At 52.7% G+C, this 275,757-nt stretch overlaps 16 protein-coding genes, 1 long non-coding RNA gene and 1 other non-coding gene across 32 annotated transcripts; 8 read left to right on the plus strand and 10 right to left on the minus strand.

Annotated features, from left to right (window-relative positions):
• TSKS (testis specific serine kinase substrate) lies at nt 4,810-20,102 on the minus strand. The gene is made up of 11 exons (XM_018062808.1): nt 19,933-20,102; nt 19,135-19,360; nt 10,879-10,974; nt 10,590-10,673; nt 10,195-10,278; nt 9,342-9,628; nt 8,699-8,893; nt 7,097-7,270; nt 6,314-6,449; nt 5,121-5,245; nt 4,810-4,989 (listed from the first exon to the last, which is right to left on the minus strand). Exons 1-11 carry the CDS (start codon nt 20,100-20,102, stop codon nt 4,833-4,835), a joined length of 1,734 nt encoding a protein of 577 aa, XP_017918297.1. The 3' UTR covers nt 4,810-4,832.
• AP2A1 (adaptor related protein complex 2 alpha 1 subunit) lies at nt 25,366-53,115 on the plus strand. Of its 2 annotated transcripts, XM_018062809.1 has the most exons (24): nt 25,366-25,662; nt 38,536-38,604; nt 38,727-38,869; nt 39,406-39,599; nt 42,885-43,014; nt 43,294-43,395; nt 44,849-44,957; nt 46,729-46,879; nt 47,204-47,372; nt 47,523-47,660; nt 47,795-47,977; nt 48,393-48,490; nt 48,597-48,828; nt 48,925-49,092; nt 49,180-49,343; nt 49,634-49,699; nt 50,037-50,093; nt 50,197-50,279; nt 50,384-50,473; nt 51,579-51,702; nt 51,787-51,903; nt 51,996-52,065; nt 52,282-52,416; nt 52,678-53,115. In XM_018062809.1, the coding sequence occupies exons 1-24, from the start codon at nt 25,596-25,598 to the stop codon at nt 52,753-52,755; spliced, it is 2,937 nt and encodes a 978-aa protein (XP_017918298.1). In that variant the 5' UTR covers nt 25,366-25,595; the 3' UTR covers nt 52,756-53,115. The 2 variants fall into 2 exon arrangements, with proteins under 2 accessions (XP_017918298.1, XP_017918299.1); XM_018062810.1 differs by lacking the exon at nt 49,634-49,699.
• FUZ (fuzzy planar cell polarity protein) lies at nt 52,874-58,743 on the minus strand. Its single transcript, XM_018062811.1, has 11 exons — nt 58,418-58,743; nt 58,041-58,162; nt 57,707-57,791; nt 57,136-57,204; nt 56,806-56,910; nt 55,509-55,706; nt 55,265-55,360; nt 54,834-54,940; nt 54,695-54,759; nt 54,540-54,614; nt 52,874-53,382 (listed from the first exon to the last, which is right to left on the minus strand). The coding sequence occupies exons 1-11, from the start codon at nt 58,526-58,528 to the stop codon at nt 53,156-53,158; spliced, it is 1,260 nt and encodes a 419-aa protein (XP_017918300.1). The 5' UTR covers nt 58,529-58,743; the 3' UTR covers nt 52,874-53,155.
• Nucleotides 65,815-82,858, plus strand: MED25 (mediator complex subunit 25). 2 transcript variants are annotated; one of them, XM_018062813.1, is made up of 18 exons: nt 65,815-66,024; nt 66,118-66,163; nt 66,605-66,729; nt 72,083-72,181; nt 72,587-72,707; nt 72,922-73,084; nt 73,207-73,337; nt 73,546-73,633; nt 73,716-73,909; nt 74,327-74,455; nt 74,868-74,953; nt 75,028-75,085; nt 75,186-75,293; nt 77,443-77,631; nt 77,995-78,066; nt 78,182-78,400; nt 78,650-78,830; nt 79,276-79,407. In XM_018062813.1, exons 1-18 carry the CDS (start codon nt 65,891-65,893, stop codon nt 79,371-79,373), a joined length of 2,241 nt encoding a protein of 746 aa, XP_017918302.1. In that variant the 5' UTR covers nt 65,815-65,890; the 3' UTR covers nt 79,374-79,407. The 2 variants fall into 2 exon arrangements, with proteins under 2 accessions (XP_017918302.1, XP_017918301.1); XM_018062812.1 differs by lacking the exon at nt 79,276-79,407 and adding an exon at nt 81,058-82,858 and having other exon boundaries at nt 65,824-66,024.
• Nucleotides 90,774-98,427, plus strand: PTOV1 (prostate tumor overexpressed 1). The gene is made up of 13 exons (XM_018062821.1): nt 90,774-91,168; nt 93,613-93,750; nt 93,874-93,956; nt 94,026-94,083; nt 94,169-94,276; nt 95,422-95,577; nt 95,914-96,000; nt 96,088-96,161; nt 96,249-96,306; nt 96,457-96,561; nt 97,758-97,955; nt 98,038-98,108; nt 98,299-98,427. Exons 1-12 carry the CDS (start codon nt 90,998-91,000, stop codon nt 98,047-98,049), a joined length of 1,248 nt encoding a protein of 415 aa, XP_017918310.1. The 5' UTR covers nt 90,774-90,997; the 3' UTR covers nt 98,050-98,108; nt 98,299-98,427.
• PNKP (polynucleotide kinase 3'-phosphatase) lies at nt 98,822-104,219 on the minus strand. 3 transcript variants are annotated; one of them, XM_018062818.1, is made up of 17 exons: nt 104,154-104,219; nt 103,704-103,867; nt 102,987-103,033; nt 102,353-102,655; nt 101,888-101,967; nt 101,753-101,810; nt 101,561-101,668; nt 101,191-101,262; nt 100,395-100,443; nt 100,227-100,297; nt 100,047-100,139; nt 99,811-99,907; nt 99,673-99,734; nt 99,412-99,521; nt 99,247-99,334; nt 99,084-99,145; nt 98,822-98,999 (listed from the first exon to the last, which is right to left on the minus strand). In XM_018062818.1, exons 2-17 carry the CDS (start codon nt 103,852-103,854, stop codon nt 98,882-98,884), a joined length of 1,569 nt encoding a protein of 522 aa, XP_017918307.1. In that variant the 5' UTR covers nt 103,855-103,867; nt 104,154-104,219; the 3' UTR covers nt 98,822-98,881. The 3 variants fall into 3 exon arrangements, with proteins under 3 accessions (XP_017918307.1, XP_017918308.1, XP_017918309.1); XM_018062819.1 differs by having other exon boundaries at nt 104,118-104,219; XM_018062820.1 differs by lacking the exon at nt 104,154-104,219 and adding an exon at nt 104,044-104,151.
• On the plus strand, nt 104,379-105,154 carry LOC108638007. The gene is made up of 2 exons (XR_001919542.1): nt 104,379-104,522; nt 104,726-105,154. It is a non-coding gene; the product is annotated as an uncharacterized LOC108638007 (long non-coding RNA).
• AKT1S1 (AKT1 substrate 1) lies at nt 105,157-113,603 on the minus strand. Of its 4 annotated transcripts, none has more exons than XM_018062826.1 (5): nt 113,389-113,603; nt 108,914-109,299; nt 107,789-107,866; nt 107,524-107,693; nt 105,157-106,173 (listed from the first exon to the last, which is right to left on the minus strand). In XM_018062826.1, exons 2-5 carry the CDS (start codon nt 109,290-109,292, stop codon nt 106,030-106,032), a joined length of 771 nt encoding a protein of 256 aa, XP_017918315.1. In that variant the 5' UTR covers nt 109,293-109,299; nt 113,389-113,603; the 3' UTR covers nt 105,157-106,029. The 4 variants fall into 4 exon arrangements, with proteins under 4 accessions (XP_017918315.1, XP_017918311.1, XP_017918314.1 ...); XM_018062822.1 differs by lacking the exon at nt 113,389-113,603 and adding an exon at nt 112,739-112,806; XM_018062825.1 differs by lacking the exon at nt 113,389-113,603 and adding an exon at nt 112,211-112,723.
• Nucleotides 113,709-123,071, plus strand: TBC1D17 (TBC1 domain family member 17). The gene is made up of 17 exons (XM_018062814.1): nt 113,709-113,875; nt 114,319-114,417; nt 114,625-114,699; nt 116,024-116,147; nt 116,905-117,112; nt 117,562-117,673; nt 117,767-117,925; nt 118,252-118,380; nt 118,471-118,574; nt 119,005-119,099; nt 119,490-119,606; nt 119,702-119,802; nt 119,885-119,984; nt 121,262-121,359; nt 121,528-121,644; nt 122,124-122,210; nt 122,302-123,071. The coding sequence occupies exons 1-17, from the start codon at nt 113,855-113,857 to the stop codon at nt 122,512-122,514; spliced, it is 1,959 nt and encodes a 652-aa protein (XP_017918303.1). The 5' UTR covers nt 113,709-113,854; the 3' UTR covers nt 122,515-123,071.
• On the minus strand, nt 123,335-128,579 carry IL4I1 (interleukin 4 induced 1). 2 transcript variants are annotated; one of them, XM_018062816.1, is made up of 8 exons: nt 128,408-128,579; nt 128,165-128,205; nt 127,836-128,074; nt 127,040-127,152; nt 126,257-126,458; nt 125,192-125,260; nt 124,729-124,865; nt 123,335-124,323 (listed from the first exon to the last, which is right to left on the minus strand). In XM_018062816.1, exons 1-8 carry the CDS (start codon nt 128,572-128,574, stop codon nt 123,357-123,359), a joined length of 1,935 nt encoding a protein of 644 aa, XP_017918305.1. In that variant the 5' UTR covers nt 128,575-128,579; the 3' UTR covers nt 123,335-123,356. The 2 variants fall into 2 exon arrangements, with proteins under 2 accessions (XP_017918305.1, XP_017918306.1); XM_018062817.1 differs by having other exon boundaries at nt 128,509-128,541.
• NUP62 (nucleoporin 62) lies at nt 134,743-157,149 on the minus strand. Of its 4 annotated transcripts, none has more exons than XM_018062829.1 (2): nt 156,923-157,149; nt 134,743-137,325 (listed from the first exon to the last, which is right to left on the minus strand). In XM_018062829.1, the coding sequence occupies exon 2, from the start codon at nt 137,260-137,262 to the stop codon at nt 135,691-135,693; it is 1,572 nt and encodes a 523-aa protein (XP_017918318.1). In that variant the 5' UTR covers nt 137,263-137,325; nt 156,923-157,149; the 3' UTR covers nt 134,743-135,690. The 4 variants fall into 4 exon arrangements, with proteins under 4 accessions (XP_017918318.1, XP_017918317.1, XP_017918316.1 ...); XM_018062828.1 differs by lacking the exon at nt 156,923-157,149 and adding an exon at nt 156,539-156,752; XM_018062827.1 differs by lacking the exon at nt 156,923-157,149 and adding an exon at nt 153,204-153,547.
• On the plus strand, nt 156,304-161,010 carry ATF5 (activating transcription factor 5). Its single transcript, XM_018062831.1, has 3 exons — nt 156,304-156,613; nt 157,870-158,166; nt 159,684-161,010. Exons 2-3 carry the CDS (start codon nt 157,989-157,991, stop codon nt 160,367-160,369), a joined length of 864 nt encoding a protein of 287 aa, XP_017918320.1. The 5' UTR covers nt 156,304-156,613; nt 157,870-157,988; the 3' UTR covers nt 160,370-161,010.
• On the plus strand, nt 169,423-175,721 carry SIGLEC11 (sialic acid binding Ig like lectin 11). 2 transcript variants are annotated; one of them, XM_018062834.1, is made up of 9 exons: nt 169,425-169,630; nt 169,704-170,084; nt 170,247-170,534; nt 170,733-170,780; nt 171,299-171,556; nt 171,665-171,949; nt 172,196-172,292; nt 172,783-172,849; nt 174,844-175,721. In XM_018062834.1, exons 1-9 carry the CDS (start codon nt 169,594-169,596, stop codon nt 175,036-175,038), a joined length of 1,656 nt encoding a protein of 551 aa, XP_017918323.1. In that variant the 5' UTR covers nt 169,425-169,593; the 3' UTR covers nt 175,039-175,721. The 2 variants fall into 2 exon arrangements, with proteins under 2 accessions (XP_017918322.1, XP_017918323.1); XM_018062833.1 differs by having other exon boundaries at nt 169,423-169,630; nt 169,704-170,534.
• VRK3 (vaccinia related kinase 3) lies at nt 178,079-213,510 on the minus strand. The gene is given in 15 exon segments (XM_013971516.2): nt 178,079-178,104; nt 179,294-179,334; nt 179,337-179,441; nt 182,274-182,332; nt 187,249-187,369; nt 188,706-188,838; nt 191,573-191,665; nt 193,990-194,095; nt 194,363-194,447; nt 196,006-196,072; nt 197,314-197,378; nt 206,520-206,714; nt 206,972-207,121; nt 208,597-208,730; nt 212,908-213,510. Coding segments are annotated over 14 exon segments (1,650 nt in total). The 5' UTR covers nt 213,204-213,510; the 3' UTR covers nt 178,079-178,104.
• On the minus strand, nt 201,846-201,917 carry TRNAC-GCA. The gene has a single exon. It is a non-coding gene; the product is annotated as a tRNA-Cys (tRNA).
• On the plus strand, nt 214,837-225,221 carry ZNF473 (zinc finger protein 473). Of its 2 annotated transcripts, none has more exons than XM_005692734.3 (5): nt 214,837-215,287; nt 218,287-218,490; nt 219,725-219,851; nt 221,215-221,304; nt 222,677-225,221. In XM_005692734.3, exons 3-5 carry the CDS (start codon nt 219,752-219,754, stop codon nt 225,046-225,048), a joined length of 2,562 nt encoding a protein of 853 aa, XP_005692791.1. In that variant the 5' UTR covers nt 214,837-215,287; nt 218,287-218,490; nt 219,725-219,751; the 3' UTR covers nt 225,049-225,221. The 2 variants fall into 2 exon arrangements, with proteins under 2 accessions (XP_005692791.1, XP_005692792.1); XM_005692735.3 differs by lacking the exon at nt 214,837-215,287 and adding an exon at nt 215,373-215,770.
• On the minus strand, nt 239,972-255,291 carry LOC102174966 (zinc finger protein 883). Of its 2 annotated transcripts, XM_005692737.3 has the most exons (5): nt 255,208-255,291; nt 249,351-249,439; nt 248,499-248,625; nt 246,967-247,068; nt 239,972-243,389 (listed from the first exon to the last, which is right to left on the minus strand). In XM_005692737.3, exons 2-5 carry the CDS (start codon nt 249,381-249,383, stop codon nt 241,510-241,512), a joined length of 2,142 nt encoding a protein of 713 aa, XP_005692794.1. In that variant the 5' UTR covers nt 249,384-249,439; nt 255,208-255,291; the 3' UTR covers nt 239,972-241,509. The 2 variants fall into 2 exon arrangements, with proteins under 2 accessions (XP_005692794.1, XP_013827020.1); XM_013971566.2 differs by lacking the exon at nt 255,208-255,291 and having other exon boundaries at nt 249,351-249,769.
• IZUMO2 (IZUMO family member 2) lies at nt 259,714-267,045 on the minus strand. The gene is made up of 6 exons (XM_018062904.1): nt 266,814-267,045; nt 266,558-266,632; nt 262,921-263,007; nt 262,657-262,677; nt 261,238-261,318; nt 259,714-259,978 (listed from the first exon to the last, which is right to left on the minus strand). Exons 1-6 carry the CDS (start codon nt 267,043-267,045, stop codon nt 259,848-259,850), a joined length of 627 nt encoding a protein of 208 aa, XP_017918393.1. The 3' UTR covers nt 259,714-259,847.

The raw sequence follows: 275,757 nt of genomic DNA on the forward strand, positions 1-275,757 counted from the left end.
GAGACTGCCCGCATTCATCGGTTTTGATTCCATCTTCTATCTTCATAGCCGTCATCGTTGCATCCCTCTGTGCCTTGCTCCACTCTGGTGGCTCAGATGGTAAAGCGTCTGTCTACAATGCAGGAGATCCGGGTTCGATCCCTGGGTCGGGAAGATCCCCTGGAGAAGGAAATGGCAATCCACTCCAGTACTATTGCCTGGAAAATCCCATGGACAGAGGAGCCTTGTAGGCTACAGTCCGTGGGGTCGCAAAGAGTCGACACAACTGAGTGACTTCACTTCACACCTCCTGTGACTGATTCCTGCCATCTAAGGACCCTTGTTGGACTGAGCCCATCCGGATGATCCAGGATTAGCTCCTAATCTCAACTCCAACTGATTAGCAACCTTAATTCCCTCTGCAAACTAATTCCCCTTTGCCATGTAGAATACCATACGCACAGGGTCCAGGGCATCTTTGGGGGAACCATTGTTCTGGCTACCACAGGTGCATAGATGAAACCAGTTTGGCCATGAGTTGGTAAGTGGTGAAACTAGGGGAAAGGTCATTGGGGTGGGGCTGGTTCACCAGAGCGGTTAACAAGCTGCCTAGTGGTTGCAGAGAGCAGCTTCGGGCAGAAGGCCTGACATCAGGCGGGCTCCTCAAGGGCTGTAGGGCTCTGGGGTAGGGGGAGGGCTCCTAGTTGTGCTTAAGGCTGAGCATTTCAAAAAGATACTCGCCCAGCCAAGCCTGGGGACCAGCCAGCCTGCGGAGGTCAGTCAGGTGATCACCCATCTTGCAGATAAATGTCACCTGCTCACCTAGGCTGAGGCTCCAGGAAGTCACAGAGGTGGGAGTCTGCACAGGGAGAACCCAGGGCATGAGGATCCATATGGGCCTGGTTTGTGGAGGTTCTTCTCCATGAACACGGAGGCTTCCGTAGCATCTTGATACAGCTTCTGCCCGTCTAGGAAGAGGGCACAGCAGCCATGCTGATTTTGCAGTTTCAAGAAGTGGTGGGTGCCCTGGCACTTCTCCTAGAGCAGTTCAAGGAAAAAGGGGCTCACGCCCTCGAGTCACATTGCGGCAGTGGAAAAAGAAACCCAGAGGCACGTCGGTGTAGGAGGCCTGCAGATACTTGTTGACCAGGTGGTGGACCGCGGCCTCTACCTAGGTGAAATGATTTTGACGAATCTGGGAGCTCATGGCTGATCGGTAATAAGGAGTTAAGCTCAAAAAATGGTGTTGGCTGGTCTTGGTGACCGAGGATAGCTGAGTAGCTGATTCCAAAGATTGCAACTGGAAAAAAAATGTTGGAGGGTGGTGGGAAGCTGGAGGACGGGGCATCCCTGGGTCTGTTGCACCCATACACTGTGGAAGAAAGAGGGTCTGTGAGACCACTACGTGCACTCTATAACAGCGGTCCCCAGCAGCGGTTTTTGGCAGCTTTCATAGGAGACAGTTTTTCCATGGACCAGTGCGGGGGTGGGGGGATGGTTTCGGGATGATTCAAGGGCACTACATTTATTGTGCACTTATTTCTACTAGTATTGCGACAGCTCCACTTCAGATCATCATGCATTAGATCCCAGAGGTTGGGGACCCCAGTCTATAAAACCCTTCCAAAGGAAACATAGGCTCAAGGCTTCATGACATTGGATTTGGCAATGACTTCTCAGCTTGGATGTGATAGCCAAAGCGCAGACAGCAAAAGGAAAAAAAAAAAAAAAGGCATTACAACCAGATTAAAAAATTCTGTGCATCCAAGGACACGATCAATAGAGTGAAAAGAGCTGGCATGATGGGAGACTATAATTTGCATGTTGTGTATCTGATATTTGATAAGGAGTTAATATCAGATATATGACATGACAATCCAACAACAAAAGCCAAGCAACCCCATTCAAAAAATAGGCCAAGGACTTGAATAGACATTTCTGCACTGAAGATTCACAAATAAGCCCATGAAAAGATGTTCCTGGCAGTTGCCAGGAGCTGGGAGGAGGGAGGAATGGGGAATGAGGAGGTTTTGTTTAATGGCTACAGTGTTTCTGTTTGGGAGGATGAAAAGCTCTGGACATAGACAGTGGTGATGGTTACACAACCTTGTGAGTGTAATTCATGCCACTGAATTAGACACTTAAATATGATTAAAATGGTAAACTGTATATGATGCATATTTTGCCAAAATTTTGAAAGCCAGTCATTCAATGTGCTCACAGTCATACAATCTGGGTTGAGTTGGACTCACTGGCCTTGTTGTGGTCACTAGTCATGGGTCATCGCATCAAGCTGAAGGGTCACCTGGGAAATGGGATGGCCAGGGCTCTCTGTCTCTGTGGAGTATCTTCAGTAAGTGTTCCCAAAAGAGCAGCCTGATTTGTTCTTTTTTTAACTTTTTATTTATTTATTTTGTTCTTTTTTAATATGATTTTTAAAAGATACTTAGCTGTGCTGGGTCTTTGCAGCATGCAAATTCTTAGTTGTGGCACGTGGCATCTAGTTCCCTGACCAGGGCCCCCTGCATTGAGAGCTCAAAACAGTGTCTTAGGCACTGGACCACCAGGGAATTCCCAGTGTAACTTTATATTTTAACATACTGGCTGTAGACCCATCTTACTTTTCTGTAGAAACAAAAAATCTTTGCTTCTCTCATCTATTTGTTTCTTCAGGAGATCTTTAGAATAATTGGGTCAATTCCTTTAAAAAATCATCTCACTGGGATTTTGATTGAATTTGCATTTAAAAAAAAAGAATTTGCATTAAAACCACAATAGAATTTGGATAGAATTAACATCAGCACAACATTCAGACTAGTTATCCAGGAAAATAATTAGTCTCTCAGGTATTCAAGGACTCCTTAAAAGATGCATTTGGGCCTTAGGGGCATGGAATTGGATTACTCATAATCACTGATCATTGGTACACACTACTGTTACGTGTGCCAATTATTACGCTATTATCTCTTGGATTCAAATTCCCTCCCTTGTGTTACTCATAATCACTGATCATTGGTACACACTACTGTTACGTGTGCCAATTATTACGCTATTATCTCTTGGATTCAAATTCCCTCCCTTGTGTATCCGGGACTCCGGGACACCAAAGGTGAAGGTGAAGTCGCTCAGTCGTGTCCGACTCTTTGCGACCCCGTGGACTACAACCTACTAGACTTCTTTGTCCATGGGATTCTCCAGGCAAGAATACTGGAGTGGATTGCCATTTCCTTCTCCAGGGGATCTTCCCGACCCAGAGATCAAACCTGGGTCTCCCGCATCGCGGGCAGACGCTTTAACCTCTGAGCCACCAGGGAAAGTCCCTGAAGCTACACTTTTTCTTTGTCAACAGGCTGTGTTCTACTCTGCCAGTAGGGGGCACCAAAGGGACTGAAGGAAGCCAAGAGATTGGGCTCTTCCGGTTTGCTCTCTGCTTATTTCCTGTCAGTTTTTCCTACTCATCGGTTTTCACCCAGCATAGCTTCTTTATCCCAGCTGAGGCATTTCCTTCCTGCAGCAGCTGCTAAGTCTAGTTTGCAGTTTTTCCAAATCTTGCGCACCCTGAGAAATGCCAGTACCATTTTAGCATGCTTTCAGAGAAGGCCCCAGTCCCTGGTGGTCCTCTAAGCTCAGATAACATCTGCACCAGTTGAGCACTCTTCCCTCCTCATTGTCCTCCTCGGATTTCATCTTCGGTGAGCCTCTCACCCAAGTGTTTACTTTTCATAATTCTAACCCATATTCTTTGTTTTTCCTTCACCAGTGTTATTAGCTGCTTCCACTGTCACGAGTTATTACCACTATGATACCACAGGGCTCTCTTCTTGCCTTTTCAGTTTCCTAGTTACCAACTCTTTATACCTAAGTAATATTTCCTTATATGAAATCATCTCTGTGAAAATAACCAGTGTGATTTCTGTCTCCTGAATATACCTTGGCTGACATCAGTATTTGCAATAGGAAGTGAATTCTCAAATTTGGTTTGGGAAATGGTTTAGTTGGTTCTTAGGATTTGAACATAGCTCCTGAGCTCCTTGTCAAGAGATGGAATGCTAATATTCCACAATCTGCAGTGGCATCATGGTACATCATATATTAGCATCCATCTGGACTGTTACGAGGTTCCAATTGAAGTCTGTGACTTGAGGGATGAGTGGCTGCTGCAATGAACCCTCAGGGCACTAACAATGGCCACAAGGAGAGTGGCATTCAGTGGCTTCTTCTCAGTGCCCTGACAGGCTTAATGAAAGAACATTATGAGCTCAGATCTTTGAAATATTGCTTCTGTGTTTTGTTTTTTGGCTGCAACGCATGTGGATCTTAGTTCCCCAAACAGGGATGGAACCTGTACCCCCTGAGCTGAGATCTTTAAACTCTCAGCTCCAGTCACATTCAGAGAACTAATGAGCTTCCATGGAAACCCTAAAAGAATTTCACATTTCTGATAAACACAGGGTCAACATGGCTGAAAATCCAACACAAGCTGTAGCTGTATGGGTTCCAGAATTACATACCAAGTTGAATTAAAAACCTTGCCAAGTCTCCGATAGGAAGGTTGGGGCATTGATTGGGAAGGAGTGGAAGTCTGAGACTTACAATGGGAACATCTGATTGAACACAGACAAATTTGAGACTTTTGAACTTTCTTTGTTCCCACTTCTCCACACTGGCTATCAGTTCATTCTTGACTCCCCTTTCAAGCAGAACTCATCAGAAGAGTGTACTATCATTGACATCCCATCGGCTGAGGATCAAGTCAGAGTGAGCACAGATGCTGGTGGGTGGCGTGTGCAATTTTACTAACTCTCTTTTGGTGCCAAACAGGAGACTGAATTCATGCCAGCATGAGGGGCCATTTATTGCTCAGGGGTTGAGCCCCCACGTTTTGGGGGAGTTCCCCCACCACTTCCTCCCCCCATTGTCCCTGTGGACCCCTCAAGTGGCAGGTTGCTGAGCTGATCGTGAAGGGAGCACATTTTCAAGTGTAGATAGTCCAGAGCGGCCACCTTCTCCCTGTAATGAGACAGTGGGCAGTTAGTGCTGGTGAGGCCAGAGGCCTTGGGGCTGAAGTGGAAGGTGGGGGTGACTCAGGCCCTCTCCCCAAGACCTCACCCTCCTCCCATGCCCTCAGCCTCCTTCCTCACTCCGGCTTCATCTTGTCCGTCAGCAGCAGGTTCTTGGCCCGCGAGGCTTCGTCTTGGGCCAGCCGAAGGGTGGAGCTCAGGGCCTCTGCCCTGACGTGTTTGGCCAAGGCCTGGCGCTCCAGCTCCTGGGGAGAGGAGCGTAGGCGCCGCTGGGCTTGCTGGACTGGGCTGGGGGTGGAGGGGGGATCTGGATCGCGAAGCGCAAGGGGTAGGGTCCCCTGGGGCCCACATCCCCCCCTGGGAGTATCCCATCATGCCTTGAGCCTGAGGCTGACCCCAGCATCCCACAATGCACTGGGCCTTCCTGATTCCCTTGTGCACTAGACTTATATCTGTCCCACCATCTGTCCTTTACTGACTGCACTGGCCTTCTTTGTCCCTGTAAGCACTAAATCAGCAGCTGTCACTTTGTTCCTTACTGCCCATGAGCCACCATGTGCTTGATGTCTGGGCCCCCATCTCTCATCACGTGGTGACCATCTACATCCCATAATTCACAAGACCCCACATCTCCTGTCTATCAGGACTCTCTGTCCCAATAATAGGCCTCAGTGCTCTGGTGCCCTGTGTCCCACAATGCACCAGGCCCCAGGTCCTTTACTGCCTCATTTGTCCGTCTCACCCACTACAACTCTTATCCCATCACACATCAGGCCAATATCCCATAATATACTAGATCACTATGTTTCAGAATGTACACCAGCCTCAGATTCCACCTGCTATTGTGCCTGTGTCTGTGTGCAGTGCCTCAGGAAGGGCTGTGGTTCCATTTCCCATAATGCGTTAGCTTACTGTGAGCTGTAGTCACTGGTTCCCCGTCTGACCGCAATGATCCCATATAATGCACTGCCTCTCAAGGTTCATAGAAAATCAGGCTTATATTCCACGAAGCTATAGACTGGTGTCTGTCTTCTCTGTCCCACAAAGCACCAGATCCAGGTTCCATGATGCTTTGGGCCCAAGTCCATCACCCAAGCTTCCATAATGACTGACCTATGACTCACTAAGAACTAAACTGCTCTCCCCGCCCCCGCCACATTCTGACATATCAGAGCCAAGTGTTCCTCCAACACCTGCTGCCCCCAGCTCACCCTTCCCATCCTGCCACACACTAGCAGTATCCTTGTGCCTGGGGCTCCCCTCCCCCTGCCCTGATCACAAACTGGACCATGGTGGCCCATGGTCCTTGGTACCAGAATCTTCTTGTGTAGCCTCTGGCAGCTGGGGCAGGCAGGAGCCAGGCCTCTCTGCTTCACCTCGTCCACTAGCGGGGTCAGCGCTCGTTCCAGCAGCTGCTGCAAGGACTCCGTGGACAACTGCTGCCCCTGGCTGGGGGAGGGGTAGTCACCAGATGAAAGAGGCCTCAGACCAGGATGGCCCAGGCCTACCTGCTTTCACCCAGGCCACCTTCCCACCATGCATGGGGGCCAGACTACAGTGCATCAGGTGTACTTTGGATTCCACAGCATGGGGAACTCCCACAGTGCCTGGGGGTTTCCACTCCCGACAGCAGATGGCCCTCAGCACATCAAAAACTCACATTTCTCACAATGCACTAGTTAAAATTGATCCCACATTGTATTGGAAGTGCCCCCCCCATTCCTAATACAGGTTAAACATGGTATCCGGTGCCTCTCCAATACCCCAAGGTCTCACACTTCCCTACAGTGCACTGGACAACTCTGCCTCCCACCAGTACCACTGCCCAACCTTCCCATGATGCACTTGGAAATCTAGGATGCTCGAAACAAAGCAAGACTTTCTCATGTTCCACAAAACACTGACTTCACCGTGTGGGGAAGGGAAGAAATATGACTCCGCAAATGCAGCAAGACTGGCCCATCCTATAATACATGGGGCTGCCCTGTCTTCCACAGTGCATCTTCCTCTCCATTCATGCTAAAGTCTCATCTCCTTGGATGCTGTGTCCTCAATATGACACAGAATGCACCTGGAGCCAGGCGCTGCCCCCTTACCTGGCACAGCGGGTACAGGAGCCTTGGGCTCCCCGATCCAGGTTCATAGAGAGGTCAGACACTCTCCGAGAGCTCTGAAATTGCCGTCCAAGCTCCTCCAGAATTGGTTTCACTGGGCCCAGCCCCTCCAGTTCGCTCCTCAGGGAAGCCACAGACACTGCGGACCGCTCCACCCTGAGATGTGAGAATAAGCAGCGCAGTGAGGTTGCCTCTCAAAGAGAATACAGGCGTCCTCTGATTTCTGAAAGGTCGCTTTATCCCAGTCCATTTTTAGGAAATACCTACATTAGTACCTGTTTTCACTAACCAAAAGAAATCAGAAAAGGATTTTTGCTTTTATGAAAAAAGCACAAAGCATTTGTTTTGTAGCAAGCTCTTGTTGTTGTTCATTTGCTATGTCGTGTCCAACTCTTTGCAACCCATTGATTGCAGCAGGCCAGGTTTCCCTGTCTTTCACTATCTTCTGGAGTTTGCTCAAACTCATGTCCATTGATTTGGTGATGCCATCCAACCAACCATCTCATCCTCTGTCGCTCCCTTCTCCTCCTGCCCTCAGTCCTTCCCAGCATCAGGGTCGTTTCCAGTGTGTCGGCTCTTCGCACCAGGTAGCCAAAGTACTGGAGCTTCAGCTTCAGCATCAGTTTCCTTCCAATGACTATTCCGGGTTGATTTCCTTTAGGATTGATTGGTTTGATCTCCTTGCTGTCCAAGGGACTCTGAAGAGTCTTGTCTAGCACCACAGTTGGAAAGTATCAATTCTTCCCAGCTCAGCCTGCTTTTACAGAAGCAGGACACACAACAAGCAGTGAGTGGAGCCACCAAGCTCCTCCTCTGAGAACTACACTCAGTATCTAGGCATCAAGCACCATATCTTTGAACTACGTTCTGTGGGCATCTGTGCTTTACCTCAATTTATTTTGTGCATCTGTTGGCAAGATGTATTCTAAGGTAGTTGATTCTTTGCTTTATGCTATTTTGGCTTACCAAAGGTTTCACAGGAATCGCTCTACTTTTGTATAGCAGGGTGAAGGCCCAGCAAGGCTCCACCCAAGATTAGCCCAGTACCTCTGCCTCCGTACAGTTTGCAATACCTCGCCACACGCGCAGCCTCTGCTCTGACTGGTCCATCTTTTTTTTTTTTCTTTTATTTCGGGAATGCCTCTTCTTGTTCTCTAACTGGTTTATCCTGTTCCCATTTGCCTCCCCTTGCCCTTTTAAGATGCAGTGAAAGTGAAAGTGGCTCAGTCGTGTCTGACTTTTTGCGACCCCAGGGGCTATACAGTCCATGGACTTCTCCAGGCCAGAATACTGGAGGGGGTTGCCATTTCCTTCTCCAGGGGATCTTCCCAACCCAGGGATCGAACCCGGGTCTCCCACATTGCAGGCGGATTCTGTCCCAGCTGAGCTACCAGGGAAGCCCGTCTTTTGTAGGGCTCCGCCCCTCAGTCCTTAGGTAGAAAGCACCCCTCCCTCCTCTCTAATTGGGGCCCCCACCTGTCAGTACTACAGTCTCCGTCCGATTGACTCCAGCTGATTGGCCCACCCCTTCACTCAAGGCTCCGCCCTCCCAGGTTCCCACAGTGCTCTCGGGTGGGCCCTTACATGGTGCACAGCTCGTCCGCCCGGCCCCGCAGCTCCTGCAGGCCCCGCGCGGTCTGCGCCTGCTCGCGCTGCGCCCGCTCCCACTGGCCCAGAAAGCCGTCGAGCCTGCCACCCAGACCCCCGAGCAGCCGTAGGGCCTCCTGCACGGCTCCCTCCTCCTGATGCCACCGGGCGGTCAGCGAAGACACCTCCCTCCTGTAGGGGCAGAGGTAAGGTACCCGGCAACGCTAAGTTTGGACACGCCCTGTCCGCCTGGCCAGGGGCTCCGGACCCACGCAGTCCCCGAATTCTCCCGTCCTGTCCATGTGTTGGAATCCTCTCACGTCCCCCAGAACCCGGCCCGGAAAGAATCCCCTTGTCAGATATCCTGGCCTTCTCTCAGCCTTCCTCCCAGCCCTGCATCAACTGCTCCAGACACTGCCTCCTCAAGATACCACTCGCCCCAACCCTGTCCCCCTGAGTCTGGAGCCACCTGCCACCTTCCCAAACTTCGCCCACCTCATTTTCACAGGCCTCCCCGCCACCAGTCCTATACTCTACTCACTTCTTCGAAGTCCTGCCCTTTCGGGTCATGGCCCCAGAATACTCCTTCCTAGGCTCTTCGAGGCTCCACCCCCCGGGCCCATCTCGAGATCCCACTCACCTCAGCTCCTCCAGGCCGGCAGAGACCTTTTGCAACTCCTGTTCGCTCACGACGGGGCCCTCCCCTGCCCGGGGCCCCATTCCCCAGCCGCCTGAGGCCAGGCCTCGCGGTCGCGGGGGTTCATCGGGGCTCCCGGGCGGACCGGAGCAGCCTAGGGGCTGGGTGGCGGGGCCCAGGCCGTGCCTGGAGAGGCCAGCCTCCAGCTTCTGCTCCAGCTCCTGCAGCTCGGCCTCCTGCCTCCTTGGAGTCTCATCCTGCAGTTGCTGCTGGAGGTAGCGCAGCTTCTCCTGGGCAGGGAAGGCAGGCAGGGTTAGCTTGAGCATCCCACCCCTTGCCTCCCACCACCGCTACCTCCACCTCCACCCCCAGATCTGCCCAATGAATTCCTGACGCTAGAAAGTAAATGGATGTGGGGACGCGATTAGGGAGGGAGGTTCCATTTGATGCCCAGCTGGAGTCCCAACTCACCTTAACCTCTAAATGCCTGCCTCTCTGTCTCCATCTAGCCCTCCACCCCAACTCTAATCCTCGATAGGCCTCAAACTCCAGTCCCTCCTGTTTAGAAAGAACAACTGAAGCTTTCCCAACATTCTGTTGGGAAATCAGTGGGCGTGTGGGCAGGACAGGCATTCCCACCCACTCCAAGTCTGACATGAATTCCTCTCCCTGGGACCTGAATATGACTGTGCGTGGAGAAGTATGACCATGAACACGAAGGAGCAGGGGGGTGGCGGTGGTGGCGGCGGTGGCGGTGGCGGTGGTTGGTAGGGCGGGAAGTCCTACCCGAAGTCCACCTCGAGTACCTCACATACTTGAGTAACTTCCTCAAACCTTTAGACCCCCTCCGCCTTACCTCCAGCAGAGCAGAATTCTGCTTCAGGACGTTGGTTTTTATTTCAGCGTCTTCCACCGACCGGGTCACCTTCCGGCAGTTCTCCTGGGTCAGGACACCAGGGCAGGGGCCCTGCCTTCCCATTCCGGTTCCGTCTCCCAACCCTTATCCTTGTTATTTTCCATGCAGGTTCCACCCCCCTCAGCCGAGACGTGCCCACTTCTTGTGCAAGGACTGTCTCCACCCTTGGTTCACTTGGCTAAAGGGCGGGTTTGTCCTCGGACCTCTCCCATGCTCCCTGTCCGCTTGCCCCCATCTCTCTCCTGTCGACCACTCCACTCCTCCCCATTTCCTCTCACCCTCTTCCTACTCCTGCTCCCTTCTTTCCGCCCCGCTCCTGCCCCTCAGCAGCTCACCTTGAGTTGACTGCAGTACCCTTCTAGTTCTTCCGCCTCTTGTCGCCTTCTCTCTAAATTCTCACTCAGCACAGAGCACTCACTCTGGAGCATAGAAGGGAGGAGGGGTTAGCCAGGGCCTCCAGGGGACACACCCTGGGGAGGAGAGTGGGAATATCCCTTTCCGTTCTGAGCCTCAGTCTCCCCCAGCTGGGCTATGGGTGCATTGAGCTGGAGGATAGCTCAAAGAAGGGGAACATGGCCCCGGAAGAAGGGGAGGTGTTGGCGGGGAACGGGGTGGCCCTCACACCTGCAACGTCTGCACGTGCTGGTTAACCCGGGTGGTCTTCTCCTTCAAACTGGTGATGGAATCTTTGGCACGCACCAATCCACTGTTGACCCCACTCTGGGGAAGAACCAGAGACAGCCAGGGGTCAGTGGGTGTAGGGGAGCAAACCCCAACCCCAAGAGAAAGTCTTAAAACTGGCTTTACACCTGGATTCTGCCCTGGAATAGCTGGTGGAATTGGGGGCCAGGGCTGCGCCTCTTTGATTCTCGGTATTCTTGCTCCATTAAGCCAGGGGGCAGACTCTTTTTCTGCTTAGTGGATGGGAAGAAAAATAAGTAGGATCCAGGAGGGAGTAGGGGGTTGGGGGTTGCTCAGACATGTGGGAGAAGGGGGATGTTCTTAACCTGAGATAAATGCCTTTGGGTCCAGAGACATAAATAAGATAAACTGTTAAAACACATGCCCTGTCTTTCTTTCCAGGCAGTGGAGAATTCTAAAGATAACCCACTTTCCAAATATAAGCACTCACTATGCACCAAGTCATGCACTTACCCACGTTTTCCCATTTATTCCCCACAACCGCCCCTCTTGAGGTTATTTTGGCGCATTTTGCAAGGGAGGCAAATGAGGCCCAGAGAGGAGATGTCCTTTGTATTCCCAGGTACATGGTATGTGAGGTGCCCTTGTCAGAATTTATACTCAGAACCATTGTTTTAAACCATGATGCCGTGCAGCTGCTGATCATAGCTACCTTATATCATCATAAAATGCTTTGTGACCCCTGTCAAAAAAACTGGCTCAGGAAGGCTGCATGTGACAGGATCTCCACTCTCCTGTCTTCCACATTTATAGAAGAGTTAGCCTGGCACATGACTGCCCAGCCAAAGACTACATTTCCCAGGTGCCCTTGCAGCTGGGCAAGCCCATGTGACTAAGTTCTGGCCAATGGAATATGAGTGGGAATAATATAGGCAATTTCCAATTCATGCCTTTAATAAAAGAAAGTAGGGAGCATACTTCCCTTTCTCCCCATGATGTTGATGGCTAAAGCCAGGGCAGCCATCTTGAACTATGAGATGGAGGACACAAGATAAAAGAATATCGAATTCTCAACCCTGTGAAGCTGCCATACTCAATTCCAACCATTCAAATACTTGACATGTGAGAAGGAGAACGTTTTCCACCTTGTTTATGCTACTTTGGGGACTTCCCTGGTGCTCCAGTGGCTAAGATTCTGTGCTTGAGTTTGATCCCTGGTCAGGGAAGTAAGATCCTCCATGCTGCAACTAAGAGTTTGCATAAACACATGCCACAGCTAAAAATATCCTGAGTACAGTAGCTAAAGACCCTACATGTCACAAGGAAGACCCAGTGCAGCCAAATAAATATTTAAAAAACCCAACACTGCTACTTTGTGTCTTTTTTGTTACAGCAGCCAAGCTTGTGACTTAATAACTGAGCCTCCAGAACCCTGGGGCCTCTGACCTGCTATACTTGAGATGTTTATGTCAGCAATAAACTATCCTGCTTCAACCAGATGTTTTGGTTTTCTTTCACAGCTGCTAAAGTAATACACAAAGAAAAAAGAACAAGCTTCCTCCATTGTAAAATGGGAACAACTTCACATTTCTTGCACAACTGCTCTGGATAAATACCATGATAAATACTGTATTAAGGTGATATCAGCAAAATGGAGGAGTTGGAAACCCCCAAATTCCACCCCTCAGTGAGAACAATGAAAAAAAAGTGACCAAAACCGACTCAAGTCATTAGGAAGATTACAACAATCATAAATATATATGCACCTAATAGAGCTTCAAAACATATGTATCAAAAACTAACAGAATTGGGAATTCCCTGGCAGTCCAGGGGCTAGGACTCTGTGCTTTTGCTGCCGAGGGCCCAGATTCAGTCCCTGGGTCAGGGAGCTAAGATCCCACATGCCGCGTGGCACAGCACCCTTCCTCCCCCCTCAAAAAGAAAGAATGAATTGAAAACTAGAAAGTAGATCGGCAAAGAGACAGAAGACTTGAACAACACTATAAACCAACCAAACCTAACAGACATCTATAGAACATAACACGCAACAGCAGAACACACATTCTTCTCAAGCGGAATGAAACATTCTTCATATGGTCAAGGACAGACCCTAAAGGATATGAAAACGAAGTGTGCTTTCTGACCTCAAAGACCTCAGTAGAATGAAATTAGGAATCAAATGCAGAAAGAAATTATGAGGAACTCACAAGTATTGATAAATGGAAATTAACACATACTCATAAATAATGGGTGGAAGAAGAATCACAAGAGAAATTATACTTTGGAATGAGAGGAAAATGAAAAAAGATTACAGTGGAGAAAATGAAATAGAACAGTAGAGAAAAATCAGCATGCTGGAAGTTGTTTTTTTTTTTTTTTTTTAAAGATTGACAAAATTGCCAAATTCTTGGCTAGATTGCCTATGAAAAAGAGGAAGAATACTCAAATCACTAAAATCAGGAAGGAAAAAGGGGACATTACTACCAGTCTTAGGGAAAGAGAAAGGATTACAAGGGAACTCTATGAACAATTGGATGCCGTTAAATTTGATAACCTAGATGAAATGGAAAAATTCCTTGCAAAACACTAACTGGAGAAGAGATAGGACATCTGAATAGCCCTATAACAAGTAAAGGGTTTGAGTTAGTGATTTTAAAACTTCCAACAAAGAAAGCCCAGATGTCTTTACTGGTGAATTCTACCAATCTTTTTTTTTTTTTTCAAAAGAGTTGCTGCCAAATCATCTCAAACTCTTCACCAAAAAACAGAAGAGGAGGGAACTGTGAAGCCAGTGTTAACCCTGATACCAAAACCAAAGACATCACCAGATAGTAAAACTACAGACCAGTATCCTTTCTGGAAATAGCCACAACCATTTCAACAAAACACTAGCAAACCAAGTCCAGCAGCGTATAAAAAGGATTGTGTGCGTGTGTGCTCAGTCGAGTCTGACTGCGACCCCACGGGCTGTAGCCCACCAGGCTCCTCTGTCCATTAGATTCTTCAGGCAGGAATACTGGAGTGGGTGGCCATGCCCTCCTCCAGGGGATCTCCCCAACCCAGGGATTGAATCCGAGTTTCCTGCATTTCAGGCAGATTTTTTACCTACTGAATCACCTAGGAAGCCCTTAAAAAAAGAAAAAAAGATAAGGATTATATACTACACCATATATGATTTACCCCAGGAATGCAAAATTGCTTCAACATGAAGATTAACCCATGTGACATACCATATTAGTAAAATACAAGGGGAGTGTGGAATTCAGTCATGTCAGTGAATACAGAAATAGCTTTGGACAAAATCCAATACCCTTTCATGATAAAAACACTCAACGGACTAAAAGTACAAGGGAACTTCCTCATCCTGGAAAAAAGCACCTACAAAAAATATAATTAAAAACAATAAAACCCACAACAAAGCCATGGTGGTTTTAAATACACCCATAAATTTTTTGAGGCTGTTTCCAAATGTAGTGTTTTATTCCCTCACTTGAGTGTTGGCTGGACCTAGTGACTCATACCCAGTAAACAGCATAAGTCAGAGTGATGGTATGTGACTTAAAAAACTAGTTCAGGAAAGGAACTGTGGCTTCCTTCTTACTCTTGTCTGGCTCTGGAGGATGATAACTGCCAGGCCATAAGCAGCTCCTTCTGGAGAGGTCCATGTGGCAAGAAACTGAGGCCACCAACCAAGAGCTATATGAGTGCGCCGTCTTGAAAGCACCCCCTCCATCCCCAGTCAAACCTTCAGATGACTGTGTGTGCCTAGTTGCTCAGATGGGTCCAACGCTTTGTGGCCCCATGGAATGTAGCCCTCCAGGCTCCTCTGTCCATGGGATTTTCTCCAGGCAAGAACACTGGAGTGGGGTGCCATTTCCTCCTCCAGGGGATCTTCCCAACCCAGGGATCAATCCAAGGATCATGTCTTTTGTATCCCCTGCGTTGGCAAGCGGATTCTTTACCACTAGTGCCACCTGGGGAGTCATCAGATGACTACGTGTTAGTCACTCAGTCGCGTCCGACTCTGTGACCCAATGGACTGTAGCCCACCAGGCTCCTCTGTCCATGGGATCCTTCAGGCAAGAATACTGGAGTGGGCTGCCATTTCCTTCTCATCAGATGACTATGGCCCCTGCCAAAATCTTTTTTTCTTTTTTTAATATTTTTTGGCCAAGCAGCATGTAGAATCTTAGTTCCCTGACTAGGGATGAAATCGCGCCCCCTGCAGTGAAAGCATGAGGTCTTAAACGCTGACATGCCAAGGAAGTCCCACCAGCCCAAAATCTTGACTGCAACCCTAAGCCAGGAGCACCCAACTAAACCACTCCAGATTTGTTGTTTTGAGGTCATGAATCATTTGTTTCACTGCAATCGCTAACAGATACACAGAATGATATTTTAAAACTGAAGACCCAAAAAGTCTTGGACTTCTTGTAGGTAGAGGTTCTGGAAAACTAGGGGAGCAGGCCCTGGGGTCAATTCCGTTCTCCCACTTATTACTTGTAAGGCCTCAGAGATGGGACTTCACCTCTCTAAGCCTCTGTTTCTCTTCTTGTAAAACAGGGAAGGACTAATTGCTACCTTCACGGGGCTGCTGTTGGGAAGAGTACAGGCTGACCCAGAAAGGCGGCTGGTCAACACTTGGGGAAAGAGAAAGGGCACTGGAGAAAAGCTGAGGTCACTGGAGGTGAGTTTTAGGTTCTCTGAGAGCAGATTTGGGAAATAGTGAAGGCTGAGCCTGTTAGCCTTGGCTGAAAAGTGAATGGCATGGAGGAGGTGCACCTGTGCTACCTGTTCAGTCCCTGCCATGGCGTCTGACTCTTGGCCACCGCGTGGACTGTAGCCCACCAGGCTCCTCTGTCCATGGGATTCTCCAGGCAAGAATACTGGAGTGGGTTGCCATGCCCTCCTCCAGGGGATCTTCCCAACCCAGGGATTGAACCCGTGGCTCCCGCATTGTAGGCAGCTTCTTTACCACTGGGCCACTGGGGAAGCCCCATGGTGGAGGTGGGCGGCAGCCAGATCAGGAGATAAACCTCTCCTCCTTGGCCACCCACACGCCATGCAGCTGGGCAGTCCAATTCCCCATTCCAAGCCTGCCTCAGTTTCCTTTCCTGTCCAATGGAAATGATGATACTTTGGCAGATGGTGGTGAGGAGGGGTCAGCAAGATGTTAGGATCCATAAGGCAAGTGCTGTGATTAGTGTCAGCATCATTAAAAGTAACGAGAATACGACAGGACATACCAGGAAGGGTGGTTAGCACAGCCACCTCAGGGAAGGCTGCAGGCAGCAGGACAAGTGGGAAGCAAGGCTGCAAAGATCTAATCTGGCCATTTCTGCACGTAAGCACTGACATTTCCTAAAAGCAATACCACCTCCTCAATTGCATCCTCTGGCCTCATAAAGGTCTCAGCGCTTAAGCCATGAACCAGGAACTTCCCTGGCAGTCCAGCGGTGAGGACTCTGTCTCTCACTGCTGTTGGCTCACGTTCGATCCCAGGCTAGGGAACCAAAAACCCACAAGCTGCACTGGCATGGCCGGAAAAAAAAAGGAAAACACGAACCAAAGCGTCTGCTTCCCCATCTTCTTCCGACCCTCCATCCAGTCTGGGGATCGTTGTTCTCTCTCCGGGGCCTCCATCACTCAGGGGTGTCTTCCTCTTCTGTCCAGTTCTCTGTCCCACTTCTCTCTATGGTGTCTGTTCCTTCCTTCTCCAGGTCTCTGGCCCCCTCCTCTGCCTCTGGTTTTCTGTGTCCCCCTCAGCTGGTCTCTGTCCCCCTCCCTAGGTCCAAGTCCTCCTCTCTCTGGGGTCCTTGTCCCCCCGCCCCGGATCTTGGGCCTGCTTGATCTCTGGGTTTCTGCCCCTCCTCTCGGTCCATCTCCAGCTTTCTCTCCTGATGTAGCTCTGACGCTGTGTTCCAGTCCCTGTTACTGCCCGCCTCTTCGCTGTTCTTGCCCCTGGCTCAGGGTGCTGCCTGTCAGTAGTTTTTTCCATTTTACAGAGAAGCCTCATAGAGGCCAGGGCTCCCCCGCAGCCCCACAGTGAGCTCGCAGCTGCAGCAGACCTTGATCTTGGCCGCCCAGGGCTCTTTCTCAGGCATCACAGTCCTCTGGGGGATGTGACTCAGAAATAGCTCCAGTGGGAGGTGGACCTCTGCAAGAGCTGCCTGAGCGATGCTGGCAGCGAGGGGGAGGAGATGCCTTCCGGGCCATCCATCCCAGCTGGACTCTCTCTGCCCGCTCCCTTCTCTCCACCTGGTCCTCTTACCCGGGACCTTCGCCTGGCCTCCTCTCTGGCCTGCCTGCCTCTAGTCTCTCCCCTCCAAACATCTCCCACCTGGGCCCAGAGGCATCTCCTAAGGAAAAAAAGCATCACACCCACTAAACCTCTGGTCCTGGCCCTGCTTCTTACAAGCTCTCCAGCCGTGCAGAGGGTCACACCACTTCTCTCTGCCTCGGTTATTTTTTTTCTTCCTCAAATGGGTCATTATTCCATTTCCTTTGCAGAACTCAGAGAGGCAAATGAAACCCCCTCCCCACCACAGGGATGTGGCACAGTGCCTGGCACATAGTAGGTGCTCAGTAAATGGGTACAGAGCCCAAACTCCAGCGTGGCTCCTCTCCCCCTGCCCAGGAACACTCAATGGCTCCCTGTTGCTCTCAGGAGAGTGTCCACACTTCTCAGCCTCTGTGTCCTGTGCTCCATCCCTTGCCAGCCTCACCTCTCCCACGCACCACAATTGAGCCACAAGGACCTGTTCCCCCCTGGGGCTCTTTTCAACCCCTGTCCTTTTGTTTATGCTGTTCCAGCTAGGTGGAACACCCTTCCCTGTATTCCACCTTCCTTATCTTCAAGATCCAACCTGGGAGTTGCCTCTTCCAGAGAGAAAGCCTTTCTTGACAACGTCCAGTTGGGCCAAGGCCTTGCTCTTCAGGGCTCCCACGGTGACCTGTACTGCCCCCATCAATGCACGGTGCCTCCTCCAACCCCTGACTCCTAAACCTGGCCCCACTACTTAGAAGCTGTGTGAATTTGAGGGTGCTGTTTAACCTTCTAGAGCCTTAGTATCTTTGCCTGTGAAATGGGGATAACAACAACTAACCCGTATGCTGAGCATGTGGCTGACTCTTGAGCTAAATATTTTGCATGAGTGAATTGCATTTCATTGTCATGACAATCTCATGAGGAGGGTGAAGTTCTCTACAGAACTCTATCTTAGGTGCTACTGTATTTCCCGCTCCCAGACCAGTGCCTAACACATTTGTAGGTGTTTAAGAAACATTTCTTGCATGAACATACACATGCATCTCCATTTTACAGATGAAGAAACCGAGGCTCCAGAACATAGAAAGTGTTCAGTATCTGCTAATGAATCTTACTATCATTATAACCAGGGTTATTGTTAGTGTGATTCTCAGTGTCTGTGTCAAGCCTAGTTCAGAGCCTGGCCCAGGAGAAACCTGGCAAGGGGTGGAAGGTGATAGGGGAGTTAAAGGACCAAGGTATAGCATTGGTTAAAGGATCTGCCTGCAATGCAGGAGACACAGGAGACTTTGGTTCGATTCCTGGATCAGGAAGATCCCCTGGAGTTGGGCAGGCAACCCACTGCAGTATTCTTGCTTGGAGAATCCCGTCGACTGAGGAGCCTGGCGGGCTATCGTCCATAGGGTTGCAAAGAGCTGGACACAACTAAACATGCACATGTAGCATTCTGTGCTCTAGTCAGAACTCTCTAAATTTTCCTAGGTTTTGCTCACCTTGCAGTTTTGTAACACCTTCTGAAGTGGTCCCCTCTGAGATCTCATACTCATCCTTCAAAGCCCAGTGCCAACACCACCTCCTCCAGGAAGCTTTCCCTGATATACCCAGTCTGGTTTGAGGGGCCCTTTTCTGGGATCTCTGGTGTTACCACCATCATGGAATTTATCATCCCATCTGTATCTGTCACTCCCACCAGACTGGGAGCTTCCCTGGAGCAGGGACCTGGCCTGATTCCCAGCTGTGAACCCAGTCTCACTCAGGGCATTTGGAAGTGCCTGAGTGAATGGAAGACCAACCCCAGGCAACAGGCATCATTTACCCCCGACGGAGCAGATTCGTGGCTGCCTATCAGGGCCCTGTAGGGTGACCAGAACCTTCTCATTTCCAGTCATGAAGACCACCCCTCCATCCTCAGTTGTCTCCCACCAGGGTGAGGACCCTGGTCTTCCTCAGCCCAGCCAGGGGTCCCTCACCAGTATTTCCGTGATGTCTGGGTCATCTGGTGCCCAGGGTTGGGTAGGGGAGGCAGGGGGCACGGGCAGCGCCAGTGAGCTGCTGTCTTCCGTGGTTGAGTCTGTGCCCGAGGAGTCGGTGGGCTCCATGGCCGCCAGGTTGAGCAGGGACACATTGGTGCAGGCCGAGGACCGTTTGAGGTTCAGGCACCAGTGCATCGGCTCATGGGACATCCGAGGCTCAACCCTGGGGCGGAGAAATGGGCAAGAGGGTCAGGGTGCGGCCCCAGCAGGGCACAGCCCCTCCCTCCTCCTTGTCTGCACATCCCCTAGTTCCCTCTGACTCCATCCCCACTACCTTCTTCCTCCTACACTCTTGAGTCCCCCCTTGGCCACTGGCCCCCTGCCTGCCTCTCCTCTGCCCCGTCCTCTCCTTCCCCACCCCTTCCTCCAGCACCCACGGTGGGACTCGTGCTCTGTCGGAGGCAGCGCTGGGCGCTAGGACCCCGACTGCTGCTTCTGCCGCTGCTAAGTCACTTCAGTCGTGTCTGACTCTGTGCAACCCCATAGACGGCAGCCCACTAGGCTCCTCTGTCCCTGGATTCTCCAGGCAAGAACACTGGAGTGGGTTGCCATTGCCTTCTCCAATGCATGAAAGTGAAAAGTGAAAGTGAAGTCGCTCAGTTGTGTCCGACTCTTCGCGACTCCATGGACTGCAGCCCACCAGGCTCCTCCATCCATGGGATTTTCCAGGCAAGAACACTGGAGTGGGGTGCCATTGCTTTCTCCCAGGACCCCGACAGGGTGCTACAAACCCACCCGTGGAACGACACAGCCTTCTTTTTCTTCGCGATCCCCTTGACTGGGCTGGTCACCCCCCCAGGAGTCTCGGGGACCAGCTGGGAGCGGCTCTCGACCCCCGCAGGGGGGTCCCCGGCCTCATGGATCTCTTTGGACTGCCAGATTGTCTTCACCACCACGCTCGCCATGGCGTGTGGGGGGCCCGGCTCCCAGGGGCTCCTTCCTCCGAGACTGTCCACCTATTCTGACCACTGCCCCTCAAGGTCCCCCGTCCCCACAAGCCTGCCTCATAAAGGACCCAACCACTGGGCTCCAGTAAGGCGGGGGTGGGGGGGCGGGGCACAGGGGTGGGAAACGTGACTTATCACCTTCCCCCAGAGGGGCTCAGTGAACTCTTCCTTGTCCAGGTGTCTAGTTTTGCCCTGATCTTCCCCCCACTTCAGAACCATAGTGAAATTGATTCATTCTGAGCAGTGGACTGGCTCACTGTTTCTTGGGAGGGGTCCAAATTCCCTTTCCCTGAAACTCTTGTTTCAGCACTCACCCCCACCCCTGCCACCTGCATTCAGACTTGATTCATCCTGCCGGACTTGTCCCTTTCCCAGGGTCTGGGGGAGGATGAGGATTGGAAGGAGGGTCGCTGGAGGATCTCATATTCTATGGGAGGCTGGAAGGGAACAGACAGACAAGCAGTAGAAACAGACCGAAAAGAGCAGGTGTCCAAATGTGACACGAAGGGAATCCAAACCGGTGACGGCAAAGTGGATGTTTGTCAAAGCTCATCGATTTGTGCGCCTGGGATTTGAGCCTCTTATTGTGTGAGTTCTGCCGATTTAACCCCCCCAAAACTAAGGACTTCCCTGGTGGTCCAGGGGTTAGGACTCTTCACACTGTCTTATCTCTGGACCAGTTTCCTAGTTTCCCCTCTTTTAAGAACACATAGTGGATCAGGGCCCACCCAGATGCTGCCACTGCCAAGTCGCTGCAGTCATGTCTGACTCTGTGCGACCCCATAGACGGCAGCCCACCAGGCTCCCCCATCCCTGGGATTCTCCAGGCAGGAACACTGGAGTGGGTTGCCATTTCCACCCAGATGACTGCGTCTTAACTTGATCATCGCTAGAGACCCTACTTCCGAATAGGGGCGCATTCACAGCTATTGCAGGTTAGAACTTGAACATCTTTTGCAGGATGTAATTCAACCCAGAACAGGGTTGATGTGTATTGATGTCTACAACTTTTTTTTTTAATGGTTTCTTTATTGAATAAAGTTGACTTTTTTTTTTTTCCAGTTGTGCTGTGTGGCTTCGGGGATCTTAGTTCCCCAACCAAGGATTGAACCCCAACCCCAGCAGTGAAAGCACCAAGTCCTAACCACTGGAATGCCGGGGAATTCCCTGTAGCATTTTTTTTTAAGTAATTAATTTTTGGCTCTACGGGCTTTTCTCTAGTTGCAGGGAGTGGGGGCTACTCCCCAGCTGCGGTGTGCGGGCTTCTTCTCATTGTGGTGGTTTCTCTTGTTGCGGGCCACAGGCTCTAGGGCTCTCGGCCTTCAATATTTTTTGACTCACAGGTTCTGGAATGTGGGCTCTCTAGTTGGCGGCGCGTGGGCTTATTTGCTCCATGTCACGTGGGATCTTCCTGGATCAGGGATCAAACCCCTGTCCCCTACATTGGCAGGTGGATTCTCAACCACTGAACCATCAGGGAAGTCCCCCTGTATCATTTTATGAGACTCCACATATAAGTGATATCATACGGTACTTGTCTTTCTCTGTCTGACTTACTTCACTTAGTGTGGTAATCTCTGTGTCCATCTGTATCGCTGCAAATGACATTATTTTCTTCTTCTTTTTTTATAGCTGAGTAATATCCCATTGTATATATAGACCATATCTTCTTTATCCACTCCTCTGTTGATGGACATTTAGGTTGCTTCTGTGTCTTGCTTATTGTAAATAGTAGGGTATGAGCACTGGTGTGCACCTGTCCTTGCAAAGGAGAGTTTTCATCTTTTCTGTATATATGCCCAGGAATGGAATTGCTAAAACACATTTTAAAAAAATACTGGATAATGTGTGCAAGTATAACAGGGAGAGATCACTTTAAATCCCTAAAGCCGGAATTTCTTTCCGAAGAGGCCCCATTCTGTTGTGACCTGAAGGACAAGCCAGCCGTGGGGAAAGCCAGGGTGGGCAGGGGGCAGGAATGAGTCTTCACGTTGTTGTTGTTGTTTGGTCACTAAGTCATGTCCAACCCTTTGCAATGGACAGCAGCATGCCAGGCTCCTCCGTCCTTCACTGTCTCCTGGAGTGAGACAGGTCCATGGAGTCGGTGACGCTATCCAACCATCTCGTCCTCTGTCGCCCCCTTCTCCTCCTGCCCTCAATCTTTCCTAGCATCAGGGTCCTTACCAGTGAGTCGACTCTTTGCATCAGATGGCCAAAGGAATGAGTCTAGAGGGTCTGAGTTGCCTAGAGGAGGCCAGTGTGGCTGATGCATTTAAGCTGGGGAAGGACACAGCTGATTGATGTTGTAAAAAGCACCCTGAGTGGCCAGGATGGAAGCAGGGAAAACAGCGTGGGATGTCACAGCAAGGTTCCAGCAAAAGACGATGGTGACGGTGGTCTGCACACGGGGAGGCAGTGGCCGTGGGAGGGAGTGGCTGGTTTTGGGGTATGTTCTGGCTTTGGTTTGATGTGAAGGACACGGCGGGTTCCTTTCTGGTAAGAGTGCCTGGGTGATTGATGGTGGGCCCATCTGCCAAAATGGGAAGACAGGGGATGAGTCCTGTTTTTCTGGTGAAAATTGAGTTGATTTGTTCAGGTCAGAATCTCAGAAACTATTGCAGTTCAACCTGTGAGCTCTTCGAGGGACTCCTTGTGTTCTCTCTCTTTGTGCTCCATCCTGAAACCAACAAGGACTTGTCTAAACCTCATCTAGACCCCCACACATGAGCTTGTTCATGATGGTCTTAAAACTTAGCAAAGGGTCCCCTGCTGAGCCCTTGCACCCCAGAATGGTCTCGCTCAAATCCGGTCTCTAATTTTCTGCCTCTGATAATGCCCCGTGGCTGCTGAGCAATTGCGACATGGTGAATCTCCACTGAGACGTGCTATGTTTATAAACACCAGATTTCAAACACTTAGGATGATATGACAGCTATGTTGAAATCATAATGTTTGGGTTGTTGTTTGTTGTTGAGTTGCTAAGTCATGTCCAAATCTTTTGTGACCAAGGGACTATAACCCACCAGGCTCCTCTATCCATGGGATTTCCCAGGCAAGGGTAGTGGAGTGGGTTGCCACTTCCTTCTCCAGGGGATCACCCTGTCCCAGGAATTGAACCCGCATCCCCTGTATTGGCAGGCAGATTCTTTACCACTGAGCCACCTGTGCTGTTGTTAGGCACTCAGTCGTGTCCGACTCTTTGTGACCCCATGGACTGTAGCCTGCCAGGCTGCTCTGTCCATGAGATTCTCCAGGCAAGAATACCGGAGTGGGTTGCCATGCCCTCCCCCAGGGGATCTTCTCAACCCAGGGATTAAACCCACTGGGCCACCAGGGAGGCCCAATATTTGGGTGCATGGGGTTAAATGAAATATATCACTAAGATTCATCTCACCTTTTCTTTTTACTTTGTGACTGTATTTGTGGCTCCCACTGCATTTCTTTTGGAAGGTGCTGCTCTAACTTGGCACTGGTGAGCCCATGAGCTCCTGTCCAGGGTGCCACATCCATCCCCATGAAGTCTAGGAAGAGGGTGTCTTTTCCCTCTTCCTTAGGGACATAATTCTGTTCATCCGACTCTGGATGTCTCTCTTTGCATCCCCTGAAAAGCAGACTAACTCCAACCCACTACTATCTATCTGGTATCTATCTATATTTAATGGTGTTATCCTCAGGGAGAAAAGTGCTTCTTCCCTTGTCATGGACTCCTCCAGTCCTTGGATTACTTGAGATTATCTTCCATAAAAAGGAGTTTTTCCAAATCCTATTGGTCCTAATAGTTTGTTGTTATTGTTGTTTATGGAGCCATTCTATATAGTCTTAAAGGGGCAGACAGCCTCCCCCAACACCAGAGATGTTTGTCCTCCTAGAATCCAGAATAGACTTTCCCAAGCCCCATCCCTGGAAACCCAAATGGACGAATCCATTGAACCTGGAAGATGGGCTCTTCTGCCCCGTCCCCATCTCCCCCAGGGGATGTTCCCGGACCCGTGACACTCCTAAGGCTCAATCCAAGCATACTAGATTTCTGATATTGGAAAAGCCTGACCGGGGACTTAGTTCCTCTAGGTGCTAGAATGGACTCTTCCAGTTCCCTTTGCCCCAAATTTCTCAATAGCCCGGGGCGTTGGGGTTTCTGAGGTTTTGCCTTCCCCAAATACAGTCTAACGAGAACGTCTCTGGGGCGACAAGCGGTGTTGGTTGGGCCAAACAAAGCGGGCTCACCGACCGCTTTCCTTATGCAACGTTCTTCATTCATTACCAGGTCCCCTTCTTGTTCAGGAAGAACTCAAAGTCTGGTGGAAAGACTCGCAATTTGTACTTGATATCTATTTAATAGTGTTACAGTTGCAACAACAAAGCCATTGTATATGAGAAAGTAGTTAAATGTTAGAATATAGTTTAATCCTCCCGAGCTCTGTGACCTTGGGCATGTCATTCAACCTCTCTGGACGTCAGTTTTAACCTCTGCTTAATGGGAGTAGACTCGAATTACTGTTTCTTCAGCTCTGGGATACTAAGCTTCCGGACAAGTTAGATCCCAACATCTCGGCGGCTAGAGAAGAGAAAGGAAGAAGGGAGGGGGAGGAGGGAGGGACGGCTCCCAGGAAGAAGATTTAAGGAGTCCGGAGGTGGCGGAGAGGAGGGGAAAAAAAAAAAAAGGAACAGAAAGACGCTTGCGCAGTAAGCACCTCACGCTCTCCCGCCCCTCCCAACTCCTTCTCTGCAGCAGGGAATTGCAGGAGCCGCTCCACCTATCCCAGCCCAGGCGAGTAACGACCCCCCTTTCTCCTTCCTTCTCTACGGATCGTAGCCCTCCTCCTTTGCCCCAGACACCGGCCCAATCGAGGGCGGGCGTAGGACTGGCTCGGCGAATCCGCGACGCCCGCGGGGGCGATCTACCCGCCCATTGGCCTCCGTAAACGTGAGTCCCGCCTCTGCAAGTCCACGCCCCCTCCGTCCCTCGCGTCCGTCCCTCCCTCCTGGGAGAGCCCCCGGATCCAATCGGTCCCTCACCCGGCCGAGCGGAGGGGGCGGTTCCACTGTACGTCACCAACTCCGCCCGTCGCTCGGGCAACGCCCCCACCCCCTCCACTCGCGAGCGGAAATAGCGGGGCGCTGGACCAATCGGAGCCGCACGCCTTTGTCCAGCGACCAATGAGACAGGCGGAGGGGCCGAGCCTGTGTCTGAGCGCCAGCAATTGCAGCCTATAGGCGGCCCCGAGAGCGCAGGCTGGCCGAGGCGAGGGGAGGGGCCTGGGGCGGAGCCGCGGCCTGCCCGCCCGCCCGCCCGCCAGCCCGCCCTCCCCGCCCGCCCGCCCGCCCCCCGCCCCGGCCGGCTCGGCTTCTCAGCGCTGCCTGGGGTCCTTTCCTCCCGGTTCCCCCCCGCCTGCCAGCCCCCGCCGTGCCGTGCCCTGCCCGGCCAGGCCTGGAGCCGACGCCACCGCCATCATGCCGGCCGTGTCCAAGGGCGATGGGATGCGGGGGCTCGCCGTGTTCATCTCCGACATCCGGAACTGTGAGAGCGCGGTCGGGGGAGATCGGGCAAGGGGGAGAGCGTGAAATTGAAGGGTTCGGGGGGGCGTTACAGAGGGGCCCAAGGATTAGAAATCTATTGCGGCCCTAGAGTGAGAGGCGAGAGAGGCCACCGGAGGGGGGAACTTAAGGGTGGGTTCGGGGGAATGGAGGGGGTTAGGGTGTCATAGTGTGCTTCTCGAGGTGACGACGCGGAGTGGTTAGAGGCATCGCGGAGGGTCTTAATAGAGGAGACTAGTAAAGTCCCGGGAACAGGGCATAGAGGTGTCCCCTGGGAGTGGAAGGAAGGCTGGGCGATCATATTAGCGGTAGGGTTAGAGAGATCCCTGTTGTAGATGAAAAGGAAGAAGGTGCATGGGTGGGAGGGTGGGTGGGGGTTCCCTGTGGAGAGGTAGAATAGGAGGAGGCCAGAGAGAACTGGGAAGACGCGAAACACAGGAAACCTAAAAGGAATCGGGCTTGAGGGCCTGGGCGAGGGGGTGTCATAGAGGCCAAGGGGCTAGACAGGTCATGGAGGCGCTCAGCTGGTTCATAGAGAGGACTTGAGAATGATAGAAAGTCCCAGGGATTTGGGGAGGAGAGATGGGAACAAGGGAGACTCTCTGGGACCTTGGTGAGGCACAGAGGGGCTCCTGGATGGAGGATTGCTTAGGAGATGTGGCGGGCAGTGAAGAAGGGGCTAGAGGGGTTACTGAGGGGAGCACGGAGAAGCGCTGCAGATGGAGAGTCTTGGGAGAACCTGAAACAGGGAGCTGGGGGGCCTGGAAAGGAGAGGTCATTATCATGTGGGGACTTGGGGGAAGTGCCAGAAGGGAGAGAGCTCAGATCTCAAAGAAGGGGCCTGGGGGGCCTTAGACATCCATGGGGAAGAGATCTGGAAAGCTGGTGGGCATGGGGGGAAGCCTGGTTCCAGAGGGGTCATGGGTCGGGGAGCAGGACAGCCCTGAATCTGGAGCCCTCTCCCCTCTGACCACATCAACATGGGGACAGCCCTCACCAGCAGGAAGAATGGTCGTGACTATGGGAGGCCTGGCGCCAAGTCAGCTCCCAGCTCTTGGGAGCGGGTGTTGGTGTTTGGAGCTGCCAAGAGCTTCAAAAGCTGTATCCGCACAGGCTCCGGGGTCAGCCAGGCTTCGGTTTGAGTTTGGCTGCTCCCATCCCCTTGCCTTGTGACCTTGAATGAGGGACTTCACCTCTCGGTTTCCTCATCTGTCAGGAGGGACTGCTGATGGCATCTTCCTGATGGGGTTGTGATGATAACCGAATGTGAGTGAGGCGTTTCACACATTCCAGGCACAAGGTGTCTTGGCTCCTGTTTTTGTTACTTGGCCGAATCTGAGGAGCGGCCTCTGCAAGTGCCCAGTGATGATTTTAGAATTTAGCAGGTATGGGATGATCTGGCACATAGTAGGTGCTCAGCGAGCAAGAAGGGTGGAAACTTGGGTACCAAGTGGCAGAGGGAGGTTATGTTTGTTAGGAAAGGGGTGGAGCATTGAGGGGTTGTGGGTTGTGGCGGAGGGCAGGTGTTAGAAGAAGGTGTTCACTGCCTCTGACACCTGCCTTGTGACCCTTGGCAAGTCATTCAACCTCTTGAAGGCTCCATTTTCTTGTCAGCTGACTCCATTGACCAGAACATCTTGCCTCTGAAGGTTCATTCATTCGTTCTCACTTGACAAATGCGTTTTGATCAATCCAGTGTGCCAGACATTTCTAGGGACGAGGGCTACCACAGTGAACAGAAATCCCTGCCCCTTGGAGCACTCGTGCCAGGAGGGAGATTAAATTATAAACACAGAACTACAGATGATGACTAGTGCTGTGAAGAAAAATAAGGACGGGAAGAGGGGGAAGGGAACAGGATTGAGAAGGGGCAAGTGGTACAGATTTTGGAGGCAAGAGGGGTCCAGGCAGCGGAATGGTGTGTTCAAAGGTCCTGAGGTTGTAGCACACTTGGTGAGGATTCAGATAAGAGCGAGGGGGCTTGTGGGCTTGTGTGGTTGGAGCCAAGCAAGGGAGGGTGGGAGAAGTGGGAGATTTGGGCAGAGAAGAGACAGGGAGCAGGTAGGGCTTTGTGGGCCATGGGGAGCACCTTGGCCTTTCTCTGAAGCGAGAGTGGCAGGAAGGTTTTGAGCATGGGAGGGACGGGACCTGATTGATGTTTTAAAATAGTTCCTCTGGCTGCTGGATAGAGAGTAGACCCAAGGAGGTAGGAATGGAAGCAGGGAAAGAATTAGGGGGCTGTTGCAGGCATCCCCGCGCGAGATGGTGATTTACTCGACTGGGGTGGGAAGGAATCCCTGAGAAGTGTTTGGGTTAGAGATAGATCTTGGAGGATCTCCAAAGGGATTGGATGGTGGGGGTGGGGAAGGAAAGAGAAAACAAGTGGGTGTCACCGCTGGACCCCAGAGGGAAGCCAGAGGATGGAGGAGATACTCTGACTTGGGGGCAGTGGAGGTCGTTTAGCTGAAAGAATCAGGACTGGAGGATCAGGGCGCCCCTTGTCCTTGGTTTTCTCATCGAGTGTATGTTTCATGGCTGGTATGTTTCAAACCTTATTGTGGGTGCTGGGAACACAGTGGTAGATAGGACAGACTTGTCTGTACCCCCATGAACCTCCCGGCCCCAGAGGGAGACAGGAACTGCATAAAAATGGCAGCTGTCCGTCTCTCAAACACTTGTATATGGATGTTCGTACAGCATCATTGATGATCCATAGCCAGAGAGCACAAACAAACCCAGATGCCCACCAGCAGATGGATGGAAAAACACAGTGTGGACGCCCACACGATGGAATGTTATTCAGCCATCAAAAAGAATGAAAGACTGTGGAGGTCACAGCATGAGTGAACCTCGAAAACATCATTTTGAGGGAAAGAAGCCAGACATAAGAGGCTACATATTGTAGGATTCCATGATACGAAACGTGCAGAAGCAGCAAATCCAGAGAATCAGAAAGTGGTTGAGTGACTGCCTAGGGCAAGGGGGTGGTGGAATGTGGAGTGACTTCTAATGAGAACAGGGTTTCTTTAGGGGGTAATGAGAATGTTCTGGAGTTAGATGGTGGTGGTAGATGGACAGCGCTTTGGATCTACTAAAGAAACCCTGATTGGCACTGCCGAGTGGTGAGCTGTGTGCTATGTGAATCGTAGCTCCATTTTTCTTTGACTGAAGTACAGTTGATATACAATATTGTGTTAGTTTCAGGTATACAGCAAAGTGATTCGGTTATACATATATGTATTTTGTTCACATATTCTCTTCCACTGTGGTTGAATATAGTTCCCTGTACTATACAGCAAATCCTCTTATTTCACGTATGCCACTGTTTGATGATACATTAAATTTATTTTCTTTATGTAGCATAAAGTCAGATCTAAATATATTGCAAAGCATTCAGGGAGGTATATCTTGTTGCCCCCTCAGAAAGTCATGTGAAATTTACTTTCAGAATTGATGTCGACTTGTTTAAAAGCCCTATCTTGGCTCCGTTCCTATTCTCATCAAAAATTTTGTCTTTATTATTTGTTTGGCTGCACTGGGTCTTGGTTGCAGCATGGGGAATCTAGTTCCCCAAACAGGGATTGAACCCAGGCCCTTTGCGTTGGGAGCTGGGAGTTTTAGCCACTAGACCACCACGGAAGTCCCCCAATTTTTTTTTTTAAGTGGGAAAAAAAAAGATTGTAGCTGTCCTAAGTCCAGTGAGGGAGAGGGCCACGGTGTTGGGAGAACAGGAGCTGTCTTACTGCATTCGCCAGACAATGTGGAGGAGTTAGCCAGGCCAGAGGAAGGGGAGGCAAGCTCTGAAGGCAGAGGGACAGCACGTGCAAAGGTCCTGAGGCCCCGTCGAGACTCTCTGAGGTCTGTGTTACAGCTGGTGCAGAGAGGGATGCGATCTGACCTCGGGGAGGTGGGCAGAGGCCAGGATGGTGTTTGTCCTGAGAGCACTAGAGAGGGTTTTAAACCTGAGTGAGGGGAAGAGGAGGGTTGGGGGGCAGGTGGAGGACAGGAGGAGAGTGGAGGCCTCCTAGTGGAGGATTGGCACAGTGGAGCTGGGGGGAGGATCTAGAAGGGGATGAAGGCAGGCTTTGAGGAGAAGAGCCAGGAAGGGCAAATTCTGCAGATAAGAAAGGGAGGGGTGAGGCCTGGCCTGGCCTGAAGGCGTGGTCCTGTCTTGTCTGGAGGGGGAGTCTGGCCTCCAGACACTTATCTGCCAGGAGCTCCCTAAGGCAGGGGCGGGGCTCCCTCCTCTAGGGCCCCAGCCCTCCCCAAGCCTGAGGAGAGTGCAGGTGATGGACAGGAAGTGGGTGCTGGGAGGTGGGTGCTGGGCTGTCGAAGTGCCCCAAGCTCTCCAGGGGGCACATTTCACAACAAACTGTGACCCATCCTGTTTGTGGCAGTCTTCCCTAAACCCTGGAGCACAGGCCCGGTCTGATTTCTCCCTGGGCCCCCAGTTCCACCTTCTTCAGGGCCTGGCCCGTGGGAGCCCTTTTGAGGTATTTGCTGATTGAATGAATGAATGAACGAATCTATCTTTGTGAGCACTGACTGAGTGCCAGACACTCTCCTAAGTGATGAGACCACAGTGGTGAGCAAAAGCCCCTTCCCTGTGGTGCTCCCATTCTAGCGGGGAGCTGGACCAACACACAAGTAAATATAGTGTTCAGCTGTTCAGAGTGCTGGGAAAAAATAAAGCAAGGAAGGGGTGTAGGGAGAAGGTCAGGGATTGCGCTCTGGTATTGGCTGGTCAGAATCTCTCTCTGAGAAGGTGACATTGGAGCAGAATTTGGTGGGTGAATTGGCCCATAGAAATCTGGAAAAGACATTCTTGGGTGCACAGACAGCCTGTGCAAAGGCCCTGAGGCAGGACTGTGCTTGAGGAATAGGAATGTGGGGAGAGGGTGGGAGCTGTGGTCAGAGAGGGAGCTAGTGGATCCAGTAAGGACTTTGCTTTTACACTGGGCCAGATGGGAGCCAGGGAGAGATTCAGAGCAGTGAAGGAATAGGATTTGACTCAGCAGAAGGAATGAGTCCCACTTTGGTGGTGCTCCAGCATCAGTGTGTTAAAGGAACTGGCTTGATGCCGGCAACAGACAGATCCAGGCCTGAGCCCCCTTTCTCCCTCTCACTGTGTTTCTTGTGACCTCGGTCCACAATCACATTGAGCACCTCACCTGTGTCAGGACAAGGGGCTTCCCAGGTGGTGGTAGTGGTAAAGAACCTGCCTGCCAATGCAGGAGATGCAAGAGACGCGGGTTTGATCCCTGAGTCAGGAAGATCCCCTGGAGGAGAGCATGGGAACCCACTCCAGTATTCTTACCTGGAGAATCCCATGGATAGCGGAGCCTGGCGGGCTACAGTCCATGGGGTTGCAAAGAGTCGGACACGACTGAAGCAGCTGAGCGCTGTGTCAGGACAGCCCTGGGCCCTGGCCCTGATCTTGGGCCCCCACCCCTGCCCTTGGGGAACCAGTGTTCCCAGGCAGAGGCCCAGGGTTTACAGAGCATCACATGCCCCCTTCATATATTGGGAAGCAGTTCAGGAGGTCTTTGCAGCTGAGTTCAAGGCAGGGAATGATGGGGTGTGACTTGGTTGCTGAAGGAGAAAACTCTCTTGGGGACGTTGAGGACTTTGATAACATCCAACCTGGGGCTTTCATGTGGCAATCCACATAGGTACAGTTTTTTAAAGTTGTTGTTATTCAGTCCATGGGGTCGCAAAGAGTCGGACACAACTGAGCGACTGAACTGACTGACTGAACTGAGTCAGTGATGCTATCTAACCATCTCATCCTCTGCCCCTTCCTTCTTTTGTCATCAATCTTTCCTAGCATCAGTCTTTTCCAATGAGTTGGAAATTAACTATACCTCAGTTTTTTAATTGAGTTTTTGTATATATATATACACACACACACATATATCCTTTTTCAGGTTCTTTTCCATTTTAGGATATTATAAGATATTGAGTATAGTTCTTGTGGTATACAATAGGTTCTTATTTATCTCTTCTATAGTAGTGCATATATGTTAATCCCAACCTCCTAATTTATCCCTCCCAATTTCCCAGCTATCCCCTTTGGTAACCTTAAATTTGTTTTTTATGTCTGTGAGTCTGTTTCTGTTCCATAAAGAAGTTCATTTGTATCATTTTTTTAGATTCCACAGATAAGTAATATCATATGATACTTGTCTCTCTAATATGTTTGTTACTTCACTTAGTATGACAGTCTCGAGGTCCCTCCACATATAGACATTTTAATTTTCCAGGAGTCACATTACAAAAGTAAAACTGGGAAAATTAACTTTAACATGCTTTATTTCCTTTACCCCGGGATGGCCCAAATATTATCTGCATATGTAATCGATATTTTTTCAATGATTAATGAGACAGTTTATGTTCCTTTCTCCACTCGGAAGCTCCATTTTCATTGGAAATAACTTGCTCTGTCTGAATAGTTTATAAAACTTGTGGTTAAAAAGAAGCTTCACAAAAGGGTCCAAGTCGTTCCAAACATACTTTCCCGGTAACTGAGTGGAGGATCATTTTTTAATTTTTAACTTATTACAAGTAAATTAGGAATCCAGTCCCTCAGAGGCACCAGCCATATTTGGAGTGCCTAGTGGCCGCATGTGGCCAGTGGCTCCCCTAGTGGGCAGAGCGGGGACAGCATGCTGTGAACTTCGCAGGGATCCAGTCAACAGTCTCATCTCGCAGAAGCCTCTTTGAGGACTCCGGGCTGTCAGGACTTGAGTGGGAGACAGTAGGGCACATCCTAGTAGAGAGAAACATTTGCTCCTTTGTACTGTAAACAGCAATTGTCTGGAAAGCACCGAAGGGCCTGGCAATGAGGCACCGGATAGTGCCTGGGTTACCTGACTGCTGTAAAAGCGTGACAGTCCCCTCATGGCAGTCAGGGTTGGTGAGGATCCCTTTGATGGCAGCGGCAGCTACACCCCGATGCCCCAGGTTACATGTTCAGGGAAGCTGCAGCTCCCCCAGCCAGGAGTCCCCTGGTATATCTGGAGCGTCCAGCAGTCCCCTGCCCTGGCCTGTAGCCAGATGGTGGCCTGTTCCCTCCTGCAGGGCCCTCACAGCAACCGCTGCAGGCAGAAGAGGTCAGCACCCGCAGGGAACCCTGCAGGCTACCCCCACCTGCTATGCTAGCCCCCGGGCTTTCACACAAGCTGACCTTTGTACCCCAAGCACACCTCCCCTTATTGCTGCTTTGTGCATTTCAGCCTTGTCCTTGAAGCCTCAGATCCCAGGAGCTGGGTACCAGGAAGCTTTCTTCCTCCCATCTGATTCTAGCCTCCCAGCCCTCACCGTGTTTGCCTCTGTCAAAGTTTTCCACGTTATCCCTATCAGCCTCCCCTCCAATCAGGGAGCATCCTCAGGGCAGAGCAGGGTCTGAGCCTGACCCAGGGAATGTTTGAAGATAAAGAAATCTCTTTAAAATACACCCTGAAATGCTTACATGCCTCCTGTGACAGGGAGCTCACCTCCTGTCGCAGGCTGGCCCTGAGTGATGAAAAATTTCTTCCGGCAGCCCAGTTCTGTCACAGCTGCCTATCGCCCCTTTCTCCCATGCGCTACCCTCAGCAGCACCCAGGCGCTGTCTCTGGGCACCCGGGCACTAGACATTTGCAGAGGTTATGTGCTCTGCCAGAATGCCCTTCCTCAGGGCCACAGAGCATTCTCTTTTGGAGACCTGATGCTTTGTTCTTTCTGTGAATTCTTTTTTTATAGGGAAGTATATTGGTGATCCAGAAGATAATATCAAATAGATGTGGACAATTTAAAGATTTTTTAAAGCTTATTTTTAATTATTACACATGGCAGCCACTAATATTTTTTATTAAAGGAGTGAAATGTCCAACTATAGCATAATAAATGAATAATTCACTCAGCTGACTATCATAAATTCTTTTTTTTTTTTAATTTTATGTATTTATTTTGCTGTGTTGGGTCTTAGTTGTGGCGTGCAGGCTTTGGGGTGGGCTTAGTTGCTCTGCCGCATGTCACCTCTTAGTTCCCCGACCAGGGATTGAACCCATGTCCTCAGCATTGGAAGGTGGATTCTTAACCACTGGACCGTGGGTAAGTCCCTTAATGTTTGTTTATTTATTTGGCTGTGCTGCATCTTACTTGCAGCTCATGGGATCTTTAGTTGCGGCCAGCAGGATCTAGTTCCCTGACCAGGTATCTAACCTGGTCACTCTGTGTTGGGAGCATGGAGTCTAAGCCACTGGACCACCAGGGAAGTCCCAAGGAATTCCTGAATATTCTTGAAATTTTCCGTGTCTGTTTGACATTCTCTTCTATGTCGTTGATATACTTAACTATAAAAACATGTTAATATATATTCCTATACAAATATATATTCACTTATAGATATATATATATATAGTGTATCTATAAAAAAGCTCACAGATCATAAGTGATGAAGTTTGATGAAGCCATCATCAAAATCTGATGAATTTTCCCCAGCCGAACACAGCTGCATAACTGGCCCCCAGATGCGGGAGCAAACATCCCCAGCTCCCTAGCACCTCCTGCTCACTGCTCAGTCATCCAACACTCTCGGTTAGTTCTGTCTGCTTCTTGGAGCTTTTAATAGAGGTGTAAGCAAAGGCCGGAGAGGGCTCTAGTGTTAGAAATGTAATTACCATTCAGGTTTCCATCTACCTGTGGTAAAAGTTAGGCAGCCACTGTGTGGTATGTGGTCCATTTATAAAAACTTTGTTTTTTTTTCTTTTCTGGTGCCTACAGAATAGCTTTAAGGCAGCTTACTAGAGTGAGTGTTGCACAGCCTGGGAGAATGAACGGAGCATGCGCACCACGTGCGTGGGTGCTGGTCCCCGCCCCTGCCGCATCAGGAGGCGCTGTCCTGACACCCTGGCCACCCTCCCGTGGGCACTCAGCAGCGTGGCTTAGTTCTCCCTGGTGAACTGCGCCTGAACTCGCCTCATCTTTCACAGCCCTCCTCAAATGTCCCCTCCTTCCAGCAGCCACCAGCAAGGCCGCACGGGTGCCCCCGTGACCTCCATCTACGCATAGCTTGCTCAGGTGTGGGCAGGGGGTATGCAGCCTGTGCCCCACCGGGCCCGGAGGCCCTGGGGGAGGCTGAGAAGTGCCGGATCTCTGTAGTCCTGGGTGCCCGGCGTTGCCCTCCTCAGCCTGCCCTACAGGGCTCAGGAACCGTGTAATTAATAAATGAAGCGTCAGATGGGCTCTGGGGCCACACGGGGCGGTTCAGCCTCATCACAGCCCTTCACCTAGGTCCCGGAGACCCTCCTCCCTCCCTGAGGACTGGGAGCGGGTCACTGTACCTCTTCAGGCACGTGGAATTTTTTCACATCTTGTCTTTCCTGAGCGCAGCCACTCAGTAAGCCTGTGAAACATGGAGTCATTAGTAGAAAAGTGGCCCAGCCCTCAGGTGGTTCCCTGTGGTCTGGGAACGGGGCAGACCCAGACACCACAGCAGCGCTGACCCGGGCAGTGCGGGGAGCCCCGGGAAAGCCTGAGAGCAGTCCTACTCAGAGTGTGAGCCGCATGTGTGGTTTTTAACTTCCTTGGGAGCCACATTTTTGTTAAAAAGCAGAAAGGAATGGGCCAAATTAATTTTAATGTATTTATGTAACTTGATACACTCTTGTTCAGTCACTCAGTCGTGTCCGACTCTTTGCAACCTCATGGGCTGCAGCATGCCCGGCTTCTTTGTCCTCCGCCGTCTCCTGGAATTTGCTGAAATTCATGTCGAGTGTGTGATGCCATCCAACCATCTCATCCTCTGTCACCCCCTTATCCTCCTGCCCTCAGTCTTTCCCACCAACAGAGTCTTTTCCAGTGAGTCAGCTCGTCACATCAAGTGCCCAGAGTATTGGAACTTCAGTTTCAGCATCAGTCCCTCCAATGAATATTCAGGATTGATTTCCTTCAGGATTGACTGGTTTGATCTCCTTGCTGTCCACAGGACTCTCAAGAGTCTTCTCCAGCACCACAATTTGAAGGCATCAGTTCAACGTTATCAGTATTTACATATATATATTTTTTCATTTAAAACCACCCTAATGGCAGAAAGTGAAGCGGAACTAAAGACCCTCTTAATGAAGGTGAAAGAGGAGAGTGAAAAAGCTGGCTTAAAAGTAAACATCCAAAAAACTAAGATCATGGCATCCGGTCACATTACTTCATGGCAAATAGATGGGGAAGAAATGGAAACAGTGGCAGATTTTTTTCTTGGGCTCCAAAATCACTGCAGACAGTGACCATAGCCATGAAATTAAGACACTTGCTCCTTGAAAGAAAAGCTATGGCAAAACTAAATATCTGTATTAAAAAGCAGAGACATCACATAGCTGACAAAAGCTGGTCTAGTCGAAGCTGTGGTTTTTCCAGTAGTCATGTATGGATGTGAGAGTTGGACCATAAAGAAGGTTGAGCTCTGAAGAATTGATGATTTCGAACTGTGGTTTTGGAGAAGACTCTTGAGAAGAGTCCCTTGGACTGCGAGGAGATCAAACCAGTCAATCCTAAAGGAAAGTTTGGCCACCTGATGCGAAGAGCCAACTCATTAGAAACGATGCTGATGTTGAGAAAGATTGAGGGCAGGAGAAGGAGGTGATAGAGGATGAGATGGTTGGATGGCATCACTGACTCAATGGACATGAGTGTGAGCAAATTCCCCGAGATAGTTGAAGGACAGGGAAGCCTGATGTGCTGCAGTCCATGGTGTTGTAAAGAGTTGGATACAACTTAACAACTGAACAACAACAACTAATTAATATTTTAAACTTCGTGATAAGATAGTTTACATTCCTTTTCTTCCCTGACACTGAGTCTTCTAAATGTGTCTTTGCCACTCGTTTCAGTTGAGAACAGCCACCTTTCAGGTGCTCGAGAGCTGCCTGGCTGACAGCTGCCATGTTGCACAAGGCAACATCTGCTGTAGCATCTGCTTGGAACTGATCAGGAGGTGCTAATCAAAGGGGGCTTCCTGAAGGAGTTGATAGCTGAAGTGGGGCTTATGGGAGCATCCCTGGAAGTTGGGAGTAGTTGGTGAGGCAGGATTTCTTTTTTTTTTTTTTTTTTTAGTATATGTGCTGCCGAAGCGAGCACAGTGAGGCAGGATTTCTAAAGAGAAGGAGAGGACATACTCTTACTTGCTCCTTCATTCATTCATTCGAACCTCCTTGTTGCCTTGGCACAAGCCATGGGTCAGAGCAGTCTCCACCCTTCAGATGACTAGCCGTTTATTTTTATTGTTTATAATATTTATTTTTATTTATTTGACTGTACCAGGTCTTAGTTGCAGCATGTGGGATCTAGTTCCCTGACCAGGGACCAAACCCAGGCCCCCTGCATTGGGAGCTTGGAGCCTTGGCCACTAGACCACCAGGGAAGTCCTGACCAGACATCTATTAAGCACCTGCTATATGCTGGGCACTGTTCTAGAAACTCCCTCATGATGGCTTGTAATGAAGAGGGAACCGAGGTTTGACAGTAGAGATAAATGGTTATGCAATGTGACATGTGCCAGGGAGGACATTTTATAAAATGAGGAAACTGAAGAATAAAGCATTGCCTTTAAAGAACTGGCCAGAAAAAAAAATAAATAAAGAACTGGCCAGGAAAGGCCACGTGGAGGAGATGACAAGAGCTGAGACCCAAATGACGAGATGAGAACTGGACAGATGGGCATAGCAGGTGCAAAGGCCCTGGAGGTGGGAGGGTGTTGTAATGGCCCTGGAACTGGCGGAGGCCCGCCAGGCTGGACACACAGCGAGATGTGAGGGGTGACCAGGGCAGGGCCAGAGGGCTTGCTGGCCCTGGGGTGGAGTCCCCACCCTGGGAGGCTGCTGCAGTGATCCAGGTGGGCGGGCATGGGGTCTGGACAAGATGGTCATGGTGGAGGTTGTCTGGGCTCATGTTCTGAAGGTCGAACAGAGAGGACATGGCGATGACTTGAGTGAGGGGTGAGGACACCCAGGTTTCTCTGCTCGGAGGAGCTGAGTAGTGCTGAAGCCTGCCAAGGGTGCGATGGTGAAGTCTGGCTTGAGTGGGACTGGGAGGCTGGAGGAGGGACACAGCTGGCGGTGAGGGTGGCCGAGACCGGGTCACTGTCCAGTCGGATCCTGGTCTGATGGGGTCTCCTGGGCATCAAGGAGCACAGAGGCTCGTGCGGCCCGGGGAGGCCCTCTCGAGTCTGCCTCTGGGTGGGTCTCATCAGAAGAATAGGGATGTTGCAGACAGACGTGTAGCGGGGAAGGAGGAAGTGGGTCTGTGGGCCAGGCTTCGGGGGTGGCATGGGGTATGGAGAGAACTGGCAGATTGGGAGGAGGGACCAGTTGGTGGCAAAGGAGGGCAGCGGGGAGCTCAGGACACAAGGCCTGGTGAGTGAGTAAAATTAGGAAGCTGAGGGCAGAGGAGGTTTTCAGGAGATGCTGAGGTCAGTGGGGATGTGGGGTTGAGGGCCCCAGGGGTCGGCTTGAGGGCAGCCGATCTCTTCACTCATTTCATCACACATTCTCTGCCAGGGGCTTATTTCAGCTGGGGGCTGGTGCAGAGCCATGGATGCGACGGGAACAGGAGGAGGAAGAAGGGAGGGGGTCAGGGATCGCTTCAGAGTGTGTGCCAGGCTTTTCATCTGGGTGGTAGGGACCCCTGAGCGAAGGTTCTTACCTCCCTGAAGGTCCTATACAGAGATGGAGACCCAGGCCTGACTTCAGCCCCCAGAACCAGGACCCCAGCATAGAGAGAATCCGCCCTTCTGCCTGGGAGGGTCCTGGCCCCGGAAAGTGAGGGCAGGCAGCTCAGCTCTCTGGGACCCTGCTCACCTGCCCTGCCTTCTCTTCCCCAGGTAAGAGCAAGGAGGCGGAGATTAAGAGAATCAACAAGGAACTGGCCAACATCCGCTCCAAGTTCAAGGGTAGGCTGGGGGCCTGTCTCCTGGGTCTGCAGAAGGAGCGGGCTGGGAGCTGGAATACCCGAGACTTGTAAGTATAATCCTTTCTCACTTTTGCCACCCCGTCCTCCTTCCTCTGACCCCAGGGGACAAAGCCTTGGACGGCTACAGCAAGAAAAAGTATGTGTGTAAACTGCTCTTCATCTTCCTGCTTGGCCACGACATCGACTTTGGGCACATGGAGGCCGTGAACCTGCTGAGCTCCAACAAGTACACGGAGAAGCAGATTGTGAGTCTGGGGAGGAGCTGGGGCTGGACCCCTGGGTCTGAGGGAGGGGCCAGGGGGCCTGGAACTCTGGGTCTGAGTCGGGAGGGGCTGGGGGTCTGGACCCCTGGGTCTGGGGGAGGAGGGGCTGGGAGCCGGACCCCTGGGTCTGAGGGGGGAGGGGCTGGGGGGGGGGGGGGGGGGGGGGGGCCGGACCTGGGTCTGAGGGGGAGGGGCTGGGGGCCGGACCCCTGGGTCTGAGGGGGGAGGGGCTGGGGACTTGGACCCCTGGGTCTGGGGGAGGAGGGGCTGGAATCTGGACCCCTGGGTCTGAGGGGGGAGGAGCTGGGGGCCGGACCCCTGGGTCTGAGGGGGGAGGGGCTGGGGACTTGGATCCCCTGGGTCTGGGGGAGGAGGGGCTGGAGTCTGGACCCCTGGGTCTGGGGGAGGAGGGGCTGGGGGCCAGACCCCTAGGTCTGAGTCGGGAGGAGCCAGAAATGTAGACTGCAGGGCTGGGGGTCAGTTAGCCACGAGCCCCCCACCTCCTTCCCGCCGCCCAGGGTTACCTGTTCATCTCGGTGCTGGTGAACTCCAACTCCGAGCTGATCCGGCTCATCAACAACGCCATCAAGAACGACCTGGCCAGCCGCAACCCCACCTTCATGTGCCTGGCCCTGCACTGCATCGCCAACGTGGGCAGCCGCGAGATGGGCGAGGCCTTCGCCGCGGACATCCCTCGCATCTTGGTGGCCGGGTGAGGCACTGGGGACCCCGCTGGTGGGGCGGGCTAGACGAGCCCCAGCCTAGCTTGAGGGTCCGAGAGGCTGTGTCACCTGCCCAGGTCTCCCAGCTGGGACGTGGGGGTTGTGCTGGGCTTGGTGACAGCCCCATGCCTGTCTTCTGTCATCTCGCCAGTCCAACTCGGCCTTGTAAGGAAAGCCAGTGGGGTGTCTGTCTAACTGACCTTTCTTTTTATCATATTTATAAATTACTGTTTATGTACCATAAGAAAAAATAAGGTCAAAAGTACAGTTAAAAAAAGTAGAAATTTGTTACTATTTATTAATAACTTACTATTCTTGGTAAGAACTAGAAAAATGTATTGTCCCAAATAAGAAGCAGTTGAAAGGCTTGGAGAGTTTCTTAGGCATTTTCCTTTGACTCTCATACAACCTTGGTTACCATGTGGTATAAGATAAACCAATACAAAGGGAGTGAAATAACCTTTTTATAAAAATAATAGGAAGCACAGGTCTAGTAATGAGAAACGCTCGAAATAAATATAATGATAGTGTTAGTTGCTCAGTCATGTCTGACTCTTTGCGACACTGTGGACTGTAGCCCGCCAGGCTCCTCTGTCCGTGGAATTCTCCAGCAAGGATGCTGGAGTGGGTAGCCATCTTGCAAAATGAATTAAATGACTTTTTGCTCACAGGAATGAAGGGGCTATCACTGAATGTGATAAAACTTGCAAAATTTCTGATTGACCTTTAACATCTGGTAAAGAAGAGGCAGTGACTTTAAAGTATGTCGGTGACAGCCTTCCAGAACTTTTGCCCCTTTTCCATTCATTCATTCAACAATCATCTGTTGGGCATCTATGTCTATGTGTGAGGCGCCGTGCTCGTTGCTGGGCACGTAGCCATGACCAGAGGCAGACACGCTCATCATCCTCCTGGTGTTCACGGTCCAGAGGTGGGAGATAAACATTGCTTGAATAATTGCAGGATGAAACGTATTACTTCCTCTCAGAACCCTGCTGTGGGGCACAGGAGCCTAAGGGCATTTAGTGGGAGCATCTGAACTAGGCTGGGGGTCGGAAGGCTTCTCAGAGGAAGTGGCATTAGGTTGAGACCTGGGTGAGGAGGAGGAGTTGGCTGTGGAAAAAGGAAAGGCATGAAGGTCAGTGATCAGCGTGTGATCTTTCTAAAGCAGGAGGGCATTGAGCAATTATTTCCTGAGTACCTGCAAAGTCCCGGGCTCTGTTCTGGGCATTGGGAGGCAGGAGGGAGCTGGGGGAACAGTTGTCCCCACCCTCAGGGAGCTGGCATCTGAGAAGGGCTCCAAAGAGCAAACGCATAGGCAGAGAAGTGAGTTGAGTTCAGACAGTGACAGCTACACTGAAGAAAGCAAAACAGGTGGCAGGACGTGGGGCTGGCTACTTAGATCAGACTCATCGGGGGGGTGTCTTCACGGAGGTGCCATGTAACTGGAGGCTGGAATGAGGAGGAGAAGACAATTAGAAGTATTGGAGAAAGTGTTCCAAGCAAAAGGAGCAGTAAGTGCAAAGGCCCGGGTAGGCATGAGCTTTGTATTGAGTTGGCCAAAAAGTTCACTTGGGTTTTTCCATAGTGGTGTTTGGATTTTATTCTGATCGAAATGGGAAGCAATTGGTGTGTTTTGAGCAGGTAAAACCATCGCTGTTTTGAAATGGATTTTGCTTAGGGCATTTGCTGAACTGGGTGAACCTGGATATTGGTTTTGGGGCCTTGCAGCCTCTGGGAACAGAAGACAAAACTTGTTCAAGCAGAGGCTCCAGAGGCCACACTTCAAAGTGAGGGTGACCTAGAAATAAATCCCCTCAGGGACTATAGGCAGAGTTACCCTTTCAAGTCTTGGCATGAAACAGGCCACAACACTGGTTTTCAGCCTGATTTTCCCTTTCCTGGATCATCCATAGATCCGTAAGCCAAGCTTTAGTTTAAAGTGATACATACTGCTAGTATACCCTAGTGCCTGACAGACGCAAACAAGTCTTTCTGGAGAAAGCCACCTTCACCATTTCCCTAGATGAAGCTCCAGGTTACATGAGAAGCTCACGGTTGAAAATCACTAAATGCAGGCTGCAAGGCGCCATGAAGGAAAGCCAGCAAAAAGAAAACGGAAAATAACAGTTGAATTGGCATTTTCAGGGAATTCCGTGGTGGTCCAGTGGCTAGAACTCAGCATTGTCACTGCCAAGGGCCTAGGTTCAATCCCTGGTCAGGGAACTAAGATCTCACAAGTCACGTGATACAGCCAAAAAAAGAATTGGGAGTTTTCATAAAGAAAATAAGTGTTTTAGTTTAGCAGCAGAGTAGACAGAACCAAAGCAGGGATTGGAAATAGGCAGAGGAACTGGACACGTTAATCAGAATACAGCCCAGAGAAGCAAAGAGATGGAAAAATTTAAGAGAGGCTAAGAGTCAAGGGAGATACAGTCTAATAACACCGCTTAGAGTTCTAAGAAGAGAAAAGGGAGAGAATTGTAACAGAGGCAGTGTTTGAACAGATGACGGCTAAGAAGATACAAGAATCAATGAAAGAGCTTGATCCTAAGATCAGATAGCCTAGAGACTGTAGGGGGCGCCAAGCCTCCTCGGGGCTCCTCCCACACACAGGCCCACCTGGCTCAGGGCCTCCACAGGCTCTTGGCTCTGCTGGGAGCATCTGTGTAGATTTTTAGTGTTTTCTCGGAGTTTTCTGTTCACCCGGTGCCTTATCAGTGAGGCTTTCGTGCTAAACACCATCCCCAGAGCTCCTGCGCTACCTGGTCCTGGAGCGCTGAACCCAGACGGTATCTGTTGTAGGATGGGGCTGCCCTGGTAAGAACATAAGCTCTCTGAGGACACAGTTCGGAGCAATTTGCCCACCACCCTGCCCAGTATTCTTGCCCGGAAAATCCCACGGACAGAGTCTGGTGGGCTACAGTCCACAGAGTTGCAAAGAGTCAGACGTGACTGAGCTACTGGCACGCGCACACGGCCCACAGTGCCGACAGGAGTGCCCGGCGCCCAGTAGGTGCTCAGATAAGCAGGCGGTGACTGACTGAAGGCGCAGAGCCACACCTGCCCTGCCTGTGACCCCGTGAGGTTACTGAGATGCAACCCATTTTGCAGAGGAAGAGACGGAGGCCTGGTGGGCAGTGGGGGCAGCCTCAGAGGGTTCCTGGGAGTCTCTTGCCGCCTCTCACTGGACACCCTTCCCAGGAGGGGTGAGAGGAGGAGGGGGTGCAGGGCTGGGGTCGCGCTGAGCACCCCCCACCCCACTCTGCCCGCAGGGACAGCATGGACAGCGTGAAGCAGAGCGCAGCCCTGTGCCTGCTGCGGCTCTACAAGGCCTCGCCCGACCTGGTGCCCATGGGCGAGTGGACGGCCCGCGTGGTGCACCTGCTCAACGACCAGCACATGGTGAGGCCCCTGCCCCACCCTGGGCACCCACGGGCGCCTGAGGCCCCCTGCCTCTGTCTGCGACACCACATCCTCCTGGCTGCCCGGGGTCCTGTCCAGTGTCCCCAGCATCCATCACTCACCCCGCCCCTCAGGGAACATCCAGCCCCTGTTTCTGATACTCAGCGTGGCCCCCATGTCCCAGTGCCTGCCCAGCCAGCGTAGAGACGCAGACCGCTGTCCCTCCCCGATGCCCCAGTCCCCCGAGGGCCCTGAGCCGCCTCTGCCCTGCCCCCGCAGGGCGTGGTCACAGCTGCTGTCAGCCTCATCACCTGTCTCTGCAAGAAGAACCCGGATGACTTCAAGACGTGCGTCTCCCTGGCTGTGTCGCGCCTGAGCCGGGTAGGTGTGGTGTCTACGCCGACTGTGGGAAGGTGGCCCTGGTGTGCCTGTCCCCTGGGCACCCTTCTGGTCCCCCCTCGCTCTCCCTGAGAGACCACCCAGCCCGGCAGTTAAGAACGTAGGCTCGGAGTGGAGTTCATCCCTGCTCGGCCACTCCCTGGCTGTGTGGCCCTAGGCAAGTGGCGTCACCTCTCTGGGCCTCGTTGGCCTCATCTGTTTGACGGGATGATTCCAGGAGCCTGCCTCACAGCATAGCTGCTGTGAGTTAATCTGTACAGAGTGTGAGCACAGGGCCCAGTGCGCCGGAAGCTCCCAGCAAGGGAGGTTCTCTCCTGTCCCCCTCCCTCTTGTGCCTTCGTTTCCTCCCGCTTCTTCTCCTGCTTCTCCTTCTCATGCGTCTGTCTTTCTTTCCCTCCTTTCTGCTCCTCACCACCTTCGGCCCTATCCTGGGCTCATGCCCCGAGGCTGCTTCTGTGCCCAGCTCTGTGCGGGCTGACACTGAGACACAGATGAATGAGACCCTGCCTTCAGGGGCTTCCTGTCCTGGTCAGAGGAGGGATGCATTGCAGGACAGGCCGATGCAGGCACAGATTACCATAAAAGGGACAGTGTGTATGGTCGTGGAGATAGCAAGAACATTGTAGGCCCCCAAAGAAGGCACTCCACCCAGCCTAGATGTCCAGGAAGGCTTCCTGGTGGAGGTGATCCTTGCCTGAGTTGAAACTTGGAGTAAACAAAAACATTTCCTGAGCAGGTAAAGAGAGGCCTGGGTTCTCAATCAAAGAGAACAAAACATCAGCTCATTTATTCAACCACATTTTTCATTTCATTCACCACACATTTGAATGCTCCTGTGGACCACGCTTGGTAGGAGAGACACAGACAGTGACAGTGGAGGAGGGGCAGCTGCTGTCATGGAGGGGGCTCAGAGCAGGATGAGGCTTGCCTCCTGGAGAAGGGGTTTTCACGGTTGCATAGGAGTTTGCCGTGAGGACAATAAGGTCACACACTCTTTCACTAATTCCCCCACCCCTTCGCCGAACCCTTCTCTTGTCTGACTGTGTGGTAGGCCCAGGGACCCAGGAAAGGGTCAGATTCAGTTCCTGTTCCTGAGTAGCTTCCGGTGTTGGAGGAGAGCCACAAGGGAGCGCACTCCAGGGAGCTGGTGAGGTCCAGCTGCTAGTGGAGGTGGCCTAGGGTGTTGTGAGGTGCCGGGCTGGCATCAGGCGTTCACAGAAGGGGATTGATTGGCCAAGATTCCCTGCCCACTCAACACCAGCTTTACTTGGAAAAATCGACCAGTCCTAGCTTGGGCTTAGATCCACCCGGTCAGACTCTGTGTCCCCAAGGCTTTCTCACCACCCTCCCTGAGCCTCCAGTTTCTGCTTCATAAAGGTTCACGCTGTGACAGCCGCCCCTCCCCATGCCCCTGCCCATCCCTCTCTGCCCCCAGATCGTCTCCTCGGCCTCCACTGACCTCCAGGACTACACCTACTACTTCGTGCCAGCGCCCTGGCTCTCCGTGAAGCTCCTGCGGCTGCTGCAGTGCTACCCGCCACCAGGTACCAACAAGCTCACACGGGCTGGGGCCTGGGGGCCTCTGACCCCAAGGCTGGCCAGGGGGCGGGGCGCGAGGGGTCTGTGTCCAGATTTCCCGGAGGCGGGCCTGGTGTCTGCAGCCCCTGATCCGAGGCTGCAGTGGGGGCAGTGCCGAGCCCACGGCCCGCTTAGGCTCTGGGACGAGTATGTTGTCGAGGCAGGGAGGGGCCGGGGTGGGGGGCACCTGCAGCAGGGAGCCCTCCCCCCAGCCCAGGGAACGGACAGATGGCCGTTGATTCCCCTGCCGTGGGCCAGGGGCCCTGTAAAGCCAGACTCACGCCCCGGCCCTGGAACGTTGGGGCTCTTGTCACCTCTCTCTTACAGATGAGGAAACTGAGGCTTGGAGGGGGGCCTTGCCCAGCAGATCAAAGGGTAACCCCAGGCTGTGTGGTGGGAGTCAGCATAGCTCTGTTAGGGGTTTTTATGCCCTCAGTGCTCGTGGTCATGAGCGCTGGTGTGGACGAAGGGCCTGCAGTGAGCAGGTGCTGTACCAGGGTGGCCAGCCGCTCCCGCAGAGCTGGCGAGGGGCAGCCGTCTCGGAAATGGGGGCTTGGAGATGAGGCATCTTTCCAGGCCCTGGGCAGTGACAAAGAGCAGAGCCTGACCCCTGAGTCCATGCACATAACCCCTTCCCTCTGCTGCATGGGCCAGGTTTCCCCGGAACGTCCCGATCCTCGGTTGTCTGACCTCAGAGCAGTTTCGAGCACCTGTGCTGAGGCGCTCGGCACATAGTAGGTGCTTGAGAAACGGTGCCCTTCGATTCAGCCAGGGTGCTGGGCACCCGCTGGGGCTGGTGGCTGGTGCATGGCCCTGAATCTTGCAGCCAGCGTGCACACACTGTAGCAGAGTGTGTGAGGAATGTGACACAGAGGCCCTTCTCAGCCTGTGAAAGCCAGGGATGCATTTTGTTGTGAGTCCCTGGGGCAGGCTCTTCCCAAGCTGGGCTGCTTTGCTCACCCCTTAAGAAAAGGTACAGCTAGAGCCTAAGCCCCACCTCATAATCTTGGGATGTGCCCAGGGCGGGCTTAAAAAATACAGTCCAGGACTGCAAATTAACTATGATTATGTCTGTCATTTTTTGCCCCACATCTGGAATAGTTGTGCCTCCCACTGCCTGTTTTTTAAAAAACGGGAGAGTTTTGTGTTGCGGTGTGTGGAACATTCTGGATTCAGCTGATCGCTCCCTAGGTCCTTTAGCTGGTTTTCTGTCTGGTGAATTTTCTGATAGATCTGGGTGCCGCATTTTTTGCTAGAACAGTTGCCAGCTGTTCTGTCCACTTGGAGTCATCTCACAGGCAAGGGAATGGTGGTTCTCAGGGTTTTGTGAGCTCCTGGTTGGCAGCTGTCTCAGGTGCTCAGACCCCTCCTTGGGAAGGGCCGGGTTTGGAGGTGTCTCTGGGGAGGGTTCCTGGGACTGTCTTTGCTCTGTGAGACTCCTAGAGGGCCTGGGTGCTGCAACAAGGGGAAAGAAGGGCTCCCGGGGTGCCGACTCTGGCCCAGCAGAATCAGAACAGAGCAGGACGAGAGCCCAGGTCTGGGGTCCTGTCCTCTGTCAGCTTCCCTGTGTGACCTGGGGACCCCAGAAGGGCTTGGGGGAGTCAAGACCCCAGCCTGAAGCTGCTGGGCCCGCCCTCTTCCTCTGGAGGACAGGGGCCATGGCGTGGCCCCTGCCCCCTGGCAGGGGGCCCGGGCCTACAGGGAGCTCAACCCGGGGCATGCCCTCTGTTTCCTCAGAGGATGCGGCTGTGAAGGGGCGGCTGGTGGAGTGCCTGGAGACTGTGCTCAACAAGGCCCAGGAGCCGCCCAAATCCAAGAAGGTCCAGCACTCCAACGCCAAGAACGCCATCCTCTTCGAGACCATCAGCCTCATTATTCACTACGACAGGTGCCTGCGGGGGTCAGACTCCCGGGTCCTAGGGGACGGGGTCTGGGAACGTGACTTTGAGGTAGGAGGGTGATGTGGTTCTGGAGTGTTGCTGTGACTCACAGGCGCTGGGCCCCTTCTGCGGGGCAGAATTCCTGGCTCTCCACATCTGGGCTGGACGGCCCAGGTGTCGGGTCCCCGGGCATGGCTGTGACTGGAACAGGGCAGGAGCTCAGAGCGGGGTCCTGAGGGGGATGCGAGATGCGTCGGCTGGGGCCAGTCCTGCGTCTCCTCATGTCAGCTGTGTGTCCTCACCGCCCCCATCTCTCCCTCTCGCGCCGGCAGTGAGCCCAACCTCCTGGTTCGGGCCTGTAACCAGCTGGGCCAGTTCCTGCAGCACCGGGAGACCAACCTGCGCTACCTGGCCCTGGAGAGCATGTGCACGCTGGCCAGCTCCGAGTTCTCCCACGAGGCGGTCAAGACACACATCGACACCGTCATCAACGCCCTCAAGGTGCGACCTCTGGGAGCCTGTCCTGGCCACACTGACCTGGCCTGTGGCTCCTCTGCTCCCTTGGAGCAGCTCGGGGACCTAGCGGCCCTGGGTGACCAGCCCAGGCCAGAAGGGAGCCTAGAGCACGCTCTACCTGCTCTGCTTCCTCAGACGGAACGGGACGTCAGTGTGCGGCAGCGGGCGGCTGACCTCCTCTACGCCATGTGTGACCGGAGCAACGCCAAACAGATCGTGTCAGAGATGCTGCGGTACCTGGAGACAGCCGACTACGCCATTCGTGAAGAGATCGTGAGTCCTGGGAGGGGCCAGGCACCCAGATTCCAGGGTCTCTAGGTGGCGCTGAGCCCAGACGTGGCAAGTCCTCACCCCACCTCCCCTGTCTGGGGCACACACGCACGCCCTACCTTCCCTCCGGCCGGCAGGTCCTGAAGGTGGCCATCCTGGCTGAGAAGTACGCCGTGGACTACAGCTGGTACGTGGACACCATCCTGAACCTCATCCGCATCGCGGGCGACTACGTGAGCGAGGAGGTGTGGTACCGCGTGCTGCAGATCGTCACCAACCGCGACGACGTGCAGGGCTATGCTGCCAAGACCGTCTTCGAGGTCAGCGCCCCTGTCCCACCCCATGATGGGGCATCAGGGCAGAGCCAGGACAGCTGGGGTTGTGGGGCCAGCTGGCTCAGGCCTCACCCTCAGAGGGGCTGGGCCACCATGGGCCAACGTGAAGGTCAGCAGGGCACAGGATGCCTGGTGTGTAGTCACTGGTCCCTGAGTTCTGCCAGTTTCCCACTCCTTCCACCCCAGACAAGAGGGACCATTCAGCTCCGTTTTATTCCCCGTGTGAGCTCAGTTCAGTCACTTAACTGCTCCATGTCTCAGTTTCCCCAGCTGTAAACCCACCCACAGCAGTCACCAGGCTTCTGCAGTTACTAGGAGTCAAGGGCTCAGTGGAGCGCCTGGCACATGCTGAGCGCTCCTGAGTCAAGATGCTGATGCTCACCGCTGTCCCCGCCCGCAGGCGCTCCAGGCGCCCGCCTGCCATGAGAACATGGTGAAGGTCGGCGGCTACATCCTTGGGGAGTTTGGGAACCTGATTGCTGGGGACCCCCGCTCCAGGTGAGGGTCCTAGAAAGGGTCCCCCTGAGGGAGGGGGCACCTCCTGCGGGGCTTCTAGGAGAGGGCAGTGGAGGCGCCGCCCACCGACGTCCGCCCACTCCCGCAGCCCCCCGGTGCAGTTCTCCCTGCTGCACTCCAAGTTCCACCTGTGCAGCGTGGCCACGCGGGCCCTGCTGCTCTCCACCTACATCAAGTTCATCAACCTCTTCCCGGAGACCAAGGCCACCATCCAGGGCGTGCTGCGGGCCGGCTCCCAGCTGCGCAACGCCGACGTGGAGCTCCAGCAGCGGGCTGTCGAGTACCTCACCCTCAGCTCAGTGGCCAGCACGGACGTCCTGGTCAGAGCCCAGTCCCCATGTGCCCTGCCCCTGCGCCTTGCCCCCCGCTCCAGCCCGAGACCGGCACTGATGCCCATCCCCGACCGAACCTTGCAGGCCACGGTGCTGGAGGAGATGCCACCCTTCCCCGAGCGAGAGTCGTCCATCCTGGCCAAGCTGAAGCGCAAGAAGGGGCCAGGGGCTGGCAGCGCCCTGGACGACAGCCGGAGGGACCCCAGCAGCCATGACATCAATGGGGGCGTGGAGCCCACCCCCAGCACCGTGGTGAGTCCCGGGGGGCTGGGCTGGGGGCGGGGGCGGCTGGGCCCAGCCAGGCCGGCCCCTTCTCACCTGCCTCCACGTTGCCCGCAGTCCACACCCTCGCCCTCCGCCGACCTCCTGGGGCTGCGGGCAGCCCCTCCCCCCGCGGCACCCCCGGCCCCCTCGGGTGCAGGCAACCTCCTGGTGGACGTCTTCTCCGACAGCCCGGCCACCCAGCCCGGCCTGGGGCCCAGCCCTGAGGAGGCCTTCCTCAGGTACTGGCCTTGGGCCCATCTGCCCCCCACCCCATCTCCCCTCTCCCTGAGCCTCGTGTCTGCCCTGGCTGCTGCCTGCCCCGGTCTCCCCCCTCCCTCCCTCTGGGCCTCTCTGGGCTCTCGCTGACCCTGGCCACCTTGTGTCGTCCTTCCCTGTCACCGTCTCAGCCTGCTCTTCCTTCTCCTCTCCTCCCGTCTCTCTTTCTCTCTCTGCCCTCTTGCTGCCTCTCTGGGACTGGCTGCCTGCCACGCCTGTCTTCTCTTGTCTGCTCTGGGATTGGATGGCCCAGCGAGCTGGAGCCGCCTGCCCCTGAGAGCCCCATGGCTTTGCTGGCTGACCCAGCTCCAGCTGCTGAGTAAGGGGTGGCCTCAGGGGGTTGGGGGGCAGACTGTTGTATCCCCCAGGGAGGGTTAGGGGACTGGGAGCTCTCAGCAGGCTCTCCTGATGAGCGACGAGGGCTTGGGAGTGAGAATCAGGGCTGTCTGGTACAGGGTAGGGGGGTGATGGCTCCTGCCAGGGTCCTATTCCCATCAGAGGCAATTGCCAGTCTGATTGAGGGGCTCTGTGGGGAATCCAGGTATATGGATTCTGGGCTTCTGTTCCTTCAGGGCTTGCTGTCTCCTACCACTAGCTCTGGGCCTTGACCTCTAGTCCCCCAACCCCCTCCCATCTCCCTCCTTTCCCACCTGCAGCCCAGGTCCTGAGGACATTGGCCCACCCATCCCAGAAGCTGATGAGCTGCTGAATAAGTGAGTTGTGGGTGAGGTTGGGGAGGGAAGTAGGCACGTGTGGGGAGCACAGAGCAGAGCCCAGGCAGGCACCATCATCCTGACCCCCAACTGCCCCACGCAGGTTCGTGTGCAGGAACAACGGGGTCCTGTTTGAGAACCAGCTGCTGCAGATTGGAGTCAAGTCAGAGTTCCGGCAGAACTTGGGTGGGTCCTGGGGGCAATGAGGGGAGGTTTCCAGGAGACCCTGGCTTGGGGAGGACATGGAAGGAACTCAGATGGAGCCCTGCCTCTCACCCCTGCTCCCGCAGGCCGAATGTATCTCTTCTATGGCAACAAGACCTCGGTGCAGTTCCAGAACTTCTCTCCCACTGTGGTCCACCCTGGAGACCTCCAGACTCATATCCTCTCGGCCTGGCCCAGCCCTGCCCCTCCAGCTCTGCCTTCCTGGCAGCCGGGAAACACACCCAGATCCCTGTTTGGCCCCCTTACTTGAGAGCCTGAGCCCATCGGTACTTCTCTGAGATTTAGCATCATCTATAAGAGGCCTCTTTCCCAGGACAGGAAAGGACACTGACATGACGTGACGGGGATGCAGGAGGGGTTATTTCCTGAATCCCACATGCTCTGGGCCTCAGTTGGTCCCTGTCAGGCCCCCCGTCCTAACCTTGTCTTCCATCGGGCTCCACACCCATGATTCCAGTGCCTCGCCCAGTCACTTGGCCTCTCTGAGCCCTGAAATTCCTTCAGTGAAGTGTGGATCCTCCTATCCTTCTCAGTCTCATTTTGAAAATCATTGTGGCTGGAAGACCCTGGAAGCGTGGCTGGCATGAAGGAACTGCTTGAGCAGTGTCAGTCCCCTGTCCCCCTTCTCTGGGCCTCAGTTTCCACAACTTGGAAATTAGAGTGATTATACCTCCAAATTTGAAGACCATTTTAGCTCTTTGTTTCATTCATCATTTCCAGAGACCTCCTGGAGGCTCAGCTTTGTGCTGGGCAGGGGCGGGAGGAGAGAAACAAGGCCCCAACTTGCCAGTGGGTTGTCAACACAAAGATAGATGGTAGTAACACTGATGGCTACCATTTCAGTGAACTTACCATGTGCCAGACACACTGACAGGTACTTTTGGGAGATTATTTCATTGACTGCTGAGGACACTTACATCCATTTCGAAGATGAGGCTAAGAGAGGTTAAGTGACTTAATTTCTAAGAGCTATTGGGATTCAAGCCCAGGTCAGCCTTCAGAGCCAGGCTGTGACCTGTGCCATAATGGAGGTGGCTGAGCCCACTGTGGAAAGCCAGAGGCACCCAGGTCAGAGGTTTGGATTAGGAAGGACTTGGGAGCTGGTTCATGTTGGATGAGCCCGGGATGGCAGGGCTGGGAGCGCCAGGGAAGTTCTGAACCATCAGGTGATGGTGAAGTCCCCGCGCCCTCCTCGGCTCCCCTCCATTCCTCCTCGCTCCACCGCTCGCGTTTCTGGCTTCCTTGACCACGGGCGGGCACAGCTGGCCGTGCAGACCAAGCGGGTGGCCTCGCAGGTGGACGGCGGGGCGCAAGTGCAGCAGGTGCTCAACATTGAGTGTCTGCGGGACTTCCTGACGCCGCCGCTCCTGTCGGTGCGCTTCCGGTGAGTTAGGAGGCGGGGCGCTGCCGGGTGGGCGGGGCCTCCAGGGCGGGGGCGGGGCCTTACGAGCCCTCCCTCTCCTGCCAGGTACGGGGGCGCCCCCCAGTCCCTCACCCTGAAGCTCCCAGTGACCATCAACAAGTTCTTCCAGCCGACGGAGATGGCGGCCCAGGACTTTTTCCAGCGTTGGAAGCAGCTGAGCCTGTGAGCCGCTGTCGAGGGGAACCAAAGCCGCTCTCAGGGTGGGCAGGACTGGGGCTTCCAGATCCCTGACTTGGACCTTTTCCCACCCCTAGCCCCCAACAGGAGGCCCAGAAAATCTTCAAAGCCAACCACCCCATGGACGCGGAGGTCACTAAGGCCAAGGTGAGAGGCTAGACAGGAGAGGCACGGGGGCTACCATTCCAGCCCTGCCTCTTTCCTCTCCCGAACTCTGGGATTTGGAGTACGGTGGCTGCTCTACTTGAACCTGTGTTCCCACTGGTCAAGTGGGACTAATTTCCACTCCCAGGGGTTTGAGGTAACTGGCATGCCGCTGTCTGGGAACTAACAGAGATTGGGCACCCCTCCCTTCCCCCTTAGCTCCTGGGGTTTGGCTCTGCTCTCCTGGACAATGTGGACCCCAACCCTGAGAACTTCGTGGGGGCTGGAATCATCCAGACTAAAGCCCTGCAGGTGGGCTGTCTGCTCCGGCTGGAGCCCAATGCCCAGGCTCAGGTGAGTGGTGGTTTCCAAGGCCTCCTGCTCTTGGTGCATTCTCTGCCCTTCTGTCTTCCTCTCCCTTTTCCTCCCTGCTTTTTCTCTCTCTATATCCTTTATACCCTTTCTGACCTCTTTTTTACCTTTCATCCTTTTCCTCTCTTATATCACCTTTTTGACCCCTTGATCCTTTCTCTCTCATCATCTATCTGCCCTGACTCTCCTCCCCCCGCTCTCCATCCTCTCTGCCTCCTCCCTGAGTCGCCCTGTCCCTGCTAGATGTACCGGCTGACCCTGCGCACCAGCAAGGAGCCTGTCTCCCGTCACCTGTGTGAGCTGCTGGCCCAGCAGTTCTGAGCCCTGGACTCTGCTCCCCGGGGATGTGGCTGGCACTGGGCAGCCCCCAGGACTGAGGCAGCTTTGGTGGATGGGGCAGCGAGGGACCTCCGCTGGTGACCGGGAAGACCCTGGGGTGGGGGGATGTCCAGGAACTTCTCCGGCCTTTTGTATTTTTATTTTTGTTCATCTGCTGCTGTTTACATTCTGGGGGGGTAAGGGGGAGCCCCCTCCCTCCCTTTTCCCCCGAAGCACAGAGGGGAGAGGGGCCGGGGAACTGGGTGCCTCCTCCCCTCCCACCCCATCCTGTCATAGCCCCTCCTGTCCCCTCCCTTCCAGGGGCTGTGTATTATTGTGAGCGAATAAACAGAGACGCTAATAGCCCCTGTCCTTGTCTGTGTCTGGCGTTCAGGTCCAGTGGTCAGAGGAGCGGGGTGAGGGCATGCAGAGTGTGGGTGGCCAGGCCCCGCAGCCCATATGTGGGACTCTGAGCAGACAGCAGCAGCAGCAGCCGCCGTGGCCCCAACTGCAGTGCCACCAGCCGCCATCCCGTGCCTGGCTCCTCAGTCCCCAACACCAAGTAGCAGGCTCTGGCTACCTGGGCCCGGTGGACAGCCTCTTCTGCTTTCTCCTCTGGCTGCCCTGGCTCTGAAGGAAAGACAGCGAAGGTCAAGGTGACCAGTGAGGCCTGGACAACTAGGTTGCCAACCTGAGGGAGCCACCCCCATCCTGGGCTAAGTTTGACATCTGATGGAAGAGGCTCGCAGCTCCAGCCAGCTGTCAGGACTTGAGGAGATCAGACTTTCTCCCCCTCTTCCAGCCCCAGTGCCCCACTTTCCTGGGGACACTGTGTGTGCAGCCCCAAGCAATCTGGTTAGCAGTACAGATCACAGACATGCAAGAGATGCTGCCCAGGTGCCAGGCACTGGCCTCAGAGGACCCCACCCCACTTGCAAAACAGGTGAGGGAGGTGGGGTCACATGGCTAGGAAGGGGCAGTCCTTTGCCCCTCCAGATGGAACTTTTCACCATTTTGTTACACTCATCAGGGGCTTTGCTGGGATTGTAGTATCACTCTGGGTCCCTTTCTTTGTCTGGGCCTCAGGTTCTGTGTGACAGCTTTTCCTCCTGGACCTGGGTTCTGTGGAATCTACCAACCTCCTCCACCCAAAGCCTGTATTTTCAGCAGTAGAGCAGGAGCGTGTGGATGTGGGAGCCAGGCTGCCTGTGTTTGAATCACAGCAGAGCTCTGCTGTTTATTAGCTAAGACTGGTTGCTCATCTGTAATATGTAAATAATGATGTAACAGGACATAACCTTCAACTATTAGGATGTGAAAGTCGCTCAGTCTTCTCTGACTCTTTGTGATCTCATGGACTATACAGTCCATGGAATTCTCCAGGCCAGAATATTGGTGTGGGTAACCTTTCCCTTGTCCAGGGGATCTTTCCAAGCCAGGGATAGAACCCAGGACTCCCGCATCATAGGCAGATTCTTTACCAACTGAGCTATAAGGGAAAGCCGAGGAAGAAGTGTGTCAATACACAAAAAGCACCTGGCAGGAGATGAGGTCTCGGTGTTTAGATCAACCAGGAGGCTCTGAAACCTGCAGGCTGGGCCCTCCCTGCCCCTCCCTTCAGCTCTCTTCCCCTCTTGCCCGTGTACATGCACGGGGCTCACAGACGGCCATACCCAGTCCGCGCTTCTTCTACCGCTTTCCCCTCCCCCGCCTCTTACTCCCGCCTCGTGAGAACTGGGACCCCGTGCCCCAATCTGTGCAAAGGGGTCGCTGTGCCCGCCGCTGACCTGGTGGGAAGTGAGTGGCGGTGACCAGGGTGTAGAAAGAGCGGAGAAGGCGCCGGCGATGCTCCGGAGACGGTTCTGAAGGTGGAAGAGGGGTGTGGTAACGCAGAGCCCCTGCCCAGCCCCTCCCCTCCCGGCCCTGCCCACTTCCCAGTCACCTTTATCCCGCGAGGGCTCCACCGTGAAGAGACAGCGTTTCAGTTCCAGGTGGAGGAGCAACAGCCTGTGGGGAACAGGTGTCACGGCCAGGAAAGAGGTGCTGAGGGCCCTCAACCCACTCCTCCTGCCGCGCCCTACCCGAGGATGTCCGTGTGCAGCGGGAAGCCCGCGGGCAGCGCTCGGGGTCCCAGCGGCAGGCAGCCCCGCAGCGGCTCCAGCAGGGGCTGCCACCAGCGCTCCAGAAGCTGCAGGGGGGCGTGATCAGCGAGAGAGGCGGGGCCCAAGGACGAGGTCAGGGGGGTACCCAAGGGGAGGCAGTTTGGCCAGGGAGCTGGGGAGGAGACCACAAAGGCTGAGGGGACCGCGGGAGAGAAGAGAGAGGCCTGGAAGGATGGGGGCCACTGAGGCGGAGCCCAAGGGGGCGGGGCCTACAAGAAGGTGGGGCCTTGAGGGGGCGGGGCAGACAGGGCGGGTTCAGGGTAAAGGTGCACTTGCCCCGCATGGTGCTCAGGGGAGGGCCAGGGCTCGCGGGTGAACTGGGAGAAAAGCGGGACGGAGCCCCGATTCACCTGCGCATCCAGCTGGCTGAGGGGAGGCCGCGGGCCGCAGAGCAGACACAGCTCCAAGTCCGGCAGAAGCGTCAGGGTCAGTAGCCGGTGTGGAACCTGCAGCAGCGAGGCGGGTAGGCTGGCGGGAGCTCCTCCTCTTCTCATGGCAAGCCCGGGCTCCTAGAGGCGGTCCTCCAGGTCCCACCCCCGGCGCGCTCCTCCCAGGCCTCACCGTTCGCCCTGCCCGCCCCACCCACTCACTCACCTTGGGGCTCCCGTGCGGCAGGTACACCGGGTAGTCGCGAGCGGCCTGCGGCGGCAGGGACCCCACCAGCCAGGGGAGAAGCACGGCCTCCGGCATCCCCAGCCGCCACCAGCTCTCGGTCGCTGCCACCACCCGGCCCGACACGACCAGGCTGATGAAGGCTGTGCCCGCCGCCTCAGCGAACCCAGACAGGGCTTCCTGGGTAAGGGAGGCAGGCCGACTGCGAGTCAGAGGACATGAGCAGGGGCGACAGACTTCCCAGGTGTGTGAGTAGGGGGGAGAGACCAGCGTACAATTCAAAGCTAGCTTGGTGGCCGTGCTCCTGTGTCTCACCCTCCCTGGGCCTGAGTTCCTTCACCTTCACATGTAGCTTACCATCCCCAAGTCACACTGTAACATTAAACAGGTAGGGTGACCACTGCCTAGTCTGACACGTCCTACCGAAGCTAGTAATTTTAACAGCAGCAGCTTATTGAGTGCTATTAAATGCCAGATGGGCGCAATCTACAATCTACTGAAGCTCAGAGAGGTCGTCACCTGCCCAGAGCCACACTGCTGGGAAGCACCCATGCCAGATGAAATCAGATTGATATTTAAGGAACAGTAGATAGAGATTTGGAGAAGGCAATGGCACCCCACTCCAGTACTCTTGCCTGGAAAATCCCATGGACGGAGGAGCCTGGTAGGCTGCAGTCCATGGGGCCGCCAAGAGTCGGACACGACTGAGGGACTTCACTTTCACTTTTCAGTTTCATACATTGGAGAAGGAAATGGCAGCCCACTCCAGTGTTCTTGCCTGGAGAATTCCAGGGACGGGGGAGCCTGATGGGCTGCCGTCTATGGGGTCGCACAGAGTCAGACACGACTGAAGTGACTTAGCAGCAGTAGCAGTAGATAGAGATTTCCGTGGTAGAAAGAACGGGATGTGCCAGGGCAGAGAAACTGGGGAGTTGTGGGGATTTGTGAGACTCATGAGGCAGCTAGGAGAGGGTGGACTGTGGAGTTAGGAGTTAGCAGAGGTTAGAGCGAGAAGGCGGGTGGCATCAGATTCCTCAGGTCCTCAACTTGAGACTAAGGGGCTGGGACCTTGTCCTGGGACTGATGGAAGTCGCAGGCGGACTGTGACCAGGGGAAGGACAGAGTCAGCTGTGGGTGTAGAAAGATCCTTCCAGAGTCAAGTGGGAGTTGGACTGGAAGCCAAAAGGATAGGAAGAAGCAATGGTCCAAAGGTAAGAGGATGGACACCGAGCCAGGGCGAGAGGGATAGTTTTAAAAGTTTACAAGGCATTCCCAATACCTGCAGCAGGGACCCCTCGGGAGGAACCACACAGTCCACACACTGGGTCAGGTCTCCGATGAGCTCTGAGTCCCCCAGGAAGCTGTCGATGAGGCGGTAAGTGGCCTAGCAGAAGGGAAAATGGAGGAGCCTAAGACCCAGGTGGCACCCAAATCTGCTGGCTCCCCCTCAGAAAACTGGCCCACTGGGCCTTGCTAGGGGATGTTAGACAACCAAGATGCCCTGGGTGCCCAGTGGATAAGGCTGCCCCGGGGTTTTCTGGGAACTACAGTTCCCAAATATCAGTGACCAGGTCTCCTAACTTCCCATCCTCATGTCCTGCATCCTCACCCTCAGCTCCTTCTTCAGTCTCTCTACGTTGCGGATATTGGTCAGCTCTTCAAGTCCCACGAGAAGAACCTAGAAGAACCATATAGGAGAGTAGGGGCCCTGGACACTTGGTTATAAGACAGGAGGGGCTGGGACTCAGACTTCTGTGTCTAAGGGAGGAGTCGGACTGAGGGCCAGAATTCGTGGGTTCTACAGGAGGCTGCTGGGAGTCTGGACTCCTGGGTCTGAGGGAGAGGGATGCTGAGAGCTCAGATTCCTGGGGTTGGGAAAGAGAGTTAAGGAGGGACTTCCCTAGTATTCCAGTATTCCTAGTATTCCAGTATTCTTGCCTGGAGAATTCCATGGATGGAGGAGCCTGGGGGGCTACAGTCCATAGAATCACAAAGAGTCAGACACAACTGAGCAACTTCTCTCTTCCCTAGTGGTCCAGTGGTTAAGACACGGCACTTCCACCCAGCAGGGGGCGGGTTCAGTCCCCGGTCTGGGAACTCTGATCCCACATGCCACAGGGTGTGGACAAAAACAAACAAGAACTTAAAAAAAAAAAAAAAAGAGGGTTAGGGAGTCTCACCATGGCCCCAAACACCATCTGGAGTAGTCTCTCCAGCCTCAGCTCCGAGGTGCCCTCCTCAGACGACAGAACAATGAGGGTGATGCTGTGAGAAAGAAGGTGAGAAGGATGAGTCCAGGCCAAGTAAACAAGGCAAAGAGGAGAGTAGGTCTGCCCTGGATCCATGCCCAAGCACAACCGGCCTCTCATACAAAGAAGCTGAGGAATCAGGCTGAACGCCTTGTCAAAGATCCCACAACCCAGTCTCAGCTAGCGCTGGAGATCTGGACAGCCTAGGGGTCATCTTCAACAAGGGCTGCCTCCCTGGCCCTGCCCCCAAGCTGCCCTTGGAGACCTGTCGTGGAAGCTCTTCCACACCACGGTTGTGTCCTCCGTCCTCGAAGAGGTCAGTTGCACCTCGAGATTCTGCCCAAACATGTGGACTCCATTGAGGGAGCCGATGACAGAGAATGGGAGCTGGGGAAAGATTGGGAACTTGAGACAAGAGCCCCCCAATTTCCTCCTTGGGAACCAATTACTCAGGCCCCCAGCCCCGTTCCTCTCTCTAGATTCCCCTGGGCCCTCCGCTTCAAGGAACCAGGATCACTGGTCAATTGCACCTTCGACGGTCTAAACACAACTCTGAAACGTCCCCACCCTCTACTCCCTTGAGGACCCAAAGTCCTTCTAAAACCCTGCTATTTCAGAGATCCAGGCGCCAGGGCCTCCCACCTGTTGGCGGGCGGGGGCGCCACCGCGGCTGCTCCTGCAAAACAGGGGGACCCCGCTAGATGCCGCGAGGCACAGCAGATGTACCGTGCCCTCGGACCCCTCCTCCCCCATCTGGAACGCTCGCCACCCAGTTCCCTCGTGGAGTCAATGCCCGCCTCTGAGCACGCCCATAGTCACACGAAGTGGGCTGCTGCTGTCCAGAGCCGCCAGAGGGCGAGATAGGGAGCTGATTGGAAGAGGACTAGATTCCCGCCTTCCTCATCGCAACTCAAACCCCTCGTCAAGCCCTTTTCCAGAGCCTCCCCCCGAGCCCCGTTACGCTCTCTTCCGCCCCCGCCGGAAGTCACAATACCCCTAACAAAGATGGCGGCTTTGTATTTGCTAAGTTGACTGGTCGCTACTTGAAGCGATTTGACTCTATTTAAAGAAGAGGATGAAGAGCCCAATATGAAGGTAGTGACTACCCCAAGGCGCTGCCTAGTAACCACCACGTAAGCGAGTGTGTTTCACATTCTGAATTGACAAACAGCCGTACCATACTCTAAGATGGCGATGGTGCCGAGGCGTTGCCTAGCAACCGCTTCAGCTTGGCTTTTTCTTTCATGGTAGATACACTGTGCCCGGCTCAAAGATGCCGACCGTGCCTTGGGGTTTCCTAGCAACGACCAGTCTTATTTTCCTTCTAAGGCTGTAAATAGCTGTGCCCCTCTCAAAGATGGCCGCATGACGAATCACGAGTAATCTTCCTTAGAGCAAAATTGAGAAAAACACCATCTCCCCCCTTACCTTCGAGGATGGTTTGGTCCGGCAAGAGTTGCCTGCTGCTGCTGTTGCTGCTGCTGAGTCGCTTCAGTCGTGTCCGACTCTGTGCGACCACATAGACGGCAGCCCACCAGGCTCCGCCGTCCCTGGGATTCTCCAGGCGAGAAGAGTGGGTTGCCATTTCCTTCTCCAGTGTGTGAAAGTGAAGTCGCTCAGTCATGTCCATGGGATTTTCCAGGCAAGAGTACTGGAGTGGGTTGCCATTGCCTTCTCCAGAGTTGCCTAGTAATCAACAAATGACTTGGTTGTTTTTGTTATTAGAACAAGGAAGATGAAGTCCTTTATATTCCAGAATCGTAAAATAATATTATTTATGATGAATTTATTCATGATAGTGTATAGTGCAGAATGTGAAAATACTCCTACCGAAATCCTTTCCCTGAAAAAAAACGTTGACAGTTTAACACAGGATATTCACGTTTTCACAGATACAACTGTGCTAACGTTGTTTTCAAACTTTGTTTTTCTAATGAAATTGTAGAAATATACTTCGTCTTTTTAAAATGTCTTATCCTAACCTATATCATCGATGTAACAATATATTTAGCTCATCCTATACTGACATAAGTTAGGTTTTTTTTCACCTTGTGTTTAAAGGGATAAAGTAAATATTCATTTTCAGTTAGTCAGATCGTTTTTCTCAGAACAGTTGCCTTCATTTATACAAATATATTTACAAAACATATAGTTGTATTAAGAAGGCATTTATTTCTTTGAAACATTTTGCCTGCATTCTGGGTTTGATTTCTAGTAGCGAATAAGAAATAAGACGTTTACTCTGCACATTAAATTACATGAAATTTAAAGAGGAAAAAGGTGCATAAAATAACAAATGAAGAATATCAGTTTTTCCTTGTAGTTCTATGAATTTTTCCTTTAGTCTGCTTATATTTATTTAGACTTCTGATATACTTAGGTTTATTTCTATCACTTAATTTTTTTGATAAGAAGTAGAACACTCCATTGGAGAAGGCAATGGCACCCCACTCCAATACTCTTGCTTGGAAACCCCCATGGACGGAGGAGCCTGGTGGGCTGCAGTTCATGGAGTCGCTAAGAGTCAGACTCGCCTGAGCGACTTCACTTTCACTTTTCACTTTCATGCATTGGAGAAAGAAATGGCAACCCACTCCAGTGTTCTTGCCTGGAGAATCCCAGTGACGGGGGAGCCTGGTGGGCTGCCGTCTGTGGGGTCACACAGAGTCGGACACAACTGACGACAGTGTGATGTGAGAACACTCCATAGACAGCATGGGGGCCATCTCAGAGGCAAGAGGGACCTATTTCTATCATTTTATTTTTATATTTCTTGTCGTCCTGCCTTTTCCATGCCCTTTTTCCTCCTTTCTTTTATTGGATTTGTTTCCTCGATCCATTTTGTCCTCTTTCTTCTGGTTTCAAATTTATGCATTAATTCTATTAATTATTTTTGAAATTTTGCCATCACATTTAATTCAGCAAAAGGTAAAGATTTTTAAACCCTCTCTCAAAAACTACAAAGAATGTGACAAGTTAACTCCATTAAACTCCCTCCAGACTAAGCAACCAGTGTCGCTAGCATTCTAACTTGACTTTTTCAATGCCTTCGTTGAATATTTTTTCTTATTTTATTCAGGCAATTGTAATTGTATGTTTATGATTCATTTTGCCCTCCCTGTTCCTTCTTGCATTTCAGATCACTTTCCAGGGATAGCTGAAAATTTTCCTACTTCCTAGAGGATTTCCTACTGGAAAACTCTTTCTCTACGCACAATATTTCTAATCCCAAATGTGTAGGTTTTTCACACCAAGCAGTTCTCCAGTTTCTGTGGATACAGACTATGTTATAAGCCAATTAAATTCTGACACCAACCACCTAGAGTTACACACACACACACACACACACACATTCTTAAGGTCTCAGATCCACAAGACCACAGCCACTTCACACACCAATTAGAAGTAGTGGGTCCCCAGGTTACCCACACTTTGGTCTGAGTGGCCTACATATAACAGGGATCCCCGTGACGCTCTCTTCTTATTGCCCTAACTTGACCTCTGTTCACCGGTGCTGAATAGAAACGTGGAGATAAGAGTTTTGGGTGGAGTAGAGAAGAGTAGCTTTTATTTCTTTGCCAGGCAAAAGGGACCAAGTGGGCTGATGTCCTAAAGACTGTGACCCACCCTGGAGCGGGCAGTGAGGAATGTCACAGCGTTCAGGGAGTAGGGTGTGATCAGCTCGTGGACTATTCTTGAATTGGTTGGCATTTAGGTGAAGTTTCAAGCATCATCAATTTTCTGGTTTCAACCAGTCTAGGGTCTACATTTTTGTGGTCAGCAGTTTTCATCTGGAGCTGGTCTGCTTCCTGTAAAAAACAACTTAGGAATGTGTGTCAGGCCTTTATCTATATCTTTCAGGGAACTGGGATTTCAGTGTTTCTGCTCTGTGGCAGAATTATAGTCTAAATTGTTACCAGTTCCCCAGTTCAACAGCTATTCTTTGTTTCTACATCTTCATATTTCCAAAATCATTAACTTTTGGGTCAGCATTTTATTTCAAAAGACAAGGACACAGGGCTTGTACACTATTTCATTCTCATGTTCAATCATTTGCTTAGGATTCACAGAACCCACGGAAACATTTTACTCACTATCGTTGGTTTATTATAAAGGATATTACAAAGGATAAAAACGAACAGCCAGGGGAGTGATAGATTGGGACTTTGGAATCAGAGACACAAACAATTACATGGATATGGAACTTCCCTGGTGGTCCAGTGCTAAGATTCCACACTCCCCATGCAGGGGGCTCCTGGATTTCATCCCTGGAAATGGCAACCCACTCCAGTATTCTTGCCTGGAGGATCCCATGGATGGAGGAGCCTGGCGGGCTACAGTCCATGGGGTCGAAAATAGTTGGATAAAACTAAAGTGACTGAACATGCACATGGCACGCACAGGGAACTAGACCCCTTATCCTGTCACTAAGAGTTCACATGCAGCAGCTGAAGATTTCATGTGCCACAACTAAGAACAGGCAGAGCCAAATAAATAATAAAAAAAGAACTTGGCAAAAGTGGGGGGATGTCACTTCTGAGATTAGGTTATAAAGTGGTAACTTCCATTCTTCTTTGTAGTCTCTCTCTTGCCCTCTTTTGTTCACTCTGATGCAGCCAACGCCATGTCGTGACTTACCCCAAAAGAGGTCCTTGTGAGTCAGGCTGGGACCTGAAACTTGGGAACCTTTACTAGAGTGCTTGCACTTAAGAGAGACATCTCCTTGAGCAAGAGAATACAAAGAAAGTATGAGACTAAAAATAACTGCATGCATGCAGTTGGGGGAAATTATATACATATGTGCAAAGTCGCTTTGTGTCCGACTGTTTGTCCCACCAGGCTCCTCTGTCCATGGGATTCTCCAGGCAAGAACACCGAAGTGGGTTGCATGCTCTCCTCCAAAGGATCTTCCCCACCAGGGATCGAACCTACATCTCCTGCAGTTTCTGCATTGAAAGCAGATTTTTTTTAAAAAATGCTGAGCCCTAATTAAAGTTCAGTAAGATACAAAAAGGCCACAAACCAGTTGCCACTTCTGAGGCTCCAGGAGCAAAAGCAGGGTACTGTGCCCGATTCCTGCACACAGCACCACCAAGGGGTGGGCAGACAACCTAAGCCACCTTTCCAGCCCAACCCCTCCCCACCCTCACCTTATTTAAAAGAACCAGCCTGCTTCCCCTCACTAGCAAGCAGGGGTGCATGTTTCTTGTTCTTCTTTTCTCTCCCTCATGCTAAGAGTCTGTGGGAGAGTCCCAATAAAGCCTTGCCTGAATTTCTCATTTGGCCTCTTATCAATTTCTGTTGATTAAAATCAAGTCCAAGGACCCTGGTCAGAAACACATGGAACCTCTAGTCAGTAACCTGGGAGGAACTGAACCCTGCCAACAATGACAAGAATGAGCACGGGAGCAGGTCCTGTCTCGTCGAGCCTTGAGATGATTACAGCCCTTGCTGACCCTTTGATTATAGCCTGCAAGAAACTCTGAAGCATGGGACCCAGCTAAGCCACATCTCAATTCCGATCTACCGGAACTTGAAAGTAACAATGTTGCTGTTTCGTTCCACTAAGTTTTGGGGTAATTTGTTACACAGCCCAGGGTAACTTAAATAGTGTCCTTTATTTCTAGTATTTTGCATTTTGTGGTATATTATGAACCTGACAATTCCTGTACCTGAATCCTGGGGGTGGGAATGGGGCTACATCGGGTTAATTTTTGTTTCTGTAAATTCTAAATTCAATCCTTGTCTCTGCAGCTGTGGTCTTTGTGCTATTGGTCGGAGTCCTCTAGGGAGGATTCACCCTCTAGGTCATCACAGTGTCAGGCCGGGCTCCACTTGTTATTTGGCAACTTCCCACTAGTTTACACGTGACTATGTATATACCTCAGTGCTACTTTCTCAGCTCGACCCACCCTCACTTTCCCCTGCTGTGTCCACAAGTCCCTCTACTAGATTCATCAGTACCATTTTTTCTAGATTCCATATATTTGCATTAACATACTTGTTTTTCTGTTTCTGATTTACTTCACTCTGTGTGAGAGGCTTGAAGACTAGCCCAGAATTAGATCAGCTGCTGTGGAAGGCCATTGCCTAGCTGAGGAACCACACACATCACAGCTGCCTTCAGGTTCTTGGTAATGCCAATGAGTACCTCTGGAATTTCTTTTCCAACCTCAACTTTTTTTCTTGTTGTCAATTTCTGTTTCCTCTCCGGGGGAGGTAAGATCCTTGAAGACTACCCATACCTCTTATGAAACCACCAATGTCGCAAAAACAGTGTCATATCATCTAATTATCAATGCCAGAAGCTGAAGTCCAAGCTAAAATATCTCATTGTTTGTTTTACCATTTGTAATCCATTGATGGTAACCATGGTAACAGTTTAAAATCAGTTAACAGAACCAGTTATACATTCAGCTTATCTAAAGGAAAGTTTCCTTATGGCTAGGAGGGCATTTTACGTACCATTTCAAGCTCCATACCTGTTGATCATTTTGCCTTTCTCCAGTTTACTTTTATCTTCCTTATGATTTTATTAAAATTTAATTACACTAGCATACAAAAGAAGGGATCTGCTTTAGATTTAAAGGAATTTTAAGATGTCTAAACACAGGTTCAGTCATTGTTGGATCTTGATACAAATAAAACAACTGTAAAAAGACATTTTGCGAGAACTGGGAAAATTTGATTATGGATTTAAGTGTTCGACAATACCAAGAAGTAAGAATTTTTGGTAGAGATGTTAATGGCATAGTGGTTACCTGCAACTTTGGGGAGATGCCTATCCAGCAGGTAGAGGTAAAATGATACAATGTTGGGATTTGCTTTACAAGCGTTCAGCAAAGAAAAGGATCAATAAAGTACATGTGACAAAACGGTGACACTGCTGAGTGCAAAGCAATGCACCCTTTTACCTTGAAATATATTGACAAACTGCATTGGAGCAAGCTGTTTTGGTTTTCATCTCCACTAGATCACGTCTGAGCCTGCTCATTTCACCCAAACCTTCCCACCGTCATGGACTTATTTTTCCAACATTAATTAACATGACAAAGATAAACTGACATATCATTGGACCCTGTGTTAGCACTTATTAACTTGTGCATATGAGCGACTTTCAATGTTTTTGCGTACGGGAAAAACTTGCTTAGTTTCCTCCCCAATTAAAAAAAAAAAGTATTTCTGTTTTCCTAAGGTTTCATTGATCAGTAATACGTATTTGGGTAGTAAATTTCTGTCAGCACATGTTACAGTGACTTCCGCAGTTTACCGTACCGTTTTCAGCTGGGTTTATGAAGTCTTCTGCGGACAAACAGCTCAATATTTTCCGTGCTCTGGCTTTGCTGTAATGATAAGAAACTCTTCCCCAGTCTTCAGGATTATGCAGTGTTATGGTTTCATTTGTTATATTTACATTTTTAATCCACCTGGAATGTATTCATGTCCTAGGCCAGTTTCTGGCTCTTGTCCCAGAAAACAACTATCAGGTGTTGCTTAGCAACCTCCACTCGGGTTAGAGTTCAGCTTCTTTTAGTGGGGGAAAAACAGCTGCACTCCTTTCAGAGTTGATTGCCACCTTAAAGCGTTGCCTAGTAACCCCGTTTCAGACGTTGTGATTGGACCCTTCACACGACCCACCCACCCCCATCCCCCAAGAACCAGTAAGAACTTAACTAGAAACCTAATCTGTCTTTTTAGGAAAACAAGGGCAGCGTATGCGTTGCATAGCAACCAGGTCTCCTGGCCCTTCCATTGAAACCGGTGACGGAAAGGTCGCCCCCCCCAAAAAAAATGGCGTCTGACGCGCCGCTTTCAGTATATTTCGCCCTCGGAAGTTCTGCAAATAATTCAAGCTTCCACCTCTGGTCCCCGAAGGAGTTCTCTAGGTCCTTTTTGAGTCTTGCACACACTGGGTGCGAAGGAGGATGGAGATAAACCCACCCGCCCTGGGCGCCCCGCACAAACATGGCCGCCAGCGCGCCGCCAGCGCCGAGAGGCCGCCCCGCGCGGGGGCGCGCGCGGCGCAGGCGCACTTCCGCTCAGCCCGCGGTGTCTGAGGCGGCGGCGGCGGCGGCAGCGGCGGTGGCGGCGACGGCGGCATCTGCGGCGCGGGGCATGGTCCCCGGGTCGGAGGGCCCGGCCCGCGCCGGGGGCCTCGTGGCTGACGTGGTGTTTGTAATTGAGGGCACGGCCAATCTGGGGCCCTACTTCGAGGGGCTCCGCAAGCACTACCTGCTCCCGGCCATAGAGTGAGTGCCGTTTCCGCGGCCCCAACCCCGCCCTCCGAGTTTAGTTTTCCACACTCTCTCCTCACCCCGACCTTTCACTTCCGACCCTCACAGGTATTTTAATGGCGGCCCTCCTGCCGAGACGGACTTCGGGGGAGACGTGAGTCTTGGAACTCTCGAGTTTGAGGGAAGATGGGAGTCCGGACTGGGTCTGCGGGAGGAGGGGGCGGTACCTGGACCTTGGGCCCGAGGTGGGAGGGCTCGGGTCCGGACTCCGGGGTCGGAGGCGGGAGGGTCTGGGGTCGGGATTTGCGGGTCCGAGCGGGGAGGAGCTGGGGTCTGGACTCTGGTTTCCAGGAGAATGGGGCTCGGGTCCTGGGTCTGAGGGAGGAGGGACTGGGGTTCGGACTAATGGGTCCGAGAGGGGAGGAGGCTCAGGCCTTGGGTCCGAGGCGGGAAGGGCTCGGGTCCTGGGTCTGAGGTTGGAGTACCGGGGTCCGGACCCCCGGGTCTGAGGGAGGAGGGGCTGGGAGCTCCGATTCCCCTGAGGCAAAAAGGAGCTGGGTCCCAGATGAAAAGTTCTCCTGTCCTCCCCTCCCAGTATGGGGGCACCCAGTACAGCCTCGTGGTGTTCAACACGGTGGACTGCGCTCCAGAGTCCTACGTACAATGTCACGCTCCCACCAGCAGCGCCTATGAGTTTGTCACCTGGCTCGATGGCATTAAGTGAGCTCTTTTCTCGGCTTCCGGAAGGGTTGGGGGAACCTGGGAGGGACGGCAGAGGAATGGTGCTGCCGGATCCAGCCCCTCACATTGGTTGCTAAAAAGGGCTGCGATGGGGGTTGTGGTTTTGTCCCTAGGTCACTTCAGTGGTCGGTTCTGTATGCTCAGCTGATGTTGCTATCTGGCTTGGAAGTAGAAAGAATTTCCCGGTCAAGGAGGCCTAGGGAAGTCCAGCACCCGTCCTACTCCTCATATATTCTTCTCCTTTCTGTCTGTTGCTTCTCTTGTCTACTCTAGCCCTTCTTTTTCCTACCAGGGGCACTGAAGCTTGAGTGCAAGAGGGGTGGGGCTAAGCCTCTGTGCTTTGGAGTAAATGTTGATAGTTCACACTGCAGGTGCAGACAGCCTGGGGCCACTTTTCAGCTCTACCACAACAGGACTCCCAGACCCACGAGTCCCTGTCCTCTGTGTCTAATAGAAGTCATCGCTAAAAGGGGAATGGTAATAGTACTTATAGTCATCCTGTTACTTATCCAGTGTTGGGAAAACAGATTAAAGCTTAGTGACTTGGAAATTCTCTGATGGTCCAGCAGCTGGGACTCTGTGCTTCCACTGCAAGGGACATGGGTCTGATCCTTGGTGGGGAAACTAAGATCCCACATGCTGAGGGGCACAGCGAAAAAAAAAAAAACAAAACACACACACAACTAATTTAGTGGCTTGTTTCCTTAAGTAAGGAATTCAGGGGTGGCTTTGATGGATGGTTCTCACTCACGGTCTTTTGTGGGATTTCAGTCAGATGAGCTGGGACCGCAGTCATCCAGCTGTTGGATCGGGACCAGAGGATCGATTTCCAAGGTGGCTAACCCTGTGGCTGTTGGCCAGAGGCCTCAGTTCCTTGCTAGCTGTTATTCCTAAGATATCTCTCCATGGGGCTGCTTGAGTGTCCTCCCGACATGGCAGCTGGCCTTCCTCAGCCTGAGCAATCCAACAGAAAGAGCAGAAGGAGACCACAAAGCTTTTTATAATCAAATCTTAGAAGTCACACACCATCATTTGTGTCACATTCTGTTTAGTGTACAAGTCAGTTCTGTTCAGTGTTGGAGGGGGCATGAATACCAGGAGATGGTGCTCATCGGAGATCTAGTTCTGGTGACACTATAGGGGACTTTGGGAATCAAACGAGTTGATGACTGTTGAGAACAGTGCCTGACACGATTAAGCGCTCCCTCAGCTTTTGCTGTTCTTTTGTGTTTTGGTTTCTTGGTCTGCAGAGGGATAACGGTAGTCTGTATCAGCACTCAGAGAAGGGTCACAGAAGCTAATCTTCATACTGTGTTCAGCTCAGGGTCTGGTCAGAGTCCATTAAACAACTGGATTCGTGGGCTGCTGTTATCTTCTTTCGCCCCTGCAGCAAATGTTTGTTGAACACTTGGTTTGTTTCAAGCTTCACGTGCTAGACCAGGCGCTGCACGTTCACTTTCCCCCCTTATGGTGGTTAGAGTTCATGCTCAGGGCAGAGCAGGGTTTCTCAACCTCAGCACTGTTGACCCTTTGGGCCAGGTGATTATTGTATGTATGTTGTGGAGGGGTGGGGGGCATTCCTGTGTCTTGTAAGGAGTTCAGTAGCATCCTTGGCTCCTTCCCCCCAAATGCCAGTGGTCTCCTCCCTCCCCAGTGTGATAAACAATAAAAACAAAGATGTCTCCAGACATTGTCAGATGTCCCTTTGGGGACAGAATCCGCCCCAGTCGAGAACCTCTGGAACAGATTGTGGTGAGACTTGAATAATGTGGAATGGGGGCTCCTTGAGGTTCAAGTCCAAGTCTGATGTCCCTCAAGTTTCTAGCACCCAGCACAGGGCCTGGCATGAAAGAGCCCTAAGGAAAACTCTGTGGAACAAGTGAATGAACGAATGTCCAGAATGTCCTTCATACTCTGGTTCTCGCTGGTAAACGCCTACATAACGTCAAGGGCCAACGCAAACGTCATTTCCCTGATTCCAGCAAGCAGTCAGTTGCTCTCTCCTCTGCCCCCATTGCTCTCAGCTGTTTCCCTGTTACAGAGCTCCACACCTCTGGACTGTGAATGTCCAGGCCTTGGGTATTTCTCCTGCTGTTTGCCTTCAGCAGGGCCCTGAGACAGGAGACCTTTGCTAATTAAATAAACAAGTGAAAGCTGTAAGGAAGAGAATCACCAGGAAAGTGAACCTTCTGGTGGGTGTCAGGAGAAATAGTGAAACCCCCTTGTTTAAAACGTCAAGGGCACTAGGAAGATAAGAGGGAAATATTTTCTGAACACTTCCATCCCATATCCACCCTCTCCCTTAACCAGCTTAGCATGCACTGCCTGTTTAACCAAAAAAGAAAGCTTTGTGTGCTGCCTGTTCACCAGAATCCTCCCAATCAGCCGATAAACATTTTAAGCCATTCTTGAATATTCAGAGTCATCACTGTTTTATCAGGTCCTATGTAACCATCTAAATTCAGTTTCTGTGACGTTCTAGGGAAGTCTGTAACAGAGATCACAAAGAAAATCAGCAAGTTTTGTTCACATGGAGAAATCTTATCTTCACCTGGAACATCCATTACTTACAGTACAAAGCAGGCAGTGTGATTTTTGGGAAAGCCCTTGCTTTGAGGAGATTCATTTCTGATGTCACATTTCCTGTCTGACAAGCAAGGCGGTTCCCCCCCCCCCCCCCGACAGCTGGTGGCCCAGCATCAGAAGGGACAGCCCAGGGGTCTTCCCCACAGCGTTGTGCCTTCATCCGCTCACTGGCTTGTGCATTCATTCATTCAGCAGACAACCTGTGGGGCAGATCGTCTCAGGCACTGAGGGGGCAGAAGGCAAGCAGTGTGCTGGCCCTCTGGAACTGGTGTTTCCGTGGGGTGGCAGGCTGCAGCAGTCATTGGTCAGGGCTGGCTGCGGTTCACATTCATTCATTTTGACTAGTCCCTCTGGGGGGCTCCAGGGGTGGGGCCCCTTAGCCTGTGAAAGTGAGTGACAAGGACTCAGGGGCATGACCTCAGGAGGAACAATCGAGGCAGGGTGTGAGGATAAGGAAGCGGTGAGTCAGTGCCCATCTGTATCTCCCAGGACACTTTCACTTTTCAGTTTCACTTTCTATTTCTATTATATTTTTTCGTGCCCCCCAGTTTTAAGTTTTTGTCTAGACAAAATATTTGTTTTGTGTCTTTCTCTGAGTTGGTAACAGATGGCTTACGTTTGATATTCATTAAGAATAAAAAAACTCTAGGCTCTCAGAGTGGTCAGTCAATCGTACTTTCCTTCAAATTATTTTTTTTTTTAGAAATTGAGGTGAAATTCCCTCAATAACACAAGCAGTTATTTTCAAGTGGACAAGTCAGTGGCATTTAGTACATTTAAAATGTTGTGCAGCCGTCTTTTCTGTGTAGTTCTGGAACATTTTCATCCCTCTTAAGAGAAGACCCTGCATGCCTGCAGCAGCTGCTTCCTGTCTCTCCCCCTACCCCTCACCCCTACCCTTAGCCCGGCCAGGAAGATGGCTTGATTTCTTCCAACACCGGCAGTTGGCACTAGGGTGGATCCAGGGTTGGTTGATTCATCAGCTTCTGCCCCAGCTCTGTGGCATTAAAATTCCTGTGCAAACCAGAGTCTTGATGGTGAGGAGGAGAAGGAGGTCTGGGGAGTGGATGGTGGGGAGGGGGAGCAGTGTGGGCTGAGCACCCTGAGTGTGGGGGCAGAGGACCGAAATCTACACTGGGGAAGAATCCAGGTAGAGCACGGAGGGGCCACGTGTTGGGGGTGCACTTTTTCAGAAGGCACTTCCCAGAGCCTGTGTGTCCTCGGGCACATCATAGAGCCGGCTGAAGTCTCACTGAGGGCTGCGCTTTCTTGGGTCTGTAGGAGGAAGCGTGACAGTCACGGTATTGGGGGACATGTGGTGTGATCAAGGGTGAGCCTTAAATTCATATGGCGGGTGGGGAAGGCTTCCTGCAGGAGGATGACACGGGGCTGGGAGTCGGGATAGGTATGCAGGGTTTCCACCGGGGGGATAACACAGGCAGAGACCTGGGTGTGTGGCGGATGACAGACTCCAGCGGCATCCAAGACCTTCTCGGACGCACCCAGGGAGTGATGGAGCGGGAAGGTGGGCAGGGCCCAGGGTGGGGCAGGCTTGGCTCTGTTCTTGATGACCAAGGTTGGATTTGAAGCCGTTTGTTTATGTAACACACTGTTCCAAGCCCTCCCCTGTGCCATACTGAGGGGGCAGGGCGTGTGTGGCTGGGACAAGAACAGTCCAGACCTCATCCATGCCTGGTGGGGGAGACAGGTGCAGACACAGACATGGGGGCCGTGGTGCAGAGCCACAGGGTCCAGTCTGCACAGATGTCCCTCGTGGCAAAGGGTCAGCCTTGCCACCACGTGACCCAGAGAGTCATGGTGGTAGCAGTTGCCGTCTGGCAGAGGCCTGCCACCCACCCCACAGGGACGGACACTGGTGACCCCTCTGTGGATCAGGTGGAGGAGAGACCGAGTCTGTGTGTCATAGTTTCCTGGGGCTGCTGGAGCAGAGTACTGGAAACAAGGTGGCTTACAGCCACAGCAGGTTACCGTCCCTCAGTTCTGGGTCCAGGAGTGTGAGACGACGGGGGGTGGGGGGGTGCCCTGCTCCCTCTGGAGCATGTTTGGGGGGGTCGTCCTTCCTTGCCTCTTCCAGCTTCTGGTCGCCCAGACGTCCCTTGGCCTGTGCGGTGCTCCTCTGATCTCCATGTGGCGTCTGCCCTCTCTCTCATCACATCCATGTTCCTTTTCCTCTGAGCATGTCTGTCTCTGCTTCCCCGTCCCCCTTATAAGGACACTGGTCATGTTGGGTTCAGGCCACCCTGCCGACCTCATCATGGCCTGTTCACCTCTGTAAAGACCGTTTCCAAATCCAGTCGCATCCTGTGGTGGGGGTATCAGGACTTCAGCATATGTTTTTGAAGGATGCAGTTTCACCGCTAAAGGTGGGAGGGCAGAGGAGGCCCCACAGCAGGCTGGGAAGGTAGGGGAAGGCTGGGCAGACAGACCAGTGCGGGGCAGGTACATGGGGACTGGGCCTCAGCATAGGCTCCTGGGCTTATTGTCCCAGGTCCTTTCTCCAGTCTGTGCTCTGATGGGGCCTCTTGCTAGAGGGACTCCCTCTCAGGAGATGACGAACGTCCCCTGTCCTTGTGCCAGCACTGGGGCCAGGGTGGAGCACTCTGAGCGTCCCCATCCTGAGGGGCACAGACTGCGGACAGGGTCGGCCTAAGTGTGGGCCCCTCCCAGGTGGCCTGGAGGGTGGCAGCCCTGGGCACCCCGGGGGCTGACCGCCTGCCTCCTGCAGGTTCATGGGCGGAGGTGGCGAGAGCTGCAGCCTCATCGCTGAAGGCCTCAGCACGGCCCTGCAGCTGTTCGACGACTTCAAGAAGATGCGGGAGCAGATGTGAGTGTGCCCGGTGCGGGGCCCATGCCCATCTGTCCACCTGGCCTATAGCCTGTTTGGTGGGTCACAGGCTCCACCCTCGGCCTCCCTGTGGGCTGTTGGGTGGGCTATCTGTGCCGGGCACTGGGAGCCAGGAGGCAGGAGGTATCCCTTGGCCTACTCCCTGTCTCGGAGTCCTCATCCGAAAGGGGAGCTGGCTCGGAGTGTGCCTCCTGCCCTCCCTGTGGCTGGGTGACTTCCAGCGACTCAGGAGGCTCTCTGCGCATCAGCATTCTCAGCTGTGAAATGGGTCCCCACTCCTGACTTCCAGTGGGGTGGAGGACTTGGTCACTGCTGCTGCTGGCTCGGGTCTTTTCTTGGGGTCCCTCCTGCCACCCTCTCCTCACCTTTCCTTGTCCCCGGTAGTGGCCAGACACACCGAGTCTGCCTCCTTATCTGCAACTCGCCCCCGTACCTGCTACCTGCTGTCGAGAGCACCACGTACTCGGGGTGCACGACGGAGACTCTGGTGCAGAAGATCGGAGAGGTGACGACTCCTGGACCTGAGGGAGGAGGGAGCTGCCGGCCTGGGTCTCAGGATGGGCACAGACGCCATGGCCAGCCCTGCTGGCTTCTGTTGGGAGAGCTACAACCCAGAATCGCCCAGGGCAGCTACTTTAGGTCTTGGGTCTTCTGTCCCAGAGCCTGGCGGGGACTTGGCCCCGTGGCTTCGTCCTGACTGCTTGTCCCCTCTTGTTCAGCGAGGAATCTACTTCTCCATCGTGTCCCCCCGGAAGCTGCCTGCCCTGAGGCTGCTGTTTGAGAAGGCGGCTCCTCCAGCCATGCTGGAACCCCTGCAGCCGCCAGCAGACGTGAGCCAGGACCCACGGCACATGGTGCTGGTGCGGGGGCTTGTGCTGCCGGGTGAGCCCGGGGGCTGGTGGGGGGCAGGGGTGGGGGTGTCCTCCCCAGCTCCCTCTCACTCGGATGTTCTTCTTGTCTCTCAATCCCCTTAATGGGCTCAACCGATCATCCTCGGTGCTCAGTTGGGGGTGGCTCAGCCCCAGGCCCCCTCCAGCCCAAGCAGCCTGTGCCCCTGCCTCCAGCCGCACCTGCGGGCGCCACACTCTCAACAGCCCCCCAGCAGCCTCTGCCACCGGTCCCCCAGCAGTACCAGGTATGGATGTTGCCAGGGGAGGGACGTGCTCCTGGGGCTTGGCGGAAACCCTGGCCCCTTGCCAGAGACCTGGTTGAAATTAAGCCTTGGGGGTTAGGGGAGTGTCCCCTGAGACACCTGGAGGGTGGGACTCTTGAGGAGTCACGTCCTCTTAGGATTTTGGAGCTGGGGAGGATGGTCCTCAGCAGCCCCTCCCCTCTGTCGCCAGGTCCCCGGGAACCTGAGTGCAGCGCAGGTGGCTGCCCAGAACGCGGTGGAGGCAGCCAAGAGCCAGAAGGCAGGGCTGGGCCCTCGCTGTGAGTACCGGCAGGGACCTGGGTTCGGGCAGCCAGGTCTCCGCACCCCCGCCCACACCGTTTCTCTTGGTCTCTCCCACAGTCTCGCCCATCAACCCTCTTCAGCAAGCCACTCCAGGAGTGGGTCCCCCCTACAGCCAGCCCCAGGCCACCCAGCTGCCCCCAGGGCCCCCTGGTGCCCCCAAGCCGCCTCCCGCTTCCCAGCCCAGCCTGGTCTCCACTGTGGCCCCAGGCCCGGGCCTGGCACCCCCTGCACAGCCCGGAGCACCGTCCATGGTAGGTGCCTGCCTCTTGGCTGCCAACAGTGCAGGGAGAAGTCGGCCTTCCTGAAGAGGGCCCGAGGGCACATGGGTCTTGTCATTTGAGGTCCTTGGGAGCTCACAGAGCCTGAGCTACAGGCGAGGCTGAGACTAATTCTGGGGGCAGAATCATGGGGCGGGTACTTCCGGGCGGGTAAAGACTGTTCCGAGGAGCCCGAAGGGTCCTGGGAGTCCAGGGTCCTTGAGAGAACCTGAATCCTCCAGGATTAGACTGTGGCCCCAGGTGCGGCCCAGTGGCGTTCTGGGCTTGGGGGAACACAGGAAGGGACTTTTGTCTTCTTCTGCCTGTTGACCTGGTCCTCTCAGGACAGCCCCTCCCAGGAGATGGTCTGACCCTGCCCTGTTTACTTTCCTTCTCTTTCCCCTCTGCCAGGCGGGCACCGTGGCCCCGGGCGGGGTGAGTGGCCCTTCCCCGGCCCAGCTCGGGGCCCCAGCCCTTGGCGGGCAGCAGTCAGTCTCCAACAAACTCCTGGCCTGGAGCGGGGTCCTTGAGTGGCAGGAGGTGAGTGGCTCCGTCCGGCCAGCCCTGGTGTGCTGCAGGGCTGGACCAGCGCCCATGGGGTCATAGAATTTGACGTCCTCAGGATAGTCCTGAGGAAGCTTGGGATGTGTAGCCCAGAGTTCAGGGTTAAGAGAAGTCTCAGCTTCTTGGTCCAGGGAGGACCCAGGAGATCGTGGCATGGAGGGGACAGTGGGTAGTGGGGTTTGAGGGCAGGACGAGGAGGCCCACATTTGTGTAATTCGAAGGCCAGAGGATTGCAGGGTTGGTGGTCTGATGAAGGGGCCCAGGGCTTGTGGGCCTTAAACTGGGGGGTTATCCTGAGCTTTTGGGGCTCCCCGGGAAGGGCGGAAAAGTCAAAGGAATGGTGGTTCAGGGCCCTTCTCACCCATATACACCTTTCTTTCCCCCTTAGAAACCTAAACCCGCCTCCGTGGATGCCAACACTAAGCTGACTCGGTCACTGCCTTGTCAGGTCTACGTGAATCATGGCGAGAACCTGTAGGTGGCCGGGGATGGGGTGGGTGGTGAGCCAGGGTGTGCGTCTCCTGATGCTTCCCCTGATGTCATCCCAGGAAAACGGAGCAGTGGCCCCAGAAGCTGATCATGCAGCTCATCCCCCAGCAGCTGCTGGTGAGTGGCTGGTGGCGGGTTACCGCCTGCCCCTCCCGCCTCTGTCCATGCCTCCGCACTCCCCGCTCCACACGCCTGCTGACCTGGGTGTCTCCCGCAGACCACCCTGGGCCCTTTGTTCCGGAACTCGAGGATGGTCCAGTTCCACTTCACCAACAAGGACCTGGACTCTCTCAAAGGCCTCTACCGCATCATGGGCAATGGCTTCGTGAGTTGGGTGGCCGGGCAGTGGCTTCCTGTCCTGGGCCCAGGGAGCTGTTTTGGACGGTGGGGCTGCCTTTGTAACGCTGGGCTCCTAACCTGTACTCCAGATTGAGGTCTCTCTCACGTTAAAACCGTGGCAGGGTATGACAAGAGCCATCGGAGAAAGCGCTGGGCTCTGATGGGTTTGCGGGGTGTCACGGCTTCCTGGGGCCAAGAGCAGCAGACGTGCATTCTCTCGTGCTCCTAGAAAAGAGAGACATGGTCAAAATCAGGGCGTCGGCAGGGCTACGTGCTCTGGAGGCTCAGGGGGAAGACCCCTCTTCGCCTCCTGCGGGGGGCAGCCCCAGGTGGGCTTGGCCTTAGGCAGCCTAGTCCAGGCTCCTGTTCTCGTCGTCACGTGGCCGTCCTCGCTCCGTGTGTCTTCACGTGGCGTTCTCTTCCTGGTGAGCGTCTGTCTGCTTATGGGGATGCCTGTCATTTGGATTGGGGCCCACTCGAATGACCTCATCCTAACTTGTTACCTCCGCAAGCACCCTGTTCTCGATAAGGTCCCGTTCCCAGGTGCCACGGTCTGGAACTTCAACGTGTGTTTTTGGAGGATACCATTCAGCTCATAGCACTAAGGGAGGGTCTCTAAATAGGACCAGAACCAGGTTACCGAGGCCATTCAGGATAGGGGACTCCTCATAGGTTACCTCATGGAACCTTCAGGAAAATTCTCCAAAGAAGGCAATCCTGAGAATTAAGAATGTCTCCCACTGCAAGTAACAGCACACCAACCGGCAGAGTTTTTAGAACAGATAGGTGCTTGCGGTGAAGGCTTGGACCAGCAGTTTATTGTTTCTCGCAGTCTCGTGTGGGTCCGCTGGGCTCAGCTGAGCTAGTCTTGCTCGGGGTCTTTGATGGGCTGGCCATCAGATAGCAGCTAAGACTGTGCTCATCTGAAAGCTCGTCTGGGCTGGAAATCAAGATGGCCCCCTCTCGCGTGGTGCTGCCTGTCAGCTCAGGTTCAGCTGCGCCTGGTCATCTGAGTGCCTCCTCGTGTGGCTCGGGCTCCCTCACAGCGTGGCATCTGGGTTTTGAGAGCCGGGTACAAGCAGGCATTCATTTGTGACGTGTAACAGGATGCCCGGAGGAGGGCACTCTCAGGGCTAGGTCTGTAGCCCCTTGACATCAGGGCCAGGATCTCTGGGGCTCCCTTGTTTCTCTCTCGTGACTGTGAGATGGTTCCTGAAGCTCAAGGAATCCTGTCTGACTTAATGCAGGAGGGCAAAAAGGAGGTGTGTTATCAGCCTGTACTTCCCCTTTAGGAAAACACGTTCCCACACATGCAAGCAGGCTTCCTTTCACATCTTGGGCCAGACCCGGGCCCCTGGGCCACCCGTAGGGCAGAGGAGACTGCAGGGGAGCAGGCACCAATGAGTGCCCTGGGGCCCAGATGTGCTGCCATCCAAACGGAATCGGGGTTCTCTGCACACGGAGAGGGGCAGACGTTAAGCAGCTAGCAGGGTCTGCCTCGCCTGAGAAAGCGAGACTGGCTTGGCCGAGGTTCCACCGGTTCCATAAGCTCGCCAGCCCCTCCTCCCCTGAGAGCCCCTCTCCCAGAAGCCTCGCGTGTTAGGGCCTTGCTTCACCTTCGCTAGCATTCGCTGGGCACGCTAGTGAGATGGTTCCTGGTCACTTCCTGTGTATCCAGTCCCGCGCAGGATGGCGGACGTGGTACCCGGGTCTGTCCTTTGAGGTGTGAGCGCTGCCTCCCGCGAGTCTCACTGCAGACGCCGAGGTTGAGGCGGTGTGGCACCCCAGGGGCCTCTCGGATCCCTGGTCAGTCAGGGTGTCTGCCACCACCACTGAGCACGCGCTTCCCGTGTCAGCTCTGTGTTGAATTCCCTCCCTGTCAGCTGCGAGCCCTTGGAGGGGGGCAGGATTGGAGGGGGCTTCCTCTGCTCTCCATCCAGCCATCTGCAGCGGTCCCAGGTGCACCCTGTTCCTTCGGGCACCCAGCTCTCTGGAGCAGGCTCAAGCCAAACCTGGAGCCGCCTCCACCTTTCAGAGCAGAAAGCTGGCCACGCCTGGCCTGTGGGGCTTCTAGAACCTTCTAAAACCCAGCCCCCTCCTGCAGGGTGTGATGGGCTCTGATCCTCTCCCCGCAGGCGGGCTGCGTGCACTTCCCCCACACGGCCCCGTGTGAGGTGCGCGTGCTCATGCTTCTGTACTCGTCCAAGAAGAAGATCTTCATGGGCCTCATCCCCTACGACCAGAGCGGCTTTGTCAACGGCATCCGCCAGGTCATCACCAACCACAAGCAAGTCCAGCAGCAGAAGCTGGAGCAGCAGCGTGGGGTGAGCGACGCTGCGGCGCCCCCGCCCCGGGGCCTGTGCAGCCCTCCTGGGCCCCAGCTGTCACAGCAGGACCCCCGGGGCCCTCCTGGGGCTCCAGTGCTGGGCACGTCCTCATCTGCCAAGTTCAGTCTCACCCCGTGTTTCCCTGCAATCTTTCTTTTCCTTTATAAAGAGTATTCTTGTTGAATTTCTAAGACACAGTCCCCTCTCCAGGGGCATAAAGTTTACATCCTAGACAACCCCGCCCTCCCCATCCAGGAAAACGTTCCCAGCTCCTGACAGGGTCCTGTTCAGGGCACAGACCCTCCGCGGCACAGGGACTCCCCGCCCAGCCACTGACCTGCTCCCTCTCTCCCCACACAGATGGGCACCCAGCAGGCACCCCCTGGGCTGGGTCCCATTCTGGAGGACCAGGCAAGACCCTCGCAGAACCTGGTGAGGACAGGGCCACGGGGGGCGGGTGCGTGCAGAGGATGCCACGATTCTGACCTTGCTGAAGAGGTGGAGGGATCTGGGGGCTCCATCCCTCACCCCTGTCTCTTCCCATCAGCTCCAGCTCCGCCCGCCACAACCCCAGCCTCAGGGTACCGTGGGGGCCTCTGCGGCCGCCGGGCAGCCCCAGCCCCAGGGTGCTGCCCCGGCCCCTCCAGGCGCCCCGCAAGGCCCTCCTGGAGCAGCCCCCGGCCCGCCCCCTCCTGGACCCCTCCTCCGGCCCCAGAACCCCGGGGCCAACCCCCAACTTCGGAGCCTCCTCCTCAACCCGCCCCCGGTGAGATTCAGGGAGGGGGTCATATGGGAGCCAGGGGTCCTGGGCTTGACAGTTGGATTCCTTTCCTCGTGGAGGTGGGAGGTTGGTTTGATGGGAGTGGGTGATTGGAGGTCAGCCTGGCCCTTCCCCACACGTCTTACGTGGGCTTCTGCTGAGATTCCTTTGAAGGAAAATCAGAGGCTCCACCAGGGAGTGGGGCAGGTGGGGGCTCTCCGCCAGGGCCTCTGAGCCACTTTCTTTGCTCCCCAGCCCCAGACTGGGGTGCCCCCCCCTCAGGCCTCCCTCCACCACCTCCAGCCACCAGGGGCCCCTGCGCTGCTGCCCCCACCGCACCAGGGCCTGGGGCAGCCCCAACTGGGGCCCCCTCTCCTTCACCCGCCGCCGGCCCAGTCCTGGCCTGCTCAGCTTCCCCCAAGGGCTCCACTGCCAGGTAAGGGGGTTCGGGGGAGGCCCAGGGCCTGGGCTGAGTGTCCCAGTGTCCTGTGACTTCTGGGAAGTGAAGTCCTGGGACTTAGGAACAGCGGGGGCCCTTGCGGCTCATGGGGGCTCCACGGGCCCCCGGGAGGTACGGCCCAGGGCACCGAGACCCAAGGCAGCAGGTGCTCTCCCCCCTGGCTCCCTGCCTCCGTGTCCTCTGGGGTTTCTGGGAAAGTCTCAGGGCTGGAGAGTTGTGCTGGGGATGGGCCCCCACAGGCTCACAAGAGGCAGACGGCCAGTGGACACGTGGGGTTAGGAGGCGCCTCTGGGTTCCCCCAGGGGCTCCCTCAACCCCCCTGTGCCTCGGGCCTCCAGAGGCGGAGGGAGGACTCAGGCCCAGGGCCCTCCCGGGCCCCAGGGACCACCGGGAGATGCAGTCCCTTCCCACTGCCCCCCAGGTCAGATGCTGCTCAGCGGGGGGCCCCGGGGCCCGGTCCCCCAGCCGGGCCTGCAGCCCAGCGTCATGGAGGACGACATCCTCATGGACCTCATCTGAACCCCGACACCCAATAAAGTTCCTTTTAACACACGCCCCGGCTCCCGTCACTGACATCCCCCAGGACTGGGCAGGAGGAGATGGGGGGAGACACCTCTGCCCTTGTTCTCGCTTCAGCAGACGCCCCTGAGGCCCCGGGCTGGTGAGGCCGGGGCCTCAGTGGTGAGTGAGGCCATCTGGTGCAGCCTGGCTTCCGGGAGGTGAGGAGGCTGTAGGCAGAGATCATAGGACCACGAGCACCTATGGAGGTAGAGAGGGTACCAGGCAGGCCCAGAGGAGGCCTGTGGGCCAGCCAGGCTGGTGGGGTCTGTGAGCGGCAGTCAGCAAGGCTGTGAGGGAAGGTGGTTACAGTCTAGGTGCTGAGATGACAGGAACGTGTTGAGGCAGGAGGAAGCCTGGGATGGTCAGAGGACAAGTCAGCTGAGGCCTCTGGGAGCACGAGCCTTTGGTGGGAAAGGAGGGCCTGGAGAGGCGGGGAGGGAGCTCAGATTCCAAACTGAGCAGCTGGAGGCTTGTCCAGGGGGTGCGGAATGGCTGCAGGAGGCCAGGCCCGGGGGCCAGGCCTGGGTCGGTTGGGTGTCAGCCCCCTGTGGGCTGCGGGATGTGATGGGGCAAGATAGGCAGGGAGGAGCCGAGGGTGATGTTCGTGGGGAGGGAGAGCCCAGAGGAGCGGCCAGAGTTGGGCAGGAGGGGTGAGGCCAGAAACTGGCGTGCCCATGTGGAAAAAGTTGCGGGTGTAGGGTGGGGTCCAGGGTGGTCCCCAGGACCTGGCCTGGGTGCTGGTAGACGGCGGGCCTTCCTGAGGCAGGAGCTGGGAGAAGGAGCCAGTGGTGATCGCTGATGGTCTGGGACATCTGAGGGACCGAGGCCACGCTGGGAGCCCAGGGTGTGTCCTTAGCGCAGCGTGTGTGCTTGGTGGTTGAAGACACAGGAACGGAAGAGGTCTCGTGGCAAGAGCAGTCAGAGACCAGGCTTCTGGGGCTTTGGACAGAGTGGACAGTGAGGCCATCTTAGTGATGGGAGACACGGTGGGGATGTGAGGAGGAGATACAGGTTTGGGGTGTAACGAGGCAAGGGGCCCAAGGCTGTCCCTAGGGAGACATCCAAGGGGCAGCTGCTCTGGCCTGTGAGCAGAGACTTAGTTGTCTGTTGTCAGACTGACCCCAGAGCAGTGATGCTCAGAGTGTGGTCTAGAGGTGGACCACCAGTGTCCGCATTGTTTGAGATGCCTGTTAGGATCAGATGCCCAGACCCCCTCCCAGGAGAGAGGTTGCAATCTGGTGGCCCCTGGGCCACTCTACAGATGAGTTTTGTTTGGCCTTCCCTGTGTTAGGCTATGTGGCATTTTTTTCCCTAATGAGTTAGTTGTAAAAATCAGGATGATTCTCTCTCTCAAACACCCACACATACACACACAAAATCTGTAGTCTTGTCTTCTCTTGACAAGTCAGAAGATCTGGCTCCCCTGGGTCCACCCTCCCGCCCAGCAAACAACGGGCTGGAGCCGTCCCTCTGCACGGGGCGTGTGCTCTCTGGTTCGCCACAGTCCCCACCACTCCCTCCTGACTCCCCCACCATGAGGCAGAAGGCTGTCGCCTTCGCCACAGGGCTGGCACGGTTGGTGTCCCCGGGGTAGTATTCAGAGACAGTGAAATCTTTCTTGTACCCATGTCTCTACCAAAAGTGGCAAAACGAAAGAGAGAACGAGAGGGCCACGTGTTTCGAGAGAAATGGGAGCGAGCCTATTTCTTTGTGGAGGTGAAGAGCATGCCTACGTGCTTAATATGCAAAAAAATCGTGTCTGTGTTGAAAGAATACAACCTGAAGCGTCACTATGAATCCAAGCACAGTAAGAGCTTCGACCAGTACACAGAGCAGACGCGAGACGCAATTCTCAATGAACTGAAGAAGGGCCTCAAGTGTCAGTAGGGCCGGTTTTGGAAAGCCGGCGGGAGCAGCGGCGTGGCTGCCGCTCGAGGCTCAGGAACCACATGGCGCGAATCACCCGGGCGTTCCAGCCCACGGACATCCAGTTTATAAGGGAGCCGAAGAGACGCCCCCCGGACAGAAACCCTCGTCTGCTTGGACCGTCGTCTGAGTCCAGCAGGCATCCGCGTCTCGTGGGAGGGGAAGAGAAACCTGAAGATCGACACGTCCAGTTGCTTGACCGAGTCAGATCAGTCGTGGCCTTTACTATCGCTGCTCATGAACTATCACCACCCAGTTAGCTTTATTTATTTGTGGCGTGGAGAATCTCGATGTGACCGAAGAAAGCTGTGACATGGTGCCAAGGCAGGCCCGACCCTGGGAAGTGACTTGTTTTCTGTGTGTCAAGAGAAACACACACTTTTCACAAAAGCTGGTCTAAACACCTAAGCACAGCTACAGACTGCGGTGGTGATCAAACCATCCATGTCCCTGGGCAGGCGGGTCGCCTCCATCCGAGGGGCCATCATTGGCAGAGACTCAAGTCAGGTCATCGCATCAATTACCAGGCACTGACTTTGCCGTGAGAGGTCAGTGGAACACACGACACGGCATCCGTGACAGGGTTTTGTACCTTAACCACGGGCAGGCTGGTGATGAACTTGACCCAGTGTGTTTTATAGAAGCTCTGCGACCTTGTGACATGTGGAAGCAGTCTGAACTGTTGCAGTCCATCAACTTAGCTCATTTCAGGTGAGCCAGAAGCTACGCCTTGGTCCCTCTGAGAAGGTCAGTCAGAGACTTTGGGTCAAAGTTCCTACCCTTCTGAACACTTGTTCTCCCAAGGACATTCACAAACAGCTGCTTGAATGTATGATCATGTTCACCCAGTCCAGGCAGAAATGGGGACGCCGTCGGCAGGGAGTATTCTGACTCCCTTTCCGTGGCTGCAGGTGGTCTCCAGAAATGAAGGGCATGGCCTGGACAGTGTCCACTCAACTCGTGGGGCTAAAGATCAAACTGCCCCAAGGCTCCTGGCCTCCAGACATGATGAACACGAACGAACACTGCCCCATTTGCTTTTCTTGGTTGCTGTCGATCGTGTGAGCACGGACCACAAGTACTAGCCGCTGAGCTCTAGGGCAGTGGGCTGCCGGTCACCCAGTGGGCTCCCTCAGAAGACAACAGCCCTCACCGCTCTCCAGCAGTCGCCTGAATCCCGTGTCTGGAAGCGCCCACACTTGTGAGCAGCTGTTTTCCGTTACACAACTGAAATCAAGTTCAATGCTGCCCCCAGCTTCAGGAGTCCAGGTCGAGTTCTCAGCCACCCAACCCTTGACATCCGGGGGTGGCATGGATGAGGCCCACCCCCTGGCTCCATAGTCCAGGGAGCAGAAGAATTACGAAAGAGAAAACAAAAAAATTTAGTAATTAAATATTTCTATTTTTCAATTTGTATTTTTTCAATTTGGATTTGAAAGATAAACTCCAGTACCATACCTGTTTGTATTATGTTCCATGCATTCACCAGCGTTCAGTAAAGATTCTATTTGATTATATTTCTGGCCGTCGACTTTTCTTATACCTGGCGAGTTCACTCATTTATGTGGCCCACCTGGCTCCTGCAGGCATTTGAGTTTACGATCCCTGCCGATCCCTGCCGTAGTCTTCTGGAACTGTGGAAGCGAATACTCCATCGGGGGAGGGAGGGAGGCTGGGCTTCAGCATCAAGCGCAAGCTCCCTCGGCAACTCTGATGCAGACAAGAGGTCGAAGGAGGGAAAGCAGGCGAGGTCTCCCAGGCGGCATGTGTCGCAGGGGTTCTTGAAAGCTCAGATGGCTCCAGGGGCCAGGCAGGTGATGGAAATGGGTGACGTGGACGGGTGTAAGACGACAGGGATTGACGGGGACTGTGGCGAACTTGGGGAGTGCTTGCCCCACCTCATGGCATTCAAATTAAACCAAAAAAAAAAAAAAAACACTGTGAGGACCAAACAAAATCCGCTGGTGGGTCTCGAGGCCGCCGGGCTACCATTTTGCGACCTCTGGAAGAAGAAGACGCGAGGACAAGGCCAGAGGCCAGAGGAGGACCCACATGTGAGGGCTGGGCAGGGGCGGGGAGACAGGAGGAGCAGGCAGGTGTGTTCTGGAAGATGAGCGTTTTCAAGGAGAGAGTGACCGACTCGTGTCCAAAGCCATCAAAAGGGAAGAAGACTAGCAGGACACAGGCCCTGTTGTTCCCACCAGGGTGGACATTGCCCCGTAGACAAACACACACTCCTCAAGTCCTGCTGGGACAAATTGATCAAACAAACCAGTGGCTGTTCCCAGTCACTGGAGGCCCCTGACCTCAGCACCCAGTTAGGTGAACTGAAGGGACTGTTCCCATGTCATCACCCCATACCGTACCCCAGATGAAAAGGAAGCCCTGGGTTACAGCGTGCCCAGAGAGAGATCTACCCACACAGCGCTTACCTCCACATTTCACAGCCCAAGTATAGACAGCCTCTCAGAGCCAGACAACACCAAGATAGCAGGTCTTTCCAGAAAGTTTTTCTCTGAGCATGAGGTATTGTTAAAGCTGCTGCAGTGTAGATGTAGCCCAGGCCTTAAACATCAGGGTTGAGACTGCAGCTTCTGTACCAATGGGCTGTGTGGCTTTAGGCAGGTCCCCATGCCTCTCTGAATCTCTGACCCCAGGTGGCTAGAAGTGATTTCTGCAGGATTCAGCCCTTGAAGGAGAGCTGCCATTAGCCACGGTTGCCATCACTGGTCAAAATATGCTCCTAGAGGGCAGAACGGGATCTAAAAATGCATGCTGCTGTGTCAGAACCACCAGGGCGTCCATGACGGCTGTAATTCAGGTGAGTGACTGGTTAGAAACATTTCATTTCTGACCAGTTTGGTTTTGGGGCCAGGCATGTAGGGCTGGAAGCAAGACTGGGAAACTGATGAGAACTCTTCCACAGGAACAGATCTGGCAAAAGTGGTAGAACATTAAAAAAAAAAAAAAAAAAAAAACTAGATCACTGACTCGTTCAAGGTTAGATACCTGTCTTGGGTGAGAGACTGCCCACCTCCTACTTCTATGAAGAAAATTTATGAGAAAAATGACACTCTTTAAAAAACATATTTGTCTAAAGGTACATAAAACTCACTAATATTTTCCCATCAGTTTGGGCTTTTAAGAAAATTGACCTTAAAATTCTATTGAGTTACATAGGAATCTAGTTTCATAAAGATGAAAAAAACCACTGAAGTGTAGAACAGTGAAGTATTCCTCGGAGGCAGGTTTATGGGTTTGGTGTTTGGGTTTATATGCTTATGGTTGTAGACACACACTGATGGTTCCTTAAATGTTTTGTGTCAACGAGGTCAGTTTCTGTATGTTCTTTATCTCGTCTCCGCCTCCCCACCCCGCTTGAATCATGGCCATTCCTCCACATCATTCACTACAAGTAACTCTGTGTCCTGTTGGTAAATGGTTGCTTCCCCTGGTCCATTAAGTGGACACATTCCAATCCCACAGACCATCCAGTCTGCATAAACTGCCTGTTGATGTAACCATTCCAGGGCTTAAAACAATAGCATTTACTGTCTCACAGTTTGTCTGGATCAGGAATCCAGGCCCAGCTTGGCTGGTGCCTCTGGCTCAAGGTCTCTCGAGGTGGCAGTCAAGCTGGGGCTGCAGTCTCATCTGAAGGCTCCACTGGGGGAGGGCCCGCTTCCAAGCTCGTTCACGTGCCTGGGGGTGGGATCTTGTTTTTCGCCTTCGCCTGGACACAGCGCCTCAGCTCCTTGCTTGCTCTTGGCTGGAGGTCTCACTCGGTCCCTCACCTTGCAGTCCTTTTCACAGGATGCCCAAGGTGGGAGCCACAGTTTTTTCTGTAATCCAGTAGTGGAAGTTAGAGCCTATCACTTTTGCTGTATTGCGTTCATTAGAACAGTTGCTAGGTCGAGTCCGCAGTGAGGCTGAGAGGACAATAAAAGGATTATAATACTAGGAGGTGGGGGTCCCGGAGGCTGTCTTTGAGGCTCTTTGCCACATTCTTCGAGGCAGCTGGGTAGCTGTATAGTTTTCTACTATTATAAAAAATGCCTCGGAATCAGCATGAACTTGTATCTCTTCCCCTTCATTTGTATAGACATTCCTTTTTTTTTTTTGGCCACACCCTGGGGCATGCAGGATCTTAATTGTCTGACCAGGGATCAACCTTGTGCCCCCTGCAGTGGAAGCGAGCTGTGTTAATCACTGGACAGCCAGGGAGTTCCTGTTCAGGGATTCCCGTGTGATATATTTCCAAGTGGAGAATTTCCAAATTGAGGTGTATGCCGATTCTGTTTTTATTCACTTCACTTATAAGAAATGCAACTTATTTTTTGCATAATAAAGCCTCCCGTGGTTCACACTTTTAGAGGCCTCCAAATCAACCCAATGCACGGTCTCTCCCAAGCCCTGTCTGGAGACGAGCAACCGATTTCTTGTGTGTTCTTTGGCAATCTGGACTAGCAGGTAGAAGCAACAGAAACATATGCATTTTCTGGCTCTTCTAGCCAGTGGCAGCTTGCTTTATATTTTTATAAGCAGCTTTATGGAGGTATGATTGAGTTTGGATATGCGCATACACTTGGGAAAGAATCACGACAAGGTAGCAGGCACTCCTCACCTCCAGGAGTTTTCTGTGTCCCTTCAGTTTTCTCTGTGTTACGTGTATGTGTGGTAAGGACCCTTCAACAGATCTGCCCTCTTAAATTTCAGTGCATGGTAGAGTGTCAGTCATCACAGGTGCTTTGTTCTACAGAAGGTCTCTAGAACTTACTCTGCCTTATTCTGTAGACTACTTTTTTTATCTGACAATGTATCTTGCAGGTTATACCAGGACAAAAAACCTTCTATCCTTTTTTTTTTTTTTTAAATAAGTCTTTATTGAATCTGTTACAGTATTGCTTCTGTTTTATGTTTTGAGCTTTTGGCTGCAAGGTATGTGGGATCTTAATAGCTCCTGGGTCAGGGATCAAACCCACACCTGCTGTGTTGGAAGCATGGAGTCTTAACCTCTGGACCACCAGGGAAGTCTCTCATCCGTTTGTATGGCTGCATAATACTCCCCTGAGGAATGCCATCATTTTCTCAGTCAGTCTCTTATTGGCTATGTAGAATGTTTCTGGTCTTTTGGGGTGCCCATTTTATTTTTAGTTTTTAGTGGGGTGCCCATTTTAAACTGCGACCAAACTGCCAAAGTGCCCCCTCCAAAAAATATGTGGCATGTCAGTGATTGTACCAACTCATTTCTTGCCAGTTCACCAGTACGAATGACACTGCATCGGAAGAGGCTGGGCAGGACACAGCCGTCTCGAGGCGCCTTGCTTCTGAAGGCAAGGAGAAAGCCCTCTGGGCTTGGAGATGGGTGAGGTCTGGGTTTTTCCAATGTGGGAGTGTTCGGAACAGCACATGTTGGGGGGCAGCTGGTGGCTGTTGGTTTCCCTATCAGAATGAGATAATAAGGTTGTCACCCTTATGGCCTAGTGTGTAAGGGTTCAGTGAACTCAGGCAGGAAGTGCTTAGCAGTGTCTAAGACATTCATTATTATTATTGCTTTTTCAAGGATGATTTATTTTTTTTTTAAATTTTATATTTTTGGATGCACCACACACAGCATGCAGGATGTTAGTTCCCCAACCAGGGATTGAACCTACACCCCCTGCAGTGTAAGCACAGAGTCTTAACCACATCAGGGAAGTTTCTCCAAGAATGATATATTTTTAAATTAAGTTTTACAGGCAGGCACCAGCTCTGACAACCAGTCAGCCTCCCAGTTCTCATTCTGTGTCACGTGCTTGTATAAACTGTACCCATAAACCATAAAAAGTAATTTATCATTTCCAATTCTTTTAAAAAAGTGACAGGAGAACCTAAAGACACTTATTAAGCAAACTGAAGGCTGGACCTTCCAAGGTTTTTATGAGCTTTTCTGTTTAATCATTTACAGTTACTTTGCTTGCAACTCATCTGGCAGCAGTTCTTTAAGGCAACTCACTTTTATTCTTTCCAATGCAGGCAACACGCTTTGCATACAAACAACTCACTTTTAATATTTGAATTATTTGATCGGGTGAAGTTATTAACTGAGGCTTAACTGGAATAAACAAGTTTGGTAACAGACAAGCTACTCCTCAGGAAGTATACAGATAGGAGCAGAATTGCTTAGTCATAATAGTAGCCAGCTAGGCTGGGCAGATTTTACAGATACGATGAACCATGTCTTACAAATTGGCAAATTGGGTAAGCTAGATGGTTTCAGAGAGCTGTACTGTACTAATTACAGTAGTTACTAATAGAATTTCACCCTGTGTTTTCATTTCTCATTCTGAAATGTTGCCATTTTGCTCATGCTGGAGTGGATCCTGGCACACCTTTCTCCATGCTTATACAAAATCCTAGGAATTCATACCAACACATTGTCCTGATGGGATCTGAAGTATGAGAAGGCATCAACTAGGTAGAGAACAGAAAGAGCACAGAAGAGATCAGTCTAGAGATAGCAGCAGGGGTCCCACCATGTGGGGCCTTAGAGGAAGAGTTTGTAATTAATTCTAAGGGCACTTGGAAGCCATTGGAGTATTTAAAAAAAAAAAAAGTTTTCTTTTCTATTTTTATTTATTTCTGGCTGCACTGAGTCTTCATTGCTTTGTGCGGACTTTATTTATTTTTGGCTGCACTGAGTCTTCATTGTTTTGTGTGGGCTTTCTTTAGTTATTTCTGGCTGCACTGAGTCTTCATTGCTTTGTGCGGACTTTATTTATTTCTGGCTGCACTGAGTCTTCATTGCTTTGTGCGGGCTTTCTTTAGTTGCGGTGAGCCGAGGGCTACTCTTCGTTGCAGCTCACAGGCTTCTCACTGCGGTGGCCTCTCGCTGCAGAACACAGGCTCTAGGTGTGGGCTTCCGTTGTTGCAGCACGCAGGCTCAGTAGTTGCGGTGCACGGGCTCAGTTCTGCAGCATTGTGAAATCTTCCCCGAACGGGGATCAAACCTGTGTCCCCTGCACTGGCAGGAGGACTCTCATCCACTGTGCCACCAAGTAAGTCTCACTGGCATCTTTTGATGAGTGGAATGAAAGTCAAGGTGACAAGAGTTAGAAGGCTATTACCCATGCAAGAGATCACAATGGCTTGTACTAAGAATAGTGAGAACTGAGGATTCAGGGAGATTAAGGAGGAGGAGGGGACTTCTGTCCCTACGATTCGCCTTCCTACTACCAGTAGTGGGGTCTCCTGACACAGTCAGGCCTCTGGAGGTAATTGTTGATATCTAGCTGGCTGTCTGGGTCCAGAGAATAGTGATTCCCTATTTGGCCTCAATCCAGGTCAGATTTGGGGCTCAGGTTGGGGCTCCAATATGACCTTACCTGGGGCTTCTCCTCCCATCTGATTGCTCCTCATAGATCTGAACTCTAAAGGGATGGAGTGTCCCAGTCTCTGTACACACACACCTCCTCATGATGTCATTCATTCTCATGAAACACTGAAGGCTCTCAAAGTGGTATCTCTAGACCTCCCCCCATTTACACTGTTTAGTCAACATTGCAAATGTACCTCTTAGAAACAGAAATAGATTAAGGAGGAGAAGGGGACTTCTGCCCCTACGATTCTCCTTCCTACTGCCAGCAGTGGGGGTCTCCTGACATAGTCAGGCCTCTGGAGGTAACTGTTGATATCTAGCTGGCAGTCTGGGTCCAGAGAGTAGCGATTCCCTATTTGGCCCCAATCCAGGTCAGATTTGGAGTTCCATCTCCACCCACCCCACCCTGCTCCTCCCATAGTCATTTCCCTTTCATGAAATGACACCTCTGTACAAGCAAAACTCTTGAAATCACTTCACCCTCTCACTTTCACTCCCCGCACAAGTCCTTTGGGCTTCAGCTTGAAAATAAATTGTGAAAGTGCGTACTTCCACTGTGGCCACACTCCCTGTGATCTAAGCCACCTGTGACTCTCAGCTAGCTTATTGCCATAGTCTCCTATCTGCCCTCCTGCTCCACTAGCCCTTACCTCATATTCCACACAGCAGCTGGAGGGATCTTTAAAAAAGAGATGTTACTATTTCAAAAGTTTGCATATGGTAAGAATTGCAAATAGTCTACAAGAATAAACTGAGTCTCCTTTCCATGTCTTTGACTTTTCCATCTGCTGTCTTCTGAGAGGTGACTCTGGATCTGGCTTCTGTAGACTTGTAGAGACACTGTGGGCATGACTCTGCATTTATGAATGATTTGTTTAAAATGTAAATGAGACTTTGTCCCTTCCTTGATAAAAACCTTTTGATGGTTCCCCAGCAAAGTGAGACTAAAATCCAAATTCCATCGCGAGGCTATAGGACCCTGCTTGTGGCATCTGGCCACTCTCTGCTTTCTCAGCTCCCCTTCACCCTCACTCTGCTCCAGTCGCGCTGCACCGCGCCGCCACCCCCCACCCCCCACCCCCACCCCCCACCCCCACCCCGCCCCTTGCTTTCCTTCCATTCTCAGGATTTGCGCCCTGGCTGGTCCCTCATCTTAGCACACTCTTGAAGCCTATGTGGACTTGCAGGCTGCCTAAAGATCACTTTCCTGAGTTCTCACGGTCATCATCCCATTTGCTCTATTTGTAATATATCACAGAATGCGATTATTTATTTTCTCCAGTGGGGCTGGTCTCTTTGGTCACCACAATTGATGCCCAGCACAGAACTGGAAATGGCACTAATAATGATTTTAAAAGGAGAAAAACTATCATTTAGGTCGTCACTGTGCCAAATACCGATCTAATAGTTTATCAACTCATTTGATTCTCATAGCCATTTTAGAGTTAGCTAGTATCCACATTTAAGAAACAAGGAAACTGAAGCAAGAAATATTATACACAACTACTAGCATGTGAATACGCAGTCCTTTGAATGAACGAATCAATGAATGGCACTGAGAGTCGAGTGGCAAGGAGAAGTAGGAGGCGGGCGGAGCCTAGGTCGCGGGAACCAATGGGTACACAGCCGTGGGACCGCCCGCTCCGCCCAAGCCGCGCGGAGGCCGCTGGGAGTTGTGGTCCCTCGCCCGCCTGGCCACGTCACTGCCTTGAAACCCTAAGTCCTCTCCTGAGTTTCTGGAACGATCCGTTATTTCCGAACCTCTAGGTCGGTTCCCTTGCCTCCAGGCCTATTATTCCTTCCTCCCTCTCTTTCTGACGCGTCCCGACGTAGTCTCCCGGTTCCGCCGCCCGGCATGCCCCCCCAGGCCCGGAACCCGCTTGGTATCACCCTCTACGTTCATTCCCCTCCCCGTCTCCCTTCGGTGTGGCCTCCCAGCCCCGCCCCCTGAGGTTTCTTTCACCTCCTCTCAGCCCCTCCCTTTCGTGCGCGTGCGGCCCATGGCCGCGTCCAATTGCCGAGTTCCCCGCCCCACACACCCTTTCCCTGGCCCCCCCCCAGCCCTGTTTGGTACGCCCCGGCCACGCCCCCTCGCGGACGCTGTTGGTACGCGCCGCGCTCCCCTGCTCGCCGCAGTGGTTCGGCCGCGGCGACCCCTCTTCGGAGGCGCGTCCCCTGCGCTTGGTACAGCCCGGCCCGTCTCCCCCGGAGCCGCGCGCCCGCGCCCCTCAGTCGGCGCAGCCTGCAGCCCCCCGTGCGGCCGGTGGCAGCCCCCCAGCCCGCTCGGCTCGCGCCCGCCATGGTCCGTCCGCGCCGCGCCCCGCACCGCTCCGGCGCTGGGGGCCCCCTCGGGGGTCGAGGCCGCCCCCTGCGGCCCTTCACGGCGCGCGCCGCCCGCTCGCGCTCCTGGCCGGCCAGCCCTCGGGGCCCGCAGCCGCCGCGGATCCGGGCTCGCTCGGCCCCTCCCATGGTGAGCCCCCCGCCCTTTTTCCAGAGCTTTCCACGGCCCCGCCCCCGCCGGCCCCTCCCCTGGGCTGGCGTCTTTGTCCCCGGCTCCCACCCCTTTGGGGGTTTCTCCGGTGACCCGAAGGGTGGTCCCGCTTGGGACCCGCTTCCCCCGTGAAACCCCCTGGGTGGTACGCGCCGGGCTCTCCCCTTTGTTTCGCGTTCGGGATGGGGTGGCGGGGGTGGGGTACGGGGGCGGCAAGGGCTCAAATTACTGCTGACTCCGCGGCCTGATTTGAACGCTGGGTGGGGGGCGGGCGGACGGTCGGCGTGTACTGTTGTTTTTCCAATTGGAAAGTTGCTCTCTCCGCGCTGGGAAGCTGGAGATGGGGGAGGGGCGGGGGGCGACGGCGAGGGGCCCCGCGTTTCGCACTCGGGCGCCCAGGTGTTGCCCCCAGGGGCGTTCAGCAGGGCGCCCGTGGCGTGTGTGTGCCCGGGTTCGTTTGCGCGCTTGCCCAGGTGCGGGATGTCCCCACTGATCGCGACAAGCCCAGATCTTAAGCATAAACATAGCTTCGCAGGGACGCTAAGTTAGACACGCTTACCCAGACCCACAACCTGTACATACTTCTCAAAAATCTTCCTAAGGTTTTTGGGGCGGTAAATTCACACATCCCAACGTTTAAAAACACGCACAGCTAAACCGTGACACGCTTGTTCAGATGCGCCGTTTACCCTGACCTGGGGCTAATTAATAAATACCCTGCCTCACCGTTGTACGTGGCGGGGACCTGTGGCAGCTGTACACCAGCCTTAAGCAGGTTTTCTTGATGTTAGAGTCAGATGCCCGGACTCTGAACACCTCTCTGCTCTTAAACATTACCCTTCACTCCATTGCTTCCCAGTTTCTTAGCGTTCATGGCCTCTTGTTCACAAGCGTCTCCTGGGTCCTTAAAGGTCCGTCTTAAGGCTTTCATCTTTTTTCCAAGTACTAAATAGGCTTCCTATGCAGTGACTAGCAAAACACATGTGGGAGGCACGGCCAGGTTTTACAGACACGCCTGTCCAGATGTGCGATTTCCTTTTAGGATTGCATTTAGGTCTAGTCCTTAAAGGTGACCCTCCACCTTGATGCTCATCCTGCATTCGGTGAGACCTGGGCTTAAGCTGCTCTGATCTTCACCCCCTAGATTAAAACGTGGTTAGTCTGATGACAAGAAATACGGCAGGTGTCCCTGGTGCTCGCGTTACCTGGGTCCTTAAGTGCGTTTGTCTGGTTGCCAGTTGTGTGATCTAACTAGTTTCTTGGATGTACGGGCTGTGGCTGTGGTGCCTGTGCAGTCTATCTCCATCTCAGGAACACACACCACCATGTTCTTAGAGCGGGAAGCTCTCTGCCTTTCTTCCTGATGTCACTGGATTGTCTGAATCCCAGAACCACCTGCCTACATGGAGAACACGCTTGCTCAGATTTCTTTGCCTTTTAAGCTCTTGCGAAATATGGTTTTTCCTGCCTCATATTCTGGGGCAGAAGACACCTGTGTGCTTTATAGGAAATTTGGAAAAAATACTCAGTAGTAAGATGAAAAGTAATAACCACTTTATTTTTTCTGGCTGCCTGGAGGCACCTACTAGAGAGGTTTCCGAGAGTTTCCTGCTGCCCCGGAGTCCAAAACTCTCCCTTGTTCTGAGATGCTCTTGGTGTGTGTGTTTATAGGTGACTGGACAGTGCCCCACGAGCAGGATGTGTCCTGCTTGGCTTTCTTCTGCCAGCATTCTGGTGTTTTGCAGACGCTCTCAAGTCACTGTGTTTGGGAGACCCTCCGTTTGTTGTCTGGCTCCCGGTTCCCAGAGAGTTCTGTTCTCTGTGCTTCCGCTCGATTCCTCCCTCCTCCCTAGGGTCAGCCTGAAGTGGCTGCAGCCTGGGCTGCGTGAGGGAGGGCTGGAGCCCGCCTGGTGGGAGCTGAGGAGAGCCTGGATTCTGTCTCCAGGGCCAGGGGAACCGTGGAAAAAGAGTTCTGTGCTTCGGCGAGATGGGGCAAGCTGGTGTGCCAGCCACACAGAGCCCAGTCTGGCTGTGCATCGTGGGGTGTTCTGAGGCGGCTCTGGAGCCCCAGAGAACTGCTTCTGAGCCGCGTCTCAATAGAGGGACCCAAAATTGATGATCCTGGGAGGATGAGTGGGGCGCATCTCTTGAAGGGGAGGGCATGGCAGGCCAGGGCAGAGCCTGGCCCGAGCAAAGGCTGGAGGGGAAGCAGCTGGTCGCTTTCAGGGACCAGCGTTGAGAGGACAGGCGGGCCAGGCAGAAAAGGACGTGAGGGCCACCCAGTCCGAGTCTCAGCTCTGGAAGAAAGGGTTTGGAGACTGCCCAGGGCGATTTGCTACAAGGGGCCTGGGTTCTGGAGGTTGGGGTGTCCCTTCTGAGGTGGGTCGGAGGCAGCTCCTCAGTCACTTCCCCCCCTCCCACAGCAAGGTGCTCGGGTCTTTGGGGCCTTGGGCCCCATCGGACCCTCCTCGCCCGGACTCGCCCTCGGGGGCCTGGCCGTCGGTGAGCACCGGCTCAGCAACAAGCTGCTGGCCTGGAGTGGCGTCCTGGAGTGGCAGGAGGTGAGTGCCCGCGGCCAGCACCCTGGGAGTCTGCGGGGTGGGGGCTGATTCAGGGCTCCCACAGAGGGGCAGCCAGCCTGCACAGCTGGGCCGTGTCCAGAGACCCCTCTGCCCCCACCACAGAAGCGCAGACCCTACTCGGACTCCACCGCGAAGCTGAAGCGGGCCCTTCCCTGCCAGGCCTACGTGAACCAGGGGGAGAACCTGTGAGTGCGGGCAGGGTGCGAGGGTGGGCGGCGGAGGGGGTGCGCCCCCCTGACCCTCTCCTCCTGCAGGGAGACTGACCAGTGGCCGCAGAAGCTGATCATGCAACTGATCCCACAGCAGCTGCTGGTGAGACCCCATCCTCGCGTGCCCGCCCACCCCGGCCATGAGCACCTGCCCAGCCCTGACCCTGCTGCCCCCATGTCGCCCCCAGACCACCCTGGGCCCCCTGTTCCGCAACTCCCAGCTGGCGCAGTTCCACTTCACCAACAGAGACTGTGACTCCCTCAAGGGGCTCTGCCGGGTCATGGGCAACGGCTTCGTGAGTGGGCAGGGGTAATGGGGGCGGGCGGGGACAGAGGCCCTGGGAACACGTGGTGACCAAGTAAAGTGGTAGGCAGAGCTCTGCTGGGACAATCGAGGTGGGTGGCAGGGTCCTGGGAGACCTCCGGGGACATCCCCCGTCCCTGTGAACTGGGGTCTCACTGCTTAGAGGGGACAGCAGAGGAACCCAGCCCTCCACCAGGCCAGGCCGGGGCAGGCATGGAACACAGGAGCAAAGGGAGGGGCCTGGGCCTACCCTCCCGGGGAGCCAGGAGCTTGTTGGGGCCGCAGCCCCTGGCAGGGACCTGGAAGTGGGGGTGACGGGAGAGAGCTGGAGCAGGGAATAGTCCTCATCTGCAGTCCCCTGCGGGGAGCCAGGGCGTTTCTGTAAAACTGAGGCAGTGGTCTGAGAGCAGTGAGTGCTCAGTAAACTCGAGCTGGTGAGGTTGTTAAGAGTCAGGGTTCAGACACAGCTGGCGTGGGCACGTTTCCAGCAGCTGCCTAAGGGAAGCTGCCTGGAGGGCTCCGCTCTGAGGTCTCTCCAGTCCTTGGTCCCCTTTGGGACAGCCTGCCTCCCAGCTATGGTCTTCAGGGGGTGCTGTGTGGCCCTCCCCTTCTTCTTGGGATTGTGACAAGTGTGGGGTCTCTCTCCTGCCTGGTCACCCCTGTGTTGAGCACTGTTTGCTGAGAGCGCCTGCTCCACCCCGGTGGGGACAGGGACACCTGTGAGGCTCAGGTTCTCCTGTAGTCCAACCCAGGAGGCAGTAGCTTCTCATACAACAGGCGTTTATGTGGCACTTGCTGTGTGCACTGTTGTTATGCCATTGTACAGATGGGGTAACTGAGGTGCGGAGGTGACTTGCCTTGGGTCAAAGCTAGGAGGACGCAGAGCTGGGTCTGCTCACAGGCTCTGGTCTGCTGTCTCCCCCAGGTGTGGTGGCCTCCGTCCACTGGGCCCAGGCTCCAGGGACGGCCAGCCTGGGGTGGGGGGTGGGGCAGGGGAGACGGAGCCCTCTCAGGACCCTCACCCCCCGACGTGGGGCCCGTCCTGACCCCAGCTTCACCGTGGGGGCAACACCGAGGTGCGGGTCTCAGGCCGCAGCGGCCCTGGGTTTCTGCCCCTTGATGTCCCCCCTCCCGCAGGCGGGCTGCATGCTCTTCCCGCACATCTCCCCGTGCGAGGTGCGCGTGCTCATGCTGCTGTACTCGTCCAAGAAGAAGATCTTCATGGGCCTCATCCCCTACGACCAGAGCGGCTTCGTCAACGCCATCCGGCAGGTCATCACCACCCGGAAACAGGTGTGCCCCGCGGCTGCCGCTCGCCCTGAGGCTCTGCAGGGCCCATCGGGAGCTGGACGCGCTCGCTGGCACAGCAGTCTGGCGGGCGGGGTGTGCACGCGCCACGGCTCCCACCTCACCAGCGGTTCACAGCGTCCCCTTCACCTGAAAGTGTCCCAGCTGAGGGCATGGGGGCAGCGGGGCTGGGCCAGCGCTGGGCAGTCTCCAGGCCTGTGGGCAGCCTGGAAACACAAGCCCGGAAGTGGTCCGAGGCGGGGCTGGGCCCTGGGGCAGCCTCCACGTTCCCAGGCTCCTCTGGGGAGCCTGGGGCACCAGCCCACCTGTCTCCTCCCACAGGCAGTGGGACCTGGCGGCGTGGCGGGCCCCGTCCAGATCGTCAACAACAAGTTCCTGGCGTGGAGCGGAGTCATGGAGTGGCAGGAGGTGAGGTCAAGGGGACCTTGGGACCAGTGCTTTGTCACTGACCCGGGGCGCCTCCCATTCCTGACCTGACCCTTTTCCCCCCAAAAGCCCAGGCCTGAGCCCCACAGCCGGTCTAAGCGGTGGCTGCCCTCGCACATCTACGTGAACCAAGGGGAGATCCTGTGAGTGGCGGGCAGGGGGCGGGGCTGGCAGGCAGGGGCGGGGCTGGCGAGAACCCCGCCTCCTGACCCGCGGGCTCGTCCCTGCAGGAGGACCGAGCAGTGGCCACGGAAACTGTACATGCAGCTCATCCCGCAGCAGCTCCTGGTGAGCGGGGAGGGGCGCTGCCTGTTATGCACGCGGAGGAGTGTGGGGTGCAGCAGGCCTGGCTTCGAGGGGGTCACAGCCGGGGCGAGGTGCGGGGTCGCCGTGTGGCCACCGGGTGGGGCCTCATGGAGCTGCCCCTGGGCCCTGCAGACCACGCTGGTGCCGCTTTTCCGGAACTCCCGCCTGGTGCAGTTCCACTTCACCAAGGACCTGGAGACGCTGAAGAGCCTGTGCCGGATCATGGACAATGGCTTTGTGAGTGGGGCGGGGCCTGTGCCGGGCTGACGACCCCAGATAGAGCGGCTCCGGGCGCAGGAACCGAAACGAGTCAGAGGGGAGGTTCCCCCAGAACTGGCCGTGGGGAAGCATGCAGTGCGGTGTGCCTGGACCTCACTTGTCCTGACCCCAGTTCACAGATGGGGAAACTGAGGCTCAGGGGCCGTGCCCGCATGTGCTGGGCCTCTGGCTCCTCCTCTGCTGTCGGGGTTACCCCTGCTCCCAGGCTCTTACCTGACCCGTGTCCTCTCCCTTCCCTGGGACGGGGTCTGTCTGCCTCCAGCCCGCGCTCTTAAACCCCCGGTGCGCATCTGCTGTGTGTCTCGATTGGTCCCTCTGCTCTGCAGGCCTCAGCCTGTCTGTCTGGGAAGTGAGGGCTTCGGGCTCCTGGGCTCCTGAAGCCACAGCTGTCCCTGTCCACCTTTGAGTGTTGGCTCTACTGGGTCCGGCTGTCCCCAGCTCAGCATTTCTTTCTAAATCAGCTGAAGGCGTCATAGTTGTGCCTTCGTGCTTTTGAGGGGTTGGTTGTGTATGCCTTTTGTGACGAAGAGTTGAAGAGCTCAGAGTTCCCTCAGAGGCCTTCCTGTGAGCCCCCGCAGGCTCTTGGCCCCGGTGGGTGCTGGGAGTGCCTTCCCCCAGCCCTGTCACCAGTGACCCCTTGTGATGGCACATAGCCAACGGCGGCACAACCCCTTCTGGGACCCAGTGGGGCCTCAAGCTCTCAGCCTGGGAGACAGGGACGGTGACCCCCAGGCCTACAGAGGGCGAGGATCCTGTGAGATGGGTCGGGAGGCGCTTGGTGCCTGTGGGTGCTGTGATGCTGAGCCACGGGGTGCGTCGCCTGCCCAGCCTCCCTGCTCTTGGCTGTCTCTAGGGTTTCCCCAGTGGAGGCGGCCCTGGGGCACCGCCGCCTCTATCCTAGCATGGGGAGGCTTGTGTGTGGTGCTGTCTGTCACGGCTGTGGCTGGTCCTGGGCGCTTGCCCGGCCGGCGTGGGGGTCACAGGATCACCAGAGCATGCTGGGAGGACACTTGGTCAGGTGCTTCTGTCTCGGGTCCCCTCGTGGGAGTGGTGACAGGCCTGGGGACGGCCCGGAACTCTCTGTCCTCTGGACGCGGGCTCTTGAGGGGAGGAGTGAGCTGAGGGCCAGCCGTGACCACGCTCTGCACTGCCAGGCTGGCTGCGTGCACTTCTCCTACAAGGCCTCCTGTGAGGTGCGAGTGCTCATGCTCCTGTACTCCTCGGAGAAGAAGATCTTCATCGGCCTCATCCCTCATGACCAGAGCAACTTCGTCAATGGCATCCGGCGCGTCATCGCCAACCAGCAGCAGGTGCTCCAGCGGAACCTGGAGCAGGAGCAGCAGCAGCGAGGGGTGAGGGCCCCCCTCGGCACGCCCCTTCTCCCCTCCCCGCCTCGGCCCGAGGCTGACTCCTCCCTGCTGTCCTTCCCCACAGATGGGGGGGTAGTGGGCCCCCCCGGGGCCGGGCCTCTCCAGGAGTCACAGATGAGGCCCCTGCAAAGACTGGTGAGTGGCAGCCGGCCTAGGGCAGGAGGGCCCCGTGGACACGCCTGCGGTTGGGAGGTGGTATGACCCTGGCCTCCAGGAGACCGGAGAGGGAGAGGCCCCGCCTGCTCCCGCTGAGCCCCTGGGAGGCTTCTGGCCTGGGGCGGGGTGCGGGGGCCGCCCACCCAGTCCCTCTCCCCCCTCCCCGCAGGTCAGATGCTTCTGAGCAGGGGCCTCTGGGGACTGCGCCCGCCCAGCGAGATGGAGGACCACGTCCTGAGATGTCTCCGAGGACAGCCCCCACCCTGTACGTTTCCCCAATAAAGTCTTTTAAAAGTTCTCCGGCCACTTGGCTCTGTTCAGACTCCCGGCTCTGGAGAGGCCGGGCCCCTCTCACCTGAGCTGGGAGAGGGTGCCACCGTGCACAGAGCTGCCCAGCCTGGGCAGTACCTGCCACTCCAAGTGTTCCAGGGTTTTTCCTGCAGCTGCTCCCAGGCTGCCCTCCCTGCCCTGTGGCTTCCACGGGCCTCATTCAGCTAGAAGCAGACACGAGGCAGGGCCAGGCAAGTTCCAGCTGCCACCACCATAAACCTCTCCAACCCAGGAGAGGCAGAGGCCCCCCAGGAGGGCAGAGTCCCCAGTAGTACCTTCCTGATACCTTGGGCCCAATGGGTCTGTGCTGCTGGCCTGGCTGGGTGAACCACCCTTCTCTCCAGCAAAATGGTGGCCAAGAGTTAGTTAGGAAAAATAGCATTTATTGTGGGGAGGGGCAAGGGCCAGTAGGGCAGGGTGGCTCAGCCCTCTGAGAACTGGCGGTACAGCCGCTCGAGCTGCGGCACCACGTGCAGCTGAAATGGGATCTCCAGGACGGCTGCAAAGCCTTCGGCCAGCGTGGGGGCCTCGAACTGCTTCCTGGCGGTAGAGGGTGCAGGCTGGAGGCGAGACCCAACCTTTGGGCTCAACCTATGTCCCCCCACCTCACCCTGCGGCCCCCACCTGTAGCTGTAAATGACGATGTCGGACACAGGCATGTGGGAGGAGTCTGTCATTTCCCGGAACTGCGGGGGCAGAGGTGGGGCCGGTGAGGCCAGGGCTTGGTGGGGTGTGGGGGGACTGGTGGGGTGTGGGGGGGCTGGAGGGGCTCGGGGGGCTCACTCACCCGGTTGTTGTGGCGCGCCTGCTCCAAGGTGGCACTGAAGAGGAAGCAGCGGCAGGGCACACCCGCATCCCGGGCACACTTGATGTACCTTGGGGAGGGGAGGATGGGGAGCTTGGTAAAAGGCCTGGAGCCGCCCTCTAGGGGCCTTCCCTGGGACCCCAGTACCTGGCCCGGCTCTGGACGTCGGGGTTTGTGTTGTCGATCGCGACCGGTTTCCTCTGCTTCAGGGCCACCTCACATGCAGTCACACAGCGCTGCCATGAGCCCAGAGTGTCCTGGAGACCCAGAGAGAGAGATCAAGGATGGGGCCTGGGACACCCAGGGGCACAGGGACCCAGAGCCGGCGGGGGACACCGAGGCAGAGTGATGGAGAGTCAGAAAGGACAGCTGTCTAGGGGTTGGGGGGCACTGAAGACCACGTCCTACCCTGTTCACGTGGACGTATCCGGCTGACACGAGATGCTCCCGGAGGAAGGTGGACTTCCCGGCTGTGAAGGGTGCAGGGTGAGTGGGGCCTGAGGAGTCGGAGAGGGGCTGGGGCTTCTGGGGGTCAGGGAGTCTCACCCCCAGGAAATCCCACGGCGACGACCACCTCCGGGTCTGAGCTTAAGAGGGAGCTGGACTCGGGGAGGCAGAGAGGCCCAGAGCAGGCAATGCTTCTCTGGGAGGGACAGACAAGATGAGAGAAACCCGGCCCCATCCCTGTGCGTCCCCCGCCCCGCAGGCCTCATCGGGTCAAAGGCTGGGAGCTCAAAGGGCCCCATCCCTGTGTGCCCCCCACCCAGCCCTGCAGGCCTCACCGGGTCAAAGGCTGGGAGCTCGAAGCGGGCCGCAGGCCACTTGAGAAAGAACTCCTCTGGTGTGGTGAAGGGCAGGCCCAGGTTCAGGGCGAACTGGGGGGGTGAGGGAGCAAGTCAGGTGGGGTGGGGTGGGGTGGGGTGGGGGCGGGCTCCGGTGTCGGGACGGGGTGGGGCACTCACCAGGCGGTCTGCACAGGAGAAGTCTTTCTTCTTGCGCCCAGGGGCCCAGTTGGCTGGGCGTCCCGCTGCGTCTGGAACACGGAGCCCCGTCTCCACCAGCATCCTTAGGAGCGGCCCATCCGCATCAGCACCCAGCACCCACCCACCTCCCCAGCCCCAGGCCCTTACCTCCCACAAAGATGCTGTCCCCGATGGAAATGGGCACGCCCTCGTTGGCCTGGGCAGGGACACATGATAGGCAGTAAGGAACCCAAGTCCACATTTGTCGCACTAACAGGTTCTGCCAGGAGGTCGCTCTGTCTGTGCCCCGCACTAGGCCTGACCTCTAGCCTCTCAGACCTCAGCCACTTTTCAGCCGCTTCACCGCCTGTTCCACAAGCGGCCGCCAGAGGGCGCCCGCTCCCACCTGACGCGGCTCCGGACCCCACGGAGTCTGACCTCGAACTCGCCCCCTCGCCCGCTCAGAGGTAGCCACACAGGCCTCCTCCCTGCCCGAGAAAATACCGGACTCCAACCATCTCAAGATCTTTGCACTTGCACTTTGCACTTACTCTGCTCTTTCCTTAGATGACACACGGCTCCCTCACTCACCACCTTTAAGCCTTTAATCAACACCCGGCCGTTCCCTCACTGTTTACACATCGGTCAACACACTTATCGTCCGCGCCCTCCCTAGCCCAGGAGCACCCGGGCGCAGGCAGGTCTGTCTTGTCCACTAATACGTTCAGCTCAAGAAGCTTTGTTTGTTCTGAAGAACAAACCCATGAATGAATCCACAGGTGATTTCTCTCCGGACCACTCTGGTTTTCCGAGTTTAAAAGCATTGGCCTCAGCCACCAGCACCAGGACATGATAGCAAAGAAACTGAGGCGGCCAGGCCTGGGGAGGGGGTGACAGGGAAGGTCACGGAGCAGAGACCTGGAGTGGGCGGGCGGGCAGGGAGCCCTGGGAGTCGGAGGCTCACCTGCTCTTGCAGGTGGTCCCACATGCCGCTCACCGGCTTCCGGTACAAGCCTGTGTGCGTGGCCACCAGCACCTGTGGGTGGGGCGGGGGTCAGACACCGTCCTTGACTCTTGCTCTGACACCCAGAGTCCTACAAAGGCACCTGAATCCCAAGGACACTACGCCAACGCTCACCAAGGTGAGCACCGCTTACAATGCATCTGTCAGCATAACCACGCCCGGGGCCCCCATTCACTCTCCAACTGGCTTACCATGTCACACCTTCTCCCCGGGTCTCTGTTTCCTCCTTTCTGGCCCACCGCGCAATCTCTGGCCTGTCTCAGCCTCTCTGTCCCTCTACATAGTCCTTCAGCCTCCCATGCAGCCATACCTGAAAGGGGACCCCCAGCTTCTCCACCACAGCCTCCACCTTCGCTTTGAACTCCTCCGCTCGCAGCTTTCCGCGCCCGATGCCCATCTGGTTGGTGAAGATCACCAGCTGGGAAGGAGATGGGGTGTCACCCCGGCCCCTCCTCATCAGGCCCGGGCCCGCCTTGTGAGCCGGCCCCTACGGAGTACACACCTTGTAACCCTCAGCGGCCAGTTCCCGGAGTTTCCGCGGAATCTCTAGGTACAAGATCCTAGTGCGGGCGAGGAAGCACAAGGTGACCTGGGGCCCGGATGCGCCTCACCACCCTCTCCTACTGCCTTCAATCACCTCCAGTCACTGGGGCTAGTGGGGAAGACCTTCCCAGAACGTGTGGTGATGAGGGTCCCGTCCAGATCAAAACCAGCCACCTGGCGTCACCCAGAAAAAAGAGCAGCACTGTTACACCTCTGGTCCACCTAGCTCGCAGGCTGGTTCGCGTCAATTCTGCAAGCTGGGACTATGAGCGCCCGCCCCTTACAGATGGGGAAACCGAGTCACAGCTGGCCTACCCATGTTCTGTAAGGACAGGATGCCACCCGGACAGCAGAGAGTGAAATCTTCTCTACCACCTCCCACCCCTCCTGAGCCCCTCAGTATTTCAATCCTTAAAATGGGTTTCGTATCCGACCCAGCCTCCTTCCATGGCCTATTTTCATTTCAGGGGACTAATAACCATGAAAATCCAAATACGAGCTAAGTTTTGTTTGGGTGTTGACTGGGCTGTGCTAGAGCTGTCTTCAGCTTGGGCCTCACCTTGCCCCGAGGCTTCACACCGGGTGCTGTGAACACCAGCAGCTTCTCGAAGGTCTCCCAGCCAGGGGATGACTTCCTTATCTGCTTTTTCTGCTGCTCAACATTTTCCTCCTCTCCCTCTCGGGTCACAGGAGGGGTGCTGGGTGGAGTGTCTGGCTGGGATTCTGGAGTGGGGGCCTCTTCCCAGCGCAGGGTCAGCGGGTGGAGGCCATTGACCAAATACAGCGTGTCCCCCACCCTCAGAGCGCCCTTCAAACCCGGTCTCAGCTCCTGGGTCCCGGCAGTTGAGGGGTTAACTCCCAGCTGTAGAGAGGCGGTAACTGGAGCTGCCCCCACCCCCGACAACCTCCTCCAATCAAATAACCCGAAAAAGGACTCGCCTTCTCCACCAGCCAATCAGACCCTTGAGTCCCGCCTCTTCATCGTGTACCGCCAATCAGGCTCTGGGAAGATTAGCCTCGTCCCGTCTTACCCAATTTAAACGGGGATGAATGTTTACCCGATTGCAGCGGGCCACACCTGTTCCCCTCCCAGTCTGATTTTCCCAATTGGGCCCGTTCCCCGCTGGGTGACAGTTCTCCGTACCCTCCATCCTCACCCCCAGTCCTGCTGCCTCTTGTTAAGGAATCGGTACCTGTTTCACTGCCACCGTCCGAGTCTCAGGGTCAGCGACCAGCTCCACTGAAGATTGAAGGGGTGGAGTCAGCATCTGAATCCTTGAGTGACTGCTTCTCTCTTTACTGGGGAGCATGCCCCGCTTCAAACCACAGGATGGGGCCACAGCACCCATTCGGCAGGAGGAAGCAGTTTATTTTCTAAGTAGGACTGGCTCGCTCCTTGACATGCAGGAGCCAGATAAAGGCCTTACAATTGCCTGGGACACTAGTCCTCGCATAGGGAGACAACAGGTATTTTTCTGTGTAGAAATGGCTTCTCCTTGACAATGTAGGGCCTTGACAAGATGCAGATTCCGGGCTTGGCCCGCTACCACCCATCTCTGCTTAGCAATATGCACTTTTCTCCACAGAACCGGCTCTCTGCTTAACAAGGGTCGTGGCCTCATTCAAGTCTTCGCGGCAACTTGTGAGTATCCTTCTCTGCCCAGTGACAAGTGTCTCGGGATGGACTCCATCCGTTCCCGTTCAAGGTGTCTGGCTAAATCCAGGTCAAGCACCCTTTTTCTTTCTGTGCTCTCCACAGGGGGCACCTACCAACTTCGGGACTGGCCGCACCACACAGTTCCGCATGGTGGCCAAGCATATCCCCTCCTGTCTATCTTTCCAACTGCCTGTGTTCCCGCTCCTTAAGCACGCCACACCACCCGGTCCAGCTCAGGCCCCGCCCCGCCTACCCTGGTTTCGGGAGCACTTCCGGTCGGTAACCTGAGTCAAGGGTCCCCGGCCCAGGACCAGAGCTTGCCCGCCTGGGGGCAGGAAGATGGGAGGCGCTCCGCCAGCGGGGCTCTCCAGCCACAGGCGACCCTGGGCCTCCACCCTGGCCATTCTGGGAGTCGGCCTAAGGGGAAATAGGGAAACAGGTTTGAGTGGCATCTCTCAGTCGCTACAGGAAGTCCCGCCTCCTTCCGCCGTCTCCACTAGGAATTCCTTTCTTCCGCTAAAGGTTCCGGAAGTCCCACCCACTCATCGGCCTCAGGATAGTTCGGTTTCCCAGGCGACGACGCCCCACTCTACCTCCGGGAGACTGGACCCTGCTTTCCAGGGCAAAGGCCGAAAAATTCGCGCTCTCGCCTCGGCCCCACGCTCACCCCTGCCCACCGCTTGGTTCATTCGCCACTTCCGACCTGGGACGTCTTGCCGGAGGCGCTGTGCCTGCGACTCGGCTGGCTGCTGTATCTCCGCCCACGGAAATGACTCTTGTTACCGAAGTGGGCGGGGCATTGGCGCAGCTGCAGCATAAGCCCCGCCCCTTCAGGCCCAGGAACCCTGCGGTACTTCTGCAGCTCTGACCTTCATCTCCTCTGCTGCAGTATGAGACTCAGGCCAGTAGAGGGGAGTGGATTCCGTGCTCACAGATTTTCTTCTTTCCGCGTTGAACTTTTGTTTCATTTCTTTTGCCGGAGATAGTTACAGCGGGAGGAAATTCTCTTTAAGGTTATTGTCAGTTGACGAAACCCCGCCGGGACAGCAGTACTGCAGTTTTCTCATCTAGTGTGAGCATAATCGTTTCCACTTTGTGGGGTTACAAGGAAGGTTGAGTTAGTACATGTAAATAATTTGTAAAGGTGTCTAGGTAATAGTTTACCCTGTTGAAATCATGTCTGTTGTTAGCATTCCATCGGTGGTGATCTGATGGGAGACGGGGATTCCGCCTTTGCATCCTCAGACCAGAAGCCATTTGTTCTTTTACCTCCAGCTGTCTTAGTACGAAACCCGGCCTCAGCTGGGGGTTCCTGGCTTTTCCTGGGAGCTACGTGGGCTCAGCTGAGAAGGCAATGGCACCTCACTCCAGTACTCTTGCCTGGAAAATCCCATGGATGGAGGAGCCTGGTGGGCTGCCGTCTGTGGGGGTCGCACGGAGTCGGACAAGACTGAAGCGACTTAGCAACAGCAGCATGTGGGCTCAGGAGACCGACTCAAAACTATTCTCCTTCCGAAATTTACAGCCCTGAAGATTGGGATTCCACTATCACACAGGAATGGAATCTTTTCTTCCACCCTGTGTATTACCTTTTCTTGTCTGTGAAATGGGGACGAGTTCAGTTCCCAACTTTGCGTGGAGAAGCAATGAGACCTGCTCATTTGGCTTCGAAAAATTTTGAATGAATACCCAGAACACACTTCATATTCATTTGTCAGAGGTAAAACTCTTTAATCTCAGAGCGCCCCTCCCAACTCCCGATCCCCACCCCCGACTCTCTCCCCTACGCCAGGGCCGGAGAGTGAGGCCCCCTGCCCCCCACTTTGGGTGGACGAGGGCCCTTTAAGGCACCTGTGGGGGTGGGGGAGAGGGGCGGGAGCTGGTAACGTCCTGGATGCAAGGACGGGTTTGATTGGCAGGCAGTTGTGGGATGTAACCAATGAGAGGGTGTCAGACGCAAGAACCGGATCAGGCCATCCCTGAAGGGGCCAGAGGGACAATTGTCGGGACTTCGGCGAAAATCAACCCCGGCCCCAGTAGTGTAAAGAACATAAATTTACCACCACAGACCAATCCTGGGCACAGGAGGAGTTGGCTACGCCCCCAGGAGGCTAGAGCCAATCAAATGGGGGAACTCAAGAAGGGTTGTTGAGTCTCTAGGGAGATTGGTCAAGCCCTTTACAGTGTTCAAGTCAATCAAGTGAAGGAGCTGTCCATTCGCTATGCTGAAGGGGAGGACGATTACCCAATCCTGGAGCTTGACTCTTTCGGGAATGGAGCCAACGCTTTGCGAATTAGCCACGCCCCGGTCGCGGAGAGAGCCAATTCCTTACTAGAAAAACTGTCGCTGGGCAGCAAGCAGACAGACCCAATTCGGAAACTGGATAGGCCCCGCTCGGCGGCGCAGTTGTCGTCGTGGGCTGGAAGGGTGGCGTGAATCTGCAGGGACTGGTCAATCCTGGTGGCCCGGGGGGTGGGAGGCCGGTCCCGGATCTGACTCGGATTGGCGGGCCCCGGGGGCGGGGCAGGGGTGTAGTGTAGGAGTGGGACGGACGCCGGGCCGGGTAGCTCCCTGGGCCTCAGTATTTCCGCTTCAGCTTCTGGAAGTCGCTGGTGTTGAGCCGTGGCCGCGGCAGGTCCCCGAAGACCTGAGTGTCCTCGGCCTCCCGCAGCACCAGTGCGCGCATGCTCGCCGCGATACGGTCCAGGTCCGGCGAGGAGGGCTGTGGGAATGGCGACACGGACGGGGTCAGAACCTGCACCCCAGGGTTCCAGGTCCTCTCCTAGCACTTTGCCCCTGCGACGCCTACGACCTGGCAGGCCCTTCATCCTGTTCTGCTCCGTTTAGGGCTCTGCTACCCAACTTAAGGCACCACCTCCTCCAGGAAGCCTTCCTGCCCCTCTCCTCCCCGCATTCTCAGCCTGGTCCTTTGTGCACGCACAGCAGCCTGTCTCATGCCGTCCTTCCAAAGTGGAAGTGCTGCCTGGGTGCTGACCATCAAGGCTGTGTGTACCCAGAGTCTCATGTCTGAGGACCAGGTTTGGGACTCAGTCATGTTCGAATCAGGCTTCTGCCAGCCACTAGCTGTCAGCAGGGATTTTATCTCCCTAGGTTTCTGTTTCCCCTCTGAAAAATGGGGCAGATAGCAGGGTGTGGGCCAATCACCACAGTGATTGCTAAAGAAAGCTGAACGACCGAGTCGCCAGGGCTGAGAGAAGGAGCCCTCTCCCTGCCAGTCTCCACCAGGGAGGGGTCTTCATTCTACCTGCAGCCCTAGCACCCAGTGTCACCTTCCTTCGGGCCCTGTCACCCTCGGCTGGGCCTGACGCCCAGCAGAGTGAGAGAGGCCACAGACAGAAGCCGGACTCAGGCCCTCTCGGAGGCCAGCCCAGGACCCGGCACTCAGGCCTCAGAGATTCAGTTAATTCTGTTTCCACCAACAAACAAGGATGGCAGCAGCCAGTGAACCCTGCCAGTCTGTAAAGGGGGCCGCTGAGTGGCATAGGGAGGGGGAACCACAGGACCCAAGGCCTCCTCCCTCCAGAGCTGTCTTCCAAATGGAAGCGGGGTTCCAATCCCAGCTGAGTCTTAGGAAGTCATGTGCACCCTCAGTGCCTCGGCTTCCCTTCTGCTTCAGAGCTTTAGTGGTGGGCGATGAGGACCCACCCAGGCCAGCCCAGGAATCTGTGTAGGATGGTGTGGGAGGAATGGAGGACAAAGGAGATGGCACAGACTCCAGGAGGGGCCAGAAATATGAGGGGTAGGGGCGGAAAGCAATCTGACCCCACTGAGCCACAGTTTCCCCATCTGGAGGGGACACCAAAACACCCGCGCCCTGCCCAGATCAGGTATTCTATTAACAGAGCTGTTTTGGGAAGGAGAGGCCACTCCCTCTCTACAAGGCTACAGTGTAGTTAAAAGCTGCAGGGTTCTGCCCGAGAACCAGCCTTACGAGAAGGAGGGGCAGATCAAACCTGGGAAATGTGGCATCCATGTCTGAGGGCTTCCTGGAGGAGACGCCTCTGAGCCCTTCCCCACACCCTCCTCCCTGCCTCCCCCACTTGCCCCTCACCGGCCCGTTCTCCTCATCAGACGACCGAGCTTCTGTCCTCTTCTCCTTGAAGGCCCAGACGGGCACGGACACAGGCAGGGACTTGGCGTACTGCTGTGTGGGCAGGGCTGAGGCCGGGGGCACCGAGTAAGCTGGGGGGCCAGCGGGAGTCTCCTCGCTCAGGCTGCCATCTGGGAGAGAGTGTGGACTCCAGGCTCTGTCCTCGCCTTGATCCCAGTTGCCCTCACCCCCGACTCCGGTGACAGGGACAGCCTGCAACACTCACCGTCTGTGCTCTCGGGGTCTGATTCACAGAAGGGGGGTAGGTCCTGCAGCGTGGTGTCCTCGTCCATCACGAAGAGTCCTGTGGGTGGCGTCAGAGGCCTGGCCACTTGGTGCCTGCTGCGCTCTGAGCGCTCTGGACTGCGGCCACTGCCACTACCTCTCCGTCCCTTGCACTGGCCAGGCCCTCGCAAGCCTTGGGGCTTCGGGAATAAGCCTCGGGCCTCGCACACCTTTCCCCTGGTTATCTGGCTGGCCTTCGGCAGAAATAAATCTTGTTTCTGTCTATCTGGTATCTCCCTGGGTGAAAACAACTGGTTGGATGAACACAAAATCTGTAAGATTCACTTGGGATGAACTGACTCAAAATATAGGCTGAGAGGAAGACGAGATGATTGTGATCCCTGTTTGACAACCAGGACCGATGGTGCAGAGATGAACTTACTTGCCCTTAGTCTCACCTCTAATAAAGATCTGAACCTACGTCACCTGGCTTCACAGCCTGAGCCCTTAACCCCATGGGTTTGTCCAGCAACAGTGAGAAAGTCAGCTGTTGGTAGTAACAGTAACAAGTGAGTAACTACTTAATTAAGCCCTCCACCCACCCGCCACTGGAGAACTCCTACTCACTCTTCAAAACCCTAATGTTACAGTCCAGTCTCTGGAAAGCATCCAAGCTCTTGTTTCCCCCACTGTAGCCAGCTGCACCCTCTGTTGTTGCTTGTACCCCTGACCCTCTTTAACTCCTGTCTCTGCTCTCACTGGCATTAGAAACCCCAAGTTTGCAAACAAGTCCTGTCCTACTCACACTCCCAGCTCAGAAGGTTCCCTCCCCGCCCGCCCCACGCCCTCCACAGGGCACTGCTTCATGCCAGGACTCTTAATTCCTTGGCCAGACCTGCAGTACCTACAGAAAAGGCCCTGAGTTGGCTTTCTCTGTACCCAGCACCCCCCAGCAGAGCTGGTCCCAGGAAATGATGAAAAACCCAGGCTCAGGGAGGAGAAATGACTCGCTCAAGATCAGAGTGAGTCACAGGCCACCCCACAGGACAAGCAAGCTGCACCCCTCCGGGAAAGCCCACTGAGGAGGCAGACTGACCAAGAGCCACCCCGGCCCCTGCTGCCTCACCTCCATTATCGCTGACGCCCAGTCGCTCCCCAGACGTCTCCGTCTCTGTGGGTTCGTCCTCGTCCTCCTCGTCTTCCTCCCTGGCAAGGCCAGGCCGGGGTGGGCTTCGCGCGGGGCTGGGCGGCTGCGGTGCTGCTGGGGGTACGGGGGGGCGGGCTGCGGCGGCCGCCCGGTGGGCCAGGGCGATGTCGTGGAGGCAGCGGCGGGCAGCCTCGGCCAGGGCCCCTCGGCCGTGGGCTGCGTAGGCGCAGGGGCCTGGGCGGGGTGGCGGGGGTGGCGCAGCTGTCAGCAGCACCAGCTCCGTGCCCGTCCGGGCCCGGAAGCGCTCCGCGGCCCCCACCACGGCCTCCCACAGCTCCTCGGGCCGCCCCGACGCCATTCGCGCCCTAGGGGCAGAGCAGGACAAAGGAGGCTAAGGCCCAGCAGACTTCACTGTCCACCCAGCCCCACGTGTCCACCAGGCCCTGGACTCCACGCCCAGCCCCGCTCACCACCTGATCCCAGCTGAGCTCATCTCCCCCTGCAAGCTGACCCCTGCCCTCCGTTTCTGCAGGACTCCTCTCCATCCAGACCTCCGGGCCCTGTCCTGGGCCCCCGGCCCATCCTCACCCTGTCCCCTCAGCCCCCGACTGTCCTCTTAGCCCTGCCCTGTCCAGCATAGGAGCCATCAGCCACACGTGACTGAGGAGTACTTGAGATGTAACTGATCCAAAATGAGACGTGCCAAGAAGGTGAAATCCACACCGGACTGTCAAGGCTTACTTAGCACAAAAAGGTAGCATGTAAAATCTCTCATGAGCAATCTGAAGTTATTAAATGTTGAAATGATGACGTTTATTTATGCTGGCTAAGTAAAATAAGAGGGTAAAAGTGAATCTCATCTGTTTTCTACTTTTTTAATGTGGCTCATAGAAAACGTGAAGTTAGACACATGGCTGAGATCATATTTCTGATGGACTGTGCTGCCCTGCACCATGGCCCCAGCCTCCAGTCCAGTAGGCACCCAGGCCCCGGGCTGAGGGGTGGGGGTGGGGGGCGGGTCCTTCTAGCCCCGGAGCTGACCCTGCTCCAGCACCCCCTGGACAAGGTCACAGTCCCTCAGCCCAGTACCGGAAGGCCTGCCCCGGCCTCACATACTTCCAGACTCCTGAGGCCCCAGGCATTAAGTCCAGGTAAACGACCCCACCCCAAGCCTAGAGCACTTGTTCTCTGTGTACTTGTCACTCCTGCACCCGCCCCTAGCTCGGGGCGGCCCCTCCCCATCCACAGGCTCCTGCAGTGTCTGAACGATCCCCATTCTAGCCCAGATCCCTTTGGGAGCACTGCTCGGATGGATCCACATCCACTTCCCCAACCAGTGCGGGAGGCCCTCGAGGGCAGGCCTGTTGGATTCACCTCTGAGACACCAGCCTTGCCTGGCACATGGCAGGTCTCAGAAAGCTGGGGTTGAGCAGAAAATGGGATGCCGGCTGCTTTCTGTACCTGGGCTTTGCCCACAACGTCCTTGCACTTCCAGCAGGTCCTCTGATAGTCTCCCCTGATCCCTCAAGATGGATCAGATGCCTCCCCTTGACCCACAGTGCCCTCAGCTACCTCCATTACAGCTCTTGTCACACAAGCTTGTGACAGCTGTACCTCTGGCTGCCTCCTCCATCAGACTATAAGCCACCCGAGGTCAGGGATCTGTGTCCCCAGGACAAGTTCGCTCTAAGCAGATGACCTGCTTGGATGCATCTTCTTACAAGCGGAGAACAAGGGACCAGAAGCCTGACTTCCTGCCCTGACTGCTGTGTGACCTCGGACCACTGAGCGGCCTTCTCTGTGCCTCACTGTTCTCTCCCTGTAAACCAGTGGTTGAGCTAGGGCTGCTAGGCAGCTGAGGAGTCTTCCCAAAGAGGCAGCAGGCTCCTCCTCACTGGAGGGATTCAAGCAGGACTGTGATCTAGCCTTCCAGGGTCGTAGAAGTTAGATTTCAATTCGAATCCTCTTTGTGACTCATGATCAGAGAGACCAGTTTGCTGAGCACTTGCTCCGTGCAGGGACTCTGCATCGGTCATGATCCCTCCTACCTGACCTACAAAGGTGGGAGCTGTTACCTCACAAACGTGACAGTCAAAGCTCACGGAGTCCAAAGCCCTTGCCGGAAGCCACAGGCAGTGAGAGCACAACCACTGCCAGTCCGCACAGACCTGGGAGCAAGTTTATGCCGCACCTCCCACGGGCCAGGCAGGACCTGAGCCTGTCATCCAGCCTCATGCCACCCTCTCACCACCCCTGTGAGGGTGGAGCTACGATCATCCCACTTTACAGTTGCAAACTGAGGCCGGGGGAGACTCAATGTCTTGACTGGGGTCAATGTCTTGACCGAGATGGAGGGCTGGGACCTGGATCGGTCATCCTGGATCCAGAACCTGTTCTTAATCCTAAATGCCACCCTGCCAATCTTATGAGGAAAGATTTATGACTTCGTAGTCCAGAAGGGAAAAGTGAGGCTCAGGAGCTTAAGGCACTGGCCAAAGGCGCACAGCTAGAAAGGGCAGAAGAGAAGAGAAACTGTGGTCTGCTGGACAGGCTCCAAAGCCCAACCGAACTGGGAGGTATCCAGGGTCTCACAGCCACTCCTTGGGTCCCACTTGATGGAGAAAACTGAGGCTCAGGGCAGGAAAGTGAGTGGCCCAAGGTTGCACAGCCTGGTAATGCCAGGCCAGGGGGCTCTTCCTTGGGACACCAAGGTATGGCTCCTCTCCTAGAGGAGATCTGAGAGCAGATCAAACTCCGAGAACCTGGGAAGACCTGGAAAGAGTCAAGTGGGAGTGAGCGGGTCACGAGAGCCCCACACATACCTCAAAGAGGAGGAGACCGACTTACGCAGACCCTTCTGCCAAGGCTTGGGGATCTTGGGGCGGGGGGTGTCTCTGGCATTGGTTACCTAAAAGGACAGTAACCAAGCCAAGTACCGCCCCCCACCCCAGGAGAGTCTCCCACCCCTCCAGGTTCCAGAGGAAGTCCTGTTATCTTCCACGGAGCTGATAGATGGAAGACCCCCTCTCCCTCCAAATACAGGTATTTAAGATTAGGGAAGAGTCGGACACGACTGAGCGACTGAACTGAAGATTACGGAAAGAGGGAGGTAGGACCTGTCCCCCATAGGGGGAACGGACAGGTAAGGCGACTGGCTTTTTAGGATGAGGTGGGGGGTGAGGTGAGGAAAGCGACTCCAGGAAGAGATGAGGAAAGAGGAAAAGTCTCCCAAGGAATGAAGGATGCTAGCATGCCAGCGAAGTCCCCCCCCATCACCTGTCAAACTGGAAGTAAACCCCTTCCCCGGCCCAAGGTGGGAGGAACTCGGGGATGCACCCTGTGGCCTGGGGCAGGTGAATGTCCGGGGTCTTTCTCTACCGCTCACAGAACTCGCTACTTGGTCCGGGGGCTCAGGTAAAGACCCACTTCGCTAGGAAGCACACAGGAAATCCCGCCCAGGTAGGGGCCAGGACCGGAAGTCCCGCCTTTGGACGGGTGAGGGGCGCCCCGCGGCCTCACCGAGTAACCCCCCGACCCTGTGGACATGGTCCACGTCTAAGTCAAGAATCCTAGTGGGTCTGGAGACCGGAGGATAAGGCTGTCCAAGCTTTGCCTAGGGTCAGACACAACGGTTCCCACGGCCGACACCTTTCCAGCGCTCAGCGTGAGGTCACTGGGCGATCTCTGCCCTCTGATTAACGCAGGCTATACCCTTCCCACGAGCGGCTCGCCCACCCAGCGCCCCTCTCCTCCGGACGGCCAAATCCTCCCCACACCGCGGTTCACAACGCCGCCTCCACTCACGTGCCCGTAGCCAGCATGGCCGGCCCGGCACCGTCGCCGCCCTCAAAAGACATGGCGGTACCTTACGTCACTTCCGCCTATTTGGCCCGCCTCCACCTTGCACACTCCACCTCCCTAACACCAGACGCCGGAGACCAACATGGCGGCACGGGTGCTTCCCCGTATCCCAGTGGGGCATTGGCGACGGCAGAGTGTCCATAAGAAAGATGGTGAAAGAAAGAATTCAACTTTCTCAGACACAAACCCACATTTCGATTTGTCCCCCCAAAATATCGGGAAAATGCTACATGCACACTCAGGACTACAGTATACTAACTCAAGCGAGCTGACGTCCCTCATACACTAATAACCTCTTCCACAGAACTAGTGGAAAGCAATGTCCATTAATGACATGGCAACCAGCCAGCCATCCTTTGTCCATAACGTACAAAGGCTCTCCAGCCCATCCCCCTTCAGCACCAAGACTGGCAGAGAGCCAACATGGCAGCCTGTCTTGCTTCAGTTTGCCCAGTTTCAATATGGCGGCTCAGGCCGATTTCCACGGTGACTTAGGAATTCTTCAGGGATCCCTCCGTTTCCGGGGAAACTGATGGTTTCATCCCTTTAACACGAGTCCTTCAGGGCCTCTTGTGATGCACAGCTTCTCTCACCTTTTCTTTTATCCGTTTCTTCCAGGACCCTGCTTTCGCGCCCCGCAGAGAGATGGGACTGCCCCGCATTAACATGGCCTCAGCTCGCCGGCCTTGGCCGTGCCCTCGAGAAAAATGGCATTCTTTTGGCTTCGATGCCAGCATGCAATATGGAGAAAGGACTAGGCCTCTCGGAGCCAGGTTGATCGAGGGGGTGGAGTTCCTGGACCCGCCCCCTTGTTTACTTCGTGGTTAGGAATGCAGTACTGCGCCTGCGCACTGGCCGCTCCGCCTCTAGCATGTGACTCAAAACCTCGTGTTTCAAACTCAACCACCCCATTCTGGAAAATGGTTACACCCACTCCTGCTCTAGAACAGATAGGGACGCTACCACTGTCTGGGCCTGCAGGGAGTGTCCAATCCGGATGTGACAGCACGCTGACCCGGAAAAGGAGGGGGCCGGGGCAGTGGGGCCTCGGCCGCGGCTATGGAGGGAGCCGGTTACAGGGTAAGTTGCAGAGACGCATTCTTTCTCTTCTGTCGATGAGAAACTTCCCCCTCCGGCGACCTGCTTCTTTCTCGGGCCTTGCAGGGATTCTGGGAGCCCGGCACATCCTTAACAAGCACACCATTCCCTTAATAAACGCGCTGTCACCCCTTCCTTCCACTTCCCAGGGAGACTCATATCGTTTAGCTCCGCCCCTTGGGCTGCTGAGGCGCTCTTCTGGGCCCCGCCCTCTTTGGAATGCACTTTTGTCCTTCCCAGTCTTCCAGGGTCCCAGAGAAGTCTGGTCGGTATTCAGGCTTCACCTCCCCGACCCCCATCCCCTAGGTAAAGGTACCTCGGGGTCCCGCCTCCTGGTGAATAGCTCCTCCCCTGAGTCTGTTCCCATTGGCTCTCTTTGGGGCCCCGCCCCCTTGGGCCCGCCTCTTAATGGTACCTGTTCGCAGGTTGTGTTTGAGAAAGGAGGCGTGTACCTGCACACCAGTGCCAAGAAGCACCAAGACCCGGACTCCCTCATCGCCGGCGTCATCCGTGTTGTGGAGAAGGTGGGCCAGGAGAGAGCAGGGCTTGAGCAGGCCCAGAGCGGGATGGAGGGCGGCACCTGTAGGAGTACAGTGTGGAGGTCAGCGGTGGAATCTTAGGAAGGAGAGGTGGCTTTCTAAGGCTGAGAGTTCAGAACTGGGAAGAAGTTTGGAAATAGGCTTTGGGGAGTTTGGAGGGTAGCCTCTCCAACCCCTCTTTCCTTCCCACAGGACAGTGATGTTCTCCTGCACTGGGCTCCTATAGAGGAGGCTGGAGATTCCTCCCAAGTCTTCTTCTCCAAGAAGGTAGGCTTCTCTGGCTTCCCCTTCTCCGCTTGCTTTTTTCTAGGTCGGAGCAGTCGAAAGCATTTGAAAGACTTGAGTAGAATTCCAGACCTACCACTGGGGCATGTATGAGCCTGGTTGGGACTGAAGTTCTCTCTGCCCCCGGGTTTCCTCTTCTCTGTGAAATGAGGCTGAAGAGGCCCATTCACGGAAAGAAAGCAGACACCATGCGACTTGTGGCCGTGGAGACAGCGCCTGCCACCTCACCCTCTTTGCTTGTTGGGACAGCCCTGCCAGGGTGCAAGAGGACAGCTCAGTCTGTGGATTCAGGTTCCAGGGGCTCTCAGCCCATATGGACTTGAAAGAGCATGGGAAAAGGGGGCCAGCAGAGTACCAGTCACACGTGTCCTTCTCATCAGGAAAAGCAAGAGATTTCCCAGAAGCCTTCCGTATTGGTTAGGAGTTGCATTTGGGTGTTCATAAATGAAACAGAAATGCCAATGGCCTAAGCAAGACAGCAGCTCATTTCTCTTTTTCTACCAAGCCCAGAAGGCAGGAGTATAGATTCATGTGGTATCAGTGACTCAGCTTCCTTCCAGCTTTGCTTTGTAATCCTCAGCATATGGCATCTGTCCTCAACATATCGTTGTGGTCCAAAAGGGCTGCTGGAGCTCCAGCCTTGTTAACTGTTTTTGTTCACTTTACATGTGTATCTCAGGTGGGCAGAAGAGCTCTACTCATCGTGATTACTCAAGGAGGCATGCTGCTAGAGCAACCACCATCCTAAAGGTCTCCATTTCTAGTGGTAGAAGATCTCTAGAAGACTTGCCCTGACAGTTCAGTGGTCTGTCTTGGAAGTGATATATCCAGCCCTTTGGCCAGAACTAGGTGCCTGTCTCCACTCAGCCAGTAGAGTTCAGTGAGCTATAATCCATCCTGATGTGTGCCCGCGAGATGGACAGCTGCAAACGTTTGACACGGAGCGCTACTAATTATCACTGTTTTGTGTAAATGTTGGCAAAAGTATAAAATTCTTGAGGTTACAAAACAGAGAGCAGAAACTAACCAGGGGCCAGTTTGGCAGCTTGTGGGCAGCTGCCTGTGCCGTTCCTTGGCCTTCCCTTCATGGCATCCAGAGGCTTGCCTGAATAGGAGATTCACTACTGCTGGTGCCTTTTTATCAGGAGTTTCCTGAGCTGGGTGACCCTGAGGGCAAGTGTGGTGCCCTCTTTCTGCCTCCATTTCTTTTTGTTCAGTGGGGCTACCTTCCAGGGTGGCCTCAAGGCTCAGATCTGGAATCTCTGAATCCACAGTCCCTCAGTCTCTTTTCCTGTCTTCCCCCAAGGACACCAGTGGGGGTGACTCCTGCACCTCTGAGGAGGAACCGACCTTTGACCCCGGCTATGAACCCGACTGGGCTGTCATCAGCACCGTGCGGCCACGGCCCCGCCAGTCAGAGCCCACGAGAGGTAGACTAACCTGGTGCCCGGGCTTGGGGGTAGGTGGGCAGGTGGAGACACATGACTTGCCCTCAGTGGTCATGGCTCCACAGGCTTTGCTGCCCACAGTCAAGATGGCCACCCACACTGGCCTCCAGTTCCTGGAGAGTGGGTGGGGGTGCAGGGTGGTCGCCAGCCCATGTCCAGCATGGCCAGCGTCTCCAGGGTATGCAGCCTGGTCCACTCCTACCCCGGGCTCCCTGATTGACTGTGGGCACTCCCATTTAAGTCCTGCCCCTGGAGTCTTCCAGGCTGTGGGGCAATAGTCGCAGGGTGACAGGGTAATTTAGGCCATCCTGGAGTCACACAGGGGGCTGGGGGCACCAGAGGAGGTATCTAACTCTTGGGGGATGGAGAATCCTTCCAGGAAGAGATGTTGCCAGAGCCCGGCTCTGGGGGATGCGTGAGTGGTTTCTCTCCTAGCAGACAGGGCAGCTGGGGCAAGGCCAGAGGTTTGGGGCGCTGGGAAACTACAGCCTTTTGCTGTGGCTTGAGTGTAGTGTCTGGAGAGAAGAGAGGGTGGGAGGTGAGACAGATGGGGCGCAGGGGACAGACCTGAGGAGTTGAGGGGAGCCCGGAGAGATTTTGGAGCAGGCACATGTCTCCCCCAGGCTCCCCTTGTTTTCCTCAGTCCTTTCCTGGAGGGCCTGGGCTGATGGGGTTGGGGGCCAGGCAGGGAGGCCTCTCAGGAGATGTCTGAGCCCCTCCCGCTCCCTGTCCCCTCCAGGTGCAGAGCCCAGCTCCCCCCGGGGCTCCTGGGCCTTCTCGGTGAGTCTGGGGGAGCTCAGATCTATCCGCCGTTCCAAGCCGGGCCTCAGCTGGGCCTACCTGGTGCTGGTCACGCAGGCCGGCGGCTCCCTGCCTGCCCTGCACTTCCACCGCGGGGGCACCCGCGCCTTGCTCCGCGTCCTCAGTCGCTACCTTCTCCTGGCCAGGTGAGCCTGGTCCCGGGCCGCAGCCTGACCCCTCGGAGCTGGGAAGGAGATAACACCCAGGCTGATTTTCAGGGCAGAAAAAGAGAATCGAGGGGGGCGTGGCACGTATAACCCTGAGATAAAGGGTAGTTTGGCATTGGGCAGGACCTGGGCCCCAGGTCATGGAAAGAGTTGGTCTCCTTTCCCTCAGAGTTCGTATTACCTTCTGCGGGGACCGGGGGCAGAAAGCGCCTCTAGCCCACACCCCAGCACTTCCTGGGGCTGTCCCTCCGTGGCCTGTGCCCCGGTCACCCTAGCTGGGCGGTGAGAGAGCCTCGTTGGCCAGCCCTGGGCCCCGGGCCGCCCCTGGGGTGCAGTCGTGGTCTCAGGCCTGGGATGGGGGTTCCCCATGGGCTGTTAGGACGCTGCCTGGGGTCGCCCACATGCCCTGCCACCCCCCCACCCCGTAGCTCCCCACAGGACTCCCGCCTCTACCTCGTGTTCCCCCACGACTCCTCGGCGCTCTCTAGCTCCTTCCATCACCTCCAGCTCTTCGACCAGGACAGCTCCAACGTGGTGTCTGTGAGTCTGCAGGGCCAGGCCGGCAGGCATGGGCAGCGCGGGGTGGACCGTGCTGGCGGCTGGGCTGTGACCACCCCTCCGCCCCATCCCCAGCGCTTCCTCCAGGACCCCTACTCCACCACCTTCAGCAGCTTCTCTCGTGTGACCAATTTCTTCCGGGGAGCCCTGCAGCCGCACCTGGAGGGGGCCTCCCCCGACCTGCCCCCGCCCCCGGACGATGAGCCTGAGCCCGGGTTCGAGGTCATCTCCTGTGTGAGTATCCACGTAGTCGCCGCTGCTCTCGCAGCCACCATGGGCACGGGCCGCGTCTCCCCAGGCTCGGATCTTAACGGTGCCTCCCTCACCAGGCTGATGGACGGGCTGTGCGGGAGGCGCTTGTGGCCGCTGCACCTGGCCTATGTTTAATGGGGGGGGCTTCTCACTGAGCCATGTAGGAGGTGCTTCCAGCCCTGCATGTTCTGTGTGTCCGACCAGCTGAGAGAGGCTCTGAAATGCCTTGGAGGGTGGCCAGGGGCAGGGCTGGGGATTTCTGGGCGGCCTAGGCCCTGGGCTCACCTGCCTCGCCCCGCGTCCCCCAGGTGGAGCTGGGGCCGCGGCCGGCCGTGGAGCGGGCGCCTCCTGTCACAGAGGAGGAGTGGGCTGGCCACGTAGGCCCCGAGGGCCGCCTGCAGCGGGTTCCAGAGCTGAAAGCCCGCATCTTCTCAGGGGTGAGGAGCCCGGTGAGGGGATAGGGCGGGGCAGGGCGGCGGGCAGCCAAGGGGAGGCCCCTCTGAGCTGCCCTCCACCTCTGTCCCCAGGGTCTGAGCCCCAGCCTGCGGCGAGAGGCCTGGAAGTTCCTCCTGGGGTACCTGAGCTGGGAGGGCTCGACAGAGGAGCACAAGGGCCACGTGCGCAAGAAAACGTGAGTGAGGACACATGGCCCCTGCCCTGCTGGGCTCAGCCCCTAACTGCCCCAGCCTCCCGAGTCCACTGGAGGTTTTTGATCAACCGCATATCCCTTGACCAAAGGGATCAGGGACATCAACCCACACATAGGAGGATGGAGGCAGTGGGCCCGTGTTTGATGCCGTTTTCATCCCTGGGCCATGCCGTATCACCGATGTGCAGCGGGCTTCCTCCCCGCCGTGCGGCCATCTCTCCTGGCTTATCTTGTGCCTCTGCTGGGTGTTCTGGTCCCTGCCCCTGGGGCTCTCTCTCCACTGGGGCTGACAGACTGAGCAAAAGCCCACAAGGGTGTCCTGTCTCCCGAGACACACCGTGGAGGGGAAGCGCAGCGGTGAGCTGGGCTGAGCCCCGCGGGGTGTCCTTACTGCTCCCCTCTCCCCTGTCAGGGACGAATACTTCCGCATGAAGCTGCAGTGGAAATCTGTGAGCCCCGAGCAAGAGCGGAGGAACTCACTGCTACACGGATACCGCAGCCTCATCGGTGGGTGGCGGTGGGGATGGGGGTGCCAGGCCAGAAACGAGGTTGTCTAGGGGTGAGAACAGTTTGGGGGCAAGCAGGGGTGAGTGGCCAGGATGGTGAGGCGAGGTGCAGGGGGCGCTCCAGGCTTTCTGGGTTCAAATCTGCCCTCTATTCACTGAGAGATCTTGGGAAGCGATGTGATCTCCCTGGGCTGCCGTGTCCCCACCTGTTTCTGTTTCGGTGAGTGTGGCTGGGAGGGCGTGGCCAGTCCATGAGTGTGAAGTGCAGCACCTCCCGTGGGAGCGGCCCAGATGGTCTCTGGAGGGCCCACAGTTGCCTAGGCGTGCTGGCGGCTGGCAGGGGCTGGACCCCGCTCCTTTCACACCTTCACTTTGTCCCTTGTCCCCGCAGAGCGGGACGTGAGCCGCACCGATAGGACCAACAAATTCTATGAGGGCCCCGAGAACCCAGGGCTGGGCCTGCTGAACGACATCCTCCTGACCTATTGCATGTACCACTTTGATCTCGGTGCGTTGCAGTCCGGGGCGGGGCTGGGGGCTGGCCTTGAGGGGGCCGGGGGGCACTGCAGGCCTGGGCTGGGCCCTGACCCCTTGTCCCCCCAGGCTACATCCAGGGCATGAGTGACCTTCTCTCCCCGATCCTCTACGTCACCCAGAATGAGGTGGATGCCTTCTGGTGTTTCTGCGGCTTCATGGAGCTCGTGGTGAGCCTCAGGGCAGGGGTGGGAGGCAGGCCCCTCACAGGCCCCAGGGGCTTTGGCTCCTCACAAGGCCCTCTGCCCACAGCATGGGAACTTTGAGGAGAGTCAGGAAACCATGAAGCGGCAGCTTGGGCAACTCCTGCTGCTCCTCAGGGTGCTGGACCCGCCGCTCTGTGACTTCCTGGGTACGTGTCTTGGCTGGTGGGGCCTGGGGTGGTGGGGCCACAGATGACATCCAAACATGTGGACGTGTGGATGTGGTCCAAACGAGAACCACCCATCCAGAACCCAGAAGTGATAGGTAAAAGCAGGACTGCAGTTTGCAGCAAAACCTCGATAAATGGAGATGTGGGCACCCTCCCTGTCCGCCATGTCCCCGCTGCCCAGTGAGGTGGCTCCTTCGTGCCCTGTCAGTTACACTTTTCAGATTAACGACCTGGGCCTGGTTCCTCACGACTCCCAGCTCCATCTAGCTCTTATCTGCACTCACCCCTGAGCCAGGGATTGGATACTGGTTCTTTGGGCTCCTGAGGGTGGGACTGCTGCATTTTTGGCTTTAAAACTTGTCTGCATTTCTTGTTCACTGTAAAAAATGCAGGAAATTCAGGGAAAGGAAGTTGAAGTTGCTGTTGCTAGAACTGTTCTTTTGAACGCAGATGGTGATAAATAGGCTAGTTGATTGGTGGACATTTCTTCACCGAAATTTAGGGTCACACTTGGGAGGGGAGACGTAGCTGGTCTTACGTCACTGAAGAGAAAACTAAGGCTTAGAAAGCACACACCACTTTCAGGGACATTAGGCCGTTAGCTGCCTCTCTGCATCATTTGGAAGTTTTCTAAACCATCAGTTTTATCAACTACATGGTGTTCTGTTCAGTTTAAGGATGTACAAGAGTAGGTTTAGCCTGACCTGCCGGACATTTAGGTTGTTTGTAGTTTTTCACCATGATAAATCTGTATTTATGGATAATGCCTTTAAATTCCAAGAAAGGATTTCTATCCTCACATATTTTTACATCTTTTGAAACGTTCGTCCCCATCACTGCTTTCCTGGAATGGTCTGTCTGTCTGCGTTTTGCTAGCAGTGTACACCAGGGCCCGGCCGCTCACAGCCCTCCCCGTCAGCTTTGGATGTTGTCCAGATTGTTATTCCTCCTTTGAATGGACTGCTGTTACTGCCTCCCTCCCACATGAGAGTGGAGACCAGGGGTGGCTCCTCACATCTGGAGCCTGGAAGGCAGGATGGGAAGGGTTCCTGCTGACTGGAGCAGCTCCCCCCACCTTCTTCCCAACCCCACCCTCCACCCCCAGGAGCTCTCCATCCACTTGCGAGACTGGCGTGGGTTCTTACCACCAGCGTGACTTCTTAGAGTCCAGTCCGAACGTCGGGTGCCCTGTGAATTAGAGTGGGATTGGGGTTGATAGAGAGCATTGCCCCTCCCGCCACTGTCCCCCGCTCCAGACTCCCAGGACTCTGGTTCTCTCTGCTTCTGCTTCCGGTGGCTGCTCATCTGGTTCAAGAGGGAATTCCCCTTCCCGGATGTCCTCCGGCTGTGGGAGGTGCGCCAGCTGGGTTGAGGGGAACAACTGAGGCAGATAGACTGGTGGGCGGGTGGGGAGGTTGGTGGGAGATGGGCAGGGCATGGGGCTGACCCGGGTGGGGCCTGGGGTGGAGGCTTTGCCAGTGAGCGCCCCCCCCCACCCCGCCCCCGCCTCGGGCACCGCCAGGTGCTGTGGACAGGGCTGCCCGGCCCCAACCTGCACCTGCTGGTGGCCTGCGCCATCCTGGACATGGAGCGGGACACCCTCATGCTTTCTGGCTTCGGCTCCAATGAGATCCTCAAGGTGAGACCCTGGCTCCCTCCCAGTCCCCTCCCCTGGAGGCACATCAGTAGGGTGTGAGCTCCGTGGAGGTGGGCACCTCCCCTGTGCCAGTCCCTTTGGGTAGTGGGTCCTCAGAATAGGGTTGTTGAAAGTGTGGTCAGCTAAGCTGTGGGCACGGCGGCTGGGGGACGCCTCTGTGCGTCTCCTACCCTGTCTTATCCCCGGCTCCCTCAGAGCATGTGGCCCCTGCAGGGCTGGGCCACCCACCCCTCCCCCAGTGCACTAGTGTGGGGCGGGCCCTTCCCCTCCTTGTATGCTGTGCCTGGCAAGCAGCCTGAGAGCATGACCTGTCCTGATCCCCGGGCTCCACTGTGAACCCTAAGGGGGCCTGCCCCTTGTGTCTTCCCTCCACTGTGTCCCCAGCAAGAGGCACAGAGCAGGCGCTGGGGTGGTGGTTGAGTGCCGGCCGGCAGGCGGGCCTCACCCACCCCCTCCTGCAGCACATCAACGAGCTGACCATGAAGCTGAGCGTGGAGGATGTGCTGACGCGGGCCGAGGCCCTCTACCGGCAGCTGACCGCCTGCCGGGTGAGTCCCTGACTCCTCCTGATACACTCCCTCCAACCTCCAGGAAACCTCTGACTTGACGCTCCCTACTCCCCACCCCACAACCCTCCAGGAGCTACCCCACAACGTGCAGGAGGTCCTAGGCTTGGCATCACCGGCAGAGCCCCAAAGCCCCTCGCCCCCTGCCTCACCGCTGCCACTGTCGCCCACCCGGGCCCCACCGGCTCCACTGCCCCCGGTGGACACGGCCACATCCACACAGCCCGACAGCAGCCTGGAGATCCTGCCTGAGGAGGACGACGACGAGGAAGGCGTCGACTCTTAACTGTGCTGGGTGACCACAGCAGCCCCACGGGACTAGACACTTGATCCAGCTCCTGCCTCAGGACCCCGCCCCTGCCGAGTCTGAGGATGCAGGAGTAGAGGGGCGGGGCCCTCCACCCGTGCCGCCTCCTCTCAGCTGATTTCTTGAAACTGACACTTTCCTGTCCAGGTGGCCTCGAGAGGGTGGAGTAGGAAGGCCACCACGCTGGCTTGGCCCTGGATCGGGAGGCAGGTGGTGGCAGCTCATGGTCTCCCCAGACTGCTCTGCAGTCGATGTCTGACTGCTGTGACCCTTATCTGGCCAATGAGGTGTAAGAGGCAGCCCCTTGGGGGTGGGTGAGTGGTGGGGACTTGTGGAGGCAGGGCTCCCTTACCTGCCTGAGTTTTGGGCTTTTGGAGGAGCGAGGATGGGGTACTGGTGTGCAGCCGCCACGTAGTAGATGAACTGGGGTACATCCTGGACCTAACTCAATGGGAGGGCGTGTGGAGCTGCTCGCTCGGGCCCTGCCGACCAGCTTCTTGTTATGAGAAAAATAAACTCGTGTTTCACCCACTGTCGGCTGGGCTTTTTGCTACTTGCATAAGGATCCATCGGTGTCCTTTACAACTGTGGTGGGCACTATGATTACCACCATTTACCAGTGGCGCTAAGCGGTGTCCATCCTGTACCTCCTACTACCCCAAGTGGAGCCCCACGGCGCAGGAAGGAGGAGGCCCTATTCCAGGGCTCCCGGACAGGCGTTCTACCGCGAAGGCTCCCGGTTCTCCTCCCTGCGAACTAGGGAAACGACTGAGCCAGCGAGGGGGCGGGACCACACGGCTGATTCAAAAAGTACTTTAATACTAGCTCTTCTTTAGGGTCGAGTGCGCGGCGGTTACCGCATGTGAGGCTGGAGAGTGGGTGCCCTGCCCACTTTCGAAGGGGCACCGGTGGTGGTGGTGGTGGTGGTGGTGGTGGCGGTGGTGGGAGGGCGTCAGGTGCCCATGCCCCACCTTGTTGATGATCCGGGGCTCCTTCAGGCTGCTGCTAGAGCCAGAGCTGGAGATCCGACTGTTGATCAAGACCGCGGCCCGCAGCGCCGACTTGACTGCCGTCTCCACCCAACCGTGAGGGTAGGCCGTGTGCTCGCCGGCAAAGTAGATGCGGCCATAGGGCACCGACCAGTCGTACTCCCGCCCCTCGTCCTTGTCGGTTTGAAAGAGCATCGGCGGCTGCACCACGAAGCCGCCCTGGCTGTGCGGGTCCTCCCCCCAGCGCTTGACGATACCTGTGCCGTCCCAGAGTCGGTACGCGATAGGCCCGTGCAGCGCCGCCACGTCGTCGAGCGCCAAGCGCAGCGATTCGGTCAGGCTCCGGCCGGCGAACGGGGCCGTCGCGTCCGACCACGTGTACGAGGCAAGCAGCAGCGCCCCGTCGCCTGGCGCCGGGTAAATGATCACCCGCGACGGGCGGTCGGTGCTCGAGTGGCCGCCCTCGATGTGCTCGTCGTGCCAGAAGGGCCGGCGGAAGCTCAGGAACACCTTGGTGGCCGGCACGTAGTGCAGCCCACGCACCGCCTCCTGGCGCCTGCGCGTCAGAGGCGGAGTGAAGGCGATGCGCTGCAGCGCCGGTCCGCTCACCGTCAGCAGCACCACGTCGGCCGTTAAGGACTTCAGGTTCCGGGTCCGGCGCGAGGACTTGATGTGCACTCTCACCTCGTGCGTGCCCTGCTTAATCGCCACGACGGGCGCGTGCAGCAGCACCGGCCCCGACAGCGAGCTCAGCAGCGCGCGCGGCAGCAAGTCCCAGCCGCCCACGATGCGGCTGTACCTGCGGGCGGGGCGCGAGTGTGACGGGCTCTCGGGCCCCGCCCCTCCCTACCGGCCTCCATCCCGGGGCGCTCCCCGTTCCAGGTCTCACCTGCCGGTTCCCTCTAATTCCCCGCTCCCTCGTGCACCGCCGCCCTCGCCCGTCCCCGACGTCCCTCGAGGCCGGGAGGTAGAGCGGTGTGACCCGGACACGCCGTCTCGGTCCCTGGGGACCACGCCCATATCCCGGAACCTTCCTTCCTCCAGAGGACCCAGGACGCGGGGAGAGTGCAGGCGGGACCTAGCGTGTCTCCCCGCCCCTTGCCCCGACCCCGCCCCTCTACGCCCGCCCCGCCCCCTCCACGTACCCCGCTCTGCCACCCGCCCCGCCCACTTGTGGCCGCCCGGATCCGCCCTGCAGTCTCACCGGAGCCGGTCGCTGAGGCAGCTGTGGGCCCGCAGGGCCTCGGCGAAGCTGAGATAGAAGAAGCCGTCCTTGGACATCACATCTCCCAGGAGCCGCACGGCCGGCTGGCTCAGGTTCCCCTCCCCGAGGAGGTATTCCTGGGGACGGCGCGGCCCGGGTCAGGGCCCAGGCAGGCCAGGCCGGCCGGCTCCGTCCCTATTCCCGGGGGCGCCGCTTCCCGCTGAGCCTCTCGCTTTACCGTCGGTTCCCTGGACCTTGGCGATACGGTCCCCCCTCTTGTGACCGATGAAGGAAACCAAAGCCCAGAGAGGGGCGTGTCCAGCCTCGTCAGGAAAGGAGGTGGTGGCAAGCCCAAGCCCGGCATCCCCGGTTCCTGCCTTCTGACTCTGTCGGCGCCTAAGCCCCAGGAGCACCCTCCTTGTCCGACTCCCGCTCAGATAGCAACACGGAGGCCCCCACTCACCAGGAGTGTGTGCCTTTCAAATTTCATCATTGCCTTCTTGCAGCCCAGTGTCCGGAGGTCTTTGATGGCCTGTGGTGGGACAAGGTGCTGAGCTGTGGGGACAGGACCTGGGAGGCCCTCCCCACTTCCCTTGCCCACGGCTGCCCGTTTACTGCTCTCATTCGCGCTCCCAGGACGTTGCCCATGCTGTGCCCTCAGCTCTGCCCTCCACTGCAACTCAGTGTCTCCCCCTGGGAAGTCTTTGCGAGTCATAGCGTCACACAGCCCCGGTTGGGTGTTATTCTGCCTGCCCATCCAGCTCCTGCGCTCCTCACAGGCAGGGATGGAGCTGGTCTCAGTCGGCCCTGTGTCCTTCTGGTGCCCGGTAATTATTTGCCATCTGGATCGCTGTGCATCCTGACGGGGCATGACTGCTCAAGGGGAGTTACTCTTGGCACCTCCCCTGCCCCAGCCTCCCCGTGGCTCCCCAGCGCCTGCAGCCACCGAGTTCCAGCCCTCGGCTTGGCGTTCAAGGCGGCTGCCAGGCCCTTGGTCACCATCCCTTAGGGCAGCTCCGGTCTATAGTGCAGTGTTCTGTGCCCAGACCGCCCTCTGGTCCCCCCACCTCCGTGCCCCTGTTCCCGCTGCCCCATATCATCTCTGCTGGGCACCTGAATGGCCATCGTTCACCACTCTGTTCCTGGCCTGGAAGCCTCCTGCCCACTCTGATTTCAGCCCTCTCCTTTGTCCACCTGGCTTCACCCAGGTGGCCAGGGAGCTCCCGGAAGGAGGTGTCCCTTCACTCACACTCACCCTTCCCCTCCTGTTTTCCTGGACTCCCTAAACTGGGCAGTGCCAGGGCATAGAAAAGGCCTCCACTAAGCGCCCACCCTTGAGGTGGTCCAGGCCACTGAGAAGGGGATGGGAGATGGGGATCGGCCGTATTTAAGGGGAGCCTAAAGACGGAAGAGCCAGTGACGGGAGACTGGAAGGAATGGGAAAACGGCAGCTAGGTCAGGAGGAGGCATGTGGGCACGGGAGGACGGGGCAGGGGAACGGGGCTGCAGGGCTCACGGATGCACCTACCCTGTTGAGAGCCATCTGGTAGATTTCTTCGGGTGAGCGGCCCTTCTCCTTGGGGCTCAGCTTGTAGCCTAGCTTCTCAGGCATTTTCTCCACCACGTAGTTACGCAGCTTCACCTCGCTCACCTCTATCCATGTGTTCTCGTCGTACTGGGTGAATTTGGTCAGGTTGAGGCCCAGGCTCTTACAGAGCTCGTGGAGGATCCTGAGGGGGTGGAGGTGCCTGTGAGGGTCGGGTGCGGGAGGGGACCCCTCTCCCCAGCAGGGCTTGGAGAAGGGAAGGGGGTAGGTGGGGCAGCTGGATATGGGGTTTGGGGATGGGCATGAGCCTGGGGCAGGGCTAGATTGGGGGTCCTTAGTGCCAGGGACCAGGGACTGAAATGGGAACAAGGCTGGAATGTGGAGGGTTTGGGTTTGGAGTCGGAGTTCAGGGCTCGCTTTCACTGGGGATGAAGTGGAATAGCGACAGAGTGGGTTGGATGGGGGTGGGAGCCGGGGGTGGAGAAAGGACCAGGGTCGGGGAGGACAGAGCTTGGGGTCTGGAAGGGCTGGACACAGTGCCCTGAGCACTTCAGGGGTGCGGTGGTGGGGCTGGAGGTGGGAGGCCAGATTTGGGGGTGGAGTCTAGGCCTGACTTGACCAGGGCAGCAAGTTTGGGGCCCAGGTTGGTCTGTGGTGGCATTGGAGCAGTGATGGAGCCGAGCATCCCACTGAGCCTGGGTTCAGGGCTGGGGCAGGGGGGCTGGAGTGGCCCCGCACCTGCCTGGTCACCAGGCCCAGCCTCACCTGTGTGAGCTGGGCATGCGCATGGCCCCCAGCTCCCCAATCCAGCCTGTCTTCCGGTCACGGTAGGTGAGGATGCGGCCCCCAATCCTGTTGTCTGCCTCCAAGATGGTGACCTGGGGAGAGGCGGCAAGCAGGTCCTTCAGCTCTTCCCACTGGCCCCCATCTCCACTCTGTGGCAGCCCCCCTGCACCCCGCCTTCCATCCCCACAGCAGCATAGATGGAGACCAGAGAAGGACCCTTTCTTATGGGGAGGAGAGGGGCTGGCAGGAGAACAGAAGGTCACAGTGAACATGTACAATGTGATGTTTGGCTTCCAGACTGTAGCAGGAAGGCCGCTGGGCAGATTTCAGAGGGACTTCCCAGCTCAGGGAGTAGGGAGATTCCTTGTGCAGACTGAAGCCATTGGCCCGGCCCATACTCATTCTTGGATTCAGTGAGGGGGACAGTGGTGCGACTTCAGGGAGCACTTCCCCTGTCTGGACTTTCCCTCCCTCTCCACCAACATAAATCCCCCCCAGGAGCTGGGCGGAAGTTTCCAGGGACTTCCCTCTAGGATGAGAGCGGGGCAGGGAAAGTCAAAGATCTCTTAGCTCAGACACACTCAATCCCACTGAGTTTCACGTTACTGCAAAGGGTTCCAGGCCCCCGACCCCCAGACCACAAGGAAAGCAGAGATCCCTCTCCCCTTGCCCCATCACCTCCACCCCTCAGTAGGGACCTGGCCAGGTCCCTCCACCCGGGACTCCCAGCTGCAGCAGGAAAGACTCGAGGTAGACCTCCAGCATCACTTCTCACCTTGTGTCCAGCATCGCTGAGCACCTTGGCAGCCACCAACCCGGCCACGCCCGCACCAACCACAACCACTCTCCGGGGCTTCAAGGTCCGATTGAGGCCCAAGGTCACGACTTTGAGCAGCCGCTCGTAGTCTGGATCATGCATGCATTTCTCGAAAGGGTCATAGATGTGGGCTGTCTGCCAGTCCAGGGAGGCCGCCAGGCTGAGGAAGACGGGGACCAGGGCGAGGAGGCGCCAGGCTGGGGGCAGGAGGACAGGGTCAGTCGGCAGGTGCGCGGACAGGGGCTGGTGGAGCAAAGCAGGTTCTGCCCCCTCCCCTCGCGACTCACCCAAGGGGTCCATGACTCTCGTGTCTGGGTTGGAGATGTGTCTGGGTCGGAGGGGAAGCAAGGCCGCTGTGACAGAAGCCTGCGTCCCCTAAGCCTGGCCCACTGGGGGCTGCCGGCTCCCACCTCAGCCCTTGCCCCTAGGGCTGTGTGTGTCCCCTAACCCTGGGCTGGCCGGCTCCTGGCCCCTGCCCAGCGCCGCCCTCCTGTCCTGCCTCTGTCTCTCCTCTGTCCGCTCTGTCTCACCTCCTCTGGTCTCCTTGCCGCTCCCACCTCAGCCCCGCTCGTCCTGTCTCCCCGTCCCCCGTCTGGGTCTGTGGGGCCCTGTCTCTCTGCAGCCTCCTCACCACCTCGGGCTCCCAGGCGCACCCCTCTCTCCTCCAGCCCCTCTGCTCGTCTGCCTGCCACCACATCCCTCTCGCTGGCCTTAAACCCAGCGGCACCCCACCCTCTCCTCCCTCTTGGGAAACCCAGCTGTGGGAAATGAAACTCCGTTCTTGGGCTGCGGGTCAGATGCTCAGGGTCTACTCGAGGCTGGAGCAGGTTAGGGGCGGGGGGAGCACATCAACCTGTTTTCTTCCTCTTGCCCCAAATAGTTCAGGGGCAGCTGGGCGGCTGCAAGTACACGCTCAGGTGACCGTGCTGAGTGCGGGGGCTGCCCCTGGCCCACTCCGAGCTCCTGGTCCCCGAGCTGGCCCCTGTACCTGCCCTCTGCTCTGCGTCCTTCTCAAGGTGGGGGTGGGGGCGGGTGTATTTCTGGCCTTGGGGCAGCGTGCTCCCAGGGACAGCTGAGTCCTGTTCTGAGTCCTCCTGGGTGTCAGCCATCCTGGTGCCCTGGAGGGTCCTCACTGGCTCCCCTCCCATCCCATGTGGCCGCTCTGAACCTGTTTCCCGCTCAGTGAAATGGGCACAGCAGGGGCACCTGTGGGCAGCAGGGAGAGCTCTGGGGCAGCCTGCCCGGGTCCTGAGCCCGGCACCTGCCGGTGAAGACTCGGGGAAGGCCTTCCCTTCTTTGTGGCTCGGGCCTGCATCTGTCAAGTGGAGGCCACTGCAGCACTGATGGAACAGGCAGTGAGTCCAGGTTGGGGCCAGGAACAGCCCCCTGGGGTCAGGACTAAAAGCTGCTTCTTAGGAAACACCAATGAGTGCTGCCACGGGGGAGCCCAGGGGATTCAGTGAGGACCCCTCAACCCCATCCCTGCACCGGGAGCGCTCCCTGTGCCTGCGCTGGGAACCACTCAGGCCAGGGCATGGGGGTCGGGGGGACCTCAGAGAAACTGCTCGGGCGCTTCTGTCTGCCCCTGCCTTCGGCCATCGCCACTCGCTGCCTGTGGGTGCTCTTCTCCTGAGAGGTGAGCTGCAGGCAGGGAGAAGAGGCTGACCTGCCTCCAAGGAACCCCCACCTGGCTCACAGCTTCGGGGCTTTAGCCAAGGGACACACGATGGGTCCCTTGACAGGGTCGGGGATGGAGAGGCGATTGTGGGGACTTTTCTTGCGGTTGGAGGAGAGAGCACTGGGCAGGCGGGTGGTGAGGAGGAAAGGCAGAGGGCGGCAAGCCCTTGCAGCTGATGGGAAAATCCAAACCAAATCAAAGAGGGATGTGGTCTGGTGGAGGCAGTGGGCTGGGGAGTGCACACAGTGAGTCAGAAGGCATCTGAATCGGGTGGGTGGGGAGGCGTTGCCAAAAAGGAAACAGAATCAGTGAGCTGGACAGAGCCTCAGAGACAGAGAAAGCCCAGGGCGAGTCAGCAGAGACTGGCGGCAAGAGGGACTCTCCCCTCTCTGAGCCAGTCTGTGATCAGAGCTTTGCACTGGACAGAGGAATCTGAGGCTCAGAGGCATCAGGGAGCGCCCGGACCTGCCCAAGGCCCCAGAGCTGGCAGGCCTTCCTGTGGCAGAGCCCACCAGCTCCCTTCAGTGCCTGGAAGGTGGGAGCGGCACCTGGTCAGGCCCTCTGAGGGAGGGAACTAGCTTGCCCCGGCGGGGCGGGGGTGGGCGTTTGCACCAGGGGTCCCTGTGGGGAACAGCAGAGCCGGGAGTCCGGCTGACCTCAGGTCCCTGTGCCCTGCCCAGAGGCCCTTCTGCTCTATGGCCAAACAGCACAGCAATGGCCCCACAGAGAAAGGAAGCGGCAGAGCAGGTGGAGGCAGCGGAGCCAGGGCGTGTCTGGGCATGTCCAGGCAGTGTTCCTAACCACTTGGTTATTAGCTCAGGTTCCTGAACTGGGGATGGGCCGGCCGTTGGGACCGTCTTTGTGGGGTGGTCCCGAGCACTGCAGGAGGTGAGAGGAGCACCACTGGCCTCTGGATGCCAGCAGCACTTTGCCCCTCAAGGCTTCACCCCCACCGATGTCTGCATTCCCAGGCTGGGGGGAAGCGCTGGGCTAGGGTTTGGATGATGTTGGGTGAAAACACTCAAGAGCAGCCAGATGTGGTCCAGGGAACACCTGCCAGGAGGATAAGTGCTGGAAGCCTGGATAGCACAGGTTACTTTGGGGTCAAGAGATTATGAGTCATTTGGGGATTGCTTGGGTAGAAACGGGACCTCCCAGAGTCATTCCTGATAATATCAAAGAGATTGGTGTTAGAGTTGATTTCAGGGTAAGAATTAGGGGCAGGAAAATGGGGATTAGGTTAGTTTGGGTTTCCAAAGCTTGTGAGCAGGAGACACAGGACGCACCAGGCCGCCCACCAAATCCAGTACCCGTTGCTTCAGTTCATTTGGAGGTGCTTTTGGTGTTTCTAAAAAACAATGTCAACCCTCTCAGATAAAAATTGTCTTTTGGGAGAAAGCCCTACCTTATTTGACTTGCTTCTGGAACCTCGATGACAGTTCTAATGGGATTAGGTCACCTCCAGAGCAGCCAGAGACCTGGCTCTGGCCCCCCAGGAGCCTCCACAGCCCCTCAGGACAGCTAACAGTGATGGCAGCCACAGAGACAGGCGGGGAACAGGGCTAGACCGTCACATATGTTCTTTCCTCTGGGTCAACAAAGACCCCGAGTTGTTCTTTAGCTGCTCAGTCATGTCTGACTCTTTGAGACCACATGGACTACAGCCCGCCAGGCTCCTCTGTCCGTGGGATTTCCCAGGCAAAAATACTGGACTGGGTTGTCATTTCCTTCTCCAGAGGATCTTCCCGACCCAGGGGTTGAACCTGCATCTTCTGCATTGCCAGGTGGGTTCTTTACCACTGAGCCACCAGGGAAGCCCAAGACCCTGCACAGTCATTATCAGAACTTCCACCATGTTTCAGAGGAGGGCAGGGCCCACTTGCGGGATGCCAAGGGCCCCAGGAGGGAGTCAGAGGTCCCAACCTGGATGGCCAGGGGGCATGGAGAGTGGAGGGCAGACAGACTTACCTGAGGCCCCTTCCCCTAGGGCGCCCCGCCCCTCCTTCCCCAGTTTCCAGAACCCCAGGGCTGTCGTAGGGGCACTCACTGTATGGCTGGCTCTGGCGGGCTCTCTCAGCGCCCATGGCCTTTCTGGTTAGCCTGGGACGGACGTCATTGTCGCGCGAGGGTGAAACCGGGGTGAATGGCTCTGGCTCTGTCCTGTTTCCCCTGTCAGACTGGAGATACCAGGGTCCTGGTGTGGGGTTGGAGCAGCTGGGAGGCTGTGGAGCGTAGGCCTTCCTGTCTGGAAAGCTTTTTGTTATGAGAAATTTCAAATAGAGAGACTAGGATGATGAAGCCAGGTGCCTTGATCTCCTCCTAGTCTTATTTCACTTACACTCTCTCCCTCCCCCACTGGATTACTTTAAGACATTACTCTCACTTTGGAGGTAAATGCTTGAGGGTGTTTCTGTAAGGCAGGGATTGGCATACTTTTTCTATAAACATCTGAAGCTTTGGGGGCCACGTGGTCTCTGCCTGGGCTACTCAACGCCATCCTTCCTCCCACAGTCACATGTAAATGGATGGGTGTGGCTGGGTTGGGTTTCAATAAAACTTTATTTGCAGAAACAGGAAGTGGGGCCATAGTTTGCCAACCTCTGCTCTGAAAGATATAAGAACTATTTGCTTTTTACTAAAACTCCAGTATCATTATCACATTTACAAATGACATAAAATCAATGCTTATACTTCCCTGATTGATTCAAAACATGATTTTTTTTTTTTTTAAAAAACAACAGTTGGTTTGAATCAACATTCAAAGAGCCCACACTGCATCTGAGTGATACTATCCTTGTCAGTCGCTTTCAGCTCAGTGGATTTGGGGTCTGTGTTCCTAGAACTGGGAGAGTTGGGATCTGATGAGACCCCATGCTCCCAGGCTTGGCCTGAGCCTGGGAGAGAAGCCCATCAGATCTGATCTCTGCCTCAGTGACACTTCTGGACATCATGGGGCTGAACCAGGATGGTGTCTGAGGTGAGGTGTGGGCAGTGCCCAGGTGAGGCACTGGAGTCCAAAGGGACCAGGGCTGAGGTGTGTCCACGAGTGGACCTGACTTGTGAGGGTGAGGCAACTCGTTCCTGGGACGTTCTGCAGAGAGCCGCTGGTCTGAAGGAATACTTAGGCTTCTTTTGGCCGCGTTGTGCAGCAGTGTCACTTCCCTGACCAAGGATTGAACCTGTGGCTCCTGCAGCAGAAGCAGAATCTTAACCACCGGACCACTGAGGAAGTCCCAGGAGGGCAGATTTTCAATGCACCCAGGCGATTTCAAGGTTGACTGAAAACCTCGGGAGCGGTGGTGTGCCGGAGCCGGCTCACACCTTTTCACGAGAGACCTTTAATCTGCAGATCCCTTTGCGGTTTTGGTTTGTGAACCATTATTAAAAGATGAAAACATTTACGATGAGTCTTATTAAAAACAAGGGTAAAACTCAAAACCCATCCCTTAAGTATTTGATTGCCTTATTACTATTACATATATGCTCTCCAGGTAAACTGGTTTTATCTACAGTGTGCATCCATTTCCCAAATTCGTGTTCGCGACTTCATCCTGGTGGCTTGAAATCATCCACAGTGGGAGAATTCACAGCGTGGAAATGGGCACGTGCCACCTCTGACCCTGGAGGACCAACTGCTAAAACAATGACCGGCCCGTCACTGCTTGGGGATCATGCTTCAACCTCCCGCTGGAGATCAAGGCTGCTGTCCCTCGGGAAATGTTTCAAACACTGACTTTTTGATGCCTGGCGGTGCCAGAGGAGGCAGGGGCGTTCTCCTGGGGAAGGGGATGGGCCGTAAGCTGTTTGAGGGTGTCTTGGGAGATGAAAAGTCATTACCGTAAACCTCCAGTTGCTACTCTTCTCCCTAAATAGGGAGAAGAAATGCCGTAACCACTTACTGAGAAGAGAGATTCACCTTTTTAAAAGCCTCTGACTCCAAATTTAGTCACCACACTTGTCTTCATGTTAATGAATGAAGAGGAACTTAAGAAGCCATGTGTCTGCACTGACAGGGAAACGCATCTGTGTGTTTTCTTCCTGGAAAGGGAAACTGCAGTTACAATGAAGCCAGCATCACAGGGCGGCATCCAGTCACAGCGGCTGGCCCTGTTGCAATCTTGGGGACTCCCTGGTCCCCCAGGAAGCCGTTGGGGGCCATTCTCCCCATGGTGCCCAAGTACCAGAGCCACCCCTCCTGCAAGGCTGTCGTGCCAACGTATTACAGCCACCTGCACTTGGGGTGTGAGAAGGAAATATTAGAACTACAATCTTTTTAAAAAGACTTTTTGACATGAAGCAGTTTTAAAGTTTTTGTTACCATGTTGCTTCTGTTCTACATTTTGGTTTTTAGGCTGCAAGGCATGTGGCATCTTAGCTGCCCACAATGGACTGAACCCACACCCCCGTATCGAAAGGCCAAGTCTTTCAATCTTTCAGTCACTGGACAGCCAGGAAACTCTAAAAAAAACAAAAAAAACTAAAAAACTAAGAAAGGAATTAAGCTTCACTTATGTTTAACATGCCAACTAACAGGTATATGCTTATGCACTGGAAATGCAAGCTCAAGAAAGTTGTTTTTCTTATCATGACTGTGTGGCCCCTGCCAGGATGACCTCACGGGTGGGCAGGGACCCTCATGGGTGGTTCCATTTTTGAAACCCCTGTGCCAGACTGGGATCTGGTGTGTAGCGAGTGCTCCAAAGATGGATGCTGAGTGAATACATGTAGGTAAAATACTACTTCCTACTTCCTAAGGGGACTCAAGGGGGTGGGATACGGGTACCAGATGGGGTCACGGCTCCCAGACTACAGAGGGCCACTGTTGCAGGGGGTGGAGCCTTTGGAGAAGCAACTGGGGTTGCTGGGGTCTCCTGCCTCTGGTTTGTTCCCCCCCTCTCTTCCGCGGCTTCCGCTTGGATGAGACAGTGGTCTCTAGAAGTCCAAGATGACCTGAGGAAATGACTCATGGTCATGACTTTGGCAAAGTGGACCATGTATGTGCAGGAACAAGCCCTGGGCACTCCAGAGCCAAAACACAGCTCAGTGTGCGCGAGCCAAGGGAGGCCAGAGGGCAGACTTCCTGCCCTGCGCCACGAGCAAGAGCTGAGCGCCTTCCCCCATAAGCATGACCTGGAACCTACTCTTTTTCCAACCTTCTCCTTCTAAGTTATTCACAGAAACAGCAGCTTTTAAATTCCACAATACATTTTATTTAGGGAAGCAACATACAGCTGTAGGTATTTCAGAGTATAGCAGAGTGTAAAGACAAACACAGAAGACCCCTGGGACACGGCTGGCCCTGGACACTGGATCTCACTGGAACCAGCCAGGTTTGTCTCGACTCCAGGAGGTGCAGAATCAAGTCTGTGGCTGCCCCTGGCACCCTGGCCACCTCCACAGGCATTCATTCGGTGGGCGAGCGTTTTATGCTGGTCTCATCTCTACTCTACATCTGTTTGATGCTGTGACAGGGACTGCTGTGCTGAGCACACAAGGGGGACAGGAAACAAGCCCTGCCCACAGGGTGCACCACCTCTCGGTGAGGCGGAGAAGCGAGGAGTCTGCAGTCCTGTGTGGCCAGTGTTACCAAAGGCGCGCTCGCAAGCTCAGCGTGGAGTGGGCCCGCGGGACAGCACCGACCCGGCTTTAGGGTGGCCGACGCGGTGTGTCAGCCAGGCGAGGGGAGACGGCTCTTCTCTTCTGACCTGTCTCTCCTCCTCTGAGAACGTCCCACTGTCTGCTCCACCCACAAGCCACTTCTCTGCACTGCTCACTCACTCCAGGCGGCTGGCTCCGTGAGGCTGGAGCTCTCCTCCCTGCATCTCTGACTCTGCCGGGCAGAGTGGTGGCCCTGCGCCTCGGCTGGGAGACAGGCGGCTCTCTGGTGGCTCAGCCCTCCTCCAGCACAACTGGAGGCAGGTGGTTGTAGCAGGTGGAAAGGGTCTAGGACGTGGAGAAACCACACCCACGAGGCTGCAGCCTGGCCCAGAGCACTGAGAATACTTTCTATTCACTAAGACGAAAAGTCAAACCAGAGAACAGTTCTATCAACAGCACAACTGTTTGAAAGCCAGAAACACACAAACACGTATTTCCCCGCACCCCAACCACGAGGCAGTAAGCCCCGCCCCGGCCTCAGTCGAAGGCGATGCGGCAGCTGCGCTCCTGCTCCTTGCGCCGGCCCTCGCACACCTTGGTCACCTCCTCTACCTTCCTCTGCAGCAGCGCCGAGCTCTGGTCGATCCACTGCAGCGAGTCCATGTGCGCGTTGAGGATCTTGCAGATCTGCTGCAGCGGGTCGCTGGTGTCAGCCGGGCCCCCCGACGTGTTCAGGTGCTCGATGATGTCCTTGAGGTCCTGGGCCATGCGCTTGAGCTGCGCGTCGATGTTCTCGGCCAGCTTGTAGGTCTTCTCGCGCTCCTCGTCTGCGTGCTGCAGGTGCACCGTGCCGCTCTGCTCCTTGACCGACTCCTCCAGCGGGCTCAGCAGGTCCTCCAGCTCCTTCTGCTGCGACAGGATGAAGTCGAGCTCCTGGTCCAGCCGCTTCTGGTCCAGCTTCACCTTCTCCACCTCGCGGTGGAGGCTGGTGATCCTCTCGCCGTTCTCGATCAGCGTGCGGTCCCAGGCGTTGACCTGAGTGGCCTGCTGCAGGAAGTGCCGTTCCTGGTCTTCCAGCTCCAGGCTCCACTTGTTGATGAGACTCTCCAGCTGGGCGTAGGTCAGGGCAGCGCTGCCGGATCCCCCGGCAGCCGCGCTGGGACCGCTGGGCGCACTCCCGGAGGCCGCTGTGTTGCTGGGGATCCCGGCCGGAGTCAGGGGCTTTATGTTCAGGGAGAAGCCAGTGGTGCTGGTGGTGGTGGTGGTGGTGGTGGTCGTGGTGGTTGTCGCCGTGGAGGTGGTGGAAGCTGCTCCAGGGGCCTTCAGGCTGAAGCCCAGTGTCCCCGCTCCTGCTGTCCCCGTGGTGGTCGCTGGGGTGCCAAGGGAGAGCCCGGTGGCGGCGGACGACGTGGGAGCAGTAGCCAGCGAGGTGAAGAGCGAGGGCCCGGCGCTGGCGGTGGTGGCGGCGGGAGTGGGCGCGGCTGGCTGTGCGGCTCCCGCTCCGGTGGCCGCTGGAGCGGCCGCAGTGAAGGGCAGCCCGCTGAGGGCTGGGGGCTGGGCCGGGCCCCCCATGGAGCCTATGTTGAAACCAGAGGTCCCAGTCTGGGATGCGCTCCCAGCCGTGAACGAGAAGCCCCCGGAAGTCGATGTGGTGGGCGGGGCGGCAGATGCTGCGGTGGAGCCAAACACAAAGCCGCCGGGCGCCGCGCCCTGGGCGGAGGTGCTGGTGCTGGCGCTGGAGACGGCACTGCTGAGCGTGCTGCCCCCGAGCCCGAAGCTGCCGGGCTGGGCCGGGGCTGGGGCTGTGCTGCCCAGGCTCAGCTTCGGGGTGTTGCTCCCTAAGGAAAATCCGGTGGCTCCTGCTGCAGGCGTCGTGGTCCCGAAGCTGAAGGCCGGGGTCTGTGTGGCCGGAGTCTGGGTGCTGAGTGAGAACAGGCTGGTGGCAGGGGTGCTGGCAGCCGACTGGGAGGGAGTCCCAAAGCTAAACCCGCCAGTGCCGGACGTGGAGAAAGAAAAGCCCGTGGCGGGCGTGGTCGTTGCAGTCTTTGTGGTGCCAAATGTGAACCCTCCTGTGGAGGCCCCAGTGCCTCCAAAATTAAACCCGCTCATGGCTCCAGACTCTGGGGGCAGCAGCTACTCTGGCTCCAAAGCAAATCCACCGGTGTCTGCAACCTTGGGAAGATTTGCAAAGCAGAGGAAGTGACATGATCAGACGGCACATCTGGAAAAACCACCTCAGCGGCCTGATGGAGCTCAGTCTGCAGGGAGGTAGGCCTCAAGTCTGATAAGCGGCCTCCCACTCCTCTTCCTGCTGTGGAACCTAACCAGGCCCTACTGAACTAGGAAAGATGGGCAAGGACGTAAGGCCCCCGCCCTGGGGGGTCTAGCAGGGTCAGTACCAGCGGGAGGCCCACTGCTTGTGGCAGGGGAGGCTGAAGAGGAGGCGCTTTTCTCCCTGCTGACTGCACATGGGTGAGGGGCAGGCTGACTTGGCACCACCCCAAGAGTCCCTCTGGACCTCAGAGACAGGCCCCGGGAAGCTGAGTTACGACAGGGCCTTGGGTGCCAAAGGCTCCCTCTGGGCACACCCCGAGCCGGTTTAGGAGGACAGAGGGCACGCGGGCGCAGTGCTCAGAGCACCTGGTGCTTGGCCACAGGGACTGGTTTCAAGGGGCTGTGGAGACTCAGGCTGGCCAAGAGACCGCCCCACCTGCAGGTGCAGGGCACGGAGGATGAGCATCGGGGGACAGTGAGCGCCGCCAGAGAGAGCAGAGAGGAGAGCAGGAAGGGCAGAGAGTGAGAGAGCCGCCAGAAACCCTGGTCCTGCTCAGCAACCCCGCCTGGTCTTCATTAGAAGCTCGGGAAGCCAGCACATCCCTGTTCAGTGAAAGGTGACCGCTTTCTATCTGAAAAAGCCCTGAGCAAAGCCATCTGGTAGCTGCAGAGTCAAAGGTGACTTAGAGAAGAAAGAGTTGGAGGGCGTCCTGGGTAGAGGCATTTTCAGGGAAGTGATCACAGGCTAAGCACTGCCTGCTGGCGGGCTGCTCACGTAAATGACATCTCACTGCTGTCTGGAGGTGGAGATGGTGTCCCCACGTCCAAGATGAGGAAACTGGGGCTCAGGGGGCTGTGGTGATCTACTAGGAGCTGAGCCCAGGCCACAGGCCCAATCCACCAAGCGCCCCGTCCAGCGCTGGCACCAATTACGGGGTCAACTGGGCATCAGATGTAAGGCAAGCTCTGCATCCTACCTACCGATACAGCCTCTTAACTATACTCAAGAAACGCTGGGAATGACAACAGAGAGAAGCAGAACACAAATTTACTACTGCAGTGTGATCTCTGCTATGGAAAAACACAGCTACCCTCAACAAGGAGGGCTGGAAAGAAATACACCAAGATGCAGGACTACACATGGATGGCCTCCCTGCTAATCTGCAGTAGCTTCCAAGTGCTCATTCCTGCCTGTACAGTAAACATAACTGATAAGCTAGGGCTCTGAAAACGATCCTCGAGTGTAAATCCACGCTGAAGAACCAGCGAACCTGTGCAGCCGGGTTCTAGAATCACAACATGAGCGGGACAGACGGGGTGAATTACACCACCTCCCCCAGGCTGGCACTCAGCCACATGTGGTCTTGGTTGTGGGGTGGCGCTGGATCCCAGCGGCTGTGCTGAAGGCAGCAGGGGAGCCAGCTCGTGGACTTTACACCAACACCAGGACCAAACATGGCCCTCCAGAGACACGCAGGCCCCGCCGCCCGGAGCCTGGGGCCAACGACCCTAAGTGGCAGAAGGAGTTCTCAGACGTGACTAAGGATCTTGAAATGCGGAGGCAGAGACAGGACTAGAGAAGAGACCACTGGAAGGTGGAAGCGGAGGCTGGAGTAACGTGCCTTGAACTTGGGAGACAGAGGACGGCGCCACAGGCCAAGCAGTGCAGGTGGCCTTTACAAGCCGGAAAAGCCAAGGAAACGGCTCTCCCCTGCAGTCTCTAAAAGGAACCAGCCTTCCTTGATTTCAGCCCAGTGAGACCGATTCTGGACCCTGATCTCAACTTCAAAAGAATGAAGGTGCATCGTTTCAAGCCGCTAAGTTTGCGATATCTGTGAGAGCAGTACAGAAAATGAAGATAGCTGGGGAGCAAAAGTGCCTGATGGGTACGGGGGGAGCCCCGTGACTCTGGAGGACCCCGAGACCCAGCGCCCTCGTCAGGAAAGTGGAGTGGCTGTTGCGGGCCTGGAGCGTGGCCGAGTCAGGAGGGTGCGGTGCTCAAGGCCACGGTCCCCGCGCAGACACACGCCGCACTGTCATCTCTGGAAGCCGGGGAGCGAGGGAGGGAGCCCCGAGGGGCTGTGAATCCAACCCAGCTGGGATGTTCTCAGGAAAAGACTGTGGTGGTAGCTGGCCTCGAGTCTAACGTGAACTCACGGTCGGCTACCACTGCCCCGCGGAGCCTTGGGCTACGTGACCCATTCCCCGGTTGAGACAAGCGTGGTCTGGGGGCGGCTGGCTCGGGCTCCGACAGCGCCCCGCCCCCCAAGCCAGCCAATTTCACACCCATCCTACAAGGAGGTCGGATGATGACCTCGGGGCACAGATCAGGGAGGGCAGGCTCAGACGGAAGCAACCTGCAATTCCACCCCGAGGCGGGCACTAGCCAACCCTCGCACCCCGCACTGTAAAGCTCTCATTTCTCCTTCATCACGTGGGCCCCTGGTCACGGGCCAGCAGCCCTGCTCAGGGGCATGGCCACTATTCTGCACCCCAGCTTCCGCTCTACTCCCTCACATGCTCATCTTGTTTTCATCTAAAAGCAGCTGCAAGACGGCTCCTTGTTTTCAGGCATGAAGTTGGGTTCCTTATTTTGGGCACAAAGAGACCCTGGCCCAGTTCACTGCAGAGCCGTCTCGAGCCAGGTCTGTTACCAGCCAGTGGACAGAAGTGCCTGGACAGCCACACGGCTCAATCCGCAACAGAGCACTCAAGAGAGCTTTTGCTATTAATAAGCTGCAGCTAAAATTTTTCCGAAAAGCATTTATAGAAAGTTTTCACTTTTTACATGATTAAGAAACCACAAAGAAAACGATCTCCCCCACCCGCCCCCGCCCCGATGTCTTGTCTGGTTTAACGGTTCACTGTTTATTAAATGCCTCCTCTCCTTCCAACACCTCGGATGCCACGGACCCAGGAAGAGTGGTGAACACGTCCTGACTCAATTCGTCCTGGGTGTTACTCACAGATGTGGTGAAACATAGCAGAAAACCCTTTGCCCTTTACGAGGGCTTTTCCAGTGTTACCAAAGGGGTGAGCTTTCCTAAAAGAGAAGCGGATGCTGTTGGGGGGGGAAGTGATGCTGTTCTTGGGAAGAGGGGCAGGTGGCCCGGGCCGGGTGCTCAGCCTGGGCAGCCACGGCCGCAGCGGGTTCTCTAGCCCACGGGGCTGCCTCGAGGCCACTGAGGGCGAGACTGGCAGGGCTGCCCCCACACACTTGCCCTTGCTTTCCACGCCACACCCAGGTGCCTGCAGTCCCGAGTCTGGGATCCCCACGCACAGGCGCGGCCATCCCCGGCTTCAAGGACGCGGTTCTGTGCCGTCACCGCCACCTTTGCTCAGATCCACCAACCTGCCCTCTGTGGTTAGTTCCGCAGCCTCTCCAAGCCCGAGCTCCATCTACTTTATTCACCCCAGCACTTACTCGGCCCTACCCTACGTACAGCGACAACACAGCAAAACGCGGTCCATCCCCGAGGACAGGGGCCACCGAGAGCACACTAGAGGGATAGGCGAGCAGCTCCTCTGCACAGATACCGCTCGGGGCCCTGGAAATACGGCTGTGGACGAGACAGGAGTCTCTCTCACATCCCAGCAGGGAAGTACTCGGGGTGTCAGACGAGGCTCAGCGTCCTGGAGGAAAGACCGGGTGGGCCGGGGCAGCGGGGTGCCAGCGCAGGGGTGAGGGGGCGGCCAGAGGAGCCAGAACAAGCCCCAGCGTGGAACCGGGGTGGCTGGAGCAGGCGGCACTGTTCTGAGCCCTGGGCTCCCCTTTCCTTAGATACTCAGAACAGGGGTGTCTGTCTGGGAATGAATACAAAGGGAGGGAAGACCTCAGCCTTGGACGAAAGGGAAGATTAACCCTAATCTCAGAACCTGGGACCTCCCGTGGCAACAAGGACATCACGGATATGATTAAGGATCCCAAGCGGGCAGACGACCCTGGATTATCTGCGTGAGCTTTTGATGTGATCACGAGGGCTCTGAATGGAATCGGGAGGCAGAAGAGGCGAGCCAGAGGGACTGTGAACCTGGAAAGACATTCCGAGAGCTGCTACACTGCTGCTCTGGAGCTGGAGGACGGGGCCACGAGCCAAGGAGAGCAGGTAGCCTCCGCAAGCTAGAAAAGGCACAACCCAGACTCTCCCCTGAGCCCACACAAGGAACAGAGCCCTGGGCACCCCCTTCAGGCTTCTGACCTCCCGAACTGCAAGGAAATATTTGTGTTATCTTAAACTGCTAAGTTTGCGGTAATATGTAACAGCAACAAGAACTTAACACAAGAGTGGGGGACCAAGAAGGTGAAGGGCAGGGCTTGGTAAAGGTAAGTGAACGGGAAACCCATCCTGGCGCGGGGGTAAGGACAGCTGTGGTTCTGAAAGCCTGGACATCCTCTGCCACAGGGCGACTTCCTGGACGTGGACGTGTGAGACACCCACGTACGACAGGGTGGCCTGGAGCACCGAGGGGGCTCGTGGAGTGACAGGGTCAGCCCCACGGGGCAGGATGTCCCTGCGTCGCTCACAGGGTGCCACCTGTGTGAGCAGGACCGGCCAGGAGCGCTAGGGGGCAGCACACCGAACCTTCCTGGATGGGAGACAGGCTCAGAGAGGTGACGCAACTTCTCCAAGGTCACACAGCAGCAAACAGGAGTTCCCGGAAGGGAGCTGAGCTTCTAGGGCAGGAGGTGAGCATGTGTCAGAAATCAGTATTAGACGGGCAGTGGGGTGCTCATGCAGACGCATGGCCGAGGGAGTGATGCACCTCCAGGCCGCCGGCTGGGGTCAAGGGCCGGTCACGGAGGAGAACTGGCAGCCAGGCCACCCACCTGCAGCAGAGCTGAGAGGACCCTGCTTCCTGCCCGACCCCCGCAGCCCTTCACCTGTCACCTCAGAAGCTTGAGTGACCCTCCCAGAGCTTTTCCACCAGGCAGGGGTAGCTGCCTCCCCCCAGGCCGCCTCCCTCTTTCCTAACAAACTCTTCTTCACTCGGGGCAGCAGGCCTGCAGCGGTCTCAACACGTCCAGCCCGCGCTCTTCTGTCAGCGCCTGGCAGAACACAGCCCAGCACCGAGAAGTGGGCGCTGCAGCCTGTCCTTCCGAGCGCTTGCTCCTCCACTCCCAGCCCTGGGATCTTAGTTTTAAGTTCATCTCCCAGGGTCTCAGTTTCCTCATCTGAAAAAACAGGATGACGGCTCCAGAATCATACGGTCCCTGGGAAGATAAAACAGTCGGCGATCTGTGTCAAGCGCTTAGCATCGTGCCCGGTGCCTCCTTGGGGCCCAGGAAACAACCTATCATTGCAGTTAATAATACTGCAGCTGTGGGAAGCGACCCAGCAGCTGCTCCCGGCATCCCGCCCACGGCCACCTGGTGGTGCTGCCCACAGCGCTGAGCCCAGCCCGGCCCAGGCAGGACAGGCAGCTTCAGCGCCCACTGCGCTTTCCCTGAAGAATTAGCTCTTCATTTAAGACTTGGAGGAAGTGCAGCCATGGGCTCAGAGAGACCAGAGGAGGGGAGGAGAGAGGGGAGAGAAGAGAGGGGATCGGACACCAGTGGTCATCAGCCAGGCTGGTACCTCTGCGGTATGAGTGCAGGGACGCCCTGCCTGACCCCACCACACCTCCCCTGGGCTGTCTCACCACAGGCCAGGCCCAAGCCCACGAACTCCTGTTTCTTAAATCTCTCTTGAATCAGATCCCCTCTCCCCCTTGAGTCAAAGAAAACCCCTCTAAACCTCAGAGGATAGATAAGCCCAGAGAGCCTGCCCTACAAAAATGGAAATCAGCCGATCGGGGCGAGCCGCCTGCTACCCAGACCTCACCCGGGGCAGAGCTCGGATGTTCCAGGTTCCAGAGAAGCGAGACGGGCCGCTGGGCCTGACCAGAGCGCGGGGTGAAGCCACGGGAGAGGCCTTGAAGGGACAGGAAGACTCATCCAGGCTGAGCAGGGCGGGGGCAGACAGCACCAGGGGCCAGGCAGGAGCTGCTGGGGACCCAGGCCACTCCGCCTGGCTCTTATTCAACCGCCCTGCCCGGTAGGACCAGCCAATCCCAGGGGCTGGAAACAGACCCCCGCTCCCAGGCAGTCAGAGGCCCTTCCTTCGCCACAGCACGAGGCGTCCCCACAGGGAGACAGGACAGAGACCAGGGAGAGGCGGTTTCCAGCTGCCCTCTCACCTCCTCAGGCGGCCCGCTCTGGTCCTGATTTCCGAGGGCCTGCGCCTCCTTGTGGACGGCACCCTGGAGGCCTCTCGCCCTCCCAGGCATCAGACAAACAGGAGGCGGGCCGGCCTGCCTGCGGGGGTTGGGGAGGAGGGTCTGTGGGAAGCCTGGCCCCTGTCCTGCCGCCATGCCCCGCTCACATGAACAGATCCCAATACTCCTGCACACCAACCCCCCAGGAGGCCTGCTCACACGTGTTCTGCTTGTGGGTGTTTTTAAAAACAAAAATTACATACTTTTTATGAATAGTTTGCTCACATGGTTCTATGTTCAAAAGGTACAAGAGGGGTCTCTGTGGTCCCCCCTCACCCCCACAGCAACCTCTCTTCCCTGGACCTCTTTCCAGAGATTTTCAACACATTTAAGCAAATGCAGTTTGCACTCTCTCCCACTGTGCACACAAGGCTGCATGAGCCAGGAGCGCTCTTTTGTACTGACAATATTTTAGAGGTCATTTTAAGCAGGCTTATCATCCTCACCGGGGCTTCCAAGGTGGCACAGTGGTAAAGAATCCACCTGCCATAGCAGAAGACACAGGTTCGATCCCTGGGTCGGGAAGATACCCTGGAGAAAGGAATGGCTATTCACTCCAGTATTCCTGGAGAACTCCATGGACAGAGAGCCTGGTGGGCAGCAGTCCATGGGGTTGCAAACAGCCATACACAACTGAGCACGCACACGTGTCATCCTCACTAGACGGAGGAGGAAGCGCTCTCAGAAACCCCTCAGCTTCCTGCCTCTTGAACTGCCTCCAGCTGGTACAAAAATGCTTCTTGGACCCAGAGGTTCTCAGCTATCTGGCTTCTCCCTTTCTTCCCTGGAAAACAGCCTTTCTACCCCAAGCAATCACCTCACCACTAATGAGCAATTACACTCTCCTTCTCACTTCTCACTCCTGAGGCCCAAACTTGCACCAGAAGGAGCTCAGGTGGTGGGAAACGGCAAATTTCCCCACAGGGAAAACAAATCAGGTTAGACGACTGGAAAAGTCAGGAAACAGCCAGAGGGGTAGATTTTAAGATTCTAGAAACACTCTTAATATAACGGGACTAGACAAGATCTTGTTCTTGCACTGAAAGATTTTTCTCCCTCCACCTAACTGCATTCCACATTTAAACTTCAATGGAACAATCAGTACACCAGTCCCTTCTTTAAAATCTTGTTTTGGCCATCACCGACAAAGCCGAGTCCCCTGATGGCTATCTGTCACCCTGGTCCCCACGCCTGTGAAGTACTCAGGTGGAAAGCTGTCGTGTATCTCTTATCTACATACACTTGCACACGTGTTCACAGCCAGAGCAAATAATTTTACTCACATGTTTTCTCTACTCCCAAGGGATCATACTGTGTGTGTTACTCCACAATTTGTAGTTTTCAACAGGTTTTTCATTCCTTACAGCTGCTGTAAACCAGTAAGCTAGAAGCAATGATAAATAAAATGTGGTGTGACTAGACCACACTTACCCATACCTCTAACGATGGGCAAGCGAGTTCCAGAAAAACATCTACTTCTGCTTTATTTACTACGCCAAAACCTTTGACTGTGTGGATCACAACAAACTGTGGAAAATTCTTCAAGAGATGGGAATACTAGACCACCTGACCTGCCTCCTGAGAAATCTGTATGCAGGTCAGGAAGCAATAGTTAGACCTGGACATGGAACAACAAACTGGTTTCAAATCGGGAAAGGAGTACATCAAGGCTACATATTGTCACCCTGCTTATTTAACATATTTGCAGAGTACATCATGAGAAATGCTGGGCTGGATGAAGCACAAGCTAGAATCAAGATTGCTGGGAGAAATATCAATAACCTCAGATATGCAGATGACACCAACTTTATGGCAAAAGTGAAGAACTAAAGAGTCTCTTGATGAAAGTGAAAGAGGAGAGTGAAAAAGTTGGCTTAAAGCTCAACATTCAGAAAACAAAGATCATGGCATCTGGTCCCATCACTTCATGGAAAATAGATGGGGAAACAGTGACAGACTTTATTTTCTTGGGCTCCAAAATCACTGCAGATGGTGACTGCAGCCATGAAATTAAAAGACGCTTGCTCCTTGGAAGAAAAGCTATGACTAACCTAGACAGCATATTAAAAAGCAAAGACATTACTTTGTTGACAAAGGTCCATCTAGTCAAAGCTATGGTTTTTCCAGTAGTCATGTGTGGATGTGATAGTTGGACTGTGAAGAAGGCTGAGTGCTAAAGAATTGATGCTTTTGAACTGTGGTGTTTGGAGAAGACTCTTGAGAGTCCCTTGGACTGCAAGGAGATCCAACCAGTCAATCCTAAAGGAAATCAGTCCTGAATATTCACTGGAAGGACTGATGCTAAAGCTGAAACCCCAATACTTTGGTCACCTGATGTGAAGAACTGACTCATTGCTGACCCTGATGCTGAGAAAGATTGAAGGCAGGAAGGAGGAAAAGGGGATGACAGAGGATGAGACGGATGGATGGCATCACCGACTCAATGGACACGAGTCTGAGTAAGCAGCGCGAGTTGGTGATGGACAGGCAGGCCTGGCGTGCTGCAGTCCATGGGGTCGCAAAGAGTTGGGTACAACTGAGCGACTGAACTGAACTACTGATGGGCATTTAGGACGCTTCTGGTTTTTCTTTACTATTAACAATACTGCAACAAGCACACGCAGTCATGCTTTCTCAGGCACAGGCGCAGACACTTTTCCAGGGCAGATCCCAGAAGAGCTACTGGCATCTTGGTTTTACTAGGGACAGCCAAACTACTCCCCAACCTGCCTGTATCTGCTTTATTCTAACTGGCAGTGCCTGAGACAACCATTTCCCTACAACCTGTCAGCACCCGAAGTTAGGAGAGTTCTGCCAATCTGACGTACCAATTCCATTTATTAAAAAATACTGATAAACGCACCAGCCATTCAGTGCTGTTATGTGCCACGTGTGTGGATAATCCACAAACACACCTCATTCATTCAGTCAACAAACATCCACTGAGACTTGGGACAAGACAGGCCTTGAACTGGGCAAACAAAAGACAATATGGCATGGCCACCTGTCCGTAAAACCCCAGAGTGTTATAAATGTGATGAAGGAAAAGCCACCAGAAGTGAAAACAGGTATTCACACAAAAACTTGTGTGCAAATGTTCTCAGCAGCATTACTCCCAAATGGCCAAAAGGTGCCCATGCGCCAACCTGTAAGTGCCCTTTGCCCCCATCATGCCACTCCAGTCCCACAAGCCTTCCTGCTGCTCCTCACACATGCCAAGAGCACTCCTGCCCCAGGGCTTCTGCACCTGCTGTTCTCGCTCCGTGGAACACTCTCCCAACGGCCCCATGGCTTACTCCCTTACCTCCTTCAGGTCTTTGCTACAATGTAAAATGTCACCTGCTCAGTGACATCTCCCTTGGCCATGCTTAGGAACCCAGCACCACCTGAAATACGACACATTCCATTTACAGATCTCGTCTGTTGTTTGTCTCCCCATTGGAAGAGGGCAGGAAGGGCAGGATTTGGGGCTGTGCTCTCCACTGCTGTACCCCAAGGTCTGGGACAGCTGCAGGCCCCTGCAGGCACTCCGCAAACGCTTGTTGATCGAGTAAACAGGCCCAGGTTGCTCTGTCCCAGGTACCATGCCAAGTGCTCTTCATGTACGGATCGGTTTAGTTCTACGATGTTCCTACCGTGGGGTCGGTACCATTAGCATCTCCTTTCTAGAGTTAAGACACCTGCTCAGTGTCAACATAAATGTCAAAGTCAGGGTCAAACAAGGTCCCGGCCCTCAAATAATTCAGAGCTTACTGAGGGTAACGAAGAATTAGATTATTGGATGGCACGGCAGACACCGTGCAAGGTCTTTGGTGAGAACCTACTAGAAGCTCAGGGGAGGGGCAAGGACACTGTCCCAGGGAAGGAAAGGATGTTTAAATCTGTTTTGAAGGATGCGGAGGAGTTAGGGTGAGAAGAGGTTAGGTCACTAGCTCATTCCAGGCCAAAGCTCAGACAGGCAAGGGTCTGCTGCCTTGAGGAACAGTAGAAAATGCCCTGTGTCAAAACCATGGGATGCCAAAGACGGTATACAAATGGCTGGTAAGCAGGGGGAAAGCATCCTTAGCCACTGGGAAATGCAAATCAAAACCACGAGATGCCAGCTCACAGATGCCACTAGGATGCCAATAATAAAGAAGGTGGGTAACAGCAAGCGTGGTGAGGATGGCGCAGTCTGAACCCTCATTCATCACCAGTGGGGATGTACGACGGGGCAGCCACTTTGGAAAACAGTCTGGCAGTTCCTTAAACATACAGTTATCCTATGATCCGACAGTTACACTCCTAGACCTCTCCCAAGAGAAATGAAAACATACATCCATACAAAACTAGTTTACAAATATTCTGTAACAGCAACAAGTAAAAACAACCCAAATGACCATCAATTGATGAGTGGATAAAATGGAATATTATACAGCCCTTAGAAACCCTATTGATATATGCTACAAAATGGATCAACCTAGAAAACTAGACTCCTACCGTATGATCCGATTCACACGAAATGTCCATTACAGGCGTTATCTACAGAGACAGAAAACAGACGAGAGGCTGCCTAGGGATGGGCGCGTGGGGAGTGCCTGCCAAGAGGCATGAGGTTTCTTTCTGGAGGGATAAAAAAATGTTCCAAAATTACATTGTGGTAATAGGTTCACAACTCTGAATGTACTAAAACCCACTGAATTTGTACAGTTTAATAAATGGATGTGAATTACGCACTATTTCAATAAAGCCACTAAACAAACCAACCAAGCATGGGATGCCAGGGAGGGGCTGGGCAGAGACGCTTCTCAAGGCGGGACTGTGCTTTCTTCTGGGGATGGGTGAAGCTGGCTGAGAACAGGCTGGGGAGGAGACTGGAGCCTAAAAGCTCCAGTCAGCTGAGGCCAGCAGGGGGCTCCAGTGGAAACACAGCCTGGAGCAGAGAGACCACCCAGACAAGACTCGGAGAGGGAGACTTGCCAGGGCTGGGGCTTTATGGGCCCCACAGGTGGACACGTGTGTGTATGCAGCTAGACAGAAATCCACGGCCCTGTGCGGCCCCCGCCCAGCCTCTCTCCTGCAACCAACACCCGCGTCCCAGGGGAGAGGCAGTTGCCATGGAGAGGGTTTCTCTGGGAACCAGGTAAAAACCACCAGAGGTGGGGGGCTGGGTGGCTGTGACTCTGAGATTAGAACCAAGCACAGCCCCTACCTGTCCCTGGCTAGCAGTCGCCGCACCAACACTGCTGGACATTTATCCTGTGCCTCGACTGTAGCGCTTCACCGGTACTGTCGTGCGTCTGTGCTGAGTCGCGTCCCGTCCTCTGGCAACCCCATGGACTGTACCCGCCAGGCTCCCTTGCCCACTGGATTTCCTCCTCCAGGGGATCTTCCTGACTTAGGGACCGAATCCACGTCTCCCGCGCTGGCAGGTGGATCCTTTAGCACTCAGTCACCTGGGAAACCTTTGCCTGTACTGACTACAACCCAAAGAGCGGGACCACGAGCGTTTCCATCTCACAGATGGGCAAACAGGAGTGGAGAGAACTTCAGTAACTCGCCCAGAGTCACCCAGGCGGCAGCACTGACTGAGGCTGTCTGGCCCCGGAGCTGAACCGGGGCCTCGGAAGCCTCTCCAGAGGGGCCTTTCCCACCGCCACGCAACGCCCCCTTGCATGCTACGCCTAGTACCCCTTCCTGTTCCCTGATGACATCCCAGGCCATCTCGTCACCTTCCAGACTAGTTCAGTGGTTCGGTTCACTCTTGAATCCAGTTCAGTGCTGTCCGCTTCCCCCACTGCAAGCTAGACACCTAGAGACCCGGAGGGAAGAGGGGCCTCAGCTGCTCTTTTCTGGCACCCGTTCCCCGCCCCGGAGCCTGCTCCTGCTCTGGGTGGGGGTGGGCTGGAGGAAGGGGACAAAGGGCTCTTGAACAAACCTAACAGGTGTGTGGTCCAGGGCCCTGCTGGCCTGCAAATATCCCCACGGGTCTGTGTGTGGGGTGCCTGTGAGGTTTCCCCGCTGAGCTCCCCTGCCCCATTCCCCTGGCTCTCCCCATGACCGGCCATCCAGCGCTGCTGGCTGCCTTCATCTCAGCCTCGTTCCTTTGCTCTGAGCTAGAGGACCCCAGGGGTACGTGCACCCAGGGCAGGGGTACAGGCTGCCCCTACTCCCGGCCCCACTGGGCAGGACAAGCTTATCTGCTGAGAGGGAAGAGCAGCTCTGACAGCCGCCCGGTGCTCTCCTGCTGGGCACAAACAGCTCCACAGACGCACCGGGCAAGGCCACGTGGGCCGCGGATCACCGCGCAGCTCAACACGGACCAGAACACAAACGCTGTCCAAAGCACAAAAATGACCAACCACCACCCTCCTGACTCAGAGCTGACAGCCGCTTCTTCACTCAGCACAGCACTGGCTCCACGGATAACCGACGCTGGCCACAGACACCCCTGCTCCCTGCTGGCCTCTGATCCAGAGCAAAACCCGCCTCCCTGAACCCTCCCCAGTCACTCAGCCCAGCCCAGCCCCTTCCTGAGATGCCCCATGGGCCCCCAAGGTGGGCACCCCCAACTGCAACAAGCAGGAAACCCAAATTAACTACCCGCGTCCGTGGTGGCATCTGGTTGGGGGTATGGACGGCTGACGGAGGCCCCCAACCCTCTCAGACGACTCTTAGAGACCCCTTTCCCTGCTCCCCACGACTTTACACAGGACCCGGCAGCGTCTGAGCAAGGCTGGCCCCCTTTCAGTCTGGGTCAGGCCAGCAGGTGGTGGTGACCCTGCCCTGAGGAATTCTGTTTTTTTTTTGTTCTCTGCCCTGGCAGAGGAGGACATATTTTTGGGGTGTGTGACGGGGCAACTCTGCACGCAGACATCAGGGAGGTCCCTTGGCCCCCACCTCTCCACACTCGTAGTTCGCTGGGGTTTCTGTGAATGACTCACCAACCTTTTAAAACTTGGACCTTGTGGAAAGGTCTAGTTTTCTCTTTTCTGTAAAGCCTGAAGCTCCGCACCGCCAGGCTGCCACGTGCGCCTGCGGGGCTGGCGTCGTCCGAGGCCCTTTTGCACTCTCTCGGGTCTTCCGCCCTGCTCCGCTGATGCGGCGCACGGGTGCGCGGGGGCCCTGCTTAAGGGCACACAGGGGGGAGCGGGTGTCCCGAGGGCCAGGGTCCTGTGTTGCCAACTACCTTGTTTGCCCTGTCCAGTCTCTGCATGCATGTGAAGGAGGGGCACCCCAGGGCTGGCAGCCTGCATCTCTCAGATGAGGAAACTGAGGCTCTGAGAGGGAGGAGCGGTGGGATGGATACGTCCCCATCTTAATCCTTAGCATCTGTATGTTACCCTATACTGTCAAAGGGATTTCACAGATGTTACACTCAGGATCTTGAGGTGAAGACACTATCCTGGATTACTGGGGTGTGCCCCAGAGTGCTCACAAGGGCCCAAAGGCAAGGAAATGGATTCTCCCCTAGAGCCTTGAGAACAGGAGTCCCCAGCCCCCGGGCCATGGACTTGTACCAGGCCGTGGCCTGTTAGCACCAGGCCGCACAGCGGGAGATGAGGGGCTGTTCTCCACGAAACCCGTCCCCGGTGCCAAGAAGATCTGGGATCACTGTACCAGAAAGACCCTTTTAGACTGCCGGCCTCCAGAACAGAAAGGGAATCAATGTGTGTTGTCTGACGCCACTAAGAGAAGGGGCTCTGGCGGACTCTGAGCCACAGGGCACGTGGCAGACCCGTGCTGTGTGTCTGGCCCCTGCACTGCCCTTCCCCAGCTGAACTGGCCTTGGCCTTCTGGTCCTTGTTTGCCAGGACACCCACTCCCAACCCTTGCTCCTGGCCTGCGTGATCTAGACAGCTGCCCAAGGGCCTCTTCAGGGAACACAGAATTGATTTCCCCAGTTTCTGTGCCTCAGCAACTCATTTTAAAAAGCAACTGATGGTGGCTCAGTAGTAAAGAATCCGCCTGCTGATGCAGGAGCCACGGGTTCAGTCCCTGGTCCGGGAAGATCCCATATGCCCCGGAGCAACTTGGCCCACTTGCCTCAATTACTGAGCCCACACGCCCCAGAGCCTGTGCTCAACAAGAGAAGCCACTGCAATGAGAAACCCATACCCTGCAATGAAGAGCAGCCCCCCCACCCCACTGCAACTAGAGAAAAGCCCGCACAGCAACAAGGCCCAGCAAAGCCAAAAACAGAACCGATGCAGGATGTTCCTGGTGGTCCAGTGGTGGGGACTCTGCTCCCGTCGCAGGGGGGTGGAGCATGGGTTCAATCCCCGGTTGGGGAACTGAGAGCCTGTATGCTTCACGGCGCAGCCAGGAAAAAAGTTCTGATGCTTTATGAGGCCATAGAAGGCTGGGGGCTGTGTGGAACAGTCCTGGGAATGAGGAGGTCCTGACTTACCCTCTAAGTGCTCAGGGAAACGGTCAGGCACACAAACATCTGCTTTCGAGGAGCTCCGAAAGCAGAACGAAGTGTGGTAGGAACAGGAAGAGACACGACCACGGGCTGGCCGTATGTGCCGGGCTTTACCTACAGCATTTCACACAGTCCTCTCAGCATCCAAGCCTTGGAGAGAAATAATGCTCATACTTAGGCAGGCAGGCCCAGTTCTAGGAATTTTGCATACATTTACATGTGTAATCCTCACAATAAGCCTATGAGGTGGGTCATCTTATCCCCATTTTATGTCACACAGAGAGAAGATGCCACCTGCTGAGGGTCAAAGAAGTGGAGCTGGGGCGTGAACCTAGCAGGCTGGCTCCAGAGACAGTGCTCTGAGCCACCTTTCCCTTGATCAAAAGGCCAAGGAGCCACCGGAGCCACTTCTAAGAAGGCAGCGGAGGCCCAGCAGTCAGGGCCACGGTGGCACCCTGAGCAGGATCAGGTGATGTGGGCGTGGGGCTGAAACCTGGCTCCATCTGATGGAAACCGGGTGCCTCTTCCATCACATCAGGCTGTCACCGTGACTGGGAAAGCAGCGGGCTCTGCGATAGAACAGGCAAGGAGGGCCTCCTTTGGCACAGGGGGCTTGGAGGGGGCAGGTGGCAACCAACAGAACTTGGCACTAGTGAGCAGCAGCAGACTTGAGGTGAAGGTCCCGGTCCAGTGGCCTCCCAGTAGGCTATGTCCGGAGCTGGGGTCAGGGACCCCCCACCTCTGAGCGGAGACAGGCTCTCCCTGGGGCCTGCAGGCCCTTGGAAGGTGTGTGGCAGGGCAGCGCTCTAACCAGCAGTGTGGCCCTGCACAATCCCTCTCGCCTCCCCGGGCCTCTGCCTTGCCCCCTGCAAGCCCCGCGGGTCAGCCTCTGTGATCTGAGCCCCTTCTTGGCATTGAGCCTGATTCCCAGCGTTCTGCACAGGCTCTCCTTCCTCCTGCCTAATCCCCTCCCTTACTGGACTGGGGCGTCTCCCCAATCCAGGGCTTCGCTAACCGTTGCCAGGTGTGCAGCCGGCCCCCAGAGAACCCCCCCACTCCCCCTCCCCATCAAAGAGCCGGGGTGACGCAACCTGCCTGCAACTGCCGCCTCACTCACCAAGCCTGGCTCCTCCGCAATGAAAAAGAGTCCCCAGCAGCCCCACCCAGGCTCCCAGCCTCAGCCCAGGAGCTGAAGGGCGCACAGGGAGCGGGCAGCTGGACCCCGAATACTTGGCCAAGCTCGGGGAGCCGGAGTCATCTGAGTCCCGGAGGGACCAAGGATCCAGATCAGGGGTGGGTGTGGGGAGAGGGCGCAGGGTGCCAAGACCTGGGCTCCCAGGCACCACCCATGACCCGCTGCCCAGAAGTTGGGATAGGCTGGGAAGGGCTAGGAGCTCAGTGTGCTTGCTGGCGCCCGCTCTGCAGAACTGAGTCAGGCTGTGTGGGCGGGGTGATTGGCACCAGGACTCAATTCTGTGGGACCCAGCTGAAGAGAGAAAGACACATGGGGCAGGGACCGCAGCGCGCCCAGGGTCTTCTCAGCACACTGCAAGCAACTGGTAGCAAGATTTCCATACTAAGTTCATTCTCAAGTTATTAACTGTCTAACCTGACCATCCTCTCAAAACCCCATAGTCCCAATCTATGCTGCTGCTGCTAAGTCGCTTCAGTCATGTCCCACTCTGTGCGACCCTATGGACAGCAGCCCACCAGGCTCCTCCATCCACAGGATTCTCTAGGCAAGAATACTGGAGTGGGTTGCCATTTCCTTCTCCAAGTCCCAGTCTATGAGACAAAACCAAAGAGGAACAGTTCACAGAATACCCAACCTGCACTCTTCAAAAATATCAAAGTCACAGGTGACAAGAAAAGTCTGAAAAGCCTCCACAGACCAGAGGTTGATGAGGAGACGTGAAAACTAAGTGTAACTCGGCTTCCTGGGGGGAAGATAGGGTGGGCGAGGGGGTAGGTCACAGAAACACACTGACATTGCCTCCCGAGTTGTGACAAACACCAGTATAACACAAGATGCCCACGGGGAGCAGGGAGGCTGTGTGAGGGGTTCCCCGGGAACTCTCTGTATTGTCTTTGCAGCTTTGTAGTCAATCTAGTTATTCCAAAACAAAAAGTTAAAGAAAAATACTCTACCTAGTCCACCAGTTATAATCTAGAAGACTGGGGGATGACTGTGCCCCCACTGCCAGCAGCCTGTCCAATGGTCCCCGCTAATCCCACATGCTAGTACTCAACACTGAGGAGTGGCAGTCACTCCTTACTTTAAAGACCTTTAGAAGCACTACTGCTGGGCACTAGAGATAAACCATATCCACCTTAATAGTAACAATGAATCCCTTATGTAACACCTTACTCTGTGCCAGGCACTAGTCCAAGGGCACCTGACCTGGATTAATTCATTTAATCCTCAATACTAAGAAATAGGTACTGTCAATGGCCACATACATTGGCCATCAGCATGTTTCTACTAACTCAACTCCATTATTTGATTCTAGAACTATTAAGGAAAGCAAGGCACTTGGAAGGGAAATTGCCAGTAAGCTAGTTAAGTGGGGTGTAGTCAGGGGTTGAATCCAACAACTCGGCTCCAGAGTCTGTGCTCTTAACCTTTACTCTGTTGCCTCAGTAAAAAACAGCCCCTATAGGGCAAGAGCTCAAATACTGGCAGAGTGGATAAAGTGAAGGGAATGTGGTCAGATCCCAAGAAGGACTTCCAGTATGCAAGAGTAGCCTGTATTAGGGATGCAATATACAATAAACCTAATTAATACCACCATATGTTGTGTATGAAAGCTGTTACAAGAGTAAATCCTAAGAGTTCTCATCACAAGGAAAACAGGATGTATTTTTTTCTATTTCTTCAGTTTTGTATCTGTAGGAGATAATGTTCACTACTTACTAATCAATTTATGAGGTATGTTCAATCAAATCACTATGCTGTACGCCTTAAGCTTACCCAGTGCTACATGTCAATCATATCCCAATAAATCTGGAAGGAAAAAAAAAAAAGAGAGAGCATCTGAACTTAGAGGAAGAAAAAAAAGCCTGTCTTCATTCTCAGATAACTCTGAAGATCAAGGTCCCTTGTCTTCTCTGGATCTTGATTCAGTCTCATAAGCACCAGGAAAAGCTCAACTCCAGGTGTAATGTCCTGCTGTGGACGAACAGAGGATGGGTTTCTGCAGCACAGGAAAGACCCACAACCACTTGGGCTGGGAGGATCCTGCCTACCGGGAGGGGATGGTTAGGAAGTCCCATCTCTTTGAGCAATGGATTACAGATCTTCCTATTTCTGGCAGACCTGCACGACTGATGGTGGGGTCGGGGGAGCTGAGGTAGAGGACAGTCTGAAAGGGAGCTTAGGTGGAGGGTATGGACAAAAGAAGGAACCAACTGACCTGAAAGGAATGCTGAGGATAAGCGTTGAGGGTAGGTGGGCAGGAGACAGAGAAAAGATAACAAGCCTGAGGGTGGTAACTGACTCGCTGCACCAAGATGGGGCCGAGCGTCCATGTTGTGAATGGGAAAGGGCGGGGATGGCTGGGAATTACCTTGGAGGAGGTAAAAGAGACACAAGGATGACCTTTTAGCAAGTGTTGGATGGTCTAGCGTCTGGGGTTCCTGCCAGGGGGGTCGGAAGGGGTGACACCGGCCCCAGGGTTCCTTCCTACTCACAGTAAGAGGTTGAGAGAGCATGTATGAAGTGGGATCTCAGTTTCACAGGCAACGACTCATTTGATTCTCACAAATGACCCCACCAGGTACAATTGATTATTCTCCGCGTTTTACAGATAGTCTCCTGTCTAGGCTACTAGAGAATTCAGGTCTTTTGCCCAAGGCCACCTTCGCCGGCCTGGGATTTGACTGGAGCGCGCTCTGTGACTCACGCCAGGTTCTAAGCCACAGGAAAGGTTCTCAGAGTGGGACGGCAGTTGAAGGATGAAGAGAGTAGCGTGTGGCTGGCCGGAAATTCGCGAAGCAGGGGAAAGCAAAGGAGAAATGAACCGGCCGGAGTCTCGGGGAAGACGGATTATCGAGTCACCAGAATCAGAGGGAGCAGAGGGCCGGAACCCAGAGTCAGAGAGAAGGGAGGGTCGGAACCCCCGGAGTCGGGAGAAAAGTGGGGCTAGATCCACGGGTAAGGGGAAGGAGAGGCCTGAACCCCCGGGATCGAAAGCCGAGATCAGATCCCCGAGGGCAGGGGTGCAGGCCCGCCTCCGGGTTGGGGCCACGTGGGGCGGGGCGCGGAAGGATCCGCGCAGGCCGTGCTGCGCCGCCCGCGGTATATCTGTGTCCAGTCCCCGGGGCCGCCTCATTCCCCATCCTCAGATCACGGTCTCTCCTCACTCTACCGCCACGCCGCCTCTGCCCGCATACCCCCGGCCATGGCTCTGTAGCCGCGACCCCTCTGTGCCCCCGGCCAGTCTCCGCGCTCACCGCGCCTGCGCTCTCCGCTCCTGCCGTCTCCCTTCAGCCGAGGCCGCCGCCGCCTCTCCTTTGCGCAGCCATGGAGTGAGTAACCGCTCGCCCCTCCCTCTCCAACCGCCTTTCCCGCCCTTTCGAAGCTCGCGGCCCTCGCGACCGAGCCTAGGGGGGTGGGGAGACTGAGGAATCACGGTCGCGCAGGCGCAGAAGAGGGAAGACGAGCGTTCTCGCGCGACGGAGCATGCGCACTCGGGCGGGTGCGTTCTTCCGGACAATTGGTGTTTAAAGAAGATAGCCACGTGCGTGTGCGCCTGCGCACTAGTTCCCAGACCCGGTGGCTTCCCCACACCCCCGCCCTGACTGTCTGCGAGCAATTGCTCTTGCGCAGCTGCCCACCTGAGGCTGTAGTTTTTGCTCAAAGGGCGGGCATTAAGCAGCCGCACATGCTCACTGGTTCCCAGGACGGCAGTGGCTACTGCACGGCTCGGGAGATGGCGCATGCGCTGTAGCCTTCAGCGAGAGCGCCGCCTCCCACTTTGCTCAGGCGCCGAGCTTATCTTCCCTCCCTTTCATTCAGGCGCCTGCTGGGGCGGACTGGTTTAGATTGACAGGGGAGAAGGCGGGGATTAGAAACGACCGGTTTAGGGGAAGGAGCTAGGATAAGAGGCGTCGCCGAGGACGGGGTTGGGGGCGGGGTTACCCATTGTGGAAGGGGCGGGGCTGACGAAACCTTTTGCTGAGGGAGGTGGGGTTTCTGCCTGAGAAGGAGGCGGGGCCTCTGGGGAATCATCGGGGAGGGGTGGTGCTAAAATATACCGTGGGGGCGGGACTTCGAGAGAGTGGCGATCAGCCCCAAAATTTAAAGGGAGAACTGCGATGTGAACGGATAACTTTGACGACCGGGCGGGACAAGGGGGAATTCCCATGGGAACAGATTTGAGCTAGAATCTAGGGAGGGTGTGGGGCCTAAAAGTTATATTTTAGAGGAAGAGATGTGACTGGAAGAAAATTCCCCTGGGATTGAGTGTGGGTTTTGTTTTTTTTTTTTTAAATGAAAGGGAATATTTGGGGTGAGTGGGAAGGACTTTAAGGAATTTCCCCTGGGAGACCATTAGGTTTCTGTTTTGGAAGGATTGGGTCTTGGGAATTCTGAGAAATAAGCCAAACGTAAAGAGAATTCCCTTGGGAGTGGGTGGGGCTCAGATACAGGGAAAGGACAGGTTTAGAATTCTGAAAGGATGAGGAATCCTGGGACTCTGGGGAGGTGGCTTGATTTCCCTGTGGCTTTGGCAATAGTAGGTGAGCCTGATCCTGACCCACTCACATTTTTGTCACACTTGTAGGTCCTCCATTTTTGCCTTGGTGCCTGTCTTCGCCCAGCTGAGCAACCTCCAGAGCCTCCTCCCAGCTGTTGGTGCAGCCTCTTCCATTGCCATCGGTGCCCAGCGCCCCTGCTGCAGCCATGTCACTCCTGGCGACCCTGGGGCTGGAGCTGGACAGGACCCTGCTCCCAGCTAGCGGGCTGGGCTGGCTCGTAGACTATGGGAAACTCCCCCTGGCCCCTGCCCCCCTGGGCCCCTATGAGGTCCTTGGGGGAGCCCTGGAGGGCGGGCTTCCAGGAGGGGGAGAGCCCCTGGCAGGTAAGAGTAGGTGAAGAATGGAGGTGGGGTGAGCTGGGGGGAGAGGGAGAAGGAAGAATTCATTCATCTGATAAATATTTTTTAATGAGTACCTGTAATAGGGCTTCCCCAATGGCTCAGCAGGTCAAGAATCCACCTGCAATTCGAGGGACACAGGAGACATAGGTTCAATCCCTGGGTTGGGAAAAAAGCCTGGAGGAGGAAGTGGCAACCCACTCCAGCCTGGAGAATCCCATGGATAGAGGAGCCTGGTGGGCTACAGTATATGGGGTCACAAAAAGTTGGACATGGCTTGAAAAGTTGAACAACCAAGCAACAACAGCATAATATGTCAGGCACTGTTTCAGGGGATACAGCTGAGAACAAGACTGACATGATGCTTGCCTCCTTGGAGCTCACTCTACTGGGAAGACATGCAGGAGACAAATTAAATGATGCATGGGAATAAGTGGGAAACACTTAGCTGAGTTTAAAAATGGCAATGAGAAAAAAATAAAATAAAAATGACAACAAGGACAAGTTTGGCGGGGGGAGCCAAGAAACCCTCTCCAAGCCAGTAACATTTTGGCTGAGAACTAAGGAATGGTAAGGAACAACCCATAAAAAGACCCAAAGGAAGAGCTTTTCAGGTGCAGGAAACAGCACAGGCAGAGCCCCTGAAGCAGGAAGTATTTTATTCATTGCGTGCTTGGGTGCTAAGTCGCCAGATCGTGGCTATGGACTCTAGCCCACCAGGCTCCTCTCTCTGTCCATGGTATTCTCCAGGTGAGAATACGAGTGGGTTGCCATGCCCTCTTCCAGGAGATACTCATGACCCAGGGATCAAACTTGCATTTCTTACATTTCCTGCATTGGCAGGTGGGTTTTTAACTTCTAGCACCACCTGGGAAGCCCATTTTATTCACTGGTGGTGATTTAGTCGCTAAGTTGTGTCTGACTCGTGCGACCCCATGAACTGTAGCCCACCAGGCTCCTCTGTCCATTGGATTTTCCAGGCAAGAATACTGGAGCAGGTTGCCATTTCCTCCTCCAGAGGATCTTCCCAACCCAGGAATGAAACCTGGGTCTCCTGCACTGCAGGCAGATTCTTTACCAACTGAGCTATGAGGGAAGTATATCCCAAATGCTTGGCACATAGTGGGGTTTCAATAATTAAAGATGAAACAGGGTGTGTTTACATGTGATCTAGTTTGCCATTTATAATAAACTAGAGAGTAAAGCAAGAAACCAGAGATGCAGGGTAATCAGTAAGGAGGATGTTGGAACAGTTGAAGAAATGGCTGGTTGACTATTTTCTCATTTGGGTCATTGATGGTTGGTTAACGGGTTGGTTAGATGTTTGGTTTATTGGTTGGTTGGTTGGCTGGTCTGTTGACTGGTTTGATGATTTGTTGATTGGTTGGTTGGCTGGCTGGTGGTTAAACTCAATGAATGGGATCAATGAGGTGGGCATGAGTGAGATCTGGTTGGGTGGAGGATTAGGAAATCAAGGAGCTTTCTGTCCTGCAATCCTCCAGGAGACGGCTTCTCTGACTGGATGACCGAACGGGTCGACTTTACAGCCCTGTTCCCTCTGGAGCCCCCCTTGCCCTCAGGTGCCCTCCCCCCACCTTCCCCACCCCCACCTGACCTGGAAGCTATGGCCTCCCTGCTCAAGAAGGAGCTGGAGCAGATGGAAGACTACTTCCTCGATGCCCCTCTGCTCCCACCATCCTCCCCACCTCTGCCGCCACTGCCGCCACCACCACCGCCGCTGCCGCCGCCGCCGGCACCGGCGTCTTCCCTCCCTCTCCCCCTCCCCCTGCCCACCTTTGACCTCCCCCAGCCCCCTTCCCTGGACACCCTCGACTTGCTGGCCATCTACTGCCGCAGTGAGGCTGGGCAGGGGGACTCGGGATTGGCGCCCCCGCCCCAACCTCCGCAAGCCCCGCCCCCGCCCCGCCCCGCCCCGTACCCGAGTCCTGCTGCCAGCCGAGGGGACCGCAAGCAGAAGAAGCGAGACCAGAACAAGTCCGCGGCTCTGAGGTACCGCCAGAGGAAGCGTGCAGAGGGCGAGGCCCTGGAGGGCGAGTGCCAGGGCCTGGAGGCGCGGAACCGGGAGCTGAGGGAGAGGGCGGAGTCGGTGGAGCGCGAGATCCAGTACGTTAAGGATCTGCTCATCGAAGTGTACAAGGCTCGCAGCCAGAGGACCAGGAACAGCTAGCCGGGCGAGGGCTTCGGGCTGTAAGGGGCGCTGGTCTTCGGCTCCGGGGCGGAGGGGGGAGGGTCCCCAATCCTCCTCCTGCCTCCAGCTTCCTTCCAAACCCTCCCTCCCCGTCTTCTCCCTCTCTTCCCCCCTCCCCTTTTATTCTTGCCTCCCCTTCCCACCCCCCAGAATCATGAAATGTTTGGCATGAGTCAGCATTTACACCCTTCAAGTAACATCTGAGGAACAGAGGCCCATGAGGAATTTGGGAGGCAGGGGAGAGCTTGGAAACCCCGTCTCAAGCAGGGAAGTGAGCCCAGGAAGCCCTGCAGAACATCTGTGCAAAGGAGAACAGGGAAGCCATCTGGAGACCAAGTCAGGCAGGGCTCAAAGAAAGGTGCCCAAGGGATGAGCAAAACAAACCAAGTGGCCTTGGGAACTACATTTGGAGGTGGAACCAAGAGGTAGCTGACTTGGCAGAGCAGGTGCATATTTGGGGGGTGTGGGGGAGAGGCCATAATGGGTGATGGGGTGTACATTTTAGCTCTGGGAGGAAAGCAGTGTTTGTGAAGGTGTTGGGGGAGGTGCGGGAGGGCAGGGACTGATCCTTTTGGAAGGGGGCTCTGTGAGTGGAAATAAAAGGAAGAATTTCCTCTGATTACCTGTGTCTGGTCTTTGAAAGGAGAAGCTGCGGGGAGGGCAGTGTTAGACCAAAGGCAATAATGATAACGTAATACAGTCAAGCACACACTTTCCACACAGGGTCAAAGCCAAGATGAGACTGATTGAACTAGTAGAGATACAAGACCCGCTTTTAACTTCCATTTAGGACGTAGATAGGGAAAGAAAGAATAGCCAAAGGTGCCAGCTCCCCATGGTCCTTGTCACCAAAAAGGGTGACGCCAAAGGGGCCAGGTGGCACAGTTGTGGGGCACCCGCTGTTGAAGAGCAATTGCACTGCACTGTCAGAGCCAAGATTCCAGGAAGTCGGAGGTAAATGAGCGGTGACCTGGTAGTGGAGAGTCGGATCTGGGTGCTAACACTTTCTCCATGATAATCTTTCTTTATGAGCTGGAAAAAAAATTCGTGCAGATGGTCACCCATTACAGAGTTGGGAATCAATTTAAAGGGTTCTGACCAGTGTTTAAAAATACGAATAGAACAGTAGAGAATGCCATGTATCACAGAGTGGTATTTTGCCAGACTATGTTGATGCAATAGCTTTGCATCACGGTAAGAAAAGTTTAGGAGAAGACAATGGCACCCCACTCGAGTACTCTTGCCTGGAAAATCCCATGGACGGAGGAGCCTGGAATACTGCAGTCCATGGGGTCGCTGAGGGTCGGACACGACTGAGCGACTTCACTTCCACTTTTCACTTTCATGCATTGGAGAAAGAAATGGCAACCCACTCCAGTGTTCTTGCCTGGAGAATCCCAGGGACTTCTGAGCCTGGTGGGCTGCCGTCTGTGGGGTCGCACAGAATTGGACACGACTGAAGTGACTTCGCAGTAGCAGCAAGAAAAGTTTGGAAGCCACTGGTAGACGGCAGCCAGCATCATACGCTGATTTTCAAACACTGCCACCTAATACAACCGCTATCAACGCACTTTGAGATGCCAGATCCCATTCGGCCCAAAGCAAACGTTTCCTGCTTCCCGGAGGCTCTGTCTTAGCAGGACTCTACCGCTAGGGGGCGCCCGTGCCCCGACGTGAATGAGTTATCTTCTATCCTCTACTCAGCCCAAGCCCGCGATCTCCTTGGGGGTCCCAGCTCGCCCTGAGGGTCGGGTTTACTGGGACTGAAGCCCTGACCACGAATAAAATTCCCCGAACAGAGCACGGCAGCAGGGCGTAGGTGGTCACGAAGGGATGTGGCCATCCTAAGATACCCACTTATCCCTTCATTCCACAATGTTCATTAAATGCCTCCATGCAGGGTCTGGTATGTTTGTTAAATCAATTGCTAAAAATTCCCATTTTACAGAAAAGAAAACTGAGGATCAGAGTAGGGATCACCAAAGCCATATTTTTTTCTCCTAAGGAGAACTCTTGAGTTGAGCCCAGTGATCCCCAATTCCCAGCCCAGAGGCTTTTCCTTGGCACAGAACTTGGGGTAGACATAAACCTCATTCCCTTGGCATAGTGGTGGGGCGGGGGTGGGGGTGGGTGTTGCGGGTGCCAAAGCCAGTGAAATAACTCTAGCAGAGCCCAGGGCCCAACAACACAACAGTCAGCATTGGAATCACGACTGAAACTAGCTTGGGGCCCTGTCTGTGGGTCAGCAGAATAGCCAGACAAGTAAATAAATCATTTTCTTACTGTCAACGACATCCACACTGAAGTATAGATGTACAAGGAAAGGAAAGTGAGCTGGTCAATAAGATTCATGGAGCTGCCTCTTCAGTTCTGAATTGTGATGAACTATGAAGTAAGGTTGGGTGTGGCATTAGCCCTCTTTCAGGAGAAGGGGATCTAACAGGGCCAGAAGGTGCAGGCCAATTACATGACCAGGTCCCAAGATACATGTATCACCTATACCTGCTGCTCTGTGGTTTTGCCCTGAATGTTCAACCATGTTCAAGTTCTGCTTGGAGTTCCCTATGGCCATCTTGGGCTTCCCAGGTGGCACAGTTCAGTTCAGTTACTGTCTTGTCCGACTTTTTGCAACTCCATGGACTGCAGCACACCGGGCTTCCCTGTCCATCACCAACACCCGGAACTTGCTCAAACTCATGTCCATAGCGTCGGTGATGCCATCCAACCATCTCATCCTCTGTCATTCCCTTCTCTTCCTGCCTTCAATCTTTCCTAGCATCAGGGTCTTTTCCAAGGAGTCAGTTCTTCACATCAGGTGGCCAAAGTATTGGAGTTTCAGCTTCAGCATCAGTCCTTCCAATGAATATTCAGGACTGATGTCCTTTAGGGTGGACTGGTTGGATCTCCTTGCAGTCCAAGGGACTCTCAAGACTCTTATCCAACACCACAGTTCAAAAGCATCAATTCTTCAGTGCTCAGCTTTCTTTAGAGTCCAAACTCTCACATCCATTCAAGATTCATACATGACCTAGGTGGCTCAGTGGTAAAGAAATCCACCTGCCAGGGAAAAAAAAGTTATGGCTACCAAAGAAGAAAGCAGGGAGAGGGATAAATGAGGAGTTTGGAATTAACAGATGTGAACTACTGTATATAAAATAGGCAAACAACAAGGGCCTACTGTATCTAGCACAGGGAGCTCTGCTCAATATTTTGTACTAACCTGTAATGGGAAAGAATCTGAAAAAGAACATATCTATGTATATATTTAACTGAGTCACTTTGCTGTGCCCCTGAGACTAACACACTGTAAATCAACTGTGCTCCATTTTTTAAAAAATCCATAATGTACGACTCACAGTTTAACCATCTTACAGTGTGTAATTCAGTAGCATTTGGTACATTCCTAATGCGGCGCAACCATCACTGCGGTCTCACTCCAGAACTTTTTCATCCCTTCCCCCACCCCCCAAACAGGAACCCTAAACCGGTTAAACAGTCAGTCACCCCCCAAACCGCTCTCCGCTCAGCTCCTGGACACCACGAATCTGCTTCCTGCCCCTGTGACTTTGCCCAGTTTGAACACTTCATATAAAGGGGATCATACAATATTTATGTGCAAGAGCAGAGCCCTCAAAGGCATCGAGGTCCTAATCTTTGGAAACCTGTGGATGGTAATTTCTGTGGCAGAAAGGACCCTGCTGATGTGGTTAAGCTAAGCATTTTGAGATGGGGCAATTATTGGGGATTCCCTGAGTCAGCCCTAAATGTGACCACAAGGATTTTCCTAAGAGGGAGGCGGAGGGAGATTTGAGCGCAGAAGAGAAGGACGTGTGATGGAAAAGCAGATGAAAGCAGAGTCAGGCAGAGAAAGCTATGGCATTGGCTTTGCAGATGGCAGAAGGGGCCAGGAGGCAGGAAGATGGGTTCTCCCCTGGAGCCTCTCAAGGGAGCAGGGCTTCAATTTCAACTTAAAACAACACAAATACATTGTCTTATGGTTCTGGAGTCCAAAAGTCCAAAGGGAGTCTCAGGGGGATAAAATCAAGGTGTTGGCAGCGGTTGTTTCTTCCAGGGGATCTTAAGGTGAATCGCCTCCCTGCTTTTTTCAGGTTTGGGTGGTGGTGTCACTTGTTGTTCAGTCGCTCAGTCGTGTCTGTCTCTTTTGCGACCCCCTGGACAGCAGCCCCCAGGCCCCTCTGTCCATGGTATTTCCCAGGGAGCCACCAGGGAAACCCTGAAGGTATCACTACAATCTCTTGCGTTGCCGTCTACTCCTTTCCCCCCCGCTGTGGTCCGAGCTCTCTCTGCCTCTTTCTCATAAACCTGTGATCACAGTGAGGGTCCACTTGGGGAATCTCTCCATCCCCAAATCCTGAACGTGATCACAGCTGCAAAGGCCTTTTGTCTGGCAAGGTAATATAGTCACAGGTTCCAGGGATTAAGACCGGGATGTCTCTGGGGGGCTGCTATTCAGCCGGTCACAGACACTGTCTTTAGAATCCTCCACCTGGGATGGGACTTAAGAAGTGGCCAACTCAGACAGCATTTATACTTTTCAGGCAAAGAAACAATAAATCTGTGAGGAGTTGGCAGGATAAAGAGGCTTCGGGGGCCCAATTAGTGAGAATCTAAAGAGAATTTAGTCTGTGACAGGAAACCAAGGCAGTAACCCAAGGTTTCCCAAGGTTGGTCTGGGCTTCCCTGGTGGCTCAGATGGTCAAGAATAAGCCTGCAATGCGGGAGACCTGGGTTTGATCCCTGGGCTGGGAAGAATCCCTGGAGGAGGGCATGGCAACACACTCCAGTATTCTTGCCTGAAGAATCCCCATGGACAGAGGAGCCTGGAGGGTACAGTCCGTGGAGTCACAAAGAGTCGGACATGTCTGTGACTAAGCACAGGAAGGTTTGTTTACTCAGGCTTCTCGGCTTGATTCCCTGTGTCTGCTGATAAGGGTGTCCTCCTTCCAGGTGTGGGGAGGATACCTTTCACAGGAGAGATTTATTTCCTGCTTTCAGGGAGAAAGAAAGGGGGGTCAGAGTGTCTTATGTTCGCCATTTTTTTCTTCTTTTTTAAAAAGCATCTGTTTTTGGCTCCATCAGGTCTCAGCTGCACGGGCTTCTCTCTAGTTGAGGCTTGTGGGTTTAGTTGCCTCGTGGCATGTGGGATCCTAGTTCCCCGTCCAGGGATCGAACCCACGTCCCCTGCACTGGAAGGTGGATTCTTAACCCCTGGACCACCTGGGAAGTCCTGAAGCATATTTTGAGATGGCCTGTCCTGGGCCCCAAACACACTTGCAGGCACGTGCAAGAGCTTACATACACACACATCTGGGGTACACTCTCCACCCTACTATTTCTCCCGAGAGGGGTGGAACCCTATATTCAGGCAGCCGAACGTAGTTTTCAGGCCAAGGAGACCCAGAGGCAATGACATCTCTTGCAGCAGAGAAAGAATAGAGTTCCTGACCTGGAGTGACACCTGGGTCCTGAGCACCCACTAAATGTCCATGTCCTGTGGCCCTGGGTCTCCCTGGAATCCTGCCAGCGGCTGATCTCCCCGCTCCGCATCTTTCTGGCCATCTATTGGACAAGCAATGAACAGTCTACTTGATTTGAAAGAAGGGAAGTATTCTGGGCCCATTTTGCAACTCAGCAGAAACTGGAAAACTGACTCAAAACAAGACAAAGCAGAGACAGAGGTCCTGGTGCTCCTTCTCCTGAGAGCCTGTCCCCCGAGGGCTGCTCTCCATGGCCCCCAGCCCAGGGTGCAGACGACACAGTAGCAAGCACAACAGGAGGGACACGCTGCAGCTTGGTACCAGCGGGGGCCGTTCAGCTAAAAGTGATGTTGCCTCCTGTTTGAGAGACCAAGCAATAGGGAAGTAAAGTGAGGAACTAGCCAGAGATGAAAAGGAACTGAGCATTTGTGCATTTTCAGGCTGCATTTCCCCTGTTTAAAAGTATCTGTAGTTCTAGTATCTGTAATAAACTCAGCAGTTTTCCTGGTCAGCAACTCTCCATCCTACGAAAGCTCTGGGCTCTGTGAGAGCTCATGATTGTGGGGCAGTGGCTGGGTGGGGAGGGAGGGACAGCGAGTGGCACCCAAGAACGTGAGTTTTGGTCCCCAGGTTGGACAGACCTTCATAGGTGGGCACCGTTGCCCCCACTTAGGGAAACCATGGCTTTTTGCACCACAGTCTGAGGAGGGAAACAGACTGTTCTGGGGGTCCCCCCAAGCCACTCTGAAGTTTGATGAGTCATTGCAAGGACTTAAAGAATTCAGAGAATTTGTTATACTGATGGTTTGTTACAACAAAAGGATACACATTAACAATCTGCATACCTGGGAATGCCCTAGTGGGCCAGAGTTTAGGACTTTGCACTTTCACTGCCTGGGCTCCGATTTTGATTCCTGATGGAGGAGCTAAGACCTTGCAAGCCATGTGGGGCAGCCAAAGGGGAAAATAGAATGTTGTTGTTGTTGTTTAGTCACTAAGTCCCGTCTGACTCTTTTTGTGACCCCCATGGACTGTAGCCGGCCAGGCTTCTCTGTTCATGGGATTTCCCAGGCAAGAGTACTGAAGTGGATTGCCATTTCCTTCTCCAGGGGATCTTCCCAACCCAGGGATAGAGGCCAGACCACCTGCATTGGCAGGTGGATTCTTTACCACTGAGCCACCTGGGAAGTCCATAGAACAGAAGAGAATAGAAAATAGAATAGAATCTTCAAAGGAAAAACTGCCCGAGGCACTATAGAGGGAAGACCAGGCACATGCTTCCGGTGGCCTCTTGCACTGTGGACAGTGCTGCTATGGACTGAGTTGTGTCCCCTCCAGCTCATATGTTGGAGCCCTAACCCCCACACATGACTGTAGTTGGAGAGGAAGACAAGGGAGCAAGGTTATTGAAGTCATAAGGGTGGGATCCTTCTACAATAGGATAAGTGTCCTCATAGGAGGAGACACAGACAGAAGCATTCTCTCTGTCTCTCCCTCTCTCTGTCTCTGCCACATGAGGGGACAGTGAGGAGGCAGTCATCTCCCGGCCAGAAAGGAGGCCCTCGCCAGGCGGACACCTTGATCTTGATCTTGGGCTTCTGGCCTCCATAACTGTGAGAAAGTACATTTCTGTGTGTTTTTTTTTTTCCCCCCACATTTATGTTGTATAAGCTGCCCAGAGTGTGGTATGCTGTGCTGTGCTTAGTCACTCAGTCGTGTCTGACTCTTTGCGACCCCATGGACTGCAGCCCACCAGACTCCTCTGTCCATGGGGATTCTCCAGGCAAGAATACTGGAGTGGGTTGCCATGCCCTCCTCCAGGGCATCTTTCCAATCCAGGGATCAAACCCAGGTCTCCTGTATTGCAGGCAGATTCTTTACTGTCTGAGCCACCAGGGAAGCCCAAGAATACTGGAGTGGGTAGCTTATCCCTTCCCCAGGGGATCTTCCCGACCCAGAAATTGAACCAGGGTCTCCTGCATTGCAGGTGGATTCTTTACCAGCTGAGTGGTATGTTAGGGCAACTCAAAGCTGACCAATACACCCAGCGGCGATGTGTGACAACACAGATGGGGCATAGACCTTGGAGTCCAGTGTTTTTACTGGGGGCCTGTTACAGGTTTGTGTCCCCCGACCCCCAACAAAAGATGTTCAAGTCCCAACCCCCAGTCCCTGTGAATGGGACCTTATTTGGAAACAAGTTCTTTGCATGTGATCAAGTTAGGTGAAGTCATTGGCGGGGGGGGGGGGGGGGGGAGGGTCCTAATCCAATATGAGGGCTTCCCAGGTGGCAGTCCAGTGGTTAAGACACAGAGCTTCCACTGCAGGGAGGCACAGGGTCAATGCCTAGTCAGGGAACTAAGATCCCACAAGCCATGCAGTGTGGCCAAATTAAGAAAAAAACAACAACAACCCAAAATAGTTGTAAAATACCCATCACGTAAAATTTGCCGTCTTCACCATTTTAAAGTCTACAATTCCAGGACACAAAGTACGTTCACGGTGGTGTGCCGCCCTCTCCACCGTCCGGTCCCAGGACTTTCACATCTCTCCCAAAAGGAGACCTCACACCCATGAGCAGTCACACCCCAGGCAACCAGCAGTCTACTTAAAACATAGGCCCCTTCCGAGTATGTGGCCCTGTGCACATATATATGTTATAGTAAATACTGATAATAAACTATAATGTATATATTCATGTATTTATCTGGCTGAGCCAGCTCTTAGTGCTTTGATCTTCATTGCGGCATGTCAACTCTTCATTGCTGCATGTGGGATCTAGTTCCCCAAGCAGACTATGGATTGAACCCCCGGCACTGGGAGCCCAGAGTCTTAGCCATTGGACCACCTCCGAAGTCCCTCTTCACAGTGTTTTTAATTTACTAGCTAATGTCCAATTCCTCAGGTTTGACTGGGAGTTGGGCGGGCGGGTGAGCAGTGTAGACTCTCACAGGCACTCAACACAGCACGTTCCAGACTCTCGCTAAGCCTGAGTAGGGGGATGGAAGTGGAAAGGGGGCTGAGAACCTGTCTCTTGATCTAGGCTGTCCCTGGATCAACCTGGTATGATCCAAGCTTCTCGTTCCCCAGGTGCGTGCTCCTTATCTCATGAGATTTCACTTACAGAACAAAAAGTCCAAGATCAAAATTATTAGCAATTTCAAGATGACCCCCTTAGAGCATCAAACCTCAGTCGGGAAGCCCTTCGGAGCATGGGGCCCTGTGTAAATAGTTCACTTCCTACTGGAGCTGGAGGCCTTCTGTGGACACAGACATGTCCCCAGGACAGGCAGGGAGGTTGTGTCCTTTGGGGATCCTGGGTTTGGGGTCGCGCAAACAGTGAGGCAGGATTTGTGAGGTCTCGCCTTCCTCTGCCCTTAGCTCCTTCATGGAGTCGACATTTGCCTAGCAAATGAATGAATGACTGCATCCCTGCCTCTGGAGCCCCTCCCCACCCATTTCCCTTGAGAGCCCCATGGCCTAGGGCTCACCCAGGGTGGCTGCGTCCTGAATTAGAGCTGCCCAGCAACGTCCAAGCACGAAAGGAGAAGTCAGAAGAGACGTTTATCAGACATTGGCAGCTCTGAGCTTCTTCTTTTGCTCGTTTGTGGATGGTCACTCTCCCCTTCCTGTTGGAGCTTCCTTCACGGACAGGCAGGCAGGTCCAGAAACTGGACGGCCCTGGGAACTCCTGGCCGCTTGGACATGGAGAGGCTGCTGCTGCTGCCCCTGCTGTGGGCGGGTGAGTGGGCCGTGGGGAGGGCAGGTCCTGGGCTGGGGCTGGGGCTGCAGCTGAGCCTCTGTGTTCCCCCCAGGGTCCCTGGAGAAGGAATCACCATACCAGCTGCAAGTGCGGGGACCAGTGACAGTGCAGGAGGGTCTGTGCGTCTCCGTGCCCTGCAACGTCTCCTACCCTCCACTTGGCCGGGCCGAGTCCACACGCGTTTACGGGGCATGGTTCCGGAAAGGGGATAGACTCCAAGAGGACGTCCTTGTGGCCACAGACAACTCAGCCCGGGGTGGAAAGAAGAAGAGAAATATCCCATTCCACCTCCTTGGGGACCCCAGGGCCAACAACTGCTCCCTGGGCATCGCAGAGGCCCGCAAGAGGGACAGTGGAAACTATTATTTTCAGCTGACACGAGAAGCTGCGGAACACAATTACAAGAATAACCAGCTCACTGTGAACGTGATCAGTACGGAAGGGTCCCCGGGAGCCGAAGTCAGGGAGGGTGGGAAGGATGGACCCTGCCCCTCCATCTCTGAGGGTGGTGGGGGACAGTGGCCCACAGTCAGGCCAGGGTGGGCACACACAGGGGTCCCCCTCGGGGTCTGGCCTCTCCGTCTCTCCTCTCCAGCGCTAACATGGACCCCTGATGTCCACATCGAGGAGCCCCTGGAGTCCGGCTCCAGCAGCCACCTCAAATGCTCCCTGCCTGAGGCCTGTGACTGGGCCACGCCCCCCACCATCTCCTGGACCGGGGCTGCCCTCAGACCCCTGGGACTGGACTCCAAGGAGGCCTATAACTCCTCGGAGATCCTGCTCACCCCCCGCCCGCAGGATCATGGCTCGAGCCTCACCTGCCGGGTGACCTTCCGCAGGGCTTCTGTGAGCGCGGAGAGGACTGTCACGCTCAATGTGTCCTGTGAGCACTGGGCCAGGCCTGCAGGGTGACTGCAGGGCTGGGAATGGGCACTGGTGACCCCAGGCCAGGGGCTTGGGGGGCCCCTGTTCTGCTTTGCTTCTGGTTCTGTGCCTCCAGGAAGCGTGGGGGGCCCTGGGAAGGGGGCTGGGGCAGGGGCAGATCTGAATCCCTCCTCACCGCAGCGTCTCTGCCCCCCAGATCCTCCGCAGAAGCTGACCATCAGCATCTCCAGAGGAATTGGCACAGGTAGGAAGGGAGGGCTATGGAGCATGGCAGGGATCAGAGAGAAGGGAGAGCCGCCCCCTGCCCCCACCCCGCCGTTCATTCCGGATACACGTAGAAGAACCTCAGAAACATCACCTTGAGGGGAAAAAGCTGGATGTTTACATGCCACGTCCAGAAGACGAAAATCTATAGAGACAGTCGTGGTCGCATAGGGCTGGGGTAATGGAAGGATGGGGGAGATGGCTGAGGGGTGCGGAGTGTTTTGGAGGGGGTCATGAAAATATTCTAAAATTGACTGTGGTGATGGTTATCCGAGTGACTTTCAAGTGGTATGTAAATGGAGTTGTATGGTTTGTAAATTATATCTCTATAAAGCTGCTTAAAAAGCTACTTGTGGGATCTCTTGGCAACTTGAAAAAAATAAACAGGATAGAGAAATAGAGACAGGGCTTCAGAGTCTGGGCTCCTCAGCTCTCTGTGCCCCTCTGTCTCTCTGTGTCTCTGTCTCTCTCTGTCTCTGTGTGTGCGTCTCTCTCCAGAGCTGAAACACCTGGGGAATGGCTCATCTCTTCCGGTTCTGGAAGGAGACTCTCTGCGCCTGGCCTGCGACACCGACAGCAACCCCCCGGCCACACTGAGCTGGTCCCAGGGGAGCCAGACCCTGAGCCCCTCACATCCTTCAAGCCCTGGGGTCCTGTACCTGCCCCGAGTGGAGTCGGGCCACGAAGGCGAACTCACCTGCCGAGCTCAGCACCCTCGGGGCTCCCTGTGGATCTCTGTGCATCTCTCTGTGCAGAGTGAGGGGGGTTGGGGGGGCGGGGCGGCGGGAGGAAAACCCCCCCGGGGAGAGGACGCTCGGGTGCAGGGAGGGGACAGACACCACTGACTCTCCTCCCTCCCTGCAGCACCCCCGCAGCTGCTGGGCCCCTCCTGCTCCCAGGAGGATGAGGGTCTGCGCTGCAGCTGCTCCTCTCGAGCCCGGCCGGCCCCCTCCCTGCACTGGTGGCTGGGCGAGGGGCTGCTGGCGGGGGAGCTCAGCAACGCCTCCTTCGAGGTCACCTCCAGCTCCAACGGGCCCTGGGCCAACAGTTCCCTGAGCCTCCGCGAGGGGCTCAGCTCCGGCCTCAGCCTCAGCTGCGAGGCCCTGAACGTCCACGGGGCCCGGAGCGGGTCTGTCCTGCTGCTGCCAGGTCAGGGGTCTGTTGCCGGGGGTGGCAGGGGAGAGGCTTAGAGGGGACAGGAGTCATCCTAGAGAAGATGACGCTTGGCGGGGAGAGGGGCCTGAGCGGGAGGGTTGAGAGGCAGGCGTGGGGGCAGAGAACTGTTCTTTGGCTGGCTGGGGACTGAGGACAGGAGAGCTCAAACTCTACTGGAGGAGGGGGCACGTGGGTCCTGGGGCTTGGAGGCGAGTCACCCTAGATCTTTCTCGTCTGCAGGGAAGCCCAGGCTTGGAGGGGAATTTGTTCTGGGGGCCATCGGGGGAGCTGGCGCCGCTGGCCTGCTCAGCCTCTGCTCCTGCCTCATCTTCTTCAGGTGAGTGTCGTCTCTGGGGGCAGGGCGAGTGCAGGGTGGGGAAGGGGATGGCCTTGGAATCCCTGGAGGGCCCCCTCTGGAGGAATCTGGACGGTATGGCGCTCTGGAGAACCGGGTCATGGGTCAGGGAATCGGAGCAGGGTCTGTCCCCACCGTGCACCCCAGCCATCGGTGAAGGATGCCCGTTGTCGCTATGGAGATCATGAGACGAGGTGTGTGCCCTACCTCTTCGCCTTGGTCAGCCCTTCTAGCCTGTCTCTCTTTTTTAAGTTTTCTTATCTTTTGGCTGCCCCACACAGCATGTGGGATCTTAGTTCCCCGACCAGCAATCGAGCCTGCGGTGGAACCACCGGCCACTGGCCTGCCAGGGGAAGTCCCAGCCCCTTCTAGCCTCAAGTGGGGATGGGGAGGGGGTTAGGAGGGGGGCAATAGCCGCCCTCCGAGCTCTGAGCCAGCTGGGCTGCTAAGAGGTCCTGGCTTCCCCTCTCAGAGTGAAGACCTGCAGGAAGGCAGCCCGTGAGAAGGATGAACCTGGCACACTGGGTCCCACCTCCCAGGTGAGTGGTGAGCCCTCGGTCCCTCAGGATCCCAGCTGCCTGACTCCCCACCTGGCTGACTGCCATGGCCGCAGTCCTCGTGATGACTCAGGTGTGCATCACGACCCACACAGACTTTTCCTCTTGGGTCCCATCAGCATGGGGCTTCCCAGGTGGCTCAGCTGGTAAAGAATCTGCCTGCCACAGGACACATGGGTTCTATCCCTGGGTTGGGAAGATCCCCTGGAGGAGGAAATGGCAACCCACTCCAGTATTCTTGCCTGGGAAGTACCATGGACAGAGGAGCCTGGTGGGATACAGTCCATGAGGTCGCAGAGTCAGACAGGACTTAGCAACTAAAACAACAACCCATCAACACAGCCACTCAGTCCAACGACCTGGGAGCCCCTCCCTTTTGCCCTCTGTCTCCTCTCTCAAGAGCCAAGGACCACTAATCCACCTTACTAATTGCATTTATTTCCAACCGGGCCCTCCTCCTTTCTCTCTGGACCCCAGACCCACGTTGCCCCCACTTCCTACCTCACCTCCCCAAGACAGGATGCCGCCAGGATCTCCCCAAAATAACTATGTACTACCAACAAAATCAAGTTCAGGGGTCCCTAAGATACCACCAGGCAAGTTCTGAGACAAACTTATCAGGTAAGATATTTCGAGGGCTTAGAGGTTCCCTCCCAGGTGCTAGAGCAAAAGGTCAAATTTTCTTCAGGCAAGGCTAACTCTTTCCGGCATAAGATCTTTCAACTATAACATTCATAATGGGGTCTCCCTGGTGGTCCAGTGGTTAGGGCTCCACGCTCCCAATGCAGGGGGCCCGGGTTCCATTTCTGGTCGGGGAACTAGATCCCACATGCTGCAGCTAAGAGTTGGCATGCTGTAACTAAGACCCAGTGTGGCCAAATAAATAGATAAATATTAACAAAAAACAAGCAAACAAAGAAGCTTTTGATGCAGTTTGCCTGACTCTGTAATGAAGAGTGGTCCCTGAGGTCAGTCCAGGCCTGAGCAAATCCCTGACCTCTTCTACCATCCATCCCATTCCAGTCCTATTAGATAGTAATATAACTGACTACAGCTTGAATGTCTGCTTCCCCCACTGCAACCGTGAGACAGGGGGTGGCATCTTCTTTGTTCCTCACTGAATATCCAGCGCCTGGCACCAGGAGAGCTGGTCCTTAAGGCAGTACTGGAGTCAGAAGGACCTAGCATAAATCTCGGCCCTACCAATGATTAAATGTCGGGCTTGGGGACATTCGCTTAGCTTCAATTTCTCCACCTGTGTGTGTAAGCACATCAGTCGTTCAGTCGTGTCTGACTCTGAGACCCCATGGACTGCAGCCCACCAGGCTCCTCTGTGCATGGGGACTCTCCAGGCTAGAGTACTGGAGTGAGTTGCCATGCCCTCCTCCAGGGGATCTTCCCAACCCAGGGATCAAACCCAGGTCTCCCTCATTGCAGGCGGATTCTTTACCGTCTGAGCCACCAGGGCAGCCCGATTTTATTGCCACAGCCCTCATTTATCTCCACCTGATAAGTGAGGATAAGAGTGTCTCCCAAGCAGATTGTTGTGAGGAATCTAGAAGACTGGCAACTGATTACCAAGTGCCAGGCATTAATACTCTCAAGCAGTGAATGAGTGAATGAATGAATGGATGAATGGATGGGGGCCCAGCCAATGTTCACAATGAATAGACGAAAAGACTGAGCGTGCAGTTTCCAGGTTCACTTGCGGACCCTTCTTGCTCTCTTCCAGCTCTTTATCCCTTAAAAAACTTTCAATTATTTATTTTGATGTGGCTGTGTCGGGTCTCAGTTTCGGTGTGTGGATCTTTGATCTTCCATGGGGCATGTGGGATGTTTAGTGGCAGCTCGTGGGATCTTAGTTCCCTGATCAGGGCCCCCTGCACTGAGTGGGCGGAGTTTTAGCCACTGGCCCATCAGGGAAGTCCCCAGACCCTGTTATCCTAATATGATGCCCTTCTTTCCCCTCCACACAGGGTTACCAGGATGAGAGTCCTCCAGGCAGCCCCCTGGCCTACCTGCCCCCAGCCGTGGCCACCCCCCTCTCAGGGGAGGATCAGGAGCTTCATTACGCCTCCCTCAGTTTCCTAGAGCTGAGGCCCTGGGAGCCTCGGGACCAGGCCGCCAGCAGCACCACCGAATATGCAGAGGTCAAGATCCTTAAAAGATGATCCCGCCACCCACAACCTTCTGCAACCTGTGGTTGGGGGACCCAGGGCTTCTCAGGGAAGAGAGACATCAGGGACGATGCCTGAGAGAACAATTTTCCATGTACATGGGCTACCAGCTAGCATACGCGAGTCCCACTGGTGGGGTGATGGGCAGAACTGGGCTCATGTTTCAGACGCGTTACCAAACACGCGTGCAAGTTTGAGCGAGTCACCTTCTCCCTTCTCAGTCTCCCGCTCTGTAAAATGGACACCACAAACCTAACTCACAGGGTGGTCGTGGAGCATCAAGGCAGTAATTAACGTATAGTGTCCCACGGAGGTGAATATGCAAAGGGCATCTCACCCACGCTTAAACCTCTTCCCAGGACAACCTGCTAGGATAAAGGTCTGGCATGCTGGGCCAAATGGGGACCACTCTGCAGGGCTATCTAGCTCCAGAGGTGCCTCCCCCCACCCCCAAGCCTGAGCAGAGGTTGTCATTAGGCAGGATCACATCTCTAGGCCCCACGTAGCCCGCCCCTCCCTTCCCTTCCACCGGGACTCACCCCTGGGGCACTTCCTGCGAACACACTGCAAACTGGTCTTTCTCTGAGCCTGCTTCCTGGAAACCCAACTTGTCTATTTTCTCAGACACAAAAATCATTCACTGATTATCTGAAATAAATGACAAGGGTTCTTTTTAATTCTGTGTCCTTGATATTTTGGTTCTTAAAGAGTTTCTTTCTTTTTTTTTCTTTCGCAGAATCTGCTTATAAAATTCCTTGCAGTTCCATACTGTGTCCATTTACATTGTAATATAGTTTTTATACGGGTCATAGCCAACTGCTTTGGTTCTTTTTCCCATTGAGAATCCATTTAACTTTTTCCATTGTTTCCATTCATGAGGGAACATGCCCAACAGTAGAGTCATGAGCCAATATAGGAATATGTTTTAGCACAAAGTTAATAACTTCAGGCTGTAACTGCTCTACAAACTAGAGGTGTTGAAGGACGCAATTCCATCTTTCATGGCACATCTTGCCTTGCCATTTTTCAGGATTATGTTGCATCTCTTGATCAGTGACCTTTAGAAATGGTGTCCGGACTTCCCTGGTGGTCCAGTGGTTAAAAATCTGCCTGCCAACACAGAGGATACAGGTTTGATCACTGCTCCGAGAACTAAGATCATTAACGCTGAGAACAACACCCTCCTCTTTCAGAAGTTGGGATGAACTGTCAAAACCTGGGCCCTGGAGACAGATAAAGGCTGCTTGAGAGACGGGGAGGAGACTGCCCGCTGTCCACACTCTTGCCGCTCTGCCTGGATGTGGGCTTCTCCCGTTGTTTGAACAGGGCTGGTCCTGCTGGCTTGGCTTGCTCAGAGAGGGGAGGGGAGGACCAGGGTGGGGAGAGTAGCCGGACCTTGGTCAAGCGCACCGAGGGCAGGAGGGTGGCGGGGTTGGGGTCAGGTGTCGACTGTGACCATCCCTCCTGCCTGATCTGGGATCCCCAAGGGTGGCTGATGTCCATCTTCCCTTGTGGACTTGCGAACACAGAGGGGCTGCCAGTGGGAGATTTTCTGATGGGTTTTCTCTCTCATTGAGGAATACGTCCTTCTGCAAAGGGCTACACACCCTTCCTTTCAGCCAGAGATGGTCATCAGTCCGCTCATTCTTTCCTCTCCAGAGAAGGGGGAGAATTGAGGCTTCTCTGAGCAGTTTATCCCTGCTTCCAGCCTCTGATTCTTCCCATCCCAAAGCAGGGTGCATAATTTAAAATATCCAAAGCGAAATTCAAGGAGGCATGTTTATCTCCTCCTCCATTTTTTTTCTTTTTAACTGAAGCTCCTCCTCCTTCTCAATCCCTCCCAGCCTAATTATTTGCACATGCTGCTGGCCAGCCTGCCTTTGAAATCTCTCCCCAGGCTCTCTCTTTCTCTGTCCTGTGGCCTCCTCCCTGGTCTCTCTGTGTCCAGGCTCCCCCCAAAGGTGCCCTCCAGTCTGGAGGACCCTCATTCTCCATCACAACCCGTGCTTTGTCTTCAGAGTGCCGATCACAGCCCGAAGTCGTGTCCTTCTGCTTGACTGTAGACTCCCATCAGCTCAAGGACCTTGGCACCTAGGTCTGGTTCATCAGGATCCTCTGGGCAGCACGATGGGTGTCGTATGGCATGAACTCAAGACATGTCTGCTGAATGTTTGTTGAATAAGAGCAAGGGTGAATGTGTGGAAGAGAAGAAGGGCAAATGGATGAGAGAATGAGCGGTAAATGAGTGGACGGATGAGAGGGTGAACGGATGGACGGACGAGCATATGGACGGGTGCATGGAGAGACAGACGGATGGATGATGATGGATGAAAAGTGAAAGAATGGATGAATGAGCGTCTGCTCGAAAATGTGGACAGATATATGGAAGAGTGGAGGGAACTCCCTGGTGGTCCAGTGGTTAAGAATCTGCCTTCCAGCGCAGGGGACGTGGGTTCAATCCCTGATCAGGGAACTAAGATCCCACATGCTCTGGGGCAACTAAGCCCTCTCACAGCAACTAAGATCTGACACAGCCAAATAAATAAATACTAAAAAAAAAAAAAGAGAGAGAGAGAAAGAGTGGATGGTTGGATGAAAGGTTGAGGAGATGGATGGATGGATGGATGGATGGGGAAGAAAAATGAGCTAAGTTTTTCCAAAAGGAACTTCTTTTGCAGACAGTCGACTCTCCAAGTTCCAATGAAACAATTTATTGTCAAAGCATAGCAGTGCCAATGGCAGTGTCCCCACTGAGGGGACCAGCCCAACCCCCGTCTGTGAACTGGGGGTCTTCTCCGCCCAAAACCCCAGGGGCTGGCGGAAGACGACAGCTGAAGAGAGGGACAGTCGAAAGGAGGGAGTTCACAGTATCTGGGGCCTAACCTCTGGGTTCCCTGAGGCTGATCTAGACCGACGATGAGCAGTTTCACCTGAAGAAGAGGCAGGAATGCACATTCGAGGGATCTTTCGAGAAGCTTATCTGTGATTCTACAGCAGGCCTTGAGTCACATAGCTCCTTTTTCTTTTTTTTTTTCTATTTCAAACTCCAGGCTGAAAGTTCTAGAAGACAATAGAAACGGCTGTCAGTGTCATTCATTCAAAGGGTACCCTTTAAGCCCCTACTGTGTGACAGCAGCTTTCCATCAGTACTTTCTAGGGATGGGCAACACCACCACAAACAAGAGGACCAAGGAGGCTTTGCTGGGCTTATAACCTGGAGGAGAGCTGTGGAGACAGGACAGATTAAACACGCGCTTCCCCCCAGGAGGGGACAAGGGGTGTGCAGAAAACAGGAGACGTGATAGGGAGGTGGTCGGGAGGCACCTCACTGGGGCGATCTGGGGAGGCTTCAGGTTCCGATGGGTGGTGATGAGGAGGAGCCGGTCGTGGCAAAAACAAAGGGGACAATGGTCACAGGCCGTGGGGATGGCGCATGCTGAGGTCCTGAGGTGGGACTGACCTCTGCCTGGGCTGGAATCTGAGGGGAGGATGGGCAGTCAGGCCAAGGCAGAGGCAAGAGGATCCCCAAGTTACTCCAAGGTCCCCGGGCTCCTTAAGGAGCAGCTCCTCACTAAGTTCCTAACCGAGGACAAACGGGCTGCTGAGTGAGTGGTCCTCGGGGAGCAAGCAGACTGGAAACTATGGTCCTGAAAGGGGCCGTTAGGTTTGCTTTTAAATTTTCACCATATGGGCTGGACGGGGAGGTATGTAAGACAGGCCAGCATCGACGGGAAGGCCGGACGGCCCACTCGGTAAATATGGGTGGGGCATCTGGGAGCCAGGCCAGCGATGCGAGCGGGGAACACAGATACAGAGACAGACTCGACCTGGTCCTCACGGAGCTCATCGCCAGCAGGTGACTATGACAAGTACCCATGCTCCAGGGGATCCCGGACAGAGGATGGCGGCAGAGCCCTGGAGGAGGTGGACTAGAAGGGACTTAGCAACTGAGCGGAGGCAGAGAGAGGGGTGTGGGAGGAGCCAGAGGTCTCTCAGACAGAGGGTGGGGACAGAGACTGGGATGGGGCGGGGGCGGGGCAAGCTGGGTGGAGGTCATGCTTTCATATTTGGAGAGTGTCTGTGGTTAAGGTGGAGAGTGTGCTAGGTTTCTGAACAAACAAACAACCTGGCATTTCTGGAGTGCTCTGCACCTAGGAAGGGCGCAGAAACATCAAACGGCATCAGAGGAGACGGCAGTGGGAGCCGGGGACAGGGTCGAGACCCCCCGGTTCCTCCTGCTGGAACCCACCTAGGGTACCACCTGGAGGTCCAAGGGGTCATAGGCGGAGCCCGCAGGTCCTGCAGCAGGGCTTCCAGCTCGTTCCTCAGTGTGGAGTAGGGCGGCTTCTCCTCGTACTGGAGGGCCATCACCACCTTCAGATACTCCTGTAGGGTCTCTGCGGCCAAGACATGGGGGAGGCCTGAGGGGAGCGGCCCCCCAACCCAGAGCCTGGGGGGCTGTGCCCAGAGGGTCTCAGCCACGGTGCTCCTTTGCTCAGTGCTTCCTCTGTGCCGGCACTGCTACAGCCACGGGAGATTTTAGTTTTTTTAAACATTAAACATAAGCACGGGGAAGTGGTACCAAGAGCAGCAGTGTGCCTGTCACCTAGCATCACAGATAGGCACGGAAGAGGACAGCGCAGGGAAACAAGAGCCAGCCGAGACGGCGGTGGTCAGGCTCTCTCGCCCGGCTCCCTCTCACTGCCGTCCCACGGTCCACTTGCTCTGGTCTACATTGTGTAAACAGTGACTCTGCTAGGTTATGGAACAGCTGAGATCGTTTATAGCACTGCGCAGGAGAATCATGCCTACAGAAGCACCGCCTGAAAAGCCCTTGCCGCACAGTGGGGTGATGTCAACCATTAGAGAAGAATAAAGCCTGTCTGCCTTGCTGCTGCGAACAAAACGTGTCTGCAGTTCCTCGCATCTTCTTCCACCTTCTTCCTATCTGCTGCCTGGCTTGTAGCTGGCCTACTCTGGGCTCAACTATAGCAAGACAGACAGTTACTCAGGACGTAGAAGCCCCAGTAGGGGACTATAGAGAGAAGAAACCTAGGCAACTTTTGGAGACCACTTTAAGTTGATGCTGCCTCAAGAAAGCTGTTGGGGCTTCTCAGTGGCCAGGTGGTAAAAGAATCTGCCTGCCAACGCAGGAGGCATAGGAGATGTGAGTTCGATCCCTGGGTCAGGAAGATCCCCTGGAGGAGGAAATGGCAACCCACTCCAGTACTCTCGCCTGAGAAATCCCACGGACAGAGAAGCCTGGCGGGCTACAGTCCGTGGGGTCGCCAAGAGTCGGACACAACTGAGCAGGCATACACACACACACACACACAGCCTGCTTAATTCTGGGGCAGAGCCCACTTGCCTGCTGGCCTGCACCTCTCACGAGCATCCTGTATTAATAAATCTACATCGTGCCTATCATTTTGCCTCTTGCTGAATTCCTTCTGAGCTGAGACAAAAAGAATCTGAGCCTCAGTAAGTCAAGGCATCAGGTGAGTGATTCCACTTAAAAGACAGTGGGGTCGAGTCTTAATCTGAGGTGCACAGATTTATCATCAGCTATCAACTCACACCAACCTTGTTTCATCAAAACCCCTACTGCTTCCCTCTCCTGTATTGTTTTAAAGCAAATCCCAGCTGATTATATGATTTTATCTCTAACTATTTGGTGTGTATCTCTGAAATGGGGGCCAACAAGCTCTTACTGTGAAGTGCCGGAGAGTAAATATTTTTGGCTCAGAACGCGGGGAATCTGTGAGGGGAGGACCGAACTCGGCTGTTCTCCCACAAAAGGCCCAAGGAGGGAGGCCGGGAGGCCAATGCACCAAGACTGCTTTACTGATGGACGCTGCAGCTTGAATCTCACAGGTTTCATGTGTCACGAAACGATGTTCTTTTGATGTTTTTTCAAAAGATACAAATGAAATCATAAACAAAACAGAAACAGATGTATAATTAGAAAGGCATTTTGTCATATGAAATATGTATTTCTAATTATAACCCGTTATGCACATACATATATATGACTATAAATATGTATCACTGAAGCTAGTATCTCATTAAGCATTTCCTTCTGCAAGGCATTCATACTCTTCCTGTCTTTTAAGTTTTGCTTATCTGTTTAATTTTGGCTGCCTTGGGTCTCCTTTGCTGTACCCGGGCTTTCTCTAGTTGCGGCGAGTGGGAGCCTGCTCTCTAGTGGCGGTGCCTGGCCGTCTCACTGCGGTTGGCTCCTTTTGTTGCGGAGCACAAGCTCTAGGGTGAGCTCAGCAGCTAGGGCTCCCAGGCTCTAGAACGCAGGCTCAGCAGTTGTGGCACATGGGCTTAGTTGCCCCTTGGCATCTGGAATCTTCTCAGCTCAGGGATCGAACCCATGTCTCCTGCACTGGCAAATGGATTCTTAACCACTGGACCACCTGGGAAGTCCTTTAATTGTTTTAAAAAAACCACCTGACCCTCCATCCCTGAGAGAATTGCTGTTGACATTGGCTGCACACCCTCTGCAATGCTTTCTTCTTAGATTTTCTTCTCTGATGAGATCTTTTAATAATGAAAATGGGATCTGACCATGTGTGGTTTTTATATATATATATATATGTATGCAAGGGGTCCTACAGTTGTGGCACATGGGATCTTTGATCTTCGCTGCGGCATGCAGAATCTTTAGTTGCAGCATGTGGGATCCAGTTCCCTGACTAGGGATCGGACCCGGATCCTCTGCATTGGGAGCCCAGAGTCTTAACCACTGGACCACCAGGGAAGTCCCTGTCTTTTTCACGTTTAAAATCCCCATTAAATGGATTTCATGACTGACTAATGAGTCACAACTGCAGCTTCAGCTGACGTTAAGTGTATTTTACCACAATTTTAAAAATATCCATAAAATTCTGTAAGTATTGACACAGAAAATCTCCAAGGAATCTTCTTAGATGAAAAAGTAAGTCAGAGACAAATATAGGTGATACGACTCTATTAAAAAAAAAACAACACATGATGTGTATGTGGTTACATGTGTGTGTGTGCACGCTGCTGTTGTTATTGTCCAGACACACTTCTGAATCTGGCGGCGGGGGGGATGATTTTTGCTTCTATGAGGGGCACAGATACACATGTGATTTGGAAAACTCGAGGGAAATAGAGGGGTGTGAGGACAGGCATCCCCCGGATGGGCCCGAGTCCTGGTCCCTCCGTGGCCCCCGCCTGCTCCCTCCCTTGGGACATACCTGAGGGGGTGATCCAGCGACTGCACTGTCCCACGAGGCCCTCCGGGTTGTCAAGAAACCTGATGGGACAGAGGCACGCGTGAAAGGCCTTTCAGGGAAGGACAGTCACCTTTTGAAACAGGATGTCTGGTAGACGTGCCCTAGTTTTCCTTATTCTCATTAGTTGTGATCTAGAACAGGGGTCCCCAAACTTTGGGACCTAATGCCTGAGGATCCAAGGTGGAGGTGATGTAGTAATCATAGAAATGAAATGCACAGTAAATGTAAGGTGCTTGAGTCATCCTGAAACCATCCTCCCGCCCTCCACCAGTCTGTGAAGAACTGTCTTCCACGAAACCAGTCCCTGGGGCCTGAAAGGTTGGGGACCGCGGTTCAACAGAGTCACCGTGGACACTGGATGAGTGAATTCTGAACGAGGCGTTTAGGGGAAGCACAGCATTAAGCACTTGCAGGCTTCCAACTGCAATATTTTTACCAACTTATCACTACATCACCTGGTTTCACCTGTGTGTGTGCCTCTGTGCATGCTCAGTGGCTTCAGTCGTGTCCGGCTCTTTGTGACCCGATGGACCATAGCCCACCAGGCTCCTCTGTCCATGAGATTCTCCAGGCAAGAATACTGGAGTGGGTTGCTATGCCCTCCTCCAGGGGATCTTCCCCACACAGGGATCAAACCCATGTCTCTTAAGTCTCCTGCACTGTCATGAGGGTTCTTTACCGCTAGAGTCACCTGGGATGCCCATTTGTATAAATATACATATATAAATACACACACCCCTCTTGGACCATGAAAGAAAAATGAAAAGTTGGCGGGGGGGGGGGGGAGATAAATTAGGAGGTTGGGATTAACATATATATACTGGTACATAAAACAGATAACCAGTAAGGATCTACTGTATACCATAAGGAACTCAGTATTTTGTAATATACTACATGCAAAAAGAATCGTAAAAAGTATATACATGCATATATATACAAATGTAACTGAATCACTGGCCTAGGCCACCGGGTTGGCTCCCACTGTCCACCGAGTCATGGGGTGCTGTCACCCCCCTTCCCTCCTCCACAGCCCAGAAGTCCCGAAAAGCCCCAGCCTCTTGCTCCCCAACCCTTTCTGTTCTGCCCCCTCCCATGGCTCCAGGCCCAGCTCAGGCCTCACTTTCTCCCTGGCACCCAGCCTCCTCCCCAGCTTTCCATTCACCACCCCCCCCACAGAGCCCCAGAGAGTCTGTCTATGCCCAGAGTGGATCCTGCCCCTCCCTGCTCACAGCCGTCCCAGGGTTTCCCAGTGCCCTGGTTTCGGGGGAACCTCTGGCACCAAAGCTACCAGCCCCTGTGGCCTTGTCTCCCTTCCTTTCTCCCGCCCGTCATGCTCCAGTCACACCAGACTCCTGCTAATCCCCTAACCAGCTCAGGCGTCCACGAACAGCTCCGCGCCTCTGCACCTGCCGCTCCTCTGCCCTTGGCTACCTTTCTCTACCCTGATACCTGGTAAGTGGCCGCTGTCCCTTCTGGACATGGCTCGAGGGCCTGTCACCTGGAAGCTTCCCCTGGACGCCCCCAGGCAGAGGAAATGGGTCCCTCCTGAGTGCCTGCACACAGGTCCATGGATGTCTTATAGCAACTGTCATACAGGTACAAGAAGGACCGGGTCTGACGCGTGTCTCTCGGGATATATGAGGTAAATGACTGAGCAACAGAGTGATGGCATAAAAGGGCTGTGCCAGCCTCAGGACCACGTAAATTGTGTGAGCACTTCCTCCACATAGGCTCTCACCGTCGGAATCTGTGGGACCTCTCTGCCCAGCTGCAGGCTTAAGAGTAGAGACCAATTCCAAGTGGAGTCTGTGCTTTCCTAGCTGGGGGCCTCGCATGCCAGAAAGCCTGGGGAATCAGACTGCCTCTCATCTCTCTTTGTTATTCATTCATTCTGTCATGAACTAGAATTTACAAAAAAAAAAAAGAATACATATTTGCTGAGTGAATGGAGAAAAAGCCACATGCACCAGTAACATCTGAGAGGACAGTTGAAAAGTGAAAGTGTTAGTTGCTCAATCGTGTCTGACTCTTTGAGACCCCATGGACTGTAGCCCGACAGGCTCCTCTGTCCATGGGATTCACCAGGCAAGAGTACTGGAGTGGGTTGCCATGCCCTCCTCCAGGGGATCTTCCTGACCCAGGGATCGAACTCAAGTCTCCTGAGTTCCAGGTGGATTCTTTACCATCTGAGCCACCAGGGAAGAAAACGAGCATATAGCAACACGCCCCCTTGTGGGCCCTTAGGTCAGCTGACAGGCTGGGCTGGGGGGTCTAGAACGAGTCCCGCATCACCGCTGACATTTCCCTGAGGAGCATCTTCACGCTCCTGGCCCTCCCTCTGTGGCTGTGGTTGGGCTCCGGGGCTCTGGAAGGAACTGTTACTTATTCTCTCAGGGTCTCCTCGTAAGAGCAGCTCATTCTCATCGCTAACACAGCAGAGTGCGTCAAGCAGCAGTTCACAGATTTCAGCCACACTAAACATGTTAGTGATTGGGCTGTGTCCTCCGACGACCTGTGCCACTAATCCTGAGACCCGTTGTTTTCACCTGGCTTCACTGCAGAAAACACGAAATTACTGGAAAACTAGAAAATAAGTACAAAGAGAAAAGAAAACAGGGCAACGGGCTTGCGTTACGGCAGGTACTGAGGCTGCCTTCCAATGCAGAGCTTGCCTGCAGAAGCCTGGTTGCTGAGGGCTGCTCTCTCTTTTTCCCCCTTCTGCAGAGATGTTAGGGCGTATTAGCACCTGGGTGGGACCTCCTCACTCACCTTCTAGAGTCGCTTCACCTGTCACCATTGCCACGAGACCTGCCCTGGCCTTTAAATCTCAAAGAGCAGGCATGCCCACACCCTGCCGGTGCCACTGGTGGATGCCCAGGGCTCTGAGCTGACTGCCCCGCCCTCTGACCTCTGACATGCTTTGTGTTTCACTATCTGTTCATAGCCTCTCCCATTAGAATGTGAGTTCCTTGAGGGCAGGGGTGTCTGTCTTAGCTATTCTGTATCCCCAGGCCCTAGAAGAGCCTAGTGCAGGGAAGTGCTCAGTGAGTATCTGGTGAGTGGAGGGTGGCTGCATCCAAATGCCACTGATACGCTGCGATGAGCCTCTCAAACTTGGGAGGTACCAGCTTCCAGGTGAAAGGGCCTCCTCTGGAGTCAAAAGGCCTGGGAGTGCCTCTCATCAGCTGTGACCCTGGCCGATCACCTAAGATCTCCGTGCTTCAGATTGGGAGAGCACTTGCCTCAGAGTTGACACAGGGAAGCAGTGGGTGCTCTGCCCGGGGCAGGAAAGCATACAGCAATGTTAGCCGTGAACAGGTCGTTACGGGCAGGCCAATGTGACAGGTGTCCCTTCCTCGGAAGTGAACAAGCAGGAGACCCGATGCGGTGGGGGTGAGGGAAGGGCTCCCTGGGGAGTCACGACTAAGCTGAAACATGACGGAGGATGAGATCTGGGGCGGGGTACCACTGATGCCAACGCAACACACACATACGGGTGAGTGTTCGCTTGGCATAAAGCAAACACAACGGAGTTTTCAAGGACACAGCTACATCTAAAATTACTTGAGGAGAAGCACTGAGCTTCTTTAGCCATGTAAAAAGTTAAAGAAATAAAGCATTAAGTGAAAGAAGGAGAATGAGATTTAGAATACAAGACCATTTATGCAAGTCAAACGCACTCATCACATGTTTAAGAAAAAAAATAAACTGTTGTTTAAGGACACAGATGTGCCTATACCTTATTTAAAAGCAATAGTCAGAAGCAGTAAACTCGACGCACATGTAACTGGGGTTAAACTGGAAGTGTTGAGTGAAGAAAACCAGCAACAGGTGAGATTCGAAGCAGAGTAACATTTATGCAAGTCAGATACAGTGCCACGACTGTCATGCAATTTTAAGGATACAAGTACATTTAAGCAAGCATATCAGTAGGACACATATATATTCAGTATGTATGAGTGAGTACCCATGGTTGAGTAAAGGAAGATGGGATAATAAAGGGGGCAAAATGAGAGGTTCAGCACGAACCATCGACACAGCATGCTCGGAACTGAGAAGACACACAGACTCGATGCTGTTCACTGGAGAGTTTTCTCTCTTTCCACTCTCCCAGGGCTTCTGCAGACAGCTCCTGAGACACTGCTGAAGTCTGAGTCTCTGTTTGAACTTCGTTTGCACATCAGATGTGATACCCCACCATCTCCTGAATGGCTCCTCTTGGGGTAGCTCTCCTGCCCCAAGCCTATACCACAGCTTGAATCCCGAGCTCTGGACCTGCAGAGCTGCCCTGAGTCTAGTTGTCCACTGTCCACGTACTCAGCAGCACCTCCCTTTACAGCCAACAGCCCCTCTGTCCTTGGTGCTGAACCACACCACCCAAACACTTCTGGTTTTATCCCACTGTCCTTGGTGCTGAACATCTAAAACAGAACTAGCAAGATCTTCTTCACACTCAGAAGAGAGGGAAGTGTGGACACCAGAGGCCAGTGTTGCCAGATACTGAGGCAAAGCCCAGGCCTAACTGCTCAGGTTGCCCATGTATCCCTGTGGGAGTGAATGAATCATGGCGTCCTGCACACCCTGAGCATTTTCTACAGGCCAGGCTCTGTGCTGAGTGCTGTGCACCCAACTCCCTCGAATCCTTCCACCTTGGGGTGGGCGCTAATAGGATCCCTGACACTGGAGGACACTGACACTTGTGGAAGTTAGGCTGCCCACCCAACAGCCTGCAGTGGTGGGGCCGGAGTCTGACCCCAGGCAGTGTGGCTCCAGAGCCCACGCTCTGGCCGGCTGGAATGGACGTAGAGCACGTGCCTGAGAACTGCAGAGGCCAGAGGCTGCCTCCCCCTTTTCTGTCCCCTCTTGGGTTCTGAGCTTCTGCCCCACCTGCAGGGATGCTGGACCAGCACTGGGCTCTGCTGACCCCTAGACTCACTTCTGTTTCAGCTTCATGATCTCCTCGGTGTTGGGAAGGCAGTTTGTCCATGGCAGGGTCCCATAGAGCCACTTCAGCAAACAGTACCCCAGGGTCTGGAGATCACTGCGGCGGGAGGGCCCTGGGGAGGGAGGGAAGGAACGTGGCCACTCAGGCAGACGCTCTGACAAGCCCACCCTCATCATTTCTCTCACCAACTCAAGCATGTGCTCACACACTCAACCATCCAAACACACTGCCTCTCAACTGTTCACCCACTTTTCACTTGTCTATTCTCACTTTCACGAGGCAATTACTCATTCACTCCCTTGGTCATCTCTTCATCCCTGGTTTCACTAGCTCACTCCCTCACCTACCTGTCTTTCATTCATGAACCTATTTGTTCCGTGAATCCTCAGAGCCTTGGGTGACAAACCCCTTCCCACATTCTTTTTTAGTATTTATTTATTTAGCCGCACTGGGTTTTAACTGTGGCACGTGGGATCTTTGATCTTCATTGCTGCATGTGAACTCTTGAGTTGCAGCATCTGGGATCTAGTTCCCTGACCAGGGATGGAACCTGGGGCCCCTGCATTGGGAGCATAGAGTCTTTGCTGCTGGACAACCAGGGAAGGCCTCCTTCCCACAGTCTTAAATTCCAGACAAGAGTTTGGTGGGGTCCCAGCCCTTGACAGTCCAGTGGAGAAATGTAACAAGGCATGAAGGTGCCTAGAAGGATGGCCACTGAAGTCAGCCTCACTTGGTAGACAAAGCAGACAGCGGGGTTTGGTTTTCTTTCACATCCTGAATCACATGATTTAAACACTTCACATAAGCATTTGACAAACACTGCGAGCTGACTGTGTCGGACCCTCTGCCACCGGGTGCTAGGGGCACAAGCACGATCCCGTCCCTGGGGGACTTAGCATAATGGGAGGATGCGGGCAGGGACTTGGATGGCCATGGTTTCAAGGGGTTTCGGTGAGAGAGGCCAAGACCTCCTCAAGGCATCTCCTCAAAGTGTGCTCTTCTCTTCCCATGCACTTGCCCGGGATAATCTCACTCCTGTCCCTGGGCTTCAACTGACAACTTCTGAAATACCGCTGACATCTGGGTCTCCGTCTAGACCTCACTGGTGTGCTGCAGAGATGGATAGTCAATGGTTTACTACTGCGTATCAGCAGCCCCTCCTGGATGACATTGGGGCCCCTCTCGCCTTCTAAGTCCACACAGATCCTGAACGTGACCCTGGGGACCTGCAGGGCTTCCTGGCAGCCCACTGCTCGCTGGCCTCAGTGCTGCCCCACAGCGCCTGACGCGCGGGGATGCTGTCCATGGTTCTGACCCCCACCACGGCTCCCCGCCTTAGTGTGACTCCTGCGTTTGGCCACCTGCTGTCCATGGCTGTGACAACTGGGAGCTGTCCTTGTCTGAGAAGCATGTTTCCAAGCTCCTGAACCCCTTCTCTGGCCTCTTACCACATCCCTTGTGCAGGTCCATGCTAATGAACTCCAGGTTCCCCTCATGTGGGCTCCTGCTGCCTTCGGTGTAGGCCACGTGTCTGCCACCTGGCGAATAGCGGAAGGTGAAGCCGTAGCCTGCCAGAGTCACCTGTGTGCACGTGGGGAGAAGCCATACAGTTTGAAGATTAGGAACCTGTATTCTGGAGTCACAGATTTCAATTGTGAGTGCAATTTGAAACAACCCAATGCCAAACAGTACAGGAGGATGTGGAAAGAACCCAAACCAGTCATTCCCATCACTGCTCAGTCCCAGTTCCCAGAAGTAACCACTAATAGCTTCTCATATGTTCATTTTCTTTAAATAATCAGCAAACGCACGTGGATAAGGAGGACGCTCTAATTTTCCACAGAGGGATCGCACCGTACCTCCTGTTGGGCACACAGCTTTCTGTACTTTAACAGTGTATTAACTGCGGAGCCAGACAGACCAGACTCCAGTGCCAGCTTGGCCCATTAGTGCCCATACAGCTCTGGGGAAATTATGAAAATCTCTGTGCTTTGATTTCTCTATTGGTCAAATGAAGATAATCATAGCCCTTACCTTGCAGGGCTGTGAGGAGGCTTAACTGAGTTTAAAACACAAAGTGCTTAGCCACCAGACACACAGTTAGCCACGCTGGCTTTCTAACGGCTACCTCTTATTCTGCTGAATGGAGAGGGGACACCTGTTGGCTTTGTCCATGTGAGACCTACATTTTTCTGGTCACAGTTTGTGACGGTTACTTTTATACGTCAACCTGACTGGGCCACACGGTGCCTAGACGTGTCACCAAAGGTTAATCTGGGTATGTCTGTGAGGGTGTGACTGGAATGGATGGTAGACTGCCCTCTCTAGTGTGTGGGCCTCATCTCATCAGTTGAAGAACAGAACACAAAGGCTTAAGTGAAAGGGAATGCCCCTTGCCTGTCCACTTGAGCTGAACATCAGCATTTTCCTGCCTTTGGGTTTGAACAGAAATACCAACTCTTCTCAGGTCTCGAGTCTGCCAGCTTTCAGACTGGAACTCGCACAGGTTTCTTCAGGCCTTTGGACTCTGACTAGAAGCACACCATTAGCTCTCCTGTTCTCCAGCCTGCCAACTGCAGATCTAGGGACTCTTGAGCTTTTTGAATTTGAGTCAAATTCTTGTAGTCTCTCTCTCTCTGTATATATACATACATACACACATATATGTATGTATACACACACACACACACACACACACACACATTCTGTTGGTTCTCTTTCTTTTCTTTTTGGCCTCCTGCTATGTGGGATCTTAGCTGTCTGACCAGGGATCAAACCCACGACCCCTGTATTGGAAGCTCAGGGTCTTAACCACTGGACTAACAGAGAAGTTCTGGTTTTGCCTAATCTGGTTCTAGGATTTTTCTCTCAGACCACCCCTCTCCAACTCTCAGTCTAAGTGACTGAGGTGAGGCTCACCCAATCCATCTCCACTGGGGTTGCTAAATGGAGGGGATTTAAGCCTCATTTGCTGGTGGTTATTTTGTCCCCATAGCAAAGAGGGACTGCCTGATAATGAGCAATGCAAACACAAGAAGAGCCCAGAGACGGAAGATCCAGTTTCCTAATGACAGGGTCTAAATTTTTAGAATCAGCCATGCCTGAAGCCAGTGAAGTCCTGGATTTTTTCACTCCAAGGAGCAATAAATTGTACCTTCCTTTTTTTAAACTAACCCCCTTTTTTTTTTTTTTTTTGCTTAAGGCATGTTAAATTTGGTGTCTATTATTAGCAAGAGTAATTATGATTCACTTCAAATACTAATCAATGCGCCATCAGGAGTATATATTGAGGTTTTCCCATTTTACTGTCAGAATCAGCGCTGTCAGGACCACTTTGTATCTGTATCTTTTTCTTCCTTATTTTTGGCTGCATCAGGTCTTAGCTGTGGCACTCGGGACCCTCTTCGCAGTATGAGGGATCTTTCGTTTGGGGCTTCTCTCTTGTTGTGGTGCATGGGCTGAGTTGCCCTGAGGCATGTGTGATCTCTGCTCCCTGACCAGGGACTGAACCTGTGTCCCCTGCATTGGAAGGCGGATTCTTAACCACTGGACTACCAGGGAAGTCCCCGTAATATATCTTTGAAAACATGGAATGGATAAATTCCTCACAGAGGAACCAGTAGATCCAAAAACTTATGCAGTTAGCTCCATCAATCTTGCACAACCAAATGACCGTTGGCGGGCTATGCTACCCAGGTCCGCTGCTACCTCCCACCCTGACAACTGGCAAGGGAGGGGCCCTCTTCTGTGCACTGACTACCTGTGGAAATGGTGACCAGTTAGTGTGAAATGGATGCTTAGCAAATGTTAGGTACTGTATTTGAACCGATAAACATGAATCCTGCAAAACACAGAACAAAAATCCATATACATTTAAAATTTTGACTGCTATAAGAAATTACCTTCCAAAAAGTTCGCCCAAGTACACTTCCAATAAGTAAAGAATTGCTGTTTCCTCACACCCTTATCAGCAAGAGATTTTTTTTTTAAATTTTGTCTACCCGAAAGGTAAAAGTAGTAGTGTATTTTAATTTCCATGATTACTAGAATCTAATAATAATTGCGGGAGATTGAACATTTTTTCATACATTTAACTGACCTGTGGATTCCTTTCTCTATGAACTGCTTTTCCTACCCTTTGTCCATTTTTCTACTAAGTGGCTTATCTCTCCTCATTTACTCGAAGAAGCACTTTATACATGATGGATAGCAATTCTTTGTCTGCAATAAGCATTGTGAAATAAACACAGGTTTTAAGATAGGCGAGCCCGGGAGCCCAGAGAGCCCCCAGGGAGGGCAAGAATCTGGCAGTTACCTGGCACAGGTTCTCTGGATTCACAAAGATATTCTCAGCTGTCACGTTGCCATGAACGTACTCATTCTCGTGGAGGAACTCCAGGGCATCCAGCTAGGGGAGGAAAGCAAGCCTTTCTGTGAGAAGTGCTGATAACACGGAGGCTCTGATGCGAAGCCCTGGAAGGAAACCCCACTGTTGGGCCTGGGGTCACGAGGTCCTGCTTGTCATGGGGGTGGTAACATTGGTAGATTGCCTGTGTGTGTGCTCAGCTGCTTCGTCATTTCCAACTCTTTCCACCCCATGGACTGTAGCCTCCTCTGTCCATGGGATTCTCCAGGCAAGAATACTGGAGTGGGTTGCCATGCCCTCCTCCAGGGCATCTTCCCAACTAGAGATTGAACCCGTGTCTCCTGAGTCTCCTGCATTGGCAGGCGGGCTCTATGCCCACTGAGCCACCCGGGAAGCCCCAGTGGTGGATTGGGCCTGACTAATTCTGAGTGAAGCATTTGGCTGCCTGCCGTGACAGCGCACCTAAGAATGTCTTAGAAGACATTAGGGTTCTGAAAAATTCAGTATTAAAGCTGATATCTCATTTTCCATTGATCTCTTGTATATACTGGGTTGGCCAAAAGTTTGTTTGTCCTCAAGCCGGTACAGGAAAACCTGAATTAACTTTTGGACCAACTCATTATTTCTTAGTTGACTGAAATCTCTGGAGGGGAAAAAGTTGGTTACTTACTGACCCTTGCAAAAAAAAAAAAACCAACACTCATATATACCAAAGAGGTTTTCTCATTTGTCCAAAGAAGCAGAAATACATTTAGTTGAGCGCTTTGTATCTTTATTTCTAGCCCTGACTTTTCCACTGAGCTCCAATTGCATATATTGAACCCCCAGGTGCTTGCCGAATCTTGACTGCAACCCCCTTGACTCCAAGGCTTAACTGCCAGCCCCATTCTGCTGCTTCCACAGACACTCCGTCCCCACAGCCCAGCTCCTCCTCAGGCCTGGTCCCCTCTCGTGCCCGCCTCACTCAGCCTCCACTGCCCCCTCCCCAGCCGTCCCCACGTGGCCCACGGGGTCCTTCTACACCCAGAGCTGATGCTGCTCCTACCCTGTCCTCAGTCCTCACGTGGGTTCCTGGTGCCCTCGGGACAGGAGTCCCGCCCCTCAGCTTGGTGTTCAAGGCCCTGGGTCCTCTGGTCACTGCTGAGCCTCCATACCAACCGCAGCTCCTGCCTTCCACCCTCGACACATCACATGGCCAACACTGCGTGTCGTACCTTGGGGACCCATCCCGCCAGCTGTTTGTTTATAGTTCTCATTTACTTTTATTTATCTTTGGCTGCCCTGGGTCTTCACTGCTGTGTGAGGGCTTTCACTGCTTGTGGCAGGCGAGGGCTCCTGCTCGCTGCAGTGCCCAGGCTTCTCACTGCGGCGGCTTCTCTTGTTGCGGAGCACAGGCTCTAAGGCGCAGGCTCAGTAGCTGCGGTGCGTGGGCTTAGCTGCCCCACACGGCATCTGGGATCTTCTCGGACCAGGATCGAAATGTCCCCTGCACCGGCGGACGGATTCTTAGCCACTGTGCTACCAGGGAAGGTCACTATGTGTGCATTCGGCTCTTCCGGGTCTCACGTGTGGTAAATGGGATCTTCGTTGTCGCATGCGGGGTCTTTAGTTGCGGCATGCAAATTCTTAGTTGCAATATGTGGGATCTAGTTCCTGGAGCAGGGATTGAACCCAGGGGTGGGCCCCCAGCATTGGGAGGGAGGAGCCTTAGCCACTGGACCACCAGGGAAGTCCCTCCTCCAGCAGTTTAAGTTAGGTCCTCTTCTCCGTCACAGCATGGGGACACTTCTATCCAGAGCACTTTTCACTATTGGTGCAACCGGGGCTTAAACTCACCCTGTCCCGGCAGACATAGAAACCATGCCTGTGCTGGCCCGCACTGCACTCCCAGGCCCTGGGACGGTGTCTGACACTCAGCAGGGACAGGATAAATATTTCACAGAAGGACGGAGGAGGAAGGGATGAATGACAGACGTCCTGTGCACTCTCCCCCACACGAGCCTTTGCCTAAGCTACCTCCCTGGGCTGGAACGCTCTCCCCATGCATTTCCACTTCCACTCTACCCAGCCCCTTGCTATTCCCCGCTCTTGGCTCAGAAATAAACTCCACCAGGAAGCACAGCCAAACCCCTCAGTTTAGGCTGGGCCCCTTCCTCCAACTCCCACAGCCTCCTGAACATCCCTCATGGCAATACTTATCGCTTTGGTTCTACTGGTCTGGGGTTCAGCGGTGCCAGTCACCCTGCTTGCCCCAGTGCCCAGCAGAGGGAGATGCGGGCTGAATGTGTCAAAGAGCAAACCGACTGATAAACTAGGACCCAGGGCACCATGCCCTGGATGGGAGCCTGAGACCCTCTAGTACCTACCAGCCGGCAGGCCATCTGGAACACACACCTCACTGACATCACGTGCTTCGGGAAGTCATCCAGGATCGACTGAAGGCTCCTCCCCAGGATGGGAAACACCAAGAACCTGGAAGACACAGGTGTCCCAGGAGGTGGGAGAGAGGACCGGGGTGGGGACAGAGTATAGTTCACCAAGGAGAGACTGTGGCTGGGGACTACCAGGTCCCAGTCCAGGGTGAGATGAAGGGTTGGATGGGTGGGGGATTGGTCTGGTTCAGAGCTGGGGGAGGAAGGCAGCGACTAACTGGCCAGTGGCTCCAGGGTCCCAGCCATGCCTGGGCATTAGACAGAGACAGGAAGCAGCCCGAAGCAAGTGCCAAGTGAAGTGACTCACCTGTACTTGTCCTGGTGAATGCCGAAACCGATGCAGGTGGGGATGGCCAGCTGGGGGATTGAGTACAGCTTCTTCCACTTGTTTACTGCGGGAGACAGGGGCCTGAGAGGTCAGGGCCCATCTGGCCCCACACCCACAGTGGACCACAGCCCATTCTGAGACTTGAAGCAGAATGCACCTGAGTCCCAGCCAGACCCTGGGTCTCCCTCCTGGTTGGAGACATTGCTTCTGTGGGTGGGTGAGGGCTAGGGGGGCAACGACGGGGGGGTGTGAACGTGGTTTTGAGAAAGCACTGACGAATCTGGAGTGAGTGGAAGGGGTAGAGTGGCCATGTACCCCGTGAAATCTCACTCAGAGAGATAATGATCGGGAAAAGTCTAAACTGGTCACCGAGTCACTAGATTTCTGACCACCTTTCAGGATCTCAGTTGGATGGCAGAGATGGAGCAGTGTGCTGATGAAAGTTTAATAACTGGGTTGTTCAGGAAAACAATAGCCCTGATCTGTGTTTGTGGATTTCCGTGGTGTAAATGCTTCCCAGTACAGCCAATTACAAGCTACCAATGTGGTATCACCGAGGATGAAGAGCTGGGCAGAGAGGCAGTAGCGTGCCCTTATATGGTATTTCCACCACACGGATACAGTGAATGGAAGCAACCTCGAGAGTTCAGATAATAGGGACTTCCCTGGTGGTCCAGTGGTTAGGGCTCCGTGCATTCACTGCCAGGGTCCGGTTCAATTCCCGGTCAGGGAACTAAGATCCCACATGCCACACAGTCTGGCCAAAAAAGGGCACAGATTATAGATGACAGGTAATGGAAAATGTAGACAAATAATAAGGAAGTGATAAACTTCGAGTGTGTATTACGCTTGCTCCTCTCTTTTCTACATGTTATTTATCTCTGGCTGTGCGGGATCTTGGTTGCTGTGAGGCCCTGCCTCTGGTTGTGGCAAGCTGGGGCTACTGTTTGATGTGGAGCACAGGCTCTACGGTGCGGGCTTCAGTAGTTGCGGTTCCCGGGCTCTAGAGTGCAGGCTCAGCAGTGGCAGTGCATGGGCTTAGACGCTCTGTAGCGTGTGGGATCCTCCTGGGTCAGGGATCAAACCTGCATCTCCTGCATTGGCAGGCAGATTCTTTACCACTGAGTCGCCAGGGAAGCCCACTCTTGTTCTTAATCTGACTGTAAATTGATATGATTGATTATTATTTATTTGGCTGCGCCAGGTCTTAGTTGCAGCCTGGGAATTCCGAGTTGAAGTGCAGCATTCAAACTCTTAGATGCGGTCTGCGGGATCTAGCTTCCTGACTAGGGACTGAACCTGGACCCCGTCCACTGGGAGTGCAGTCTTAACCACTGGACCACCAGGGAAGTCTCTGGTACAATTAGTTTATGACGGCTGTGTTTTAATAACTGGCTTACAGTATTTCTGAAAATGTAATACTCGGCTCTCAGGAGCTGGGACGATGAGCCAGCCTCAGGCCATATCTGTTGTCTGTCCTCTGAGGCCCGAGGGGTGATGGGAGCAAACCTGGGCCTTGAATTTCATCCCCACCCTTACCACGCCTTCAGGGAGAAGCCAGTTGTTCTGACCAAGCTGGTACCTCCAAACTCACCCCACTTGCCCACCTCCCTGAGGAATACCTTGCAAAGGCTTGGCAGCCCGCTGGAAGAAGTTCTGTTCGTTGAACAAGCGCCCATCCTTGGCATCCTAGTGAGGGAGGGGAGGGGAAAAGGCTGTCATACTGGAATCGCATAGGCAAGGGCTCCCAGATCATCACTGGCCGTGGATCGTCCCAGGGTAATGCCAGCAACACCCTAGGTTGCTTCATGTGACCACGTATCAGAGACTTTGAGTTACTGCCTAGGTTCCTTTTCTTTTATGACAGGATCGACAAGTTTTCCCTAGATATAGGCCCTTCAGCTAAACACTACATTTTTCCAGTCTCCCTTGCAGTGAGGAATGGCCACACGATCAAGTTCTGGCCATTGGGGATGTGAGCAGAAGAGAGATGGGCAACTTTCAGGTTATGCTCTTAAAGGGCTAGGGCAGGCTCTCCCCTTTCTCTTCTCCTGTTCCAACTGGCTGGAATGCAGATGAGATGGTAGGAGCTGGAGCAGCCATTTCAGCCCATGAGATGATTACAGGTTGAAGGTCTTGGAGCAACAGGAGAGAAGGAAACTAACCCCTTGTTTATGGAACCACCATATCAGCCCTGGGCCACTGCCCCAGACTTTTAAGTGAAAGACAATAAAATATTATTTTTGTGTAAGCCATTATTACTATTGGGTCACTTTTCCCAAGCAGTCAACCCAAATACTTTAATTAAATACAACTAGCAAAGCTGGGTTCTTAAGAGCACAGGATCAAAGAGAGCTGGATTCAAACCCCAGCTCTGACATTCATTCATTCTTTCCATAAAGTACCTATTATGCGCCTAGCATTCTTTTGGGTATTGGTGATACAGCAGTGAACAAAGCAACCTGCCCCCTGGTGCCCCTGGGCAAGTGACCAAGATTTTATTTTCTCATCTGTTAAATGGGGGAACACGGCGACTATCCTAAAGGTCTGATTATGAACCAGGGTTGGGCACAGAACAAGCTCTCAGCAAGTAGGTGCTATTACTCATCTGCAAGTCTGGCTCCGGAGCCCTCACTCGAAATCACTCACAGGGCCTCCATCTAGATCCTAGGGAGGGCATCTGAACTAGCTGTCCCAGTTTTTGGGTGCTTGTGCAGATCACACGGCCAGAAAACATTCGAGTCAGGTCTCAGGAACGGACCTGACTGCAGCCATGTCGGAGAGCCCAAGGCCAGAGCAAGATGTGCCCCGCCCAAGGCCCCTGGGCCCCTGCTGGCCCAGGCTGTGCTCTTTGGCTCGTCCAGCCCAGCCCAGCCCTCCCCTCCCCTCTCCTCCCCTCAGGGCTGCCCCCCCGACCCGGGCCCACTCACTAGTTTAAGTGAGAATCTTTGTTTCTGGGGACTTGACTCGCTGCCAGTGGTGGAGTCAGACTCAGCTGTGGACGGACAAAATGAGGGAGGTTATCATCTGCAGGGAAGATGAGGGTCACTGTCCTCCGAGTAACGAGCAGCAGTTGTGGTTAACGAGTTCCCACGGGGTCAAGTGCATTCTCAACTTTCAAGACCTGAACCTTCTCATTTTCAAACAGCTTCTTTCTTTCTACCTCCTTCTCTCTCTAATACACAGCTGTGCACACTTGTGGGTTCCCCTAGCGAGTCCCTGAGCCTGGGGGGTGATCCTGAAGCCCCTGACTCAGCCACTGTATCCGTGTCTGCATATATGGGTGTGTGGCTGAACCACACTGACTCCGTGAGGGCCATCTTAGGCCCACTCTTCTGCCCGCTCCCCTTTCTTAGCCACTGAGCTTTTGCTTATGAGGAGTGTACCCAAACCAGCTGCATTACTCATTAACTTTAACTCTTTGCTTCCTCTGAAAACTGGAAGGCCTTCTGCTGACACAGATGGTTCATGAGGAGTAATGGTCATGAGATCCCTGGGGGAGGAAGCCCCTGGTTCCTGTTGGCCTAGACGTGCTTCTCCCTCAGTAGTCAGACTCTACCTTTAGCTTCGTCCCCTTTAATTCCCTCTGCATCCCTCTGGCAAAACAGAGTGCACTTGCAAATGCTTCCAGATTGCTGACCACCGAATCCTACCCATATGTAAGTTACTCGCGATGATCTTCATAACTGAACTTTATGTTCCTTGTGTTTTTTGGCTGCGTTGGGTCTCAGTTGCCGCACTCTGACTCTCTAGTTGTGGTGTGTGGGCTCGGAAGTTGCAGGCTTAGCTGCCCCGTGGCACGTGGGTTCTTAGTTCCCAGACCAGGGATCGAACCCGCATCCCCGGCATTGGAAGGTGGCTATCTTACCCACTGGACCAATAGGAAAGTCCCTCCACTTTGTTTTTTGTCTTTTTTAAATCTCAAGGTTCCTTCTCAGGTCAGGGGATACTATTCATTATTCCTGTCTTTGACCACTATATAAGCTCCCTCCCCTTGGAGAAGGGCCCCCCGCAGCAGCCTTCAGCCCCTCAGGGATCCCCTGAGCTCCAAGTCCCAGGGCGGCCCATATGCAAAGGCTGATGGCAGGGGATAGGAAGGCCCAGCGGTGGTGGCCTAGCACAGAACCATGCTGAAGGACCACTTCTGCTCCAAAGCCCAGAGCTCCAGCTGAGCCCCACCCGCCCCCCACCCCTTTCTCCCGCTGCCTCACCCACTTCCTTCCCTTAGCATCATTAGGTGTCGATCTCCCCCTGGGGCACTTCCTCTAAACATTCTTCTTCGACCCAGCCCTTTCCACTTAAAGACAGACCCTGCAAAGTCTTCTGTCCTGGCACACATTGTTGCTTTAAGGCTCCTGACAGCCCAGGGAAGGTCTGTGTGCTCAGTCACGTCAGACTCTTCTGCGACCCCCTGGTAGACTGTGGCTGCCAGACTCCTCTGTCCATGGGGTTTTTTAGGCAAGGATACTGGAGTGAGTTGCCATTTCCTCCTCCAGGGGATCTTTCTGACCTAGGGATCAAACCAGAGTCTTTCTACTACCATAAAATTATGGTGGTTGTTGTTAGCTATATTAAACATATATATAGGCTGCATTGGGTCTTAGTTTCAGTATGCAGGCTCAGCTGCTCTGCGGCATGTGTGATCTTAGTTCCAGGGATAGAACCCACGTCCCATGCACTGGAAGCGGTTTTAACTAGTGGACCACCAGGGAAGTTCTCACTCTTGTTTTTAAAAAAAGAAAGAAAAGGAAAATTTTATCTGAGCCAAATCTGAGGATTACAAGCGGGGAAGAGCGTCTCAGGAAGCTCTGAGAACTGTTCCGTGTTCCCACTTCACGGATGAGACCAGAGAGCTGAAGCTTAGAGAGGCCACGTGACACGGGAGGCTCTGTGCCAGGGAGATCTGGGTTCAAGCCCGGACCCCCTGTCAACTCTGTGTGACTAGGTGTCACACAGGCTGACCCCCTCTGGGCCTCTCTGCTGCACGTCAGTAAGGCAGGAGTAACGCAGCTCATCCCGGAGAGTGGATGCAATGGTTCAGAGGGCAGGAACAACAGTGGTACAAATGAGCAGGAATCGCAGCCAGCTTCACTCTTTTTTGTTTTCCTGGCTGTGCTGCATGGCTTGTGAGATCTTAGATCTCCGACCAGGGACCGAACCTGGGCCCTCAGCAGTGAGAATGCAGAGTCCTAACCACTGGACCGCCAGGGAATCCCTCAGCGGCACCTTCTTTTTTTAATGTTTATTTTTTATCTGGCTGTGCCAGCTCTCAGCTGCAGCACGTGGGATCTAGTTCTCCGACCAGGGATTGAACCCGGGCCCCCTGCGTTGGGAGTCTTAGTCACTAGACCACCAAGGAAGTCCCAGCTTCACCCTTCATATGAGCCACTCAGTGACCCTCTTCCCAGCCTCAGAGCCTGGCACCTCTCTGGGCACACCGGGAGCGCTCAATACGTGGCAGCTTTTAAAATATAATCAGCTGAGGGCCCACAGCTGGTAAGGGGCAGCGAGGCCTTGGCTGAGACACAGCTCATTCTGGAGTTTGTGAACTGAACGATTGCCCAGGGTCCCAGCCAGCCCTCTGCGTCATCCTTCCTTTTTCTCGTCTTCCCCACCTTCCTAGCCACCCAGGCTGGTGTCATCTAAGACACTGAGATGAAGGGCAGGGAGGTGGTAAAGTGTCTGAGAAGCCACGCCTGCCCACAAGAAGCTCCGGCTGGAGCAGGGCAGGAACCAGGGCTTACTGAGCTCAGCCTTTAGGGGGGAAACTTAGGAAGGTGCTGGTTCTTGGGGGAAAGGGGGTCCTCCCCACCTGTGAGGAGGGGGCTGGGGGGAATCTTCGAGGGACAACCAGGAAATGGCCAGGGCACCTCGTAGGCATAATAGCAGGATCTGTCTCACAGAGTCACCTCGAGGTCTGAGGGTAAGCACCACTCAATCAACCACTCGATGAAAGCGTTTATCCCACGTGCCCGACACTCAGAAGCAGGTAGGGCAGCTGGCAATTTAAATACAATTTCCTTGCATTTCTGTGCAGATTATAAAGGGCTTTTCTCCTCCACTCTTCTAACTGTCCCTCCCGCTGACAGCTGGAGAGCCAGCTGGGAAACTCTCATTACAGACAGGAGCCAGCAAAGACCCAGGAAGGGCGGTGGACGTGGCCGAGGCCCCTGGAGAGCCTGGATGTAAACCCCTGGCGCTCCAGATGCTGTGACCTGGGAGACCCCTGGTGCATGCAAACCCCATGGATGTATGGAAGGTCCCCACATGTGCCAAAGGCAGACAAGAGTGTGGCAGGCCGGCAGGTGGCAGCCTCCGACCACCAAGAGACAGGTGACCTTGAACTTGGAGCGAGAATGCCATGCTGGCATCCATCATAACCACAATAACTGAGAATTCCCTGGTGGTCCAGTGGCTAGGACTCAGTACTTCCACTGTGAGGGCCTGGATTCAATCTCTGGTTGCAGAACTAAGATCTTGCAAGCCTCTCAGCGTGACCCAAAACCCCAATCCCCACCCCCCAAGACAAAAACAAAAAAACAAACCAGAATGACGACAGGAAGCAGTCGTACGCTGTTTGTGCACTGTTCTACTCATTTAACTCTCCAACGCCAACCCTGTGAGGTCAACATTAAAGCTCTCCATTTTGCAGGAGGGCCGGGTTGGGAATCCGCCTTCCAATGCAGGGGACGCGGGTTCGATACCTGGGTGGGGAACTGGGATTCCACATGCCGTGGGGCAACTAAGCCCGTGTGCCAGGACTAAGACCCGATGCAGCCAAGTAAGTGAGTGAGTGAAAGTCGCTCAGTCGTGTCTGACTCCTTGCGACCCCATGGACTGTAGCCCGCCAGGCTCCTTTGTGGAGTTCACCAGGCAAGAATACCGGAGTGGGCAGCCATTCCCTTCTCCAGGGGATCTGCCCGACCCAGGGATTAAACCCACGTCTCCTGCATCGCAGGCAGGTTCTTTACTGACTGAGCCACCAGGGAAGCCCAAGTAAATAAACAAATGTGTGTGTGCATTTTTTTTTTAAGAACAGTGATTCCACCTGAGGATTACTAGCTGACGGTCTCTCTATCTTTGGAGGGTACTCTGGGACAGCCTGACTCAGTGGTTCTCAACAGTGGGCAGTTCTGCCCCCTAGTGGGCATCTGGCAATGTCTGGGGACAGTTCCGGTTGTCATGATGGGGACAGGGGACTGGTGCTCCTGGCAGCTGGTGGGTAAAGGCCGAGGAGGCTGCTAAACACCCTATTATGCACAGGACAATCCCCACAATGAATGCCAAGGGTGCCAAGGCTGAGAAACCCTGGCCTAATTTATAAGAGGGTAAAGAGAAGTCACTCAGTCGTGTCCAACTCTTTGCGACCACATGGATTGTAGCCCACTGAGGCTCCTCTGTCCATTGGGATTCTCCAGGCAAGAATACTGGAGTGGGTTGCCATTTCCTTCTCCAGGGGATCTTCCCAACCCAGGGATCGAACCTGGGTCTCCTGCATTGCAGGCAGACGCTTTATCCTCTGAGCCACCAGGGAAGCCTGCATACTTAAAACGAGCTCTAAGGGACCCCGGGGGGGAACCCATGGAAAAGAGAGGCAACCATTCCCCCCAGAGCAGCTGAAACTGAGGACCAGGGACAGGCTCAGGCATGCTGCTGGGAGAAACACACGGGTGTGTTAAGGGGCGGCAAGTGGAGTTTCTAGAACCACACACTTTGCAGGTGTGAGTAAATTAAGGGCCTTGCGCTGTGGGGCTGTCCCAGAGGATCCAGGGGGCCCAGTGTAATCAAGGGCTTTCCAGGTGGCACTAGTGGGTGAAGACCCTGCTGGCCAAGGCAGGAGATGTGGGTCCGATCCCTGGGTCGGGAAGGTCCCCTGGAGGAGGGCACGGCAACCCACTCCAGTATCCTTGCCTGGAGAATCCCATGGACAGAGGAGCCTGGCGGGCTAGAGTCCATGGGGTCTCAGAGTTGGACATGACTGAAGCGACTTAGCACGCGCACACACAGTGTAATCACAAGGGCCCTTAGGAAGAGGGAGGCAGGGGGAGATCTGACCACAGAAGAGGAGAGGGCATGTGATGGCAGAAACAGAGGCTCGGGTGATGTTGTGCTTTGAGGACGAAGGGGCCACAAGCCGAGGAACGCAGGCAGCCTCCAGGAGCTGAGCCCGCAAGGAAACGGATTCCCCCAGGAGCCTCTGGCAGGACCAGCCCTGCCCACATCTTTCTATTTTTTTGGCCACACCGTGAGGCAGGCAGGATCTTAGTTCCCCAACCAGAGACTGAACCTATGCCCCCTACAGTGGAAGCATGGAGTCTTAACCCCAGGACCACCAGGGAAGTCCCTCTCCCCATGTTTTAACTTTAGCCCCGTGAGACGGATTTCAGACTTGGGACCTCCACAACCAGAAGAGAATAAATGTGTGCTGTCTTCAGCCATTAAGATTGTGGTGATTTGTGATGGCGGCCACAGGAAGGGACTACAAGGCGTGTACCTCCATCCACAGGGGCACAGACCTGGACGGCGGGCCTGAACTTGAATCCTAGCTGCTTCTAGGGAGCAGCTCTCCACACACACCGCAGTGAGCAGCTGCAGAAATGGACGTAGAAGCCTCTATACTGGTCCTCCCAAATTGTGCCAGGGAGACCAGGGAGGGTGATGTTACAGTTCAGTGTTTGACAAAGGAAGAGAGAGTGCCATCTCACAGGACCGTTACGGGAGTAAGATGAGTTGATGAGTTAACAGACATAAAGGACTTAGCAGGGGGCACCCAGAGTCGGCTGGGACTGTCAGCTACTGCAGCAAAAACCACCGTTCTGGTTGCTGCCGCTGTTTTATTGCCAGTTTTCAGCTACGTCCTCCTGACTGGTGCAGGCTGGCTGGAGCCAAGGGCAGCCTGTCCCGGGGTAACACCGCCCTGAAGCACATCCACATGCGGCTCCCCGCCCCACGGTGCCCACGCCAGCACCTGGGCCTGGCACCAGGTAGGTATCTGCAGGAGAATGAATGACGCTGGCGGGCTGGGAAGGGGTTTGCTCTTTTCATCAAACAACCCGAGCCACAGAAGGTGAAGACACACGGCCCAGAGCCTGTGCTGGTGTGAGGGCATGGTGGCTTCAGCCTTCAGATGCCTCCTGCCTTGTTTGCCTTTCTCCCTCTCCCCTCCCCGCCCCTGGGGCTCTCCCCATCCTGCTCCCTCCAGCCGAACAGGCCCGCGAGAGTCTACCAATCTTGGTCACTGTTGAGCCGGCACCACTAACAAACACCTGTGGCTGGGCTTGTCCTTCACGGGGTTCATTGCTCTCTGACCCCACACAGATCACGCTCGGCACCCGGCGTCCCTCTCCTCCTACACTCTTGTAGCAGTCTGCAGTTCAGAAAGAAGGTCATGGGCTGCTAACTTCAGGGACACCGCACCTGGCTGCTGAGCTGCCTGATATCAGCTGCGGTCATTTTGAAACTTTGCAAAGAAAGAAAACCAAAAAAGCAAGATCTTCACTGGGATATAAAACTTCTCCCTATTCACCAGAGAAGGGAGCACAGTTCTTGAGGTGCTTGCCTGCTGTGACAAAGCTAATTCTTCTATTTCCTTCAAACCCTGTCTCTGTAATTTTTTTTATTCAGCATTGATAGACAGAGCGGGGGTCAAGATTTTGGCAACACTCCCTCTATCCTCTTCTCATTCCGATTCTCTCCTCTTCCCTCCCTCCCTCCCCCTCTTGTGGTGTAATGGTTACGAAGCCAGAACACCTAGGTTCAAGTCCCAGTTCTGCCTCTTTGAGGCCGTGTGTCCTTGGGTGAGTGGCTTTCCCTCTCTGTGCTCCAGCGGTAGGATGAGGTAACATGAGTGTCTCCCCCTAGCATGGCTGGGAGCAATAATAAGTGGCCCCAGAAGAGTGTCCAGCAGGGAGTGCAAGCTCCCGACTGTCCCTTCATGCTCCCCTCTCTCTCGCCCTTGCCTTCTGTCCCTCCACGACTAACGCTGCCTCTGCCTGACAAGATCCCTTTCCAGTTTTCCAAGCTCATTGCCTCTGTCCCTTCTCGTGCTTTGGGGCCAACAGCCCCAGGAGGCAGGCACGACACTCTCTCTCACTTTTCCAATGGGGACGCTGCGGGACAGCTGCTTGCCCAGGCTCACTGGGTGCACGAGAGCCGAGTCACGGCCCTACCCAGGTCTGTCTCCAACACCCAGGCTCTACGGCACGACAACCAACCTGAGGCTCAGAACTGCCTGCACGAGTGTCTGAGTGGCACTTCCAAGGCCAAGGTCTCCTCTCTCAGAATCCACATTTCTGGCTCTTCCTGAAAACTTGGAAGCTCTCTGGAGCCAGGGCTAGCCATTAACACCTCTGGGTTTCATTTTCCTCATCGAGAAAATAGGGACGATGACCATACTGATATCGTGAAGCGGTTGTGAGAATTAAACTGATGAACGTGAAGCAAACAGATGTCCATGGGAAAACCTATACATGCACATGTTCGCAGCAGCATTATTCATCACGGCCCAAAGCGGACACAGGTAAAGCTAGCCGACGAAGAGAACCGGACGTGACAGAGACACATCCTACCCAGCCGTAAACAGAGGGCAGCTCTGACGAAGGCAGCCGTGCGGGATGGGCCTTGGAAACATCGTGCCAAGGGGAAGCCAGACGCGAAAGGCCACACAGTGTACCGCTTCATTTGCCAGAACTGTCCAGAACAGGCAAGTCCATAGGGACGTAAAGTAGATTAGTCGCTGCCAGGAGATGAGAGTGACTGTTAGAGGTACAGGGTTTCCTTTTGGGGTGACAGAAATATTCTGGAACTAGATGGTGGTGATGGTTGCACACCATCGTGAATCTGCTGAAACCCACTAAATTGTAGACTTTAAAGTGGTGAATTTTATGTTATGTGAATTTTATCTCAATTTTTAAAAAGGCAACAAAAAATCTCACAAAACCACATAAAGTGCTTACTTAGACAGGGTCTGGGTCTGGAGTATGGACGCAGTAAATGTCAGGTTGATTAAGACTAATATTTCCAGCACAGTTGTTTTTTTCTTCACTGAAACAAGGTGTCTGACTGCATTTTTTTGCCGCCGCTGCTGCTGCTGCTAAGTCGCTTCAGTCGTGTCCGACTCTGTGCGACCCCATAGATGGCAGCCCACCAGGCTCCCGTCCCTGGGATTCTCCAGGCAGGAACACTGGAGTGGGTTGCCATTTCCTTCTCCCATGGACTGCAGCGCACCAGGCTCCTCCGTCCATGGGGGTTTGTTTACCTACTGACAGTTTTTAAGCTTGGCCCTGCTTCTTCCCCTCCTGCTGATAAGAAAGCCTGGAGCTCCCTCTTTTGCTAATGGTGGCGATTCAAACCACACGAAGCTCTGGCTCATGTACAAACTCTTCACCCCCGCCTTACCTCTTAACCACAATAAAAACCTGCGCTGGGTGCTTTTCCTTGTTCTTGTAGAGCTGTTCCCTGCCCCTCACCTCATTTCTCATAATGCAAGCACCAGCGTTCGGGGGCAGGGTCCATCCTATCTCTGGTGGCAGAGACGGGCTTCCCAGGTGGCGCTGGTGGCAAAGAATCCGCCTGCCAGTGCAGGAGACATAAGAGACGCACGCTCAATCCCTGGGTCGGGAAGACCCCCTGGAGGAGGGCATGGCAACCCACTCCAGTCTTCTTGCCTGGAGAATCCCATGGACAGAGGAGGTTGGTGGGCCACATTCCATAGGGTCGCCAAGAGTCAGACACGACTGAAGCGACCTAGCATGCATGCATCCTGTCTCTGCAGGGCAGACAGGACAGTCATCAGTGCCCTTATCTCCCAGCCACACTGGGCTTGCACTCCCGTGTGAGGTCAGTAGCTGCCTCTACACAGGGCACAAGCTCTCTGGTTGGCCACAGTTCCCACCACTCCCAGTCGCCTGGCTCCCAGCCTCCTGCTCGTACTTACTCTACCTGCCCGGTAGCTGCAGGCGCCTATGCTGTAGGCAACTATGGCTGCAGTCCCAAATCTACGAGAAAGCTGCCTTGAGGCAGGTCTGCTGCTGGGATACACTTTCATTTCTGTTCTCAGAATGAGGTTCTCTCCCCCCTGCCTGGGCTCCAAGACGGCTCACCCAGCCCAGCACCTGCCCACCTGTGCAGAGTGTACCTTCATAGAGAATGCCTTGGTCACCCCTGGTCTGCAGGCATCTCAGCTTCCAGGGCCGCCCACTCTTGTCTGTCAGCACCGTCCCCACTGGCAAAGCCTCGAGCGAGGTGGTCATCCGGCTTCGCTTCAGGGTCTGAGGGCTTTGTCTGGTCGTCTGAGGGCTGCTACGGGGAGTTGGGGATCCGCTCAGGTGCCCTGCAGGAGGATGGTCAGAATAAAGGAAAGGCAACCATGGGGATGGTAGGGAGCTGTGAGGAGAGAGGGGAGAGGTCAGCTCCGGCCATGGAGAGATGGACTGCAAGGGCAGCCTGTAGGCAGGGTGGCGGGGGAGGATGCTGGGAGGAGGGTCCAGCAAGGGGGAGGCAGGCCTGAGCAGAGGCATGATGCCCCGCTGGCAGATGACCCTCTCTCCCCCCCACTGAGAGTCAAGCCAGGTTGAGTAAAACTCTCACCTTTGGGTTTCCCACTGGTACTCAAGGTGTCTTCAGATCCAGGACTCTTGCCTTCAGAGGGGAGGGATAAGGAGGGGGAGGCAGCATAGCTGGACCATTTCACTTTCTTGGAAGATGTTTCAGAACTGGTGTTCGTCTTTCTCCTTGAGCCTAGAGAGGCAGACCGAATGTAGACGGCAGTTACAAAGGTCCTTTCCAGGAACCATTAGACCAGAAACCCTGAGATCATATTCAACCACTCTCTTCCCTTTGACCCTCACAGCCAGGTTCTCCTTCTTTCACCTGAATAATCTAAGCACACTCTTCCTTTCAGTTATTCTTTTCTTCGTGGGTCTGAACCCCTTTCATACCCTCGAGCACTGTGTGGTCTCCTTTATATAATCTCTTCAGATCTATCTTCCAATTCACTGTTCTCCCTTAAGCTGTGTCTAGGCCACAGCTTAGAGCATACTACGAGTTTCTGATTGCCATGATGTTATTTATTTGGTTGTGCTGGGTCTTAGTTGCAAGATGTGGGATCTAGTTCCCTGAGCAGGGATCGAACCTAGACTCCCTGCGTTGGGAACACAGAGTCTTAGCTACTGGACCACCAGGAAGTCCCAATATTTATTTTTATTATCACAGATTTTATTTGGTTCTTTACAATTCTGCCTGATCAATTCTAACTAGTTTTTGTTCCTTCATTATCAATAAGATTTCTCTGCACCCAAATTTGTGCCAGGCATGGTCCTGGGTGCTATGCAAACAATAGGTTACAATCAACAGAGCTTACAAACCAGGATAAAACTCCTATCCTTACAGAGCTCAAAACTGAACAGTAATATAAATGAGTAAAAGAATATATTTAGGGCTTCCCTGGTGGCCCAGTCAGTAAAGAATCTGCCTGTGATGCAGGAGACTGTCTCAAGTGCAGGAGACGCAGGTTCGGTCCCTGGGTTGGGAAGAGCCTCTGGAGAAAGAAAAGGAGCAGCAGGAAAGTCCCCTGACTTTGTTTTAGCAGGATCCTTTGGACTGCCACTTGAAGAGAACGACAGGTGATGGAGAAGCAGGGACAGCAGGGGTAAGAAAGCTTCTACGACAACACTGGTGTGGGTGAGATGGACCAGGGTGGTGGGAGGAAGTGGTCCGATTCAGCAGCGATTTTTAAAGGGAGAGCTGACGAGACCAGCTGGAGGGCTGCAGTTGTGGGGTGGGAGAGCAAGAGAATTTGAGGATGACTCTAAGGTCTGAGAAACCGGACAAACTGAGTTGCTGTTACCTTGATGGGGAAGGCTCTGGAAGGGCAGACGGGGCAGCAGGCCTATCAAAAGGTTGGTTCTGGGCATGTGGAGGCATGTGTGGGACACCCGATAGATGTCAAGCAGGCAGTCTGACTTATATGGATATAGATTTCAGGGGAGGAGTCCAAGCCGGAGACAGAAATGAGTCAATGTCAAGTTTAGAGCTCTGAGTCTGCTAAAGATACCTGAGTAGAGGGAGACTGAGTAGAGAGAGCCTGAGCTCTGGGCTTTACTATCCACGCGGGGCCAGGCAGGCTGCAAAGGCGTCTGTGGGCTCTTCCTAGATGCACGCACATACACACATCGCCCCTCCTCCAGGGAGAAGCACAACGGCCCGCTTCTTACCTTGGGAGGATGATGCAAACGGTTTGACAAAGGACTGGGACCCCGCATGTTTCTCTGTAGGCAAAGGTTTTCCGCAGTAGGGGCAGAACTTGAACGTTGCTTCAATACCTCTGCCACAGTCTGGACAGATCATGCTGGAAAACAGAATGGCGGGGGGGACAGGAAGCTGAAAAACGTAATCTATTGCTGTTGAGTAGTCACCTGAGTTCCTCATGGTGACAAGAATGCAGAAGGAAGAAAACTTATCACACCTGGAACACCCTCTCAGAAAGCAGCCTTTTTTTTTCCTTCTGGCCACACCCTGTGGCATGCTGGATCTTAGTTCCCTGACTGGGGCTCCCTGCAGCGGAAGCACAGCATCATAACAATTGGACCACCAGGGAATTCCCACAAAATGGCCACGTCTAAAATGAGTTCCTGCCCCCTGTGTCCAGTCTCTCCCTAAGGGCCCAGGGCAGGTACAAGGCAGAACAAACGCAGAGTGAAACTACAGAGCTCACAAAAGGTACAGGAATGCCTTGAGGTCAATAAAAGCTGGGCAGGAGAACTGCTCCAATCATGGAAGCACTGAGGGTCTTCAATTATAATTGTGATGCTCATCTCTTGAACCACGTGATGGGGATGGGAGAGACGGTGAGTGCTCACCAGGTAGCCACATACTCCCCCTGCAATTCCCAGGGTTCCTTACAGTGAGATTGGGGCCACATGACTAGTTCTGGCCAACGGGGTATGAGCAGAAGTCATTTTCTGGCCAAGGTAGTTAGGGGCCCCAGTAGCTCCTCTGCCAGCCGTCCTCTGCAGGGATGGCCCTCAGGAGGCAGGGGCACGAGATGAAGGCAGCTGCCTGGTCCACACTGCAAGCCCGTGACTGGCAAATAAACTCTCCTTATGCAAACCACCAGGATTTCAGGGTTTATTCATTACTGCAGCACAGCCCACCACATCCTGACTCTTAGTCAGATAATGGATGTTCACTATGATACCCTCTAAGCCTTGTGTATTTCTGGAGTATTTCCTAATACTTTAAACAAAAATCAAAGCTAAAATCACACAGAGAGCTTGTGACAAATGAGGACACAGCAGGTATATTCACTAGCGTGGGCAGCCACAGCTCACTCCCACAGACTAGATGGTTTAGACGACAGGAATGTATTTTCTCACAGCTTTGGAGGCCAGAAGCCTGACATCAAGGTGTCAGCGTTTGGTTTCTTTGGAGGCCTCTCTCCTTGGCGTGCTGATGGCCACCTTCTCACTCTGTCCTCACGTGCTTGTCCCTCTGTCTGCGTTCTAATCTCCTCCTCTTATAAGGATACCAAGCATATTGGATTAGGGCCTATCTTAGTCTGTTTAAATGGCTATAATCAATATTATAATGATATAATAATAGTAATAAATATAATAAATATTGCAGACATGGGACTTCCCTGGTGGTCCAGTGGTTAAGAATCTGCCTTGCAATGAAGGGGACGTGGGTTTGATTCCTGGTTGGGGAATTAAGATCCCACAGGCCATGGAGCAACTAAGCTTGAGCACTGCAACTAGTGAGCCTGTGAGTCACAACTAGAGAATCTGCATGCCTCAGCTAAGACCCAACACTGCCAACAAAACTAAACAAAACAAAAAAGCCCACAGCCTGGGTGGCTTACAGACAATAGAAACGTACTTCTCGCAGTTCTAGAGACTGGGAAGCCCAACATCAAGGCACCACTGTGGTTGGGTCCGGATAAAGGCCCTCTCCTGGGCTAGACTGACAACTTCACCCTGTGTCCTTATATGGAGGAAGGGGCTGGGTAGCTCTCTGGGTCTCTTATAAGGGCATTAATTCCATTTATGAGAGCTCCACCTTCACCAGGACTTCCCTGGTGGCTCAGACGGTAAAGCGTCTGCCTACAATGCGGGAGACCCAGGTTTGATCCCTGGGGTGCGAAGATCCTCTGGAGAAGGAAATGGCAACCCGTTCTAGTACTCTTGCCTGGAAAATCCCATGGACAGGGGAGCGTGGTAGGCTACAGTCCATGGGGTCCCAAAGAGCTGGACATGACTGAGCGACTTCACTTTCACTTTCCACCTTCATCACCTAACTACCTCCCAAAGGCCCCACTTCCTAAAACCAGCACATTGGGCATTTCAACATATGAACTTTGGGAGAGGACAAACATTTAGCCCATAGCAGGCCCACCCTAAAGACCTCATTTTAATTACCACTTTAAAGGCCCTATTTACAAATACGGACACATTCTGAAATACTCAGGTTGAGGGTTTCCATGAACGAATTTTCGTGGGACACAACTCAGGTCATGAGAGCAGGATGAAACTAGTTCATAACAGAAGTAGAGAAACTCAACAGGGATAACAGTACAACAGGCATTTTCAACGAATATATTTTGAACAGCAAAAAGGAAAAAAGCAAAATTATTTCATTTGTTCTTAGTGTACAGTCCTGGTTATTCGCTGGGATATCAAAATCAAAGTCAAAATAAACTTTTGCTCATGACTTCATTTAACCTTGCAAGACAAAGGTTTTTTTCATTACTTTTATTTATCTTTGACAAACAACTGTCTATATTTAAAGTGTAAAACTTGTGTGTGTAAGTATATGCCTGTGTGCGCTCAGTTGTGTCCAACTCTTTGTGAGTCCATAGACTGCAGCCCGCCAGGCTCCTCTCCCCATGGGGTTTCCCAGGCAAGGATACTGGAGGGGGTTGCCTTCTCCTCCTCCAGGGGATCTTCCCCACCCAGGGATTGAACCCACCCACCCCAGGGACTGAACCTGTGTCTCTTGGGTCTCCTGCACTGACAGGCAAATTTTGACCCGCTGAGCTATCAGAGAAGCCTATATACATATATATGTATATATGACATGGAGAAGGCAATGGCAACCCACTCCAGTACTCTTGCTTGGAAAATCCCATGGACGGAGGAGCCTAGTAGGCTGCAGTCCATGGGGTCTCGAAGAGTCGGACACGACTGAGTGACTTCACTTTCTCTTCTCACTTTCATGCACTGGAGAAGGAACTGGCAACCTACTCCAGTGTTCTTGCCTGGAGAATCCCAAGGATGGGGGAGCCTGGTGGGCTGCCGTCCATGGGGTTGCACAGTCGGACACGACTGAAGTGACTTAGCAGCAGCAGCAGCAGCATATATGACAAACTGAGATTAAAACAGTGATCATAGTTCAGGCATAAAAAACCAAAACTTCATGGTCACTGAGAATCTGTGGGAACTTGAACTTTCTGTGACTGCTGCCTAACCCAAGGACACAAACAGTGTTTTGAAACATCTGCTCCCTGGCATCTTGTGTGTCAGGGTTGTTTCCCCTGTAACCAAACACCCATTTTGGATCCCAACTAATTCTTGCTTAACAAGCACCCTTACTTCTTGCCAGCTCCAACTGTAATTCTTGATAAACAACTCATGTAACTAATTGTGGCCTTGCAGTTTTTGCCTTTAGAAGCCTCCTCCACTTGTAGTCCAACAGAATACAATTCAAGTTGCTTCTTTTTATTATCTTATCAAAGCACGAATATACGTATACCTTTTAAAAATAAAAGCGTTTATTGAATTTTTCACAACATTGTTTCTGGTTTACATTTTGTGTGTTTTGGCAGCCAGGCACATGGGATCTTAGTTCCCCAATAAGGAACTGAACCTGCACCCCCTGCACTGGAAGGTAAACTCTGAACCACCTGACCACCAGCGAAGTCCTGATGCATTTATTAGGACGTTCTCAAGTGCTTCTTGAATCTGGGTCTCCTGGGCTGCAGTCCTAACGAACCTCAAATAAATGCCTATTTTAATCAGGTCCCCATTTCCTAAATTTTGGTTAACAGTATACATTATGAAACAATTACCATAATAAAACGAATTCACATATCCACCACCTCTCATAATTGCAACTTGTGTGTATGTGTGTGTGTGGTGAGGAAACTTGCGATCTACTCTCTTGGCAAATTTCAAGTATACACCCACATTATGACTTACCATAGTTTCCATGTTATACATTAGGTCTCCAGAACTTAATCATCTTACAATAGGAAGTCTGCACTCTCTGATCAATATCCCTTTTCCCCCACAGCTTCTGGTAAGCACTATTCCACTCTGTTATCATGAGTTTGACACTTCTTTTTAAATTCCACATATATGTGGGATCATGTGCCTGGCTCAATCCAATTAAAACATTTTCCTTTATTCACTTTAAAGGCTGGTCTCTGTTGCAATTGCAAAGAGGGGAGTCCTTACAGTCCCAGGCTTTAGGCCCAGGCTGCCTGGATTTGAATTCCAGATGTGCTCTTTGCTGGACATGTTACTTACCCTCTCTGTGCCTCAGTCTTCTCAATGGTGAAATGGGGCTTTTTAACAGTTCCTATTTGACAGAGTGGCTTCCTGGGTGGCTCAGTGGTAAAGAATTTGCCTGCCAATGCAGGAGATGCATGAGATGTGGGCTTGTTCCCAGAGTCGGGAGTATCCCTGGAGGAAATGGTAACCCGCTCCAGCATTCTTGCCTGGAAAATTCCATGGACAGAGGAGCGTGGCAGGTTGAAATCCATGGCATTGCAAAGAGTCAGACACAACTGAGCCTGCTCACATTTGAAAATGGTTGGCGGCATAAGTGGAATACATTTTTATCAACTGCAAAGAACAGCAAAGTCCTTTATGTTACTGGTTATCATCTTCCATTTGTTAATATTTCTATTCCTCCCTTTTTTCTTTCTATATCTTAAGCTCTGAGCCTCTCAGATCTCTCTAGTTCCTCTTGGGGCAGACTCATGAAACTCCAGTGTCTGCCCTTGAAACCACTGCCATGCCCATGATAACTTTCCTCCTGGGAATGAAGTCTGAGAGAAGCAACACACAAGAGATGGAGCAGGAACAGGCTGCTGGTGGGGAATAGGCTTTCAGAGGCATGTGCCCGAGGGGATGGTACCTTTACGGGGTCACGATCTGGCCCTCAGATTCACTGGGCTGGAAACTCCATCTTAACTGTGTCCTGTAAATGAATAAACGTGGAGAGGCTGACTCAGGCTTGCTGTACATGGGAGTAAAAAATAATGACTGATGTTTATTGAGAATTGGCTATGCAACCAACACATGCTATCTTCATTCATTTATTCAATGATTATTCACTGAACTCCTACAGCAGCAAAGGAAATCAACAGCTCCTGACCTGACAAAGCTCATTCTAGTGGGGGAATACAAGCTTAATAAACAAATAAGCAAGTAACTTTAGAAAGTCACACGAGGAAAGAGCTATAGTAAACTCTCAATAAATATGTATAGAAGAAAAGAATCCGAGGGCTGGAAGTCACCATTTTAATGTCATCTGGCTAGCTCAGGACTCAAAACCAAGGCTCCAGCACTCGTCAGTCTTTATCATTCATTCATACATTTTCTTTATTGACTTGTTCAATATTTACTGAACATATGGAGTGTGTTAAGTATTGCATTCCTCCTGGCAGGTCCTGAAACGCAGCACAGCAAAAGAGCTAATGGCTAGACTCCACCTTACGGCAGGATGAATAACAGTGAAATGATTTGCCTCGGCCCCGCCCTCCGGAGGGACCACGGATGACGTAGTACCAAGGCGGCGCTTCCGCCACACTCTCCATTAGCTTTGCCCGTCTCCGTTGTATCCACGCCCACCACCAAGACCGGACAGCTGCAGCTGACAGGTTATCTCGGAGGCCAGAAGATTCTCTCATCTTGACCCGCGATCCCCGCTCCCGAGGGCTCAGTCTCCCACAAAGGGTCGCGCTGACGTCACAGGCACCACGACCGAACTATGGCTAGGCCCCTACTCCGCCTCGTCTTCCCCTCACCTCTGGATTTGGCGAGCTGAGTGGGCAGACAAATATTTGCAGCCAGACTCTCTTGACCCTCCAGGGGAACTGGGACTCACCTTCTCTGTTGCCCTGCGGAAACTTCCGCTAGGGCGGGAGGCGCTGCGCGCGCATCCTCTCGCCGGAGGACTGCGCCTGCGCAGCCTATGCCGACTTCCCGACTGCCTGTGGGCTGTGCCTGCCTGGGAACTCCATTTCCCAGGAACCTTTGCGGCAGGCCAGTCCGGTGACTCAAGGCTGGGGGATGGATTATTCCCTCATCGCCCAACCCTATTCCACCTTTAGTAGAACGCTTTCTGTTTCTACTGCGCATGTGCCAATATAGGGCCAATCGTAAGGCGGGATGAACTCCGATGCATTTTCTCGCCAATCAGAGGTCACAGTCTGATTTCTCCCGCCTCAACTCCGCCCCTTACCATCGCGCGTCTTCTCAGGAATTGTTTCCTCCTCATGTGTTTCCATGGCGACACTCTATCTGTCTCCTTCAGAAATGGAAAACGCTCTCAGTCTTCTCGAAAAGGCAGAAGAGTGATTTGGTTGCCCATCAAAAACTTGTCTACAATACCCAAATGCCATCTGGGGCCGATTGTTTTTCTAGTCTATTTCCCAGCGTGCTCAGCGGGCCCGCTAAAGACAAGGAAGCTGGTGGAGATGGGAAGACAAGAGAAGGCCTCCGCACAGCCCTCTGGGAAACAGTCCTGGCTCTGGCTCAGAGGCTCCTGGGTGAAGCAGTCGTGAAGATATTCGCCCGGCACCGGAAGTGTGTACGAGTAGGCGCTTGTGAGAGCAGTCGCGTCTCCGCCTCTTGCCTGGCTGGCGTCGTGTCTGTTAATCCGGTGGACTGCAGTCTCGAGGTGAGGATATACCGGGGCTGGGCTCACTGAGAACTCTGGAGCCTTGTGGGCAAGGTCCTTCCCGAGGGGTGACGGAATGCTTCTGGGGCAATTTCGGTTCTGGGCGCGTCGCCTTGGGCTGTGGTTATCTAGGTGGATCCTCGAACGCTGGTTCGGAGTAAAGGATCAGGATCTTGCTAACGTGCTTCCCTGGTAGCACAGTTGGTAAAGAATACGCTTACAGTGCAGGAGACCCAGGTTCGATCCCTCGGTGGGGAAGATCGCCTGGAGAAGGTAATGGCAACCCACTCCAGTATTCTTGCCTGGAAAATCACATGGACAGAGAAGCCTAGCAAGCTTCAGCCCTTGGGGTCGCCAAAAGTCGGACGCGACTAAACCACCACCACATCTTGCTAAAGTGCTTTCCAACGCTAACCGGCCGCCCTGAGAGGAACGATTCTATTTCATTTTATTCGGATGATGAAACTGAGACAGAAGGAGGAGGTGAGTTGCCTGAAGTTGTTGGCAGAGCTGGGTAGGTTCTTGGAGGAATGAATGAATGGGAGTTCTTTAGGAATTCAAGATATTTACCATTCATTTGAGCGCTGTCTGTGTGCCAGGTGCTGGTCTCACATTTTCTCTTGTAATCTCCGCAGCAGCTACTCCGTCATCAGAATTTTCTAGATTTTAGAAAGTTAATAGTGTGCGTATTTCATAATTGGGGCTTCCCAGGCGGCTCAAGGCTTCCCAGTGAGTGGTTCAGCGGTAAAGAATCCGCCTGCCAATTCAGGAGACGTAGGAGACGCGAGTTCTATCCCTGGGTTGGGAAGATCCCCTGGAGGAGAGCATGGCAACCCACTGCGGTATTCTTGCTTGGGGAATCTCATGGACAGAGGAGCCTGGCAGGCTACAATCCGTAGGGTTGCAGAGTCAGACTCGACTGAGCACGGGGGCACGCAGGTGGATCGGTGGTGAAGAACCCGCCTGCCGATGCAGGAGATGCGAGTTTAATCCCTGGGTGGGGAAGGAGGAAGAAATGACAACCCGTTCCAGTGTTCTTTCCTGGGAAACCCCATGGGCAGAGAAGCCTGGTGGGCTACAGTCCATCGAGTGGCAAACCAAACAACAGTATTTCATAATTAGGCCACACCCCCAGTGATATCTGGGGCAATTCTTGGAAATTGAATATTTCTGCTGGAAAAGGCATTAATCACACTGAAGGAGAATAAAGACTATGCATAGCCTGTGGCTATTTGGGTTCAGTTTGACTACCAATTTATGAATGAAGTTCTGGTTCTAAGCCTTTTGTTTTTAGAATTGTAGATAAGAGATTGTGCGTTGGTTTTTTTTCTGCTTCATTTTGTACATGTAGCAAGTGACACACAAAAAGGGTGAATGATGTGGCCGTGGTCCCACACCAGGAAGAGGCAGGACTCTCTGGCTCCAGGGCCTAAGACTTTCCAGTCTGGTAATGATTTGCCTTAAGTTACTATGACAGAGTGGGTGACCTTGAGCTTCACCTCAGGGCTTCAGTTTCTTCCCTCCCAGGTCTAAGAGTTTATGAGATGTGGACAAAATGGGATTTGGAAACTGTCCATAGAGTTATCAAATTCAGATATCTGAGGGCCAGGCAGATAAGGAAATGAAGAGAAAAGTCTGGGTGAGGACTGTCCGGCCTCTCAGAAGGATCATCCCATCTAAGGGGTGGAGAGCTATAAATGGCTTCCAACAAACTATCTCTGTGGGAATGCAGACCCCATACACAACATTGTAAATTAATTATACTTAAAAATTTTTTTTTAATCTGTGGATTGACTTATACTCACAAGTCAAGTCTTAACCTGTTTGTGAGGAAATCCTTGTTGCGTAAAACATTAGCTCTTATCATAGGCCTGAGGTTTCTGTGGTGGCTCAGCGGTAAAGAATCTGCCTGAGATGCAGCAGACCCAGGTTTGATCCCTGGGTCGGGAAGATCCGCTGGAGAAGGGCACGGCAACCCACTCCAGTATTCTTGCCTGGAGAATCCCCATGGACAGAGGAGCCTGGCAGGTGACAGTCCATGGGGTCAAAAAGAGTTGCACATGGCTGTGCGACTTGCACTTCACGTCACTTCTTAGGCCTATCACATTCCATTATCTGCGGTCACAAAATCTAGAAAGCTCCGAAAACCAAATATTTTTTCCATGAATTTGATGCCTGAACCTGACTAGAAATGCTATAATTTATTACTTTTAATTATCCTGGCTAGAGTGGATATTTTTACCTCCGCTCTGGGAATATTGAAGTGTTCAGTTATGAAATGCTCCCCTTATTCCTCTCCCCTCCCCCTGGTACTGGGATTTTAATGAACTACACCATATTTGGTGGATTACCTTTTTATAATCTGAAAATTGCTGAATTTAAAGCATACTTGGCCCAGAAGCTTAAGAATTATGAACCCATGGTGTTGCTTCATGGCGTGGAATGCTTTCAACACCCGTAGACATATGCCACTTAGGAAGCACAGAGAGGCCACGCCAGTGTACCGTGTTTTGCCTATTATGAGTTGAGAGTGACCCAGTGGGCAGTGACCATATTTTTTTTTTTAAGTGAAGTAAATAGAATGGTACACATCCTAGTCCACCCTACTTTATAAAATGAAGTATTGTTTCACGAAGCTTTTGTTCAGTTATGTATGCAAATGAGAAGTCATAGTATTTATTATCTGTGTTACTGTGGGTCATGGTTAAAAACAAAAGTTGAAGAAGTCATGCTGTTGTAGAAATAACAACAGTCTTGGAGCTTGCCTGAACTCTAGTCTTAGAGATGATATAAGTCCCTACTGTGTGCCAGGCACTGTGCCCACAGTGGTGAGCAAGACAGAAGGTTCCAGCAAGGTGAGAGATCTGAATGTCCACATTCTCCCTCGTGGGTATTTACGGACTGTACTTAACCCTGACAAGTGCTAAGGAGGGCTGTGTAGGCTCTGAAGCACTGGGGCTGGGTGCTTTTAGTAAATAGAATTGTTGTGATTCCTGCAGGGAGACACACGTCCTCACTCCTCCTGCTTCTGGACGTTTTGGGAGCTCCTCCAGCATGGCCACAGAGTCAGCCCTAGGAGGAAGGCACACTTTCTTCCAGTTTCCTAGTCCTTTCTGCTGCCCTGCCAGCCAGGATTGTGGAGGGGAAGGAGGGGGAACTTAAATGAGGAACTGGTCGTTGGGTCTCCATCAGCTACGACTGAGGTGAGTTAAGTGTCCCTCTCATCCCAACCTGTCATCCCCAGAGGCTGCACATCTGGCCTGCCTTGTTCCAGCTCTCTGTCTTATGCCCCTCTCACCCACCCCCAATTAGTCTCAAAGGAAAGCTCTCACACTGTCACTGTCCTGCCCAGTATCCTTCCAGGAATCCTTATTGCCCAGTACCCTTCCAGAAATCCTTATTGCCCCCTGGATAAAATCTAGGTTTCTCAGCCCATCCCTACATGGCTTGAGTCCTGCCCTCCTCTTTCCTCTTCTTCCGTTTCCCTCACACAAGCTGTACTACTCCCTTCTTGGCCTTGTGTGAAAATGTTACCCCATACTTTCCAGCTTCCTGCCTTTGATCAGGCTCCTCCTTCTGCTAGAATATACTGCAGCCACTATCTCCAGCTGGTAAATCTTCCACAGCCTTCAAGACTCAGTTTATTCTCTCCACCTTTCCTGGGCAGCATTAGCTCCTCCCTGTTCTGGTCTCCCAGGTCACCCTGCCTCCTCCACTGTAACACAGATCCACCAGCTTGGGGTGTGTCTGCCCATATCTGTCAGTCCCATCAGACTCTGCACTCCACAGGGACAAGTACTAATTGGGACTCATCTCTGGGTCCCTAGGAACATTACTGGTCTGGCATACAGAAAGCCTTGAGGTGTTTGTTGAATGAATGAATGAAAATGGAAATGAAACAGAAATAGACTCACAGATATAGAGAACCAACTTGTGGTTGCAGAGAGGGGAGGGGGTTGGGGAGGGATGGACTGGGAGTTTGGGATGAGCAGAGGCAAACTGTAGAGTGGGTAAACAAGGTCCTACTGTATAACTTGGGGAACTATTCAATATCTTGTGAGAAACTGTAATGGAAAAGAACATGAAAAAGAATGTATATACAACTGAATCACTTTTCTGTACAGCAGAAAATAACACACTGTAAATGAACTATGCTTGAATTTTTAAAATAAAATTTTTTTAAACTTAAAATCTTGAACACTGAAAAAAGCAAAAGTCAAGGTAGGTGGATGTTAGGCTGAGGCAGACCTGCCTCTGTGACCTTGAGGGGATAGCATGTCTCCTTTTCTAGACTCCTTGTCCTTGCCTAGAAAATATGGGGTCTCACATCTGAAGCTTCTCACAAGATGATTTTTGCCAGAGGCTTGGCATGTGGCTGATGAGGGTGCTGAGGTGAGCCGTTGGCCCCTCCCTGACCCCAGTCCCACTGCATTCCAGGAAATTGCCACCCTCAACGACATAGCCATGGACTTCACCTTGGAGAACTGGGAACAGCTGGGGCAGGGGCAGGGAGACCTGTTCTGGGACACGGCGCTGGACAACTACCAGAACCTCTTCCTGCTGAGTGAGTGCCACCCCTGCCCTGGGAGTCATCGCCCTGCTCAGGGATCACCCATGGCTCTCTGTCACCTATGGGGTGATCTCCTGGCTCCTGAGCGCCTCAGATCACTGTGCTTAGTTGTCTGATTCTGCAACATCAGTAGTGCCTGGTGACCTTTTTGATTGTCACCACTTGGGAGGAGTGGAGGGTGTACTCCTAGAATCCAGTGGGTGGAGCCCGGGGTGCTGCCACACATTCCAGAATTTCAGGGATTATCCAACCCCAAATGTCAGTGCTGCCTGGGAAGAGAAACCTATGCTTGCCCTCTAGCTCCATCAGCACTTTCCTTTTCCTCAAAGTAGATGAATTCCTCCAGCTGACACTTCAGGGGCTTTGCTGCTTTAAGACAAACTGCAACCCCTTGACCACTCCCTACCTCTGCCCTGCCTGGCTTGCTCACTGCTCATTTTATGGTCTGTCTCCCTCTGCCAGAGTGGGAGCCTCCTGCGGGCAGGAACTCGTGCTGCTCCCTGGTGGAGCCCCTGTGTCTGGAACAGACAGTACTGGCTTTGGGGGCTCAATGAATAGAAGAGGGAGCAGCAGGAGTCAGTGTGTTAGGAACTAGGTCTTGTGCCAGGCCAGCACTTAGAATGCTCTCCTCTAGTCCTCCAGACACTCATCTGTGTGTATTTATTAGCGGTGTATTCCTTTCCTGTAGCTGCTTTTACAGATGCCACAAGTGTGGCTGAAAACAACATACACTGACTCTGACTATTCTGGAGATGGGTCTGACTGGGCTTAAATCTGGGCATGGGCATAGTTGGTTCCTTTTGGGGGCCGTTGGGGAGAATCTCTTTCCTTGTCCTCTTTCAGCTAAAAGCCAAATGAAACCTACTTGTTGTGCTCATGGCTTCTCATCTTTGAAGTCAGCAATGGCTGTCTCCCTGCTGTAGCATGCATCCCCTGGGATTACAACTCTCTTTCTGCCCTTGAGGAAGTTTGCAGAGGGTAGGAAGCAGGACTGGTCTTTGGGACCCCCAACACACTCTCATCAGGGGGCCTATCTTATGGAGGCCTCTGGTATGTCCAGTCCATGGGAGAATGTGTGAATCATGGATGACTGAGGAGGTACATGACTCTCCCTGGCAACTCTCTTTTATCTCTCAAGAGCTGTTACAGATGCTTTGTGTCCCCAGCCCTGGTGGTCACATCTCTGATCACCCTGGATTGTGACTGGGTCCCTCTCCTCCACTGGGCCAGGAGCCCTGCATAGCTGGATCAGGTGCTGAATAATCATCAGGACAGCCAGGAAGTTCCTGCTCAGCAGCCCGATGGCCCCCCATGTTGATGTCATCTGGTTGGTGACAATGCCTTTCTCTCCCTACAGATCCCCTCAGACCCAACTTGACCTTCCATCTGGATGGTGGGGAAAAGCTGGAGGCCCTAGCGAAAGAAAGCCCAGAGTCAACAGACGCTGGTGAGTGGGCAGCCAGGGCCCCCTCAGGGGAGGGTGGAGGGAGCTCATGGGGTGTGGTCCTTTGTGGGCCCTCTGTCTTTAAGACCTCCATCCTGCCCAGTAGGTCTGCTGGAACATCTCCACCCCCTGCCTCTCGGCTTCACTCTGCCACGCACTGGCTTCAGGTTAGGGAGCCTTGCCCTGTATACCGTATCTCCGTGTATCTCTTTGTTCAGCATGTGGCTATTCTGGTGCCCTTCCTCTGTCCCCTCTGCATCCTTCCAGACTCAGCAGGGCTCAGCATTCCATTCTCTGAGTCAGTCTCTCCTCCTTTCTGTCTTGTGCCCCCTGAGCACTGTGGATCTCCCGGTCTACCTATTTCACCTGCCTTCAGGCAGGCCCATCCTTCCTTCCTGGCCCAGCAGATGGCCTGTCTGTTAGTGACTCAAGCCTGGGCCTAAACACTGCTAAGAGCATTCACTCTGCCCTCTCCCAGGCCACAGTTTGTCTGGGGGATCGGTCAGGCAGTCAGGATTCCCGGGTGTGCTGGTTGAGACATCCCTGAAGGGAGAGTCAGGGGCCCTCCCTGGGGTGCCAGCAGCTTTTCTCATTGTTAGACTGTTCACATGAGGAGAAGGGCCCCTGAACCAGAGGCCATGGTGTGGGGGCCGCATGGCTCACTCTCAGCCTGCACCCTAGCTGTCAGAAGGCAACTCTGTTTTTGGTTCACCTCTCATGAGCGTGGACCTTCTGTAGCCTCCTGTTGAGCACACAGGTGTTTTGCTTGGACACAGGCACCATGGGTTTCCTTTTCTGCCACCTTAACATCCAGGCTGATTCCAAGCTTGTATAGCCACATCCAGATAAGTCCTCCTGTGGTGGCGGTGGTATTGCGTTGTCATCATTTATCCTTCTTTTCCACTGAGTACACTTCTCTAGGAAGTATGCCTTAGCTGATGGGGCTGATGATGGCAAGTACCCCTCTGGAACCTCCATGGCTGCCCAGCACCACCCACACCCCCCCTTTTTCTAAATATCTATTTGACTGTGCTGGGTCTTAGTTGTGTCAAGGTCTCCACTGTAGCACATGGAATCTAGTTCCTTGGTCAGGGATTGAACTGGGGTCCCCTGCCTTGGGAGCATGAGTCTTAGCCACTGGGTCACTAAGCAAGTCCCCCAGCTCCCCCTCCTAACACCTCTTGAAGTCGGCTCTTCTTCCTGTGATGTCAGTACCCACTGGATCACCATGCTGGCCCTGTCTCCTTCATTCCCTTCCCAGTCAGGACTGACTCAGGATGCATCACCTGTTCTCCTTTTTGTTTGCTCTTAGCCTGCAGCTCCTGTCTTTAACTCCCAAGAAACAGGAGACATTTGCACTTGCCCTCTCTTTCAGGCATAGCTGAGACTTCTCCTCTGCCTCAGGACTTCATGGAAGAAGGACTCTTCCAGGAGATTACTGAGACTTTTTCCAAGGATGATCTCTGGAACTCCCATTTGGGAGAAGCCTCTATAGGCCAAAGCTGGTTAGATAGTGTTCTAGGAGATTCAGAAAGTCTTCTGAGGTCTGATATTACCAGTCTGGAGAAATGCAAAAGCTACCAACTCAAGAGCCATGAACTCAAGATAGACCTCAGTCCCGAGTCCCACCTTTCCCCAGGAGTGGGTTCCATGACACCTGATCTCCCTGAAAAGAGCCTGGCACCAGCTGAGTCTCAGGAATGTGGGAATGACTTCAGGTGCTACTCAGACCACAGCCAGCAGGATACCATCCAGGGAGGGGAGAAACCATGTAAGTGCAGTGAGTGTGGGAAGAGCTTCAGCCAGAGTCACCATATGATCCAGCACTGGATTCTTCACAACAAGGAGCATCCCACTGTGCTTCAAGAGTATGAGAAAGATCTCAGCCAGAGTTCCTGCCTTTTCATGCAACCAGTGACTCACACAGGCTACAAATCCTATGTGTGTAACAAGTGTGGGGAAACTTTTAGTCAGAATACACACCTTCTGTGTCATCAGAAAGTTCACACTGAAGAAGAACCATGGGAGAGTCAAGATGGTGACTGTCCAGCAGATCACAACTCACAGCCTTTTGAGTGTCATAAACCACACCCAGGTAAAACCTACAATTGTAACCAATGTGGCCAGAGTTTTAGCCAAACCTTTCATCTCTCTGTGCATCAGAAGACCCATACTCAGAAATGCTACGAATGTGCCAAATGCAAGGCAACCTTCAACTCAAACAGATACCTCCTCCAACATCAGAAAATTCATGCTACAAAAATGACCACTGAGGATCAGAAGTGTGGCAAGGCCTGCAGGCAGAGCTCCTTTCTTGTCCAACAGCAGTCTGTTCACACTGCAGAGAAGTCTTATAAGTGTGATGAGTGTGGGAAAACCTTTAGCCATAGCCTGTCCCTAAAGATCCACCAGAGGGTTCACAGTGGAGAGAAGCCTTACAAATGCAATGAATGTGGGAAAGCCTTTTACCGGAACAGTCACCTTAGTGAACACCAGAGGGTTCACACGGGTTACAGGCCCCACAAATGTCACAAATGTGTCAGGAGTTTCAGCCGGCCCTCTCACCTGATTCGACACCTGTCCATGCACACTACAGAAAAGCTCTACAGCTGTGCCAAATGCAAGAAGACCTTCAGCTGCAATGAACACCTTGTTCAGCACCAGAAAATCCATGCTGTGGAAACCCTCTATGGATGTCAGGAGTGTGGTGAGCGATTTGTTTGCCGCTCAACCCTAACTTGCCACCAGAGCATTCATGCTAGAGAAAAAGGACTCAGTGAGAGCCGGGAGATCTTTTATGAGAAACCCGAGCACAAAGAGCATCCAAGGGTCTGTGGGAAGTGCTTTAAGTGTAACAAGTGCGAGAAAACCTTCAGCTGCAGAAAATACCTGACTCAGCACGAGTTGATTCACGCCAGGGTGAAGCCCTTTGAGTGTAACCAGTGTGGGAAAGCCTTTGGGCAAAGTTCACAGCTCATCCGGCACCAGAGGATCCACTCTAGATTGAGATCATACAGATGTGGGGACTGTGGGAAGGCCTTTATCTACAGTACCTCCCTCATCAAACATCAATCCCTCCATGGGATTGAGCACCCCTTTAAATGTAACGAATGTGGAAGGATCTTCAGTCAAAGTGCACGTCTCTTAGAACATCAGTTAATCCACACTACGAAGAAGCCCTTGAAACCTAACAAGTGTGGCAAAGTCTTGGGCCACAGTAACCACCTTATTCAGCATCAGGGAACTCAGGCCGGAAAGAAGCCCTTTGAGCAGAATGAATGTGGGGAAATTATCCAGGAGAGCTTGTGCCTTTCTGAGCACCAGGGAGTTTACACAGATGAGAAGCCCTATACGTGTGGTGACTGTGGGAGAACCTTCAGCCTGGGTGCTCAGCTCGTTTACCACCAGAGAGTTCACACTGGGGAAAAGCCTTACATTTGTCAGAAATCCGGGAAAGCCTTCCGGCAGGGCTCATGCCTTTCTAAGCATCAGAGAGTTCATACCAGGGAGAAGCTTTATGTGTGCGCTAAATGCGGGAAAGCCTTTGCCCAGAAAACAAATCTGATACAGCATGAGACAACTCACACAGGGGAGAAGCCTTATGCTTGTGGTGTGTGTGGGAGAGCCTTTCGCCTTAGGGCCCATCTCAGTCAGCACCAGAGAATTCACACCCAGGAAAAACCATATCAGTGTCAACATTGTCAGAAAGCCTTGTGCTGCTGCTCAGGTCTCAGCCGACAGCAGTGAGTTCACACTCCAAAGTAGCAGGTAGCAATCCTCCCCATGACCCCTGGGTAGCAGCAGGCTCCCAGACATCTGAGAATGTTCCTCTGAGGCCCAAAGTTGAAACCATCCCAGTGTAAGCCCCTCCCTGCCATGGGTAATTAATCTCTCTGGTAATAAAGATTGATTAGAAAATTTGCACACGTTTCATTAAAACAATGAAAACTGGAGCTTTGGAAGTCAGGTAGACTGGACCCTGTTTACTGAGTTCAGTCCGAGTTCTGCCATCTGCTAGGTGATCTACAGAGAGTCATGGAACCTCTTAGGGATTCAGTATCCTCATCTGTAAGATGGGCACAATCCTAGTTACTACCTCAAAAGACTACTGTGAACATAAATAGATGCAAAGCACTTAGAACCAAGTACCTGTCAGATAGTACTCACCAGGTGTGAGCTACAAATATGCATCAGATATAATAGATACACTCTTCCACATTAAAACAAAGAGATGATTCAGTAACCCTCTATTCAACTGCAGTTACTGTTGTTACTAATATTACTTATGGCTTTAATTTTCAAAGTTTTCCTTCAGTATACCCTTGGCTTAATTGTTTCCAAAGTGTCAGCACTTTGTTCTTTATTGAAACAAAAAAAAAGTGTAGCCTTTTCCTTCCCTTCATCTCAGGTCTGTCCTAATACTTTCTTAACTAACCCACAAAAAGCCAAGAAGAATCTGTAACATCTAACATCTCACAGAAAGAACTTTCCACTCCTAGCTTCCCAAACCTCTCAAAAGGATCCCTGCACATCCACGTGCTACCTCTTCCCATAGTCTCCCATTTCAAATGGTTGGTTAAATGATGAGACCAAATTTATCATGAAAGTTAAAGCTGTAAATAGCTGGATTCAGTTATGAAAGCTGCAGTGGATATCACTGTCTCCACATGGTTCACATGATCTATGCAGAAGATGTGCTCGGTGCAAAAATAATGATGCACAGAAATGACTTCTGGAATGTTCCTCCTCCATCATTTGTCCAACCTGGCCACTCACAGGCACTTTACTATAGGCTCCAAGTTGGGGAGCACCAGTACTTTAAAGTGCTGCCCTTGACGTGAAGCTTCTGGAATCAAAGGGAAATGAATGGCCTCATTTCATAGAGGAGCGCTCTTTGTTGCCAGGTGATTCCTTGGAGTTGGGGCCCTCGCTTTCACTGCTCACCGTGTCCAGGCCTGTTCTACAACTGAGTCTCACTTCAGGGAACCACGTGACCAGCTCTTTTGATAGCACCTCCTCGGCTCTGAGCTTTTGTGTCCCACTTGCTACATGATCCAGTCACCTGTTTGCTGAAGCACAAACAATCTTATGAAGATACTGGACTCTGGCACTTTTAATATTCTTTCATATTTTTGTTTTTTTAATATAAATTTATTTACTTATGGTGCTAAAAAATGTTCAGGAGTCTATGCTCTGGGCCCCTGGGATATTTAAAACCTTGCACCTTGAGTTGCACTGGTTGGTTTATTGAAAATGAGAACTTAGCGGCTGACCACACCAGTGGGGAGTGTACTGGTTTTCAAGTGGCTGAAAACGTCCAACTTCTCCCTGCCTTTTGTATCTGAGCAAGGGGCCTGATATATACCCAAGGGGTAGGGTAGGGGCAGGAACTCAAATTGCTAACTCTTGCTATTCAAGCAAGAGTTTTGACACCAAAGATAGAAGTCAGAGGCCCTGTGGAAAGTTGGCAGCCATTTGTATGTGTGTGTGTGTCGTGTGTGTGTGTGTGTGTGGTATCTATGTAACTAATAATCTGTGTTCTGTGGACCAGGGTAGAAACGCCTACCCTCACGTTTGGGTGTGTGTTCTCTGATTAAAAGTTTTTGAGTTTCTAAGGGTTAATTGGTTTTCTCAGCTCAATGCCACACACCCAGCCAGGGGCTGGGCATGCACAGTCACTAACTGTCGAGTGCTCACAGTCCTGGGAGGAGAAGGCTCTTGATGGTGAAAACCATCCCATGATGAGATGGTTAATTCTGTTTTTCCAAAGCCCGGGAGGGTCAAGGACAACTAGGGAGCCACTCACTTTCAGCTGTTCGTCAGCACACCATCAACCAGCAATTTCCCATCCTCATTAGTTCTGCCTAATCGAGGAGGAAGTATGGACTGCATGTTGTTTATTCTTTTCTAGTTACAAAGATACAGTCGGGCTCAGGCAAGAGTTGTTGCTAGAATTTAACATTATTTTGCTCTCCTGGTACTTATTTTACTTTCCCTCTCCCCCTTTATCCTCTACTGATGAGAGATACCAGTTTCCCACTCCTGGAAAGGTAGTAAGTCCTCTTTAAAAATAAATCAATTTAAGGTTTTTTTTTTTTTTTAAGCTGATCTGAAGGAAAATGTATGGCACACATCTGCAGCTAAAAAATTGGATGGCAATATATCCCTGAGGTTGGGGAACGTTCAGCTAAAGCCTTGCATCCTGCCCATGGATAAACCAGATTATGCTATGGCAACCCGGTTGCCAGATCTGATAACTGTGGGTCAGATCACAGTGACTGCTCATTCCCCTCACTAGTGCTTCATGTTCACTGTGGGTTGGCAGGGGTGGGGCTGTATCTTCTCTATCCCCCTGAGAGACCCGTGTCCCCTTTTGAGTCTGTTGATCCCTCTTGGTCACCCCAGTGAGAAAGTAGCTTTAACACTGCCTCACTCCAGGACTCCAAACTCCACACTTTGGGTGGGCATTGCTGTCCATTGAAAATGTGCAAATTTCCATTCATGGCAAGTGATGCTGATTGTTCAATCATAGTTGTGGTTGAAAGTTTTTAAGGACATAGACTGAAACTAGTAGACTCTTCAGACAGGCAGTGGCATCTTAGGAGGATGGAAGTTAGCCATTCTGCATAAACCAAGGAGGTGGCATGTGGATACCTAACATTGAGAAGTTACTGGTCTGGGAAAATCATACCTATTAAAAGAAACGGTGGTTTCAAGGAGCTGGGGGAAAAGGCAGTTTTATAAAATGCCCACTTAGTAATGGGCAAAGGATCTGAATATAGATTTCTTCAAAGAAGATGCACAAATGGCCAACAAGCACATGAAAGATGTTGAACATAATTAACAAGATGCAAATCCAAACCACAATGAGATGCTACCCACTAGGATGGCTATAATCCCCCCCCCCCAAAAAAAGTCATTTCCCTGGTGGTTCAGTGGTTAGGACATGGCACTAACACTGCCCTGGTCTCAGGGTTCAATCCAGGTTGGGGAACTAAGATCTCAAATGCCGCATGGTGCAGTGTAAAAAAAAAAAAAAAGATTATTACATGAAGATTTCCTTTTGTGGGAGCCGGGGGGCTTACAGCATTTAATTGCTTGGTTTTGAAACTTATGGGTAGACTTACCTCTCTGTTGGTAAATAAAGTCCCAACAAGATAGAAACGAACTGTTCTCTTTGTATCAGAAGCTGTATAAAAGCAAATCCCTGCTGAGTCAGAAAACGTCCTTGTTCAGTAAATATCAGCTGTTACAGAGAAACAGGAAAGAACTGATAAACTCACCAGGAAAATAGCATCACAAGGCTTGGGCCATTCCATTCCGGAGAGATTATTTACACCTGGTATGACAAAAAAGTGAAAGTGTTAGTCACTCAGTTCAGTTCAGTTGTTCAGTCGGGTACGACTCCTTGCGACCCCATGGACTGTAGCACACCAGACTTCTCTGTCCATCACCAACTCCTGGAGTTTACTCAAACTCATGTCCACTGAGTCAGTGATGCCATCCAACCATCTCATTCTCTGTCGTCCCCTTCTCCTGCCTTCAGTCTTTCCCAGCATCAGGATCTTTTCCAATGAGTCAGCTCTTGGCATCAGGTGGCCTAAGTATTGGAGTTTCAGCTTCAACATCAGTCCTTCCAGTGAATATTCAGGACTGATTTCCTTTAGGATGGACTGGTTTGATCTCTTTGCAGTCCAAGGGACTCTCAAGAGTCTTCTCCAACACCACAGTTCAAAACCATCAATTCTTTGGTGCTCAGCTTCCTTTGAAGTCTAACTCTCACATCCATACATGACTACTGGAAAAACCATAACCTTGACTAGATGGACCTTAGTCGGCAAAGTAATGTCTCTGCTTTTGAATATGCTATCTAGGTTGGTCATAACTTTTCTCCCAAGGAGTAAGCGTCTTTTAATTTCATGGCTGCAATCACTGCAAAATCTACAGTGATTTTGGAGCCCCCCAAAATAAAGTCTGACACTGTTTCCACTGTTTCCCCATCTATTTCCCATGAAGTGATGGGACCGGATGCCATGATCTTCGTTTTCTGAATGTTGAGCTTTAAGCCAACATTTTCACTCTCCTCTTTCACTTTTATCAAGAGGCTTTTTAGTTCTTATTCACTTTCTGTCATAAGGGTGGTGTCATCAGCATATCTGAAATTATTGATGTTTCTCCTGGCAATCTTGATTCCAGCTTGGGCTCCTTCTAGCCCAGTGTTTCTCATGATGTACTCTGCATATATATAAGTTAAATAAGCAGGGTGACACTATACAGGCTTGATGTCCTCCTTTTCCTATTTGGAACCAGTCTGTTGTTCCATGTCCAGTTCTAACTGTTGCTTCCTGACCTGCATACAGATTTCTCAAGAGGCAGGTCAGGTGGTCTGGTATTCCCATCTCTTTCAGAATTTTCCACAGTTTATTGTGATCCACACAGTCAAAGGCTTTGGCGTAGTCAATAAAGGAGAAATGGATGTTTTTCTGGGACTCCCTTGCTTTTTCTATGATCCAATGGATGTTGGCAATTTGATCTCTGGTTCCTCTGCCTTTTCTAATCCATCTTGAGCATCTGGAACTCCACAGTTCACGTACTGTTGAAGCCTGGCTTGGAGAATTTTGAGCTTTACTTTGCTAATGTATGAGATGAGTGCAATTGTACTGTAGTTTGAGCACCCTTTGACATCCTTTCTTTAGCACTGGAATGAAAACTGACCCTTTCCAGTCCTGTGGCCACTGCTGAGTTTTCAAAGTTTGCTGGCATATTGAGTGCAGCACTTTCACAGCATCATCTTTTAGGATTTGAAATAGCTCAGCTGGAATTCCATTTCTCCCACTAGCTTTGTTCGTAGTGGTGCTTCCTAAGGCCCATTTGACTTCGTATTCCAGGATGTCTGGCACTAGGTGAGTGATCACACCATCATGATTATCTGGGTCATGAAGATCTTTTTTATACAATTCTTCTGTGTATTCTTGCTACCTCTTCTTAATATCTTCTGCTTTTGTTAGGTCCATACCATTTCTGCCCTTTATTGAGCCCATCTTCGCATGAAATGTTCCCTTGGTATTTCTAATTTTCTTGAAGAGACCTCTAGTCTTTCCCATCCTATTGTTTTCCTCTATTTCTTTGCACTGATCACTGAGGAAGGGTTTCTTATCTCTCCTTGCTATTCTTTGGAACTCTGCATTCAGATGGGTATATCTTTCCTTTTCTTTTTCTTTGCTTCTTTTCACAGCTATTTGTAAGGCCTCCTCAGACAGCCATTTTCCTTTTTCGCATTTCTTTTCCATGGGGATGGTCTTGCTCCCTGCCTCCTGTACAATGTCACAAACATCATCCATAGTTCATCAGGCACTCTATCAGATCTAGTCCCTTAAATCTATTTCTCACTTCCACTATATAATCATTCAGTTCAGTCGCTCAGTCGTGTCTGACTCTTTGCGACCCCATGAATCACAGCACGCCAGGCCTCCCTGTCCATCACCAACTCCCGGAGTTCACTCAGACTCACGTCCATCGAGTCCATGATGCCATCCAGCCATCTCATCCTCTGTCTTCCTCTTCTCCTCCTGCCCCCAATCCCTCCCAGCATCAGAGTCTTTTCCAAAGAGTACTGGTACTCCAGTACTGAAGTTTCAGCTTCATCATCATTCCTTCCAAAGACATCCTAGGGCTGATCTTCAGAATGGACTGGTTGGATCTCCTTGCAGTCCAAGGGAGTCTCAAGAGTCTTCTCCAACACCATGGTTCAAAACCATCAATTCTTCGGCCGTCAGCCTTCTTTACAGTCCAACTCACATCCATACATGACCACTGGAAAAACCATAGCCTTGACTAGAAGGACCTTAGTCGGCAAAGTAATGTCTCTGCTTTTGAATATGCTATCTAGGTTAGTCATAACTTTTCTCCCAAGGAGTAAGCGTCTTTTAATTTCATGGCTGCAGTCACCATCTGCAGTGATTTTGGAGCCCCCCCGCAAAATAAAGTCTGACACTGTTTCCACTGTTTCCCCATCTGTTTGCCATGAAGTGACGGGACTGGATGCCATGATCTTCATTTTCTGAATGTTGAGCTTTAAGCCAACTTTTTCACTCTCCTCTTTCACTTTCATCAAGAGGCTTTTTAGTTCCTCTTCACTTTCTGCCATAAAGGTGGTATCATCTGCATATCTGAAATTATTGATGTTTCTCCTGGCAATCTTGATTCCAGCTTGTGCTCCTTCCAGCCAAGCGTTTCTCATGATGTACTCTGCATATATATAAGTTAAATAAGCAAGGTGACACTATACAGGCTTGATGTCCTCCTTTTCCTATTTAGAACCAGTCTGTTGTTCCATGTCCAGTTCTAACTGTTGCTTCCTGACCTGCATATAGGTTTCTCAAGAGGCAGGTCAGGTGGTCTGGTATTCCCATCTCTCTCAGAATTTTCCACAGTTTATTGTAATCCACACAGTCAAAGGCTTTTGTATAGTCAATAAAGCAGAAATAGACATTTTTCTGGAACTCTCTTGCTTTTTTGATGATGCAGCGGATGTTGGCAATTTGATCTCTGGTTCCTCTGCCTTTTCTAAAACCAGCTTGAACATCAGGAAGTTCACGGTTCACATATTGCTGAAGCCTGGCTTGGAGAATTTTGGGCATTACTTTACTAGCATGTGAGATGAGTGCAATTGTGCGGTAGTTTGAGCATTCTTTGGCATTGCCTTTCTTTGGGATTGGAATGAAAACTGACCTTTTCCAGTCCTGTGGCCATTGCTGAGTTTTCCAAATTTGTTGGCATATTGAGCGCAGCACTTTCACAGCATCATCTTTCAGGATTTGAAACAGCTCAACTGGAATTCCATCACCTCCACTAGCTTTGTTTGTAGTGATGCTTTCTAAGGCCCACTTGACTTCACATTCCAGGATATCTGGCTCTAGATGAGTGATCACATCATCGTGATTATCTGGGTCGTGAAGATCTTTTTTGTACAGTTCTGTGTATTCTTGCCACCTCTTAACATCTTCTGCTTCTGTTAGGTTCATACCATTTCTGTCCTTTATCGAGCCCATCTTTGCATGAAATGTTCCCTTGGTATAAGGAATTCCCCAGGTCAGTAGGTGCCCAATATGCTACTGGAGATCAGTGGAGAAATAACTCCAGAGAGAATGAAGGGATGGAGCCAAAGCAAAAACAATACCCAGCTGTGGATGTGACTGGTGATATAAGCAAGGTCTGATGCTGTAAAGAACAATACTGCATATAATCATTAGGGATTTGACTTAGGTCATACTTGAATGGTCTAGTGGTTTTCCCTACTTTCTTCAATTTAAGTCTGAATTTGGCGATAAGGAGTTCATGATCTGAGCCATAGTGCATTCTGTTGGCAAAACTGTATTAGCCTTTGCCCTGCTTCATTCTGTACGCCAAGGCCAAATTTGCCTGTTACTCCAGGTGTTTCTTGACTTCCTACTTTTGCATTCCAGCCCCCTATAAAGAAAAGGACATCTTTTGGGGGTGTTAGTTCTAGAAGGTCTTGTAGGTCTTAATAGAACTGCTCAACTTCAGCTTCTTCAGCATTACTTGTTGGGGCATAGACTTGGATTACCATCATATTGAATGGTTTGCCTTGGAAACGAACAGAGATCATTCTGTTGTTTTTGAGACTGCATCCAAGTACTGCATTTCAGACTCTTTTGTTAGTCGCTCAGCGGTGCCCAACTCTGCAACCCCATGGACTGTAGCCCACCAGGTTCCTCTGTCCATAGAATTCTCCAGGCAAGAATACTGAAGAGGGTACTCCCTTCTCCAGAGGATATCCGCACCTATGGGTCAAATCCAGGTCTCCTGAATTGCAGGAGGATTCTTTACTGTCTGAGCCTCCAGGGAAGTCCCCTTATGACGAAGAGTGAGACAAAAAGTAACACAAGCTTCAGTTTTGTATTATTGACTGTGTGGATCACAATAAACTGTGGAAAATTCTGAAAGAGATGGGAATAGCAGACCACCTGACCTGCCTCTTTAGAAACCTATAAGCAGGTCAGGAAGCAACAGTTAGAACTGGACATGGAACAACAGACTGGTTCCAAATAGGAAAAGGAGTACATCAAGGCTGTATATTGTCACCCTGCTTATTTAACTTATATATATGCAGAGTACATCATGAGAAACGCTGGGCTGGAAGGAGCACAAGCTGGAATCAAGATTGCCAGGAGAAATATCAATAATCTCAGATATGCAGATGATAACCACCTTTATGGCAGAAAGTGAAGAGGAACTAAAAAGCCTCTTGATGAAAGTGAAAGAGGAGAGTGAAAAAGTTGGCTTAAAGCTCAACATTCAGAAAACGAAGATCATGGCATCCAGTCCCATCACTTCATGGCAAACAGATGGAGAAACAGTGGAAACAGTGTCAGACTTTATTTTGGGGGGGGGGGCTCCAAAATCACTGCAGATGGTGACTGCAGCCATGAAATTAAAAGACGCTTATGCCTTGGGAGAAAAGTTATGACCAACCTAGATAGCATATTCAAAAGCAGAGACATTACTTTGCCAACAAAGGTCCTTCTAGTCAAGGCTATGGTTTTTCCAGTGGTCATGTATGGATGTAAGATTTGGACTGTGAAGAAAACTGAGCGCCGAAGAATTGATGGTTTTGAACTGTGGTGTTGGAGAAGACTCTTGAGAATCCCTTGGACTGCAAGGAGATCCAACCAGTGCATCCTAAAGGAGACCAGTTCTGGGTGTTCACTGGAAGGACTGATGCTGAAGCTGAAACCCCAATACTTTGGCCACCTCATGCAGAGTTGACTCACTGGAAAAGACCCTGATGTTGGGAGGGTTTGGAGGCAGGAGAAGAGGAAGACAGAGAGTGAGATGGCTGGATGGCATCACCAGCTCGATGGGCATGAGTTTGAGTAAACTCCAGGAGTTGGTGATGGACAGGGAGGCCTGGCATGCTCTGATTCATGGGGTTGCAAAGAGTCGGACACGACTTAGTGACTGAACTGAACTGAATAGAGACAGATTTATTACTAAACATTTACTAATTACTTTCCTTAGAAAATAAGCTTAGAAACTAAACCTGAGCTGGTTCAACACCATTTAATTCAGCCAATGAGTCCCTAAACCAAGAATGAATAAACAGCCCTGGATTACCCTCCCCTCCTCTCTTGAGCCCGTTTCCCCACTGGAGTCAGGAAGAATACTGGATAGGAGTCTCAGAACTGCCAGCGCGTCCAGCCTACTCCAGCGTCATTGGCTCCCACCGGAGGTCCTGCCCCACTTTCCAGCATTCCAGCTAATCCCCGCTCTATAACCACGCCTCAAAACCCCGCCCCGCCTCTCATCCCGCCCCTCGTCCAGCCTGAGGACCGATTCCAAGCCCGCCCCAGTTGCCACCGGCTTCTCACGCCCCTTTATCCTTCTAGATAGCCAAGACCCCGAGATTGCCCGGAGCCGCTCTTCTGGCCAAAGACCGAGAGGACACAATGAATGTTATTAACAGTCGTATTCTGAAGTACCAGGCAGCTGGGTCTTGTACTTCTAGCCAGCCCCGACACAGACCATCCCCGACAAACACCATCCCCTCGAAGGCTCCGCGGCTGACTGCGCAGCCGTAGCGCCGGGCAAGCTTCTGCGCCTGCGCAGACTCTTCAGTATTTCCCAGATCCCCGCGGGATTCGGGCTCCTCGAGGCGACGGTCCTCGGATGGTAAAGGTGGACAGAACCCTGGAGTCAGAGGCGGCCTTCGGTTGGAGTACACCGATGTCAAAGGCTTCTTCTAGCCTCTGCAGGCGGAGTGGAGAAGGCGGTCACGCAGTTCGTTTTCTCTTGACCAGTCACAAGCTGCGTTCTGAAAGCTAATCCCACGCTGCATCCGTTGCCAGCGCAACCGTCAACTCGCAAAGACGAACAGTCTGTCTCCAGGGCAATGTGAAAGCACTGACGATAGGCTAGGCCACCTCTTTAGAGGCGCTTTTAAGTAGTAGGGATGGGCAAGAAAACAGGTGCTCATAAAACTTTTTTTTCCTACACATAGAACTTCATGGAGGGCTTCCTTGGCGGCGCAGTGAATAAGAATCTGCCTGCCAGCGCAGGGTACCCGGCTTCCATCCCTGGCCTGGGACAATCCCACATGCCAGAGCAACTAAGCCGGTGCACCGCAACTACTGAGCCCCGTGCTGTAAACCCCACAAGCTGCAACTATTGAAGCCCACATGCCCTAGACCCCGTGCTCCGCAAGAAAAGACAAGACCCGCAGCAACAAGGACACAGCACATTAAAATAAATAAATAAAAAAGAATGTAATTGAAAACTTAACGCTAGAACATAAGTGTTACCGAAACCCAGGTCTGTGTGTCTGATGCACAGTGAGGCCAAACAAGACCAAAAACGTCAGAGTTTGGAATAGGGAAAGGTTTACAGCAGGGCCCTGCAAGGAGACAGGTGGCTCATGCCATCAAACCCCCAAACTTCCTGAAAGCTTTCAGCAAAGCCCTTTTCTAGGAAAGGTGAGGGAGGGGCAGTTAGTTGTCAACTTCTTGGTGTCAGACCCTTTGTTCTTGAGGTTAGGTCATGGTTAGGTCATGACGTTCCTGCAATCCTCCACCAAGGAAGTGTTATTCCCTGTTCTGACAAGAAACGGCATGGTCCCAGGGCACAACAGTTCACCCTCTGAGGGCCAAGAGGAGGCAGATCTCACTCAGTGGGCCGCTCCCTCAGGGCCAGGTCCCCAGACCCTGCCCGGCTGTTGTCCCCAAGGGAGCCAGGTGCCCGGGACTTACTGGCCCTCAGGCTCTTCAGGCTACCCAAACAGCGGGGACCAGGAGGTGCAGACCTCCGCTGCCATTAGGTGGCAAAGGTGGGGATGGGGGAAAGGTTCACCACCAGCCACCTCAAGGCCTGGGCGGGTCCAGTGGGTGGCCTTGGTGAGGGCTCTGGAGCCCTGCAGGACACAGACCCCAGCTGGTTTCCCTGAGTTCCCATGCTCCTCTGCTGACCTGAGGCCAGTGAACTGGAGGGGCCTGGGGAGAAGGTTGAACCTCCTCTTACCTCAAACACCGCCTGAGGACCACCACTCCCTCTGACCTCACTGACAGTTGCTTGCTTGTGGGTGGGACCCACTGAGGCACTGACCAATGGCTGACCAGGACCACTAACGGTTCACTCATTGGCAGTTGCTCGCTTGGGGGAAGGGCCCACTGAGGCACCGTCCAGTGGCTGAGCAGGACCACTAATTGTCTCAAGGTAGCTAGTTGCCTGGGACACAAAGGAACAGAGGGAAACTGGATCGTTCAGTTTATTTCAGTCACTCAGTCGTGTCCGACTCTTTGTGACCCCCTGGAGGGCAGCACACCAGGCTTCCCTGTCCATCACCAACTCCCGGAGTTTACTCAAACTCATGTCCATCCAGTCAGTGATGCCATCCAACCATCTCATCCTCTGTCGTCCCCTTTTCCCACCTTCAATCTTTCCCAGCATCAGGGTCTTTCCCAATGAGTCAGCCCTTTGTATCAGATGGCCAAAGTATTGGAGTTTCAGCTTCAGCATCAGTCCTTCTAATGAACATTCAGGACTGATTTCCTTTAGGATGGACTGGTTGGATTACCTTGCACTCCAAGGGACTCTCAAGAGTCTTCTCCAACGCCACAGTTCAAAAGCATCAGTTCTTCGGCACTCAGCTTTCTTTATAGTCCAACTCTCGCATTCATACATGACTACTGGAAAAACCATAGCTTTGACTGGATGGACCTTTGTGGGCAAAGTAATGTCTCTGCTTTTTAATATGCTGTGTAGGTTGGTCATAACCTTTCTTCCAAGGAGCAAGCGTCTTTTAATTTCATGGCTTCAGTCTTCATCTGCAGTGATTTTGGAGCCCCCCCAAAATAAAGTCTGTCACTGTTTTCACTGTTTCATTGTTTCCCCATCTATTGTTTCCCATTCATGAAGTGATGGGAGCGGATGCCATGATCATAGTTTTCCGAGTGTTGAGTTTTAAGCCAACATTTCCACTCTCTTTCACTTTCATCAAGAGACTCTTTAGTTCCTCTTTGCTTTCTGCCATAAGGGTGGTATCATCTGCATATCTGAGATTATTGATATTTTTCCTGACAATCTTGATTCCAGCTTGTGCTTCATCCAGCCCAGAGTTTCTCATGATGTACTCTCAGTTCAGTTCAGTCACTCAGTCGTGTCCGACTCTTTGCGACCCCATGAATTGCAGCACGCCAGGCCTCCCTGTCCATCACCAACTCCCGGAGTTCACTCAGACTCATGTCCATCGAGTCAGTGATGCCATCCAGCCATCTCATCCTCTGTCGTCCCCTTCTCCTCCTGCCCCCAATCCCTCCCACCATCAGAGTCTTTTCCAATGAGTCAACTCTTCACATGAGGTGGCCCAAGTACTGGAGTTTCAGGTTTAGCTTCCTTCCAAAGAAATCCCAGGGCTGGTCTCCTTCAGAATGGACTGGTTGGATCTCCTTGCAGTCCAAGGGACTCTCAAGAGTCTTCTCCAACACCACAGTTCAAAAGCATCAATTCTTTGGTGCTCAACCTTCTTCACAGTCCAACTCTCACATCCATACATGACCACAGGAAAAACCATAGCCTTGACTAGACGGACTTTAGTCGGCAAAGTAATGTCTCTGCATATAAGTTAAATAAACAGGGTGACAATATCCAGCCTTGATGTACTCCTTTCCCGATTTGGAACCAGTCTGTTGTTCCTTGTCAGTTCTAACTGTTGCTTCCTGACCTGCATACAGAATTCTCAGGAGGCAGCTCAGGTGGTCCCATCTCTTGAAGAATTTTCCAGTTTGTTGTGATCCACACAGTCAAAGGCTTTGGTGTAGTCAATAAAGATGTAGATGTTTTGCTGGAACTCTCTTGCTTTTTTGATGATCCAGTGGACGTTGGCAATTTGATCTCTGGTTTCTCTGCCTTTTCTAAATCCAGCTTGAACATCTGGAAGTTCATGGTTCACGTATTGTTGAAGCCTGGCTTGGAGAATTTTGAGCATTACTTTGCTAGCATGAGATGAGTGCAATTGTGCAGTAGTTTGAGCATTCTTTGGCATTGCCTTTCTTTGGGATTGGAATGAAAACTGAACTTTTCCAGTCCTGTGGCCACTGCTGAATTTTCAAGGTTTGCCGGCATATTGAATGCAGCACTTTCACAGCATCATCTTTTAGGGTTTGAAATGGCTCAACTGGAATTCCATTACCTCCACTAGCTTTGTTCCTAGTGATGCTTCCTAAGGCCTACTTGACTTCGCATTACAGGATGTCTGGCTCTAGGGGAGTGATCACACCATCATGATTATCTGGGTCGTGAAGATCTTTTTTGTCTAGTTTGTCTGTGTATTCTTGCCACCTCTTCTTAATATCTTCTGTTTCTGTTAGGTCTATACCATTTCTTTCCTTTATTGAGCCCATCTTTGCATGAAATATTCCCTTGGTATCTCTAATTTTCTTGAAGAGATCTCTAGTCTTTCCCATCCTATTGTTTTCCTCTATTTCTTTGCACTGATTGCTGAGGAAGGCTTTGTTATCTCTCCTTGCTATTCTTTGGAAGTCTGCATTCAAATGCTTATATCTCTCTTTTTCTCCTTTGCCTTTTGGTTCTCCTCTTTACACAGCTATTTGCAAGGCCTCCTCAGACAGCCATTTTCCTTTTTGCATTTCTTTTTCTTGAGGATGGTCTTGATCACTCCTTCCTGTATAATATCACGAAGTAAACAGGTAGAGGGGTGAAAGAGGAATGAAAGGGTGATCAGGAAATAAAATTATTTGAGAAGACAATTGTGAAAAAAAAACTATGTAGATCTCAAATGAACTGTAGTGAAATATTAAATGTATAGCAGCTTTATCTGTAGATTTCTTCTTCCTAGTGTTTGTCACAATTTGAGCTAAGGTTTTCTCTTACCACAGAAGGCATCCCAAAATATTAGGGTAAACAAGATGAATGCCTTGTTTGGGTCCTTTAGGCTACTTGAGGTAGTAGACTGTCTTTTCGCCCACAACTTTATTTTCGGTTGTGCGGGGTCTTCGTTGTTGCGTGCACTACTCTCTGTTTGCAGTGTGCAGGTTCACTGTAGTGGCTTCTCTGGTTGGAGAGCACAGGATCTAGGGCACACGGGCTTCAGCAGTTGCAACGCCCAGGCCCTAGAGCACAGGCTCAATAGTTGCTGCACATGGACTGTTGCTCTGTGGCATGTAGAATCTTCCCTGACTAGGGATCAAACTCGTTTCTCCTGCACTGAGGGGCAGATTTCTTTTTTTAAACCACTGAATCACCAGGGAAGCCCTAAACTGTCTTTCTTGTTTGGGTAGTTTTGAATTTTCTGTTACCTGAAACCCAGACATATTTGTAATATAGCTTACTATCTCATTTTAAGTACAAAGAAATTGGATCAGTCAGCAAGACAATGGCAAAGGCAAGATTCAAAAGTAGGTTCTCTTAGACTAAAAATCCATTTATTCTACACTAGTATGTTAGTAAAGGAGGGGTGAGTCTTTGAGAAGGGAGTGGACCAAAAGTGCTGAGAAAGTTACATATGTTGTGGAATATATTCTGATGAGTTATTTAAAGATGCCGCACTGCTGACTTTAAGGATGAAGGGGCCACCAGCCAAGGAATCAGTGCAAGCGATTTCTAGAAATTGAAATTTTATACCATAAGACATAATAAATGCAGAAGGAATAAAAATTTAATTGTTAAAAATCATAAGTACCAGAATAAAATATAGAACTTTTTTCCTAATCTTGGGCATGAGGAAGGTCTTTCTTAGCATGACAATTTTGCCAAGAAATAGGAAAGAAAATAGAGTTGAATACATAGAAATTTTAAAATTCTATATAGCCAAATATACTATAAACAAAACTAAGAGAAATAACAAACTAACAAAATACCAAAGAATTAATATGTATAATACATAGGCTTGTTCCTGTGAATCGATAAAATAAATGCAGCCTAATTAAAAATGGGCAAAATACACAAGCAATTTGAAGAAGACAAAATATCAATAAATGTGTAAAAAGATCATTAATTTCCCTATCAATAGGATATTTTACTTATTAGATTAGAAATGTTAAAAATAATGAGACTAATACTGAGTATTTATGAACAACATGGAGGAACAAAGAAATAGGCACTCACATACACTTTCAGGAGTCATGTAAATTGGTTCATCCTTTTCTGAGGATTATTTAGCAATAACTAGCAAATTTTTAAATATGGACATTCTGTGATCCCATAAGCTTACTTCTAGGAATTCACCCTATGGGGATAATTTGCACAAGTGTTAAATAATGTATGTCCAATGATGAAAAAGTAAATAAAACAAATATCCATTAACAGAAGTTGGTTAAATAAATTCAAGAAACTAGCATGAGATATTATGCAGCTGTTAAAAATGGCAAATGATGACAGATATATACACATGTATATATATATAATTTTTGTACAATATGTACTATATATGTTTTTGCATTGTCATGGGGAAATATTCACATTATATCAAGTTAAAAAGTTGTTTCTAAAATCACATATCTGTGATTATACCAATAAATATTTTAGACGTGCCATACCATGCTCAGTCACTTCAGCTGTGTCTCTTTGCCACTCCATGGACTGAAGTCCACCGGGCTCCTCTGTCCATGGAATTTTCCCAGCAAGAATACTGGAGTGGGTTGCTATGCCCTCCTCCAAGGGATCTTCCCAACTCAGGAACCCACTCCAGTATTGCCTGGAAAATTCCATCAGAAGAGCCTGGTGGCCTATAGTCCAAGAGGTTGCAAAGAGTTGGACATGACTCTTGACTCTTGACATGACTCATGACTTGGACATGAATGACTAACATTTTCAGTTTTCATAAACTTCCTAAGAACAGAAAGGGAGAAACAGCAGAAAACTGAGAGACCTTATTAAAGATCCCAGATGAAGATGCATCTCATTTAGACCACCCCATACCTACCACCTCCTGGATGGAGACACTGAAAGGCTGAGAAATAGGGGGGAAGCCAGAGTTTTAGGGTGAAGCCCTTTAAATGATCAGAAGCTGTCCCAGCTGGTGATAAATGGGTGCCATCCTCCTTCTAGGAAAATAAAGGAATCAACTCTCTCAATACATAGTGTTAGGGCTCCTCTCTGGGAGGAAGTTACAACTGCTGATGAAGGCTGAATGGACTCCACCAGCGGAATCACCAGTCTGTTTCACTCGCAGGCTCTCTAGTCAGCATGAGTTCTCTGATCAGTGAGCTGCATGCTCCAAGAAATGGCTTTTTCATAATCACTGCAGACATAGCCACCATGCATAGTATGAAGTCTCTGGTGTTCTGCCAGGTGTAATCCCCAGTTGAAATCCTCTCCACATGTGTTACATGCAGAGTGCTTGCCACCCCTGTGAACTTTCTGGTGTTGAATGAGGTGTGAGATCTGGGTATACATTTTCCCACAGTTCTTACACTTGTAGGGCTTCTCCCCAGTGTGAATCCTCTGGTGTTGAATAAGGTGGATGTTCTGGTTGAAGGCTTTCCCACATTCCTTACAGGCATAGGGCTTCTCACCAGTTTGAACCCTCTGGTGTTGAGTGAGGGAAGAGCTGTGACTGAACGTTTTCCCACACTCATACTTACAGGGTTTCTCGCCTGTATGGCTCTTCTGATGCTCGATAAGACGGGTGCTTCGGCTAAAGGCTTTCCCACACTCACAGCACTCATAAGGTGTCTCTCCAGTGTGAGTCCTCTGGTGCTGAATGAGATGGGAGATCTGGGTGTATGCCTTCCTGCAAACTTTACACTCACAGGGCTTCTCCCCCATGTGAATTCGCTGGTGGCGTGTAAGCGAGGAGTTCTGGCTGAAGGTTTTCCCGCATTTGTTACACTTGTAGGGCTTTTCACCAGTGTGAATTGTCTGGTGTTGAGTAAAGGAGGAGGTGTGACCAAAAGCCTTTCCACACTCATTACATATATAGGGTTTCTCCCCTATGTGAATACTCTGGTGCCTCATGAGGTGGGAGATCTGGGTGTAAGCCTTCCCGCAATCGTGACACTCATAGGGCTTCTCACCAGTATGAATTCTCTGATGCTGAATCAGCGATGAACTGTGGCTGAAGGCTTTGCCACACTCAGGGCACTCATAAGGTTTCTCTCCAGTGTGAACTCGCTGGTGCTTCGTCAGAGATGAGTTGTGGCTGAAAGTCTTCCCGCACTCGTTACACTTGTAGGGTTTCTCTCCGGTGTGGATTGTCTGGTGCTGAGTCAGGGAGGAGGTGTGACAGAAAGCCTTGCCACACTCGTTGCACTTGTAGGGCTTCTCCCCTGTGTGGATTTTCTGGTGGCGGGTGAGGTGGGACACCTGGGAGTAGAACTTCCCACACTGGTGGCATTTATAGGGTTTCTCCCCTGTGTGGCATCGCTGGTGCTTGATGAGGGAGGAACTCTGGGTGAAGGCTTTCCCACACTCCTTGCATTTGTAGGGTTTTTCTCCAGTGTGGATCCTCTGGTGCTCAGTGAGTGATGAGCTCTGGGTAAAGGTCTTGCCGCACTTGTTGCAGGCGTAGGGCTTCTCTCCCGTGTGGAGGATGCGGTGTTGGATGAAACACGAGCTGTTGCTGAATGCCTTCCCACAGTCATTACACTTGTAGGGCTTCTCTCCAGTGTGAATTCTCTGGTGTAGAATGTAGTCAGAATGGTAGACGAAGGCTTTCCCACATTCCATGCAGTTAAATAGCTTCTTCTCTACAAAGGTCCTTTGGCATTTGAGGCTCTTTCTTGACCCGGTCCACTTCTGAGGCCTCTCTCCCCCAGGCACTCTTTGCTTCCTGATGAAGGCTGAGGTCCTCTTGAAGCTTCTCCTAAGCTTATTGCAGCCAAGGCCCCTCTTCCCATGGGTATCTTCCTTGGGAGGAGAGAACAACCACCTCAAACAGCTCTCCTGCTTGTCCTGGTCTTCCAGCTGACAGCCACGCGTCCAGGACTCCCCCAGTTTGGCATCTCCAAGCACTGCCCTTAAAACTCCCTCCATCTTTGCCACTGGGGAAGCCACCTCTTCAGAAATATTCTTTTTTGGAAGCATCTCCTGATTAGTTGCAGAGCTTGTCTCCAAGTCTGAAAGAAATGGAAAATATCAACTTCATCTGTCCCAGGACAAAAGAAGCTGATTATTTAGATATGGCATTGTAATCTCAAAAAGATTTCCAAGTTCATATTGCTAGTTCAAAAGGCATGAGGTAGACTCATGTTGTGACACAGAAGGATGGACTCAGTATACTCTAAACACACAAAAAATTGAGTGGCAAAGCAGTTTACGTGCATAGTGGTTTCTTAGCCATAATATTTAACACATTTTCCCAAATCAATAAGAAAAAGAGAAATAGTCTAATGAAATAGTGAAGCAGGAATGTGAACAGACATTCTACAGAAAAACAAGTGGCTGATATATTGTAAAAAGATGTCAATATTAGTGGTAGGCTAAAAAGTCAAGTTGCTGCTGCTGCTGCTGCTGCTGCTTCTGCTAAGTTGCTTCAGTCATGTCCGACTCTGTGCAACCCCATAGATGGTAGCCCAGCAGGCTCCCCTGTCCCTGGGATTCTCCAGGCAAGGACACTGGCGTGGGTTGCCATTCCCTTCTCCAACGCATGAAAGTAAAAAATGAAAGTGAAGCTGCTCAGTCGTGTCCGACTCAGCGACCTCATGGACTGCAGCCTACCAGACTCGTCCATCCATGGGATTTTCCAGGCAAGAGTACTGGAGTGGGTTGCCATTGCCTTCTCCAAAAAAGTCAAGTTACTCAGATGCCATTTGATACATTTTAGATTGGAAAATATTAAAAAAAAATATTCAGTGTTGGCAAATAAGGATGGTAGGAGCATTCTCATACCATTGCTGTAAGGAGTTAACACAGAAGGTCCACTTTATTCAGTTTTGTTTATCTCTGTAACCATGGCAATGACACTTGGCTAAGCTCTGAGCACTGAACTCCTGGGAAGTTTACATAGCTACAGGTTAATAATCTTTTTCTGTGTGCTCGAAACCATGGGTCAAGATGTACTAGGCTGTCAGCACTGTTTACTGTAAGTGGAGGATTCATGACGTCCACCTGGTGCCTGGTTTGTGGTCCTCACCATGGCTGGTTATATAGCAGGTATATGCTAATGTTGGGCTTCCCAGGTGGTGCTAGTGGTAAAGAACACACCAGCCAATGTGAGATGTAAGAGACACAGGTTTGATCCCTGGGTTGGGAAGATTCCCTGGAGGAGGGCACAGCAACCCACTCCAGTATCCCTGTCTGGAGAATCCCATGGACAGAGGAGACTGCTGGGCTACAGTCCATAGGGTTGCAAAGAGTCAGAAGTGGACTGAAGCAACTTAGCATGCACACATATAGGCTAATGTTAGAGCATCTTTTCACGTGTTTGTTGAACATTTTTGTGTCTTTGAAGAAAATGGCTATTGAGATCCTTGGCCCACTTTTTTTCTTGTATTTATTTATTTGGCTGCACCAGGTCTTAGCTGCAGCACTCAGGAGCTTTAACTGCAGCATGCCACAAACTTAGTTGTGGCCCATGAGATCTAGTTTCCTGATAAAGGAGGGAAACTAGCCCACGCACTGGGAGTGTGGTGTCTTAGCCACTGGACCACCAGGGAAGCCACCCTATTTTTAATGAGATTGTCTTTTTATTATTGAGTTATATGAATTATCAGCCGCTCACTAGACATATAATTTACAAAATTTGTCTTGTGTTCTGTGGGTTGCCTTTTCTTTGCAGTGTCTTTGAAGCAAAAAAGTTTTTAATTCTGATGGTGTCTGATTTGTTTTTTCTTTCACCGCTTGTTCCCTTGATGTCATATCTAAGAAACCATTGCCTAATCCAATGACATCATGATTATTTTCAAAATCCCACATTACATTTAGTTGTCATATCTCTGGGGGTGATCCCACCACCATCCACTCATTTGGTGATTTTTCTGGAAGGATTTACATGACTCAACAAGTTGAATGCCCAGTTAAAGTCTCTACAGCAAAGTATATAACAAATGCGTGTGTGGGTAAAGGGCTTCCCAGGTGGCGCTAGTGGTAAAGAACCTGTCTGCTAATGCAGGAGACCTGAGAGACATGGGTTTGACCCCTGGGCCGGGAAGATCCCCTGGAGGCAGGCATGGCAAGCCATGCCAGTATTCTTGCCTGGAGAATCCCATGGGTTCTCCTACAGGAGCCAGGTAGGCTACAGTCCATGGGGTTGCAAAGAGTCGGACATAACTGAAGTGACTTAGCACGCAAAGGCTAGAGAGATCACATGCGGGCTTCTGAGTCATCCTCTCTGCAAGAGTCATGTGGATGTGCTTTTCTCTACTGATGTGAACTTCAAAGACATATGGGAGATGATCTCATCCATGGAAACCCACTTGAGTCTCAAGAGTCCAGAGTTCTCTTAGTCCTCATAAGAAACGCAGTGAAGTGGGTACTATTAGTGTCCCACTTTATATATAAGCACCCAGAGCTTAAGTCACTTGCCCACAGTCACATGGCCTCTAAGTGGCAGAGCTCAGATTCGAACTCAGAGTCTGGCTCTAGGGCCCACACTCTCACCACCGCATGAACCAGTGCAGTAATAGTAGCTCAAGCAAGCAGCTGTGAAAGCACCAAGAAGGGGCAGGTCACTCAGCCTGGAAGTCAGGGAAGGCCTCCTGGAAGAGGAGACCTGTATCCTTGAGGAACATGAAGAGTTTGCCAGGCAGACAAAGCAGGGAAGGGTGTTCCAGGCAGAGGGAACAACATGCGCAAAGACTCAAAGTGGGAACACATGTTCAAGTTCAGGGAGGGACAGGGGCTTTGGTGAGTGAGGTAGGCACAGGGTATCACCACGGGTGGATGGTGATGAGAGATGAGGCCAGAGACAGAACAGGCTGGACCATGTAGGGCCTCGAGTACCAGGTTTGGGCTAGGACTCTGACTCGGGGTGCTGGGGAATCTCAGGAAGGCTGTAGGCAGGGGAGGGATGGGCTCTGGGGCTGTTTGTGAGATGAACCATAGGGTGTAAGACCAGAAGCTGAGAGGCCAGGGAAGAGGCTGGGATGAGGGTCCAGGTAAGGGTCGCTGAGGCCTTGAGTCAGGGCTGTGGGAGCGGGGCCGGGGGGCGGATCTGGGCAAAGAGAGGGGGCTGGAGGGACAGGACTGGAGCCTGATATGATGAGTGAGGGGGAGAGAGGGGGTAAGTCCTGGTCCCACAACAGGACGGACAGTGATGGAAACAGAGATGCTTTGGTCCCCTCTGCTGATGAGGTTGTGGGCTAGTAGGGGCAGAAATCTGGCTTCTTCCTGTCTCCTAACATGTCAGGCCAGGCACCACTTCTGAGTACCACAATGATAACCACTGGAGCCTAGCCTGAGCACGGGGTTTCCTGGGTGAGAGGCGCCAGGCTGCCCTCTACGCGTTAACTCACTTATTCTTCCCAATTCCAGGTACTATCATCGACCCCATTTTGCACATGAGAAAATGAGGTACACAAGGGCTAAATGACTTGCCTGAAGGTCACAGAGCCAGGAGGTAGTGGAGCTTGGATTCAAATCCAGGGCCCGCAGTGACGGCTTGTATATTACGTTCCCTCACTCTTGAATAACCATCACTGATCACAACAGATGGGGTAGGAAGATGTCTCACACCTGCTAGACACACCTACCCACCTGGACAGGTAACTTGCTGGGTTTCTCTCCTCTCCATCCTGGGCTCTTCCCCTCGCTCCAGACGGGAGATCACATCGGGCTTGGCCCCAGGAAACCCTGCCCCTGGAAAAGACACAAGACTTGGCCATGGAGGCCATGGTTACAGGGAGGCCTCAGGGCTGGGCTCCAGGCCCTGGGTCTACAGAGGAGATGCATACATTGGATGCCTAATGATTGGAAGATCTAAGGGCCAACACAAAACTTGATTACTGAGTGCCTACTCCGTTCCAGAGAGAGTGTGAGCCCCGACGTCACTAAGCTTCCAGCTCTGTGTTCAAGTTGAACGCAAAATACACACCATATTTTGAAGACTTGACATGGAGAAAAAAAGAAAATGATCTCATTAATAATTAATAGGGTATTATGATGTCAACATGTGCCCGCACGATCATACTTTGGCTAGATTGGGTGCCACAAAACAGATAACTAAAATTCATCTCATCTGATTTTTTTTTCAGACCTGCTCTCTTTGGGTTTCCCAGATGGCTCAGTTGTAAAGAATCTTCCTGCCAATGCAGGAGACGCTGGTTTGATTCCTGAGTAGGGACACTCCTGGAGAAGGAAATGCCACACCACTCCAGTATTCTTGCCTGGATAATCCCATGGACAGAGAAGCCTGGTGAACTATGGTTCATGGAGTCACAAAGAGTCGAACATGACTTAGCAACTAAACAAACAATTCCTCTCTTCCTGCAGTGAGGGAAAGCGTTCCCCTCACCAAATTATGCCCCCAGGGACCTCAGCACGTGACCTGATTTGGAACGAGGGGCTCTGCAGATGTACCTAATTAAGATGAGGTCCATTATTAGGATTATTAGGATTAGGGTGAACCCTAATTCTAGTGACTGGGGTCCTTATAAGAATATAGAGACACATAGACACATTGGGAGGGAAAAAGGCCAGGTGAAGATAGAGGCAGAGATTGGGGTAATGCGGGTACAGGGCAAATGAAACAGATGTTTCATTATATGAAACAAACAGACTCATAGACATAGAGATCAGATTTGTGGTTGCCAAGGGTTGGGGGGGGTGGCGCGGGAGGGAAGGACTGGGAGTTTGGGATTAGCAGATGCAAACTATTATATAGAGAATGGATAAACAACAAGGTCCTATTGTATAGCAGAGGGAACTATATTCAACATCCTGTGACAAACCAAAATGGAAAAGAATATGAAAAAGGATATATATATGTATAATTGAGTCACTTTGGTGCATAGCAGAAATTAGCATTGTAAATCAACTATATTACAATAAAATTTTTTTAAAAAGAAGCAGAAGGCAGGGGCACTGGCTGAAGGGTCAGTGGGACAGGCAGAAGACTCGGGGCCTGGGTATGCTGGGATTCTGGGAGAAGCCACTGGAGAGAGAGATGAATGGGCCACCCAGCAGCGGCCCGGGAGAGCAGCAGAGAGGACCCCAATGAAGGAATGCCCACAGTTAAGCAGTGGGTGGGCACAGAGGACATGAGAGGAGGGCAGGGGGCAGAGCCTCACCCAAAGAGAGAAGGTTCTGGTAGTTCTCCAGCATCACGTCGCGATACAGCTCCCTCTGGCCAGGCCCCAGGCGGCCCCACTCCTCTAGGGTGAAGTCCACAGCCACGTCTTTGAAGGTCACTGATTCCTGCAAGGGCCAGTATTACATCAAAGAGGGGCTTGTCTTTCTAGAATCCTGCAGTGGGACAAGTCACGGGTCAAGAGCCTACCACTTGCTCTCTGGCCTGAAACATTCTGACTCGGCAGATTAGGGTGGCAAACCCGAACGAACTTTTTGGCCAACCGTATAGAACACGGTCCCCCGTCTTTACCGCCATCTGGTGGGACAGTTGTTATACTACACCAATCTGCGTGTAAATTGCTATAATAAATATACCGATGTACGAGGGAGGATATACAAATCATGCCATTGAGATGACCTGCCCTTGCGCAGTTCGTAATCTACACACCTGTACATGACAACCCTGAGAAACACTTAAAAAACTACCAAGTCATTGTGTGCCAGAGTTATTCCTAAGTCACACTCCATCCTAGACTCCTACTCGGATCCCAAACCCCACTCCTGACTCCAAGAATAAGGCTCAGGGGTGAAGCAAAGCCATCACTACCTACTTTACCTGGTAACCAAAAGGCTCCTGAGCATTAGATGACTGATTTTTAGACCTCATCTAACACCCCACCCAGTTCAGAGCATCCTGTGCCCCACCCCGCACCTCCCAGTTTCAGAGAAATCCCATCATTATATCTCTCCCAGTACTGAGAGAGGCAGAAGGTCCTGAGGGCACACACAGAGGTGGGAAGGCCCTCTAGGGCCCACAAAGTTATCTCCGGGAAGAGGGAGCTCAGACTCACCTGGCCCTTGCTCATCAGGGTCCTGATGGCCATTGCAGGGTCCCATGAATGGATCTCCAAAAGGACGGACCAGGCCTGAGTCGGCAAAGCTACCAGAGGAAGACAGAGCAGAGAGGGCGTCAGTTCTGGCTTGGACAGACCCTTTGCCAAAGATGCCTCGTGACAGAGGGGCCCCTGGTCTCCTGAGAGCCAAGGCAGAGGCTCAGGGCAGGCTGCCTGAGGCCTCCATTCTGTAACCATCACCATTCACAGTCAAGGGGTTCAGCCCACTGAGCCCAAACAACAGCTCTCAGAGAAGTAGCTACAGTTATCCCCAGGTGAGGAAATCCGAGCCCAAGAGGCCAAGGTCATTGCTCAAGGTCACAGAAAGATCAAGTGTTGGAGGGAGAATCAAATCCAGGAGTCTGCTCGCAGAGCTAATTATTTTTTACAGATTTGCTGTGTTGGGTCTTAGTTGCATCTTGTGAGATCTTTTGGCACACAGACTCTTTAGTTGTGACCCAACAGCTCAGCAGTTGCAGCACGCAGGCTTAGTTGCTCCATGGCATGTGAGATCTTAGTTCCCAGACCAGGGATCAAACCCGTGCCCCCTCCACTGCAAGGCGGATTCTTAACCTCTGGACCACCAGGGAAATCCCAACAACCTCTCCTTTTTGTCTTACAATTTTTATTTATCTTTTTAAAAAATGTTAATATTGGCTAGAGTTGGTTTGCAGTGCTGTGTCAGTTTCAGGTGTACAGCAAAGTGATTCAGTTATACACACATATATATGTTCATTTTTTTTAGGTTATTTTCTCTTACAGGTTATCCCAGAATATTGAGTAGACTTCCTCATGCTCTACTGTAGGTCCTTGTTGGTTATCTATCTTATACATAGAAGAGTCTTATAATTTTTCAATTGTAGTAAAACACATAGAAAATATACCACTTTAACCCTTTGAATATATACAACTCGGTGGCATTTAATGCAGCCACAATGGTGTGCAACTGTCAGAGCTATCTAGGTCCAGGACACTTTCATCATCGCCCTTTAGGGAAACCTTGTGCTCTTAACCAGTCGCCCTTGAATCTCTCTTCTCCCATGCCAGCCTCCCCCACCGCCCATAATCGCTCATCTTTGTCTCAATGCATTTGCCTGTTCTGGACATGTCACATAAATGGAGCCATCCACATATGACCTTTGTGTCTGGCTTCTTTCACTCAGCACAGTGTGTTCAAGGCTCATCCATGTTACAGCACGCAATCACTGCCTCATTCCTATTTCATTTTTAATTGGAGGATACTTACAATATTGTGACGGTTTCCCTTTAAAAAATTTTTTTCATCTGGACCACTTTTAAAGTCTTTATTGAATTTATTACAGTATTGCTTCTGTTTTATACTTGGTTTTTGGCCCTGAGGCATGTGGGATCTCAGCTCCCAGACCCCTGGATTGAACCCGCACCTCCTGCATCGGAAGGTGAAGTCCTAACCACTAGACTGCCTGGGAAGTCCCTCCTCATCCCTTTTAATGGCTGAGTAATATTCCATGGTATGGATGGACCACATTTTGCAGAGCAAAATCCTGCTTCAGGATCCTGGACTCCTGCTTAAGATGTCATTTAAAGAAAGATTGCAGCTACTGAAATCAAGTTCAAGAATCCTCTACATAGAGAAGCTGGTGTTCAGGGACTTTCTTGGTGGTTCAGTGGTTAAGACTCGACACTTCCACTGCATGGGATATGGATCTGATCCCTGATCAGGGGACTAGGATCCCATATGTTGCGTGGCATGGCCAAAAGAAAAAAAAAGAGAGAGAGAGAAGCTGGTGCTCAGACTGTGGTCTCCTGCATTCATCCATCAAACATGCTCTGTGCTCCATGTGAGTAACAGGATCCACTTAGGGTTTTAAGGGCAGAGAGATGAGTGAGATGTGATTCTGCCCTGGAGGGACTTTCTGCCTGTGGGGAAAATAGGCGTGGGCAATACACCAGGTGGTGGGCTGAATAATGGTCCCCAAACATATCTCCAGGATGAACTTTTAAAAAATATAATAAATATATAATAACAGAAAAATATAATAAATATATAATAACAGAAAATATAATAAATATTTTGGCTGTACCGGGTCTCAGTTGCGACATGTGGACCCTTAGTTGCAGTATGTGGGATCTAGTTCCCCAACCAGGGATCAAACTCGGGCCCCCTGCCCTGGGAGATCAGAGTCTTAGCCACTAGACCACCAGAGAAGACCAAGGATGAACTTCTTCTTTTTTTTTTTTTTAATAAGATTTTAAAGATTTTTTTTATGTGGACCATTTTTTAAAGTCTTTATGGAATTTGCCACAATACTGTTTCTGTTTCATGTTTTGGTCTTTTGGCTACGAGACATGTGGGATCTTAGCTGCCTGACCAGGTTGATCAAACCTACATCTCCCACGTTAGAAGATGAAGTCTCAATCACTGGACCATCAGGAAAGTCCCCCAGGATGAACTTTTGATGTGATTAAGTCAAGCATCTTGAGTAGGCAAGGCCATCCTGGATTATCTGGTTGGACATTAAGCATGATCACAAGGGTCCCTATAGGAGGGAGGCAGAGGTCGATCTGACACAGAGGAGAAGGCAGCGGGACAGATGTAAAGAGGAGTGGAGTCAGAGAGACAAAGCACCATGCTTTGAAGCTGGAGGAAGGCACTAGCCGAGAAATGTAGGCAGGCCCCAGAAGCTGGAAAAGGCAAGGAGATGGATTCTCCCCTGGAGACTGTGTGTGTGTGTGTGGGGGGGGGGGTCGGGGTGGGGCGGGCATGGCTCTGCTGACATCTTGATAGCAGCCCAGTGAAACCCAGTTCAGACTTCTGGCCTCCAGAACTGTAGGAGAACACTACAGCTCTGTCGTTTTAAGCCAGTAAGTTTCTGGTAATTTGTTACAGCAGAAATGGGAAACTAACACAGTCCAGAAATAGACTCAGAGCCTCACAGGTGGCAAACAGCCACACGTACACACTTAGCTACACAGGAACGCATGCACCTGAGGGCTGAAACCAGTGGAATTTTCATGAAGGTCTTACACAGTCTTAACTCTCTCCTCACAAGTCACTCATTACTGCAGAGTTTCCCCTTGTCCACAATTTCGCTTTCTGTGATTTCAGTTACCTGAGGTCAAGTGTGGTCCAAAAACAGACTGGAATATTCCATAAAGAAACAATTCATCGGTCTTAAATCACACACCATTCTGAGTATTGTGCAGTCCTGCTTTGTCCCACCTGGTGTGTGAGTCATCTCCTTGTCCAGTGCATCCTGTCAGATGTTGTTCAGTCACTCAGTCATGTCTTAATTCTTTTGCGGCCGCATGGACTGTAGCCTACCAGGCTCCTCTGTCCATGGGATTCTCCAGGCAGGAATATTGGAATGGGTTGCTACTTCCTACTCCAGGGGATCTTCCTGACCCAGGGATCGAACCCATGTCTCCTTTACCACTGAGCCACCTGGGCAGCCCCATCCTGTGAGATAGCCAGTTGTTAGTTGTCTTGATTGCCTCTTGAAGTATCACACTGCCTGTGTTCAAGTAGCCCTTATTTTACTTAATAATGGCCCCAAAGCTACAGAGTAGTCATGCTGATGCTGGCCACTTGAATATGCCAAAAAGCAGCTTGAAGTGAAAAGATAAAAGTTTTCAACTTAATAAAGAAAGAAGAAAAAATAATGCTGAGGTTGCTAAAGACCTACAGTAAGAATTAATCTTCTAACCATGAAATTGTGGAAAAGAAAAAGAAATTCAGGACTTCTTTGGCATCCAGTAGTTAGGACACTTTCACTGCCATGACCCTGGGTTCAATCCCTAGTCAGGAATTATCTTGCAAGCTGCGCGGCACAGCCAAAAAAAAAAAAAAATTCAACCTGCAAAGTTAGTCACAGTGCCTAAGTGCTTAGTTAAGATGCAAGAGGCATTAAATTTACATTGGTATTTTTTGAGAGATGACATTCATAAAATTTTTATTACAGTATTGTTATATTATTTTATTATTTTTAATCTCTTACTGTGCCTAATTTATCAATAAAACTTTATCATAGGTACAAATGCTTAGAAGAAAACATGGTGTGAAAATTAATAAAGGGCAACCTCATTTAAAGTGGGGCTTCCCTGGAGGTTCAGATGGTAAAGAATCTGCCGGTAATACAGGAGACGCAGGTTCAATCTCTGGGTCAGGAAGATCCCCTGGAGAAGGGGATGGCTACCCACTCCAGTATTCTTGCCTGGAGAATTCCAAGGACAGAGGAGACTGACAGGCTACAGTTGCAAAGAATTGGACATGACTTAGCGACTGACACGCATAAAACTGGAAAAGATGTACACTGCATCTTCTCCTTCAAGAAATTACCGCAGCAACTAGGCCAGTGAGAAACCACAATCACCTGGAACTCTCAATTTCCTCCAATAGACTTTTGTTAGAAACAACTCTTCCCGAATTCCTTGTTTTGTTTTTTCTTTATAAAATAAAGTTCCTCTCTCATTTGTTGGACTTCCCATGGCTTTTGCTATAACCTTCTTTGAATTACAATTCTCTGTTATTCCTGAATAAGCCCATTTTGCTGGTAAAATAACTGGTTGTTTTATTCTTTAGTTAACAATGGTATATAGAGGGTTCAGTACTTTCCGAGATTTCAGCCATCCACTGGGGTTCTTGGAATGTATCCTCCAAGGGGAAGGGGATCTTCTGTAATTATAAAATGAAGATAATTTTTAAGCGGAGAAACTTGGCAGACACCACATTAGCCAAGTGATCAAGACCAATGTGACTGGTGATGGCTAAGCTGACATCACAGGCTGCTGGTCTGTTAAGGACACAGCCTCATTCCTAAGGTATTCCTGCCAAAAGCATGTGACCTAAATTTAATCCTGCCTAAACGGAAGGACCATAGTAGAAGCACACAGTCTATTTTCAGGACTGCTGAGATGAATGAAGGTCAAAAAAGGACTGAACTGTTCCAGGTTAACGGAGACTAAACAGGAGCACGAATGCAGTGCATGATATGGGATTTTTCTTTTGCCATTTAGGACATCATTAGGGCAATTATCAAAGCCTAAGGAAAGCCTGCAGAGTAGCTAATCAATAGTATTGGATGGATGTTCACTTCCTCGTGTGATTGTGATGCAATGGTTTTGGAGGAAACTGAAACTTTGTTTTTAGAAAAAACACAGACTTATGGGGGCCGGGGGCACACAGAGACTCAGAGAGAAGGGGACAGACTCAGAGATAAAGAAGCAGAGACCTAGGGAAGGGGACAGACTCAGAGATAAAGAAGCAGAGACCTAGGGAAGGGGACAGACTCAGAGATAAAGAAGCAGAGACCTAGGGAGAGAGAGGGAGACAGAATGGGGATTAGGGTGATGGGGGCAGATTAGAGAGGGAAGATGAGACCCAAAGAGAGGCGAACAGACGCTCAGGATCAGGACAGGCACCGAGGGCGTGACCGTGCAGAGCAGGGTAGGGCTTTGGGGTTGGACATCCTTGGGCGTGAGCCCAGGTTGACCACTCATCAGCACTGGGTTCTGGGAGAAGCCACGGAATCTCCCTGGTCTTCTTCTTCACCTGCCAAGTGAAGAACTGGTACATTGTCCTTTCTAAGAAATCGCAACATTTCCGCACTCAGATAGACTCCTCGAAAACAGCAGGCGCCCAATTGCTGTGCGCTGAGTGGAAGGCAGTCGGCTCTGGGGCCGCCTCGCCAGCGGCAGGAGGGGGCGGGGCGCTGCCCACAGCGTCCTTCCCCTCCCACCCAGGCGGACTCTGGCCCGCCCGCTACGTGCCTGCCTGCCTGCTTGGGCCAGCCCACACCCAGCTGCTACTTCTCGGGTCCGCCAGGTCGGAACTCACCTGTGCGGCCCCGCCCGTGGTGCACGGCGGCCAGGCCTTTCCGCCCTCCATCGAGCCCCGGAGAGCGCCTGCGCGGTACCACAAGTCCCGGTCCTTTAAACTCGGTTTCGCAAACTGGACCACATTTCCCGGAAACCATTGCGGCTCACGCGCCTCCAGGCCTCGGGTCTCTGAGAGCACGGGAATGCTGGGAAATGGAGTCCAGAAATAGAACGTCGGGAGAGAGACCAGGTGTAAATAGCTGCTTTGCAGCTCATGAAAGCATGGTATTTGGGCAATGTATGGCTCTCCTGGGACAGTGAGTGTTCCTATTATAGCCAGAGTCTTTCCCTGTCCTCCACAGAAGGCAACGTCATAGGCAAGTTAACCCATCTAACTGAAATATCTCCTACTAAAGCAAAAGTCTTCAAGACACCAAGTAACACTGATGGTGAATGAATCGAGCCTGTTACTTAATTGTTCAATTTTCCTGGGCAACAGCCTTCCTGTTTGATTCAGTTTCACTGTAGATGTTAAAAAATATATATAATCTCTGCGTTGGGTTGTGAGGTTTGAATAGGTTGATATAAGTAATGCCAGTAGAATATGTGATGTAGATGGAAAACACCATCTATGTCAAGTTATTAATAGTTCCCATCTCTTAACCTTTGTATTTTCTGTTCCCTCTGCCCACAATATCCTTTCTCTTCTACTTTTGGGAAATTCCTACTTTTCTTGCATGAAAAGCTCTTGCAGCCTCCTCTAGGAAACTTTCCTCTATTTCTATAAGTGAAAGTGGGATCACACTGCTTGCTTGTCAAAAGCCAATAAAGAGACAAGGCTGGTGGAGAAGAAAATGTGCTTTATTTTGGATGCTGGCAACTTGGGGGGAACTCAAAGGGGTATATCTTTCCTTTCCTCCTTTGCTTTTCACTTCTCTTCTTTTCACAGCTATTTGTAAGGCCTCCTCAGATAGCCATTTTGCTCTTGTTGCGTTTCCTTTTCTAGGGGATGGTCTTGATCCCTGTCTCCTGTACAATGTCACGAACCTCCATCCATAGTTCATCAGGCACTCTATCAGATCTAGTCCCTTAAATCTATTTCTCACTTCCACTGTATAATCATAAGGGATTTGATTTAGGTCATACATGAATGGTCTAGTGGTTTCCCCCACTTTCTTCAATTTAAGTCTGAATTTGACAATAAGGAGTTTAGGATCTGAGCCACAGTCAGCTCCTGGTCTTGTTTTTGCTGACTGTATAGAGCTTCCCCATCTTTGGCTGCAAAGAATATAATCAATCTGATTTTGGTGTTGGCCATCTGGTGATGTCTACGTGTAGAATCTTCTCTTCTGTTGTTGGAAGAGGGTGTTTGCTATGACCTGTGAGTTCTCTTGGCAAAACTCTATTAGCCTTTGCCCTGCTTCATTCTGTACTCCAAGGTCAAATTTGCCTGTTACTCCAGGTGTTTCTTGACTTCCCACTTTTGCATTCCAGTCCCCTCTAATGAAAAGGACATCTTTTTTGAGTGTTAGTTCTAAAAGGTCTTGTAGGTCTTCATAGAACCTTTCAACTTCAGCTTCTTCAGCGTTACTGGTCAGGGCATAGACTTGGATTACTGTGATATTTAATGGTTTGCCTTGGAAATAAACAGAGATCATTCTGTTGTTGAGATTGCATCCAAGCACCGCATTTTGGATTCTTTTGTTGACTATGATGGCTACTCCATTTCTTCTAAGGGATTCCTGCCCACAGTAGTAGATATAATGGCCATCTGAGTTAAATTCACCCATTCCAGTCCATCTTAGTTCACTGATTCCTAGAATGTCGACGTTCACTCTTGCGATCTCCTGTTTGACCACTTCCAATTTGCCTTAATTCATGGACCTAACATTCCAGATTCCTATGCAGTATTGCTCTTCATGGCAAATAGATGGGGAAATAGTGGCTGACTTTATCTTTTTGGGCTCCAAAATCACTGCAGATGGTGATTGCAGCCATCAAATTAAAAGATGCTTACTTCTTGAAAGGAAATTTATGACCAACCTAGACAGCATATTAAAAAGCAGAGACATCACTTTGTCAACAAAGGTCTGTCTAGTCAAGGCTATGGTTTTTCCAGTAGTCATGTATGGATATGAGAGTTGGACTATAAAGAAAGCTGAGCACCGAAGAATTGATGCTTTTGAACTGTGGTGTTGGAGAAGACTCTTGAGAGTTCCTTGGACTGCAAGGAGATCCAACCAGTCCATTCTAAAGGAGATCAGTCCTGGGTGTTCATTGGAAGGACTGATGCTAAAGCTGAAACTCCAGTACTTTGGCCACCTGATGCCAAGAGCTGACTCACTGGAAACGACTCTGATGCTGGGAAAGATTGAGGGCAGGAGGAGAAGGGGATGACAGAGGATGAGATGGTTGGATGGCATCACCGACTCAATGGGAATGAGTCTGGGTAAACTCCGGGAGTTGGTGATGGACAGGGAGGCCTGGCATGCTGCGGTTCATGGGGTTGCAAAGAGTCGGATGTGACTGAGAGACTGAACTGGGGGCTGGCAGTCACCCCCCCACACAACCAGTGGACAAAGCTTTTATAGGCTGAGAGAGGGGGCTATATGCACAAGCAGAACATTCAGCTCTGACAGTCATCTTGAAGTTGGTCATTGTGGTCTGACTAGCATTGTCTTGATTATTTTAAGTACAATTAAGCTTCAGTTCCAAGATTGATTTGTTCCTATTTCCTTGAGGCCAATTCTCAGAATTGTGGCAGTTTATGTCACAGCTACAGTCTGGCCATCATGGAGATAACTTCTGCCATGTGATGGGGGTGGTATTTAAATATCTACAAGACAGCTCATGGCATGTGGCTCAGAATATTAGCTATAACCCCTGAGAAGGAACTAAAGTTCCTTAACCATGCTTAAATACTAAACTCTTGTTTAGTCTTGCTGGATTGTCTTTTTTCTTCTGCGGCTGCATATTCTCATTTTTCTGATGATGCTTATTCTTTGGTTGAAGTTTTTCCACAGGCAAAAAAAGGCTGGCTGAGGACATAGCGGGAAGGACCATGGAGTCCTGCTCCATTTCATTACCATTTGGCCTAGCCAGAATTGGCAACTCCCACCCTTGGGTTCCCACCAACTTGATAGTATAATAATTGCTGTATTGTAATTATTAGGTAACTGTCTCTCCCACCCCAGACTGAGCTCTCCTGGAGCTCTCATCACACTATATATTTTTTTATCACACTATAATTTATGAACAATTTAAGTACCTATCTATTGCGCATTGCTCCATGAAATCCCCAGGAACTTAGGCAGTGGCTGGACCTGTAGTGTGAAGATATTTCTAAAAACCAAAACAACACTACTACCCAAGCAAAAAGCATTTTGAAGCCACCAGCTTAGGCTCTCCTCATACCCCCAGGATAAAACCTTTCCTGGGGTAGGCACTGGTCTGCCCACCAGTTTAAGAAGTGAGCATCTCCGAAGGGGCTGCGGTACCCCCAAGCACAGGCCAGCGGTGCAGATGAAGGGGATGGCGAGCGCGTCAGGAGCAACCTGGCCAAGGGAACCAGCGTCTGCGGCCTCCTGAGAAGTATGCCTGCGTTTGGAGAGGCTGGAAACAACTCTAAAAGCCTCTCAATTGGAGATGGTTCTGTTTTAGAGGTCACCTCCTCTGTTATCTCTCTTCAAAACCACCCCAGTCAAAGTGAGCTCTACTGTGCAGGTATTAAAACTAGTATCTTGGCAACAGATGGCAAGCTTTCGACCTTTATGGTCGCACCACAGTGCTTCTCCTTTCAGATGCATTTTCCCCCCTCCAAGTAGGAATGGTTGCCCCCTTCAAGTCCTCATCGTAGGTTATTGATCACTCTTGAAAGTCTAAATAACTTTCACTTTGAATTAGGGTAATTGGAATCGACAGATGAGTGAGACATGGTCCCAACCCTTGAGAAGCACTCAGACAGGTGTGCAGAGCCAGCTGAGGCAGAGTCCTCCAGATACTGACGGAGACACTGAGGAATTTGTCACAGACTTTAATAAACTTCTTTTCCTTTCCCCTTACAAACCTCAAAACCAGCGCCCTACTGAAGCAGGAGTTTTCGGTTTCGCCTGTATGTAATAGCCCTGGTCGGAGAGAAAAAGCCCACCAGTTAGAAAAAGAACTTCAGACCCCACCAGGTCTACCGACCACCCAAAACTTTCTCTCCAATCATTGGCTTTATTTGGCTCAGCCAGTGACATCATGAGTTTCTGGGCAGATTTCCAGGGTTCTCAGCCAATCAGTTACATGGGGAGGGAGGAGAGAAAAGTTGGGACTGGGAGAGAGGGTATGAAATGTGGAAACAGAAAGAAGGGGAAAAGACAGGAGGCTTTGGATTGAGGACTCAGGAAAGACATAATGGGGCCCAGGGGTGGGGGAGAGCATGGGGCCACACCCACCTGCTCTCTCTTGGGCCCAGAGAGGAGAGAGAGATGGACAGAGATATGAAAGAAAGAAAAAGGAGATGGTGAGAGGTGCAGACAGAGGGAAACAGAGACAGAGGCATAAAGTGACCGCGGAGGAGATTCCCAAATGACACAGTGACTGATCCAGGGCAGTGCCATTCCCTGAGGGGCCCAGTGGGGGCATTTGGCGACCTCAGGAGAGGGCAGGGATGACTCACGAAGCCACAATGACACCGAAGGCCAAGACAGCCAGACACACGGAAATGATGCTGCCAGTCAGGCCAGGATTCCATTGGAATTCATTTTTCTCATGATACTGCAGGTCCATGCGGGGCTGCCCGTCGACTGGGGTAGAGGGGCGGGTGGTGGGGAGGGAGGGGAAACAGTCCGACCTCCAAGTCATCACCCTTCCTTGGGCATGCTCCCAAACCCACCTCCTCGCTCCACAACCTGGCCAGGGTCGGGCCTCTCTCTCCCTTCTCCCTGCTTGGTCCCTGCCCTTTCCTGGGTCTGACTTTTTCATTCATCCGTTCCTCACAGAATATGAGGCTTTTGGGATACTGCTGGGAATTCCTTTGGCAAACATCCTTGCTCTCATGGAGCAGTCAACATAGCACACAGCACATTGACAGTGAAGAGCCCAGCGCCAAATGCATCTCATTGGATGGGGAGTGGGGGTGGCGGAGAGGACTTGGTGAGAATGTTAGTGCCTCAGTTCTGACTCTTTGCAACCCCATGGACTGTAGCCCGCCAGTTTCCTCTGTCCATGGAATTCTCCAGGCAAGAATACTGGAGTGGGTTGCCATTCCCTTCTTCAGGGGATCTTCTTGACCCAGGGATCAAACCAGGTCTCCTGCATTGCAGGCAGATTCTTTACCATCTGAGCCACCACGGAGGCCCGCATCTCACAGGGAAGTGATCCTTTAGTGTGTGATCGGGGAGTTCTCTCTGAGGAGGGGAATTCTAAGACTTTATTGAAGTGAGAGAGAGAGAGGAACAGTGGGAGAGAGAGGAACAGTGGGAGAGAGTGGGAACAGCATGTGAAAAGGTTAAACAGGACTATTCAATCTTGATGGATTTATAGCAGTTCACTGTATTATGCTTTGTACTATAAAGATACATATTTTTAAAGCCTCTGAATGAGTGAATTCAGCACATCCTGCCACACTCCCTAAGTATGGCACTGGCTATAAATATAATGCTTTTCTAGTACCTGCCATTTTGGCCTTAGAAGCATTGTAAAGTTATAGAGGGGTCTTCGAATTAGTAGGAGGAAAGTGAATTTCAGAATATGGAAGCAACTTCTGGGCCATACAATAATCAAATGGCAAGGGAAAGGTTCAAGGTTGTATGCGGGAGACCTCAAAAGCCATATTCAGGAGTTCTCTCATGGTTGGGTGGCTAAGACTCTGCCCACACTCCCAATAGAGGGGGCCGTGTGTTCCATCCCTGATCAGAGAATTAGATCCCACATGCTGCAACTAAGACCTGGTACAGCCAAGTAAATAAATAAACATCTTTTTAAAAAGCCATATTCACTGGGATGTGGCTGACTTCAGCTCTCATGCACCTGTCCCATGCCTTCCCCTACTCCAGGAGCTTACTGAAACAGTACTTTTCTCTGATGCATTTGGGACTGATCATCTGACAATGTAAACAATCCAGGACTTCTTCTTTCAGCAAGCCTGAGCAGGAGGAAAGGGAGAAGTGGGACGAGGGGAGATACCAGAGGACTGGCAAGGGCAGGAAGGCAGAAGGGCAAAGAAGAGGGAGTCCTTTGGCCTTCCTGAATTTGGAGGTCCCATTTTGCTCAATGCACTGACAAGTCACATTAAAAATAATTTGTACATAATCACTCCAGTACTCTTGCATGGAAAATCCCATGGACAGAGGAACCGGGTGGGCTGCAGTCCATGGGGTCGCTAAGAGTCGGACACGACTGAGCGACTTCACTTTCACTTTTCACTTTCATGTACTGGAGAAGGAAATGGCAACCCACTCCAGTGTTCTTGCCTGGAGACTCCCAGGGATGGGGGAGCCTGGTGGGCTGCCGTCTATGGGGTCGCACAGAGTCGGACACGACTGAAGTGACTTAGCAGCAGCACTGAAGGGTGGAACTTAGCTGTGTAGTTGACTTAACATTCAGTTGGTAGACATGTGATTATGTTAAATTAATTTTAAATTAACTGTCTACCAAAAGGATGTGTTTTCTTCTCTATTCCCATTCTGCTGCCCTCAGAGGCATACACTGGCTGCCTACTCACTCATCTGTCTTCCCTGCTTCCTGACACACAGGAAGATGACATTTCCCAAGCTCCTTTGCAGTAGGTTGCACCCATGTGACTGAGTTCTGGCCAATGGAAGGTGGGCAGAGGGATGTATGTCACTCCCAGACCTAGTTATAAAAGGCCCTGCAGGATTCTCTATTCACTCTCCCTCCTGGAGCTAGCTTAGCAGCCTTGACATAGGTGCAGCCTCCATCCTTGAGCTACTTGGAATATCTGTTCAACTCTCCATGGAATTTTGGCAGAAGAGAAATAAACCCTTTTTCCGTTAAACCACTGAGATGCAGGGGTTTATTTTTCACTACAACATAGCCTATCCTAGCCTAAAATCTCCCCCACAAATCCTTTTTTGCAGGTTGCAATGACTTTCATAAACCCTCAAAAGTTAGATACCCCTTGGTGCCATAGCTTTGGGGTGGAGGAAACACCAGATGAAGTAGGTATGATAGCAGGGCTTGATTTGGGGGGGACAAGGTCAAAAGGGGGTAAAGTGAAGTGAAAGTTGCTCAGTTGTGTCTGACTCTTTGTGACCCAATGGACTACACAGTCCATGGAATTCTCCAGGCCAGAATACTAGAGTGGGTAGCCTTTCCCTTCTCCAGGGGATCTTCCCAACCCAGGGATCGAACCCAGGTCTCCCACATTGCAGGTGGATTCTTTACCAGCTGAGCCACAAGGGAAGCCCAAAAGCGTAGGAAGGTAGCAAAGGGAAGAACAGACAATAAACCCAGGACTTACGGCAAATTTTGGGATCGCAGGCTGCAAGAGAAAAGAACAGAGGTGACTTAGATTGGGCCAGCAATTTAAGAATTTAATGGGAAAGGACCAGGAGAGGGAGGAAGGAGTGAGATTGGAAAAGGAGAGAAGGGAATTTGGGGGAGAGGCAGAGAAGGCTGAGTCATAGGGGAGGTAAGAGAGGAATCTGGAAGACAAGGTGGGAGAAGGGAACCAAGTGATGATGAGGAAGGGGAGAAGGGGGCTTAGTGGAGAGAGATGCCACACCTTTTAATTCATATGATCTTAACACTTTCTTGAGTTCCTTGATTACCCTCTCCCTAAGAGTCACCAGCTCATCCAGCAGAGGCTCATCTGAGGAAAGAAAGATCCTTATTTGGTGGGAGGCACTCAGCAAGACACCCCACCTGCAGCTTCAAAGAGAACGGGTGATGGGAATTCCCTGCCAGTCCATTAGTCAGGACTCTGAAGTTTCACTGCCAAGGGCAGGGTTATCCCCAGTTGAGATGCAGCCGAAACAAACATTTGAAAGAAGAGAGTAGGGATGAGGAAACTCCTTTTCTAAGCAAGACTGTCTATTCCTCTGGATCCACTGGGCAAATCTATGGCCTGGAGAATCTACATCTACCTTCTGACCCACTGCAGGGACCCAGGCTAAACCATCCTCCCTTGGCCTCAGTTTCCTCATCTGGTAAGTAATAGAAGGGTGGACTCGAGCACCTCCCCTCTCCTTTTCCCTGACCTGCTCTTCTCTTTTCTTCTATTCTGTCTACACTCACACCTTCACGATTTCATCCAGCTGAATAGCTTCGTATATTACCTGGACATGCACTGTCCAATACGGCAGTCACTAGACACACATGAGGACTGAGCACTTGAAATGGGCTAGTCTGAATTGAGAGATGATGTTAGTATAAGACGTGAGCTGGATTTCAAAGACACGGTATGAAAAAAATAACTGTACGATGGCTCAATAGTTTTTGTGTTGCTCTCAGGTTCAAACGGTAAAATTTTAGGTATTAGGTTAAATAAAATCTATTAAAGTTTATTTTACCTGCTTCTGTTTACCTTTTTAAAACATGTGACAACCAGAAATTTTTAAATTATCTGTGTGACTGTTTGTGCCTCACATATCTCCATTGGACAGCATCGTTCTATATACACTGAGGCCTCCTGAGCTGGTGTCACTAACCTAGACCACTCACTGATATCCAGGGGCATATATCTAACTACCCATTCAGCATCTCCACCTCCAATGTCTAAAGGCATCTTAAACTCAATGAGTCTAAGACTGAACCTTGATATCCTCCTGCAAACCCACTTCCAACTCCATCTATGAAGACGAAGTCTTTTCCACCTTCATCTTCATTGAGGGAGCTGTCATGTTTCTAGATACCCAAGCCAAAATCCTTGGTGCTTTGACTCTTTTTTTTTTTACATTTCACATGCAATTTGTCAACATGCATGTGAGCAAAGCCTGTCTGTGAATATTCAAGAGAGGTCCAGAAATCCAACATTTCTTACCCCCTCCACTGCTGCCATCCTGGTGCCAGCCATCATCGTCCCTTGCCTGGGCCATTGATTGCTACAGCCTTCCCACTGGTGCCCCAGCCTTCCGCATTGCCCTGCTAAATCTATTCTCTGCAGACAGAGGGACCCCATTAAAAGCTCAGGCACTTCACTAGCATCACGCTTCTGCTCAGAATCCTTTATGTGACCCAGAGTAGAAGTCAAAAGTCCTTACCATTATAAGTCCCTACAAATTAATGGGTACCAATCTATGCATGCCCACCCCGTTACCTCTAGAATCTCATTTTCTACAGTTCTCCCTTGCTCTCTCTACTCTCCACTCCAGCCTCCCTGGCCTCCTCGAGGTTCTGGGAATATGCCAATCATTGACCCATCTTAGGTATTACAGTGGTTATCCTTTCTGCCTTCAGCCTTCTACCCTAGACTTCTGCCCCTTCATAGTTGCTTCCCCCTCTCCTCCACATCTTTTCTCACATGCTAATCTTCCAGTGACATCCTTCTTGGCTGCCTTATTTTTTAAAAAAACACCCTTTTATGTATTTGTTTATTTATTTTTGCCTGCACAACGCTGCATGTGAGATCTTAGTTCCCAGACCAGGGATTGAACCCATGCCCTCTGCAGTGGAAGGGCGGAGTCTTAACCACTGGACCACCAGGGAAGTCCCCTGGCTGCCCTGTTTTTACCTGCAAGCCCTGCCCCTATTCCCAGCACTCCCTATCCCCTGGTCCCTGCTTTATTCTTTTCTCCATGGCATTTGTCCCCATTTGACATATTGTGTAGTAAAGGGTTAACTCAGAAGCACTGAGTTGCTCAAATGTGCACATTCCACAAAAGCTTTGGCTCTCATCTGACTCCCTAACTCCTGGGAGGTAACCTCTAAGTCCTTTGGAACATCCTGCCCGTCAAGTGTGTCTTTCTTTACTTGGGAGCCTTGGGCCACACCATGTAGTCTATGCTAACGGTGGCTGTGGGCCACAAGGTGGCAGGTCGATCTCTGGGGGAGCTGGAGACAGAATAACTAAGATCAGCCTCTTGGGTGCTCCATGCCTATGCAGCCAACCTCCAATAATATGAGTTGGTAGAATCATTGACCCAGGCTCTTCAAAAATGCCATTGTCATAAAATACAGCTCAATCAGAACAGATCCAGGATTGAAAGAAAACTAGTGATGAATGGCATGATTGAGACAATTGGGAACATTTGAATGAAGATTAATTATTAAATGATAATATGGAATTGTAATATGTGAGAGAATGTCTATTTTTGTTTTTAGGAGATTGCCTGCTGAAGAATTTAGATGTGAAGTGTCACTAACTCTGAAATGGTTATACACACACAACACACACACACAGACCAAATGTGGCAATAGGTTAGCACGTAGTGAAATGTTAAGAATGGTGACTTCCCTGATGGCTCAGACAGTAAAGTGTCTGCCTACAATGTGGGAGACCCAGGTTTGATCCCTGGGTCAGGAAGATCCTCTGGAGAAGGAAATGGCAACCCACTCCAGTAATCTTGCCTGGAAAATCCCATGGACGGAGGAGCCTGATAGGCTCCAGTCCATGGGGTCACAGAGTGGACACGAATGAGTGACTTTACTTTCACTTTCCAGTGGCTAAGACTTCGTGCTCCCAAAGCAGGGGGCCCTGTTTTGACTCCTGGTTGGGGAACTAGATGCTACATGCTGCAACTAAGACCTGGCACAGCCAAATAAAAATATTAAAAAAGAATGGTGTTTAGGTGCTTATTGTATTATTCATGCAACTTTTCTAATTAGAATTTTTTTGAAACATAAAAATCATTTTTTAAAAAGGTGAGAGCTTTAAAAATGACTGATATTTAGGCCCCGGCCCCTATATCCTGATTTAATTGGCAGGGCTGCTGCCTGGGCTCCTAGACTCTTTTAAAAGTTTCCCAGGGGATTCCAGCCTACAGCCTGAGTTAAGACCTGCCGCTATAAGCTTTTTTGTGAAGGTCCGTCCAGACAGTCAATATTTTCAGCGTTAAGGACCATATGGTCATTGTCCCTACTCAACTCTGCCTTGGTGAGCAGGAGTAACATAAACAATACATACATAAATGGGTGTGGCTGTGTTCTAATAAAACGTTATTTGCAAAAAAAACAAAACAAAACACGGGGCTGGCGTGTCACCTAACCGCTCTGAGCCTCAGTCTTCCCCTCCTTAAAGGGCAGGTCACAACAACGCCCACCTTGATGAACTGTCCTAGGCTTTTCTAGAACTCTGTCAGACACACAGTAAAGGCTATACGTGAGATTGCTTTTATTTTTACATGAAGAGAAGGCCTAGTGGACCGGTGGAAAGGGAGGAGGGGCAAGGGAGCTTGGAAAAGGTTTTCCCTCTTAGTTCCTACCTTTCAGAGAACTAGCCATTAAGCTGCTTGTTTGATTCTTGACAAAGGACGCCACTAGGTCCAGATGGTCTATCCCTGGGGACGAGAGGAGAGGAAATTCCCGTGGGTCCCTGGGAAAGCCAAGGGATGATGACTCCATCTCCCTTCGGGACTGGCCCCGCCCCTCTCGGGGGCGTGGCCTCCCCGCCCAGCCTCGGGCTAGCCCACTGGTCCCTTTCTCCAAGGTCCGGGGCCCTCTCCCCGGCCCAGCACGCACCCACTCTGCCCACAAAGGCGTTTAGCGCGTAGTCCCGGAAGAAAGGCCCTTCCATGCCCCGCAGCACGACCTGAGCGCGGGCCTGCAGCTGCCCTTGTTGGAACCGGCTGGGGATGAGGGCGAGGCGCAGCTGCTTCAGGGCCTCCTGCACCGAGTGGTCACACTGCAGGCAGCCCCAGTCTCGGCGGGCGCTCAGGCCCAAGAGCAGCAGAAGGGCCCAGGCCAGAGGCATGGCGGGGCCTTTGTGACGTCACAGAGGGCACCCCGGTCGGCCCCGCCCCTCAGGCAGAGGCGGGGTCAGGGAGGCCCAGGGGAGTGTGCGCTGGGGCGGGTTGGCTGAGCACCTACTGTGTGCCAGGCGTGGAGCTGGGAGCTAAGGAGACATTCTTCAAAACCCAGAAGTCTCTGCCCTGCGCTCTTGGATCTAACATTCATTCTTTCAACTTATGTGTACTGAGCACCTACTATGTGCCAGGTGCTCTTCCAGAAACTACAGCTGAGAAAAGCAGGAGATCCTTGCTCTCTTCAGCACTTACATTCTTTCATTCAACAGATATTTATTGAACACCTACTATGTGCCTGGCCCAGTTCTAGGCTCCTGATGGAGCTCAGAGACAGAGATAGTCTCTACTCACATAGTTTACAGTTAAAGAAATGTCAGTGGAAAGCCCACTATGTACTGGGCCCTGGAGACAGACTGAAGGAGATGGACACAGTTCCTGTTCACGGTGTTCCTTCTAGCAGAGGTGGAAGGAGGTGCGGCCGGAAAAAGCAATGTAAAACCTCGTTTACAGATTAGTAAATAAGATCCTGACACAGCATTAAATGCTGAGAAGCAAATAAACCTTGTGATATATGATGAGCTCCTGGTATGCTAGTGCCCCAAGGTCAGGGTTGTGTTCACTGCTCTTGTCTAACGTCTGACACGCCCTAGGTGCTTGATAAATATTCAACAAATTTCAGTGGCTCCACAGAAGAGGAAAATGTACTTTGTTTTTGTCCTGGGTTGTTGTTTTTTTTTTTTTTTTAATCTTCAAACCTAGAGAAAATTTGCAGGAGCAGTACAATAAATACTTGAATATACCTTATTAACACTCACATCCACTGTATGTCTCTCTCTCCAGAATGAAGTAGGGCAAAGGCTAACAGTTTTGCAAACTTTAAGAGGGTCATAACAAGCACCCTCTTCCAACAACACAAGAGACAGCTCCACACATGGACATTACCAGATGGTCAATACTGAAATCAGAGGGCTTCTATTCTTTGCAGCCAAAGATGGAGAAGCTTTATACAGTCAGCAAAAACAAGACTGGGAGCTGACTGTGGCTCAGAACACGAACTCCTTATTGCAAAATTCTGACAAATTGAAGAAAGTAGGGAAAACCACTAGACCATTCAGGTATGACCTAAATCAAACCCCTTACGATTATACAGTGGAAGGGACAAATAGATTCAAGGGATTACATATGACAGACAGAGGGCCTGAAGAACTACGAACAGAGGTTCGTGACATCGTACAGGAGGCAGTGACCAAGATCATCCCCCAAAAAAGAAATGCAAAAAGGCAAAATGGTTGTCTGAGGAGGCCTTAAAATAGCTGAGAAAAGAAGAGGCGCTAAAGGCAAAGGAGAAAAGGAAAGATATACCATCTGAATGCGGAGTCCCAAAGAACAGCAAGGAGAGATAAAGCCTTCCTCAGTGATCAATGCAAAGAAATAGAGGAAAACAAAAGAATAGGAAAGACTAGAGATCTCTTCAAGAAAATATAACATGTAGAGATTAATTAAATGTTAGTTTCAATTAAAAATGGACAAAGGATTTGAATAGATATTTCTCCAAAGAAGATATAAGAATGGCAAATAAGCACTTGAAAAGATGCTCAGTGTCGCTGAGCATTAGGAGAATGCAAATCAAAACACAGTGAGAGGACCTTCCTGGTGGTGCAGTGGATAAGAATCCTCCTGCCCATGCAGGGGACACGAGTTTGATCCCTGGTCCAGGAAGATCCCACGTGCCAAGGAGCAGCGAAGCTGGTGCACCATAAATGCTGAGCCTGTGCTCTAGAGTCCGTGAACTGCAACTGCTGAGCCCACGTGTTGCAACTCCTGAAGCCCGTGTACCCCTAGAGCCTATGCTCTGCAACAAGAGAAGCCACCACAATGAGAAGGCCAGGTACCACAACTACAGAGCAGCCCCCACTCTCCAGAACTAAAGAGAGCCTGAGTACGGCAGCAAAGACCTGGCACAGCCAAACAGAAATAAATAAAAGAAATAACTAAAAAATAAAATAAAAAACACAATGAGTACCACCTCACACCAATTAAGATGGCTACCATCTAAAAAACAGAAAATGACAAGTGTTGGTAAAGATGTGGAGAAATGGAACCCTTGTACACTGTCATTAGGAATGTAAAATGGAACCACTGCAGTGGAAAACGGTATGGATGTTTCTCAAATAATTAAAAATAAAACTACTCTATGACCCAGAAATTCGACTTCTGGGTATTTACCCAAAAGAATTGAAAGCAGAGACTGAAAAAGATCTTTGTATACCCATCTTCATAGCACCCTTATTCACAAAAACTGAAATGTGGAAGCAACCCATCGACTAACAAACGGGTAAACAAAATGTGGTATACACATGCAACGGGATATTATTCAGCCAAAAAGGAAGGAAATTCTGATATATGTGATAGCACGGATAAACCTTGGTGGTCACTATGCTAAGTGGAATAAAGCCGGTCACAAAAGATACATACTGCATAGTTCTGCTTATACAAGGTATCTAGAAAACCTAAAGTAAATTCACACTCAGGATATTTAACATTGGTTTGATTGGGTTAACCATATTTGGACTTTCCTAAATGCCTTGTGACACTTTGCTGCTTCACCTCCTCTGAGAAGGCCTCCCACATTATTCCTGCCTGTAAAGCACGTCTCCTTCTGTTATCCTCTATTTTCGGGATCAGCCTACACCCTGAAAGGGCCAGGTTGTAGATATTTTCGGATTTGTGACCCATAGTTCTCTTGCTACTGTAATAGGAAAGCAGCCACAGACAATATGGAAATGAAAAGATGTGTCTGTGTCCCAATAAAACTTTATTTATAGATGCTGAAATTTGAATTGCATGGTTTTCACATGTCACCAAATATTATTCCGACTTTTTAAACCTTTCAGTTCAGTTCAGTTCAGTCCAGTCCAGTTGCTCAGTCGTGTCTGGCCCTTTGTGACTCCATGGACAGCAGCATGCTAGGCCTCCCTGTCCATCATCAACTCCCAGAGTTTACTCAAACTCATGTCCACTGAGACTGTGATGCCATCCAACCATCTCATCCTCTGTCATCCCCTTCTCCTCCTGCCCTCAATCTTTCCCAACATCAAGATCTTTTCAAATGAGTCAGCTCTTCGCATCAGGTGGCCAAACTATTGGAGTTTCAGCTTCAACATCAGTCCTTCCAATGAACACCCACGACTGATCTCCTTTAGGATGGACTGGTTGGATCTCCTTGCAGTCCAAGGGACTCTCAAGAGTCTTCTCCAATACCACAGTTCAAAAGCATCAATTCTTTGGCGCTCAGCTTTCTTCAGACAGCATATTCAAAAGCAGAGACATTACTTTGCCAACAAAGGTCCATCTAGTCAAGGCTATGGATTTTCCAGTAGTCATGTATGGATGTGAGAGTTGGACTATTAAGAAAGCTGAGTGCTGAAGAATTGATGCTTTCGAACTGTGGCATTGGAGAAAACTCTTGAGAGTCTCTTGAACTGCAAGGATATCCAACCAGTCCATCCTAAAGGAGATCAGTCGTGGGTGTTCATTGGAAGGACTGATGTTGAAGCTGAAACTCCAATAGTTTGGCCACCTGATGCGAAGAGCTGACTCATTTGAAAAGATCTTGATGTTGGGAAAGATTGAGGGCAGGAGGAGAAGGGGATGACAGAGGATGAGATGGTTGGATGGCTTCACCAAGTCAGTAGACATGAGTCTGAGTAAACTCTGGGAGTTGGTGATGGACAGAGAGTCCTGGCGTGCTGCAGTCCATGGGGTGGCAAAGAGTCGGACACGACTGAGCCACTGAACTGAACTGAGTGGGAAGAAAAATAATGACTCAAGGTGTAATGGGGAGATTGGACCACAAGAGGGTGCTCTCACCCCAGTGAAATTCTCTTTTCCACCTGAGAAATCTCACTCTTGGCTTCCTGCCGCCCTCACCTATCTTTCCCAGAATTAGCCACTTAAAATTACAGCTAATGCGGTACAGACCAAACTTTGAGACGTGAATCGAGATCTGATCTTCCCCGTCCTTTCCTTTTTCCCTATTACCATGCCTCAGGCAGGCAGGGAGGCAAGGGGCTATTTGCCCTAAGAAAAGGAGTTGTCAGAAGGGGACGGAAAACAAAGGTGGGGAAACAACTGCAAATTCGTCCACTTCTAAGCCCCAAAGCCTCAGGTCCAGGCAGGAGGCAGGAAGAATCAGGGAGCAGAACAGGTTTGGTTTCTCTGATGATGTAGCCACGCTAAAGCGCCATTTGGTAGAACTTGGTTAACTTGATTATCTGCAGGTGTCAGTCTGGCAATCCCACTGGTTTTAACGAAGAGGCTGAAGTCATTCTCACACTCGCCCATCAGGGAAACAGATATTCAACCCAGTGGAGTTTCTATTGCTGGGAGGCGGGGTGCGTCAAAGGCCAGTTGGTGTTCATTGCTGGGGAGGAGGAGGTGTCTGTGGGTGTCCAGAACGGAGGGTTCTGTGGGTGGGAAGCAACCGACTAGGCTGTGCTCACACACCAGGAATACATCTGAGTGAAAAATAGTTAACAACCCAGTGCTGTTTATATAAATGTAAAATGCATGTGTCCTAAACAAAAATACACAATGTGTAAGAGCACCTGCAAAGAAACGAACCACAATAAACATGATAAAATAGTGACTCTGGCTGGGAAGGAAAAGAGAGAAGGTGGTGAGGGCAAGCTGCAGTCAATGAATAAGAAATAAATAAAACTGGCTTTTGTGTGAACCAGGCAGTCAAGGGTCCTTCTGGGGTCAGACTGCCCATTTTAATTAATTAGTTAAAATTAAGCTCTGCCACTTAATAATTGGGAGCCCTCAGTGAAATTAGGCAATTCTCTCTGTGCCTCAACTGCCTCATCCATAAAATGGGATAACAAGAGTCCTGAAGTTATAGGGTTCTCCCAAGAATGAAAAACATAAAATATGAGAAAGCTGAATGTCGAAGAATGGATGCCTTTGAATTGTGTTGCTGGAGAAGACTCTTGAGAGTCCCTTGGACTGCAAGGAGATCAAACCAGTCAATCCTAAAAGAAATCAACCCTGAATATTCGTTGGAAGGACTGATGAGGAAACTGAAGCTCCAATACTCTGAGCACCTGATGTGAAGAGCAGACTCATTGAAAAAGACCCTGATGTTGGGAAAGACTGAAGGCAAAAGGAGAAGGAGGCGACAGAGGAGGAGATGGTTAGAGAGCTTCACTGACTCAATGGACGTGAATTTGAGCAAACTCGGGGAGATAGTGGAGGACAGAGGAGCCTGGCAGGCTACAGTTCATGGGGTCCAAAGAATCGGACACAACTTGGCAACTGAGCTACAACAATATAAAGAGTTTACAATAGTACATAGCAAGTGCTATCTAACAGCTGGTTGTTTTTATACGTTTTACCAACCGAAGATTATTTACTTAATCTTCTGCGTCTGAAGTTATTAGAAATGGAAAGGAAAAGGGAGGCCTTTTGAACTGGGGCAGGGGAGAGAGTTGTGAGAGAGAGAAAACAAGATTTGTATGTGAGCATGGGGACTTCTGAGTATGGCAGGGGTGAGGGGGCATGTAAGATGCTTGTATTAGTCAGAGTGGGCTGGATTATGCTTCCGTAACAAATAGCCTGAATATCTCAGTGGCTTAAAACCACAAACTTATTTTTTTGTGATGTCATTTTGGTTGGCTGGTCAGAGCTCTGGCAGAGGGGAAAAAAGAAGAGAACCCACAGTTCTTAAATGCTTCCACTCTCAAATGACACCTTCTTGTTGGCCAAATGAGTCACAAGGCCACATCACACTTTACCAGAGTGAGGAAGAATGATCTTTTAGGGGTCCAGAAGGATTGAGGGTTGGAATATTTGTGAGGCGCTTGAACGATCAGCTTGAAGCCTTCTTTAAACTTAGGGACCTGACAGCTGAGAAAACTTATCCTGAAAGTCGAGGGCTGGCTCAGAGAGAAGACAAGCCTGTCAGGAAAGTTCTCTCATGCCATTATGGTGGTATACTGTAATAGTCACCTACAGCTGTGTAACATAATACCCCCCAGAAGGAGAGGATGGGACGAATTGAGAGAGTGGCACTGAAACATACATTACCGTATGTAAAACAGCTGATGGGAAGTTGCTACATATCACAGGGAGCTCAACCTAGTGCCCTGTGACAACCTGGAGGGCTGGGATGGGGGGAGGGGTGGGAGGGAGGTTCAAGAGGGAAGGGACCCTTGTATACTTATAGAACCAACACGACATCGTAAAACAATTATCTTCCAATTTAAAAAAAAAGTACCCCCCAAACACACTGCCTGAAAACAACAATAAATGTTTGTTATCTCACAGTTTCTATGGGTCAGGTATTAGGAGGTGGATGGTTCTGTCACTGGGTCTTGTGACGTTCAGCCTGGGCTGCAGTCATCCGAAGGCCAGGCTGGGGCTGGAGAGTCTGCTTCTGGAATGGCTCACTGGCAAGCTGGCACTGGCTCTTGGCAGAAAGTGTTGTGTCCTTGCTGTGTGGGTCTCTCCACAGGCTTGTCAAGGGTCCACAACCTATAGCAGCTGGCTTTCCCTAGCGTGAACATTCCAGAAGAAAGCCAGGAGGAAGCAGCCATGTCTTTCGTGACCTTGTCTCTGAAGGCACACACCATGGCTTCTACCATATCTGTTAGAAGCAAGCCAGTGAGTCTGGCTCACATTCAAAGGAAGGGGAATTCGTCTCCACCTTTTGAAGGGAGGAGGGTCAAAGAATGTGTGAGTATATTTTAAAACCACCCCTGGCAGCCATATGGTGAAATGGGTGTGTGTGTGGACATCAGAAGTTGCCATAAACTTCTGTAGGCTCAGGGGCACAAGGGAAATGGGGGTCGAAACTGCTAGTTGTTTAGCCGCTAAGTCATGTCTGACTTTTTTGCAACCCCATGGACTGTAGCCCTCCAGGCTCCTCTGTCCATGGGATTTTTCCAGGCAAGAATACTGGAGTGGGTTGCCACGTCCTTCTCCAGGGGATTTTCCTGAGCCAGGGATCAAACCAATGTCTCCTGCATTGGCAGGTGGATTCTTTACTACTGAGCCACTAGGGAAGCCTGCTAGTTGCCACCAAAATCTGATTTCCCCTTGAGCATGTACTTAATTCAAGTCATTCTCATGACAACCACTCGGTCACAGAACAACACCTTACAGTTACTGGGTCCTTGCTAAGCATCAGGCACCGTCCTAAGTGCCTTACATTTCATCTCAACACCAACTCAATCAGGCAGGTACAGTTTGACCTCCATTGACAAACAGGGAAACTTCGGAGTAGAGAGGCTAAGTAAATTCTTCTAAGGAGGCACGGCTAATAATAAAAAGAGTGGGAGGACTGGGATTTGAACTCAGGCAGCCGGGTTCCAGCATCCAGGCTCTGGAACACAGCACTGTATGATGAAGAAAAGACGTTATGCTCCACGCACCCATTGTGATGTAAAAAGTGGTGCCCACCGCTCCAGTATTTTCAGAGGATTTACTGTACTCTCTGAACCTTGTAAAGTAATCGACATGAAACGGTGTATTGCCTGAATGAAGGCATGATTTAGCACATTTAACGGTCGTGCCACTTTTTAAAAAAATCTCCATGTGATAGCGGTGGAAACTCAGGGTTAGCAGGGTCAGGCCACTTGCGCTGGGTCGACTAAATAGAGACAGAAGCAGGAGTGGGACCCGGCAGCCAAGAACGGGGTCCCGGCCATGAGCCGCTCCCCTGGGCAACACCAGTGGCCTGGTTTGGCGTTGGCGCGAGGCAGGCGGGAAAGAATGCCAGGGAAAGGATCTGGGAGGGATTTGGCTTTGAGCCGGCGGGGAGGAGGAGGAGGAATGAGAGATGGCGGTGCCAGCGCCCGGGGTGGGGGTGGGGCAGGGGGGCTGTTTTCTCACCGTCTGCAGCCCGTGCCCCGCCCCCACTGCCCAGTCCACACCGCGCGGTGGCCGAAACAGTGGCCTGTTCTCAAGCACTGCCCTGGGAGGAGAAATTGGGACAAGCCCTTTGGAAGACAGTTTGGCAGGATCCGAGAGGGCTGGCCGTCTGCACGTCCCCTCCTCGGCGTGTGAAATGGGTGCACGCGGCTGCCAAGGAGACAGGGATGCCCCCAGCCCCCATTCTCTGTAAGGATCCCCAAACCAGCCCAATGGCTTCCAACAAGAGACTCACTGAGTAAACCCACTGTGTTCTTTCGTAGATTAGTGGAAATGCATTCCTTTTTCCATTTCAAACCAATCAGGGCTTTCCTTCCCTTCCCAGTAACTAGGTGTTAAAAGGGGCTTCCCAGGTGGTGCTCCTGGTAAAGAACCCGCCTGCCAATGCAGGAGAAGTGGGTTCGATCCCTGGGTTGGGAAGATCCCTGGAGGCAGGCATAGCAACAAGCTCCAGCATTCCTGTCTGGAGAATCCCATGGACAGAGGAGCCTGGTGGGCTACAGTCCACATGGGTGGCAAAGAGTCTGACACTACTGAAGCGACTTAGCAGGCACCCAGGTATAATAAACAAGTGTTGCAGCTTTATGGTTTTTAAAAATATTTTTTGGTTTTTAATGAACATTTTTAATTTTTATAAGTTTTTCATCGACATTGTCTTTTACATATTTAAAATATTCTTAAACTATGAACCTTGCTAACACCTCTGTGTTGCCCCATTGCCAACTCTG

Source organism: Capra hircus, chromosome 18 (genome assembly GCF_001704415.2).
Source record: "Capra hircus breed San Clemente chromosome 18, ASM170441v1, whole genome shotgun sequence".
Taxonomy (NCBI): domain Eukaryota; kingdom Metazoa; phylum Chordata; class Mammalia; order Artiodactyla; family Bovidae; genus Capra; species Capra hircus.

Coding starts and splice junctions, on each gene's coding strand:
- LOC102174966 (XM_013971566.2), bottom strand. CDS start 249,596: ATGGTGATGGTTACAGAATGGAGGCCTCAGGCAGCCTGCCCTGAGCCT. Junction 247,069..248,498: donor CCAGAACCTTCTCTCTTTGG/GTGAGGCTCTGC, acceptor TGTCTTTTCCAG/GGGCAGGGTTTCCTGGGGCC. Junction 243,390..246,966: donor CCAGCAAGTTACCTGTCCAG/GTGGGTAGGTGT, acceptor CATTTCTTTCAG/ACTTGGAGACAAGCTCTGCA.
- IL4I1 (XM_018062816.1), bottom strand. CDS start 128,574: ATGTGGTGGCAGGCAGACGAGCAGAGGGGCTGGAGGAGAGAGGGGTGC. Junction 128,206..128,407: donor CGGCAAGGAGACCAGAGGAG/GTGAGACAGAGC, acceptor CCTCCGACCCAG/ACACATCTCCAACCCAGACA. Junction 127,153..127,835: donor TCAGCGATGCTGGACACAAG/GTGAGAAGTGAT, acceptor GCCTCTCCCCAG/GTCACCATCTTGGAGGCAGA.
- NUP62 (XM_018062829.1), bottom strand. CDS start 137,262: ATGAGCGGGTTTAATTTTGGAGGCACTGGGGCCTCCACAGGAGGGTTC.
- ATF5 (XM_018062831.1), top strand. CDS start 157,989: ATGTCACTCCTGGCGACCCTGGGGCTGGAGCTGGACAGGACCCTGCTC. Junction 158,167..159,683: donor AGGGGGAGAGCCCCTGGCAG/GTAAGAGTAGGT, acceptor GCAATCCTCCAG/GAGACGGCTTCTCTGACTGG.
- AP2A1 (XM_018062809.1), top strand. CDS start 25,596: ATGCCGGCCGTGTCCAAGGGCGATGGGATGCGGGGGCTCGCCGTGTTC. Junction 38,605..38,726: donor CATCCGCTCCAAGTTCAAGG/GTAGGCTGGGGG, acceptor CTCTGACCCCAG/GGGACAAAGCCTTGGACGGC. Junction 43,396..44,848: donor CTGTGTCGCGCCTGAGCCGG/GTAGGTGTGGTG, acceptor CTCTGCCCCCAG/ATCGTCTCCTCGGCCTCCAC.
- SIGLEC11 (XM_018062833.1), top strand. CDS start 169,594: ATGGAGAGGCTGCTGCTGCTGCCCCTGCTGTGGGCGG. Junction 171,557..171,664: donor TGTGCATCTCTCTGTGCAGA/GTGAGGGGGGTT, acceptor CCCTCCCTGCAG/CACCCCCGCAGCTGCTGGGC. Junction 172,293..172,782: donor TCCTGCCTCATCTTCTTCAG/GTGAGTGTCGTC, acceptor TTCCCCTCTCAG/AGTGAAGACCTGCAGGAAGG.
- MED25 (XM_018062812.1), top strand. CDS start 65,891: ATGGTCCCCGGGTCGGAGGGCCCGGCCCGCGCCGGGGGCCTCGTGGCT. Junction 66,164..66,604: donor AGACGGACTTCGGGGGAGAC/GTGAGTCTTGGA, acceptor CTCCCCTCCCAG/TATGGGGGCACCCAGTACAG. Junction 73,910..74,326: donor AGCCCGGAGCACCGTCCATG/GTAGGTGCCTGC, acceptor CCCCTCTGCCAG/GCGGGCACCGTGGCCCCGGG.
- ZNF473 (XM_005692734.3), top strand. CDS start 219,752: ATGGACTTCACCTTGGAGAACTGGGAACAGCTGGGGCAGGGGCAGGGA. Junction 219,852..221,214: donor CCAGAACCTCTTCCTGCTGA/GTGAGTGCCACC, acceptor CTCTCCCTACAG/ATCCCCTCAGACCCAACTTG. Junction 221,305..222,676: donor CCCAGAGTCAACAGACGCTG/GTGAGTGGGCAG, acceptor CCTCTCTTTCAG/GCATAGCTGAGACTTCTCCT.
- PTOV1 (XM_018062821.1), top strand. CDS start 90,998: ATGGTCCGTCCGCGCCGCGCCCCGCACCGCTCCGGCGCTGGGGGCCCC. Junction 91,169..93,612: donor CTCGCTCGGCCCCTCCCATG/GTGAGCCCCCCG, acceptor CCCCTCCCACAG/CAAGGTGCTCGGGTCTTTGG. Junction 96,562..97,757: donor GGATCATGGACAATGGCTTT/GTGAGTGGGGCG, acceptor CTGCACTGCCAG/GCTGGCTGCGTGCACTTCTC.
- FUZ (XM_018062811.1), bottom strand. CDS start 58,528: ATGGGGGAGGAGGGGTCCGAGGGCACGGTACATCTGCTGTGCCTCGCG. Junction 57,792..58,040: donor TGGAAGAGCTTCCACGACAG/GTCTCCAAGGGC, acceptor TCTTTCTCACAG/CATCACCCTCATTGTTCTGT. Junction 53,383..54,539: donor CGCCACTCACTTCCCACCAG/GTCAGCGGCGGG, acceptor TCTTTCCTTCAG/AGCCAGGGCAGCCAGAGGAG.
- AKT1S1 (XM_018062822.1), bottom strand. CDS start 112,791: ATGTCTTTTGAGGGCGGCGACGGTGCCGGGCCGGCCATGCTGGCTACG. Junction 109,300..112,738: donor GCCATGCTGGCTACGGGCAC/GTGAGTGGAGGC, acceptor CTCTGCCCCTAG/GGCGCGAATGGCGTCGGGGC. Junction 107,867..108,913: donor GGGCGTCAGCGATAATGGAG/GTGAGGCAGCAG, acceptor CGCCACCCACAG/GACTCTTCGTGATGGACGAG.
- TSKS (XM_018062808.1), bottom strand. CDS start 20,102: ATGGCGAGCGTGGTGGTGAAGACAATCTGGCAGTCCAAAGAGATCCAT. Junction 9,629..10,194: donor AGAATTCTGCTCTGCTGGAG/GTAAGGCGGAGG, acceptor TTCCCTGCCCAG/GAGAAGCTGCGCTACCTCCA. Junction 6,450..7,096: donor TCCTGTACCCGCTGTGCCAG/GTAAGGGGGCAG, acceptor CCCCTCCCCCAG/CCAGGGGCAGCAGTTGTCCA.
- IZUMO2 (XM_018062904.1), bottom strand. CDS start 267,045: ATGCCTCTGGCCTGGGCCCTTCTGCTGCTCTTGGGCCTGAGCGCCCGC. Junction 261,319..262,656: donor CTGCGATCCCAAAATTTGCC/GTAAGTCCTGGG, acceptor CCTCCTGCTCAG/GCTTGCTGAAAGAAGAAGTC. Junction 259,979..261,237: donor CAGAGAAAAGTACTGTTTCA/GTAAGCTCCTGG, acceptor CCTCTACCCCAG/TCGACGGGCAGCCCCGCATG.
- TBC1D17 (XM_018062814.1), top strand. CDS start 113,855: ATGGAGGGAGCCGGTTACAGG. Junction 117,926..118,251: donor GGTTCGAGGTCATCTCCTGT/GTGAGTATCCAC, acceptor CGCGTCCCCCAG/GTGGAGCTGGGGCCGCGGCC. Junction 119,100..119,489: donor CGGATACCGCAGCCTCATCG/GTGGGTGGCGGT, acceptor TTGTCCCCGCAG/AGCGGGACGTGAGCCGCACC.
- PNKP (XM_018062818.1), bottom strand. CDS start 103,854: ATGGCCAGGGTGGAGGCCCAGGGTCGCCTGTGGCTGGAGAGCCCCGCT. Junction 101,811..101,887: donor ACTAGCCCCAGTGACTGGAG/GTGATTGAAGGC, acceptor CGCCCGCACTAG/GATCTTGTACCTAGAGATTC. Junction 101,263..101,560: donor AGCTGGGGGTCCCCTTTCAG/GTATGGCTGCAT, acceptor CCCCACCCACAG/GTGCTGGTGGCCACGCACAC.